We start from the raw sequence: 279,253 nt of genomic DNA, 5'->3' as shown, positions 1-279,253 counted from the left end.
TGCGTGATAGTAATGGTGTCATTTATTGGCCGGTAATAATGTGATACATAGAGGACCGCAGAGCTTGGGGGTGGGGGGGGGAAGGAATTTGGCGTCGGCTCCTCGTCGCCTTTCTGCTGCCGTTGCCTCTCCGATTGTCCCGGGGTTTTCCGCGGCCTCTGCGAAAACCGCGCAAATTACAAACTCCGCGGTGTGGTGATGGCATTGTTACCCGATGGGGCGATGCGACGGACACACCACATCAGCTGCTCGTTCAAGGCCAAGTCGACAAAGGGAAGACCATAACTGGTTCAGACATCGCTCCCCACCGTATGCACGTCATGTACGTTCAACTTCTTTCGTACCGTGCGTAGCCAACCGTGCTAATCGGAGGTGCGGGAGAAGGACGACAAACGAAACGCCAAAAGCAGTTCTAAAGAAATGAGTTTTCAATCTAGATGATTTAAAAGGGCATCGCTCCAGTGGCCTCCTAATATCGGCAGGAAGAGCGTTCCAGACGGCCTCTGAAGCGCAGCTGAAAGCGCGATGCTGTGACCACCGTCTTTGTTCGATGGCTACCCAACATCCGCACCGATGTTCGAGGTGGCCCTGAGTCGAACTCAGGTCGTCAGGTTCATAGTGTGGTGCTGATCACCACGGCTCCACCTCTCCCACAGCTTTGTATTTTATCGTAGCGTATTATTATGAGCATCAGTCATTTTCTATCCACTGCTGGATGAAGGACTTTTTTAAGACATCGCCATCTCTCACAGTTTTTGTTGCGATGCAACAATCCACATGCAAAGAGCCGCAGCTCTTGTGCCACGCTAGGTGCACTTTGAGGCCATCACGTGAAGTATTGATGGCTCGCCGGCTGGCAGGAGGTCACGGGACAGACCCAGGTGTTGTGGGTTTAACCGACTGAGATGACTGACGAACGGGCACCACCTGTGCTCCCCCACTCTTGCCAGCATACGCATCCACAAAGACACACGTGCACACACACATACAATTACAAAGACACAGATTAATGGTTCTGTCTCCAAACTCATTGGGCCAAACCAAGTATTCCCGAGTGCCAATTGTAACTTGTGGCCAATGCAGTTAAGAGCAATATGTCAACAAAACCGGCGTCTTTCGCATGCAAATGCCTGTAATTCATCACGTCATTAATTACATTTGGCAAGACCTGGGCGGCGTTGGCAGAGCGTGGGATAAAAAAAAAAATCTGGTTTTAGTCGGCAGCGCCAGTGAGTACAGTCTTGTCCGAGTTATAGTCCAACACCCGCGCGAATCCCCATTCTCTAGCTCGTGTTTGTGTGCGCACGTGCAGACAATCCACTGCTAGATGGGTGGATCGTTGGTGGGGGGTGGGTGGGGGGTAGGTACGCGTGAACGGACTTCGCCACGCTGGGCAGTGTGCGTCGGTGAATGCGGGGAGCATAGGAATACGGTACAACGATGGATGTGGGTGCATTTGCCCTCCGCTGCCCACCGCTTTGCCCCCATAGCAGCTTGTAATGACCTGTTGTTGTTGTTCACGTTGGTCGCCCATCCGAGCGCTATCCAGGCTTAAAGCCCTCTTAGCTTACGAGATGTGACAAAATCGGGGTTTTTTTCCCATCGATTTGGTCATCGGGATTTGTTTTTGTGATAATACTTACCCCCCCAATAGGAATGTGGAATTTCCAACCACTGGCGCAAGGCTGAAAATGGGTAACGATCACCGTCCCACTGCTAATTTGAGCAGGAAATTACTTTGACTGATGATGATACTGGATTGAGTCTGCTGCTGATGATGATGATGATTAAATGATTGAATATGAATTACATTCATATAATGATGGTGCCTCTAACCTATGACGATGATAAGTCTGCTGATGATGGATTGAGATGATTCGAATGAATATGATAATGATCAATCATTGTCTCAGCTTTCGCTGCTGATTATGATGATTGCATTTGCTTCCGATGATGATGATTTGTATATGCTGTTGTTGATGGCGCGTCTTATGCTGACCATAATGATGTCGTGAGCAACCTGATGGTTTAATCATACACCTGCTCTTTACCCACAAAGACAAAGGTGCCTCTATATAGCCCGTACGGACTCGTGGGGGGAAGTTCTATTGGCAACTATCAGCGAGCATCTATTGTTAATTCCGGCACGACCCGAGAGCGGTTAACGGTTACACATCGGGGCCTCTGATAACTCATTTAAGGTCGAGTTGTCACTCGAGTAGAGGTAGCATCGACTGCTGCAGGTGACGTTAGCCGTGGATTGTAGCAGCCACCGTCCATATAAAAACAAAGATGAAGATCCCCCGTATAGCTTGTAACAGGCTGTAGGGGCAAGTGCTGTTCGCGAGCACCTATGAAGGCCGGAACAGTACACGAGGGGGTGAGTGGCCAGCACCACGGCCGACCGCCTTTGTCCCCCCAGTGGCGATGCTTACTGCACACCGCACCAGGTACTCATTTGAGGCTGAGTCTACCTAGGGGAGGCCCAGGACCAGTTCAGATAATCGTCACTGGTGTTCGCCGTGAGCGGGAATCGAACCCGGGTCGCTGGGTTCGCAGCGCAGCGCGCTAACCGCTACACTACCGCTTCCCACACACAGACATACACACACACACGTACACACACAGACACACGTACACACACAGACACACGTACACACACACGAGTACACACACGTACACACACACTCGCATCCCAACTCGAACCCCAACCCCATCACGTGTTGGCGAGGCGCGAGGCGTCCGGGCGGGGGAAAAAAGAGTATCACCATCATCATCACCACCACCATCACCATCATCAACCCCTGGCACAATCTTATCTTGGACATCGGCCACTAAATGGCCCAAGTGGCCGTCTTCCCACGTTCCCTCTTCTTCGTGGTGTGGGAACGTCGATTTGCATGACAAACCACAGGCAGAGCGACAAACCCCGGAGCCTCCCACACCCCTCCTCCTCCTCGTCCACCTCCCCCCCCCCCCAGATTCATAGGCGCCAGGCAGCAGTATCGCTGTGTATTGAAGATGCGAGCGAACGGAACGAGAGAGAGAGAAAGAACCACCCGGCGAATCGACGATTTGGTTTTGCGAGTTCCCAAATTGAAACTGCGTGTTGGCAGCGATAACGTACGTAGGTGGGGGGGGGGGGGGGGGGGAGGTTGGTGCGTGTGTTGTTGTTGTTTTTATTTACTTGTTACTCTTCCTATTCCTTGAGGGTTTGACAGCGATTGACGATGCGGCGAGACACCCCCCCCCCCCCCCCCCGTGGTGATGCGATCGGGCGTGTAAGAGCCAGCGGACTCGACCCACAACAGGAACGGGCGCACGAGTTTCATTCCTGGTTTCGGTGGGTTCAATACTAGTGATGATTTCAACGTACAAAGCGCCCTGAAACAATCGTTCTCGGGGTTTGACTCAACCCCATTATCATCAGCAGCAGCATCCTCATCATCATCCCTCTGGGGCCGCTACTTTGTGGAGAGTTCAACAGCATGTACGTATGTGTGTTGAACTTTCTTTCGCACCGTACGTAGCCGACAGCGCTCATCGGAGGTGCGGGGGAAGGACAACAAACTAAGCACAGAAAGCAGTTCTAAAGAAATTAGTTTTCATTCTAGATTTATTTTTTCTTCAATATATGTGTGCAACACAGGTGCTGAGCGTCAAGCGGCCAGCTACAACAGCACCGTCTCAGTGGTAATAGATATGAGTGTAACACGTGATCTTGAATCGAACAATGTTATAATAAGAAGAAGAGCTTGGGGAACGCGGTTCTAAAGAATTGAGTTTTCAATCTCGATGATGCATGGCTCCAGTGGCTTCCTAAGCTCGGAATGGAAGAGCGTTCCAGACGGCGCGTCTGGAAGCGCCACGCGATGCGGTGACCATCATCTTGGTACGATGGACCAGCAGCCAGAAGCCGCCGCCGCTGCTGCGAGGATGGTCGGAGTTCGCGTGACGATGATGATCGCCGGATGCGGATACGCGCGACCCCCGCCATAGAAATGTGGAATGTCCACCGCTGGCCCAGAGAACTGTGATCTGTTGATGGTGAGCGCAGCCTCAAATGCGACTCGACGTGAATCGGGTTCGCGTCAGCTGCGTTGCGACATTCGCCCGGAACGAGTTGGGTCTCGTTGTAAATTTTCGTCAGTGCCCTACCTTATTACAGATCAATTCAGACCTTATTGGTCACCTCCGTGCCTTTATAAATCTCAACGTTCATCCGACAAAGTCTCATCACAAGGGAGAAACACAAATTAATAGACACGTTGTTTTTTTTGTTGTTGCCCGTATTGAAACGGCTGTAACGCCGTATGGACCTGAAAACTCAATTTCCCTGTACAAGAATACGGGCTAAACCGAATGGATTGACAGCTCTGTAAGGGTGACTCTGAATCAGAATATTTATTTTTGGCGGAGCAATCCGATGAGCTGTAAAGCTGTTTTTTTTTTTCCCCCGCAGATGTCCAGTTAGCTACTCAAATGTGAACGAACCTGCAGCTCAGAGTTGTGTTTGCGGTGACGGCACTTTTAGCTGACTGATGATCAAGTCAGGGAGACGCAACCCAGAGCACGAATGACGACATTCCGGCGCTTCCCATGAGCCCCGGTTGGCTACGTACGGTGCGAAAGAAGTTCAACGTACGGCCGTGTGCAGTATATGCAAATACGAAAACGCCTGTTGTCCTCTCAGCTGCGTTCGGCTTCCGTCCAGTTAATTAGCAACGATAAAAACGCAAGACATTCGTCAGTACCACTGCGTGTGTGGCTTTAACAGAGAGGGGGGGGGGAAACACATTTATTAGGTGACGTTTCGGGCAATGGCCCCCTTTTCTCCACAACACAAGACTGACCATTTAAATGAGTACTTCCAAAGAGAAACGCGTCACGTAATCAATGCGTACGCATGCTTTCCCCTAACTTGCTTAAATTCAATCATGTGGGAGGGCGACGTGGTTTAATTCCAGCCGGATTCGGCCCGGTCGGCGATCTGGAAAATAATTCTACAACCGGCACACCACATCAAGTAACCATAACCATTCGCTACGGGTACTACGGGCACCACGGTGGCTAGAAGATGTTAACTACCTCGCCTGGTATGCAGGAGGGCGTGGGTTCGATCTCGACCCTGACGCCTGCTGTATATTTGAAATTTGCATGTCTCTCTCTCTCTTTCACTCCGTGGTCACGTGGATTTTTCTCCGGGTCCTCCGGTTATTCCCTCCAAATTTAAATTCAACATCACGCGTTTAGAGTATCTGGCTGCTATAAATGTCCACGTGATAAGCCACTTCGCTGAGCTATCATTTGTGACCAGGTAGTTTCTGAAAAAGAGCTGTAGAGCTCAGTGGGGCTTACCTGGGGGGGGGGGGAATAGTTAATAGTACTACTACAGGCACTTTCTAAGATTTGTCTTTGATATCCATTCCCTGTTGCGGTGTATAGTAAACATTGCCACTCGGGAGACAAAGGCGGCCGGGCTATGTGCTGGCCACCCACCCCCTCGCGTGCCGTTCCGGCCTGCACAGGTGCTCGCTAACAAGACTTGACCCAACAGTCTGTGAAAGGGCTATACGAAAGATCTTTGTCTTTGGTGTCCATTTTAACTGAAACGCAAGGTTGTCACTGATATCCACCTTCTTGGCCCCTCACCTCCGATCCCACACCTCTCTCTCTCAACGCGTTTTGTTCCATTACGCGAGCAGTATTTTTCATTGCAAGCCCCCGCGGGTCACTGGCGGCCTTTTAGTGCGGGCCCCAGTAACAGACAACGCGTGAGATCACCTCCCATCATCGTCGTGCTGCTGTCAAATCACCAAATGTGTGACGGCCCTCGCACACTGACGATGTCTTATCGGCCAAAGTGGCACCCCCTCTGAAAACGCAGTCCTCGGAAGAGGTGGTTTAGAAGCGGTGAGCCACGATTGAAGGGCCCTGGAGTGGACGTGGAGATGATGATGATGATGGCGATGGCCCACGGGAAACGGGAGGAGTGAGCGGAGGAAGAAGGAACCAGGAAGGGAGGCTACACGAGGCTGGGGATGTCCAGGAAGAAGATGATGAAGGGGAAGATTACCAGATGCCAGACTTCGCAACCATCCCAAAACTGGATGATTTGTTTTGTTAAAAATAGGGTCATAAAGAAAATTAACGTATTGTCTTTGGTAACTATCAATAAAGATGTGTGAGATTTGAAGGGGGAGGGGTCGATGGGGGTAATGGAATCCCCCCCCCTCAATCCGCCCCTGGCCCTCTCCCTCACATCACCAACTCGCTGCACCAGCGTGGTGAAGTATGGTCAAAACATCCCTCGCGGCGGCCCGCAAGGGGTGCGGGGAAGCCACTCATCCAGCAGTGGATTCACACATAATCAGAATCGTTATTTTCGCTGCTGGAGGAACCCACGTGCGGAGTCCTCTCGTGAGTTTCCACTGCGCGCTGACGCCTCTGATACAAAGTCTCGGCAGTCGCACTCCCTCGTGGAATTAACAAAAATAATAATAATGGGAATGATGTCATGCAGTGTTCTTAACTCATATTCAGAGGGGTCGGGAGAACACTTTCGCCGATAAGACATCATCAGTGTGTGAGGGCCGCCACGCATTTGAAACCACTGGGGGTTTGACAGCAGCACGACGTCGATGCTGGTGGGGCGGTGTTGTCACTTTGTGTATTGTTGGGGGCCGCACGTCACGGGTGGCACTAAAGGTCACAGGGGCCGCGCTAAATGTCACAGGGGCCGCCAGTGGGCACGCGGGCCTTGCAATGAAGGACACCGCTCTAACGTCTGATATGAAAAAAAAAAAACTACGTTATTTTACCAGATGAAAATCCACGCAACGACGGTGAGAGGGACACGCAAAGTCCAAATACACAGCAGGCGTCAGGGTCGGGATCGAACCCACGACCTCCGGTATACCAGGCGAGGTAGTTAACATCTCCGAGCCACCGTGGTGCCCAAGGGTTTGGGGGAGGGCCCTGTCTGTGTGTGCGCGAGCGTGAGTGACCACGCGTGTGTGACTGCACTTTCATGTAGGCCGCGTGTGATGCGGCCGACGTGATTGTGATTGCAATGTTGCTACGATGGCTTGTTCGTGTGTCTGTTGGCCTGTGCGTGTGTGGTGGTGGTGGTGGTGGAGTAGCGGTTAGCTGTTACGCTGCGCTAGGAACCCGGGTTCGATTCCCGCTCACGGCCAACACCGGTGACGATTATGTGAACCGGTTCTGGGCCACCCCTAGGTCGACTCAGCCTCAAATGAGTACTTTGTGCGGTGTAAACATCGCCACTGAGGGGGATCTTTGTCGGTGTGTATGCATCTGTGTGACGGTGTGTGCGCGTGGCTATCGAGGCTATGTGTGTCGATCTGTGTGTCGATCTGTGTGTATGTGTCAATCTGTGGGTATGTGTGTGTATGTCGATCTGTGTATGTGTGTGTCGATCTCTGTGTGTGTGTGTGCAGTTGGTTAGCGCGCTGCGCTACGAAACCGAGTTCGATTCCCGCTCACGACCAATAACAGTGGCGAATATTTTCACCGATCCCGTGTCTGCCCCCGGTTGAATGAACCTTAAATGAGTACCTGGTAGAGTGTGTAAACATCGGCACTGGGAAGACAAAGGCGGTCGGGCGTGGTGATGGCCAAATCTCCCCCTCTTGTGCCACGTTGGGCTTCATAGGTGCTCGCTTAACAGCACTTGCCCCAACAGTCTGTTCGAGGCTATACGGGTAATCTGTGTCTGTGTGTAAATATACAAATGTAAAAAAGGGGGCGCGTGCGTAAAAATGGGGTGAAGATGAGAATGCGTAAATTCGGGAGCTCATCCACTCCCCCCCTCCCCCGAATCCCTCCTCCCCTCGCCCCCCCGCATCCCTCCTCTTCCTCCTCCACCACCCTCCCTCCCTACTCCTGCTCCACTCCCTCCTGCTCCACTCCCTCTTCCCACTGCTCTCCCTCCTCCTCCTCCGCCCCCCGTTATCAGTCGCGAGCAGACACGGACTCCCCGGAGTAAAAAAAAAACCGCGATATCGCAGCCTGCACACACCGCACTCCTCGCATCGCCAGGGCCAGCCTCGCCAGCGCCCTACCCACTCACGAACACACACGGACACACGCGCACACACACGAACACACAGACATACACGTACACACACATACACACGAACACACACGCACACACACGAACACACACGCACACACACGAACACACACGTACACACACGCACACACACGAACACACACGTACACACACGCACACACACGAACACACACTCACGAACATACACGCACACACACGAACACACACGCACACACGCACACTCACGAACACACACGCACACACACGAACACACACGCACACACACGAACACACACGCGCACACACGAACACACACGTACACACACGAACACACACGAACACAGAGACACACACGTACACACGTACGTACACACACGAACACAGAGACGCACATGTACACATACGAACACACACGGACACATAGATACCCACGAACACACAGACACATGTACACACGGACACACACACGGACACACACACGGACACACAAGCACATGCTCATCAATCCATTCACGGCCAACACCGGTGACGATTATCTAAACCGGTCATGGGCCTCTCCTAGGTCGACTCAGCCTCAAATGAGTACCTGATGCGGTGTGTAAACATCGCCACAAAAGCGGTCGGGCGTGGTGCTGGTCGCCCACCCCCTCGTGTGCCGTGCCGGCATTAATAGGTGCTCGCTAACAACACTTGCCCCAACAGTCTGTGAAGGCTATACGGGGGGATCTTTATATCTGTGTATATATGTACAAAGATCCCGCCGGCCGCCTTTGTCTCCATAGTAGCAACGTTCACCAGATACCGGTACTCATTTAAGGCCGAGTCGACCTAGGGTAGTTCCAGGACCGGTCGCTAAGCGCTATACAACCGCCAGCACCTTATTCACATGCATCCACACACATGCAAAACCATTGGGCAGTTTAGGGCAAAGGTGCAGCGCTGCAACTGCTTGCTCATGCCCATTGCTGGCGAAAGGGCGTCCCCTACAAGGAACTCTAGAGAGAGCGCCCCACCAACCTTACTAGAATGGGTCTTTGGCCTACTCTTCCACGCGCGCCAGACATCTCTGAAGGTGATGTTAGCCGCAACCGGAACTGAGATGTGCTAAGTTGTCACGCTCCCAATGTTATTCAATAGCATACAAAGATCCCCCGTATAGCCTTAACAGACTGTAGAGGCAAGTGCTGTTAGCGAGCACCTATGAAGGCCGGAACGGTACACGAGGGGGTGGGTGGCCAGCACCACGCCCGACCGCCTTTGTCTCCCCAGTGGCAATGTTTTTATCCACCGCACCAGGTACTCATTTGAGGCTGAGTCGACCTAGGGGAGGCCCGGGACCGGTTCAGATAATCGTCACTGGTGTTGGCCGTGAGCGGAAATCGAACCCGGGTGGCCAGGTTCATAGCGCAGCGCGCTAACCGCTACACCACCGCATAGACGCACATTAGCACATACCTTGAACCACACGCGCGCAAAGGTCGCAGACACGTGCAGAGCAATCAGCTTAGGAAGTGTATACTTACTTGTGTTTTATAAGTGTTATCCAGTTTCCTGTTTTATCCATGTAGTTGTATTGTGTGTGTGTGTATATGCGTACTACACAGATGTGTCTGTGCGTTGTACTGCAGTATACGTAGCGGTGGTTAGCGCACCGCGCTACGATCCCGGCGACCGCGAATTCGTCTCCCAAACATCCAACAAGTGGCGAGTCCATCGCAACCGTCGGCTCAGCCACAAGTGAATAGTACACCTGAAGCGGCGTGCCAAGCGTGGTGTTTTTCACGGCAGCCTAACAGCCCTTGCCTCCTAAAAGTTGTTTTTATTTTATTTTATTAAAAATATATATCCTACACGGAGGATGTGTGATCGTGTAGTCGTGCGCGTGCACGTGCGCGCGCACGCGCGCGTGTTACCGTCCGCTGTGTTTTGTGTTGTTGCTGTTGTTGTGAGGACGCTAACTGAACGTAGCCCCCCTACAAGTGGTCTGTTGTGGGGGGCGGTGGCGTAGTCAGCAGGTTAGCGCGCTACGAACCCGGCGACCCGGGTTCGATTCCCCGCTCACGGATAGCAGCACCAGTGCCTGGGCCTCCCCCAGGTCGACTCAGCCTCAATTGAGTACTTAGTGCTATGTGTAAAAAAAAACATCGCCACTAGGGAGACAAAGACGGCCGGGCGTGGTTGTTGGCTACCTATCCCCTCGTGTGCCGTGCCGGCCTTCATAGGTGCTCGCTAACAGCACTTGCCCCAAAAGTCTTTGTTTGGCATACGGTACTTAACGCGTAGCGCTGCAGTTGTCTGTCAGACTGTGTACACCCCACACTGACCAGCGTGGTGAAGTATGGTCAAATAACCTCCATCATTGACATAGGGTAGAGAGGCCTTCATCCAGCAGTGGAGTGGCAGCAGGCTATAAATGTAACTTACGTATGTGTGTGTGTGTGCATATATGTGCTTATATATAACTACACTTGTATGTATTCGTATATTCGAGTGTATGTGCTTGGGTGTATATATGTGTATGTACATTTACATCAAAGACAAAGATCCCCAGTTTAGCCTTAAGAGATTGTTGGGGCAAGTGCTGTTAGTCGGGTGTCCAGCATCACGTCCGGTCGCCTTTGTCTCTTTCCAACGTTGTTTACACACTGCACTTCGTACAGTACTCATTTAAGGCTGAGTCGACCTAGGGGAGACCCAGGACCGGTTCAGATATTTAGTATCGCAGATCCCTAACAGCTAAACTACTGCTCCCCACACATTGATATTGTATATACAGCGGTTTTGCAGCTATTAGCGCACTGCGGTACGAACCGGGCAACCCGAGTTGAGTTCATGTACATTGTTTACATGTTTACATGCGTGTGTCCTTGCGAAACGCGGAGCCCCTCTGAAAGAACATCTGCGCCCGTTTGAAACATTCAGGCTGGCCCGCTTACGATCCATCCTGGGTTTAACCAGATCTGGATGGTGTGAGGGGCTTGCGGATCCTTGAAATATCTGGACACAGTCCCATCAGTGATCTCCGGCAGGCAAGGCTGCGTTGGCTGGGTCATGCAGCCCGCATGCCCAGCCACCGCATGCCCAAACAGCTTCTGTTTGGCTGGATATAGGGGGCTAAACGGGCGCGCGGTACAGGCTGGAGAAGAGATGGACCGATGCGGTACAGGATGATGTGAATTGGCCTCGATTAAGAAGGCTCGTGAAGGACGCTACTGGGGAGTTGGAAGCAGTCGCCCTTCAGCAACAACGGAGGGCAAGAGGATCGACGCTCACAACAACGAGCGGAGCAAACTTGCGCAGTAGGGAGCAGAGGCGGTGAATCTGCCAGGCAGAGGCGGTGCATCTGCCAGCCATCCCAGTCAACCCATATCGCGTGGGTCTGCCTTGGGCACTGCACGTGGCCTCAAAGTGCACCTAGCCTGGCACACGCGCTGTGGTGACATCACCGCCACTTCGTAGGGAATGGCTGCTATTGTTATTGTGTATTGGTGAGATTGTGAGTGGGTGTATGCATGTCTTTGCACGTATGTGAGGAGCGGTAGCGCTATGAACCCGGCGACCCGAGTTCTATTCCCGCTCACGGCCAACACCGGTGACGATTATTTCAACCGGTCCTGGGCCTCCCCTAGGTCGACTCAGTCTCAAATGAGTACCTGATGCGATGTGTAAACATCACCACTAGGGAAACAAAGGCGGCCGGGCATGGTGTTGGCCACCCACCCCCTCGTGAAACATTCGTAGGTTCTACTCGCTAACAGCACTTGCCCTCACAGTCTGCTAAGGCTATACGGGGGATCTTTGTCTTTGTTTGTTTGTCTCCCCGCATGGAAGTGCTTTGCGTCCGTGGTGGAAGTGCCATATTTGAGCGTGTTGTCTTGTTGAAATGAAAATAAGACCTTACTTTCAACATTGTAATAATTTACGGAACTTTGTCAATCCACTCTCGGATAAAGTCCTCACGCCGTGTCGGCCCTGGTGGCGGGGCTGGGGTGGAGGGTGGGGGGGTGACCATACTTCACCACGCTGGTCACTATCCTACGCGTTGGTGAAAAAGGAGGCCCAGAGATAACCGGTTCAGCTGTCACTCGCCACTGATATAACCGGTTCAGCTGTCACTCGCCACTGATGTGGCGGGGAATGGAACTCAGAACGATGGGTGTCACAGCGCGATGCGACGACCGCTGCGCCACCGCTCCTCCTCTCCAGCACGGCGATCAAAGAGGGTGAACAAATAGTTCGGTGTTGTTGTGTACGTCTATGCTGCCCAGCTTCTCACATTTAAAGTAGGACATCACTCTCAACTCAAAGATCTCGCTCAACAGTGTCTGATAGTTGAACGCGTTAGGCTTTCGCGACCAATATTATTCATAATAAACTGTTAGATCGCGTTATTTATAAATGTGTTGTAACCCTCCACCACCCGACACGGCCAATCAGCAAAAAAGTGTCACGTTGACAAAAGACAAATATCGATTTAAAGCTTTCTTGACTGCAGGGATTCATCTTCTTGTTTCGTTCGGTAAAGTCACGTAGAATGGAAATAAAATAATAATAAAACATAATAAAAAATCAAATATTTTTATTATTTAATTTCCATTCTACGTGACTTTACCGAAAGAACTAAGAAGATTAAAAAGACAAATAGTTCACTACTTTAGCCCACCGGTGTGTTGAAGAGTGAATCCACAACATTTACGGTTTGAGTGTCTGATACACAGCGCGGCTCACAAGTCAGGACACACACGGTTAGTTTATTTATTTTAACAGTGGCAGTAAAACGATTGTATTTATTAATGTTTTAAGTCAACATATTGTATATTATTAATATATTTTACTTCTTCCTTTTCTACTTCTTATTCCTGTGGGGGGTCACCGCAAATCCGTCGTTTACAAACTCGACAAAGGCAGAACCCTGTGAATGAATTGATGCAACACAACTTTATTGATGATTGTTAAAAAAAAGTCCTCAATTAATTTCAAAAGGGAATTCGTGCACCATGCTTGAATGTTGATGGAAGTCAGTTTGAACATTTATGAACATAAATGAAATAACCCTTATGTCATATGTTAACATAAATATAATACACCTATAATAATCCTGTTTAACCTAACTTTTGGGCCACCCTGTGTGTATATATATCCATGTTAAAGCATCAATGTAGTACATTGTCATTTTCATTCGCGCCACATCACGAATTGCAAGACGCACAAGCCTGCTTATTGCTTGCCTCGTCACCCTTTTAAGAAAGCCCACCGTTGCCACACGCTGTGCCAAGGTGTGACTTGCATGGTGCGGGCAGCAGAGGGCAGTGCATCAACGCCTATTGTTCTCTACTCCACGACCCCAGTCCATGCTCTCCGCACTGACCGGAGTGGTGAAGTATGGTTCAAATAACCCCATCCGCAAGACCTGCACGGCGTGGCAGAAGTCCTCATCCCAGCAGCTGGTGTCGACGACGAGCTGCAATGATAGGCGCACAAGGATGCATTTCCGAATGGGGACGGTACCCATTCTGTTCTTGAGTTTATTGTCAGAGATGCGGTCCAGCAGCTTGACGCCAACGTTGATGTCTGCTGCTGGCCACGACGAGAGGGCTTCAGTAGAGCGAGAGAGAGAGAGAGGAGAGTTCGTGTCGTTTTGCTGTTCCTCCTCCGTTGAAGGAGCGCAGGCCAACAGTGGGTTTGCGATATGGTCCATAGTTTGGGTTGCATGGCCACAAGCGTACGACTGTGGTTAGTACGCGTCTCTTACGTGTCCACCTACCAATGTAGCTCTATCAGTCTACGTGTATCTCTATGAGTATCTATGTATCTCCATGAGTCTCTATGTATCTCTATGAGTCTCTATGTATCTCTATGAGTCTCTATGTATCTCTATGAGTCTCTGTGTATCTCTATAAGTCTCTTAACTAAGACTCTCTCTATATATCCCTATTTGTCTCTGTGTCTCTGTGAATTTACGACGTGGTCCATGATGTATCTATGCGTATTTATGCGTGTAAGTTTAACTCCTTTCGCACCGTTCGTAGCCAACCGTGCTAATCGACGGTGAGAATGGTTATCTATGGATCTCTATGTGTCTCTACGTATGTCTATGGGTCTCTCTGTGTGTTTTTTTATGAGTATGTATCTCTATGAGTATGTACCTACGTGTGTCTATGAGTCTCCATGTGTCTCTTTGCGTCTCGATGCATCTCTATGCATATATGTGGGTCTCTATGTATCTCTACGTATCTCTATGGATGTATCTGTGTTTATGAGTCTCAGTGTAGATTTTTTCTCGATGCTTCTCTGTGTATCTTGATGTGTCTCTGTGTATCTCGATGTCTCTACATATCTCTACGGATGTATCTGCATCTCTGAGTATGTATCTCCATGGGTGTCTCTGTATCTCTATGAATATGAGTCTCTATGAGTCTCCATGTATCTCGTTGTGTCTCGATGACTCTCTGTGTGTCTATAGATGTACCAGATTGCGTGTCTCTATGGATGTACCACATTGTCCATAGTATGAGTTGAATGGCCACAATCGCTCTGTCAAAAACGCGGTGACGTTTTTTTTAAGGAAATTTATTGCAAATATTACTGTCACAAATCAATGCCTTGTACGCTTATAAACGTGGTATAGAAACAGAGAAACAACACGAGTTATTTCATATACATAGGATGCATCATAAGGGTGGTAGGGGAGTTTATATAGTGTAGATATATATACCGACGGTGTAATATTTATAGAGGTATCGTATATACAAAATGTAAAGCGACAGTGTGGTGTGCGTGCAGAGTACCAAAGCGAATATCAAAATCGTGAGATCGGATCACGTTTCTCTTCGAGTGTGTCAAAGAGAGGCTGCCGAGTTTACAACATGATTGTGTTGAATCGGTCATGGTCAATCCACTGCTGGATGAAGGCCGCCTTCAAATCGCACTGGCATCTTGTTCACCATCCCACGATGCAGGGTTGATCATTATCAACTGTTACACTATGTAACACTATCATTATCAACTATTACACTATGTAACACTATCATTATCAACTGTTACACTATGTAACACTATCATTATCAACTGTTACACTATGTAACACTATAATTATCAACTATTACACTATGTAACACTATCATTATCAACTGTTACACTATGTAACACTATCATTATCAACTATTACACTATGTAACACTATCATTATCAACTATTACACTATGTAACACTATCATCATCAACTATTACACTATGTAACACTATCATTATCAACTGTTACACTATGTAACACTATCATTATCAACTATTACACTATGTAACACTATCATTATCAACTATTACACTATGTAACACTATCATCATCATCAACTATTACACTATGTAACACTATCATTATCAACTGTTACACTATGTAACACTATCATTATCAACTATTACACTATGTAACACTATCATTATCAACTATTACACTATGTAACACTATCATTATCAACTATTACACTATGTAACACTATCATTATCAACTATTACACTATGTAACACTATCATTATCAACTAATACACTATGTAACACTATCATTATCAACTATTACACTATGTAACACTATCAATATCAACTATTACACTATGTAACACTATCATCAACTATTACACTATGTAACACTATCATTATCAACTATTACACTATGTAACACTATCATTATCAACTATTACACTATGTAACACTATCATTATCAACTATTACACTATGTAACACTATCATTATCAACTATTACACTATGTAACACTATCATTATCAACTATTACACTATGTAACACTATCATTATCAACTATTACACTATGTAACACTATCATTATCAACTATTACACTATGTAACACTATCATTATCAACTATTACACTATGTAACACTATCATTATCAACTATTACACTATGTAACACTATCATTATCAACTATTACACTATGTAACACTATCATTATCAACTATTACACTATGTAACACTATCATTATCAATTATTACACTATGTAACACTATCATTATCAACTATTACACTATGTAACACTATCATGATCAACTATTACACTATGTAACACTATCATTAGCAACTATTACACTATGTAACACTATCATTATCAACTATTACACTATGTAACACTATCATTATCAACTATTACACTATGTAACACTATCATTAGCAACTATTACACTATGTAACACTATCATTATCAACTATTACACTATGTAACACTATCATTATCAACTATTACACTATGTAACACAATTTTTGTTCCTAGGTAGTAAGTGTTATTTTGTAATTGCTTATGCCTAAAAAGTATAGAAAATGTCTATTATTCCTCACAAACTTTGCTTTTGTGACCAGGACTTTATGTGAACGAATGACACAAATGCACACCACGTATTCTCATTGAAAATAGGTACATTTAAAAATATCACTGTCCTGGTCACAAAAGCAAAGTTTGTAGGGAATAATAGCCACTTTCTATACTTTTTAGGTATAATCAATTACGAAATAACACTTACTACCCAGGAACAATTTTGTTCTAACAGTGTTATCAATGATGGATTATGATCCACCTAACAATTTAACACGTGGCAGGATTTCGCGACCCATATCATCCATATTACAGGGTTGTTTTTTTGGGGGGGGCGGGTGAGGTGGCGTAAATATATACATGTTTCGTCAAACAGGAGGATTTCTCCACAAACAGGAGGATTTCTCCACAAACAGGAGGATTTCTCCACAAACAGGAGGATTTCTCCACAAACAGGAGGATTTCTCCACAAACAGGAGGATTTCTCCACAAACAGGAGGATTTCTCCACAAACAGGAGGATTTCTCCACAAACAGGAGGATTTCTCCACAAACAGGAGGATTTCTCCACAAACAGGAGGATTTCTCCACAAACAGGAGGATTTCTCCACAAACAGGAGGATTTCTCCACAAACAGGAGGATTTCTCCACAAACAGGAGGATTTCTCCACAAACAGGAGGATTTCTCCACAAACAGGAGGATTTCTCCACAAACAGGAGGATTTCTCCACAAACAGGAGGATTTCTCCACAAACAGGAGGATTTCTCCACAAATCTGGCTGTCGCCTGATGAAGCCCGTTGTAATTACTGGCGAAACGTCGTACTCAAGATTGTCAATCTACTAGTGACGAATTGGCTACGTTCTGTTTACGTGATAAACCTTACGAGTTGGCTGTGTCGGGTGGTGGCGGGTTTAACGACACATTTATATATATATATACACGACCTAACCTCAAAAAAACCTCCATTATGGATCCACTTAACAGTTGTTGGGGATTTTTTTTTTTGGGGGGGGGAATTAATAGTGTGGTTGAATAGATAAATAGTGAATCCGTCCTTAGAGACAAGCGGACTCATCGTAAGTCAACACGAGCGTGAGAACAAAGACGTCGCACACGCGCGCTCTCGTCCTGTGCAACGGGCGCAGTTGAAGATCATTTCGCGAACAGAGATTCTCAACCTTGACAATAGAACGCGCGGTGACAAGTTCAATCCTGGTCGTAGACAATTTGAAGCAATTGGCGGGACCCCGGGGTCCCATCACTGCCCCGGGGTGGGGAAAAACCCGCGTAGCGACACGAGTCTTGTTGCCTTACCGACAACAAAACTAGCGTCGATCAGATTGGCCTCGTCCAGAGCTACTCGGGGACACTAAGTTTCGTAAAAAGTTGAAAAATTACATGAACACGTTAAATTCACTGCCTGGGGGGGGCGGCGGTGGGCTCGCCTTGGCAAAGAAGCTGAGGATCGACGGCTGACCGGAGGGCGTCGTCGCCGTGCGCGACTGCGACGGACGCCCCCCAGGGCTCGCGTTTGGCCGGTGGGGTGGCGCCCATCGTGTCGATCGCCGCCTGCTGGTGCTGCTGGCGCTTGTTGGTGCGAGTCTGGGCGGGCGGCGCGTTGCTGTCGGGATCACGAGTGGGTCGACTGAAGAAAAAATATAATAATTATTGTTGACCTGATTTTTGCGCGGGGACCCCGGGGTCCCCGCACAAATGGTTCAATTGTCCTTTAGCACGATGCTGTACCAACCAACTATTTGGTGAAGTTGCTGATGATGCTGCTGGTGCGTTGGCAATGGTACACAAGCGCAATTAACAAACCCCGACTCAGCGGTGCTCGTTCAATGGCAAACATTCTGTGTGTGGCTGCGAATGGGAAAAATATATATATACGTAAAGATCGACGTTTCGGGCAATGGCCCTGTTTTCTAACGGCCCTTCGTGGTGGTTCCGCTGTGCCATGGTTTCGCTCTCAGGATTCTGAATCCTGTCAATCCGAGTTCAAGTCTCGGTGGGACCTGCGCGTGCTATTTCCCGCACCTCCGATTAGCACGGTTGGCTACGGACGGTGCAAACGAAGTTCAACATACATACATGTAGCACATGAAGAAGGTTCATTGTCCGAAGCGTTGTCTCTGCTGTCTAAACAACGCGTGAGGCCACGACACGTGTCGCCAGTAGAGGCCGCTACATAAAGAAAACTCCCAATTGGGAACGCTGTGAAAGTTACTCGACTTGGGGGGGGGGGGTGTTGTGGCCGAAACGACGTGAGAATTTTATTGTTTTATTTTATTATTTTATTCTCATTCTACGTGACTTTACCGAAAGAACCAAAGAAGATGAATCCTTGCAGTCACGAAAGCTTTTAATCGAAATTTACTCGACTTGTCAAGACAATTTTGGTTAGAATATGCCGAGTTATCGTTTCTCTGTTTCACGAAAAAATAAAAAAGAGTCAACGCATTCGTAAATAACACTGTTGACTTTAAAAATATATATTCTGTATAATAGGTGACGTTCATGGGAAATTACCCTTCGTCCCAGTACACAGAAAGGCCAGAGAGGTGTTTTTCTATGTCGAACTGGAACTCCAGTGTATATATGTCTGTCTTGTGCCATTTTAGGGGAGGAGCGGTGGTGCAGCGGTTAGCGCGCTGCGCTACGAACCCGGCGACCCGAGTTGCATTCCTGTTCACGGCCGACACCGGTAACGGCTATGTGAACCGGTCCTGGGCCTCCCCTAGGTCGACTCAGTACCTGGTGCGGTGTGTAAACATCGCCACGAGGGAGACGTAGGCGGCCGGGCGTGATGCTGGCCACCCACCCCCTCGTGTGCCGTGGCGGCCTTCATAGGTGCTCGCTAACAGCACTTGCCCCAACAGTCTGTTAAGGCTACACAGTGGATCTTTGTCTTTGGTGTCATTTGAATCTACTGTATTAGGCTGTGTGTGGATCCTTGTATGTGTGTGTAGCTGTGTGCTTCTGTGTGTATCGACTGCGTAATCTTTCACAACATAGAACCACCACGAAGCAACATGAACTCACGTCTCATACACACCACACACATCACACACACCACACACCATACACACACCACACATCACACACATACACCACACACTACACACACACTACACACACACTACACACACACACCACACACACACCACACACACAATACACACACAATACACACACCACACACACACCACACACACACCACACACACACACCACACACACCACACACACACACCACACACACCACACACACACCACACACACCACACACACCATTACACACCACACACATCACACACATCACACACATCACACACATCACACACATCACACACATCACACACACCATTACACACCACACACACCATTACACACCACACACACCATTACACACCACACACACCATTACACACCACACACACCATTACACACCACACACACCATTACACACCACACACACCATTACACACCACACACACCATTACACACCACACACACCATTACACACCACACACACCATTACACACCACACACACCATTACACACCACACACACCATTACACACCACACACACCATTACAAACCACACACACCATTACAAACCACACACACCATTACAAACCACACACACCATTACACACCACACACACCATTACACACCACACACACCATTACACACCACACACACCATTACACACCACACACACCATTACACACCACACACACCATTACACACCACACACACCATTACACACCACACACACCATTACACACCATTACACACCATTACACACCATTACACACCATTACACACCACACACACCATTACACACCACACACACCATTACACACCACACACACCATTACACACCACACACATCACACACATCACACACACACCACACACACACCACACAAAGACAAAGATCCCCCGTATAGCCGTGACAGACTGTAGGGGCAAGTGCTGTTATAGTGAGCACCTTTGAAGGCCGGCACGGCACACGAGGGGGTGGGTGGCCAACACCACGCCCGGCCGCCTTTGTCTCCCCAGTAGCGATATTTACACATCGCACCAGGTACTCATTTGAGGCTAAGTCGACCTAGGGGAGGCCCAGGACCGGTTCAGATAATCCGTCACTGGTGTTGGCCGTGAGCGGGAATCGAACCCGGGTCGCACACTACACACTACACCACACACACTCCACACACCACACCACACACACTACACCACACACACACTCCACACACACCACACCACACACACTCCACACACTACACACACACACTACACCACACACACTCCACACACTACACCACACACACACACTACACCACACACGCAATGGTTTAAAAATGAACAGTAACAATGTACAGCGCCCTTGTTAATCCAGTGGGAGGGGGGGGGGTGTTTAACCATACTTCACCACGGTGGTCGTGGTGAAGTATGGGGAAGGGACCGCTTCTGGTGTTTGGACACCGCCACTGATGTTGCTCGCCGCCACCGTGATTCGAACTCGGGTGGCCGGGTTCATCCAGCAGTGGATTGAGAAAGGGATGTCAATTATAATCAGTGTACACGTGCACACGTCACACACGCGCGCGCGCGCAGTATGACTCAAAACTGCTTCGTATGGCAAACGATATATTTATGGAACCGTGCAAAATGACGAATACAGGCAATGCATCGTACACTGCGAACGCACGTAATAATGTCATTATACAGCGACACGGGTACGACCAGGATTGGAGGTCATTTCGACGCGGGGTTGTTCCAAGTTGCCTGCGACAATTGCCAGCTGCCCTGGTGTGTCCCTGCACGCCGTGGAGATTGTAACGGCGTTGTCGTTTAGATGACGGCCCGTGGAAGGTGATGTCGCAGAACTGGTCTTGAGATCCCTTCAATTCACCTCTTGTCCACACTCGACCGCAAGAGAATTGTGTGGTCGCGTACGGTGCGAAAGAGGTTCTGCCTACACACATACGTAGCACCCAACCTGCTGCACGTGGATCAGCGTGGCGAAGTATGGTCAAACAATGCACACGGCCGACACGGCTTCGTTCAGAGTTAGACCATCATCCAGCAAAAATCCGATGTATTATTAAACACCGATTATTCAATTATGCATATATAAACGAAACGCGCGGCTCTTCGTTGTTTACCAATCAGCAGGTGCGCGCAGTGAGTTGCACCGTGCATTTACATCCCTGCAATGGAGGGTATTGGGTAAACACGTGGACAGCTGATTTGTCGGCGGCCCAGGCTTGAAGCACGCGAGCCCGTCAATGATTGATGACTCCTTCCCCTTTGATCACGTGCGCCAGCGAACACGTGTTCGTACGCAGAGTCACGGCGACTTCCCCCTCCCCCATCGATTTCAATCATCGTCGAGCAAAAAAAAACAATTGTTGTTGCTGCTGCTGCTGCTGTTGTAATCATTCCGATTGAAATATGTCGTTCGCTTGGAGGACGGCTTGGGATAAAAATGCACCATGAGCGGCCGTTGCGAACCTGGAACCATTTAGGATTTGTGCGAATGAGCGATGAGACGGCTGCTCGAACCCAAGTGCTCGGTTGTAATTATGATTGTAATTTGCCTACAGTGAACGAGACTCCCATGTTGAACTGGACTCCCATGGTGAACTGGACTCCCATGGTGAACCCGGACTTCCATGGTGAACCCGGACTTCCATGGTCAGGGGTCGGCAACCCAAATCACAAAAATAACATTTTTTTTTTCGAATTTCAAGAGCCGCAACTGCAGTCCTTAAAAAGTCACCGGGTGTGGCTCCGGTGCCGCAGGTTGCCGATCCCCTGCGCTGATGCGTTCGGCCATCTAAGTTGGCTAGGAAGGCCACGGCTAACATCATCACGTCAGTGGCGAGTGATCGATCATCTGTAGCCGCTCCTGAGTAGCCCCAGCAAACCTTATTCCAACGTGACGGACCAGCGTGGTTGTCGGTCATGGTTCAACAATTAGCAATACATTTTTCAAAACGTTACGTGCGTATAGGTAGATGGGGCGATCAAAGAACTTGTCGTGAGATTAAAATGGGAATCGAATTTACGGAAAACAACACAAACGGAACGCGCAAAACGAGATAAATAAATAATGAATCCTGCAATCGAATTGAGAATTTATGCAATCGCCGCGGATTAAATCGTTAAAAGGTTACAAACAAATAAACATTCCCACACATACATACACGCACACACATGCAAAAATGTATACAGGTACTGTATAAATGACAATACAGTACTGTATATATACACAGCATATAATACACGATCCGTGATTAGCCAAAACAACACTCATTATATTGACACATTTATTATAAAATACACCGCTGCGGGTTTGCTCGCTAAAATGGAAAATTCCACATTATCATGGCAAGGACCGGTCTGTCCATATGGGGAAAACACTGTGATCGCAAAGTGAAAAAAGTTTTTCTTGTGCTCAGCTGAGCCTGGAGTCGCGCTCATTTCATTACGTGTCCTCAAAGGCAGTGTAGGAAACTCCACGTTATTGTGGCATGTAGGTTGTGCTGAGAGGATGAAACGCACGCACGCCTGTGATCCAGCACTTTGGAAGCAAGGGCTCAGTGGATGACCTCGAGATGCATGTTAGACTGTCACCCGGATGGAATGCGAGGTGGCCAAAAGGCGGAAGTGCAGTACAGCAAGTGGGTTCATGAACCCGTTACGTGCGGACCTTTGAGTGGCATCCCCTTGCTGTGCGCGGTGAAACTTCTCCGAGCACGCAAAAAAAGGGAAATCGGCACAAATGTGCCCAGGCAGGACCCTCGTCTTGAGACTCCGTGAGGCTTTTGTGGATACGTACATCGGACCTTTTCAAGTTGCCAATGCAGTCGATGCTCTCCGTACCTGTCGCCAGAGCTTCCTCCCTTCTGCTAGCTCACGTAGGATTGTGTCAAAGTCAATACCCCCAAACCTCCAAGGACCACTCCTACAGCCTTGATCATCGTCGCCACCGTCTAGGGTTGGGTCTTCCAACTTGTAGCCTCTGGGTGTCCCTCTAACGCGTGGTCTCAGTGGGCAGGCCTTCCTCCTCTACCCTGCACAGGTGTCCCACCCACCACCACCTCCTCCTCTTCCTGGAAACGAAACTAAACAATTTTTTTGATGTTATCAGATAAGGCCCACTGAGCTATGTAGCTATTTTTCGAAAGTGACCTGGCCACACATGATAGATCAACGAAGTGGCTTATCACGTGGAAATTTAAAGCAGCAGCCAAATACTCTAAATGTATTTTAATAAATGTGGAGGGGAAAAAAACTGTAGGACCTGGACAAAAATCCACGCAGCCACGGTGAGAACATGCAAACACTCCAAATTTACAGCAGGTGCAAGGGTCGGGATCGAACCCACGACCTCCTGTATACCAGGCGAGGTAGTGAACATCTCATAGCCACTGTAGCACTCTGGTTCACAGCTACCCTTTCCTGCATGTTCTATTCCCAACCTCCAGGTCGCTTACCCTATCCTCCTCCACACGGCACACGTTGTCCCACCCATCACAACATCCTCATTGCAGCTTCGGCACTTTCTATAAACCACATTCTGCTCTGTATTTGCTCACCCAATCCTTCCATGAATTTCCCTGTGTGCATGTGCCATTCAAAGGCCCGAAACTAACTTCCCGTCGCCGTAGCTCTGCTAAAGCCACGTGTCTGTGTATTTTTGTTAACGTGTACGTACTGTATTTACTTCTTCATGGCCAATGTAAACCTAGCCTGGCACAAGCGCCGCGGTGACGTCACCTCCAATTAGTGGCAATTGACGGCAATTGCTGTTGTTGTTATTGTTTTGTAGTATTCATTTATCCGTTCATTCATTTGCGGATACAACCAAAGACGCACTGCGAGACCGTGCGGATTGGCGTAGTCAATTGAGAGTCCTTCAACCAGCAGTGGATAGACCACGGCTGACGACGCTGCTGATGACGACGATGGTGGTGGCGGGGAGGAGGAGTAGGAGGAGGTCACCGCTGGTGTTGATGCTGACTTCTCTCGTCGCACAAACTCCCCGGCGATCCCGTTCCACCGTCGCAACAGCTGCCGCAGCTCGACCAGGGCGACGCCACGTCCTCCGTGACGATCGACGCCGCGTCGTCCCTCGACGCAGCGGCAGCCGCCGCGTCATCAACCATCGAGCCGCGCACGTCCCGGTTCGATCCCGGGTGCAGCGGCGGCGGCGGTGGCGAGGAGGAGGAGGAGGAGGTGGAGGTGATCTGGTTGATCCCTACGCCGCCACCCATCGTCATCAGGCCGTTCCCGGAGCCCTGCGCCATGGAGGGCCCGGTTTGGCCCGCGGTCTGGTCGCGCAGGAGGCGGTCGAGGAAGGTGATGTAGCGCATGGCGAGTCTCAGTATCTCGTTCTTGCTCAGCTTCTTGTCGGGCGGGTGAGTCGGGATGAGCTTGCGCAGGTCGGCGAACGCGCCGTTCACGTTCTGCTGACGCCATCGCTCGCGGCTGTTGGTGAAGATTCGCCGCGGGGTTTTCACGATGGGACCTGGGATGGAGGGAGGGGGGAGTCGTTTCGCGTGAGCGGGTCGGGGTAGTCTGCCTTCACACGACGGATTTGGTGTGGTGTGCGCGAGTCTCTCCGTTTGTGTGCAGGGGGCGCAGCCTGGTGCATCCTGCCAGTCGTCAGTCAACCCATGGCACCTGGGTCTGTACCGTGGCCTCCTCCTTCACCTAGCCTGGCACAGCGGTCAACCCATGGCACCTGGGTCTGTCCCGTCGCCTCCTCCTGCACCTAGCCTGGCACATCAGTCAACCCATGGCACCTGGGTCTGTCCCGTGGCATCCTCCTGCACCTAGCCTGGCACATCGGTCAACCCATGACACCTAGGTCTGCCCCGTGGCCTCCTCCTGCACCTAGCCTGGCACAGCAGTCAACCCATGGCACCTGGGTCTGTCCCGTTACTTCCTGCCAGCGAGCCTTCTAAACTTGACTAGGATGGACACATCTTCCAAATGTAAACCCAATGTAGCAGAAGCACCTTCCTCAAAATGAGTTCTGTGACTCAGTGCGGCTATCCTGGATAACAAAGTAAATTCATTTAAATGAGTACAAATATAATTGTTATTTGACATCAGTGCAGTGCTCTCCTTGTGGCTCTGTATGGTTGCTTACCCTCGTTGTACTCCAGGTCATAGGGAGCGGGTCTCCTCTTCAGGCCGTTTGGTTGCAGGACTGTGAAGGTTGGCTGGGCAGGACCGAATCCGCTACACACATACACACCACATCATCGTCGTTAGCCATGTTATATACATCTCTCACGGTCACGCGTAATAAATACGTATGGATGTACAACAGCGATGCCTCGTGTAGCCTTAACAGACTGTTGGGGCGAGTGATGTTAGCGAGCACCTATGAAGGCCGGCACGGGTCACGAAGGGGTGGAGTGGCTGGAACTACGCCCGGCCGCCTTTGTCTCCCCTACGGCGATCATTACACACCGCACCAGCTACTCATTTGAGGCTGAGTCCGATGCGCTTCTGCGGCCGTCTGGAACGCTCTTCATTCCGATATTAGGAATCCACTGGAGCTGTGCACTTTTAAATTATCTAGATTGAAAACTCATTTTAGTATATTGCCCTTCCCCGCATCTCCTATAAGCACGGTTGGTTACGTACGGTGCGAAAAAAATGCAATATGCATACATACAAATGTTGCATTTCAATGTATATTCTTGTACACATCCCATAAGCCACGCGGTCTTCTGCGAGTTCACGACTTCAACAGCACGGGTGCCACACCAGCAGCAAACTCGCTTGGACTAGTTTTGACATTCGGTGTCTCATCGTCGTCATCATCATCAGCAGCAGCAGCAGCATCAGCAGGCTTGTTTCAACGATGCTTTTGTGATGGGTAATTCTCTCCTCTCTACATGAGCGCGCGTTTACATTCAACCACCACCAACACCACCATGCCCCCACCTCCATACCTCCCACACCTGCCCTACAACCCCCACCATCACACCGCGAGCTCCCCTCCACAATAACCCCCCCTCCCCTCCCATAACCAACCTTACCCCCCCCCCCCCCCCCATTTTAACGAAACTTTTAAACTATTTTTAGTTTTACCAGATACGGCCCACTGAGCTACGTAGCTCTTTTTCAGAAGCGACCTGCCCACAAACGATGGCTGGACGAAGTGGCTCATCACGTGGCAATGTGTAGCTGCAGCCAAACACTGTAAACGCGTGATGTTGATTCTAAAATGTGGAGGGATATTTAACTGGACCCGGAGAAAAATCCACGCGCCCACGGGGAGAGAGACACAAACTCCAAATATACAGCAGCAGCAGGCGTCAGGGTCGGAATCGAACCCCGACCTCCTGCATACCTGGCGAGGTAGTTAACATCCCCTAGCCACCGTGGCGCCCCTAGACAATCCCTATCCACCAACCCATCACGGCACCACCACCGCCGCCACCTCTTCAAGAGCTCTTGGGAGAACGAGAGAGAGAGAGAAGAGGGAGGCGAAGTGTTCACGCTAAGTGTTCACGCTAAGTGTGTGTTCGCGCGAAGCGTTCACGTTAAGTGTTCACGTTAAGTGTTCACGCGAAGTGTTCACGTTAAGTGTTCACGCTAAGTGTGTGTTCACGCGAAGCGTTCACGTTAAGCGTTCACGTTAAGTGTTCGCGCGAAGCGTTCACGCTAAGTGTTCACGTTAAGTGTTCACGCTAAGTATTCACGGTAAGTGTTCACGCGAAGCGTTCACGTTAAGCGTTCACGCGAAGCGTTCACGTTAAGTGTTCACGCGAAGCGTTCACGCTAAGTGTCACGCGCTCAATCTGGGCGGCTCACTGTTGACGGCCTCCTTGTTGCGAATTCGCCACAGCCCTCGTGAGCCGAGGCAGATGTCTGTGTCACCCCTCTCGCTTTGTGTCTGCGGCTCCCCCCGCCCGCCCAGTTACACTGTGGGTCCTTGCGCCCCGGGACAGTCTCAACCTAAGTCCTTATGTATATGCATGCGGAAGACAAAGATATCAGAAAGGCAACAATATCGAGCATAGACTGTAGGGGTGGTGTGGGTCAGGGGGTTAGCGAGTAAATATTACACAAGGCTGGAGAGATTCGCGATAGGATGGTGTTAGTGGCTCACACACGGATCGCCAAAACCTGCGGCTGCAGAGTCGCGTGCGGCGGCTCTTTAAGGAAGCTGCTTCGAGACGTCTCGCATTGACGACCCCTGGGCTAACGCCACGCCCGGCCGGGCTGCCTTGGTTTTTACCACCGCCACCCTCGAAGTTCTGATGTTAACACACGACCACACAGGTACTCATTTAAGGCTGAGCTCACCTTAAGGAGGACCGCGACCGGTGTCAGACACTCGTCACCGATGTATGCCGAGTGGGTATTGAAATCGGGAGCCATGTTCCCCAGCGCGGGTGAATAAGGCTAACGTCGTCACCCTTATTCGGGGGGGCCTTTACCTTTGTATGAGGCAGCGGCCACGTGACTACCGCAGTGCACTACGAACCAGGCAACACCCGAGTTCGATTCCCGGTGGTGGCGGTTAACATCAGTGGCGGGAGCGGTGCCGGATTATCCTCGTAGCAAACGTAGCTGCATATACTACGGGCCCCGCACTTTCAAGGTCCCCGCGCTAAACGCTTTCAAGCAATCAATTCGGGTTCAGTGATTCTGCACTTGCTCTATTACTATAGTACTATACCGCCTTCAACTTTTACAAACGACTGGGTATTTAAGGTTAGCGATTTGTCGTATTATCTGGCTGTATAGCAAATGCAAAAAATACAATTACTTTACTATGCAAGTAACAAAATGTGTCTTTTAATATTGATGTATTTATTTATTTAGGGCCCCTTTATAACATGTGCTGCAGGGCCCGCACTAAGCTTCATCAGGCACTGGGCGGGAGATAGCTGAGCTCTGTCCTGGGTTATCCCCTAGGGTGACGCGACATTAAATTAGTACCCGGTGCGCTGTGTTCAACGTCAACACTGGGGATACAAAGGCGGGCGCGTGTGGTACTGACAACACCGCCCACTCGTGCGCAGTCGCGGCCTCAATAGGTGTTCGCTCATCAGTAACGGCTCTGTTCATAGTTGTGGGCACAGAGTGGCCTGTCCACCATACAGGATTTTTGGGTTAGATCGCGTAAAAATATAAATGTGTCGTTAAACCCGCCACCACCCAACACAGCCAACTAGTAAGCTTTGTCACGTAAACAGAACGTGGCCAATTCGTTACTAGTGCAGCACAGCGGTGTGTTGGAGAGCCAAGCCACAACGTTTACAATCTGAGTCCGACGTTTCGCCACCAGTTACAACTAGCTTCGACACATTTGTATATGTATGCGATCTAACCCCCCCAAAAAACCTGTATTATGGATTATATTGGTCGCGAAAGCCGACTACGTGTTAAACAGAGTGGCTCATGATTGTGCCCACTTTCAGCTGTTCTAGCCCCGTCTAGAACATCGTCAGAATGTCACGATCCTGTGAGTGCCAACCGAGAGCTCGGGAACGCTCGCCGAGAGATGGAGCGACGAAATCGTCCCGCGTTGCAGGCGCCTGGCGAGTGCATTGTGAGGCATGGGGAGCTCCTCCATCATCCAGCAGTGGATCGACCACGGCTGATGATGGGTGATGATGAGTCACGGCCATCAAAGTACCGTTATAAGTCAGTGGCCTTCACTGCAAGGCCCGCGGGCCACGGATGGCCCCTGGTGGCCTTTAGTGCGGCCCCCTGACAAACCACGAAAAGTTTCAGTTTTTCAGTTTCTTTATTTTGGTATAGCCCTGTGAGCCATTCGGCTCTTGAATCGGGTGCAGCCACAACAAAAAAAAACATCATCGTCGCCGTGCTGTCAAACCCCCATGTGGTTTCAAATGTGTGGCGGCCCTCACGCTGGTGGTGTCTTATCGGCAAAAGTGGCCCTCCCCTTCCTCTAAAAATGATTTAAGAACGCCGGTCTGGTCGGTGTCTCAAGCAGTGACCGTGCGAATCGTATGCTGCCCTCCAGCGGGGGACGCATGAAGACCAAAAGTGCGTCGCTTCTGTCAACCTACCTCTGGATGAGAGGTGCCTCCTCCCCACTTCGTCGTGGGGGGTGGTGGGGGGTGGGGTGTTATTTGACCATACTTCACCATGCATGGGGCAGTGCGGGTTGGTGAAGGCAAAGGAGCGTAGGAGGTGTACAACTACGGTGCAGCCAGGCAAGCGTTGGGGAGCTCGCACAGCACACACCGTGGCGGTGTGCTGTTGGGGAGCTCGCACAGCACACACCGTGGCGGTGTGTGCTGTTGGGGAACTCGCACAGCACACACCGTGGCGGTGTGCTGTGCGATAAGCCAGCGCTCGTTACCCGATTCATTTTGTTGTTGTTGTTGTTGTGTTTGTTTTTTGTTGGTGTGTTTAGTTTGGTGTCACCCCCCCCCCCGCCCGCACCTGTGATTAGCGCGGTTGGCTGCGTACGGTGCGAAAGAAGTTCAACATACGTACATACACTTGGTTTCATTGGCAATAGTTGACGTTTTCTGACACCTCGGTGTTTAGGCAGCATGATGTATAGCTAAGGAACGTAGCGATAAGCAGAATTCGTGTGTTCCCAATTCGTATATTACCCGTATATTTTATACGAAATTAACAAAAAAAATCAACACGGTTTTCAATAATACTGTATGGCCTTAGAATAAATACATATATAATGGGCGACGTTTCGGGCAATGGCCCATCTTCAAAGCACGGCAATATATAAAGATGGGCCACTGCCTGAAACGTCGCCTATTATATATCTTTAAAGTGAATATTATGAACGAATCTGTTGAGCGTTACTATCGTTCGTGCTCCTCCACTGGCGCTCTGGCTGGCCGATTTGTGCCGGCGAGGAGTCACGAGTTAAAGCAACAAAAAGTTTTACATTGACTTGACACTGTGCCAATTCAGCAGCAGTAGCAGCACTATCATCATAGCACGGTATCATTTATATGGGCGCGGACAATCTCGGGGAACACGAGAGATGGCGAAGGCTTGGGAAGCGAAAGCCATTCATCCAGCAGTGGATTGACCGCGGCTGCTGATGATCGGTGGCGTGGTTAATGACATTTATCAGCTCGGAGGGGGGGGGCGGGTTGCGGCAATCGGTCAGGCGCAATTTGCGGAAGCCAAACGTCGCTGCTCGAATTGAAATAAAATAAAACGCGGAACGTAAATTAAATGCAATATTCATGAAAATAAATTTAAACCGCGCTTTCAAATTAAATTTGTTGCGGGTTTTTTTGTTTGTTCACACAGCTGTTGAAAAATTTCTCATGCTGGTTGTCAAGGAGGCCCCAACTCGTAGCTTTGGCCAACAGGGGGAGGGGGGGGGCAGGGCAGGCAAGGCACCCCCCTGCCTGCCCCACGCTGTCACGCTGCTGCTGATGATGTCGTCGTCGAGAATGATATTGCGTCGGCATAGTGGTTAGCGCAGCGCGTTTTGAATCTGGCCATCTGAGCTCGATGCGCGGTCACGGCGAACATGAGTAGCGAGCGATCATCCTGAGCGGGTCCTGACCCGAACCAACTTACTTTCAACCTGAACTGACCAACGCGGTGAAGTATGGTCGAACAACCCACAGAGACAGACCGAGGGTGGGGAGGCCTTCATCCAGCAGTGGATTGGCAAATGGCATTGCTTTTTATTTATTTATTCTATGTTTGTATACACGTGGACGATTCTAAGCAGTAAAGGTGTCAACGTTGCACCAAAGTTGACTGGCCGGATGCAACGTTCGTGCAACGGTATCATGCAACGTTCATGCAACGTTGCATGTTTACTGGGTAGTATTGATCTGCATTGCAGGAATACCCTGTAATGTTTGTAGAATGTAGTTTTAATATATACAAGAACAGTCATTGTGTTAACATATAAACACACCATAGTGTACGGATTTAGTTGTACATTATGAACCTTATGGCGGGACCCCGGGGTCCAGAATAAACGGAAGTCAAAATCGTAATTAACTAATTTCTTTTTGGCGACTTTTTTTCCCACCGCACACATAAACGCCGCGAGATGCCTGGCGCGGATCGTCCTGTTGTCGTGTTGTCCAAGCGCAGTAGCGAGGACGAATGCGCAGAAGAAACTAAACTTTTAAACTTTGATCAGCGCATCGTGTAGAGCGCGTCGAGAGGAATAGATTGCCCTCTTGTTCGCCTTCAACAGACATAAAATGACGTCGCAACGCAGTTTATGCGAGAGCCGCTTATGGGACCCCGCGGTCTCGCCATAAGGTCCATATGTAGGAATTCGGCATTACAATGTTGCAAGGGATTATGTTTTTTATCGGCGAGTAAGCAACTCGTAACTTTTTTCTATAATTCTGTAATTCGATCCCCATCGAAGCTGAGCATTTTGTTACCCAGTGGGGTTTTCCTGCCCAAATATCAAACCGAACGTAAATAAGGCTGATCCTAAATGCACCTGAATCTAAGAGGGAGACCTGGTAATGAGATGGGGAGAGCGCGGGTAGGAAGGGCACCGCGATGATGATAACGATGAGGATCATGACGGGAGCAAACGATGATATCGGGGAGGAGGCGGAGGGAGATCCGAAGAGATGGAGGCAGGAACTCGTGTTGACATCATCACGCGCATTCATTACACACACAAAGTTGCTTGCCACAATTTAACTACAATACCTCGCCGATCTCGTCGAGGAGAATAAAACCATCACGCAAACTCCTGTCATCGTAGCAGCAGCAGCGACTTCTGCGGACGTCTGGAACGCTCTTCCTTCCGATATTCGGTAGCATCTGGAGCTATCCACTTTTTAATAATCTAATTTTAAAACGAATTTCTTAAGAGCTGCTTTTTTTGTTCATGTACTTCTGTATGTGGAACTTCTTTCGCATCGCACCAAGCCAACCATGCTGATCGGAGGTGCGAGGGAAGGTTCGGTTTATAATAAAATCGAGAATACAGCGCCGCGGTGGCGAGATGTTATCTCCCTCGCCGGATATACAGGAGGTCGTGAGATCGATCCTGACACCGTGGTGAATTTTTCTCCGGGTCCTCCGCTTTTTTCCATCCACATTTAGAATCATGCGTTTAGAGTATTTGGCTGCTATAAATATCCACATGAATAGCCACTTCGTTGAGCTATCATTTGTGGCCAGGTCGCTTTTTAAAAAAAGCTAAATAGCTCAGTGGGCTTCACCTGGTACATGAGATCGTTCATAACAATCCACTGCTAGACGAAGGCCTCCCCACGCCGTGGCGATGGTTGGTTGGTGAAAGGAGTGGGCTCGGATATCACTCGCCACTGATGGTTAGCCGCGGGTCGGGAAGCGAACTCATGTGGCCAGGTTAACAGCCCAGACCGCGGTCTGTACTTGCAGGGTTAATAACCGCGTCGTAATTTCCGCAACTCGAGTGTTCGTTGTGGAATCACAGAGAGCACTTGAAGAGCTTTCAACGCACACAATCACCCGTTTAGCGTATAGACTGTCGTGGTAGGTGCTGTTAGTGCACATACACACGCGCACAATATAAAGATCCCCGTGTAGCCTTAACATACTGTTGGGGCAAATGCTGTCAGCGAGATACATTGATGAATGCCGGCACGACGCACGAGGGGGTGGGTGGTCAAGCAACCACGCCCGGCCGCCTTTGTCTCCCGAGTGCCGATGTTTACACACACACTCAGGGGGTACTCATTTGAGGCTTATTCGACCTAGGGGTGGCCCAAGATTGGGGAAGGTAATCGTCACCGGTGTTATCCCTGAGCAGGGAGTCGAACTCGGATAGTCGGGTTCGGAACGCAGCCTACCAAACGCTACACAACCGCTCTCCATATATATACTACTTCATATATACTAATTCATATATATACTACTTCATATATATACTAATTCATATATACTAATTTATATATACTTCATATATATACTAATTCATATATACTAATTCATATATACTACTTCATATATACTACTTATATATACTAATTCATATTTACTAGTTCATATATACTAATTCATATATATACTACTTCATATATATACTAATTCATAAACAAACGGTGATACGCGCAATCCCAGTCTCTCGCACGCACATATATACACGCATATGAACGCAAACACACTCAGAAAAAGACAAAGATCCCCCGTATAGCCTTTCCAAGGCTGTTGGTACAAATCCTGTTAAAGAGCACTTGTTGCTGTAAGCGAACACTCACACTATCACTCACACACTATCACACATACACTATCACTCACACACTATCACCCACAAATGCAATGACCCCCCCGTATAGCATTAACAAATTGTTGAGGGCAAGTGCTGTTAGCGAACTCCTAAGAAGGTCTATATGGCACACGAGGGGGTGGGTGGCCAACACCACGTCCGATGTTTACACATCGCTCCAGGTACTCATTTGAGGCTGAGTCGACCTAGGGGAGGTCCAGGTCCGGTTCAGATAATCGTCACTGGTGTTGGTGGCCGTGAGTGGGAATCGAACTCGGGTCGCCGGGTTCGTAACGCAGCGCGCTAGCCGCTGCACTACCACTCCCCCCTCACTGACACACACACTGACACACACACTGACACACACACTGACACACACACACACTGACACACACACTGACACACACACACTGAAACACACACACTGAAACACACACACTGAAACACACACACTGACACACACACACACACACTGACACACACACACATACTGACACACTGACACGCACTGATGACACACGCAGTTACCTGTCGAGCCCCAGGGCGTGCTCAGAGTAAGGAGCTGGCACGCCGGGGTAGAGCATGGTCGCGTGGGTAGCGGGCACCAGCGGTGACAGACTCGACGCCACAGTCGGCATCGGCATCGCTCGCTGCTGCTGCTGCTGCTGATGGCCGCGATTATTGTGATGGTGGTGATGATGGTGGTGGTGGTGATGATGATGGTTCTCGGCCGGCGGCTGCTGTTCCGCGAGCGGTGATCCGAGCTCTGCGGGGCTGAACGCGTCGGGTCTCGCGCCCCCTCTACTTATGGAGTGAGCGTGGGAGCGCACGAGTGCTGTCTCCCTGGCTACCGATCCTCCTCCTCCTCCCGCTCCTCCCGCTCCTCCCGTTCCCGCGGTCGCCTGTCCGCCCCCTGCCGAGCCTGCGGGGGGTCCCTGGGGAGAGGCGCTGATGCTGCGTGACTCCCGCTCCGCGCCTCCGCCCGCTGGCACGGACAGAGGAGGAGGCGGCGGCGGCGGTGGTGGTGTGGCTTCCATTTCCTGGCGGCGTGAGTGGTGGTGGAGTGGGGGGGTGTTGCGGAAGGCTGGGGTGGAGGTAAGGGGGGAGGTTGGGGGGGATGGAGGGATGGCAAGGAGGAAGGGATATGGGGAGGGAGGAATGCAGCGAGGGATTTAGGGGGGATGTGGAGGGAGGCAGAGAGCGGGGATGGAAGGATTGATTGAGGGGAGGGAGGGAGGGAAGGGGGCAGGGAGAGGAGGCAGGGATGCAGGGAGAGAGGGGGGATGGAGGGATTGATTGAGGGGCGGGATGGATGGTGGATGCAGGAAGAGAGGGGGGATGGAGGGATTGATTGAGGGGCGGGATGGATGGTGGATGCAGGGAGAGAGGGGGGATGGAGGGATTGATTGAGGGGCGGGATGGATGGTGGATGCAGGGAGAGAGGGGGGATGGAGGGATTGATTGAGAGGAGGGATGGATGGTGGATGCAGGGAGAGAGGGGGGATGGAGGGATTGATTGAGGGGCGGGATGGATGGTGGATGCAGGGAGAGAGGGGGGATGGAGGGATTGATTGAGGGGCGGGATGGATGGTGGATGCAGGGAGAGAGGGGAGATGGAGGGATTGATTGAGAGGAGGGATGGATGGTGGATGCAGAGAGAGAGGGGGGATGGAGGGATTGATTGAGGGGCGGGATGGATGGTGGATGCAGGGAGAGAGGGGGGATGGAGGGATTGATTGAGGGGCGGGATGGATGGTGGATGCAGGGAGAGAGGGGGGATGGAGGGATTGATTGAGAGGAGGGATGGATGGTGGATGCAGGGAGAGAGGGGGGATGGAGGGATTGATTGAGAGGAGGGATGGATGGTGGATGCAGGGAGAGAGGGGGGATGGAGGGATGGATTGAGGGGCGGGATGGATGGTGGATGCAGGGAGAGAGGGGGATGGAGGGATTGAGGGATAGTGATAAAAGGATGGAGGAACAGAGGGAGAGGGAGGGAAGATTGGGTGGAGGGATTGGAAGCAGGGCGAGTTGCTTGCTTGGTTGAAAGGGGCGACGGGGAGAATTTCCTAAACTTTCCGGCAGTTTCTTATCCCGCAGTCGGTGTTGCAGCAGGAGCGGCAGCAGTCGTATCGGTAACAGATGTAACAGCTTTCACAGTATTAGTATCTGCTGCGGTAGTAGTAGTAGCGGCAGCAGTTGCAGCAGTTGCAGCAGGAGCAGTTGTTATTGCAGTCGTGCGACAGTAGTTGCAGTAGTAGCGGAGGCCGTTGCGGTAGTAGCAGCAGCAGCAATAATAATCGCGATATCAGTTGCAGCGGTAGTGGCAGAAATCGGTGTCGCAATTACAAAAGGTAGAGCCGAGATATTGGTGGCAGCAGTCGCGGTGGAGAGATCGTGCCCGGTGGAGAGATCGTGCCCGGTGGAGAGATCGTGCCCGGTGGAGAGATCGTGCCCGGTGGAGAGATCGTGCCCGGTGGAGAGATCGTGCCCGGTGGAGAGATCGTGCCCGGTGGAGAGATCGTGCCCGGTGGAGAGATCGTGCCCAGGGTCACGGGTCGTGGTTGATGAGTCTCCAACTCTCGCCCGGACCACGGACTCGAGTCATCCTGCACCACCCGGAGTCCTTCCCTCTCTCGCTCTCCTTCCTCTGTTCTCATCAGCATCATCATCAGCGGCAGTAGCAATAAACACTTTAGTAGCGATTGCAGCGGTATCAGCAGTAGAAGTATCGTCAGCAGCAAAAACGGCAAAAAACATCATCAGCAGCAACAAACACTACAGCATCGTCGTCGTCATCATTATCATCAGAAGCGACAAATACATCAGCAGAAGCAGCAGCAGGAACTGACTCACCATCATCAGCGCCAGCAGTAAGACAGACATAATTATGAGCAGCAGCATCCGAAGCAACGCAGGCGTCATTGCCATCATCACGAGCACCACCATCATCAGCCACACAGACACCATCACCATCATCAGCCACACAGACACCACCATCATCAGCCACACAGACACAATCACCATCATCAGCCACACAGACACCACCATCACCATCAGCCACACAGACACCACCACCATCATCAGGCACACAGACACCACCACCATCATCAGGCACACAGACACCACCACCATCATCTGCCACACAGTCACCACCACCATCATCAGGCACACAGACACCACCACCATCATCAGGCACCCAGACACCACCACCACCATCATCAGCCATACAGACACCACCACCATCATCAGGCACACAGACACCACCATCATCAGGCACTCAGACACCACCACCATCATCAGCCACACAGACACCACCACCATCATCAGGCACACAGACACCACCACCATCATCAGGCACACAGACACCACCACCATCATCAGCCACACAGACACCACCACCATCATCAGGCAGACAGACACCACCACCATCATCAGCCACACAGACACCAGCACCATCATCAGGCACACAGACACCACCACCATCATCAGGCAGACAGACACCACCACCATCATCAGGCACACAGACACCACCACCATCATCAGCCACACAGACACCACAACCATCATCAGCCACACAGACACCACCATCATCAGGCAGACAGACACCACCACCACCATCATCAGCCTCACAGACACCACCATCATCAGGCACACAGACACCACCACCATCATCAGGCACAAAGACACCACCACCATCATCAGCCTCACAGACACCACCACCACTATGAGGCACACAGACACCATCACCATCATCAGCCACACAGACATCACCACCATCATCATCAGACACACAAACACCACCACCATCATCAGGCACACAGACACCACCACCATCATCAGCCACACAGACACCACCACCATCATCAGGCACACAGACACCACCACCATCATCAGCCTCACAGACACCACCACCATCATCAGGCACACAGACACCACCACCACCATCATCAGGCACACAGACACCACCACCATCATCAGGCACACAGACACCACCACCATCGTCAGGCACACAGACACCACCATCAGGAACACAGATACCACCACCACCACCATCAGCCTCACAGACACCACCACCACCATCAGACACACAGACACCACCACCATCATCAGGCACACAGACATCACCACCATCATCAGCCTCACAGACACCACCACCATCATCAGGCACACAGACACCACCACCATCATCAGGCACACAGACACGACCACCACCATCAGGAACATAGATACCACCACCATCAGCCTCACAGACACCACCATCACCATCAGACACACAGACACCACCAACATAATCAGCCACACGTACACCAGCACCACCATCAGGCACACAGACACCAGCACCATCATCAGGCACACAGACACCACCATCAGGCACACAGACACCACCATCATCATCAGCCACACAGACAGCACCACCATCATCATCAGGCACACAGACACCACCACCATCATCAGCCTCACAGACACAACCACCATCATCAGCCACACAGACACCACTACCATCATCAGGCACACAGACACCACCAACAGCATCAGGCACACAGACACCACCAACACCATCATCAGCCACACAGACACCACCACCATCATCAGCCACACAGACACCACCACCATCATCAGCCACCACAGACACCACCACCATCATCAGGCACCCAGACACCACCACCACCATCATCAGCCACACAGACACCACCACCATCATCAGGCACACAGACACCACCATCATCAGGCACTCAGACACCACCACCATCATCAGCCACACAGACACCACCACCATCATCAGGCACACAGACACCACCACCATCATCAGGCACACAGACACCACCACCATCATCAGCCACACAGACACCACCACCATCATCAGGCAGACAGACACCACCACCATCATCAGCCACACAAACACCAGCACCATCATCAGGCACACAGACACCACCACCATCATCAGGCAGACAGACACCACCACCATCATCAGGCACACAGACACCACCACCATCATCAGCCACACAGACACGACAACCATCATCAGCCACACAGACACCACCATCATCAGGCAGACAGACACCAGCACCACCATCATCAGCCTCACAGACACCACCACCATCATCAGGCACACAGACACCACCACCATCATCAGGCACAAAGACACCACCACCATCATCAGCCTCACAGACACCACCACCACTATGAGGCACACAGACACGATCACCATCATCAGCCACACAGACACCACCACCATCATCATCAGACACACAAACACCACCACCATCATCAGGCACACAGACACCACCATCATCAGCCACACAGACACCACCACCATCATCAGGCACACAGACACCATCATCAGCCTCACAGACACCACCACCATCATCAGGCACACAGACACCACCACCACCACCATCATCAGGCACACAGACACCACCACCATCATCAGGCACACAGACACCACCACCATCGTCAGGCACACAGACACCACCATCAGGAACACAGATACCACCACCACCACCATCAGCCTCACAGACACCACCACCACCATCAGACACACAGACACCACCACCATCATCAGGCACACAGACATCACCACCATCATCAGCCTCACAGACACCACCACCACCATCATCAGGCACACAGACACCACCACCATCATCAGGCACACAGACACAACCACCACCATCAGGAACATAGATACCACCACCATCAGCCTCACAGACACCACCATCACCATCAGACACACAGACACCACCACCATAATCAGCCACACGTACACCAGCACCATCATCAGGCACACAGACACCAGCACCATCATCAGGCACACAGACACCACCATCAGGCACACAGACACCACCATCATCATCAGCCACACAGACAGCACCACCATCATCATCAGGCACACAGACACCACCACCATCATCAGCCTCACAGACACAACCACTATCATCAGCCACACAGACACCACTACCATCATCAGGCACACAGACACCACCACCAGCATCAGGCACACAGACACCACCAACACCATCATCAGCCACACAGACACCACCACCATCATCAGCCACACAGACACCACCATCATCAGCCACCACAGACACCACCACCATCATCAGGCACACAAAGACCACCACCATCATCATCAGGCACACAAACACCACCACCATCATCAGCCACACAGACACCACCACCATCATCAGGCAGACAGACACCACCACCACCATCATCAGCCTCACAGACGCCACCACCATCATCAGGCACACACACACCACCATCATCATCAGGCACACAGACACTACCACCATCATCAGCCTCACAGACACCACCACCACTATGAGGCACACAGACACCACCATCATCATCAGGCACACAGACACCACCACCATCATCATCAGGCACACAAACACCACCACCATCATCAGGCACACAGACACCACCACCATCATCAGCCACACAGACACCACCACCACCATCATCAGGCACACAGACACCACCACCATCATCAGCCTCACAGACACCACCACCACCATCAGGCACAGAGACACCACCACCATCATCAGGCACACAGACACCACCACCATCATCAGGCACACAGACACCACCATCAGCCTCACAGACACCACCACCATCAGACACACAGACACCACCACCATCATCAGGCACACATACATCACCACCATCATCGGCCTCACATGCACCACCACCATCATCAGCCACACAGACACCAGCACCATCAGCAGGCACACAGACACCACCACCATCATCAGGCACACAGACACCACCAACACCATCATCAGCCACACAGACACCAGCACCATCATCAGCCACATAGACACCACCACCATCATCAGCCACCACAGACACCACCACCATCATCAGGCACACAAAAACCACCACCATCATCATCAGGCACACAAACACCACCACCATCATCAGCCACACAGACACCACCACCATCGGCCACACAGACACCACCAACACCATCATCAGGCACACAGACACCACCACCATCAGGCACACAGACACCACCACCATCGTCAGGCACACAGACACCACCACCATCATCAAGCACACAGACACCACCACCACCATCAGGCACACAGACACCACCACCATCATCAGCCACACAGACAGCACCACCATCATCATCAGGCACACATCATCAGGCACACAGACACAACCACCATCAGGCACACAGACACCACCACCATCATCAGGCACACAGACACCACCACCATCATCAGCCACACAGACACCACCACCCTCATTAGGCACCACAGACACCACCACCACCATCAGCCACACAGACACCACCACCCTCGTCAGGCACACAGACACCACCACCACCACCATCATCAGGCACACAGACACCACCACCACCATCAGCCACACAGACACCACCACCCTCGTCAGGCACACAGACACCACCACCATCATCGGGCACACAGACACCACCACCACCATCAGCCACACAGACACCACCACCATCATCAGGCACACAGACACCATTACCATCATCAGGCACACAGACACCACCACCATCATCAGGCACACAGACACCACCACCATCAACAGCCACACAGACACCACCACCACCATCAGCCACACAGACACCACCACCCTCATCAGGCACACAGACACCACCACCATCATCAGGCACATAGACACCACCACCCTCATCAGGCACACAGACACCACCACCATCATCAGCCACACAGACACCACCACCATCATCAGCCACACAGACACCACCACCATCATCATCAGGCACACAGACACCACCACCATCATCAGCCACACAGACACACGCGGCTTTATCATCAAGGTTTCGACCAGGGTCTCTTCTTAATAGCACACAATGAATTCGCGCATACAACATTTATTTTCATTCTATGAAGGGCCTTTTCCCGAAACGTTTCCTATTATATACATGTGCAGTAGGACCCCAATTTACGTCTCCTCCTTTTACGTCGTTTCTCAAATACGTCGTCACTTTACGATTAATACCGCTATCTGATGTGTACATCATTGTTAATACCGCTATCTGATGTGTACATCATTGTTTCCTTTAAAGGCCAGACTGTTCTAATTGACGAATGTGTGGAGTTTGTTGTTGTTATTTGTGCTTGTTCGCCACTGCCAACGCAGCAACAACAATGTGTTGACGAGTAAGTTTTACTTACGTAAACTAAACTAAACAAAGGGAAACAATAAAATAATAAAAATTATAAACTATATTTGCTTATTTTATTTTATTGTTTCCCCTCTACGTGACTTTACCGAAAGAACCAAGAATATGAATCCCTGCAGTCACGAAATCTTTAAATCACAATTTAAACTAAACATTTTTTTTTATTCTACCAGGTAAGGCCCACTGAGCTACGTAGCTCTTTTTTAGAAGCGACCCGACCACAAATGATAGCTCAACGAAGTGGCTTAATACGTGGAAATTAGAGCATCCAAATACTCTAAACGCGTGATGTTGATTCTGAATGTGGAGGGGGGGGAAACCGGAGGACCCGAAGAAAAATCCACGCGACCACGGGGAGAGAAACACCGCACAACCCCAAATAGGCAAGTCGGCGTCAGGGTCTGGATCGAGCCCACGACCTCCTGTATACCAGGCGAGGGAGTTAACATCTCATAGCCACCGTGGTGCCCCTTAGTCGCAACGGTGGTGTTGGAGGTGAAGTACTTTCCATGATGACACCGTGCGCCGAACCATACTGGAACCCCTGTAGCTTTGAACGAGTGACTCGCTGCATTGTACGCAATTCTATGGTCTCAAACGCGAGCGCACGTCTATATAGGGAGATCTATGTCAGAGATATGCCCACTGAGAAAGAAGGCCTATTGTGTAAGGTGTTGTTAGTGAGCAGATAATATTTCAGCACCTCCGATTAGCGCGGTTGGCTTCGTACGGTGCGAAAGAAGTTCAACATACATATCAGGAGGTGGTGTGGCCACGCACTGCACCAGGTACTAATTTATGTCTGAGTCGACCTAGGGCATACCCAAATACGGGTTCTAGTTTACGCTTGCGACTGATGTTAGCCGTGGCCGGGAATTGAACCCAGGTGGCCAGCTTCTAAGCGCAGTTGCACTAACCACTGCGACACCGATCACGTAAATATAATGAATGTCTGTGCACACACGTGTGTGTGTGTGTACAAGCGTTAAGGCTATACGGAGGATCTTTGTCTTTGTACAATTTTGCGTGCGGAAGCGCTGCGCTACGAACCCTGCGACCTGAGTTCGATTCCCGCTCACGGCCAACACACCAGTGGCAATTATCTGATCCGATCCTGGGCTTCCCCTAGGTCGACTCAGCCTCAAACGAGTGGTGCAAAGGCGACCGGGCGTTGCGCTGATCAGCCGTGGCGGCCTTCATAGGTGCTACTCGCTCACAGCACTTGCCCCAACAGTCTGTGAAGGCTATATGGGGGACCTTTGTTCAAGTGTATTGGGTGCACGATATTGAATATGTATAGTTGTTTAACGGTACAAAAGTACTTTAAATTGTCAACTCATGACGCACACACTTCACCGCAAATGTTAATTTTAATGTATGTAGTGGCATAGTTTAATCATTTGATCAAATAAAATAATTCGAAAATAGAATTACAGTATTGCATTATCATCATTGCACAGCATGCATTATGTACAGCCGTTTGTAAATAATTCGCTGGTGGATGTATGCACGTGTATGCTGAACTTCTTTCGCACCGTACGTAGCCAACCGTGTTAATCGGAGGTTTCGGGCAAAGCCGTGTCGATCAGCCGTGGGTTGTTTGACCATACTTCACCACGCTGGTCAGCGCCGTGTTTGGTGAGGGCGCGGTGTCAGAGACGCTTGGATCGCCGCCCCATACATCAAATGTCAGGTGGCAATTCATCTCTCTCTCCTCTGTCTCTCTCCCTCCGTCCGTTTAGGTCATGTCGGCATATCGTTAGTCGCTAATTAACATAATCAGCTTAGCCTAAACAAGCACTCGGCTCTTTTCGCTCTTTATTTCAGTTTCTCTCTCAATGGCTAAGCGGCCACTCCCCCCCCCCCTCTCGCAACACCACCACCCAAACAAACCACAGTCGCCCTTCGCTGAGACTCCTTTGTTCTATGAGAAGTCTGCACGTTGAGAAGGGAGAGAGGGTCCCCGAGTGAGTGGGTGGGTGAGTGGGTGAATGGGGTTATGAATATATTGGCGATACTTGCGATGGTGAAGGGGTGGGGGTTTGTGGTGAATTTACTGGCCACGCTCTTCGTGATGCTGGTGGCGAATCTGTTGGTGCGATCAATGGTGGTGGCGGTGGTGGTGAATTTACTTGAGTGATGCGTGATGTTGTAAGTGGTACTGGTGGATGTATTAGTGATGATGTAAGTGATAGTGGTGGATGTATTACTGATGCTGTAAGTGGTAGTGGTGGATGTATTCGTGATGATGTAAGTAGTAGTGGTGGATGTATTACTGATGCTGTAAGTGGTAGTGGTGGATGTATTCGTGATGATGTAAGTGGTAGTGGTGGATGTATTACTGATGCTGTAAGTGGTAGTGGTGGATGTATTTGTGATGATGTAAGTGGCAGTGGTGGATGTATTAGTGATGATGTAAGTGGTAGTGGTGGATGTATTAGTGATGATTTAAGTGGTACTGGTGGATGTATTAGTGATGATGTAAGCGGTAATGGTGGATATATTAGTGATGATGTAAGTGGTAGTGGTGGATGTATTAGTGATGATGTAAGCGGTAGTGGTGGATATATTAGTGATGATGTAAGCGGTAGTGGTGGCTATATTAGTGATGATGTAAGTGGTAGTGGTGGATGTATTAGTGATGTTGTAAGTGGTAGTGTTGGATGTATTAGTGATGATGTAAGTGGTAGTGGTGGATGTATTAGTGATGATGTAGGTGGTAGTGGTGGATGCATTAGTGATGATGTAAGTGGTAGTGGTGGATGTATTAGTGATGATGTAAGTGGTAGTGGTGGATGTATTAGTGATGATGTAGGTGGTAGTGGTGGATGTATTAGTGATGATGTAAGTGGTAGTGGTGGATGTATTAGTGATGATGTAAGTGGTAGTGTGTGGATTTATTAGTGATTATGTAAGTGGTAGTGGTGGATGTATTAGTGATGGGGCAGTTGTGGAGAGAGTGGAGAGTTTCCCATACCTGGGAAGTGTGCTTATGACCGGCTCCAGTTTAACAGCAGAGGTCTCACTCCGAATCAGTCGAGCGGCAATATATTTTCATCGGTTGCGTTACGCTGTGTGGGAGCTACCTGGTCTGTCGCTCCGCACTAAGCTTCAGGTTTTCTCGGCCACGGTCATTCCCTCCCTTCTTTACGCTTGCGAAACGTGGACCCCCCTAATGGAACATCTTCGCTGGTTAGAAATACTTAGGCTGGCCGCCTACGATCCATCCTGGGTTTAACCAGACTGGATTGTGTGAGGAGCTCACAAATCCTTGAAAGATCTGGGCAAGGTCGCATCGGTGAGCTCCTCCGGCAGGCAAGGCTGCGTTGGCTGGGTCATGTAGCCCGCATGCCCAGCCACCGCATGCCGAAACAGCTTTTGCTCGGCCGGATCGAGGGGGCGAAGCGGGCGCGGCACGGGCTAGAGAAGAGATGGAGTGATGTGGTACAGGAGGACGTGGAGCTGAGTGGACTTGCCGATGACTGCTACCAGCTGTGTCAAGATCGGCCTCTTTGGAGGAGGCTCGTGAAGGACGCTACTGGGCAGTTGGAGGCAGTCGCCCTCCAACAACAACGGAGGGCGGAGGAGCGACGCTCACAACATCGAGCGGAGCGCCGGGTGGCTAAAGCACAGCAGGTTGGCACAGTAGGGGGCACAGGTGGTGCATCAGCCAGTCATCTCAATCAGTCGACCCATGGCACCTGGGTCTGTCCCGTGACCTCCTGCCAGCGGGCGTTCGACACTCCACGTGGCCTCAAGGTGCACATGTCCTGGCACAAGCGTCGTGTTGACGTCACCGCCACTTAGTGGCGAATGGCGGTTGTTGTTGTTGTATTAGTAATGATGTAAGTGGTAGTGGTGGATTTATCAGTGATGATGTTAGTGGATGAATTAGTGATGATGTAAGTGGTAGTGGTGGATGTATCAGTGATGATGTTAGTGATAGTGGTGGGTGTATCAGTGATGATGTTAGTTGTAGTGGTGGATGTATTAGTGATGATGTTAGTGGTACTGGTGGATGTGTTAGTGATGCTATATGTGGTAGTGGTGAATGTATTAGTGATGATGTAAGTGGTAGTGTGTGGACGTATTAGTGATGATGTAAGTGGTATTGGTGGATGTATTAGTGATGATGTAAGTGGTAGTGGTGGATGTATTAGTGATGATTTAAGTGGTACTGGTGGATGTATTAGTGATGATGTAAGCGGTAGTGGTGGATATATTAGTGATGATGTAAGTGGTAGTGGTGGATCTATTAGTGATGATGTAAGTGGTAGTGGTGGATGTATTAGTGATGATGTAAGTGGTAGTGGTGGATGTATTAGTGATGATGTAAGCGGTAGTGGTGGATATATTAGTGATGATGTAAGTGGTAGTGGTGGATGTATTAGTGATGATGTAAGTGGTAGTGGTGGATGTATTAGTGATGATGTAAGTGGTAGTGGTGGATATATTAGTGATGATGTAAGTGGTAGTGGTGGATGTTTTAGTGATGATGTAAGTGGTAGTAGTGGATGTTTTAGTGATGATTTAAGTGGTATTGGTGGATGTATTAGTGATTATGTAAGTGGTAGTGGTGGATATATTAGTGATGATGTAAGTGGTAGTGGTGGATGTATTAGTGATGTTGTAAGTGGTAGTGGTGGATGTATTAGTGATGATGTAAGTGGTAGTGGTGGATGTGTTAGTGATGCTGTAAGTGGTAGTGGTGGATGTGTTAGTGATGTTGTAAGTGGTAGTGGTGGATGTATTAGTGATGATGTAAGTGGCAGTGGTGGATGCATTAGTGATGCTGTAAGTGGTAGTAGTGGATGTATTAGTGATGATGTAAGTGGTAGTGATGGATGTATTAGTGATGATGTAAGTGGTAGTGGTGGATGTATTAGTGATGATGTAAGTGGTAGTGGTGGATGTATTAGTGATGATGTAAGTGGTAGTGGTGGATGTATTAGTGATGATGTAAGTGGTAGTGGTGGATGTATTAGTGATGATGTAAGTGGTAGTGGTGGATGTATTAGTGATGATGTAAGTGGTAGTGGTGGATGTATTAGTGATGATGTAAGTGGTAGTGGTGGATGTATTAGTGGTGATGTAAGTGGTAGTGGTGTATGAATTAGTGATGTTCCATTAAGGGGGTCCACATTTCGCAAGCATTGAGAAGGGAGGGAATGATTGTAGCTGAGAAGACCTGAAGCTTCGTACGGAGCGACAGATCAGGTAGCTTCCACACAGCGTTACACAATCCACGAAAAGATAATGCCGCTCGACTGATTTGGAGTAAGACATCTGCTGTCAAACCGGAGCCGGTCATGAGCACACTGTCCAGATATGGGAAGCTCTCCACTCTCTCCACAACTGCCCAATCACCAATTGGGAGTTGTGGGGGTGGAGTGTCCGATTATACAGGCAGGTGCTGAGTTTTGGTGGGGCTGATGGTAAGTCCCCATCTCTTTGTGGCAAGCTCCAGGTTCAGCAGCAGCGCCTCCAAGTACTCCTCTGAGTGAGCAGAAATTACCAGATCATCGGCATATGTAACATGGTTGAGCAATAGGGGGCCATCCCTTGACCGCACCTGGGCATCAATCAGCCTCCCATTGAATCTGTACCAGATATAAATTCTTCCGGTAGAGCGATTGAAGGCTTCACAGACTACGCGGTTGAAATAGATATTTAAAAATTTGGGAGCCAGAGGACATCCCCATCGCACTCCAAAGTGAAAGAGGGAATGGCTCCGACTGGCCACGTAGTTTTACCCGGGACTGCTCACCATCATGAAGGTCCTTAATGATCGTGAGCAGCGGGTCAGGGATTCCGAAAGCACGAAGAACAACCCAGAGCCCAGGCTTACTGATGGTATCATAGGCCTTGACCAGGTCAATAAAGCAGAGATGTAGGTCTTGTTGGAATTTCCTACACCTCTGCTGTAGCAGACGGACAGAAAATATGGCATCTGTGCAGGACTGCCCTTTCCTGAAACCACATTGGGGCTCCGCAAGCCTCTCCTCAGCGTGCCTGGCAAGGCGATGTTGAATTATTATTGCCAGGACCTTTCCCGGCACACTGAGCAGTGAGATGCCCCTGTAGTTATTACAGTCTGTGTGGTCCCCCTTCTTAAAGAGGGGGACCACGAGGGCATCCTTCTAATCCTGCGGAACCCGTCCAGTGGTCCAGACTGTTATTATGATGTCATGTACAGTGAGGGAAAAAAGCATTTGATCCCCTGCTGATTTTGTATGTTTGCCCACTGACAAAGAAATTTATCAGTCTATAATTTTAATGGTAGGTTTATTTGAACAGTGAGAGACAGAATAACAACAAAAAAATCCGGAAAAACGCATGTCAAAAATGTTCTAAATTGATTTGCATTTTAATTAGGGAAATAAGTATTTGACCCCCTCTCACTCAGAAAGATTTCTGGCTCCCAGGTGTCTTTTATACAGGTAACGAGCTGAGATTAGGAGCACACTCTTAAAGGGAGTGCTCCTAATCTCAGCTTGTTACCTGTATAAAAGACACCTGTCCACAGAAGCAATCAATCAATCAGATTCCAAACTCTCCACCATGGCCAAGACCAAAGAGCTCTCCAAGGATGTCAGGGACAAGATTGTAGACCTACACAAGGCTGGAATGGGCTACAAGACCATTGTCAAGCAGCTTGGTGAGAAGGTGACAACAGTTGGTGCGATTATTCGCAAATGGAAGAAACACAAAAGAACTGTCAATCTCCCTCGGCTTGGGGCTCCATGCAAGATCTCACCTCGTGGAGTTGCAATGATCATGAGAACGGTGAGGAATCAGCCCAGAACTACACGGGAGGATCTTGTCAATGATCTCAAGGCAGCTGGGACCATAGTCACCAAGAAAACAATTGGTAACACACTACGCTGTGAAGGACTGAAATCCTGCAGCGCCCGCAAGGTCCCCCTGCTCAAGAAAGCACATATACATGCCCGTCTGAAGTTTGCCAATGAACATCTGAATGATTCAGAGGACAACTGGGTGAAAGTGTTGTTTACCCTCACTGTAGGGCAGTCTGTGCACAAACGCCACCCTCCCTCAGCATTTCGCTTGGGACATCATCTTTGCCCGGTGCCTTTCCTGGTCTCAGGCTCTGGATCGCCTCCAGTACTTTCTCAACAGATGGCACCTCAGCCAGCCACTCACAGGGGGTGACTTCTGCTTCCAATATTTGCGGCAACGCAGCCTCAGCAGGGTCATCTCCACTTTGTCCCACGATGTTTTCCAGGCCGAGTATTTCCCCTCCCCCAGGACCTCACAAAAATGCTCAGCAAATCTGCAAACCTGTTCCTGGGAGTCGGAGATTGGATCACCGTTCTTTCCCCTAATGATGGTAATAGGTGTGGCGCTGCAGGTTACTTTTTTGATGGAAGTAAAGAGCGATTTTTGATCGCGGGCCATTGAGGCAGACTCCATCTCCTCAGCAACCGGCGACCACCAACCATCCTTGCAGCGCCTCACGGTTCTCCGAACTTCTGAGCGAAGGCTGCGGTAAGCCTCCTCATTCTCTGACGTGGGATGCTGTAGACTATGAGAGTGGGCCTGTCGCTTTTTCTCAGCCAGCCTGAATTCCTCCTCTGTCAGCCAGGGTCTCTGAGGAGGTCTGGATCGTGTACCCAAAGCAGCCATTGCAGCTGAATGAGCCACAGTCCTAAACCTCGCCCATTTCCCCTCGACATCAGGAGGAGTGGGGGACGATTCCAAACCCAGCCACAAGGGATGATGACGTTCTCGCTTGCAACTTTCATCAGCTAGCTTAGACCATGCCATTATGGGTTTGAATGGGGTCCTGGGTGTACACCCACCACCGGAGTGGAAGAATGGCAGGCGCATCTTACAAATGACAAGTCGATGGTCAGAGGGCAGATCAGCTCCACGGTAGGTCCTGGTGTCAAAGACATGGGCTCGCATCCGCTGGTCCGTCACTATGTAGTCCTGCAGATGTTCTTGCTTGGACCCGGCATGCATCCATGATGTTGTGTGGATGCGCCGATGCCGGAACAGCGTGTTGGTAATTACAAGCCCATGGGCTGCACAAAAATTTAGCAGCCTCCTACCGTTGTTATTGAGCTGATCTGGCCCATGTCTTCCAATCACTCCAGACCAGGTGCTCAAATCGGGCATTGAAGTCACCCAACAGGATGACTCTATCCTGTGGGGCCACTTTAGCCAGCACCTGTGACAGGAGGTCATAGAAGGCATCTGACTTATCGGCCTTACCTGCATCCCTCCACGGATGTTCGTCTTCGGTGGGGGCATAAGTAACCACGACCACCACTCCTCGCCTCCGGTTGATGGGAATGCGAGCCCAAAGTAGCCTGGGGCTTACAGCTTCCCATCACCGCACCGCCACGCTCCCATGTCCCCTTCATTATTTTGTTCAGAAGAAGAGTCACTCCCTGTTGTTTGGCAGTCTCCTGTCGCGAGTAGAGGACTGTCCACCCCTCATGGTGGCAGGAGCCAGAGCCAGTCCAGCTCCCGACAGAGGAGTGGCAGCCTCTCCTCCGCAGTGAGTGTTCGAACATTCCACATGGTCATCCGTAGTGTTTTTTGTTGTTTCTGGAAGAGCCCCAAGGGTAAGAATTCAGTCTCCTGGCTCCGCCAAATGGGGTTTGGCCAGGAGACGTAGTGACACGCACACGCAGTGAATGATACACATACATTGAGTGACACACAGTGTGTGACACACAGTGAGTAACACAGACACACAGTGAGTGACACACACAGTGAGTGACACACACAGTGAGTGACACAGACAGCAAGTGACACATACAGTGAGTGACACACACAGTGAGTAACACAGACACACAATGAGTGACACAACCACACAGTGAGTGACACACAATGACACAGTGAGTGACACACACAGTGTGTGACACACACAGTGAGTGACACACAGTGACACAGTGAGTGACACACAGTGAGTGACACACAGTGAGTAACACATACACACAGTGAGCGACACACACAGTGCGTGACACACAGTGTGTGACACACACAGTGAGTGACACACACCAAGTGAGTGACACACACAGCGACACACACACAGTGACACACACACAGTGAGTGACACACACACAGTGAGCGACACACACACAGTGAGCGACAGACACACAGTATGTGACACACACAGTGAGTGACACACACACAGTGACACACACACACACAGTGAGTGACACACACATTGAGTTACACAGACACACAGTGAGTGAGTCACACACACAGTGTGTGACACACACACAGTGCGTGACACAGACATTAAGTGACACACACAGTGCGTGACACGCACACAACCGAACTGCGTTTGCCTCTCGACCCAATTGTGCACCTGCGCGCCAACTAACCCAAAAGAGCATTCTGCCCTGAAATGTCCCCCCTGCGCATTTGTTCGGGATTATGCTGTCTGCCTCAATGCCTGTTTCAGCTGTAGCCTTAATCGCATTAGCGGGGGATGGGGAAGGGTGTTGGGGTGTGGATCGGAGGGTGGTTAAGTTGGGGCGGCTGGTGACCCTTGGATTCGCGGGTTGCCGCGTATGTACGTGCGCGCGCGCGCGCGTGTGTGTGTGTGTTGAACTTCTTTCGCACCGTACGCTCGCGGATACCAGCACCAGTGACGATTATCTGAACCGGTCCTGGGCTTCCCCTTGGTCCACTCAGCCTCAAATGAGTACCCGGTGCGGTGCGTAAACGTCGCCGCTGGGGAGACAAAGGCAGCCGGGCGTGGTGCTGGTCACCCACCCCTTCGTGCGCCGTGCCGGCCTTCACAGGTGCTGCTCGCTAACAGCACTTGCCCCAGCAGTCTGTGAAGGCTATGGGGGGGTGGGAGGATCTTTGTCTTTGTTTAAGTTGGGGGAGGGGGGGCTGGCGACGGCTGATTTCGAGTTTGCGATGTGAGCCACCGACGTGACCGGTGACGCAGCGCGTCGCGTTACAAATACGGCGACCCGAGTTCGATTCCGGGTCACGGCGATCATCAGTGGTACCACTCCCCCCCCCCCCCCCCCGGCACACCATCGACCTGCACTGACCAGCGCGGTGAAGTATGGTCACAAAATGTCCGTAACCGACATGGCATAGGGTGACCTTCAATCAGCAGTTGATTGAGAATGGCTGGAATTTAATATATATTTTTTCATGTTATAAGATCCACGATCGATAATGGTATTGAGCGTTTTGCTAAACTATAGATTACATTGGGGTTTTTTTTGTATGAAATATCTTAATCTACTGACAACACATCCATGAAGTCGCATACTCAGCGATGAAAGTAGTAAATAATCAGCTGTTTCCCGGTACGATGTTAATATGTTTGTCTCGCTAAATAATTGATGGCATGGCAATTACATTTTGACGGCATGTACGCGTTATAGATAGATAGTCTCGCGGCAGGCTTATGTTGAGTCGACTGCAGTTGAAGAATATTTTTTGTTTTTACAAAGCACAGCAACAACATCTTCATTGACAGTTGAAATATAATTACGACGTTATCGAACACCGATATTGTATATCGAATTTCACGATATGACGATCATCACGATATCGGTATATCGAATTTCGATATCGTACATCGAGTTTAGATAACGTACGGGGCGTCGCGATAGCGAGATGTTAACTACCTCCCCTGGTATGCAGGAGGTCGTGGGTTCGATACCAACACTGACGCCTGTACGTTTGGAGTTTGCGTGCCTATCTCTCCACATGTCTAGAAAATGCGTTTCGAGTATTTGGCTGCTATACATTTCCATACGCCACTTCGTTGAGCTATCATTTGTGGCCAGGTCGCTTATTAAAAAGAGGTACAATTTTTTTTTTATGTTCAGTGTTTAGTCATATCGTGGAAAACGATATCGCGGCCACACTGCTATCTGAATCAATGATTGACGGGGATCGCTCTACTCGCTGTCTGCCGTGTAATTTGTGGGATTTTTCCATCAAGCGATATCGCGTATTTAACAAGGCGAGAAGGCCAAACGATGCACGGAGATGGGACACAAGCAGGTTAATGTCATTGCGTGTGCACGTGTTCATTGCGTGTGCACGTGGTCATTGCGTGTGCACGTGGTCATTGCGTGTGCACGTGGTTATTGCGTGTGCACGTGTTCATTGCGTGTGCACGTGGTAATTGCGTGTGCACGTGTTCATTGACACCTATGAAACCGGGCACGGTACACGAGGGGGTGGGGTGGCCAGCACTACGCCCGACCGCATTTGTCTCTCCGTGGGCGATGTTTACACACCGCACTCATTTGATTTGAATAAAGATCCCCGGTGTAGCCTTTCACAGACTGTTTGGGGCACGTGCTGTGAGCGAGCACCTACGAAGGCCGGCACGGCTGACCAGCGCCACGCCCGGCCGCCTTTGTCTCCCTGGTGGCGATGTTATAACTTTGCACCACTCATTTGAGGCTGAGTCGACCTAGGGAAGGCCCAGGACCGGTTCAGATAATCGTCACTGGTGTTGGCCATGAGCAGGAACCGAAAACGGATATAATTAGAATTAACGATGTATTTTAAAACATTAAAAATAAAAGGACGTGATAGATATAGCATATACAATGTATCAAGGCCATGAATGTATACTCTATAGTATGACAGAATCATAACACTGAGAAATGTGGTATAATTTACGAATCACACATAACATGAATACCCAATATGGAATTCACAAGCGTTACGCATGTGTGTTATGTATGTATAAAGACAAATATCCCCCGTGTAGCCTTTGATATAGTGTTGGGGCAAGTGCTGTTAGCGAACACCTACGAAGGCTGGTACGGCACACGAGAGGGTGAGTAACCAACGCCACACTCGGCCGCCTTTGTCTCCCCCGTGTTTACAAACCGTATCGGGTAACTCATTAAAGGCTGAGTCGACATGGGGGTGGTCCAGACTCAGTTAAAATCGAACTCGTGTGGCCAGGTTCGTAGGGCAGCGCGCTCACCGTTGTTCTACCGTTCCCCACACAGGTGCTCGCTAACAGCACTTGCCCCAACAGTCTGTCAAGGCTACACGGGGGATCTTTGTCCTCGTTAATGGACAGCCGCACAAGCGAGCTGTCCCATCTCAAGGGGATTATCCAGGTGTAGAAGTTTGTAATGAAGAAAATTACAAATATAAATTAAAACTGTTAGCAAACATAAATGGCATTGGGCAGAACGCGTCGCAGCCTGATGAAGAAGACGCGGGCCGATGGGTCGAGATTCACAAGGGTGCGACAGTCAACGAGTGGAACGCGTCCCGAGAGCACGGCCGTGGGCAGGATTGCGAGAAGAGGCGGCGGCGGCTTCGCGTGGCATTCATCCAGCAGTGGATTGACCATGGCTGATTATGATGATGAGAGCCGGCTGCGTGAAGACTAATTGTGCGGTGTTGTTGGTATTGTTCAACGACCCAAATGGCCATGCCCATCTGATGAGACTTATGAAGTTTAAACCCTCCAGAGTTTTGCCTGATTTAACACGTTTTTTTTGTCGCTTGAAGGGATCTCAGAGGTGGCTCTGTGGTGTCCGCTTCCGTGGACGATTCTCCAACACGACGGGTTATACTGCTCTGCGTGACATCCAAATAAATCTGCAGCACGAACGCTCATCATCATAAAGAGGTGTTGGATTTAGTTTCGTCATCATCATCAGCAGCAGCAACGTCATCATCAGTCACATATTAATCGCCATCATCAGCAGCACTTATCATCAGCAGCGACAGTAGCAGTCATCATGATCAAACTTGTAAGCATGCATATGAGGATGTCTAAATAATGTGCATGCGTGGTTTGTAGAAAAACAGTCCTCACATACAGTATAAAATTTAGCGATTGAAGGCAGTTTTCTATAATTGTATGCACGCACCTAATTTAATGATGATGATAATAACTTAGACCCTTCTGTCAATCCACTGCTGGATGAAGGACTCCCAACTCCGTGTAGGTCATGGGGTTTACGTGACCATACTTCACCACGCTGGTCAGTGCTGCGAACGGCGCTCGATTCCATGGTCGGCAAAGTTAGTACCACGCTGTGTAAAGTTTCATTTCCACGCCATGATGATAAGCCACTTCGTTGAGCTATCATTTGTGATGGCTGGTCGCTTCTATAAAAGAGCTACGTAGCTCAGTGGGCCTTACCTGGTAAAAATTGCAAAAAAAAGTTCTTTTTTACAGTTTTGAATCGCGGTTTTCCCGCGGATATCATAATTCCCGCCATACGAATGTGGAATTTCCACCAATAACCCAGAGCGGGTGAGCAGGATATGAGTGCCTCCCACCCCTATGCTCGTTTGATATTTGTCTTACAGCATAATTAGTTAACGCTATGCAAATGACTTTATATACAGCCCCCTTGTCAATTAAGCACTGCGTTATCATAATTAATGCCCGTACTGCAATAATAATCATTAGCATTAAGATCATCATCCCCGAAGTCAATCCGCTGCTGGATAATGGGCTTTCCCCCGTCGGTCAAGGTGGGGGGGGGGGGGTTTGCTATACTTCACCACGCTGGTCGGCATGGCAGGGGACAGGAGCGGTTCAGATACAGCGAAGGACTGAAATCCTGCAGCAAATCAATTTATAACATTTTTGACACGCGTTTTTCTGGATTTTGTTGTTGTTATTCTCTCTCACTGTTCAAATAAACCTACCATTAACATTATAGACCGATCATTTCTTTGTCAGTGGGCAAACGTACAAAATCAGCAGGGGATCAAATGCTTTTTTTCCCTCACTCTATAAATGTATAATCACTCAACTCCGACTTTAGCCGTGGCCGGGAATCGAACTCGGTGTCCAGGGTTTCTGGGCACAGTTGCGCTTACCACTGCCCCACCATTCCCAGATGCTTTACATCAGTGTCATTCACTACTTTTCAGAAGGGCGGTGATGTGGGGGGCTACTTTCGCCGATAAGACATCATCAGCCTGAGGGCCGCCACACCATATGAAACCATTGGGGGTTTAACAGCTACCACGATCATCGTGGTGGTGGTGGTGGTGGGTGTTGTCACTCTTTGTGTATTCATAATAGAGTTGTTTTGGGGTTAGATCGCGTAAATATATAAATGTGTCGTTAAAACCCGCCACCACCCGACACAGCCAACTAGTAAGGGTCGTCACGTAAACAGAACGTGGCCAATTAGTCACTAGTACAGCAACATCGGTGCGTTGGAGAGCCAAGCCACAATATTTACAATCTGAGTACGACGTTTCGCCAGTAATTACAACTAGCTTCATCGGGCGACGGCCATATTTGTGGAGAAGTCTAACTGTTTCGTTTCTTATATAGAGGCGTAGATGTGGTGACCACGCTTCTGGCCGCGCAAGCCTCCGTGTTGAACTGACTTAACCTCTTTGTGTATTGTCGGAGACCGCTCGTCAGGGGCCGCACTAACAGCGCCATCGAGGACCGCCCGTGGCCCTCGGGCCTTGCAAAGAAGAACACCGCTTTACATGTATGGTTTTTTAAATTATTATTATAAAATCTATAAACACGCCGCACTCATGTAACGTGCTCAGAACTACATCTCACGCCGTCGGCTTCGAGGGCAGAGTCACGATTGTGAGCCAGGGTTCGATTCCAAGTTTCAGGAGCCCGCGATTGGACCGGCTTCTCAAGTGTCGTGAGTTGATGGACTCAGCTCATCATTGTTTACGTTTTTTTGGTGTCTCTTGCAATCGTTGCAAAATTATTTTCAAGTTATAATGGACTGCTGGGAAAGTACATCGCCCCCTAGTGCGGATTATTTAAAAAAAACATTATTTGGTGGTGCTGCTGTTGCTACGCTGGCAGTGGTGCACAAGTACTGTCAACAACAACAACAACGACAAACTCCACACATTCATGAACAACAGTGCGGCCTTGAAGGGAAATGTGATGTTCAAATCAGGTACTGTAGCGGTGTTAACAATAAAGTGACGACGTATTTGCGAAACGACGAAAGAGACATTAATTGAGATACTATTGTGCATGTATATAATAGGCAACGTTGCAGGCAGTGACCCTTCATAGCACATGCCGTGAAGAGGCTATTGGCGAATGTGTTGCGTTTATTGTTTGTTTGCTGGTGTGGATAAAGAGAGACCTCGGATCTTCGCATTCAGTCACTTCAGATGCTATTCTGTGGTATCTACTTCAACGTCCCATTTTTATATATAACAAAAAAATGCGTAAATGTTCCATTAAGTTTGGTGAAAAGAATAATAATTAAAAAGTAAGAATATTTCTTACGATTTTTTGTTGTTGAAGTTTTGCTGGCTTACTGGCTGACAGGACATGTGACGTCCGGTCAGACGATGATGCCCAAAGGGACATGCGGACTGTTGGTTGAATGTCAACAAAAAACAACAATTTCAGCACACATTTGTATACGTAAGGCATATTTGAGACTCGCCTCTATTCAACATTAGGTTGAAGTGCACAAGATAATTCGCTACAAATCGTAAGTATTCACATTATAAGCACCTGCGCTAAGGAACCAGCGTGGTGAATTGGGGGGAGTCAAATATCGGCCAAGATCCGCTCAGCGTGGGGAGGCCTTCGTCCGGCTGTGGATACACCAAGGGCTGTTCAGTGTCCACGTTACCATTTGCGGGCTTATTCAACTAAAACTATATTTTTTATGTTACCAGGTTAGGCCCGCTGAGCTATGTAACTCTTTTGCAGAAGCGACCTGGCCACAAAATGATAGCTCAGCCAAATGGCTCACCACGTGGAAATGTATAGCAGCCATACACTCTAAACGCGTGTTTCTAAACGTAGAGGCAAAAACCCGGAGGACCCGGAGAAAAACCCTTGCAACCACAGGCAGAGAGACACGCAAACTCTAAATATCCAGGCGTCAGGGTCGGGATCGAACTCACGACCTCCCACCGCATACTAAGCGAGGTAATTCACATCTCGCCACCGCGGAGAGAGAGAAAAAAAATTACGCCAATATATTCGAAGCAGTCAATTTCAGGTGAGCGTTACTTGACTTATTATTATTATTATTATTATTTATCCACGATAGCCGCATTGAGTCGCAGGACTCTTTATCAGGAGGGTCCTGCAGCCACGTTGGGTTTTTACTTGAAGATGCTTTCAGCCAATTAAGGATGAGTTGTGTTATATTATTATACGAGTGGGAAGGAAACGAGAGCACCCGTAGAAAACTCACGTGTACGAGCGAGGGGGCAACGCTCGATCCCCGTACAGATGGAAACAGATGGCAATTAGCCCACGTACTGTATCGCCCTCTCCTGACACCCCAGGGTATTTACAGGTGATCCACAAACCCTCGCTGCCGTCCCCACAATGCTGGATCACAGGTAGGCCACGTGCGTCGCATGCATACACGCTGCTACACACACACGTAAGGGGGTGTGTGCTCAATGGCAAGCGAGGCTCACTTGATGCACTGGGCTAGGCGGTTTGGTTTTTTTTAATTACGCAGAGTCTGTTATGCGCACCGAAGTGTGAGTGATGACAATAATCAAATATAACATGGCACGCACGCACACGTCTAATTGTGATTGTGTGAGTGCAGTGCGTACTTATGTTAAATGCGTGCGCGCGGCTGAGCGGCTCACCGGTCGCTATCCGTGTTGCCAAAGTCTTGGGGTTCAAGAGGTTATGCAACAGCCAATGTGCTGATAAATTATCACGCCGCCCCATCGCGTTCTTCCTTCTGCCAGATCCCGCAGGTCTGCTACCGGGTGTGATGTACCGCTCTGCGATGTGTCCTCGGGTTGCTTACCGCTTGTTGTACCGGTTGTTGTTGTTGCTAGGCGCGATGTCCGACGTTTCGTCGCACGTGCTGGGCGTGTATTCGTCGTCATCGTTATCATCATCATGCCGGACAACCAGTGGTAGGATCAGCAGCCCCTTGAGAGCTACAACTCGCAGTTCGACGCCCCTACCAGAAAGGTCCGTTCTCACCGTTTCACAGTCTAGTTTGAGTTGATTATTTTTCTTTCCCATTCATCCGGGAAAGCCACACTGAGTCGGTGCGACTCTTCACCAGGAGCGTCTTGCGGTATTGGGTTTTACTTTACGATGCATTCAGCCAATCAATGAGTGGAAGGCAACCGGAGTACCCGGAGCAAACTCGCCCGCACGAGCGAGGGCGGCAGCAACGCTCCGTCCACGTACAGATGGAAACAGATGACCACGAGTCCACTCTTGCTGTACCCTTGCGAGACGAGGGCATGGCATCTCCTCGACCCCCACGGGAAGGGGAGTTTCGCCCACATCTGTGTGTGATCCATCAACCCTCGCTGCTGCCTCCACGGCGATGGATTTACGCACCTGTGCAGCAGCGTGGCCACCACGTGGCTACGAACAACAGCCAACGATCGCCACCACGGCGCTTGTGCCAGGCTACGTGCACGTTAAGGCCACGTGAAGTGTCAAACGTCCGCTGGCAGGAGGTCACGGGACTGACCCAGGCGCCATGGGTTGCCTGCCTGAGACGACTGGCTGATGCACCACCTCTGCCCCCTACTGTGCCAACTTGCTGTTCTTTAGCCACCCGGCGCTCCGCTCGTTGTTGTGAGCGTCGCTCGTCTGCCCTCCGTTGTTGCTGGAGGGCGACGTGGCTGCCACCACCACCACCACACACACCCAGACACTCGCTCTCCGCCGTGGTTTGTGAGTTCTGGGTGCAACTGCTGTTCCTGTCATTGCACATTTATGAACCTGTCTGTCTACCTATTCACCATTGTCCAGCCTACCTACTCACCTTACTACCTATCTCATGAGTTTACCTACCTACTTGACTACGTAACTAACCACCAATTGTGGCCTTAAACTAAAATTAGATAACAGGCGACGTTTCGGGAAATGGCCCTTCTTCACAGCACAGGAGGGTCATTGCCCGAAACCGTCGCCTTTTATATATGTTTTTTTGTATTTTAAGGCAGTGTTATTATTGACACACGTGTTGACTTGTTGCTGTTGTTGTTAATTGTGCTCTTGCACCACTGGCAACCCAGCATCAGCAGCAGATAACTTGTGGTGTGCTATGTCATCGCAGGACATGTGCCTGCAACAAGCACCTCCGGTTAGCACGGTAAGGCTACGTGCAGCGCGAAAGTAGTTCAGAATATTCTTTGGGTCTTTCGGTAAAGTCACATAGATAGGTTCAAATTAATAAAAAAAAATAAACAAAAAACAACGACGTTTCGATCACAACAGAAGCGATCGTCATCAGGAGGAAAACAGAGGGGGGGGGGAAGCTGCTCTTTTTTTCTTCCTGATGACGATCGCTTGCGTTGTGATCGAAACGTCGTAGTTTTTTGTTTATTATATTTGTATTACTCTTTGGATCTTTCGTGACTTTACCGAAAGAACCAAAGATTAATTCCTGCAGTCACGAAAGCTTCAAATCAAGATTATTGTTTTATTAATTGGAACCTATCTACGTGACTTTACCGAAAGACCCACAAGAATGGGAATTCCTGCAGTCACGAAAGCTTTAAGTCAAGATTAAAGTTCGGAATACAAACGTACATATGCGTATTGTTTTGACCGTCTGCGCACCCTTCCTTCGTAGATGGTCAATTTAAGACACAAGCCACAGTAGTGTGCGATTGTGGGCACGCAACGCACACTGTTGACCATGTTGCAAATCACTCTTGGTCTGCGCTCCTTCAACGGAGAAGGAGGAACAGCGACACGACACGAACTCTCTCTCTCTCTGCTGCTGATGCCCTCCCAGCATCAGACCTCGACATTGGCAGTTAACTCACGAACACATCGCCGCCGTCATGCGCAATAATAGAATGGAATGTGTATTTGTACTGGAGGAATCCGATGAGCTGTAAAGCTCTTTTTCACAGATTTCCAGATGGCCAAATATCTCAATACGGCAACAACCCTACTCCTGGAACAGTCTCGAGACTCAGTGCGTATACTTACTGTGTATATTGCACTTTGTGGTGTGTGTGTGTTTAAAACATATATACAGAAATATATAGAGCAGCGACCTGTATTGTGTATATTTTGCTCAAACATATGACGCATACAATCAGCACGGTTGGCTACGTACGGTGCGAAAGAAGTTCAAAAGAAAAACAGGTCTTATAAAGCATACGCATTGTAGGGTGAAGTGCTGGCACAGTTAGAACACGGCGCTACATCAAGCTGCCCTCTTCAGTTTGATTCCAGGTCACGGCTAACATCAGTGGCGAGTCCTGTCCATCTTTTAATCAACCCACACTGATAAACGTGGTGAAGTGTGGTAAACCTACCGACACAGCGTGGGAAATCCTTCGTCCAGCAGTGGATTCACATGGGGTTGTAATCAGAATAATTATGTATTGTATGTATTAAAGAAAAATACTGTACTTACGTATAAGCATTAATATGTAATGCAAACGTCTTCGCTAAAATAAAATATTTATAAACTTTTTACCACAAGTCTTCTCAATTATAATTAAACTTAAAATTGCTATATTTTATTCTCTACGAAATTAACTTTTACAATCTCAAACAGCGCCTTCGTGGCGAAATGTTAACTACCTCGCCTGGTATACAGGAGTCCACGAGTTCGATCCCGATCCTAACGCCTGCTGTATATTTGCGTGTCTCTCTCCTCGTGGTCGCGTGGATTTTTCTACCGGGTCCTCCGGTTTTTCCCTCCACATTTAGAATCAACGTCACGTTTAGAGTATTGGCTGCGATACATTTCCACGCGATAAACCACTTTGTTGAGCTATCGTTTGTGGCCAGGTCGCTTCTGAAAAAGAGCTACGTAGCTCAGTGGGCCTTACGTGGTAAAAAAAAAAATAGTTTCGTTTAGTTCAAATTGTATGTGGCAAAACAATCGCAACTCAGAGACATCCTAATGACTGTTTATATATATAAAAGCGTCCCGCCATGCCTAGAAGGGATGACCACTATCATCATCATGATGATGATAATCATGATGATAAATATCATCATGATTATCACCATGATGATAGTGGTCGACGGTGGAGACTGGTGGGTGAATGGCAGTCAAAGGAGGGAACGCGCCCGAAGAGAATGACTACCGGCGACTGAGATCACCTCCGTGCGCAGGATGAAGATCGCAAGACCGCGGGGGATGGATACGGGGTGGGGGAGCCGTCATCCAGCAGTGGGTAGACCACGGCTGACGATGATGTTACTTAGGTGACTATGCAATTATGTTTTTATATGTTAATTAATGTACTCATACGTGTCCCACTGGCGCTTGTCAAAGGCCAAACGTACGCTCACACACAGCCGGAAACGAGCAGGATAATTACGAGTGATGCCCTGCTGCTCAAATCAGCACTGGGGTACTGGTGTTCATTTCCCGTTTACAGCCCTGAACCAGCGGTGGAAATTCCACATTCCTATGGTCGGGGGCGATGACATCCACCGTTGACTTCCCCCACAAAGTGGTTAATCGCTTTTTCGGGGCCCGGGGGGGGGGGATGAGAAAATCCCTAACCAGGGCTTGAACTCGCACACTTCTGAATGAGAGGCGATTGCTCCACCACTCAGCCACCTCACCGCACATGAGTAGCACGCAAGCACTGTGGGGCTACCACCACACAGGCGATGTACACAACACCCTCGACTGCAGCGTGTGATACACCACAGCTCGTCTATGTCATTTACATCGTCAGCAGCAGCAGCAGCGACGACATCGCAGTCACCACGAGCAGCAAGGCGGACTCGGCTCGTAGCACGTGTGCCACGCAGCAGGAATATCCTGGGTTCGATTCCCGACTCTGGGGGTGTGGGGGGGGGGGCGTTGTGTGCGCAGTGTGTGTGTTCTCTCTCCCTGTTCTGCATGGGGGGGGGGGGGTAGTCTAGTCCCGAGTTCTCCGCGCTTTCATTCCGGGAGCGAATGAAGCGTCCACAACGTGACCTCGCATTGAGCCGAAAGGTTCCCAATGGTGAGAAGGAGAAATAGCAGTTACCTGCAAAATTACTCGATTGGAATTACACGTGGCAGCAACGAGGCTCCCACTCGTGAGAAAAACTCGGCACGTGTCAATGTGTGTATCATGCCAAATGTACAAGACGTGTATAATTACAACTCCCATCACCACCAAAATGCATCCATCGTACTGTATTAAAAAAAAATATAAGTTTTGCTGGCTGGAGAGAAGAATTGGACGGACGAACGCGTCCAATGGACGTACAGATTGCTAGTAATGACTATAATTATTATGATAAATGTTAGCCCTCTGTGAATCTACTGCTGAATGAAGGCCTCCCCCAGGTCACATGGGAGTTGTTTGACCATACTTCACCACGCTGATCAGTGTGGTGAAGTATGGGAGACGTGATATTATCCGTGAGCGGGATTCTAACTCGGGTAGGTTTTTTGTTGTTGTTGTTGCGTAGAGCAGCGAGCCACCGGCTAGCGACACGTACGATATTCAGCGGGAATTTAAGATCTGATTATGCGTAGGTACTATAGTAATATTTAGTATTTGAAATAATGATGATCATAGAATTTAGTCGCGGGGAAATGTACAAATATAGGCACGTCAAATTATAATAATTATAAAACTCATTATTTTGATACGTTATTATTGCTCGCAAACGAGATTTGGTCGCTTTCTATCGTCTTCAGCGTCACACTCCACGGGAGGCGAATTACTTGGTGAGCACATGAAGAAGGACCTTTACCCGCAAGGTTGCTTAAATGTAGACATGCAATGTGCTCCGAAAGAGGACCATGTCCCGAAACGTTGCGTATTATTATGCACCGTATATGTTCGTTACACTAAGGGCCACGCAGCGTCCTTAATGGTTTCGGTGCGGTTCTGGTAATTCTGCTTTGATGCACCGTTACCAACGTAGCAGCAGCAAAGCAGCATCATCATCACCACATTATTCGTTTTTATATATATTTATAAACGTTTATCGTGAGACTCGCAGTAGCAGCTGTATAACTGTTATGGGATGTAAAAAAAAAAATCGGAAAATTTCGGTCTCTATATATTCGTCCGGTTAGAAAGGGTTGGCTTCGGATTAGCTTTGCACAAAAGTCTCAGCTTCAGAGCCCTTCTAGACCATCACTCGAATTTTACATCAGTCACTCACTCACGATCACGTGCAATGTATTTGATATACGTACAACACACACACTATGTTCTGCGTGCATTTAAACCATTCACAGCATTATGTATTTACAAATCACATGAATGACTAATCATCATGCCTTCAGTTTAGAAATCGCGCCGCAGATATACTTCTGCTTCTAACATATTATCGTACATATGCCGCATTATAGCACGACTGCCCATCACGATTAAACATACAAACGTTTTGTGAAAAAAATTCACATCCACAATTTTTTACTCAACTACTTGAAAACGGATATAATTCAAATCAACGATGTTTTAACAAACATATATTATTCAAAATAAAAGGATGTGATAAATGCGGCATAAACAATGTATAGAGGCCATGAATGCATAGCCTATTGTATGACAGAATCGTAACGTAGAGAAATGCGATATAATTTACGAATCCCACATAACATGAATACACAATGTGGATGTTACAAGAAATACGCATGTGTGTGTATGTGTAGCGACACATATCCCCCGTGTAGCCTTTAATATACTGTTGGGGCAAGTGCTGTTAGCGAGCACCTACGAAGGCCGGCACGGTATACGAGGTGAGTGGCCAACGCCACGCTCGGCCGCCTTTGTCTCCCCGGCGTTTACAAACCGTATCAGGTAACTCAATAAAGGCTGAGTCGACATTGGGGTGGCCCAGGCTCAGTTCAAATCAAACTCGTGTGGCCAGGTTCCTAGCGCAGTGCGCTAACCACGACACTGCCGCTTCCCATATAACGGGAATACAAGACAAATGTAGGTATTATAGAACGATCCGATGCAATTGTTTTTGTATGTAAACCACAGACAAAAAATAAAGCCTGCTATTTACGAACATTATACAATACTATATAACCCTGCACCCCCCCCCCCCCCCCATTTATTTATATTTTACGTTACTCATTAATTAATTATGACATTGTGCGAAACCGCGATATTCTAATAGTTCCGTTATCGGGTCATTGACCGCTCGTAGCAGTCGTAGCGATGTCTCTGTGTGTATGTGTGTCCGTGTGTGTCCGTGTGTGTGTTCCATTGCCAGTGGGGAGCGGTAGTGTAGCAGTTAGCGCGCTGCGCTATGAACCCGGCCACGCCGGATTCGATTCCCGCTCACGGTCAGCGTCAGTGACGATTATGCGAAGCGGTCCTGGGTCTCCCCTAGGTCGACTCAGCCTCAAATGAGTACCTGGTGCGGTGTGCAAGCATCGCCACCAGGGAGACAAAGGCGGCCGAGCGTCGTGATGGCCACCCACCCCCTCGCGTGCCATTCCGATGTTCATAGGTGCTCGCTAACAGCACTTGCCCCCACAGTCTGGCAAGACTATACAGGTGATCTTTGTCTTTGTTTCGTGTTTCATTGCGAACACAATACAATGCACGTCAAGCCGGCACTATGAGCTGCAGCGATGATGATGATGATGGATTTTCTCGTTCGAGCTACGGGCAGTTGAGTGACTCCGCTTAACAACAACAATAGCCATGAGAAACCAACCTTCAGATCTTCCTCCTCCTGCTGCTGCTGCTGTCCAAGGTAGCTCGCCGTGGAGTCGCCATTGCAGACCTGGGCTGATGGTGATCGCTGTAGTGCGCGCTATGTGAATGCTATCGCTCTTGTTATTTACCACGGTTTGCTATTGCGTCACGATGATGATGATCGTCACAATGATGATGATGTTATGCTATTAATAGAGCGAGAAAATGCAGCCGCCGGCGTGTGGATGTGTTGCATTGGGCATGCGGTGTGTGTGTGTGTGACACCGGCGGATATATTCGTGAGCGACTGAGGCTGATGGTCGCATTGAGCTGTGTGTGTGTGTCTGTGCGTGAGCGTGTCGGTGCGTGTATGTCGGTACGTATGTATGTGACTGCGATGTCTGTGGATGCGTGTGTGTCTGTGCGCGTGCGTCGGTGCGTATGTGACTATGATGTCTGTGTGCGCCCGTGTGTCTGTGCGAGTGTGTCGGTGCGTGTGTGGCAATGGTGGCTGTATGTGTCGGTGTATGTGAGTGTGTGCGTGTGTGTAGCGGTTAACGCGCTGCGCTACGAACCTGGCGTCCCGAGTTCGATTCCCGCTCGCGGCCAACACCGGTGACGATTATCTAAACCGGTCCTGGGCCTCCCCTAGGTCGACTCGGCCTAACATGAGTACATTGTGTAAACATCGCCACTAGGGAGACAAAGGCGGCCGGGCGTGGTGCTGGCCACCCACCCCCCTCGTGTGCCGTGCCGTCCTTCATAGGTGCTCGCTACCAGCACTTGCCCCTTACAGTCTGTTAAGGCTATACAGGGGATCTTTGTCTTGTGTATTTAAATGTGTGTGGGCAATCGTTGTGTGAATGTGTGAACGTCTCCGATTGTGAATGTGTGAACGTATGTAAGCGTGTACACTGGCATCTTAATCTTCTGTGTGTATGTGTATGCATGTGCCTGCAATATTGCATGCATGAGTTTATGAATACCCACATTACCTGCAATATTGTGCAAATACTATCGTGTATCCAATCTTGTGTGGATGGGTGTATGTTTATGTATGTGTGCAAGACAGATATTGTGTGACTATGCAATGTTGTATATATGCATGTGGATGTCGTTGTTTAACTATTGTGAGGTCGACTCAGACTCAAATGAGTACCTGGTGCGGTGTGTAAACATCGCCACTGGGGATACAAAGGCGGCGGGGCGTGGTGCTGACCACCCATCCCGCGTCGTGTGCCGTGTCGGCCTTCAATAGGTGCTCGCTAACAGCACTTGCTCCTACACTCTGTTAAGGCTATAAGGGGGATCGTCGATGTATATGTATAAGAGACAGACATTGTGCGAGTGTGTGTGTAAGAACAAACATATGTCCTTACGTGTGGGAGGGTGTGTGCATGCCCGTGTCTTCCGTGTACATTTTGGCAAAACAACCACCAGCTTCTCGTAGTGCCAGACAGCAGCATTGCTGAGGTCACGGTGGCCATGGTCACCGGCAGACAAGGCTGGCACAAGTTAGTTGGCTAAAGAGCTTGGCAGGTCCAATCCATGCAGGTGATGATGCTACAATCGCTACAGTGGCCAAAGGGGTGGGCTTCTGAACGAGTGCCGGATTAAGCTCGTGCGGGGCCTGTAGCATATGCTATAAAGGGGCCCTAAATTAAAAAAAACGTGAATATTAAAACACACATGTTTTACTTGCATAGTAAGGTCATTGTATTTTGTTCATTTGCTATACAGCCAGATAATACGACACATCTCTAACCTTAAACACCCAGTCGTTCATAAAAGTTGAAGGCAGCATAGTACTATAGTAATCGAGCAAGTGCAGAATTACTGAACCGGAATTGATAACTTGAAAGCATTTAGCGCGGGGCCCTTGAAAGTGCGGGGCCCGTAGCATGTGTAGCTACTTTTACTCCTAGGATAATCCAGCACTGCTTCTGAATGAGTGTGATGGCCAGGTAACCCCTTCCACCCGTAAACTAATTACCAGACAACCGTGTAACAGAACATACGATGCGCCTGTTGTTGGAGGCCGGCGCCTTGGGGATGGGTGTCTATGACGTCCAGTGGCCAAAGCTCATTTTGGCAGGACCAGGGTCTGAAACTCACCTTTGCGAGCCTCCGAAAAATGACAAGCAGTTGGTAAGGCTACCCACGTGGAATTAACGAATGAATAGATGGATGAATGGATATAAGAATGTTTGGCAGAGGAGGAGAGCCGAATCCCTGACTCTCCGCCCATGATTAAAACTAAATGTTTTATTTTTATTTAACAAGGTAAGGCCCACTGAGCGATATAGCTATTTTTCAGAAGCGACCTGGCTATCACAAATGATAGCTCAACGAAGTGGCTTATCACGTGGAAATGTATAGCAGACAAATACTCCAAACGCGTGTTTCTAAACGTGCAGGGGAAATCCGGAGGACCCGGAGAAAAATTGTTGCAGCGACAGGGACAGCATGTAAACTACAAATATACAGCAGGCATCAGAGTCGGGATCGAAGCCACGACCTCCTACATACCAGGCGACGGAGTTAACATCTGGCCACCGTGGCGCCACGTGATTAGTAATGTCCTTCCTGATGGTGGGCAGGCCTGAGTTAAAACTACCGAAATGGGAATCAAAGCCATTCGCTGTTCACGTTGAGGTGTCACCGGGATGTTCTGCGGCTCATAAACACTTTCACGGGTGTTCCAGTGGTATCTCCATCTATTACAGATCAGTTGAAGACTGATCAATACCTGGGTGCGGTCGGAGAATAGTTCCACACTGCCTAGCCATCATTGTACGTACGATGATGATCTGCAAATTGTTTCTGATTTTTGAGAAGTAGTTACAGAATGTGCTGTTGAACGTGGAGCTCGCCTTATAGAGCCTTTTATAATCAGCACCACAAAAAAAGCAAACACCAGCCTGGCACGTTGAATCATCGATCCCTCCATCCACTCAAATCTCGATGAGGCCATGGGGTAGTTGTGGATAAGGTGGAGGAGTTCTCGTACCTGAACAATAATTATCGTGGGCAGCTCCAATTTCGTTGCAGAAGTCTCACTCCAAATCAGCTGATTGCTATACACATGTTCATCAGCTCCACAATGCTCAGTGAAAGTTCCTTGGAATATCGCTCCGCACGCAGCTCCTGGCCTTCTCTTGTCTATGCTTGTGCAATGCGGGCCTCTTTACAAGTACACCTGCACCGGCATGATGTAGTCGGGGTTTAACCAGGCCGGACTGCGTGAGGGAGCTCACAGATGCTTGCAAGATATTGATACAGTACCACGAGTGAATTCCTCCAGCAGGCGAGGATGAGTGGGCTGGTTCATGTAGCTCGCATGCCCAGCCAACGCACGGTCGAACAGTTTCTGTTTGGACGAATAGCGGGGTGCTATGTCGGCGTGATTTTGGCTGTAGACGAATGGTGCTGATGTGGTACCAAAGGATTTGGGGCTGATTGGACTCTCCGATGGCTGGTACCCATCGATGTCAAAATCGGCCACAGTGGATTGGACTTTCGAAGGACGCTGATGGCGCAGTTGGAGGCAATCTTCCTTCAGCAGCAACGCAAAGGCCTATGGACGGTGCTCACAACAACGAGCAGAGCGTCGGGCGGCTAAAACGCAGCAACTTGCCACAGTGGGGAGTACAGGTGGTGCATCTGCCAGTCATCTCAGTCAGTCAACCCGTAGCACATGGGTCTGTCCAGTAGCTTCCTGCCAGCGGGCCTTCGACACTTCGTGTGATGGCATCAATGTGAACCTATCTTAGCACAAGCGCTTTGGCGACGTCACCGCCACTTAGTGCCGAATGGTGGCTGTTGTTGGGGTGTATATAATGTGCATGTGTATAGGGTGTGTACACGTATGTGTATTTTAAAGAGGTGTATACATGGGGTGTGTGTATAGGTCCCGGGCTTTTAGGTCGACTCAATCTCAAGTGAGTACCTGGTGCGGTGTTAAAGCATCGCCACTATGGAGAGACAAAGGCGGCCGGGCGTGGTGTTGGCCACCCACGCCCTCGTGTGCTGGAGCCGGCCTAACAGAACTTGCCCCAACAGTCTGTTACAGGCTATACGGGGTATCTTTGCCTTTGAAAGGGACAATTGGAAGCGCGTTTCTTATATCCCGACACCCACAAAACATCACCCCCCCACCCCCATCGACAATCAAACCACCTTATACCCATGCCACCGTAAATATCTAAACCAATTCGCCATTGCGACTGCGTTCCGCATATACAAAAACACGAATGGGTGCTGATCTAAATATATACGTGCACAACAAGTATACGCACATACACGCACGCAGGCACGCATATGCATGTACAGTACACTGCTGCATGGATGAAGACCTCAGCACGTCGCGTAGACTGTTTGACTATACTTCACCACGCTGGCCGGAGCGTGTTGATGAACGTGTGTCTTTAGGACGGCAGGACCGGTTCGGATATCATTCGCCGTGGTCGGGACTTGATCTCAGACGGCCTGGGTGCATAGTGTAATGCGCTAATCGCTGCGCCACCGCTCAACTATAGAGCACAACCCTGAATACACATGTACGGCAAATTGAAAGTACGTCTTTACATCTCTTTGCAGTGAATAAACACAACTACGCACGTGGACTTTTATTTTCGTGTGTATGTACGCATATATGTGTATATATTAGTGGATTGTGCTATAAATATCGGTACCGTATATCCTCCTGGATATGTAGATAATTCACGCCTTTGTAAGTATAAGTGTAAGTATGTATACAGGATATTGATGTTATAATAGTTACATTATATAATGTACGCATATATTATATGCGTATATTATAAATATGTTTGCATTTGACTACGTTTGCATTTGACCATAATTGTGTATATATATACCTATTAAAATATAAACAATTGTGACCATGATAAATCAGAATAGTTTATGCATATATAATATCTACGTACGATGATAAATACATGATTGTGATTTTAACCAGAACTCATAGTTTACATGGGGCGGAGCGGTGGCGCAGAGGTCAGCGCACTGCACTATGAACACGGCCACCTGAATTAGATTCCCGGCCACGACCAACATCATTGGCGAGTCATATCCGCACTGGTTCCTGGGCCTTCCACTTGCATGAAGATCTCTCACCCCACCCCTCCCTCCCACGCCGCACCCGCCACGGGTGGACGTTTGACCATACTTCACCACGCTGGTCAGTGCGGGTTGGTGAATGAAGTGGTGGTGGATGGCCAGGTGCCGGTTCAAATTTCACTCGCCACTGATGTCAGCCGTGGCCGGGATTCGAAGTTCGAACTCGGATCTGCGCATGTCATAGCACGATGCGTTGACCACTGCGCCACCGCTCCACCTTACTATCGGGTTATCCCACGCATGCCTCTTATTTTTCGCATTGACCAGCGTGGTGAAGTATGGTCGGTAAACCCCCATGACCGACACGGCGTGGAGAGGTCTTCATCCATCACTATCGCAGCCTCTAATCCGGCCATCATCATCATCATCGCCACCGTTATCGTCAGGCAGGGTTTAATTTCAGCATGAGCTGCCCGGGGCTGAATTCCGGAAAATGTCAACTCTCTCTTTCCCTCCGCTCCTGTCCGCTGTTGAAAGCCAGGGAGTTGGGGTTTAGAGGCCCTCGAAAAAATATTCCGTGACACATTACGCCGTGAGATCATCAGCCATGGTCAATCCACTGCTGGATGAAGAACCCTCCCACCCCTTGCTCCCTAAGCCCTCACCATCTCTCACGGTCCTTACTCGCTCACTCCAACCACATCCCCATCATTTCAACGGAGTTGCTCTCTGGCCAATCTACTAACCCAGCAATAGCAGCAGCAGCAGCAGAGTTTGTTTAAAACGCAGGATATTATATTATCGAAACCGCTCCAGAAATTTGCTTGCTTCAACAAATGCTGATTGACAACAACAAAAAATCAGCCCGCAAAGAGCCAACGGGATGATGATGACGGACTAAACGTGTGTTTTATTTCATTCACGTGTGGAGACAGAACGGAATTCTGCTTCAACAGCGAACGTTGGTTGAACGCTTACCCCGTTCCATCTCTCGCCACCCCTTCCCTGGCCCCTCCCCCCTGATCCCCCCACCCCCCGCCCCCTCCTCTGCCCATCTCTCCCGCCCCTACGGCTGTTTAGTATGACGAGCGGAGCGCACAGCTTAGCGGGCTGTGCTGGGGAGATAGCCGAGCCGACATCCCTGCTGAGCTCCAGATAAGGCTTACCCCAACCTTGCTATTGAAGGGGATAAATTATTTTTTCATTGAACCACACTGAAAGTATTACATCGATATGTGTTTGCTATTTTTTTTAGGGGGGGTGGTAGAGGGTTAATCACCATTCTCACCCCCACCCCACATGCACCCCCCACCCCACCCCCCAACCCACCCCCCATCCCCCCCCCCACTATCCATCCAACCCCTCCATCCACACTCTACACATCTCCCCCCAGGATCTCTATCATTTCAGCACTGCAACCACCCCACCCATCTCAGTGGCTTAAACAAAAATGAGAATAATAATAATAATGGTTTATAAGGTTCAGGCTGTTTGCAAATTTAACATCGTTGGGTTGCGGGCGCATTGCATGTGGTGATGCTTTGCTGGTGGTGTACTTATATATATGCATGCATGCAAGCCCGAATTTGCTGATGAGACACTGAATGTCGAAACCCGACCAGCTTTTGCTTGTTTTAAACCAATGCTGCTGGAAATTAAACCACTCCCAGAATGCCGTAAGGCATATGGCGTGACCAACAAATGCTGTAGTTTAATTATATATTTTGCGTTACGTGGCAAGTCACATACGGCAAGTGGGAATTATGCCAGCTTTATCTATTTAGTGTAACTTATCTTGGCAACGACGCACAACAAATACTATTATTGTATTTTTTTTATTTAAAGCTTTCGTGACTGCAGGGATTCATATTTTTGTTTTTTTCGGTAAAGTTACGTAGAAGGGAAACAATAAAATAATAAAAATATAAAACAATAAAATTCTCATGACGTTTCGACTGCAACACAAGCAATCATCATCAGGTGTGAAAACCACAGCAAGAAAAAAACGCCACTTTTTTCAAAATGTATTGCTGTGGCTTTCACACCTCAAGATGATTGCTTGTGTTGCAGTCGAAACGTCGTGAGAATTGTATTGTTTAATATTTTTATTATTTTATTGATTCCCTTCTACGTAACTTTACTATTATTGTGTCATGGGCTTTTCATACACAAGTGCACATACATTAACATTAGCCATGTTCGATCCACTCCTGGATAAAGGCCTACACCAGTCCTTATTTCTGCTCACTATCTCTGTCTGTCACTCACTTCAACCCAGCAACCCCATCTCAGTGGGTTAAACAAATACAACGATAATAATGATTATTAAAGGTATCAGTGTGTTTTTAAAATGTTCACATCGTGGGTTCGAGTCAGTATATTTGACGTGGTGATGCATCGCAGGTGATGGACAGGTTATGTACACGTGTGCTCTTCAAAGATTAGTGACCCTCAGTTCACATAACATGATCAGCCGGGCGGTTGGTGGCTATGCACGTGGCTGCCTGCAAGGGTTGGTGGATCACCGCACGAAAGTCGTGAAACTCCCTTCGCGTGAGCGTCGAGGAGGAGCCGTCTCCTAGCGGCTCGTCAGGAAAAGGCGGTCCAGAAAAGTGCGGACTCATGTATATATGTGGTATTGTGTGTAGTATATATAAGTGGCATTGTGTGTAGTATATATGTGGTATTGTGTGTAGTATATATAAGTGGCATTGTGCTTAATGGAGACCTGAGGCATTGCAAAAGGTAATCGACGTGGTGGTTGAACATCTTAGCACGTCTTCGGTTCTTTCGGTAAAGTCACGTAGAAATAAAAAAAACAATTAAATAATAGCATACGACGTTGCGATTGCAACACAAGCAATCATCATCAGGTACAAATGAAAGAGAAAACAAACCTAGTAAACTTAGAAATATAATGTAATACTCTGTGTTTCCATCCACCCAATCAGTCTGCATTGCAATAGATAGGTTCCCCCTCGCACGCATGGGTTTTTTTTCTTCTCCGAGTGCTCCGGTTTCCTTCCACATCTAAACACTCAATTGGCCGATAACGCCTTCGTATATAGAGGACCGCAGAGCAGGGCCAATTACTGGCGCCGGCTGACTGCGTGGCTGCTGCTGCTGCCGCTGCCGCTGCCTTCCCGTTCGTCTGTGGTTTGTCATGCCACCTCCGAGTCGTTCTCTCTCTCTCTTGAGTGAATACGTGCGGCGGGTTGTTAGTTGAACTGATCGTGATTGTTAGTGTCAGGCATGATCGATCCACTGCTGGATGAAGGCATTACCAAAAAGCCGCCGCCACCTCTTATAAGGGCCCTGCGATTTAACGATCCACGCAGCACCCGCGCCTGAGATGATTTCCGTGGCTCCGTTTTTCGCAGGTGGAGGTGCGAAACCTGGCCACCACCTGAGTTCGATTCCCGAACACAGGCTTGCAACCAGGGCCGGATTAAGGCACGGGGGCTTTAGGGGTGGCAGCCCAGGGGGCCTCCGCCAGCTGGAGGGCCTCCAGAGATTAAGTGAAAAGTTATTTCGTTTGTGAATGCTGAATTTTATTTGTTGTTAGCCTTGTAAAAATAAATTGTATTTTTCTTTAACTTTGTTTTCCTTTTGAAAATATTACTGGGGGCCTCACAGTAGCTGTAGCCCAGGGGCCTCGCAGTACCTGTAGCCCAGGGGCCTCACAGTACCTGTAACCCAGGGGCCTCACAGTACCTGTAGCCCAGGGGCCTCACAGTAGCTGTAACCCAGGGGCCTCACAATACCCGTAGCCCAGGGGCCTCACAGTACCTGTAGCCCAGGGGCCTCACAGTACCTGTATCCCAGGGGCCTCACAGTACCTGTAGCCCAGGGGCCTCACAGTACCTGTAGCCCAGGGGCCTCACAGTACCTATAGCCCAGGGGCCTCACAGTTCCTGTAGCCCAGGGGCCTCACGGTACCTGTAACCCAGGGGCCTCACAGTATCTGTAGCCCAGGGGCCTCACAGTAGCTGTAACCCAGGGGCCTCACAATACCCGTAGCCCAGGGGCCTCACAGTACCTGTAGCCCAGGGGCCTCATAGTACCTGTAGCCCAGGGGCCTCACAGTACCTGTAGCCCAGGGGCCTACACAATCTTAATCCGGCCCTGCTTGCAACAGTGGCGAGTGACATCTGAACCGGTTCTAGGCACCGCCGTGTACCAATAACGCGCAGCTTGAACAAATCGCGGTGAAGTATGGTCAAACAATCGCCCATGACCGAAAAGATGCGGGGAGGCTGTCGTTCAGTATTGGATTGACAAAGGTCTGTAGATGATGTAGCGATGCATGAATAAAAAACGATCGAATTGTAACGAAGATATTATTCATGAATTAGGGATGTATTCTGCTTTGAAATAAAAAAAATAATTACTGCTGTGTCCTATGGGCCGGTGAAAATGAGACATTAAAACGCGAAACATAGATGTGTTTCTTTATTATTCTGTAATTATCACCATCACCTCGCATGCACCTATTTATATATCAGCATCATGATCATAATGATTGTACTGATGATCGTGAACAAATTTATAATAAAGATCATGATGCTCAACATCATCACCTCGCACTCAGCGTATCATCATCATCATCATCGAGCACATATCTGTATGAAGATGATCTCGCACTTATCATCGGGATATTCATCTTGCACACATCTACATGGAGATCATCATAATCATATTGCATCTCACATTCGTCTATATAAAAACCAACATCATGATCATCATCCCGCAATCATCTGTATATAAGTACAGCAATGTTGTTCATAACAGTTTATAGAATAGTCGTGTTATTAAAGTTTCAGTTTCAGTTTCTTTATTTTTGGTATAGCCCTGTGAGCCATTCGGCTCTTGAATCGGGTGCAACCACAACAAACAAAAAAAACAAAAACACGAACAAGAAAAACATCTTAAAGTGACTATGTGACTGTGCAAACAGAAAATCCATGAAAAAAAACAGCAAAATATTTCTGAAAAAAGCACCGTACACCAACGCTGCTGATAAAGCGTAATGCATTGTTCTCCTATCGCAAATTTAATTTAAAAAATTGTGAAAGCCGTTCGGTCCTTAGGGTCCCTGCTTTAAAAAAAAAATAAGATATGTCTACATTTTATTCGATTGCGTTTAGATTATTTAAGATTTTTTGGCTGCTATAAATGTGGACGTGTTAAGCCACTTTGTTGAGCTGTCACTTGTGGCCAGGTCGCATCTGAAAAAGAAGCTGATAGACCAGTGGGCCTTACCTGGTATAATTAAAACAATTGTTTAGTTTAACTTCTATATTCATAAGTAATTTCTTTAATTTTCCTATACTTTGCATTGCTTTCGTGTTTTTCTATTGTTTGTTGTAACGTTTAGACCTGCCCCTACTGGACATCTGTCAAAAAGGTTTATAGCTCATCGGATTCTTCCTGCAGTAAAAATAAATACTCTGATTCCGGTGTCACTGAATCCTAAGACTGTAGTCACCTTAAAGTGTGGCGTCATTCAGCAACTTAAACTACAGCGTGACGTCACGACGACTGTCACTCCTCGGGCAGGTGATGTCAGATACCCTGCAACGCCCCGAACTTGTGCGCTACGTAATGACGTCATTTCGTATCACGATTGATGGCGCGCGCGCGCGATGAGAGCAACGTCGAACCGGGGGGGAGAGGAGGGGGGTGCGTAATGACATCACGCGGCGACGCGACGACGTCATCCGGACGCAAGGGCGACTTTGCAAGCACCCCCCCCAACCCCTGTACGCGTTGACGTCACAACCCCCCCCCCCCCCACTACGGAAAGCGCGGTGGGGTAGCACACGCGCGCGCGAGCGAGCGATCGGCTTGCCAATTTACGAATCGCGTAAAAAACCTGTGGCCGGTCGCTACTGGGGGCGAAGACAGACAGACGTGTTGGCGACTCGTAAAGGACAGGAAGGACAGACGTCTTTGGCGCGTGTGTCGGCGTGTCTTTGTCGACCCGCCCTTTCCACCCTCACCCCCCTTCACCCTCAACGGCGCCCGAGTGAATTTCGCGATTTCAAGGGAACAGCAAAACGGAGCGATGGGGCTGCTGTCGGATTTCGGCTTGGAGGACGTGGCGGTGCAGTTCGCGCGGGTGCCGATGTTCCCGATATTCGACCTGATGCACTACACGCTCTCCATCATGTACCTCAAGCACGAAGCAGGTCCACCGCCTAATTTAGTTCGTGGCTCTGGCGATGCCCATAATTGGGCCCCGCCTGGGCTAAGTCCGTGCGCGCTCTGTGTTGTGTGAGGGAGTTTGTTGCTGCTTGCTTGCTTGCAAAGAAAGCCTTGTCTGGCGAGAGAAGCGATTGTTTGTTAATAATTACACCGCGTTAAGATGAGCAGTTTGTTACGTTGGTTTGCAATTTGTTGCGTTGGTGACGAACGAACGCGAATTTGGTGTGATGGGTTTAGTGGTTGAATGGGTTTTAGCTGGAAGTCGTGTGGTGTAGTTTGCGTGTTTTGAAATGTCAAATCTATTTTGTTTGAAAGCAAGTCGAGGGAAAAGTTGCTACGTTTGTTTGATGAGTGTGTTTGGTTGTGGTATACGTCGTGTTATTTACAATCGTAATGTTTGTCGTGTAACGTTTGGACTGAAATGCTGAGGAGATTTAGTGTGAAGTTAGTTGTGTGTATGTGTAGCGTGTGTGTGTGTTACAAATTTAAAGTTGATTTTGTTTAAAAGCAGAAGTTGAGAGAAAAGTTGCTACGTTTGATAAATGAGTGTACGTTGCACGACTAAATATGTTGTGTTATTTAGAATCATAACATTTATTACAACTTGTAATGCACACCACAACTTGAAACTATCCCCAGCACTTCAGGTCAGTTTAAAGTTTGTAGTTTATATTCGTTAAACCAGGAGAAAGTCTTTGCAAGTGTGACATGTGGGTCACCAAAATTACAAAAGCTTAAATAAGTAAAAGGTATAGCAATGAAGTAAATATCATTCGGAGCTATTTGACATGTGGTGGTATGCAGCGAGTTGCAAGGTTAGATAAATTTAAATAAGTGGGGTCTTTTAGAAGAATGCAAAGTATATTCACTGTTTTTGGGTAAAAAAAAAATTCTATACAGTATTTAAATAATGTGTTTGTTTCTTGAGCGGTCTGTTGTGTTTAAAATCCTAACATTTGTAGCATCTTGCATTGTTGAGAGTTTGAGGAAATTAAGATTGGAGTTGTGTACGTGTGTGATGGTATTCAAGGAGATGCAAAGCCGGATATTTGCATTTTATCAACCAAGTGTTTTTAGCTGCTGTTGGGTAAACGTGTGCTTAATTGGACACTACCCTTAAGCACAAGTTACCCGAATATTGTTTGTTTAAATTATTACTTGTGTGTAGTGCGTGTGTGTGGTAAATTATGGTGTTGATGGGCAAGGCTGACCTGCGTGGACATTTTAATAAGCCAAGATCTTGTCTTTAAAAAATCTAATCATGAATCCTAATAAATACAAATATAAAATAAAGCATTTGTTGGAGAGGCATTCATCCAGCAGTGGATTGACCATTGCTGATGATGGATGTTGATGAACATGCATTTTTACTCAAGCTTATTCCAGATACTTTTTCGGAGTTAATGTTGAAATATTTCTAATCAGCAAGTGAATTTACTAATGCCTTTCAAAGTATTCATAGAGATAATGTGAAATATATTAACTTTTTTGGGTTAATATACTAAAATAAAATTAAGTATTGATGGGTTCAACTTAGTTTTTTTAAATGTTTTCGTGTTAATATTTAACTTTTTGTAGATGTTTTTGAACTTTTAAATATGCATCGGTGTTCAATGTAGAAGTTGTGTGTTTTGTGACTCTTACATTGTGTCACAACCATCGCAGAGACGGAGCCGTGAAATCAGCTTGTGTGCATGGGGATTTTGTTTACATTGCAGGGTGCTTTTATCCAGCAGTGGATTGGTCGTGGCTGCTCTGATGGTGATTAAGTGTGCGATTAATACGTTAATAATGAATGGCTTGTGCCTTGCAATCACTTTCTCCTGCCGTGGGAATGTGGAATGCGAAGTCTCCACCACCGGCTTAGGGCCGTAAATAGGAGCTGAGTGCCGCCACCCCCAGGCCCATAATCGTTTCAGCAGGACACGTTTCACTTTTGTACAGAGGATTTACTCTAGTACACGGTACTTTATATGCTGCCACGATGTTTTCCCCTCTTCTCCAAACCACGCCGGTGGCCAATAACCCCCATCCATGACCCTCATCCAGCACTTTCATTGACGAAGCGCTGTAACGTGTACATTTAAAGCCACGTAATGTACCCGAATGCGAACCAACGAAATCATGCCTTTAAACACCGCCACACACGTGCGTTGTGGATGGCAACTTGTGGTACGCGCAACCCTCCACAAACCTCCGTGGGTAACATGGGTGGCGCGTGAAATCTGAACCCTTTCTGGGCCACCCTCCACCCCGTTTCACTAACCTGGACTGACCAGTTTTGATTAAAGTAAGATCAAACAACCTCCGTGATCGACAGAGAAGAGGCCTACGTCCATCAGTGCTTTTGACAAAGCACTGCAATATGAATGTTTATAGTGTTTTTCAGCCCTTTACGATTACACGAGTTAAAGGGCAAAACAATTTGACGAAAGAAAAGTTAGTTCCGCTTGTATAGGAGGCATCGCTAGAAGGGACGATAGCTTCTGATATTGAATTATATACAGGGTGTGTTTTAAATTTTTATTTAAAGCTTTCGTGACTGCAGGGATTCATATTCTTGGTTCTTTCGGTAAAGTCACATAGAAGGGAAATAATAAAAATATAAAACAATAAAATTCTCACGACGTTTCGACTGCAACACAAGCAATCATCATCAGGTGTGAATACCACAGCAAGAACATTCTATTGTTTCCCTTATACGTGACTTTACCGAAAGAACCAATAATATAGGGTGTGTCTTGTAAAGTAATATGCTTTTAAAGGGCTACACCCAGTGTTAAGCCTGCGTTGAGCTTTAATACAATACAGTATTCGACTGATGAATAATGAATTCCACACGCAAAGATATGCCCTGTAAATGATCAAGGCACATACAGTGGAGAGATTAGCTCAGCAAATCGCGGCGCGACCCGTGTGTGCGATTTTGCAAGTTACACTCATCTGGGTGTGAGGTTGGTTTTTGTCATCCCGCGGACTAATGTTTGTCACTTAGGTGCTTGTATGCGGGAGGTTGTGGGTTCGATCCCGACCCTGACGCCTCTATATTTGTCTCTTTCACCCGTGGCCGCGTGGATTTTTCTCCGGGTCCTCCGGGTTTTCCCTCCACATTTAGAAACACGCGTTTATAGTACGTCCGCACGATAAGCAACTTCACTGAGCTATCATTTGTGATGGCCAGGTCGCCTTATAGCTCAATGGGCCTTACCCGTTAAAATATAAAAATAGTAGGAGATACAGAACTCTGTAGGGTTCCAAACCAGTATGCGTACCCAGCGGTGGTACCTGAACAGTCTGGAAGTAACAGGCCAAATAGTATGCAGGTATGCTGCATGTGTTGGAATGTGTTCATCGGTGGGTCTATCTGTATATGCGATTGCATCTGTGCATGTACGTATGGCATTTTATGTATTCGTGTACTGTATTATGTTACCATTTGCACTTGGGCAGGCATGAGTTGCGTTTGTGTATGTACATTATGTATGCAAACATCTTACGTTTAGAATTTTGTATTGTACATTTTTATATTATACGGTAAAATGTGTATATAAGCACGCCTTATAAGCTGTGTATATAATACCTGATCATGTATCCATTTACAGTACAGAAATTGTGCTTAGTAACTAAAATATTGCCTCTGGTCATGTGAAAAAATTGCAGGTTACTAATCAGATTACACGTTAAAATAATTTGTGGTAATGTACGTGAAAAAGTAAAGTTTTATGAACCACTGCACTCGGGGATGATGCACATCTTTTTCCACGTGTGTGCTCTAGACCCAACAACTCTCAGTTCATTTGAATGCTGCACATTCAACAACCACATTGGAAACAATTACTCGTCATTTCCGGCCTCTTGTCAATCCACTGCTGAATGACAGCTTCCCCAACCTGTGTTCGTGTTTTGGGTGTTGTTTGACCATGCTTGACCATGCTGGGCAGTGCAAAAAGAACATATGCTTTGGGAATTCCGATGATGATGGTGAAGCGACAGGTTAAAGGTAGAGATCATAGATGTGGGAGCATAGAAGTTCAGGACAGAAATAGATTTAACTACCCTGCCCTCTGTTGCCCATCACGTAGTCCAACAGCCTATAACATTCTGCTGTGCATAGTGGTTGCCCATCCAAGCACATATCAAGTCTCAACTCTGCTTAGTTTCCGAGATCTTATATGATGAGGGAGCATTCCGGGTTACTTGTTCGGAGGCACTGATAATCATCGTTATGTTGTATATGCACACATATCAGCAATAATGTGTGCACTGTCTTCCTGCAGGGACTGCCTTGCGCGTAGTTAAAGTTAGTCTTTTCGGTGACTCGTGTGCAACGACGCATATTTTGGGCAGCTGCATGTCCTACGCAGCAGTCATCTGCTCTGCAGCTGTTCACTTCGGCTCCAGACCGGCATTTTCAAGAACTGGACCCGCCAATGCTCTGGGAGGAGGGGGGGGCAGGTTGCCAGCATCTTAAATATCAGTTTTCCAGTTCTCTTTTAACAACGCAAAAACTTAAGATCGGTAATGCACTGTAAAAAGTTGATTTCTAGACAGCGTGACGGCATGATTGATGACCAAAGGATCGGTCCTTGTGTACCGTACCGGCCTTCATAGGTGCTCGCTAACAGCACTTTTCCCAAATGTTCAGGATATAGGGGGATCTTTGTCTTTAGTCCTCCGTTCTTGTCTTGCAAGCCACGCGACATCGCGACACAGAGTGTATATATGCACGCAGCTTTGTGTTAGATCACCAACTGAAAAAGTACAAACTTAGCCTTAAAAAATAATAATGCTATTTTTTTAAATATATATCGTGTCGTTCAAGCAAATTGCATCGTACATTGCTGAGAAACCACAGACAAGCAGGAAGGAAGCCAGGCCACAATTTTGACTCGTTAGAGTTGGTGGACTAAATCAAGACTGTGTCTTACGCATAGAGTACGGTTGTGTCATGTGACATGCAAGGCATGATGGGGGAAGTGATCCTATGGTTACAAACAGGGCCTTTTGCTGCCTAGAAATCAACTTTGATGTGTGTGTTATAAGGCTTATTTACTTCCTGTCTGTACGTAATTAGCTGTTTGATGAGATTAGATGAAGTGTTAGATTTGGTTCATCACAAAAACTTACGCACCAGCGTAAGATCAACTTGAATATCGAATACGTGGACGTTTGGAGCACATGGCAACAGCGCCTGGAGGAGGTGGTATTTTTAATGTGCGTTTGTTTTTAGCACTGTTAGAGCAACGTCAAGGATGTTTTTTAAATGAATGGTAGATCCCCTACAATCTCGCATTGCTGCAAAGGCTCAATGAGAACGTTTGTTTTTATTTAGATAAACCTTTAAAAGTTAGTAGAAGCTGTGGAGTCATTTTAGCAGTGTACGCCAATACACATGCGAACCCTCTAGTTTTTTGTGTATTAGAAAGAGACTTATATTCACAAGCCAAAAAGTGTGCAAAGAAGCAGAGATGCGTGCTTGAAAATTACACAGAGAGACGGGCAGAGTAACACCTGGATCGGAGATCATTTACAGGAGACATAGTGTGGGCGGTGGAAAAGAGTGAGCGAGCTCAGGACCTGACATTTCGCTAAAAGGGACGCTTGGCCAGTGGTCGAGGCTAGCGATGAAGTGGCAGCCGAAGGAGGGAACGCGTCATGCGGTTCTGTGACCTGCACCGCCCTGGTCAGTGCAGGTTGGTGAAGGCAGGAGAGCATGCACACGGAAGTATAGAAGTACGGTACAATAATGGATTTTGCTGCGCTGTCCAGTGTTACTCTGATGGCCACCACATGGCATAGTAACGCAGCCGCCTCTTGACAATGTTCTTTGCATGGCGGTCACCCATCCAAGGTTTATATAGCCTCAAATCTGTTTAGCTCCTGAGATCTGATGAGATCGAGCACATTCCAGTTGATTTAGTTAAAAGCGGATTTTTAAATATAACAATGTTAATAAGAAGTACAGTAACTCCAAAGACACGATGTGATTTTTGTTACTAAATTGAGCTAGAGCTACTTAAGAAAACTATCATTTGCCCAAGCTGCATATTTACATCATGGGTCCTGATGTTATTATTATGAGATACTCTCTGGTTCTTTCGGTAAAGTCACATAGATATAAAAATAATAATAAAAGACCACGACGTTTCGGTCGCAACACAAGCGTCCACCATCAGGTGACGAACGCTTGTGTTGCGACCGAAACGTCGTCTTTTATCATTTTTTTATACCTACCTGATGACTTTACCGAAAGAACCAGAGAGTATGGATTGCTGCAGTCACGAGAGCTTCAAATCAAGATTGTGTAATCAATCGATTGTCCGCCTCTGAAAGTTGAATGTGTGGTGTGCCACTAAGTTGAACGCGAAGCGTGTTCACAGATGAAATGTCGCTGCAGCAAGACAGCTGTGGCATGATTAATTTGACCTCTTAAGGCTTCTCCGCGATGCGAAAGCATTGGTCGAAACGCTCGGGTCTACTCTTGTGAATTACGTCACAGGCTCTTCAGTGTAATGTTTAAAAGTGGACACCATTCAGTGCAGAATTCTCCATGGAAAATGATCGGGCTCCTGTGGCAATCAAGAAAACTGTCTCGTGGTGTCCAGTGCCCTGCCCATCAAGGCCATCCGGCTGTCCACGTCAGTCAAAAACAAAACCTCTGTTGGCATTTGTCATTCAGTTTCACTGTAACGTCGCATACGCATAAGATACGTATTCCACCGCTGTCCAAGAACTATACATCCATCCACCGATGAAACAGTTTGTTGACGCACCGTGTATAATAGAAAGATTGGTTGCTTGGAGGAAATGTACTTATAGCATTGCTATTTTATATATTTATCGTTGTAATAATGTGTTAATCCACTGCCGGATGAAGGCCTCCGAACAGCAACTCGGTTATAAAGCTTCGTACGACTTCCTCACCATACTAGTGAGTGCGGCTTGGTGAAGGCCAGTGCGGGTTCAGGTATCACTCGCCACTGATGTTAGGGGTGGCCAGGTATCAAACTCAGGTCACCAGGTTCAAAACTAACGCATCGACTACTATGCCACCACTCTGCTTTATACATTTAGTTAATGATATAATATTTAAATATTATTAGAAATATTTCGAGGACAATTATTTAACGTGGTGCAAACAGTTGACCGTTTTTTCCTACGTTTAAAAATGCGCCGCTCGAAATGGCAAATGGATTTTGGCGACATTTTGACAACTGCAATAGTGCAATGATGATTATTATGATGATGGTGTACATCTGAGCATACTCTGTCCCCTGTGTTAAAAAAAATAGTCACGGAGCAATGAAAATGCTCATATTGGCTGTAAGTTTAATTGCGAAATTGCTCTGGAATTAGTTTAATGTGGCAATTGAAATGAAATTAAAATAAAAAGGCAATCACTGAGAGAGTAATAGACAGCCTTAATATTCACATAACACAGCCTCGCTTGTGATGCAAGTCAGAGCGATAACCGAAACCCAAGCTCACAGTCGTTGCACTCATTTAAATCTGAGTCGTTCGGTGTTGCAAGTAACTTTGTTCCTTAGACGATCAAGCTCGTAGCTCATATATACGCAACCACAGTGCTTCAGATGAGTTAATTTTGCCTTCAGAATATTAATTAATATATGGATATGAATTGAGCAACTATAACATCGATATCTCAGAATCAGAATATTTAGAGTGAAAGAATCCGATGAGCTATGAAGGTTGTGAATTCAGCCGCTGGCTTCTGAGCACAACCAGTGAATCTCACTGGTGTCCCCGGAGATCGCTCGTAGTGCACAGAGCCCATAGGCTCGCACGGGGACCCATAGGCTCGCAGAATGACAGACTCATGGAGACACCCATAGACTAACAAAGACACTTTTCTGATGGATTTGTAATGGTTTTAATGCTGATTTAAAGCTTTCGTGACTGCATTAATTCATATTCTTAGCTCTTTCGGTAAAGTCACGTTGAAGGGAAACAATAAAATAATAAAATATATATAAAACAATAGAAATTCTCACGACGTTTCGACCATAACACAAACGGTCGTCATCAGGTGTGTCGGTTTGCATTAATTTATTTATTTTTAACGTGAGAATTTTTTATTGTTTTATATATATTTTATTGTTTCCCTTCAACGTGACTTTACCGAAAGAGCTAAAAATATAGGTTTTAATGCTATTTGAATAGAATACAGTTCAGGGGGTGATATGCAACATGTGGGAGTCAAGCTGCTGTGGTTAATGCACTTGTGGCGAACCGGTTCTGCCCTCCCTCTCCTTGACCAACCCACACGGACCAGCGTGATGAAGTATGGTCAAACTAATCCTGTGACCAGCACAATATATGGGGACCATCCAACAAGTGTATTTGAAAAGAGCTACTATTTGTTATTGTTTGTTATGAAATGCAACGTTACCTTGAAGTCGAGAGTCATTTATATAAGTAGTATGCAGTTTATATGCTAACTTAAAATTGTGCAGTCCTGTATTTCAACTAGAGCCTTACATTTTAATTGCGATGTTTCTTAGAATGACTGCACAAAAAACCTTGGTTTTATAATAATAGTAAAAAAAATCCTCTCAAAGACAACAGCTGAAAAAAAACCCAATAAGTTTCCCAACGATAGTTTTTAACAAACGGATTTACTCCAAAATAAAGTGAAATGCATCTCCTCATGAGCACTTGGGGGTCACGTGACCGCTCCTCTAACCACGTGCCGCGTCCAGTTTTTTCCCCCCCTGTCGTGCGAAACTCGGGCTGCCCAGCAAGATTGCTTTATGTGCTGCTGCACACTCGGTCGGAATTTGTCATACACGATTAATATTTTAATATTTTACGTTGCTTGAAATGCCCGGTACACCGTAGCTTTTCTGCTCGAGCGCTGCACGGGCAATGCATGCGTTTTGAAAAACTGTGCGCTATCTGTGCTGTCCAGGAGGCAAACTCCACTCGCGAGAGCAAAGTTCGTCGGCGCGTGTGGCTTCTCTTCATTGACACCGTGTCATTGTAGCGATGGCACCTTCTTTATGCTGTAATTGGTGTTTTTGTCGTTGCCTATATGCTCCCCGTGTGTCAATTGACGCCCTGGTGGACATGCTTGCAAACGAGATTATCCATCTCAAGGGAATTTCCAGGTGAAATATTAAAATTGAATAAGATGAAAAAAAATTATGACGTGACCGTCGTGATGCAGAGCTCCTCTCACGTATTGCTTTTGAACCGAAATTGGCTGGAGACTTATTGTTGCGGTGTCCTAAGAATCTTGATGTTTGTGTGCGCGCACGCATGTCAGTGTGTCTGTATATGGGGGTTGTAGTGGTTATCACTGCTATGAACCGAGTTCGATTCCCGCTCATGGCCAACACCAGTCACGATTATGTGAACCAGTTCTGGGCCTCCCCTAAGTCAACTCAACATAACATGAGTACCTGGCGCGGTGTGTAGACACCGCCGCTGGGGAGACAAAGACGGCCGGTGCGTGGTGCTGGCCACCCACCCTGTGCGCTGTGCGCTGTGCCGGCCTTCATAGGTGCTCGCTAACACCACTTGCCTCAACAGTCCATTCAGACTATAGGGGCGACCTTTGTCTTTGGGGGGTTTCTATAAGTCGTCTAAAGGCATGAGGGGTCAAGGGCCTTCCATTGGCATGCTCCCTGCCTTTGGAGCCTCTATTACAAGTCATTTTAGGGAAGTTGGCACAATCAACTGTTTGACTTTCAAATTTGTATTTGGAGTTCACCCATTGTTTAGATGAACAAATTATTGCTGATGCTGTGTTGGCAGTGGTGCACACGCACAATAACAAGCAAAACTCAACACGTTCATCAATAACGCTGCCTTAAGATGTCAAATATATAGATGTGACAATGTTTTGGGTAATTGCGCTTCTTCACATGACAATTTTCCCCTATGAAAAAAGGGACCATACCAAAAACGGCGCCTATTATATATCTTTTTTATTTTAAGGTAGTGTTATTGATGAATTTGAGGGGGGGGGTTATTGGTTGGTCCATGTATCGTAAAGTACCCTGGGATGCTCTGCATGAAGAGTGCTCTGTGGACATCAAACCTTATTGTGCTGTCTTGGTATGTGTGTGTAGGGGTGGCGCAGTGGTTTGTGCAACACACACTTTCCTGAGTTCAGTCACCCGAGCGTGGGTGACATCACTGGCAAAATGTTATCTGAAGTTGTCCCAGGCTTGCCCTCGGTTAACTTGGCCTCAAGTGATTCGTTATTGCCCTGTGTAAAAACATCGCTGCTGAACGCACGACCTTCCTCTGTGAGTTGAGCCTTCTGCCACAGTGCCACCTGACTGGAAACGGACAGATTCATATCTATATGTTCATGAGGATTTATTATTATGCACTGTTATGAAGTACTCCATGCAATGGCGGAGCCAGGATTTTCAGGTAGGGGGGGGGAACCCCTCCAGCAATGACAAATGATAGAGGAGTTGTTAGTAAGTAAGGACTTGTCCCTTATTTGACGCGTGTGTGGCGATGGTGCAGCCATCGATCGAGGCTCGAATTCGAACCGTGTGTGATCGGCATTGCGCTTGCTGAAGGTGAATGCCTTCAGGGAAGTCGTGTACTGTATACGCAACTGCGCACAAATCTGTGAGTCACTTGTAACTGCTTTGCCGTTACTTATTGCCAATTATGGACTCAGACTTTTGTCCCTGGCACATAATAATATGCTACACTGGCAGTGGGGGTCGCAAAATGCCGATTTATTACTAATAAACCCCAATGATCTGATCGAAATTAGGGATTTCGATAGCATCATTGGGGGGCACGTGCCACCCCCCCTCCCCCCCCGCCAGTGACCCCATGCAATAAAATCAAGAACCATCAAATTCTCACTATAGATTTGCTTGCTTAAACTATTGCGACTGGATAACATTTGTCTCAAAGGCCCATAGGCTAATGGGCTGAAACTATTTTTTTCTACAGAGAGATGAATAGAATTCTGACTTGTAAATCCAAGCGTTTTCATAGAATGAGAATGTCCCTTATTTTTAAGCTTGCGTGATCATTGTTGGTATTGTGATGCTCACCTCTGGAGGCGAGTGTTGGTGGTTCACTCAGATTTGTGAATCGCCCAAACCCGCTGGGCCGCGTGCTTGGCCAGGAGACGGTGGTGGCACCAAGTGGGTTCACGATCCCATTCGTGTGGACCATTGAATGTTACTCCCTCATGTGAATCGTGGGCTCTCTTCGGGTTCTGCAGTGTCGTCCATTGTAAAGTAAATCTGATCTGAGAATATATGCAGCAGCGTTGAGGGCCTAAATAAAGTGTTTTTATATGTGACCACCAATGCATCCAGGTTGTCATTCGGGGACTGCATGGCTGTAATACGTCACGGTCGGCAGGCGTCAGTGCAGCAAAATCCATTGTTCTACCGTACGGCTATCGCCCTCGCCACCCAGCACCGACTGGTGTGGTGAAGTATGGTCACACAATCCCTGGGACCAACACTGGCATGTCCTAAATTCATCAATTGATTGAGAATGGCTGTACAGGTTTGGCGATGTGTATTTTGTCGTGTAAATTGTCATGTGTTGTGTGCGTATGCTTTTCGCGTGCTGGTATGTGTTGATGTGCTATGAAGAAGGTGCCATTGCCTAAGGCCACAGTGTTATTGACGGACGCGGTACGGTTTTTTTTGTTTGCCTAGTTATTTCTGCTTGTGCACCACCACTGCTAAACGCAGCAGCAGCAAGCAGCATCACCAAATGATGTGTGTGTGTGTTGTGTGTAGGCGTGGTGGACCTGTCCCGCAGGAGCCCCATCACCTGCTGGGTGTGCAGCATGTTGTGCTGCTTCGGAGGGGGGATGCTGGCGGCCGCGATGCTCGGGGAGCCCATCCTAGACCCCTTTGAGAGCAATATCAACGTCTTCCTCGCCTCCGTCATCTGGTCAGGCCCCGTCCGCCTCTCTACTCCCAACCCTTACCCACCCCCGCCGTCTTATAGCCACCCAAGGGTGAACGTTGCCTCTGTTTCTCGCTGACCTGCCTAATCTAGGGGCGGTGTGACATGGCCTAGCAGCAGTGTGTTCGCCAGTGGTGGTGATAATCTGGCAGGCCACCCTGGTTATTGTTGCGGGTGTATAATTGTAAAATACGGGCCATCTGCTTGATAGTGAGTGTTAATGATCTACGGACAAAATACGAAATGAGAAGGCTATTTAAGTGCTGGCGTCGTGATACAAATAACATCAAAATACCTGTAAGATACTCTGGATTACGATTACATAAAGCACTTGAACTGCTGCAAATTCTGTGAAACAGATCCTTTCTTCTTGATAGCTTTGTGCTATGTGAATGTCGCAAATACCAAATGTATTCAATCATTATCATTACGAGTATTATAGCAGGGTTTACCAAACACAAATACGCGCGTGTGCAAATATCAGCACTGGTCGGATAAAAGCGGTCGGAGTGGAGTGGTGTTGGCCACCCACCGCTTAATGTACCATGCCTGGTGTTCATGAACAGCATTTACCCCGACAGCCTGTTTAAGTCTGTACGGGAGATCTTTGTCTTTGTAACTGTGTGTCGCGGAGAGCATTGATTCAAATTAATAAAGAGATCTTGTGTATGTGTGTCCCCCATGTGTGTCCCACATGACGTAGATAACGCGAATTCAAATTAAGATAGAGGTTCTTGTGCGCATATGTGTGTGCGTGTGTCTGAGGAGCGGTATTGTAGAAGTCAGAACGCGGCCCTATGAAGCAAGTGAGCTGAGTACGATTCCCACTCCCAGCCAACGTTGTTGACGAATATCTGAACCAGTCCGGGGTCTCCTCTAGGTTGATTCATATTTAATTGAGTACCTGGTACAGTGTGTGAACATCAACACTGGGTAGACAAAGGGGGCTGGGCATGGTGCTGGCCACCCACTTGGGAGTCTTTCTCTTTGTCCCACTTGACTTAAAGAGCCAGATTGATATTGATATAGTTCTTGTGTGTGTCTCACGTGCTGATTTAAATTAAGATAGAGATCTCTGGTGAGTGTGCATGTGTGTGTGTTCCACGCTTGGGTTCATAGAGGCAGTGTAAATGTAGACCTGGGTGTAATAAATATAGAAGTGATTGTGGGCTTCGAAGCTGGAGATGATTTTGCTATGATGTAGGATGGAACCTTGTGGGACACCACGGCATAGAACAAGGAATCTCTGAGAGCAAGATGGTCTTTGTATGAAAACGTAGGAGCAGCAGTTGGAGAAGTAAGAGCCGACCCAGGAGAGGAGGGTGCTGACGGGAGGGTATGGAGGGAATCTCGGTCTAAGCAGAGAGGATTTGGGGGAGGCCTTTTACCACACGTATAAGAGCAGTCTCGGTGAATTGTTCTTGGTGGACACCAGATTGTACTGGAGATTGTGGAGACTCTGGAGGGGAGGTGCTTTGAGAGGTGGGGAGAAGATGACCATTTTTAGGACATTTCTAAGGCAGGAGAGGTTTAGACAGAGCTTTGCAGGGGACTAGTTTAGATTTATTTTCAGGATCGGATTCACAAGTTGAGGGATCTGGCGGGAATGTATGTATGTAGAACTTTTTTTGTACTGTACGTAGCCAACCGTGCTAACCGGAGGTGCGGGAAATTGAGGCGTTGATGAAGTTGGCGTGGGTAGACTGTGAGGGATGCGTTTGGTGGATGGAATTTGCCTTTTTTCACGTTAAAGATGATTGTAGTGATGTCGGTCATGGTGACAGGGCTGGCCGAGGGATATCTAGGGTGGGTGGTGGGGGAGAGACAGAAGGAGAGGCAACAGGAGGAGCAGAGGCAGACACCAGAATGTCACGTGTCATGCAGTATTATCACCATTTTCAGTGATATCGAACGGAAATTCACGCACGGCAACTGACGGGGATTGAGGATGGAACCGGTTTTAGGAGCTGCGGGAGCTGAGTTTACAGTATTATGATCTAGAGCTGCAATTTTATACTTTCAAGATAACCCGTTAATCTGGAAGGGGGGGGAGCGGTAGGGGAGTGGGGCGGCGGGGGGGGGGGCGGGGGGCAGTGAAACTCTTTTTGAACATGGGGCTCAAATTTGGAATTTTCCGATCTCCATGCAGATTGCTGGAGAACGTTTTGCCACGTTAGCGAGAGAGCGATGCCTCTCGTACACGACATTGGTGACACGTTCGCTTACGACAGCGGGCTTGGTACCATGATCGCGCGACATGCTGATGCTGTTCAAACCACCCTGCGGGCCTGCAATTTTCTGTCGATTACAGCTTAAATTACCGTAATGAAAAAGCACAGAATTCAGTTCGCGTGGAATTTACGTTAATATATTTCCTAGGATTTGACTACCGATCAATTGATTGCGAAACATAAGCGGTTCTTAATTTTAATAATCGGATCAATAGTTTCCAGCATTACTGAAAGAAACACATTGTGTGTTTTAAATTGCCACTGACACCCCCCCCCACTTCCTTCGGCCCTTGGTCTTTCCCCCTTCTCCCTCCCCATATAAATCCTCACGTCCCTACGCATGGTCCGCCACGCTGAATTCGAGTCGCCGCTCGCGTAGTTTGAGTTCCCCTACAACGGCGATCGGCGTATTGTACTGGGCTCGCGTTGTGTCGCAATAGACCACAGGAAAAAAAAATGCAAACTGACGTAGTTGCTGCAAAATAAAAAAAAAATTGGTTTAACACATGGGCTTTTTCTCGACCAGTATTAACCTTAATAGAGTTTTTTTTTATGTTGGGTTCGTTTGCATCAATGTTAATGTGTCGTCAAACTCGCCACACACCCGACACAGCCAATTAGTAAATTTGTCACGTAAACAAAACATGCCGATTCGTCACTAGTTCAGCACACCGGTGTGTTGGAGAGTAAACCCACAGCATTTACAATTCGAGTACGAATTTTCGCCGGTAATTACAACCAGCCTCATCAGGCGACAGCCAGAATTTGCTTCTTGTAGGCTGAGCCACCACACACACACACACATACAATTATGTAGAGCATCCCGATCACTGGACATGCATTGTAAATGCCCTGCAGCACGCACGTGCACATGTACGGCCCTTCGCCACCTCCTCCACTGGATGAAGCTCTCTCCGCCACACCACATGGGTCGTGGGTGTTATTTGACCATACTTCACCATGATGGTTAATAAGGGTTGGCGAAAATGGGGAGCGCGTATCTGACGAGATCGGGCGCATTCCGGGTGATTTGGTCATAAGCTTGCGTAATTAACTTCTGCACTTTTGGGAGTTCACACAATGTAATTATAAGAGTAGCAGCCTGTATTTATAACTGCACAACATTCGAGAATGGATGACGTATCCGAGTGCAATTTAATTTGGGGGAATGCCAGTCTAAAATTAAGAAACTTAAATATATATTTATATTTAATTTACCAGGTAAGGCCCACTGAGCTATGTAGCTGTTTTTCAGAACCGACCTGACCACAAATGATAGCTCAACGAAGTGGCTTATCATGTAGAAATGTATAACAGCCAAATACTCTAAACGCCTGTTTTTATGTGGATGAAAAAACTGGAGGACTCTGAGAAAAGTCCACACGACCACGGGGAGAGAGACATGCAAACTCCAAATATACAGCAGCCGTCAAGGTTGGGACCGAACCCACGACCTCCTGTATACCAGGCGAGGTAGTTAACATCTCGCCACTGTGACGTCCAAATTACATGGTACATTTACATTTTAAAACTGTCAATACCACCCATCTTCAACCACACTCGTCTGTTGACCTTTCTGCCAGCCATTGTGGCTATTCAAAGCGTGTGCGTGCGTGTGTGCCTTGTCTCTATTGTGGGACCGTTTCTTGAAAAAGTCACGTTTCTGCCGGACACTGCTTTTGCTTGTAAGCAAGCAGCGTGTACGTGTCCTCATTTGCAAACGTGACCCAGGTCACTCGTGCAAATGAGACTCGCCCTGGATCTCCTTCAGAACTCACAGAGTCAAACAAAATAGTTTGAAACGGTTTTGTCGACACTTTGGCCGAGAATGGATGTAAGACAATTGGCAACTAGATCAGGTCTGGTTGAGTTAATTTTTTTAATGAATGCTAAAGGGAAGCCTGTGACCAAACCACCCGTGGAACACGTCCCGGTCTCATCAGATCTCGAAAGCTAAGCAGCGTTGAGCCTGAATAAGTGTTTGCATGGCTGACTGCCATGCATGACAGATGTTATAGGCTGCTGCAGTGCTACATGATGGGCAACAGAGGGCAGTGTGGAAAAAAAACCTTGGTTACCATATCATTAAATGAATTTGATGAAAAAATGACATGCAATTTGCATATGCTTTGAATCAATACATTTCATTCCACACAGAAGGCTAAATAAAAATTTCAACCTTGGCTCCTTATTAATTTATTACAAAGCAGAATTAGTTATTAAGGGTAATAATTAATTGATTATAAATAAATAAACTATTCATAATTGCTTAATCATCTCGGAATTACTGCAAACACTTTTCCACGTGCGTCTATGCTCTCCGCCTTTTAACAACCGGGCTGGCCACCGTGGTGAAGTATAGTCCAAAAACCGCCACAGCCCGACACGGCATGCCGGGGGGGAGGGAATTCCTGCATCGACAAACTGGGGGCTCTTAAGTAATTTACGTGCGAGATTGGCTGCCGTGCTCTTCGCACACGTGCACTTCAATTCAGTCGTCACTTGGAGGGAATATAACGTTGAGCACTCTCCCACGTGGCGTTCCCCCATGAGCGCAGCGTGTGAATGCCCGTGTAAATTGCCTGGACCGCCGCGTGTATACGGTAAAAACGCCATTGTGGATTTAAATGGGTTCCCAGAGCTGGCTGGGAGAGAGAGGGGGGGGGGGCATTTCGTTTGGGAATGAGGCCAAGAGAAGGCCGTGCATGCCACTTTCCCAGAGCAGATACGGGGTGGGCGGGCGGGGGGGGGCAGAGGCTGGGTAGTGTGGGGAGTGGCGCTCGCTATCTGCGTTTTTTAACCCAGAAGTTCAAACTCATTTTCTCCATTTAAAAAACACTTAAGCAACAGGGTTCCGCGTGACATGCCGGACATCCCCTAAGGCCCCCCCCCCCACCCAGCAGTTGCCCCGGGAACGGCTGGAAGGGGGCGTCGATTTAGGAGCCCCGTGGGGGCAAGCCTGCTTGCCTTTGTGCGCGATAACGACCGCGGGTGGCCGGTGGGAAGGTGCGCAATAGATCGGTCTCATCGCCAAAAACCCGGCCCGTGAGAAAATCCCAGCGTGCGTTTATTGGTACAGTATCATTGACGTGTGTGTGTGTGGAGAGCGATGGGGTCGTGATTTGTGCACTGCCCATCCGATACCAGTGTGTATAATTATAGAGGGTGAAGTGGAGGTGCAGCGGTTCCTGCATTGCACGAGCAACCCATTTGGCCGGCAACCTCTAAACCCCTCCTGTGCCTCACCCCGGTCGAATTGACCTGAAAACGAGCATCTGGTGAAGTGCGTGAAATATCAGCAGCGCAGAGACAAAGACGTCCTTGGCATGGCGTTGGCCACATCACCTGTCGTGCGCAATGCTGACCTTAATAGGTACTTGCGAACAGAACCTGCCTCCAGCAGCCTGTCATGCTAAGTTGAGACATTTGTCATTGTGGACACTCGCACAAAGACAAAGGTCCCCCGTATAGCCTTAACAGACTGTTGGGGCAAGTGCTGTTAGCGAGCACCTATGAAGGCCAGGACAGCACATGGAAGGATGGGTGGCCAGCACCACGTCCGCCCGCATTTGTTTCCCCATTGGAAACATTTACACACCGCACCAGGTACTCATTTGAGGCTGATTCGACCGAGGGGAGGCCCAGGACCGTTACAGATAATCGTCACTGGTGTTGGCCGTGAGCGGGAATTGAATCCGGGTCCCTGAATTCGTAGCGCAGCGCGATAACCGCTACACTACGCACACACGTGCGCATGGGTCTTCCTTTCTTTTGCTCATTACCAGATCAGCGCATGGTGCGATACAAAAGTTTATCCGACCGATTGCCCGATTGACGTTTATCACCCTTCCTTGATCTTGGTGCCATCTCATCATCAATGCCTTTCACCACCCGCCCTCCCCCACTACGCCCTTCCCTCTTGGGTACACTCAGAACACCACTTTTTAAATTTAGCCGAAAGATTGTGTCAGGACTTTGAATGCGCAAAAAATAGCGGCGCGGGAGCGCGGGGGACAGCTTTGCCGCGCAGTGTCGTGTGTCCGAGGAATCCAAGAGCTCATCGCGGCCTGCGCCGTAGAGGGATTGGTGCCGTCGACGGCATGCGCAGCCCTCCCCCGCTCGCCCGACTCTGTGCTCGGTTAATTTTAAGCAGGCGCCGAAAATGTATTACGTAACACGGTCATTGTTGAACGCGCGTGCGCGCGGTGGTTACGCAAACCACCGTACATTTTCTTTTCTTACACTGGGGTTAAATGCAAAGTTTGTGGCGTTACTAAATGCTTTAAAATACATCATCTCTGCCCCATCCATTTCGTCTGTCCATCCATCCTTAACAGGGGTTGGGAGGGGGGGGGATGCACTATAACTTTCGTAAATATAATCCAATATTAACCAACCCGCAGAATAAAGGACTTGAAACTTGGCTAAATTGATCAAAGGGTTATTGCCGGACTCGCGTATTTCCAAATATGCAAACACAGTTTCTCTGATGACCTCCCGTCGGCTTATCCTCTTCTATTCCCTCATCTGATTTTAGCGGTGAGTGCGTGGTTGTGTCCTTCGCACTTGTCCGTCACTGTGCTGCGTCTTTTAACCGAGACGGTTGCCATCCTGTCCAGTGTTTGAAGCTTGACGTCCACTCCCATCGTGGTCTTCCTCCTGCCGTGGAACCTTCCAGTGTTCCCTTTCGTCACCACCCTTTGCAGCCTGTCGCCATTCATCCTGTAGCCTTGTCTGAAATATTGCAGTTTCATGTACCTGCCATGACTTCGGGGGTTTCCTTCTGCACCACTCGTGAAATACCTCGCCAGACAAACACGTTTTGAAAAGCATTCTGTAACCCGTGCACGATTTACACAGCTAGTTTGTTTTATCTTAAGGAACTCCGTTGATGTGTCTGGCATGTGTTCATCGCCACATAGCTGAAATATGTTTACCACTGGATGGAATCTTCCATACTCCCATTGACGTGAGCCAAGATTCAGTTTGCAAACTTGAACTTCTAGTTAGACTGGATTTCATAAATTAATATTTTTTTCTTCACTTAATTGGGGCGAGCCTAGCTCCAAGGACTTAAATATATATACCACATGACTGCAGGGCTACTTTGTGAGCAGCAGAGGGACAGTGGCGCAACATCCATTATTGTGCAGAACTATGCTCCAGTGTCTATACACCCCCGCGTTCACTTGCCGGACGCGGAGTGAAACAGTTCCTGAAAAGCTCCAAATGCAACGAAAAGTGAAACGTCAGGCAATGTTCCGAACAGCCGGATCACATATGCTATACAGCGCAACCGCAAACACCTATTCAGCGATGTATGTATGTTGAACTTCTTTCGCATCGTACGTAGCCACCCATGCTAATCGGAAGGTGCGGGGGAAGGACAACAATGTAGAGAAATACGTTTTCAATCTCGATGTTACACACGTACTCACTCTCCGCCCGGTCCTGGTGCAGGTACATGGTCTTCTACTTCCCCAAGGACCTCTACTACCGCCTGTGCTCGCTGCTGCCCGTTAAGCTGTTTGTGGTGGCCAGCAAGGAGGTGACGCGCGTGCGCAAGATTGCCGCCGGCGTGGCGCACGCCCACCACGTCTACAAGCGCGGCTACGTCGTCATGGTCGCCGTCGGCATCGCCAAGGGTGGGTGGCGGTGCCCGCGCGTCTCTATTTGCGATCGTTTCCGTCCGAGCCGGTTGCCACAGAGGCCCCCGCGTTACTTGTGGCCGGTCGTCGGTGCTCGCGTAAATGTACCACGGGGGGGAGGTGAGAGGGATGATGGGCCTGTGACTGCGATTTGAACGGCCAAACCTTGTGATTTATGAGTTTGAGTTTTCTCAATACTTTGCCACCTGCCTGGATATTTTCATTATCAGCAGCGAGTGGCAAGGCGGGATTGGCTTGGCAAAGAATTAAATGGGGCCCCATATCCACCTTTCCTCCCCCTGACCCCCCCCCGAGGCTCTCGGTTCCATGAGCTCTCACGCAGTTGCACCGTCTGCACACCCCATAGCGACACCACTGATGATAGTGATAGTTATTTTATCCCGATTGTGCTATCAGTGTCGTGTCATGCGATGAATCCCATTTGGATCTCTCGCACAACCCTTCGTGTTAGAGAATGGCCCACGGAAGCAGATGTCAGAGGGCTACCTTCAGAACTACCTCTCATGATCTGCACAGTAGAGGGCAGCACTTTTCCACCTGCCCTTCTGCATAGTGTCATGTTTGTCGCACGACAGCAAGAACGATATTTTACATTCTCGGCGCATGATAGTCTGTGCGGTCAAGGATGGCCGGGATGAGACCAACAACTTGCTTCACTTGAGAATCGTGTTTAATCACAGGTGGTCATCTTGATTTGAAACTCAGGGTCTCAGTGGTGCCCTGACCTCTGGGCCGCCGGGCTTCCGCCAGAGGGTTAACTTTTCATCCTATGACCTCGCGGTGGTGAGATGTTAATCTCCCTCGCCTGGTTTGCTGGAGGTTTTGGGTTCTATCGAGACTGACGCCTGTATATTTGGAGTTTGCATGTTCTCCCCGTGGTCACGTGGATTTGTCTCCGGGTCCTCCGTTTTTTCTCTCCACGTTTAGGAACATGCGTCTAGGGCATTTGTGGCCAGATCACTTCTGAAAAAAAGAGCGATAGAGCTCAGTGGGCCTTCCCTGGTGAATTTAAGATAGTTTTGTTAAGATTACGATAGCACAATCAGGTTAACTTAGGGGTAAAGAATAACAAAAACAACTAAAAATGGTGAAGAATCTTCCTGTTCCAATGAGCATGCGGCGTTCGCCACCACGAATCTGCGCAAGAGTGAACAGAGACCAGTGATGTTGCACATTGTGCACATTCACAGTGCGTGTAAGGCGACTTGATTTAGCGATGGGTCCAAACTTTCACCTGACAGCACCGCCCCCCACACTCCATCGCTTTTTCTCTGGCCGCTCGCTACCACTCCCTGCCTCCCGGGCCGCTCGGTGGTGCGCGTTGATGCTTGTTTGCAGGTGCCGGGAGCGGACTTTTAGCGAACCTGGAACAGCTGCTGCGCGGAGTCTGGAAACCCAACACCAATGAGCTGCTCAACATGTCCTTGTGAGCGCCGTGTTCATGCGCACACTCGCGCGCACACACACGCTGCACGCACACACTCAAACGGACGCGCACGTACTCTGGGCACACACACACACACGTGCATGCATGTACGTACACTAGCGAATGCACATGCGTGTGCGCAAAAATCGCACACAAGCATGACCACATACACCCGTACACGCGCGCGCACACACATACGCTTGGACATGCGCACACATACCATGGCTAACCAAACAAAGACAAATATCTACCTGTAGGCTTAACAAAACTATTGGGACAAGTTATGTTAGCGAGCACCTATGAAGGCCAACACACGCACTCATGCACTCGCACGTATGCATGCCCAGCACTTACTAAAATAGACCAAATATTCCAATGCATGATCGTACTAAAAAGTGTATTGAGACAGTGAGTATATGAAGAGATTACTTTATATTTTATTATATAGACCAGAAAACTTGAGCTCTAGCGATAGACAGCGAGCGTCTTACCGTGCGAACGCCAAACAGAGGTCAGAGCTGACACCGCTGAGATCCCGGGTTCACATGCAGGCAACCGACTGTGATAAACCAGGCAATCGAGTGTAATGACTCACCACAATGACTGCACAACAAAAAAAAAGCTATTGCCCTTAAATTTGGTTCGGAACTTTTGTGGTTAAATTCCAGCTCTGAGAATTAAAAATATTGGTTGTGACTGTCGTGCAATGAACGTTGACTCTCATATGGCAGGACGGGCGGGAGAGTGCTGTCCCCTACTGTGTGGACCAGAGGGCACTTGTGGGGATCTCAGAGGTGGTGGCTCTGTGGTGGCATTCTCCAAGACAAACGGGGGTGGACTGCCCTGCGAGAGATCTGAATGGACATTTCGTCTCATGCCATGATAATTACTGCACATTTGGGATAAAATGGGGGGAATTATATACGTCAAAAAAAGTATGCGACTGAGATTTCTGGCGATTTGAGTGGCAGGGGGCTGCATGGATCGTCTGTGTTGTGTAAATAACGACTGTGGCTGCCCCCCCCCCCCCCTCCCGACCTCGTAGTCCCACTAAGGCGACGCTGCTGGGAGCCGTTCTCTTCACAGTAGAGGCCGCCGGATGGCTGCCACTCTCTGAAGAGTTCCTCATCCTGATCGTCACCATCTTCCTCGTCACCACAAAGGTCAGGGGGGCCGCCGGTGACGTTTTATGTTCAGGGTCGGTTGTGTACGACTGAGTTCCGAGGTCATTAAAGGCCAAATGTGGCCCCATACTTAATGGTGTTTAACCCGGGCGATTGGCCATGAGTTATTGAGAAAGTCTTATGAATCGCTGTGAGGTCTGCTGCTGCTGCTATAGCGCTTTAATGAAACCACTCCGTCGATGTTGTGTTGAAATTTACATGAATGACATCACTTGGGTCCAGAAATGGGGCGCCTGAATGTGAGTGTAAATCTCTTTGCCGTTGTAATGGCGATGGTTATTGTACATATCCAAGTGGGATGTGGGGGCGCGTCTTGGTTTTCGTGCATTGCGCCACCTTACCATATATGACGGAGGTAAAATTCCTGGTCATTACAATAATTGGAAAATTGTACGTGAATCCCTCCTGGTCCTCCCCTCCGCGTAAAATAAATGCCTGGCCCTGTGCGTGTGAAGGGGCGTGATGTTGGCCATGCCGCCGTTTGCAAGCGTAGGCTTGCGGGGTTAGGCCGCGACCATTTTCTATCTCACAACTGACTGCAGGCTGGTCTACTTCATTGTTAGACAGGCAGCTGTCTTCAAGTCCTCGTCAGGGATGAAGAGTTGAAGGTGCCCACAAATAGTACGTGATGAAAGCTCGAGAGAAGAAATGCTCAAAACGTTGCCCAACCCCGAAAAGGGCACTTGGATTACGAACAGCTGCGAAAAGCTACGCGTTAAACACACCGCTTACCCATCGTTGCTCGTGGCCTGCTCCATAGAACAGCTGATTCGTACAAGAGCGCTCGCTGTGACAGACCAGTAGACTAATAAGACAAAGCCCCTCTTTGTTTCCTCTCGTCTTGCCCGTGCGTGCGCTTGTGGCATGCGACAGGTGACGCTCACGGCCATGCACTCGCACGCCTCGCCCTTCGACCCCATCGAGACGCCGCTGTGCGGCTTCCTCTTCGGCGCGGCGCCACCCGACTCGGATGGCCACGGCCACGGGCAGTCGTCGTCGGGCCCAGCCGCGCCGGCCCAGCAGGGCAAGGCAGAGCCGACGGAGCCCGCGCTGCGCAAGCGCAAGAGCAAGAAGGCGGAGTGAGGTGGTGCCGTGCGCCAGCTCGCGGAGAAACGTTGCCGCCGCCGCCGCCGTCGTCGTTTTTTGTTGTTGAGCGACGAGGTCGGTCGTTCAGGTAGCGCGGTTCAAACCCCATCCCCCCCCCCGTCCCTCCTGCGTAAACAACTCCAGCGTCAGTGATAAGTAGGGTTGCCGCGATGTTGCGATGCTACGGTACGTTGCACGATATAGAATCCACGATAGTCGTACCGTCAATTGGGAAAAATGTTGCCCAATCGTGATGATCGTGGCTCACTTAATTTTTTTCTGAAAGTTTACATTTTCTGACAATATATGTGAAATAACGATGATCAAAAGTTCACGGTCATAATAACAGTTCGAAAAGCACTAATTGCCTGCTAAGTTAGCGCTTTGTGAAATGCTTCCCACAGTAATTGACGGCATGGCAGTTATGAGCGTTGCGCAGTAGATTGTAGAGTTCCAACGATTAGAGGAGATGTATGGCAGTAATATGTTGAGTGAACTACTGTTTAGTAATTATTAATGGGCATTTATTCGTATTTGAATGCATTCGCCCAATTAATGGAAATTGATACACAGAAATAATTGTGAAGTTGAATATCGTATCAAATCGTGCAGAATTATATCGCGGCAACCCTATGAAAAGAAACCTTGTCTGTTTGCGTGAATGATTAATGTTCCTTTGTTTTTCTTAAGATCACCACTGCAGCACAGGCAGCAAAGGAGTTATGTGCAGCGTTTGTTTTTCATTCACCTGTTGTGCCATGTGAACAGGGCTACGTTTGCAAGTAACGATCCGTCGATTAAAATATTCTCTTGCACTCAACGGCACGCGGTCGGGCACACACACGGAACCATGCGTGTTAAAATTGGTAATTCATGGGGCCGATGAAATTATAGTCAAGTGATGCCAACAAGACAAAACAAATGCGACACATTGTCCAACAAAAATTGCCGACAAAAAGGATCGACTGCTATGTTGAATCGCGACATGGAATCGCGACAATTAATTATTCAGAGGCCACGGAGTATTATGAGTTGTTACCTGCCTATTCGTTATGTTGTCTCCCAGCACCACTGCAGGTGCATGCGGCAGCAGTAAGGCAGCACCGTCTGCCTCTGTGGCTCCATGCTTATTCTTATAGTTTGCAGAATTATTGTTCTTGTTGTCGTGCAGCTACCTCTGCAGGCGGTGTGCTCTTAGGGTCACCTCTGGGACTTCCTCGTTTCCCTTGGGGGGGTGGGGGGGGTATGGATTATATGTCCACAATTTGGGGGGAGGGGAGGGTGAGGGGGCATCACTTGAATCGTCATATTGAGTGGGGGCAGTTCAATGAATTGTCGGCTGGAGTGTGATTCTAAACATGTCGAGAGCTGAGGTTTAACACACAGGAGTGCAAAGAAATATTTGCCAATTCCATGGCATCGGTGAAGTTAACGTGCTAAGTTTAAATGTTTAAGCACAATGGTTTATGTGCCCTCGCTGTCTTGCATAGTTAACAAAGCGTAAGACTCATAAAATCACTGAGTTGAGTTTTTTTGTTGAAAGGCATTCAGCTGGCAAAGGGGAATTGAGTTTTGAGTGGTGAAGTGTCGCCGCCACGTGTGTGAATGGCATGTCGTGGAGATTAACCCAGTAGTTCAGAGGTCAGGGATACGAGAGACAACGAGTTCCAGTCCGTGTTTAAGTCAACCGTGATTTAAACTGGTTTCTCAAGCGTAGAGAGTCGATAGTCTCCAGAGCAATATATATTTTTCTCCTGGTATGGCACATTCGAGCTGTTAAAAATTCAACATTTTGGTTGAAATGCCATTGTGACTTAACGCTCTTTTGGAGGGCATATAAGGGTTTGTTTTAGATAAGACGCCTACGCAAGTGACTGAAGTGACTTTAAAAGTAGTTGTGATGTACTCCAGGGGCTGTTCTGCGATGACACAATGTGATTTCACTCGTCTCTCTTGTGAGCGTTCCTGATGGAGATCTCTGCTTTCTCATGGTATGAATAGCTCAATTGTAAAATAATAATAATAATTTACAGTATATTGTCAATCCACTGCTGTATGAAGGCCTTCTCCATGCTGCACCCTGTCAGTTATGGAGGTTGTTTGATCATACTTCACCATGCTGGTCAGTGCAGGCTGGTGAAGGTGTGTGGGGAGGGGCAGGAATGGTTCGGATATCTCTGGCCACTGATAACGCTGTCTGTGGCCGGGAAATTACCTCAATTTCGACTGTGTTCATAGCGTGTCGCTCCAACCAGGACGCCGCCGACGCAGTACCCAATTTAAATGTAATTTGGATTCAGAATATTAATTGAATGAAATGTTGAAGCCCGTTTATTGTAGGTCTTGTGGGGGTGAACACATTTTCATCTTGAATTATTCTGGGAAATTTCCTTTACGGGGGTTCCTCTGTGCCTTTTAAGCTTCATCGCTTTCAACTTGGAACGACACTTACAGGACATAACGTAGAAACATAATTGCCGTTTTTTTCTACCGTGAGGCAGACTCACGAATTAAGTATTTGTAAAGGTTTGCAGAGGGAACTTATAATGTTTTCGAAAGGCAAAATTAATGACATAATTCAGGGGGAAAAAAAGTATTGAAGCTGTTTTTAAACATTGTCATCTTTTCATGGATAAGATATATTTTTTGCACTGATAAAATATTTTGTAGGAACAGTACTTAAGCAATCTATGCACATTTTTAAATTCACTAACGTCACGGCCAGAGAAATTGAAATGTTTAATCAGGATTTCGTTTTGTTTAATGTAGACGTTTATAAGCCATTGTTTGTAATTAGATATTTTTACTAAACGTTTCAATCTTGGCACGCTGACGATTCTAAGGGACATAACGTTGAATGTGTCTCCTTGTGCAATCCTGTCATTTTTAACAACAAAATATCTGCGAAACGTAAGCAAGGAGCCCTCTATACCTTTACAGTGGCTTTAACTGAGATTAGCAAATGCAGGTAATCAAAATTCAGAACTATTATTTTTTGACAGATCAATATGTATATGAAACTGCACAAGTAGCTGGCGATTATTAAAACACCCGGGCGATCAACGGGCATTGTGGTATTTATTGCCTGGTGTTTGGCTTTGCAAAACTATAGTTATTTTTTGTGATTTGTTTATCAAAAAGGGGGAGTGAGGTGGTGGGGGGGGTGACCCTCTGTTGAGCTCCCCCCCTTCCTCTGGAGTACGGCAGAGGCAGCCAGCTTGTGAACCTGGCGCAGGCCTGCGGCTTACGACGACGCCGTGGATCACGCTCCGTGCTCATGTTTTTTGCGTGTTTGGAAAACATTTTGTGCAGCTTTATTCGGGTTGGGGGTTGCGGGGCTTGCAGGGCTTGTGGTATGCGGCACTCGCGCGTGCGTTGACGTGGCAAGTGTGAAAGTGCAACCGAGGCCCCCCTCCAACTGGTGTCGACTACGGTTGTTCAAGAGCGCGTGGGCTTTGTAGCGTGTCCGGTCGCCAAGTCAAGTCGGTTTGTCCCCCCCCCCCCCACAACCTCCCCATGCTGAAAACGAACGTCGTTGGGTGGTACTATTAATGTCTGCTGGCGGTCCCGAAGCAGTGATGGAGAATAACATTCCTATCTTCAGGGCCCACCCAGATTCTCCATGCAGAGAGACGGACACCGTGTTGGAATGTCGAAATTCCATGGGTGGTGGGGGGGGGAACCGTAGAAAATCTTGACTGAAATGAGACACGTTAGATTTTGAAGCAAATTTTTATTGGTAGTCTGTAAAAATGGGCTTGGTATCCTGCTTATTGGCAAGCCCGAGTTTCTATGCCACTGATATGCCCAATCCCATGCGAATCGTAGTGTCTGATTTGGAGAGCGAGTGTCCTCTTTGTTAACACCCAATGTCTAGATTCGCTTAGCCTCACCCGCTCTCACGAACAGGGTGATCCACGTGTAGACAACACCACCAATGTCCAATGCACCTTTTAGTTCAAATTGCCATTGAAGCTGTAAGCAAATCGCACCGGCTACGTTATACAAGGCGTATCTAGAAAGAGAGGTTAACAAATGTGTAATAAGTCTCCATACTGAGATTGGTGGGAAACATGCAGAGGCTTTGAGAATAAAATGCTGCCGTCTTACATTTTGTTTTCATTATAGCGGGGTGTCTCAAAATGGATCGCCCTCTGTAAGTATCTGAACTCTTTAATTGCCACGCTCATGGCCACGTGTAGTGACTGTACTCGATCTTGTCTCACCCTTGGAGCGCATTGCATTCGACACGACCGACGCGCACCCCTGTATCCTGTGCCGTCTGCCACTTAAGCCTTAATGGATTTAATTATTATGCGCGGTGATGTCGTTGATTATTTGTATTGCTGGCACGCGAAATGCATGTGCACAGGTTTTTTGGCTTTGGTGTGAATTTGTATTTTTGCCTGTTCGGGTTAATTGCTGAATGTGAATGTTTAATGTAGATTGTAGTAAGTTAACTCGCAGAGTTGACATTTTATTTATTGAAATTTAAATAAAAAAGGTGCATTTTTGAAACTGTCAAGTCAGAAAATAAAAAAGGATTGTCTTGGTGTCTTTGAATGGACTGGATTCTGAGAAGGTACGGCAGAACAGCCCATGAGGTTATTATTTTCTTGAACTCGTGCTGTAATTGTTATCGTCTCCAGATCATAAAAACATTTTCCACCCTTGCATAATGAAGCAAGGGTTGGGGTGTGTTTGTGTGTCTTAATCTGCTAGGTGTGTGTGACCAGATTGTGGAGTTTGGTGCCGGACACAACTTTGGGCGTGTCCGAATTACTATAGGGTCTTATAATCTGGAGAATGCAGTGCAGACTCCAGTCACACGAGTATTTTATACTACAGCGTAGACAAAACTACCTATACAACGTAACCATTGCATTTTCAATGTACCGAGTTGCTTGTCAGTAAGAAAGGTGTTTGGAAAATCAATATAGTAGGACAGAAAAAACCCAATACTTGATATTTAACTCAATTCGATATATAACTATATCCTGCCGGGTGGTGGCTATGCGTGTCTGTAATCCAGCACCTCAGCCCACTGCTGCACATTCACTGCAGCAGCACCATCGTTCCATCGAAGCGGACTTTTAATAGACACTTTAATCGACACCTCTTTCTCCAAGGCCACGAGTTTATTAAAGGCTCGCCTCTTTCGCCTGCCTTTCGAGCACCACAGCCTTGCGCAATTGCGTCTTTTAGATTTTGCGCGTGCTGTATATTTCAGATGCAGCGTGTGACTGTTTACATACAAGTTATCACGAGGAAGTGGGTGGCCAGAAACACGCCCGGCCGCCTTCGTCTACCCAGTGACGATGTTTACACACCGTCAACAGGTACTCATTTGAGGCTGAGTCGACCTAAGGGAGGCCCTGGACCGGTTCAAATAATCGCCAGTGGTGGTGGCCATGAGCGGGAATCGAACTGGGGTCGGTGGGTTTGTAGTGCGGCGCGCTAACCGCTGCACTACAGCTCCCCACACATACCGTTAGCGACTGCGCCATACGGCTTACACACACGACCCCATAGATCTATGTACATGCAGCCGTATACAGAGATCCATGGACTTCGATGCCAAAAGTTCCACTACCGCATGGGGTCAGTTGCCCAGATCTTATCCACGATCTTCTATTCTGCGCCTTTCCTCTCGTCACATCCACTGCCCTCGACCTCTCGTTCCACCGAATCTTGTTTCTGGATGTAACCCCCCCGCCCTCCTCGCAAGAGAGGCAATGCTTATGTCGCCTCGTGCAAAGACCCCACAAGCTCATAACCCCACCCCGGCTTCGATATTTAACAATCTCGGGTCGGCGTGCGACTGCGGTGACGCGGAACAGAACCGTGGAACCGCATGAACGACCCAATGTCCGATTCTCAAACACGGAGGGGGCATGAACCACAATGCCTCGCTGATCTTGGCAAGGAGCATAAACCACGCCAAGTCCGCTCTTGCTCACGGCGACTTGTGACTTGCCATCGAACAAAGACGGTCACTGCATCGCGCGCTTTCAGATGCGCCTCCTGTGGACGTCTGGAACGTTCTTCCGATATTCGTGAAGCTTACTGGAGCTATGCACATTTTTTATCTCGATGGAAAACATTAATTTACAACAGATTTTTGTTTGTGGTTATCTTGTTCTTCTCCCGCACACCCGATTCTCACGATTGTCCACGTACGGTGCGGAGAAAGTTCAGCATACACGGACATAAATCGCAGCAGCAGCCGAAGCGATGCCAACCACTCCGCTGCCCCCGATTGCAATTATCTGGCTCAACCATTGCGATCTAAAATAGCGGGCGTTTCTCCACTGCAACATCAGCCATACGAAGAGGGGCTTCACGTCATCCCCTGGAGAGATTTAACGGAGGCAACAAGGGGATTATGGTCGCAACAAAACGTCGCACTCGAATTGTAAACGTTGTGGGTTTGTTTTTTTAAGTACACCCGTGTGCTGAAGTAGTCACTAATTGGAGCCTTTTTGTTTACGTGACAAAACTAATTTGCTGTGTCGGGGTGGTGGCGGCGGCGGGTTCAACGGACACCACATTTCTATTTTCGCGATCGAACTCCCAAAAAAAACACTTGTGAACAAAAATCTGGGGGCCGTGCAGTTCCCAAAGCTAGCCACTAGGTGGCAGAATTACAACACGAACACCCTCAACCATCAAACTAAACGCATTCGTCAATAAGTGTGACCTTAAAATCTTAAAATAAATAACATAATAGGCTACGTTTTCGGGCAATGGCCCTTCTTCGTTACATTTGGACGTTTCGGGCGATGACCCAGTTGTATCAGAACCGCACAAAAACTCGTAAGGAGGGTCACTGCTTGGAACATCAAATATATATTTTGCATTTTAAGGTGGCGTGAACGAACGTTGAGTTTATTATTTTGTTATTATTATTTGTGCCTTTGCACCACTGCCAACGCAGCAGCAGCAGCAGTATCACCAACTAATTCGCTTCGCACTAAACGCATACACGACGTATACGATGTGAGTATGTTTTGATGTGCGCACTATCCTTGAAACCTCATTGGGCTGCACCAGAGACGGCCTCTTTTTAATGGCTTCAGCGGTGCTTGCAGACCAAAGATCGCCAAAAGACAAACAGCACACGGACGACGCACCCAAAGCATGAATAGCTCAGGTTAAGAAGTTATATATTTCTATGGGACCCTTTTGCCACGATCATCGCGCGTTTTTAGATGCACTTTTCCTACATCAGGAAGCCACTGCAGCGGATGCACCCTTTAATCATCTAGATTTAAAACTCGTTTAATTAGAAATGTGTTCGGTCTTGAGTTTATCCTTTCCCCGAACCTCCGATTATCACAGTTGGCTACGTGGAGTGTGAAATAAGTTCATACATTAGGGGCCGTCCATAAATGACGTCACGCACCTGGGGGGGGGGGGGTCAGACATTTGTGACGATGTATGACGAGGGAGGGGGGGTTGAGAAATGTGACGTCAAATCAAAATGCGCAACTTTAAATAAATATAGACAACACGTTCTACTTAATTAAATAGACTTTTTAATTAATGTTTTCTCCTACAACATCAGGGCAGTGGCGATTTAAATACGCACTACAATGACAATAGTTTAAAGCGATTTGAAGCATCTTTTATTTTGGGGGGGGGGGGCAGAGCTTTGTGACGTCATATTTGAGGGGGAGTCTGACTTTTTGTGACGGGGGGGGGGTCAAAAAATCGTCCAAAATCGCGTGACGTAATTTATGGACGGCCCCATACATCACAATACTGATACCACAAGAATGTGGTTATTGCATACTTGATACCTTCTAAAAAGTGTCTATTTGGTGTTTGAACATCTTAAAGCCTTCTGAATTTATGCCAAAAAGGGTAAATACTTGTTTCTTAACCATTCCATGATTTTCATATCCACAGTGAAATCATTCGTATTATTGGCACAACAATATAATGTAACCTGTTCTAGATTGGCCGTTACTAATCTGGCACGGGGGGACATCGAGTAAGCTTCGGTTATACTTCCCACGCCAAATCAAATCGACGAATGCTATAAATTGCAGCACTTGAGGTGGGTCCCTTAAAATGCACTGCATTGGACCAAAGTCAGCGGTCAGTATTTGTATAACTGCGATCTAATTGTAGAGCTCCTCTTATCTATGAATTGGGGGCGGGGGGGGCGAGTTAAGGATCCGGAATCGGCAATCAAACCACTAACGACCCAGAATCGCTTACTCGGGCAATCCCACCAACTCGCATATTGTGTGTGGGCCGTTTTTTTTTTAGGTTAGATCGCGTAAATATACGAGTCGTTCACCCATCACCAACTCACCCGACAGCCAATTTGTAAAGATTTGTCACGTAAACAAAACGTGATAATTGGTTACTAGTTCAGCACACCAGTGTGTATGGAGAGGGAGCCCACAACCTTTACAATTCCAGCAGTTGCGACGGTTCGCCGGACATTCCAATCAGCTTCGGGCGTTTTTGTTTTACGTGACAAATATTAAGAATTGACTGTCGGGTGGTGGTGGGTTAATGACACAACATTTATATTTACGAGATCTAACCTCTAAAAAAACCTTCAAGAATAATATTGGTCGCGAAAGCCCCATCACGTGTGTGTGGTCGTGCATCCGGGAGGAACGGTAGAGATTTATGAGGTGTTTAAGCAAAACCGCGCAGTTTAATAAAAAAAATATATAAACCACATTCAAGTTTTATTATTTTTTAATTAAAGAGAAATGTTGAGATCATGCGAGACAACACAAATTGTCTTCAATGAATGAACGTGGAAATTTACATCTTCACCACTATACACACCGCCCGTCCTATCGCAAAACCTTTTCCTGCCAACCCATACATTACATTCAAATAATTACATTATACACCAGCCCATTTTAAACAATATATTACAGTGCCACTACACAAAAAAAAATCCCCGCCACATCTATGAAAATCAAACTAACGAAAATTACTTTAGAAAAAAAAAAATGAATAAAACCTTTCAAATCAACGAATGCAATGATGAGTGGTTTGTCAGCAGTAGTTTTGCTCAAGGCGTCCGAGTGAAAATGTGAACACGTGTCGCTGCCAACACTCCGCCTGGTGAACTTGCTCAGATGACAAGAGTTCAAAATGTAAACCACATTGTCCGTCGAGACCCACTGGCAAACTGGGGTGTTATGTGGCCAAGTGAAGAGGACACGGGAACAACAAAAACATGCAGTTTGAGGAAATCAATATTCCTTAAAAGGTGTATAACCATGGTATCGTCAAAGTGGAAAAATGGCCAAAGGAATTAACACGACCTTCAAAGTGCCTTTGTGCTGTTGTTGATTAAGATCTTCATTATAGTGGTATATTTCCACTATTATTATTATTATTATTCGTATGACGCCTTGCAAATCCTTTTCGTTGTACGAGACTGATAGGTTTTTTTTTAAACAGTATGGGAATGATACAAAAGTTACACAAGAAAACCCTTCAATAAACACCATATAATCCGAGATTATCCATCAGCTGTTTATGCATTCAGGCAGACGGTGAAATAGAATTTTATTTTACATTCACATTTAGGAACAGCAACTTAAATAATACATCTAAAAGTAGTCCTGGAATCCATCCATTCCCCAGTGCAATAATATTAAAAAGTCACAACATAATTTATACAATCCCAGGGGTGAAATCGTGTTCCTGTATAAACATGAACAACATCTTCAAAAGCATCAATATCATCACCAGCAGCAGTTCTCACCAGGCAGATTTACTGGGTAGGCAGGAAAAAACAGACCTTGGACCGTCCGTTGCATTGTCATGTTTCAATTCTTTCCGACAAAAAATTTCGAGATTTAACGAAATGACGTTCATCCGTCATCAGTGACCCTTGCAAAAATTAACCAATGCGAATGAACCCGAAATATAACAGTTGTGCGTTACCATGCGGGACTTGTCGGCCCAATTGAAACACCTGGGCAAATTTCATTGGAGGGTTCCCCCCCCCCCAAAAAAAAACCTGGAGACAAAACCCGGAGCAGAGAGGATGATGCCCTTCGTGACAACTCGTGCTGAAGACTTCCGAGGACGAACGCGTGGTGGGAAGCGTCACGTAATCCATGCGCGTTCGCGCGATTCCCCCCCCACCCCAAATACTTGCTTTAACTTGAAAAATGTGACCAATGCTCCCGAGACAGCTGAAAGGACCTGGCGATGTTCCGTTTTACAGTAGACCATGCTTTTGACAATGCCCCTCAAATTTCTTTGGAGGCGTAGCAATCAAAACTTACGATTTCCCTAAGGAAATGTTGTGGATAATCTTGGTTTGGCTGGACAAGGAGCAATGTCACAGTAACGGCACACAGCACACGACGCATAAGCGCGCATGGGCTCATATTGCACATGGGCTCAGATCGCGCATGGGCTCAGATCGCACTTTGACAAGTGTGCACATTTATTCAAACCAACCGAGCGTCAGGGTATGTTCGCGCTTACGTTGGGACAAGTGTGCGTTGTTCTGAGTGCTCCGACGATGCCCTGGGGGGCTTGCTGGCGCTGCCCTGGGGGGCTTGCTGGCGCTGCCCTGGGGGCTTGCTGGTGCTGCCCTGGGGGCTTGCTGGCGCTGCCCTGGGGGCTCGCTGGCACTGCCCTGGGGGCTTGCTGGCGCTGCCCTGGGGGCTTGCTGGCGCTACCCTGGTTGCCCCTGGGGCTCGTTGTTATTGTTGTTATTGTCGGTGTTATTGATGCTCGGCCCACCTTGCTTGGTCCCAGGTGTTGCTCCGTCTCTCTCCGGCCACGGTTCCCGGTACTCACACCCCTCCCCCCTCTCGACACCACCATCTACCCGAGTATATAGTTTTTATTTTGTAAGTGTATTTGAAACATACGATTGCATTTAGTAGCAACGTACATTCAAGTTGTTGTTGATGTAAAGATGTAGCCAGGGCTTAATTTCTCAATAAATAATTTTCCACGTTGCTGGTAGAGCGGAGTAGACATGTAACCAGTAGCAACAGCGGGAAATAAACTGGATATGGTGTGCCAGGCACAGATACTGTTTCTGGGTCCCTATCTCAATACAAATTCAGCTGAAACTAATCCCGGATGTAGGCATGGTTTGGAGATGATGGACGGGGATTATAACCTAAAGTTGACCTCTATCGTGAAGGGAGCCAGACGTCATATATTCACTCTTACATTTCACCTCCTGTGCATGCTTGCCCCATCACAGGATGTCTCCCAAAAGTAAAGATCCCCCGTGGAGCCTTTCACATTTGGGGCAAGTGCTGCTAGCAAGCACCTATGAAGGTCAGCACAGCACACGAGGGGGTGGATGACCAGCAACACACCCGGCCGCCTTCATTTGCCCAGTGGCGATGTTTACATATCGCACCACGTAATTATTTGACGCTGAGTCGACCTAGAAGAGACCCAGGACCAGTTCAGATAATCGCCACACGTCTGCTGTTATGCTGAAACCCTTACGAGCAGATTTGCTGAGCTCCGTCAGCGAGGTTGCAGTAATTGGGATGACTCCTTTTTTTTTACAGATTACATTTTTAAAAATGACAGGAAATTAAACGTCATGACCTTCCCCGCTGCCATGTGCTTGCAAAGGCGGCTTAAGAAATTCCGCAAACGACTGGCGAACGCTCAGTAGCAAAAAGGCCTAACCATGAAAAGTTGGCTCCACCGAGTTCAACATCGCTGTTTAAACTCCGAATAAGTTTATATATATTTTGATATTTTCGTATAATATATAGCACGTTTTTGTATCAATTTAATCGTTTGCAAAATGGTTTTGATTTCGTCTGTTGGCATAAACCAGTGTTCTTCATTGCAAACCCCGCGGGGGCCACTGGTGGCCTTGAGTGCGGCCACCTGACGTGCGCCCCCCCCCCCCAACAAGACTGAAAACACCCCCCCCATCATCATCATCATCGTGCTGCTGTCAAACCCCAATGGTTTCAAACGTGTGACGGCCCTCGGACCTTGATCATGTCTTATTGGCGAAAGTGCCCCCCCCCCCACGCCGCCCTACCCCCCTGAAAATTAGTGGAGAACACTGGCATAAACAGTCCTACTAGCCGGTCGACGCTACTGCCGTTCACAATGGCCAACCACACAAGGCTCACGCGCTGCGTAAACGTAAGCGGGGGTTTGGGGGACGCGGAAGGGGGGGGGGGGGGAGGGGGCGAGGGACGGTCGATGGCGTCGCCGTGCACCTCGGCGCACCGTGGCGCTCGCTGCAGCCGAGGCGAATCCCCGGTGGTCACCGCGCGCTGGTCGAGCGTGGCGCTCGAGGGTTAAGTGTTACACCGGCTTAGCCGACAGGCCAAACGACGGCGATGCACGACGTCACCGTCACCGACAACGCAGGGACGGCGGCGGCGGCGGACTCTCCGAGCTGCTGCTGACTCGGCGCGGCTGTGGTCGCGACTCGGCGGTGTCGGAAACGGGCCGGTCGGCGAAGCTGCTGCTGCGGCGGCGGCGGCGGCGGCGTCGCCTCTTTGGAAACTTTTGTCGCTTGCAGCCGAAGGAATTTGGCGGTTGCGCCGATTGGCGGTTGCGCCGTCTCTTTCGTGGTCGCGGCGGTGGCGCCGGCGGTGGCGCCCGGCGGCTGCGATTGGGAGGGGAGAGCCGTCAGCCGTTGCAAGCATCGTCATCAACGTCGTCGTCATCGCCGCCACCTAGGACAGCAACGTGAGCGTAACGGGGCCCCTTGCCCTCTTGAGCGCCGCCACCGCCTCCTCGTGGGTCACCCCCTCCAGCGACTCCCCGTTCACCGACACGATCTGGTCCCCTCGCCGGAGCCTCCCGTCGTGACCGGCGGCACCCTGCCCAACGCGGGGACGGAAAAACACAATTACCGTCACCGGTGTTGTTACGTGAGCGTAAGTTGAATTTGGGTCGCCCGGTTCGTAGAGCAGCTCACGAACCACTGGGCAACCGCTCCCCACTGGCAGCAGTGCGCATGTACACAACACACATATGAAATTCAAAACATTCGTTACTCAACCTGCAGGTATCACCCTTTCCTGTTCCAAGACAACTGCAAGTTTCATGGTGGGTGTCCCGTTAACCGCTGAATCTCGGAACGCGCAAGCGGCTCAGCGTTATTTTTATTTCGAGGTGTAGTGCCGTTTTTTTAAAGACAATACACTTAACGCAGAGAACTGTAGCGACACAACCACACTCGACGATAGCTGGTGCCAAACTGTGCCACGTGTCCTCCGGCACAGCCTTGTGGGAGCCTAGGTACTGAAAAAGTAATTTTATTGTCATTTTTCTTACGGTCCCGTTCCGATGACTTACACGTATGTTCGGCACCAGCCATCGGAATTGAATCGCAATAAAAAGTGATGACGTACGTCATTGGAATGGGAAAGGGTTAAAAGGGAATGCAATGGGCGATGTTATGGGCGATGATTTAGGCAATGGCCCTTCTTTGTAGCACAGGCGCTGTAAATCAAACCTGTTAGGTTTCCTGTTATGTCATAGAACAAGCGTGGCCGTGATTCGCGAGTGCGTGGACGACCGCGTACATTTCCACCGCGTCAAATTCCTTTTCGCAAAGTTTACAAAGGTTACGCCTAAATGTTACAAAGGAGGAGTGGGGGGGTGGGGGCATTGCCCGGAGAAGTCGCCTATTATATACAGGGTGTCCATAAACTCTCTTATCCATACATCTATTTACCATCAGTTCAATAAAATAGATAGGGACTTCATGGACACCCTGCATTTTTCCCTTCAGTGCCACGCGCCTGGTGCGTAGCTGGCGGGAGGCGTTGGGCCCCGTGTGACTTTTGAGAGCCGCGGTGGTTGTGTCGCTGGCGCTTGCCTTGTTGAAGACGGTTTTGACGTAGATGGGGAGGTCGCCGTGGGGGCTTCCCCGACCGCCGACGATGCTGAAGCCCAGCCCGTCGGGCCCGCGTTCCAGCACTATCGTCTTGTGCTGCTGCGGCCTACGAGCGGACATCACCGTCGTGAGTTGTCAAGTCGGTCGTTGGGTTCAGCTCGGAATGGCAGACAATCGAGTGAGGATGGGTGAAACGAAGTAGGCCCCAATTTATTTAGGGAATGCTTTTTACGCGTGACTTTCGCACCAAGATGCACGAGAAAAATAATAAATCACGTGTAAGTATGTCGATGTATCGCGTGAGTGAACGTCAGCCCACGTTGCCACAGAGTCATGTGACAGCTTCCTCCTCCAGCAAATGAGGGCAACAAGCAATCCACCCGGCACACCCTGACGCACTTCTCTGCCGGAGACGATGTGCGGCCATGGTCTCCTGCTCCCCGCATTCCCAATTGAATTGAATTTTTAAGAAATGCATGAACAGACAACGCTCTGTTTTACGTCATCAAACAAATACAAAAGGGTGCGAGTCCATCAGCTGATTGGCCTTCCCAAGCAACGTCCTCCAGCTGCAGCATCGGTTTAGGAAGTAACCATCAGCATGTTACTTTGCCCTACTCTTTCAACGATCTTTTTTCAATAAAACACTTTTTACTACTATTTTTACTTTACCAAGTAAAGCCCACTGAGCTATGTAGCTCTGTTTCAGAAGCTCAATGATGTGGCTTATCACGTGGAAATTGATATCAGCCAAACACTCTAAAAACAATTGCCCTCCTCCGGTTGCAATCAACATGCGTTAGTGTGGCATTTAACTGTATTTTTTAAGATTAGGGTTAAAAAGTTGTGAATTGAGTTAACAGACTAAGGCTAGAGCCATGAAAATAATCAATTCGGATTAGTAATGGGGCTCAGAGCTGTGAATGAGTTCAAGGGTTTGGGATAATAGGTCAGGATTATAGATTGTAAATTTGCACTGATAGCTAGTCACTGGATTAAGAGTTAGGCTAGGGCGCAAAGATAGCAGTTATCAAAGGGCTCAGGGATATAGTCCATGTCTCAATAGGAATGGAACAGGGATCACGGTTAGGAGCTATGGCTCAAAGTTAGGACAAATTGCTATGGTACGGATTAGGGCTAGAATAGTAAAACATCATGAAGCCAACTCGCTGTGGACTGAGAAATTAGCGAATATGTGAACATGTGGGATATGTGAACATCAGTACACAGATACTGCATTGGATGCGGGCGGTTAATTTGGTGAGAACTGCTTCTTGTGTTTAGTTTGATGTCCTTCCCCCCAAACCCCCGATTAGCACGGTTGGCTACGTACGGTGCGAAACAAGTTCCACATACGTACACACATGGTCACAGGGCGGATATTCGACTGTTTGACATGCTACTATTCAGCATTGCTCAAGGACATTAGGGGCCGGGCTGTCCATAGGGGGAGGGGGGGTAAGGGGCCCCGGGGGCAAATGCCAGCGGAGCCCGGGGCATTCGCCCCCGATTCACCATGCACCCCTAGGGGGTGGCTCTGATTCGGGAAATGGGAACTAAGTGGGAGAGAGCTGGGCCACAAAGCGAGCAGCCAGAATAGAAGTAGCTGGCATTTCGAGCGGAAGCGTCCGAGGTGGGATGCTGGGAATTTGCCGGCAAGAGAGGTGAAGCAATGCAGATGTGGGGAACGGAACGTGCGGCAGGGCGACTGTTGTAGATATGACGAGGCAAATCGGCTGCGCAGGGTGGGGCGTGTATAAACAGGATGAGGGGGGCGATTTAGAGCCCGTGTACTAACCACCAGATATCTCGCTCGTCGGTACCACCTGGGGTCGCATCTCTTTGGCCGTTCCAGTTTCTCTATGTAGCCAAAAACAATGAATGATTTGATAACCATTTGAAATCAGAGGAATTATCAAATCATTCAATATTCATAAATAAGGTTTTTTTTTGGGTTAGATTGCGTGAATATAAATGTGTCGTTAAACCCGCCACCACCTGACACAGCCAATAAGTAAGGTTTGTCACGTAAACAGAACGTGCCAATTAGTTACTAGTTCAGCACACCGGCGTGTTGGAGCGTAAACTCTTCTTGGCCATGTAAATCAATGAGAAATACGAATGGTTCACGACCTTAGGTGATAGCAATTTGTGCCCTGGCCCGTGGACTTGACTGCCAAGACAGACAATGGAGTATCTTAGTCCGGCTACCAAGGGCGAGGGGAACACTTAAGGATCAGAACGCGGGGCACTGTCAGGCCAGATCGTGGGGGTCACTCTGTGTGTGTCGACTCTGCAGCAGCTGGATGCCACGGTGGCTAGGAGATGTTCACTGCCTCGCCTGGTATACAGGAGGTCGTGGGTCCGATCCCGACCCTGATGCCTGCTGTACATTTGGAGTTTGCGTGTCTTTCTCCCCGTGGATGTGTCGCTTTTTGTCCGGGTCCTCCGGTTTTCTATTCGCATTTAAAAAAAACAAGCGTTTTAGAGCATTTGGCTGCGATACATTTCCACACGATAGGCCACTTCGTTGAGCTAACGTTCATGGCCAGGTCGATTCTGAATAAGAGCTGTGTAGCTCATTGGGCCATACCTGGTAAAATAAAGAAAACATGGTTGAGTTTTTAGTTAAGAATGTGTTGGCAACGAGGTGTAGGTGGTGGTGGTGGTGGTGGCGTCGCCGGCCTTGGGGTCTGGACCAGCGGTCGGCAACCTGCGCCGCCAGAGCTCAATGCGGCTGACCCCTGACCATGGACATCTGGGTTCGCCACAGAAGTCCAGTTAACGAAGGGAGTCGAGTTCACCACGAGCCGGGGGGGGGGGGGTCAGCGTGCGGCTTCACTGACGACCGCTTCGTGACGTTATTTATTAAGGACCACCGTCGCGTGTTTACTACGTGCACTTCTTGTTCTTTTAGTTGCCGACCCCCCCGACGTGGATGAAGCGCCGCGGGGGGGGGGTGGGGGGGGGGGACTCACCCAAGGTCCGCGGCGGCGATGCCGGCGCCCGATTGGCTGGAGGAGCTGCCGCCACTCGACTGAGCGCCGTCGCTGCGGTTGAAAAACCGGCTGAGGTCCGTTCCGGCCACCACCTGCAGCGGCAGTCAGCAGCAGTCAGCGGTAGCAGCAGCGGCCACGGAAGGTGCAGCAGCGGCCACGGAAGGTGCAGGACCCCCGCGGGGGTTAAAGAGAACGGCTGGGTGCGCATTCGTTTCTGCGCGTGTGTGTGTGTGTGTGTTGAGTGTGTTGTGTGCATTGTGTGTGTTGTGTGTTCCACCGGGCCTGAATAGACGCTTGTGAAAAGCACTTGCGCTGACATTCTTGTACAACTAAGCAGGGGATGTTTGTCTTTGTACTGGTGGAGAGGTGGTTGTAGTAAAGTGCACTGAGGAGAAGGGGCCTACGCGCATTTCCACGCACACACACGCACACACGTCCGTGCTCACCTGCAGCCGGAGGATGCAGGGAGATTTCTTGAGGAGCTCCACCACCTGCGCGTGCGTCAGCCCATGCACCGCCTCACCGTTGACGCTTATCAGCTGATCTCCCACCTGCCCGACACAAAGACAAAGATTCACCCCCCCCCCCCCAAGCCATGTAGCACCTATGTATGTTGAACTTCTTTTGCATCGTGCGTAGCCAACCGTGCTAATTGGAGATGCTTATGAAGGCTGGGCACGGCACACGAGGGAGTGGTTGGTTAGCACCACGCCCGGCCGCCTTTGTCTCCCCAGTGACGATGTTTACACAACGCACTAGGTACTCATTTGAGGCTGAGTCGACCTAGGGGAGGCCCAGGACCAGTTAAGTCACTGGTTTTGGGCGCGAGCGGAAATCGAACTCGGGTCGACGAGTCCGTAGTGCAGCGAGCTAACCGCTCCACTACCACTGCCCACACACACACATACAATACACACATACAATACACACACATACACACACACATACACACACATACACACACACACATAGCTACTTTTGTCAACCCAGAGCTAACGTCAACACGCTGCCAAACGTATCCATTTTAGGCTGAGTCGACCTAAGGGAGACCCAAGCAAGGTTCAGATTCAAGTTGTCGTCGGCGGCGTGCATCTGCGAGTCACAACATCGGCACCAAGGAAACAAAGGCAGCAGGGCATTGTTACTGGCCACACCACCACCTCATCGGGCTGAACCGGCCTTCACAGGTGATCGCTCACCACGCTTGCCCCAACAGTTTACGTAGGCTACATTGGAAGTGGCCTTTCCAAAAATTCACGACTCGGGTCCCTACACGTGGTGTAGGACGCGGTCGGGTGCCACGGTGGCGGAGATGTTAACTACCTCGCCTGATATACAGGACGTCGTGGGTTCCATTCCAACATTGACACCTGTATATTTGGAGTTTGCTCGTCTCTAACTCCTCGTGGTCGTGTGGATTTTTCTCCAGGCCCTCCGGTTTTCCCTCCACGTTTAAAGACGTGCGTTTAGAGTATTTGGCTGCTATAACTTTCCACATGATAAGCCACTTCGTTGAGCTATCATTCATGGCCAGGTCGATTCTGAAAAATAGTTCTAAAGCTCAGTGGGCCTTATCTAGTAAAAGAAAAAAAAATAGTTTCGTTTTTAATGAAGAATGCGTTGCCAATGAGGTGGTGGTGGCGTCGCCGTGGTGGTGAGATGTTAACTACCTCGCCTGGTACACAAGAGGTATATTTGGAGTTTGCGTCTCTCTCCCCGTGGTTGCGTGGATTTTTCTACGGGTCCTCTGGTTTTTCCCTCCACATTTAGAATCAACATCACCACGCGTTCAGAGTATTTGTCTGCTGTAACATATCCGCGTAATAAGCCACTTCGTTGAGCTATCATTTGTGGTCGCTTCTGACCAAAGAGCTACATCGCTCAGTGGGCCTTACCTGATAAAATAAAAAAACAAGTTAAATCGTTTAGTTTTAGTTTGGTACACGGAGCTCACCTTGAGCTTCTGCGTGCGGGCGGCAATACCGTCGGCCTGGATCATGGCGATGAAGACCGGAACGTCCCCCAGGGGGCTGCCCATGCCCCCCGCTATGCTGATGCCCAGGGAGTCGTTGGGGTCCTGCGTAAGGGGTCAAAGTTTTTAGTTTGGTTTTGTTTAACCAGAGGCAGGATGAGATTCACTTGCAAGTGGGAGCCACTCAAAAAAATGTTGACATCGGAGCGAAAACAAGTGTGTTGCAAGAGAAATTGAAAATGCTTCACAAAACATGAAGAAAATACAGCTGTTGTATTGAAAGTTGGCGTGGACAAGCTGGAGGCAGAGAGACATCCAGGTATTTGTCTGTATGGGTGTGTATTAGAGATGAGTTTAGGAAGAAAATTTCTCCAGATATTGCATTTTGGAATATAGAGGCCAAATTTTAGATTTTATTTTCTACTTTATTTTCTAATTTCATACTTTTGGATGTAAATGCATTCCATTGAAGGCATTGCCTTTAAATCACATTCATTGTTTATGTATTCAATTGAATAGGTGTATGTGTGTATGTATGCATGGGCCGAGTACCTGGGCAATGATGTGTAAACATCGTCACTAGCAAGACAAAGGTGGCATCGGTACTCGCTAACAGCACTTGCCCCAAAAGGCTGTTAAGGCTATAAGGGAATATTTGTCTTTAAACATTAGCACTGGGGAAACAAAAGTGGTCGGGCATGGTGGTGGCCAACCCCCCCCCCCCCAACCCCGTGTGCCCTGCCGGCCTTCATAGGTACTTGCTAACTAACAGCACTTGCCCCAAAAGGCTGTTAAGGCTGCAAGGGGGCAAAGGGAATCTTTGTCTTTTAAGTGTGCACGTGTGTATGTTTGTACGCATGTATCACCCACCTTGGTCAGTTCCACAGTCCGTATTTGTTGCTGCTGCTGCGGTGTTTCTGAGCCTGACGGGAGCCACGACAAGGAACAACAACAAACAACAACGATGACTATGACGATGACTACGACATCTTGAAGCCTTTACCTATCCACAGCCGTCGCTGGCTTGCCGCTTGTTCTCAACGGAGCGTTCTGCGTTGTGGCGTCGGACCGACATGGACGAACCAACTCGCTCTTCTGTGTCGGCGAGGATGCGTTCGGAATCAGAATTAGAATATTTATTTAGACTGGAGGAATCCGATGAGCTATAAAGCTCTCTTTCACAGATGTCCAGCAGGGGCGGGTCAGAACGTTAAAACAACAAATAACACAAAAAACACACGACATGAGTGCAAATTATAGCAAGGTAAACAAATCACTTAGAAAATACATCCAAGTAAAATTTAACAATTTGTTTTATCTTACAAGTTAAGGCCCACTGAGCCATTAGCTTATTTTTCAGAAGCGACCTGGCCACAAATTATAGCTCAACAAAGTGGCTAATCATGTAGAAATCCACAGCAGAAAAATAGTCTCAATAATATAGACGCATGTTTCTAAATGCGGAGGGAAAAACGGGAAGATTTGGAGAAAAAAAATCCACTCGGCCACGGGGAAAACACACAAACTCCAAATATACAGCAGGCGTCAGGGTCGGGATCGAACTCTCGACCTTCTGCATATCAGGTGAGGAAGATGACATCTCACCGCCGTGGCTCCCCTTAAAATAACTAAAAAATAAATAAAGTACATATGTTCAAATTTCAGTATCCCGTGTGCATCGAACCTACTTTCTGAAACGATTGCCGTACACATTACTCCCCGTTATCACTGGCTTAGGGTGGTTGGTATGGGCCCTGGTACAAGGAATGAAATGGGGTCCCCCCCCCTGTCCAATTCCCACTGGCTACCCCCCCCCCCTGCCCACACCCCCCCCTCACTCATTATAGCCAAGCACCTGGGCCCATTCAGCCCGTGGGCCGTGGTACAGCTACACCGCCTGCACACTCGATAGCTACGCCACTGCCTCGTGCGTTTCATGAGGACGACAAGAGGCTGCCTATTGTGGCACTGCCAGGATAAGAGCCTTTTTGGACGGTGTCAAAGTAGTGTCACGTGACCAGTCAGAGCCGTTACCTAGCTAACCCCCCACACCCCTACCCCGCCCCTACCCCACCCCCGATCGCTTCTACGGTGCCGGCACCACCAAAACTAAAAAATTGAGCCGACAGCCACCGCCGCCACCGCCAGCTCCGTTCCCATCAATTTGGCGAGACGTTTGGTCGGCGCCCCACCCCCCTCAACCCACCCGCGGGAGAAGCCGCCATATTGTTATTATCACCTTTCTGTTTCGCTTAGATCTCATCTATACTTGTGAGTGTAGTTGTATTTTTACATCCAGCCCTTTCACATACTTCAATATAAAAGGCGCTTTACGAAACAGAGATTATTATTATTATTATTCAATCTGCCCGATCCGTCCTGCGAGCCCATCCGGCCCCGGCCCACCCTTGCCTCATCACCGGCGGGTACGGCCGACCACGGCCTGCCGCCCGTGGCCGCTCGTGGCCGCTCGTGGCCGCTCGTGGCCGCTCGTGGCCGCTCGTGGCCGCTCGTGGCCGCTCGTGGCCGCTCGTGGCCGCTCGTAGCCGCTCACCGGATGTGGCCTGCGAGCTGGTGGGGGACAGCGTGCCGTCGGAGCGGCTCGGCGTGGGCTCACTGCTGCTGCTGCTGCCGCTGGCGGCCGCCGTGGCGGCGGCGACGCTCGCCGTGACGACGCCGAACGGCGGGGGCAGGCTGTTGGCGCTCGCCTGGCTCACCTGCACACAAAACCAGAGCGGGGAGGGGGGGGGGGGGTAGCAGGGGGGGACTGTGTGTTGTCTTGGTCTGGTCTGGGACTGTTTTGTTGTTGTTCTTGCTGCATTGCCAAAGCGTGACAAATCGGACTTATATCATTAATTAAATAATTCCTTATTTGCTTATATTTAGTGACCTGCTCATATTTTTCTCTATTCTGCACACCCATCGGTTTTTAGTTTATTGTTTGCCGTTGTAAGTGGTTGACCCGCCCGTACTGGACATCTGTGGAAAAAAAGAGCTTCACAGCTCATCGGATTCCTCCAGTACAAATAATCGATCCGATTCTGATTAAGGAACCCCCGCACAAATTGTCGTGAAACTCCCTTCAACCCGCGGGCGTCGAGGAGGTGCCCGCACCCCTGGGCTCGCCAGGAGACAAGCGGCGCTCGGCAAGTACGGACTCATCTCCACCGCCGCTCCACCACCTCGACTGCGATGAACCGAGCCGGGCGGCACGTCCGAGGGGCTCACCTGGCTGGTGTCGGACGTTCGCCGGGAGGAGAGCAAGGAGCCGACCTTCATGCGCCCCACCTCCATCTTCACCACACCCTGGGCGCACTGCTCGGAGACCACGGACACCACAACGACTCGTTAAGTTGCCCAGTGTGTGTGTGTGTGTGCCTGTCTGGGTGTGTGTCTGTGTGCATGTATATAGGTGCTCGCTAACAGCACTTGTCCCAACAGTCCGGTAAAGGCTATACACGTGGGATCTTTGTCGTTGTTTTGTTCGTGGGGAGCGGTGGCACAGAGGTTAGCATGCTGCGCTACGAATCTGCTGACCCGAGTTTGATTGCCGTTCAAGGCCAACACCAGCGACGATTATCTGAACCGGTTATGGGCCTCCCCTAGGACGACTCAAATGATTACTCTGTGCAGTGTTTAAAACATCCCCACTGGGGTGACAAAGGCGGCCGGGCGTGGTTGGTGCTGGCCACCCACCCCCTCGTGTGCCGTGCCGGCCTTCATAGGTGCTACTCGCTAACAGCACTTGCCCCAACAGTCCGTTCAGGCTATAGGGGGGACCTTTGTCTTCGTGTGTGCGTGTGAGCCCCTGGTGTCCGTCGTGCCTTGAGGATGGCAGCGACGGTCTCCTGTGAGGCAGAGCGCACGTCCTCCCCGTCCACCGACAGGATCTGGTCGCCCTGCGTGAGTCGCCCGTCAGCCTCGGCCGCCCCCCCGTGCACCACCTCCGACACAAACACCCCGTTCCCACTCCTGCGCAGCGGCCACGACAACAACAATGAGAACAACAACAACAACGACGGTAGTGAAAACACAGGTGGGTGGGTGAGCTCATCACCGAGTGAACAGGCAGGCAAGCAGGTGAGCAGGTATTTGGGTGATCGGTCTACCGATCAATTGAGCGAGCGATTGGAAGATAGCGTAGTTTATTTTTTGCGGGGCAGGTAAGCGAGCGGGAGCGTAAAAGAGCGCACAGGGCAAGTGGGTGAGAGCTAACGAGTGAGCGGGGTCGGCATTTGGCAATCGATCGAGCGATTGGACGACCGAGCAAATGGTTGACATAAGCGAGCGGGCCAGGCGGGTGGCGTTCGCGACGGACAAGCGAACGAGCGAACGAGCGTGCGCGCGGATTGCTTTTGGCGGCGTCCGTACTTCTTGCCGACGATGCTGAGGCCGAGTCCGCGGCCGGCCTTCTTGAGCAGCTCCACGGTGAAGACGTGCAGCGCGCTCTCGTCGTCGCCGCGGTAACGCGCCTCGTCGCGGTACACGTACAGACGCACGAGCTGCGGTGATGCGCGCAGAGCGTTGATGGCGTCCTCGTGCGTGGCCGAGCGCAGGTCCGTCCCATTCACCTGCGCAGGCACCAAGGGGTTGAAGTGACACCGTTCGGGTGATACGTCGCCAAGGACCGAATATTTTTTTCCGTTTCCACGTGGTTTAGTGTTTCGTGCCGTTCCGCTTCCTGTCCGATGTTTCGCTCCCCAGTGCCGGTAGCTTCTTCAGGAACCGGGAAAACACGTCGGAGAAGAGCGGCCGAGGATTTCTGCCCAAGCACCCCGGTTGACCTTTCGCTCGCGGGAAGGTCGCTCATCGTCCTCTGCTGGAACTCGCTTCCCCCAGCCACCGGTGGCGCTTAAACTATGGGTGGATGTCGTAATGATATAATAGGATCCGGAACATACCGAGGAACACAGCACGTGGGGAACAATTGATGTCTGACCCTAATGGCAATGGATCAATGCGGGCAGAGAAAGTAGTCTGGTCACGTGACTCAGGGATAATGCGGCTTTGACCTTTAACCTTCGCTCAGTGGCAGCAACGCTCATTCTCCTCCACGGCCCCCCTGGTCTGGAACTTATTTTTCTAAGTCCACGGTCCAGACCTTCCTTTTCTCCTCTGCCTGTGACCGACTGCCTTTATAAAACTAATATGAATAGAATCAATGCAGAACATTGATGGATTTTTCTGCATTCCCCTCTGTTGCTAAATACCCGAAGCAGCCTACAGCAACATGTATAAGCATGGGGGATCGCCCATTCAAACAATATGCAGGAGGTCGGGTAAATTACAGGTGATTTGATCACTGACAAGATTAGAACATTAGACTATTTAAGAATGTGTTGTTGTTGTTGAAATTATTGAAATGACCTTTCACATAATCACGGTGGTCTACATTGGAGCGCCCAACAGCAATAATAACGGACAAAGATAATAATACATGCCACAGGCAATGTCTACTCAAGACGTGGCGGTAGTAAGGACGATGGACGTAACACGTCCTCCGTGAAAAAAATTATACCTATGATGGCAAAAATAAACCACGTGATGAGAAAGCGCTGTAATTGCATGCACGCCGCGAGGTGAAGTGTGGAGCGGATGCGCTTGCTCGTGCGAGGATGTGTTTTTTTTTTGGTTTCTATGGCGAACTTCTTTCTCACCGTACGTAGCCAGACGTGCTAATCCTAGGTGCGGAGGAAGGACAACAAACTAAACACACAACAAGCAGTTCAAAAAATAAATTCGTTCATAATCGAAATTTAAAAGTGCAAGGCACCAGTTGCTCCCCTAATATCGGAAGGAAGAGCGTTCTAGACGGCTGCAGGAGCATGTCGCAAAGCACACGATTGGGTGACTGTCTTTGTTCGATAGCCAGCCAAAAGCTGCTCCAAAGATGACCAGAATTCACGTGGTGGTTTATTCTCCTAGGATGAGATCAGCGAGGTGTTGTGAGTCTTTTGTGCCAAGCACTTTGTGTCTGATGAGTGCGACCTTTTAAGATCCAAAACGGCCATCTACGCTCCCCCCCTGCCCCCCCCCCACCAGGGCTGAACGATTTGGAGAAAATATCTAAATGCGATTAAATTTTTTGAGTCAAGCTTCAGTTCAATATTCACTGTGTAAATAGATTTCAAACACGTGATAGAGTATTACCACGTGATACCATCAAAATATGAACTGCTCTATATGTTCTAATGCAAGGATGAGAACTTAAAAGATATGATTTGCTTCCAACATGTATTTGTTAAAATGTTTTAATTGAAATAGTACAATCAAACATAGAACCATTGTTAAGTTAAATAAAATAAGTTACAATAATACAAAAATAAAACAATTCCAATAAGAAAGCAATATAACTTTTCAAATCACAAAAAAAACCGCAGCGTTTGCGATTTGCTAATGGCATCGTTCCAAATTGCGATGTCGATTTGAAATCGATTCATCGTTCAGCCCTACCCCCCCCAACCCCCACGGTCTCACGAGAGCTGCGATGCCACTATGCATCCTACAATATAAAGTAATTAAAGGCACAGCCGTGCAACTGCTTGCTCTTGCCAAGGCTGGCGGAACCACCTCCACTACAGCCCCCCTCTCTCCTATCCCAAGAGGGTATTCGGCCTACTCTTGGGAGAGGTGCGATAACATACCCACGTTAGACCCCACCAAACGGGACCTGCTGATCGATGGACCGACTGTGCGTATGATATAACGTGTGATCGCAAACTTCCGCCCTGGTAAAATATCGTCATATCGTGAGCAACGTCGCTCATTTCATTTTTCTCGCGTATGCAATTTCTTGACAATCTACGTAGGAAATAACAAACTAAATCGTTAAAGGTCTATATAAATAAATATTATCCATCAAAGTAATGCTTTGCTAAGCGTTTTTCGTTGTAATTGACAGCACGGCGTTTTATTTGACATCATCAGATCCGCGGTTAATTCACTTGTGCACTTACCTGCGCTGCAACTCGTTACAGATTGCTAAGCTCTGACGACGGGAAGACTCGGTGGGGCAGGCCTACGCCGAGCGAACTGCAGTTGAGCAACTTTCAGGTAAATCTTTATTTTGCACAGCGAAGCGCAGAAAACGAGAAACGTGTGAAATACGTCCACACAAAGTTTGCGGGGAAGGGATATGATATCGCGATAATCGTCACAACGTGGACGACGATGGTAAATATCGCGGCCACCTGAGATCTCACCTTCAGGATTTGGTCTCCGGCCCACAGCCTCCCGTCCTTGGCAGCAGCTCCTTCTTCGTAAACCTCGTGAATCATGATCGCTCCCTGGAGACAAATGTCATCATAGTAATATATTTATATATATTATATATAAGGGCGCTTCAAAAAACATGCTAACACTTACACGGGACTATCGTTTTAAATGGATAAAGAACAGATACTACACTGTAACGTGATAACAAATGTAATGTTAATAGCTTCAAAAAGTCAAAGAGTCTCCCACTTGTTCGCCATCGTTGTCAACTGCGTGGCCTGGAATCTTCTCCAGGTACTCTCCAGAGTCCGGAGGCAGCAGCACATTTCTCGTGTTATTGTTGCAAATTCTCAGAAGTGTTAAACATTATTTTGAAGCACCCTGTATAGCACCTTCCACACAAAGCAAACGTTCACCAAAGCGCTGTAACCACCGGACGGTGGCACCACTCTACCTGATGATCCATTTGTAGAAACCCCACTGAAACCACAATGAGTGAGCACAGGTCAGAACACCACTGTGCCCCCAAATGAAAACGCACGCAAGACGGACGACGTTTCGAGCGGAGGCCCTTCTTCAGAGCGGCGAGGAGAGATGCCACGCTTTGACGGAGGGTCCCACTGCTCAAGACGTCGCCCCTCTCCCCCCTATGCCAGCCCCCCCCCTCCTCTGTGAACTCCTACAGCCACGACTCGACAAGACTCCTTCCCCCCCTATCCCCCCCCCTCCCGTGCCTATATAAAGCCACAACCGCAGATCATTTTCTCACCTGAAGACTTGTGTTGTAACCGAAACGTCGTGTTTTTTAAAATTATTTTTCTATCTACGTGACTTTACCGCAAGAACCAGAGAGCATATTATTGAGATGTTTTATTTTTCGTTTATGTTCAGCGCAGTGTTGTTGAGGAATGTGTTCAGTTCTTGTTATTGATGCTCGTAAACCGCTGCCAAAGCAGTATCAATAAAAACATAATTTTGCTTACGCATATTTTGAATGTGAAATGAGCAATTCACACTGGTTATGCCGGACAAAGCGTATCAGAGGGAGAGTGTAAACACATGTAAGTACGTGATTGACATCAGTGGGAGACATGTAGAGGCTTTGAATTAACACGTGAATTGCTCCCTTCAATTATCCAGTATTGGATCACGGTGTAGTATAAAATACTCCACCACGGAAAACAACGACTGACCGTGCCACTCAGCACTTCCGTCATGCCTCGCCACGGCGCTCAAGATTTGTACATTTTCTATTTTTTTTGGCTTTTAAGCGTTTGTTTTTAACGATCAATGGTTTACATTTCATCGGGGGGCAGGGCAGTGGTAGAGATATCGCATTACCCTGGTGAGAGCCATCGCGCCAACAGCAGATTACATTATTTAAGTTGCGGTAATATTCTCTCGGTCGATGCAACTGCGCAAGTCGGATCCATTACACTATGTAACAGAATCTTTGCTCCTGGGTAGTAAGTGCTATTTCGTAAATGCTTATGCCTAAAAAGTACAGAAAATGGCTGTTATTCCCCCACAAACTTTGCTTTTGTGACCAGGACGGTGATATTTTTAAATTGACCTATTTTCAATGAAAAAAGGTGCGAATTTGTGTTTTTCCGTTCACATAAAGTCAGAAAAAACAACATATGAATAAAAATGTACATGTATTTATACTAAAGTAATACAAAAATTACTAAAAAATTTAGGAGCAATTTTTCGAGATTTACGATTAAACTGTAAATCACTTTCACGAATCAGCCCCCAAATGTAGTATCCCATCATGTTCTCGTTATACTGTCCTTGGTAGCGGCGTTCCAAGTCCAGTATATCCTGGTGGAAGCGCTCGCCTTGCTCCTCCGAGTACGCCCCCATGTTCTCCTTGAATTTATCAAGATGAGCATCAAGGATTTCGACTTTGAGGGACATCCTCCAGCCAGCCCATTGTGCCGTGGTTCTTCACCAGAGTCTCAACCAGCTCCACATATTTTTTGACCTTGTGATTGCCCAGGAAGCCGCGAACCACTACGACAAAGCTGTCCCAAGCCGCTTTCTCCTTACTAGTGAGCTTCTTGGGGAATTCATTGCACTCCAAGATCTTCTTTATCTGTGGTCCGATGAAGACACTGAATCTATCTGGAATGTTCTGTAAAATAGGTAAATTTCCAAATATCACTGTCCTGGTAACAAAAGCAATGTTTGTGGGGAATAATAGCCATTTTCTGTACTTCTGAGGCATAAGCAATTAGGAAATAACACTTACTACCCAGGAACAAAAACAAAATGTCTTACACGGTGTTATCAACCAGATGATCATCTTCCTTTGTTCTCAAGTCCACCGAGCTCATTGTCCCCGACCGGACCACTAACAATGGCTTCGCTTAAAATATTCCTGGTCTAACCAGGGTTGAAACCTGGTTGTAAATGCAACCGGAGGTGGAGCAGTGGTACGGTGGTTAGCGTACTGGATGGTGAACCCCGGTGGGCTGAGTTCGATTCACTGGCCACGGCTCACATCAGTGGTGAGGAGTAACTTCACGGAGCAGAGTGGTAACATATGGTCAACTAGCCCCACCGTGAACCACACGGCTAAAGGAGGCTTTCATCCAGCATTCGATTGACTAAATCAGCTGTATGTGTAAACTAAACTACTCAACTTTTAATTTTTTTTATTTTACCAGGTAAGGCCCAATAAGGTATACAGCTATTTTGCAGAAGCGAACTGGCCACAAATGACAGCTCTGAACGTACGTTTCTGAATGTGGAGGTAAAAACCAGAGGACCCGGAGAAAAATCCACGAAACCACGGGGAGAGAGACACGGCAACTCCAAATATACAGCCGTTGGGGGTCAGGACTGAACTGAGATGTTAACTACCTCGCCTGGTACGCATCTCGCCACCGCGGCGCCCTCTCCCATGTACATGAGCAACGTGGGCAGGACAGTGTCAGATGGAAGGTGAAGGGTCGAGGGTGAAGGGGAGAGAGGAGAGAATCTGTCATCCAGCAGTGGATTGATAGCATGGCTGCAGATGTGCGCATGAGGAATGCCGCGCTGACCAGGGGGGTGTCGACGCCGCCCACGACGCTGAGGCCCAGGCCCGTGCGGCCCTTGCTGATCTCGATGGTGGTCTCGCGGCCGGCCACGATGGCGCACGTGGCGGGGTCCAACTCCTCCGCCACGCGGGACGACGTGACGCCTGCACGCGGTGCGATGGTAGAGACGTGGGGGGGGCGGGGGGGGGGGGGGTTGGTGGTGGTGGGGAGCGGTTGGTATGGGTAACGCAACCGGGGGCCGGGACGGTTAAGTTGAGGAAGCCGGGTCGATGAGTAAAACATCGCGACGACTGCGGTTTTTGTGCCCGATTACTCGGGCCCAATTTTCAAATGTCGGCCTCCGCTCACATCTTGCCTCCCAAAGGCTGGAATCCGCTCTACAAACCAAGACTAGTGTGACACGGCCGATGACACTGATGACATCGTCAAGCTCCGTACGTTACCTCCCGTCCAGCAGCACACTTGGGGGAACAGATGGGCGAATGTGTATTTTCTCCAACTTATTCCACCACTCTCCTATAAGTTGCAAAATCGATTGCTTAAATAATTAATCAGTTAGCTCAGCTCTAGACGTAACCCCGTCTGCGCTGCGACTCGTACGAAGATGCCCCGCGACATCGCTCCTTCTTCTTCACGTGGCACGCGAAGCCTCTCTGGTGTTTACGCGAGCCAAGCTGCCTGCGATTTCGTGGCGTAATTCAAAACCGGTTTCTAGTTCGTTATGCGCAGCTCAGATACGTTCAAGTCTGGTGTGTCTTAGACGCTGGCCAGACGTGTTCCAAAAAGAATTACGCACTCTCTTGATGAACTGCGGGTAATAAAATCACGACTAGGACCAATATACCCGGAGGGCCCATAGGCTGACGGATCTAAATGTTTTATATTCATTACGCTCACACAGGACACCTTTTGTGTGTTAATTGCACGCGAGAAGGCAGCCCCCTCACATGACCCTCGCCAGACTTTCACCACTCCCCTGACCTCACCACGCACCAAGTCATCAACTCATTAGCATAATCTTCTTCGCTCACACTGCACTCTCCGATGTTCACCATTGTTTCCCTTCAATGTGACTTTACCGAAAGAACCAAGAATATGAACCACTGCAGTCGCGAAAGCTTTAAATCAAAATATAACCTTATCGGTCTTGGGCCCCGCCCACTCCGTTCTGATACTTCGGCCACGCCCATTTGAAACCTTTATAAACAGTTTGCCTTTAGAGGCTTACCCTCCTTTCTTTCTCCACCTGATGACGATCGCTTGTGTTGCGATCGAAACGTCGTAGTTTAAAAAAAAAATTATAATAAAAAAAATTGAACCTAACTACGTGACTTTACCGAAAGACCCAAGTCATCAACTCACCTGACCTTCACCGTTCACCGGTTTGTCCAATATAGTGGGAAGCACTTGAGATTCAATGGCTCCTCCTGCTCCCATAGCATGGCACAAGGTTGTCCGTTGTATGGCAGTTCGTAATGGGCTTGTGGGCATTGAGTTCCGTGCCAAGCGATTGCTTCAAATGGTGGAGTGGAATAAGCAGCTTCAGGACCGCTAAGCCGAATTATCATCTCAGAGGTAAATTTTTTCATAATTTCGAGATCGTTTGCATAAATTACGGATCACAAGCTTCCCAGTGACCCCTCATTCATTTTAATTGATGAAGCGGCCAAGAAGGAATTCTCCAGACTCTGATACATGCAGATTAGACACTTCTTATTAATAGTTTCTCACCGAGGTTGAAAATATGTATGCATTGGCTCTGCCCGTCTGCCTATAACGGGGTGGCCACTATAAATCTCATGATGATGATACAGTACGAACGGAACGGCAGCATCAAGCCAAGCTGTTGGCTGTTAGGGACTTCCGCTATTAAAATCCGACCAATTTGATTAAAGGGCTGCTCCAAACAAAAAGGGTCATCTTGAAAAGATGTAAACGTGTTCTGCCCTGACAGCTACTCATCAAGGGAACTCATCTAGCTTTCATACTCCAAATGAAATACTTTCGAAGACCAACGCATGTCGGAAAAGCTTTAAATGAAACAATGCCTATTGATGATTTATCTTCATTTTTAGCTGTCATTCCAGGCGGTTAGATTGAGCAGCCGCTCATGTTCTAATCTTCTCCACCGATCACAAATTTAAATACTCAATTGGCTAAAACGTGTCATCTTGGAGATGTTTAAACAAGGCCAGATTCAACTGTAACGGAGAGCACACCGGGCAGCCTGGAGAGCTCACTTCGTACTGTTGTAGTGACATCGCGGATGTCACTGTGTGGTGCCGGCCCTAGAGAGGCACGGCGTGCGATGCATTGTCATCGCGGACACCCCGTAGGTGGGTGCAGTACCAGCCCTAGCGGGGGCTCGGTGAGCGCTGAGAGAGCGCAGTGGCACCCACGCGTGACGTGCAGTGCTGACTCCTACAGGAGGGAGTGTGAGAGTGTCAGCCATGGGATGAGGTTACCCTAGGCCATGGCACTCTGGTTGACCCTGGAAGGCACGTGACCAGTAAGATCTACAGAGGGGCCCTAGGTGGGGGGTCGGGGGTGGTCACGTGTCAGGGTGATATCCTACGACAAGGGTCGAGAAACGACAAGAGGTTTCTAGAAAGTGGTCGTGGCCAAGGGCGGGGCCAGCCACGATCCGGGAGCATATAAACCGGGTTCACACAGAGACCGGGGTTCAGCGTTGTTGTTGTCACCTGAAGATCTACGTTCTACGTCCAAGAAGAAGCCACCAACACGTGGACGAGGACCCCCAGCGAGGGTCCTGTCCGTTGTAGCTGCTCCCAGTAACTAGCGTAGTTAGCCTGTTGGTCCACCACCATAGGTTATCTGGTAAAGGGGCAGTAACCCCTTTGTGTTAATGTGTTGGTGTGAATAAATACGTGTTGCCTCCAAAGAGTACGTCTGCGACTCAGTTGAATCTATCTCACTGTCACTGGGGCGGTGCCAAGAGGAGAGGACACCGACTTTTGGGCACAGCAAACCGCTTCCCATGAGCAGGGGAGGCGTTAGAATCGTGCCGAAAGACAGCGCCTTGTGTTTTTGTCGACACAGCCCCACGCTCTGGTCGTCAGCCCTGTCAAGGCACGGAAAAGCGGGACGGGGCTTGAAAAATCACGCCAAAAAACCCCCCCGCGTTTCAAATTCCGTGAGGAAATTTTGCGCGATTTGATTTGGATTTTTTAACACGTAAATATTTCCCCAGACGAACGAGTGAAGTGATGCGGTCAATGTGGCGTGCATTTCTGGACGATGGATTTGAGGGGGCCCAGCGCTTCACTGTTTTTTTTTATAAACCCAGTGGATCAATTTGGGGCGACCCGACGTGGGGGAACGACAGAGCTGTGGGCGAGCCACACGGACGTGCTCGCGCGCGGAAAACTTCCTACGCGCAGGGCGCGGACGCCGAATCGTAATTCACCGAGCCGTCAACCCGCACCTGACGGGCAGCCGCGTGCAAAGTGATGGCGCGATCGCTTGTTTTGTTTATGTTAATCCCGACGGTGAAGTTAACGTTGAACCCAGCAGCAGCAGTAAAAAAATTTGCGCAGATAAAAGCGAGTGGCTTTATCGCGAGCGATATTTGGGGGACCGGGAGCCGTGTGGAGAACCACCCACGGAGAATGACTTTGTGGCTCGGCGCCGAAATAGTGCGGCTCGTGAACTCGGATCACCTCACCGCAGACGCTTTCGCCGTTCCCACCGAGCCGCGACACCAAAAGCGAGATGTTAATTACCTCGCTCGGAATAACGGAGGGTCGTGAGTTCGATCTCACACCTGACGCCTGTATATTTGGAGTTTGCGCGTCTCTCTCTCCCCGTGGTCACGTGGATTTTTCTCCGGGTCCTCCGGTTTTTCCCTCCACATTTAGAAACAACGTGCGTTTAGAGTATTTGGCTGCGATCAATTTCCACGTGATACGCCAATTCGTTAAGCTATCGTTTGTGACCAGGCCCCTTCTGATAAAGAGATCCTTAGCTCAATAACAGTGTAGTAGTTAGTTTAGTTTAAAACCGGATGCTTCGTGATCGTCAAAGCCATCTCCAAATAGCGAATATCACTTTGTTATGTAGCCTCTCACAGGAAGATTGTGTTAGGAAGCCACTGGAACTGTGCACTTTTAAATCTAGATTGAAAACTCATTTCTTTGGAACTGCTTTTTGTGTTTAGTTCGTTGTCCTTCCCACACACCTCCGGTTAGCACGGTTGGCTACTTAGGGTGCGCGAAAGAAGTTCAACATACATACGTACGTATATAACTACGCCGGTCATGTAGAAACTGTACGCCGTATTCATAACGCCAATAAAGTACTGTTTTAAAAATGCATATATCTGACCGCATGATTGTATATTGTTGCATACGACCAAGTCACCCGGAACGTGCCTGATTTAGTCGGGAACTACTTAAGAATTGAGTCTGGACAGTGCTTGGATGGGCGGTCGTCGTGCGTGCCAGGTTGCCATGGGTGGCTGTGAGGCCATGCCATGTGGTGGTGAGCAGAGGGCAACAAAGCTAAATCCATCGCCTTTACAAACACGCACTCACCAGGGTTGGTGTAGTACGGTCAAAAGAATGCCCAAGTGTCACACGCCGTGGGTGAGGCACCTCATCCAGCAGTGGACTGCCAACAGGGCTGCACACGTGTTGAATGTGGGTAATGGCGGAGAGCTTAGGACGTCGGATGTTTCAACTGCACTGCTTTGCGACCCGGGGCCTCCGTTACAAAACAGGGAGTGCCGGTCCCAGTGCACCAGTGCCTGTGGGCTTAAGCGGAGGATTTCTCTGCAATTCCACGGTAAGGGAATTACAGCAGAGGGGGGAGGGGGGGGGACATGGTTTATAACCAAGAAACTTAACAAAAGCAGAATTTTGGCCTTTTATGGTTGCTAAACGCTCTGACTCGGCAGCTTGGCACGGAACATGAAGTCAGCCAATTTCACCGCCATGTCCAATTTGCCTACAATTGTCTCTGGTGGATCCGTGACTCCAGAACGGCACTTTCCTGACAAGCGAGAGCGCGCCCTGTGCACAGCACCCACAACTGCAGGATATCTGGCCAAGCAACCCACAATATAAACGAAACACAATACCTTGCTGATCTCATATTGGAGCATAAACCATCACGCAAGCTCCGGTCATCCTCGCAGCGGCTTTTGCCTACCATCGAATAAAAACAGGCCACTGCATCGCGTGCTTTCAGATGCGCTTTTGCGGCCGTCTGGAATGCTCTTCCTTCCGAGCTGTGCACTTTTAAATAATCTGGATTGAAAACAAATTTCTTTCGAGCTGCTTTTTGTGTGTTTAGTTTGTTGTCCTTCCCCCGCACCTCCAATTAGCATGGTTGGCTACATATGGTGCGAAAGAAGTTCAACATACATGCATACAACGAATGGCAATCTCCTGCTCTTAGGGGACTTCGGCACACGCGGAGGCACCAGACAATGAGTGGGTTACATGTGTTCGGCCAGCATGGCATAAGACAGTCGAGGATTGACTCAGCCTATTGCCTATTGCTCTACCGGGGTAAATAAAATTGGTGCCCGCTTTGTGGGAAATACAGAATCAAGTTGTTTATTTATCCTGGAGAAATCCGATGACCTATGAAGCTCTTTTTCACAGATGTCCAAATCGAGGTTGGTCAGAAAAGTTACAACAAAGAATACAAAAAAACGATAGGTCTGCAAAGTATCACTATAAATACATGAATTAACACCAAACTATTTTTTTATTTTACTGTGTAAGGAACACGGAGCTATTTGTTATTTTTCAGAAGCGACCGGGCCACAAACGATAGCTCAATGAAGTGGCTTGTCACGTGCACATTTATAGCAGCCATATAATCTAAATGCATGAGTGCATGTCTGTTTGGAGAGATTGGTTTCATGCCATAGGGACGTACAAATTTCCACTGCTGGCTTGGGGCCACCAACGGAAATGATCAGCACTGCCCTTTTGCTCCTGATTAATGTTTGACTTCAAGTCATGGTGAAGATGGGCCGGGCGGTTCAGAGGTCCGAGTACCAAGCTGGTACTGCTGAGACCCTGGGTTTGTATGCGGGCAGCTCTGCGATTCAACCGGGTTCTCAATTTCAGTGAGTCGATGGTCTCAGCCTGGATAACCGATGCCTGACCAAAAGAACCTGTCATGTGAAATTTGGTTCCCGCGCTCGATTTGGCTAAATTCTATCTCTAAAAAATGAAAAAAATATCAATTTGCCTGTCAAGCGACAAACATTATTCTCTGAAAGCAGGGTGGGTGAGAAAATCACTGCCGCCCCTATTGCGTGGACCGGAGGTCAATTGAACGGCGCTCAAAAGTAGATAGTTCTGCAATATCCACATCTGTTGGCCGTTCCCTTCCACGAAAGGTCACAACGTCGTCTGGTCCGGGCGTCGGCGCAATAACTCACTGGGGGCAGCGGAAGGCGGCGGCTGGGTCGTGGTTGGCGGCACGACGAGCGTGGTGGGCACCTGGGGGAAGTTCCGCTCGTCGCGCGAGCTCACCGTCAGCGTGACCGACGGGTCCGGGTCCTGCCGCAGCAGCTGCTGCACCTGGGGCCAACGGTCGTGGTGGGGGGGGGGGCGCCGGAGAACCAGAGGCAAAGAAAATGACATTCGGATCTTATCGGCCCTTGTGTGCAAACGTACCCCCCCCAACCCAGCCCCCACCCCGCCCCGCGTCCAGGGACATCGTCTTAAATGAGGGGAGTGCAGAAACCTTTCCCCGGGCGAACAGCATTTTCACAAACCTATCGCGGGCAACCGCGCGTTAATACACACACGACGGCGTTATCCGACAGCGTTATCCAATGACGTTATCCAATATTGCAAACGTGGGTGTTAACCTGCCAAAAGTACTTTGAGGTCCGATCATGCAAAAAAATTTAACATTCGTGTCAACCGAGATGAAACAGGGCCCCCCCCCCCGCCCCCCTTAAAGTGAGATATGTGTCTGAGCGTGCTAAAATTACAAACGCAGCGCGACCGGGAAGGAAAACTATTCCCCCCCTCCAGGAGCCGATTAGCAGAGCTAAGATTCTCGCGGTGGCAGATCAATATCGCTTGCGGGCCCATTTCAAAGAGCCAGATCTCACGTGGCTGTCAGGCAGAATGAAAGAGTCACGGGGCCACAGGTCCCCGGACCCGCGTCTCAAACTCTTAAACACCGAGCTGTCGTTGCCGACTGGCAGGGAGCGGATGAAAAAAAAAAGTGTTCGGCGGAGGCGAGTGGATGGCTCGTGGGGGTTGCGAGACCCAGGTCAAAGCAATGAGTCTCTCAGTCTGAGCTGCAGAGTTGGGGTGAAAGGGCACCCTTGTGTGCAATGGCTTTGATGGTCTCAGCAAGGAAGCCGTGGTGGCGAGATATTAACGACCTCGCCTGGTATACAGGAGGTTGTGGGTTCGATCCCGACCCTGATGCCTGTATATTTGGAGTTTCCATGTTCACCCCGTGGTCACGTGGATATTTCTCCGGGTCCTCCGGTTTTTCCCTCCACATTTAGAATCAACACGCGTTTAGAGTATTTGGCTGCGATACATTTCCGCATGATAGGCCACTTCGTTGAGCTATCATATGTGGCCAGGTCGCTTCTGAAAAAGAGCTACATAGCTCGGTGGGCTTTACCTCGTAAAAAAACACAAGGAGCAATGAATGTGCTCCAGTGTTTCCGTGCAGTATCGTGAGATTCAGTTGCCTCTCATGAGATGTATAAATAATGTGGATCAGAGCATAAAATAGCCAAGTTAGGTGCATCGCGTTGAACCGTTGACAAAAGTGGGCTTGGGCAGGACACGTCGCTCGGAGGGAAGACGGCCGATGGTCAAAGTGGCAGCGAAGTGGCAGCCGAAAAGTGAAAACACGCCCAAGGAGGACGACAGCCACGGAGATGAAGCGATGAAATTGGCTCATGTGCGGGTACTCAATGGATCGCTGCATCGCATGACAATGACAAATGGAGACAGCTTGGGGTGGCCTGCATCCAGCAGTGGATTTATGATTGCATTGCACTAAAAAAGCTGGTATGTTGATTTATTAATGTTTTATTGGTCACCCTATGGATTGACTGGTCATTTTCGAATGTAGGAAGTTGGAATTTCCACCACTGTCTCAACGCTGCCTGAATGCCGAATGCTCATAAGGTAGAGAGGGGTTGTCATGTTATCCGCTGTTGCGTTGTCGTTGTTGCCGATTTGGCAAATAAATTTGGGGGGGGAACACCATCCATCAGAGGGCTCCTGCAAAGGGTTATTCCACCACGGTCCAATTTATCGTTGCGTCATATACATTATTTATGCTGTTAAATTAATGAAAAACCTTCAAAATGTCTTTTTTTCCTACATCAAATTAAAAGGAAAATTTATTTTGGCCGCAGATAATACCCATATAAATGCAGAATGTAAGTATATACTTATCGGCCGGCAACACCTTGCCATTTAACTCAACACCCTGTTATGCATTTTATCATGAACTCATCAATTTATTGGACATTTACAGCTCTAGATATCAAATCCCGACCGTCGGACGCATGAAAGATGAGAGTGCTTTAAACCCACGATGAGTCTGCATTCGCGCCACGTTTCATGGCCCGAATGCCATCTCCTTCCCGTGCCAAAGCCTTCTCTATTACTGTACAATTATCACCACTAGATAGCTACACAGAGGCACAATTTGACTCAAGTTGGAACACTGTCCTCTCACGTGTGGTGCGGTGGAGCACTCGGTTGCGACCACAACCGGACTTGATAGAACGATCCAGCACTCATCTATTCACGCCAGTCACTCGCAGTGTCTTCAACCGCCACGACCATGGTTACACACATTCTCCGTGAGCTTCGCTCATTGATTCCTCCACCATTGTTGAGCGCGTTTTATACCAGGCTGACCGTTTCGTCTCATCCACCACACTGTGTTCAACCACCACACTACAGGTGATAACAAAAAGATCCCCCATATAGCCTTAACAGACTGTAGGGGCAAGTGCTGTTAGCGAGCACCTATGAAGGCCGTAACGGTACACGAGGGGGTGGGTGGCCAGCACCACGCCCGACCGCCTTTGTCTCCCTAGTGGCAATGTTGACACACTGCACCAGGTACTCATTTGAGGCTGAGTCGACCTAGGGGAGGCCCGGGGCCGGTTCAGATAATCGTCACTGGTGTTGGCCGTGAGCGGGAATCGAACCCGGGTCGCCAGGTTCATAGCGCAGCGCGCTAACCGCTAAACTATCGCTGTGATAACATTCACTCACCCACTCAGTCACTCGCTCACCCACTCACTCACCCACTCACTCACTCACCACACTGCAGGCCATAACAACACTGACTTATTCACCCACTCACTCACCCACCCACTCACTTACCACACTGCAGGTCACAACACTTCTCTTTCTGAAGCTTCCCTCGCACCTTCGAATTCCCTCCGATCGTCTCTTATAACCATGCTCAATTCAAGACGCTTATTTCCTCTTGTCCATTAAACCTTCAGGAGTTCTATTTGTTGCTGGCCACGTGATGTTGTGGAACCTGTGCTCCAGCAAACGTGATTAAAAAATAAAATAAATTCTCACCTTGTCGGCCGTTTGGCCCAGAACAGGTTCCCCATTCACGGCCAGGATGCGGTCTCCCACCTTCAGCCGCCCACCCTGTGTGTGGGACGCGACACAAACACGGCCACGAGGTCATCGCCATCATCCTCACCACCACCACCAGCACCATCGCGGCCTTGATCTAGCACCTGTAGGACGCGTCACTGCGGAGGGGCCGTCAGCCAGAGGAGGGGAAGAAACGAGCCCGAGAGGACGTCCACCGCGAACGAGACGGAGCGAGAAAAGAAGCGGGATGGATTGTTGCGTCGCACAGCCGAAAGTAAATTTTACCGCGCCTCCGATTGGCACGGTTGGCTACGTACGGTGCGGAAGAAGTCCAACACGCGTACACACATCCAGGAGAGCGAAGCGTGGTGATGGCTTGCGGAGGGGGGCCACATGTTCGGCAGTGTGTAGACGACGGCTGATGATGCCATTATTGCGAGTGGTGTTTTTTTTTATTTCCATCAAGACTGGAATGGGTGGCTTTTAACTCAGGATGGTCGTACCGATAGCAATTAGAGGCTCCACATACTGGAGCACACTTCGGGCGTACGGGGATAATTGAAGGCTGATCCTAATGGAAATGGATCTATGCTCGCAGGGATAAGTGGTACGGTCGCGCGACTCCGGATAATGCAGCTTCAACGAGGGGTGGCGGCAGACGTGGCCCAGCGGTAACACAAAAAACCCAATGCTGCTATTCGTGAACAACACCGTGGCCCTGAGAGGAAGAGTATATAATAGGGGATAATCTTAGGCAATGGCACTTCTTCACGGCACACAGAGAGGCCAGAGAGGTAGAGTGGATCAAAGTTGGAGACGGCACTTTGACCATATACCACGGCGCCTGAAAAAAAGTGAATTATAAAAATTCCTCCCGACTAACGGTGGTAGAGTGTTCTGCAGAGGCTCGAATTCAACGGGCTGCCCCGGTTAGTGCTGGACTAACCACAGGATGCGTGCTATCCACGTTCGAGATGCCGTGATGTCCTTCGAAGAAGTGTAGGCCATCGTGTGCCGGCGTCAAGGCTCCAAATTTGCGAAATTTTTAAAATCACTCGCAAATTAGTCACTTGGGAAGCACGGGGAAATTGCCGCCCACCCCCCGCCCCCTCCCCTACTGTGAAAAACGATCTGGGCTCTCGCTGAATGAGTCTTGAGACTCATTGAGCATTTCCTGGGGAAAACGAGCGTGTATGTACGTATGGATGTGAAACTTCACTCGCACCGTACGTAGCCAACCGTGCTAATCGGATGGTGCTTGAGAGCCTGGTTAATGCTTGGATGGGGGACCACAGGCTTTGCGAGGGCGGTGGAGGGGCGGGGGTGGGTGGAGGGCTACGTGGCAGACAGCGAAGCAAAATCCAAGGTTGTATTATACTGTACTTCTATGCCTTCACCACCAACCCACACTGACCATGGGAGCACAGTCACTGAAGTGGGCAGATGTGCGGACCCGAAGTGAGAAAACGGAATCGGATCGGCGAAGACATCTTTTGGGAAACGATTAAGACGACTGGGGCAACCAAAGTGGAACGATGAACAGGAGAGTGAGGACGCAGGCGCGGAGCGCTCCAGCACGCGTGGTGGGGCGATGAGCTACACGAGCGGATGTTGGACGGCGCGGAAGGATGAGACACGCACGGCATGTGGTTGTCACTTGGAATGAGTCAGACGGTGCGATAGGAAGGTGAAGAGGTGGAGAATGGCTCCAAGCAAGGTGTGTATTGGGAAGTGGAATGATAACGGAGGAGGTGGCATATGCGGGGACCATATCTAAGCACAATTACGATAAAGATTCTGCCGGGGAGAAAGGAAGTGATGGAAATCACCTGTCAATGGGCACCGACTCAGCTCAGACGATGTGACATGAGACATATTTCAGAACAATTGTATTTAGTGGGCCTGAGTGTGCAATCAACGTAGGTCACTTTGCACAACAGTTTACAGTTCGATTCCCCCGGCAGAGAATTGGCAAAGCATATCGTCTGTCTATAAAAGTGTACGGTAAAGATCGCGTGACATCATCAGTCACGAGGGCAGGCCACTGAGTATTCGTCTGTTTGCAGCTTGACGGATCACTTTTGTGAAGCACACTACTGCGTAATGACGTTGATAGAACGAATGATTAACATGAAGGCAAAATAACTGTCAGTAAAGGGGTGAAACGATTACACAAAGTGGCCGGAGAAGGAAAAGTGTTTATGCTGTATTAGAATGCCACCGGAAAACTCATTTCTTTAGAACTGCGCTTAGTTTTTGTCCTTCCCCCCCCCCCCTGCACCCACGATTATCACGGTTGGCTACGTACGGTGCTAAACAAGTTCAACGAAACACACATACATACGACTGCGTAGATACAGTGCTATATAGTAAGAGGTATGGTGGCGGTTAGCACACTGTAGTATGAACCCATCAAACTGAATTTGATTCCGGGGCATGGCAGGCTAACACCATTGGCGATTTCCTTCTGGACATCTTTGAAAAAGAGCTTAAGAGCTTATCAGTTTCCTCCAGTCTAGATAAATATTCAGATTTTGGGAGATATCTGAACTGGCCCTGGGTGCACCCTTCACCAACCCGCACTGACCATTGTGGTGAAGCATGGTTAAAAAAAAAATAAGATTTTTTTTTTCTTATAAAACCTGTACATCTCTCTGGCGGGGCTGTCCCCGCGTTTCAGTTTTAGCTCCTCGGAGAAGCTTCCAGAACGTGGAATGAAACGTCGGACATCACGTGAAACAGCACACGGGGAGGGGTAGGGGACAGTAGCCTGTAAACACATGGGAGAGCGAGCGTGAAGCGGTCGGGAGTGTTTTGATATAATCCTACGAGAAATCTGATTGACGTCTTGCTGTGTCGGGCACTGCGGTGGCGAGACGTTAACTACCTCGCCTGGTATACAGGAGGCTGTGGGTTCGATCCCGGCTCTGCCGCCTGTATATTTGGAGTTTGCGTGTCTCTCTCCCCGTGGTTTCGTGGATTTTTTCTCCAGGTCCCCTGGCTTTTCCTTCCACATTTAGAAACAACATGCGCTTAACAGTATTTAGCTGAATATACATTTCCACGTGATAAGCCACTTCGTTGACCTATGATTCGTGGACAGGTCGCTTATGAAAAAGACAAATATAGCTCAGGGGGGCCTTACCTGGTAAAATAAAAATAGTTTAGTTTTTGTTTAGTGCCGTATCAGCTGACCTTTGCAGCAGCTCCGTTCTGCTCGAGTCTTTTCACTGACAATCCCTCAGTCGGTCCCTCCTGGCTCAGAGAGACACCGATGCCTCCACTCTCCTCCTGCAGCAAGGGCACAGCAAATTGTTTACAACAGCACGATAACAACAATAGCCACCACTCAGTGACAGTGACGTCACCCGCAGCTCTTGTGTGTCAGCCTAGGTGAACTTTTGAGGCTACGTGAAGTGTTTCCAAGGCTCGCCGGAAAGAGGTTATGGGACAGACCCAGGAGATGTCAGGCAGATGCAGCACCACCTTTGATTCCCACTGTGCCAAGCTGGTTGCCGGAGAGCGGCTGCCACCAACTGCCCAGTGGTGTATATAATAAAAGAAAAAAAAATATCCCCCGTATAATCTCCTTTAAAGACTGCAGGGGCAAGTGCTGTTAGCGAGCACCTATGAAGGCCGGAACGGCACACGAGGGGGTGGGTGGCCGGCACCACGCCCGACCGCCTTTGTCTCCCCAGTGGCGATGTTTACACACTGCACCACGTACTCATTTGAGGCTGAGTCGACCTAGGGGAGGCCCGGGACCGGTTCTGATAACCGTCACTGGTGTTGGCCGTGAGCGGGAATCGACTCGGGTCGCCGCGGTTCGTAGCGCAGCGTAGCGCTAACCGCTGCACCACCACTCCCCACAATACACACACCAACACGTGCACACACTGACAAAGATCCTCCGTATAGCCTTAGGGGCAAGTGCTGGTGGAGAGCACCTATGAAGGCCAGCACGGCACATGAAGGGGTGGATGGCCAGCACACACACGCATTAATCGTGCATAAACATTTTCAACTTTGGGTGGATAGAATAAAAATGTTTTACTCAATAACCGTGCACATCACCGATGCGATTAGCGACATTGACGAAAGCTGCACACTCACCTTCGTCACAATGACATCGTGCACGTCTGGGAAGGAGGAGAAGTCCCCTTTGGGTCGAAGGGGTGCATGGTCTGAGGAGGCTGCTGAGCTGTGGCTCTGATAAGAGAGAGGGCAGAGAGAGAAGGGAAAGGAAATGCCACGGGCGAGAAAGATGGTGACGCCAGGCGATTGTAGCCCAACACATAGCAACTGAGAGAGAGAGAGAGAAAGCTCAGTTGCAATTACTCCTGTTTGATAATACTTCTCTTGTCCGTATGCATCTGTGCAGATAGTTTTTTTTTGCAGATAAGCCATAGTAACCACATACCGCTCGTATCAATGTGGATAAGAGGAGCGGCGACCCACTACTCTGTAGAGTAACATTCGTAGAAACGCTTGTTACAAAATAGAGGTACTGCAGGTAAGTCGTTTTCAGTTCTAAAGGCATAGTTTAACAAGACAACACTTGCCACCATCCTTCAAACCCATTGGTGAAAAAGAGTCAAGTTTTTGTTTACATTATAATGTAATGTTTATGCGAGATCTGGAGGCTTATGGGACCCCAGGGTCCCGCCATAAGTATAATTTATTATCCACTCAATTGTCTGTTCAGAAGTAGAGGAGCTCTCGTCCGTTCCTCCTTTAAAGGAGAGGGACGATGCGGGTCAACGGTTTGGGATTCGTGGCCACCCCACTCAAACAGCGCCGAATCTTTGATGCGCCATTTGCGCATCAGCTGACCGCATCGGCCGATTGGGTTCATGGTCGACCTCCCGGTTTCAACCTTCCACGCCGCCAATAGTCGACCGACTTTAATGAGGGCGATATCGGCAAGTAAAATAAAGACCTATTGATTGGTCATCATCATCCATCCATCATCATCATCATCCAGTTCAGTGGATCTAAACCTCTGGTCCAAGGAACCCCCTGGTGCTCTGCAAGGCTGCGAGGGAGGCGGTCTGTGGAACTGTTGCAGATAACATTTGTTTTCACAAAACACTGGATCTATCTTGTTGCGTGAAAGTTCATCAACACCTACAGTGAGGGAAAAAAGTATTTGATCCCCTGCTGATTTTGTACGTTTGCCCACTGACAAAGAAATGATCAGTCTATAATTTTAATGGTAGGTTTATTTGAACAGTGAGAGAGAATAACAACAAAAAAATCCAGAAAAACGCATGTCAAAAATGTTATAAATTGATTTGCATTTTAATGAGGGAAATATGTATTTGGCCCCCTCTCAATCAGAAAGATTTCTGGCTCCCAGGTGTCTTTTATACAGGTAACGAGCTGAGATTAGGAGCACACTCTTAAAGGAAGTGCTCCTAATCTCAGCTTGTTACCTGTATAAAAGACACCTGTCTACAGAAGCAATCAAACAATCAGATTCCAAACTCTCCACCATGGCCAAGACCAAAGAGCTCTCCAAGGATGTCAGGGACAAGATTGTAGACCTACACAAGGCTGGAATAGGCTACAAGACCATTGCCAAGCAGCTTGGTGAGAATGTGACAACAGTTGGTGCGATTATTCGAAAATGGAAGAAACACAAAAGAACTGTCAATCTCCCTCGGCCTGGGGCTCCATGCAAGATCTCACCTCGTGCAGTTGCAATGATCATGAGAACGGTGAGGAATCGGCCCAGAACTACACGGGAGGATCTTGTCAATGATCTCAAGGCAGCTGGGACCATAGTCACCAAGAAAACAATTGGTAACACACTACGCCGTGAAGGACTGAAATCCTGCAGCACCCGCAAGGTCCCCCTGCTCAAGAAAGCACATATACATGCCCGTCTGAAGTTTGCCAATGAACATCTGAATGATTCAGAGGACAACTGGGTGAAAGTGTTGTGGTCAGATGAGACCACAATGGAGCTCTTTGGCATCAACTCAACTCGCCGTGTTTGGAGGAGGAGGAATGCGGCCTATGACCCCAAGAACACCATCCCCACCGTCAAACATGGAGGTGGAAACATTATGCTTTGGGGGTGTTTTTCTGCTAAGGGGACGGGACAACTTCACCGTATCAAAGGGACGATGGATGGGGCCATGTACCGTCAAATCTTGGGTGAGAACCTCCTTTCCTCAGCCAGGGCATTGAAAATGGGTCGTGGATGGGTATTCCAGCATGACAATGACCCAAAACACACGGCCAAGGCAACAAAGGAGTGGCTCAAGAAGAAGCACATTAAGGTCCTGGAGTGGCCTAGCCAGTCTCCAGACCTTAATCCCATAGAAAATCTGTGGAGGGAGCTGAAGGTTTGAGTTGCCAAACGTCAGCCTCGAAACCTTAATGACTTGGAGAAGATCTGCAAAGAGAAGTGGGACAAAATCCCTCCTGAGATGTGTGCAAACCTGGTGGCCAACTACAAGAAACGTCTGACTTCTGTGATTGCCAACAAGGGTTATGCCACCAAGTACTAAGTCATGTTTTGCGGAGGGGTCAAATACTTATTTCCCTCATTAAAATTCAAATCAATTTATAACATTTTTGACATGCGTTTTTCTGGATTTTTTTGTTGTTATTCTGTCTCTCACTGTTCAAATAAACCTACCATTAAAATTATAGACTGATCATTTCTTTGTCAGTGGGCAAACGTACAAAATCAGCAGGGGATCAAATACTTTTTTTCCCTCATTGTACCTAATGAGAGTTGTCAATGATCCACGGGTTCAGCATGGTTACGAATCCATAATAGTTTTTTGGGTTAGATCACGTTCATAGAAATGTGTAGTTGAACCCGCCACCACCCGACACAAGCAATTAGTAAGATTTGTAACGTAAAGAAAACATGCCAATGTTACTAGTTGAGCAGACCGGTGTGATGGAGAGAAAACCCACAACATTTACAATTCGAGTACGACGTTATGCCAATATTATGGATAATGTTGGTTGCGAAAGCCTACATGTTAAACTGATGGTTAGGAATCACTGGTTATTTGATTTGTTCATCCACTGCTGGATGAAGGCCTCCCCGCCCCCATTCCGTCACAACCACCCCTGCAATCCCCATTAATGTCAACATACAAAGGTGATTTTTCATGAAGATGCTCTAAGAATCAAAATTTGAATTCCTATGCGGGTTATACACGGCACTATTTAATTATTAATCCTGGAGAGTGGCGATGTCGCGGGTTTACAAACTGTGCTCCGAAACCGCTGATACAAGTTTCGGTTCCCTGACCACGACTAACATCGTTCGCAAACGGTGGATGAACCGGTCAAGTAAGCAGCCCACCGCCCATCCACCCCCTCCGTCAGCAACCCACACCGACCATCAGGTGGGGGGCGAAGCACAGCCTAACAACCCGCACAACTGCCACGGCATCATCGACACGCCATGTACGTATGCATGTTGAACTTCTTTCGCACCGTACGGAGCCAACCGTGCTAATCGGAGGTGCCATCATCCAGCAGATGATTGAGTAGAGGCTGTATTCCACCCCACCCCCGCCCCACCCCCCCCACTATAAGTCAGCCTGTGGATGAGCATCAGATACCGGTTAAAAAAGCGACAGTGGTGCGAGACTAAGCCGCTGACCTATTTAAAGGGGAGCGAGCACGCATGTGCAACAGAGCAACAGAGCGAGCGAGCGAGCGAGCAAAAATAAATGTCAGGGTCATCGTTCAAAACGCCTGCATTTAGTGTGGGCGGGTGGTGGGGGGCACAGGGGAGAGGGGAGGGGGTGTGCGCGGGGGGAGACCGGGCACGAGAACGACCGAGTGCAATCCGGAGCAATCTCGAGGAAAACCTCACCTCGAGCGATCTCGCCCCGGAGTGAGCGCTGGACGGGGCGGAGATGGAGATGGGAAGGGGGCTCCGGATGGGAGGCACGGCCATCTGGTTGAGGGCATCCTTGTTCCTGCAGCAGGAGGGCGCGAGGACGTGAGCGCACATCGTCGACAGGGGAGGTTTTTTTCCACCCGCGCTCTTTCCCCCGCTCCAGCTCGGACAGGAGTCGCGTGAATAATAGATGCACATCTGATTTATTGGGTTTCGGTGAAGAAAAAAAAAGAAGCGGCTCCAGGCTCCGGCGAGTAACGACGGACGGACGGGCTCCCAGGACGAGAGCGAGTTGGGGCGTTGTGCAAGCCGCTGGGATGTCCGTTGCATGTGGGGGGGGGGGGGTTTTTTTGCAAAGGCAAATTTGTGGTGCTCGGTTGCTTTGTGTACTGTACGCGGGCTGTGTTACAACGGCCATCGCGTGCTTTCGAGAGCGCAGGTTCAGCTGTCACGGGTCATTTTTTGCAGAGACACTTGGGTGGCATGGCGCGCGTACGCTCGCGAAAGCAAACGTCACGAGGCCTCGGATTTTATTCACACGGCGTGGTTTCTGTTCGCTAATGAGAGCCAATTCGGATTACGAACGCACGTGTCTTACGCACGTGAGAACCCTGTAGGAAAACACAGGTGGCTACAACATGGCTCTACAGCAACCGATCCTGGAACGTATCTGCGCAGAAACTTGTCAGCGTTATCACCTCACCTGTGCGGGTGTTCTCCTGGTACGCCGGTTTGCTACCACGTGCCGAGCACACGGTACACAGACGTGGCCAAACATCTCATTGTAGGACGCTCTGACAGATTCAGCCTCGGGGACTTTTGGTGAGGCTTTCCTCGATAAATAAAAACAACTTGGATTTATGTAGTATCTAAAAAATCAAACATCGTAAAATGCTACAATTACTGTTGCAAGGGCCATTTCTTCCGGCTCCGTTCCGATGGCACACCAAGGCTCCCGCCAAGGCCTTGCGGGAAAGCGTGTGGCTTAGTTCGGGGCCAGCTACGAGAATACAACGTCTTCACAAACAGCGGCGCTATTACGCCTCTCTCAATAAAATGAACGCCGAGCCGCTTGTGCGTTCCGAGATTCAGCGGTGAACGGGACCCCCCCCCCCACTGCCCGGCCCCCGCCCCCACCCTGCAACTCGTAGGCGTCTCGGAACGGGAAAGGATTAAGTTGTACGCAGCAGCCTAACAACGCATTCAGTCGTTGAACACAACTGCGTGACGAGCGCACACGGCCAAGTTTGTCTGAACAGGTGGCTTTCAGTCGCACGCACGCACACACGCTCTCGCACAATTGCTCACATGCGGACTGAAATAAATTGACGCATGAAAAACGTTGCATTTTTTTTTTACAATATGATTGTGGGGCGTGCGTGCGCACGCATATGCCGCCGTGTGTAGCCTTAACTGACTGTTGGGGTAAGTACCGTTAGCTAGCACCTATGAAGGCCGGCACGGCATTCAAGGGGGGTGACCAGCACCACACACGGCCGCCTACACACCGCACCAGGTACTCATTTGAGGCTAAGTCGACCCAGGATGAGTTTAGATAATTGTCACTGGTGTTGGCCGTGAGTGGGAATCAAACTCAGGTCGCAGGGTCCATAGCGCAGCGAGCGAACCACTACACTACCGTCCCCTCCCCCCCACACATACGTATGCATGCGTGCACGCACGCACAGCATGGGAAGCTGATTTCAATTTCGTGACAGAACGGTCGGTGGTTGCAGGAAAGCCGTGAATACGAGCACAAGCGAACGGACAAAGGAACGAACGCATGGCGTTTGTGTGAGGCGGTTCTGGGAGGGCGAGGCGGCAAGCACGGAGGAGGAGGGAGGTCATATCTTGCATCCATTTCTTGCCGCCAACCTTCTGTGCGATGGCAAACCAGGAAGCGAGCAGGCGCCTTGGAAATTGAAAATTGACCATGGAGAAACGCAACGGCTCAATCTCTCTCTCTCTCACCCCCCGCTGTCACTCGAACCCCAGCACTATGAGTAAAAGCAAATATAAGTAGACCTCCGTTCTGTCTCACAAATATAAACGAAATCATGTTTTTGGTGAAATGAAGTGGGATTTGTTTTAACAAGCACCCTCTGGACCGGTTTCCAACTTTCTGGGTCTCAATGGCAGTCGGGTTTGCAAAAATGTTTTTTTTGAGTTTCCAGATGTCACTTATAAGAGCACTCCATCTAAATTATGGGGCCCTGTTAATTGCAAAGAGGCAAAATTGTATGCAAACTACCTGCACCCAACTATTTCACCCGACTGCAAACATCATCCCCCAGACAAAGCAAAAAAAAACCGCGGTATTTTATTTAATTAGCAGCTAGCGTGCAGACAGCTCCAGGGAATGGGCTGCGCATGATTGACGGTGTCAGAAAAATGACAGCTGCTTTAACATCTAAAAAAAAAAGCCCCCATTGTGAGCGCGTCGATTCGGGTGGAACCGACAATATAAAATCGCTAAGGAGACACGTAGACACTTTCACAAAAGCTGGGCTTTGTTTTTCTTTCCCCCTCTCTAAATTAACGAGGCTGTCAAATTTGCAGACCCCGCAGCTCTTTCCTCGTGCCTTGCTGCTTGTGCGCCGACACAAAGCACTCGGGCTCCTTCACACCGCGAGCGTGGCCCGTAATTTTACACGCTAATTACACGCGACGCCGCACGGCCACGGTAACGCGCACACGATTCCACGCGCAGCACAAGCGACCTCGGTGGACGCTCGCACGCGAAGGTACGTACCCGCCCGCGCAGCAGAACGTGGACAGCAGAAACATTGCCGATCGGATTCTGAAACGTAGATTTGTTTTTTTTGATTGCTTGCTTGCTACGAGGAACCCCGCTCCTCCTTCTCAAAAATGGAGCGTCTTCATTTTTACTGCTTTGGTTTATTTCGCAGGAAATTAAAAACCGACGGCAAAAATTACACGAAATACATGCCCTGATATTAACGTGGCAGGCCCGAGAATGATCCTCGAATACGGTATAAACCGCACGATTGCCGGCGCCAGTCAGGCTTCCCCGCCGTTCACCGACGATGGCACGATTTGCGTGTTTTTTTTTTCCCCCCCCCCCGCTATCAGATGCCGGCGAGCCAAAGGCTGCTCCGCTCAGACGCACGCGGGTTTTTTGTTGCCTGCAGGGGAAGAGCGCAGCGCGAAGACAACCGGCTTCCAAAGCGCCACTCGATAAATTAAATCTCAAAGAGTGCTGCTCGTCTGAGCACACCCTTCGCGGGAAGCGGGTGACGTCAAGCCGAGATGATATGATAATGCACTTTCCCCCCCCCCCCCCCCCCCCCCAGCAGCTCTAACGCACGTAAATATTAAGGGAGGATTAACCCGTTTCTCTGTGTGCGGTGGGTTACGGCGGCTGTTGGTGCGGGCCAGTTTTCGCGTGTACGCGGGTGACCCTGTCGTCAGATCTTTTATAAACGAGTTCACAATTTTAAGCGCAAACCGAAAATGCGCGTCCTCATTGAAGACGGGCTCTCCAGATGGGCTGTAATGAGTTTCCTTTTTTTCTCCCAGCTCCAATATTGAAATTTAATTTAGAAAATAACTGCAGATGTTTTGTTGTTTACAAGTGTGCGCGCGTGTGTGCGTGTGTGCGCGTGTGTGCATGTGTGTGTGGCTGTGCGTGAACGCATAATTGCACATAGTGTCTCTTGGGCAGCACCTCGAAAACTCAACATCACAGATGGCACGGTGACAACTTGACACCGCAACTTCACATTCCATCGCGTCAACGGCACGTCGCACAGATGGTTATTTTATGTCCGGCTCGCACCAGATCCATTTTTAGAACCGCAAATCCGTTGCAACTGCTAATCACACTTTCTTAAGATTGTGCTACAGCACTGAGAGTAAAGAGACACAGAAGATTTTGATTTAAAGCTTTCGTGACTGCAGTAATTAATATTCTTAGTTCTTTCGGTAAAGTCACGTTGAAGGGAAACAACAAAATAATAAAATATATATAAAACAATAAAAATTCTTACGACGTTTCGACCATAACACAAACGGTCGTCTCCAGGTGTGTCGGTTTGCATAAATTTATTTATTTTTAAACGGTGTATTTAGTTAAATCGCTGCGTGTGGCGCTAACGGTTTTTTTTTATAAATAAATAAACCGTTTAAAAATAAATAAATGTATGCAAACCGACACACCTGAAGACGACCGTTTGTGTTATGGTCGAAACGTCGTGAGAATTTTTATTGGTTTATATATATTTTATTATTTTGTTGTTTCCCTTCAACGTGACTTTACCGAAAGAACTAAGAATATGAGACACAGAAGATATTGCAATCTGCCACTGTCTTATACAGACGAGAGAGAGAAACCTCCGAGAGGAAAGCATCAGTGTTTCCTCTTTAAGTCTGATAAACACCGGGCTGGAGAGGCACCCAGCTGTCTGCTTCCGGCACGCACAGCAGGCGAAATCCAATTTTGTTTTTCGTTTTTCGGATAGGCAGTAGAAGATGTGGCAGAGGCGGAAAAAGGAGGCGGTGGCGGCTTGCACAATTTGAAAGCCACCAACCTAGGATCGTGGGAGGAGGGCAGATGGCGAGATGTTAATTACCTGGCCTGGTATACAGGAGGTTGTGGGTTCGATCCTGGACCTAATGTCTGTATATTTGGAGTTTGCATGTTCTAGAATCACAATCAGGCGTTTCGAGTATTTGGCTGCTATACATTTCCACGTGATAAGCCACTTCGTTGAGCTATCGTTTGTGGCCAGCTTGCTACGTAGCTCAGTGGGCCTTACCTGCTAGAATAACATTCGTTTAAATAGTTTCACATGCTTGGAATAGACACCGTGAGAGGGAACGTGGAACTCGCGAGTCAGGGAACACACATCAGTCGAAGAGATTGCGCCCACCGTTAAGAGAAGGGAAAGCGAGCTGCGCGAGGACTCGTCATGGCTGGGAGGGGATGCCCGTTACTGATCGAAACTTAACGGCGGAACAGAAGCTGAAGGGGGGGGTACCGCGTGACGAGAGCACATCCGCCGCGGAGATGGAGCAGATGAAAAAATCGGCTAGTACGCAGGTTCTAGATGGCCTGTTGCATTGCGACAATTGTGAGGCATGGTGGTGGTGGCTTTGGGGAAGCCTTCATCCACCAGTGGATTGATGCGTGATATGTCGATGAGTATGATGATTTCGTTTCGATTTAAAGCTTTCGTGACTGCAGGGATTCATCTTCTTGGTTCTTTCGGTAAAGTCACGTAGAAGGGAAACAATAAAATAATAAAAATAAAACATAATAAAATGAAATTCTCACGACGTTTTGGCCACAACACAAGTAGCCTTCTTCAGGTGAAGAAACAGGACTGTCCAGAAGACAGCGCTTGAGTGAACACTGCCAAGCATGGACAACGTCTTTTAAGCTGTGTGGGTAGAATTAACATGTGAATTAGCGTGTTACCCAGCCCTATGTCTTATTCTATCAACCCTACTGTATACCACACTGCTGTGGTCTGGCCGCAGAAGGCTTCAACGAGAACTGTTTGACTTGATCAATTAATGCTGTTGAGTCAGAAATGATTTTGATGGTTTTAGTAACCAGGCTGTTGGTGGGGTCTCTTCTTATTTTTGTATAGCTGCCATCGTTGAGTAGTTCCTGAATTTTGTTGTTATATTCTATTTTGTCCATGATGACAGTGGCATTGCCCTTGTCAGCTGAGAGGATGACAATGTCATCTCTCTTTTTTAATTGAGATAATTCAAAGCGCGCATCTTTGCTGATGTTGCTAGATGGCATCTTAGCGTTTTTGAGGTTTGCAGCGATTTCAGATCTTGCTACGTCTGCAGCGATGTGACCCAGGCCCTTGAGTGCCACGTCGACATGGGCAATTATATCATTAACTGGTATGTGTCTAGGTGTGACTGCAAAGTTTAGCCCTTTAGCTAAAACGGCTTTCAGACCATCAGAAATAGAACTGTTACCGCGATTAATTACGACTTAGTTAACGTCTAGCTATTCTGTGTGTGGGTCCGATTTCTTGTTGGAAAGGCGGTTGAATTTGGAAATCAAATTGTCCTTACATTTGGTTGACATAGTGGCAGCTGAAGAGGCAGTCATATTGTCTACATGTTCCCAATCCGATGTAGACATTGTTGCCGTCAATGATAAGTGTCATTTGTAGAGTATCTTGTCTAACTGATCTAGTTCAGTGCGCGTAAGTCTGACATATCTCGGACCGCATCCGTGAACATAAAGCAGACTTGAAACATAGTAGGACGAACTCTTCAGCCGTGGCAGATCACTGTTATAATTTAGTGGGCTCACATGACATTGACTTCTCCAAGACGGAGGTTCTCTGCAAGCCATCCGGCTACCATGAGAGATTCGTTCATGAGGCCATCCACATATACAAACACAGAGACAATTTCAACCGAGAAGATGGATTCTGGCTTAGTAACCATTGGAAAGATATTATAAACCATGATTGTATTTTACGCTGACCTTCAGACCGCAGTCCATTCGCTGGCACTGCCTCTTCATACCTTTCACACGACGGTCAATGGTATGGTTTAAAGCATGTGGTATAATAATAAATAGTATAACATTGTAATGTTTAACATAATTCATAAGGCAATATATAATATCGTAATTGTATAGTGAATATACAGCAGTGTGGCATACAGTAGGGTTGATAGAATAAGACAGTGTAATATAACAAGTCTAATATTTTATAGTCTAAAGTATAGGGTAGTGTATAGTAACGCATTGTATAATTCAAAGGTGGAATTTGTCTATGGATATGATATTATACCATGTAGTTTAGATTGGAAGTTATAATATTGTACTGTATAGTAGTCCAGTTTACAGCATAGTTACAACGCAACACAGGACAGAGCAGCGCACCTTGGCTGCTCTTTAACCTTCCTTTCCTGTGTGCCCAGCCGCCACCCTCCTCCAATCCGGTGGTGGTGCTGGGTAACATGCTAATTCACATGTAAATCCCACCCACACGGCTTAAAAGACTTTGTCCATACTTGGCAGTGTTCACTCAAGCGCTGTCTTCTGGACAGTCCTGTTTCTTCACCTGAATAAGGCTACTTGTGTTGTGGCCGAAACGTCGTGAGAATTTCATTTTATTATGTTTTATTTTTATTATTTTATTTCCATTCTACGTGACTTTACCTAAAGAACCAAGAAGAGTATGATGATGATGATGACAGGAAGGATAAGCCTCCTGTAGGGCAGTAGTTCCACAGCGCGGCTACTTCTCACTTCTCCGCCAGCCACCAACCACTACACCGTGACATTTAGATTTTCCAATATATATTCATACATGTATTCACAATTCTGTCATAAATATTTAATGAAGCCTCTAATTTTACCCAAAAAAGCTTCTATTCTGAAAGTTCAAACCGAATTCATGCCTATTCTTTCCAAAAAAGATGTAATTTTATTTTTAATTAAGCCGAATATAATGCCATGCGAGATATCAGGCAGTGTAGCTTATGTCGGTGGTTTCCAAATGTGCGATTCTCAGACCTCTGGTGGTTTCGATTACATGGTGGGCCAGCGAATATTGAGGGATGACTTGGTCCGTCGGCCCAGGAAGGTTGGAAACCACTGGTGTAGGTGTGACGTCTGGTGGCAAGATGTTAACTATCTGGCGTAGTATACAGGAGGTTGTGGGTTCGATCCCAACCCTGATGCCTGTATATTTGGAGTTTGCATGTTCTCCCCGTGACCAATTGCATTTTATTCTGGGTCCTCATTTAGAATCAACGTGTGTTTAGTAGTATTTGGCTGCTATAAATGTCCACGTGGTAAGCCATTTCGTTGCGCTATCATTCGTGATAGCCAGGTCGCTTCTGAAAAAGAGCTGTGTGCAGCTCAGTTAGCGGCGGATGTTTGGGGAGTCAATGTGAAAACAGACGGAAGCAATGGAGACCTCAGGGAAGGGAGGAGTCAATGGATTTCCTGTTGCATATCAGTCAGTTATATTTTTAAAATCTAAATGTAGCCATCACACAAAAACACACACATACATTCAACAACAAAAATCGACACCCCCCCCCCATATAGAATGCTGTTGGCAAGCACGTATGAATGCCGGCATGACATGCGAGCGATTGGCGTGGTCAACACCGGCGTCTAGACCCCCTTTGTCTCCCCAGTACTCATTTAAGGCCGAGTCGACCTAGGAGAGGCCCAGCACCAGTTATTACGTGACTCGCCACTGATGCTCACCATTGGCAGGAATCGAACTTGAGTTTCCGGGTTCATATATATGTATAACACGTTTTCGCTCCCATGCTGTTCTTCCATTTTGGAACACTTTTCACACAATGAGGGGGCCCGCGCCGCTGTAACGCGGGGCGCGCGCCATTACAACGTGGTTTTTAAACGGTCAACGACGAACTACTTCCTTGGGCTCCGCGGCCGAGCGGTACAGTGATTGAGTATGTGGAATGGTGCAGTAACGCGGCGGCGTACCCTCCGTTTTTTGTCCCGCCATCTCGCTGTGTGCGCGTACACCGTATCTCGGCAAACCTTATCGTCATTTACATTATTTATGGGGAAATTGTCTCCGCTTTGCGCGTTTTTCGCTTCACGCAGCACTTTTCAGGAACGCACCTACCATGTTGAACTTCTTTCGCACCGTACATAGCTAACAGTGCTACGAAGGCAAAGACAAAGATTCCCGGCCCCCGCCCCCCAGCATGTAGCCATCCAGACTGTTGGGTTAAATGCTATTCCACACGCACGCACAGACAGCACTCAGGCTCAGGATGCAATCGGTGTAAAGCCAAAGCCTGCGCCATTTGCTGGGCAGCTTTAAATAGTTCGTTAGGTTCACTGAAAGAACACGGCGCTCACCGAAGAAGGACCACTTTCACTTTGGACGGCGTGCCTTTGATGATGGCCGACGCGTTCTGGTGGCTTCTGCCATGCAAGATCTGCCCGTTAATCTGTAACGAGACGAACAAAATGACGAGCAAAATTGAGCGGCGCAAGGTTTGTTGTCGCTCGCCAGCGAGCTGAACGCGGGCGCTCGATGGGGGTTAAGAGGATAATTCTGATGTGTTTGGCGTGACGTTTGGGTGCCGACAGAAATCACTTGCCAACGGGAAATGTAAATATTATGAATTGAAAAGTAGCCCTGTAATGGTGCTTATGATGGGTAATGGGTTCCATTAGTGCTGTACACGTTGCGACTGCCAAGTGGCTGTGATGGAACGTCAAAAGTATCCACGCACGTATAAAATAAAGACTACAGTGTTTTAGTTTAATATTAGTTTCCATCTCGGTGTCTGTTTCACTTCGCACGCAATAGTAGATCGATGTAATTTGGCTGTTTAGATAACAGCATGACCGCTTGTATTTTTAGAGTGGTCCTTGTTTTATCCAAAAGCTAATGCCGTGAACATTTTTTTTTGCAAATCTAAAGGCCCTGCAAGAAATGTGAATATTTGTGACAACAATAATAATATCGTGATTTTTGTACGACTAATGGCAGTGGCGAGTGATGTCCATCACCATTCTTTGGGCCCTTCCCACCCACCCAGATGCCACACTGGCCGGTGTGAATCCGGCGTCAGTGATGATTAAAAAAAAAACCCTCAACGATCAATAAGGTGTGGGGGCAGGCGTTCTTCCAGCAGTGGCATTGCAAAGTGCCGTCAATTCCTATTACAGTAAAACCTTGGATTGCGAGCATAATTCGTTCCAGAAACGTATTTGTAATACAAAGCACTCGTAAATCAAAGCACTCGTATGTCAGTTGTGATCACGTGACGCTCGGCAGACAAAGCGTATACGTACTACTCGAATTGCAAGACCTCGCTTGTTTATCAAATTAATATTTATTTAAAAATTTTGCTCGTCTTGCAAAACACTCGCAGACCAAGTTACTCGCAATCTTCTGAATGCGACTAATTTCACTTTCAGTACAATGACCATACGAACGACCCGGGTGGAACAACCTGCATAAATTACGGGGTACATTCTTGAAGCACTGCTGTGAATGTCACTTGGTAATTATGTCGAAGTGGAATTACAAAATACGCCACGACGCCACAAAAACACGTTGCTTGCCAGGACAGAACATTGCTCCGCAAAGGCCGACGAAGCACTCAATCCGCACGGCAAATGCACCCAAAACGGAAACCCACGTCAAGGGGTGGCCAAGAGAACCGTGGAGGCTCCTCCGTCGACCGCTTCAGAGCGGCGACCGCCTACCGCTGCTGCGCACGCCTCTCCCACGAGTGGGACGTAAAAGACGACGACCCCCCGACCCCTACCCGCCCCACCTTCTCGCGGCGCGGTTACCGTGGCCACCCGAAACCGCACGACGGGCGACGTCGCGAAGAGCCGCGTCGTTTCCGCTGCGCCCGCTCACCAGCGGGCTGGACGGCGTGAGCCGCCTTACTGGGGGGGCGCCACGGTGGCGAGATGTTAACTCCCTCGCCTGGTATGCAGGAGGTCGTGGATGCGATCCCCGACCCTGACGCCTGTACATTTGGAGTTTGCGTGTCTCTCTCCCCGTGGTCGCGTGGATTTTTCTCCGGGTCCTCCAGTTTTAACCTCCACATTTAGATACATGCGTTAGGAGTATTTGGCTGCTATAAATGTCCACGTGAAAACCCACTTTATTGGGCTATCAATTGTGACCAGGTTGCTTCCAAGAAAAGAGCTACACAGCTCACTGGATCTTATCTGGTAATTTTTTTTTTCCGAAGCTATCATCACACGGCTCGCAAACCCAAAACCGGGTGTACACTTTACACAAACTTACCCTGCGCTAGAAGATCATCAGTGGGTTGCCCCGACAGAACCAGCAAGAGGTACGTATCAGAGGAGAGGCCACTTGGGGGGTGGGGGTGCAGAAAGTGCAGACTGGGGCACCGCAGACGCGTTTTGATTGCTCGTGGGAGGATGCGAAAGCCTCGCGCGCGTAAGTGCGCGGCGTGCGCTCGCCCTCAAGCGGCCCCGTGAGCAGAATTCCTCCTCTCCACCCCTCCACCCTCAACCTTCCATCCGATACTCTCCTGACGCTCTCCTGCTCATCATGGGACTTGCCGTGTAAATGTACGGGTCATACAGTCAACCCATTTTCCGGATGAGTTTCTTGATGTAGCTGCTCACACAATGACACTATCAGGGCTATAAAGTGCCCTGATAGTGGCATTTTCTTGGTGCTGTTCGCCTTTGGGCATTCTCTGGTCTAACACTTTGAGACTAAATTTCGATTTTAAGCTTTTGTGACTGCAGGGATTCATATTCTTACTCTTTGGTTCTATTCGGTAAAGTCACGTAAAAGTATGGATCCTTGCAGTCACGAAAGCTTCAAATCTAGAATTCATATTCTTGGTTCTTTCGGTAAAGTCACGTAGAAAGGAAACAATAAAATAAAAAAAATAAAAAATTCTCACGATGTTTCGACTGCAACACAAGCAATCATCATCATCAGGTGTGAAAACCACGGCAAGAAAATTTGAAAAAAAGTGGCTCAAAAGAGAGCCGTCTCTGGTGTGGACCAATCCGTGTCAAAGACAATGTCATATACTACCAGAGCATATTTTTTGTTTGCATCTTCACCACAAGCATTTGTGGTTAATGCAGACATGATACCTTGCAAAAAGGCTTCTGTTTGGTGTTTTAACATGTTAACGCCTGTCTTATTGCCAGAAACGGTAAAACCTACTCTCCATACTCTCCTGCTCGCTGCGCTCCCCTGCTGTTCTTCCGTGTAAATGTACGGGCTATGCAGTCAACACGATGCCGTATGAGGGCCTCGTAATGCTACATGGGTCATGGGAGGGGGCGTGGTTTGTATGACCAAACCTCACCGGGCTGCTCAGTGTGGATTGGTGAATTCCGGCAGTACTGTAGAGGTGGGAGAACAGAAGTACAGCGCAACAATGTAGGGATATGCTGGTCTACAGTCTTCTGCCCACCACATAGCCTGCGACTACCTGTCGTGCACGTGGTCACCCATCCAAGCATTATCCAGGCTCAACTGCGCCTATTTTCGGAGGTCTGATTAGATCGGGAGAAATCTGGCCGATTTTGTCAAATGCATTCCGCAGTGAGTTCCCCCGCTAATCTGGGAAAGCCTCGCTGATTTGAAAAATAATCCGGTTTAGTGCGACTGGTTTGAAGAAAGCGTACGTATATATGAGAAAAGAGCTCAAATTATTTATTTCTGTCAATGTTGCAAAGTGTAACCCCGAATACCTCGCCGAGGTATTTTTAATTTCTTCGAAATATTTGAGTCAAAATGGTTGCGTTCAACCGATTAATATTGTCGCGCAAAAAAAGCTCTATTGGACTTCTAGACCATTTTTGCGGATGGTACTACCAGCGTTTAATTACATCCTGTATACACTCTCACTACGTTCATTCATTCTGGTCGTGTCCATGAAATAAACTTCGTCAGATCAACGAGTGTTCTTCCAGCAACGGTACTTGAGTGATCATCGGCTGGGCACGGCTCCTCTAGCAGACGACACCGGAGCAGAGGAGCGAGCAAGCATCGTGCGCTCTACACAGGAGAGGCAGATCGTGTTCCGGGCCTGAAGAAGCCACAACCCTGGCTCTGGCTACGAGTAACGTGCCTACTCCTGTCTGCCAGAGACCCGGAATGTGTTCAGTGAGAATTTAAACCTCGGGTACTATGTTGGGAAATTAGACCCGTTTTATTTTGTCATTCCTTCAGATATTGGGAAGCCCACTGGATCTATGCACTTTTAAATGTATATGGAGAACTTATTCATTTAGAACTGCTCTTTGTGGTTAGTTTGTTGTCCTTCCCCCGCACCTCCGACTCGCATGGTTGGCTACGTACAGTCCGAAAAGACACATAACATACATAAGAAACGAAAGTGCTTGGAGGAACTCCACGTAGACTGGTGGAGAACACTAACAAGAGAAGTGTGCTCAATTCAATCACTAATTGGCCTACATACAGTGAGGGAAAAAAGTATTTGATCCCCTGCTGATTTTGTACGTTTGCCCACTGACAAAGAAATGATCAGTCTATAATTTCAATGGTAGGTTTATTTGAACAGTGAGAGACAGAATAACAACAAAAAAATCCAGAAAAACGCATGTCAAAAATGTTATAAATTGATTTGCATTTTAATGAGGGAAATAAGTATTTGACCCCTCTGCAAAACATGACTTAGTACTTGGTGGAAAAACCCTTGTTGGCAATCACAGACGTTTTTTGTAGTTGGCCACCAGGTTTGCACACATCTCAGGAGGGATTTTGTCCCACTCCTCTTTGCAGATCTTCTCCAAGTCATTAAAGTTTCGAGGCTGACGTTTGGCAACTCGAACCTTCAGCTCCCTCAACAGATTTTCTATGAGATTAAGGTCTGGAGACTGGCTAGGCCACTCCAGGACCTAAATGTGCTTCTTCTTGAGACACTCCTTTGTTGACTTGGCCGTGTGTTTTGGGTCATTGTCATGCTGGAATACCCATCCACGACCCATTTTCAATGCCCTGGCTGAGGGAAGGAGGTTCTCACCCAAGATTTGACGGTACATGGCCCCGTCCATCGTCCCTTTGATGCGGTGAAGTTGTCCTGTCCCCTTAGCAGAAAAACACCCCCAAAGCATAATGTTTCCACCTCCATGTTTGAAGGTGGGGATGGTGTTCTTGGGGTCATAAGGCAGCATTCCTCCTCCTCCAAACACGGCGAGTTCAGTTGATGCTAAAGAGCTCCATTTTGGTCTCATCTGACCACAACACTTTCACCCAGTTGTCCTCTGAATCATTCTGATGTTCATTGGCAAACTTCAGACGGGCATGTGTATGTGCTTTCTTGAGCAGGGGGACCTTGCGGGTGCTGCAGGATTTCAGTCCTTCACGGCGTAGTGTGTTACCAATTGTTGTCTTGGTGACTATGGTCCCAGCTGCCTTGAGATCATTGACAAGATCCTCCCGTGTAGTTCTGGGCTGATTCCTCACCGTTCTCATGATCATTGCAACTCCACGAGGTGAGATCTTGCATGGAGCCCCAGGCCGATGGAGATTGACAGTTCTTTTGTGTTTCTTTCATTTGCGAATAATCGCACCAACTGTTGTCACCTTCTCACCAAGCTGCTTGGCAATGGTCTTGTAGCCCATTCCAGCCTTGTGTAGGTTTATAATCTTGTCCCTGACATTCTTGGAGAGCTCTTTGGTCTTGGCCATGGTGGAGAGTTTGGAATCTGACTGATTGATTGCTTCTGTGGACAAGTGTCTTTTATACAGGTAACAAGCTGAGATTAGGAGCACTCCCTTTAAGAGTGTGCTCCTAATCTCAGCTCGTTACCTGTATAAAAGACACCTGGGAGCCAGAAATCTTTCTGATTGAGAGGGGACCAAATACTTACTTCCCTCATTAAAATGCAAATCAATTGATAACATTTTTGACATGCGTTTTTCTGGATTTTTGTTGTTGTTATTCTGTCTCTCACTGTTCAAATAAACCTACCATTAAAATTATAGACTGCTCATTTCTTTGTCAGTGGGCAAACGTACAAAATCAGCAGGGGATCAAATACGTTTTTTTCCCTCACTGTACATGTGCACTTATACAATCGTCCTGGGTTTATAAATGTACAGCACTAACATTATTTGCGATATGTGGGGGGTTGGGGGGAGTTCGGCATGTATATGTTGAACTTCTTTCGTACCGTAACACAAGCCAACCGTACTAATCTGAGGTGCGATGGAAAGACAACAAACTAAACACAAAAAGCAGTTCTAAATGAATAAGTTCTCCATCTACATTTAAAAGTGCACATACTCTAGCGGGCTTCCGAATATCGGATGGAAGAACGTTCCAGACGGCCGCGGAAGCGAATCCAAACGCGCTCAACATGGCGACCGGCGAGGTATCGCAGTTCCTTCGCGGCAAGCGCCGTCCACGCGCAACGAGCGTGACATCGCAACGCACGTCCGTTCGGCAAACGTGGGGAAGCCGACGCGCCTCGGCGAGCGGCGGACAGACGGCACGGCGCGACACGGATCGCACCTCCAGCAGCTCGTCCCCGATCTGGATCTGTCCGTCGTGGGCCGCCGCGCCGTCCGGGTGGACGCCCACGACGAAGACGCTCATGCGCGAGCGATCCTTGTTGCCCGCGAGGCTGAGGCCCAGGCCCCCGCCGCCGCGGCCCTTCTCCAGCTCCAGGGACAGCAGCTCGCCCGGCAGGTGGCCGTAGCGCTGCCGCAGCTTGTCTGTGGAGACAAAGGTCAAAGGTGAGTCCACCCCGTCCCCCCCCCCGTAGAGGCTTAGCAGACGTTTGGGGCAAGTGCCGTTAACGCGAGACACTGCGAAGGCCGGCGCAGGACGCGAGGGGGTGAGTGACCAGCACCGTCATCTGGCCTCCCCGAGCGGGGACATTGACACGTGCGCCACGCACACACGAAGCCCGAGGTAGGCCCGCCTGTGTAAGAGCAAATTTGCTGGGAGCGAGCGCCTGTATGTATTTACGTTGAACTTCTTCCGCACCGTACGTAGCCAACCGTGCTAATCAGAGGGGGGCGAGGTATACGTATAGTGCGTGGAGACTGTCGGGCAAAGTGCTGTTAGCGATGACCTATGAAGGCCGGCACGGCGCATGATGGGTGGTGTGGCCGAAACCGCCACCTGGCCAACCTTTGTTTTTGTCTCTCCAGTGCTCATGTTTAAACTCGGCATGAGGTACTCATTTAAGGCTGAGTCGACCTAGGGGATGCCCAGGACTGTTTCGGACATAATTCTCCACTGATGTCAGTCATGGCCAGGAACCGAACTCGGGGTCGCAGGGATCACGGTGCGTTGCGTTCATTAATTCATGTGTGCACACAATGAAAAGGCTACACTAGCACGGCAGGGACAGGTACTGTTAGCAAAGGCCTATCTCGGCCAGCGATTATGCTGTACCCGTTTAAGTCTGAATCTATACACGGGCGCCACAGGAAAACCAGAATAACCCAGGCGGGTGGTTGTGATGCTTGCGTAGCTCGCCTGACTGCACACAAAGAGAAGAGTGTGCCCCTATGCCACTCTCTTCAGCACTGGAGACTGTAATGGTCGTTGCTGCATTTTGCCGCCCCTGTGCGATGTCAGTGCTTGCTCATGAAACACAAACGAGCGGGTGGTGTGGCCAGGGTCAGGTGCAAATAAAGATTTCCCGTATAGCATTGACCGACTTTTGGGGCAAGTGCTGTTAGCGAGCACCTATGAAGGCCGGCACGTCACACGAGAGGGTGGGTTGCCAACACCGCGCCCGACTGGCCTTGTCTCCCCAGATACTCATTTAAGGCTGAGTTAACCTAGGAAAGGCCCAGGACAAGAAAAGCCAAGGGTGTTAAGATAATCGCCACCGGTGTTGGCCGTGAACGGGAATCGAACTCGGGTCGCCGGGTTCGTAGCGCAGCCACATTAACTTCTGCACTACCGCTCCACGCAATAACATGTGCAAACACATGCACAAAGAACACACACAAACACGCGATGACAACACACACGATGACAACACTCAAGACGGCAAATAACAACACAGCTGGGGACTGATTTCGGCCGGCACCGATGTAGTATTCATATAAAAAGCAGAGCTCTACAAAAGGGAGTCGCAAAACAGCAGCCTATAGTCAGGTAAATGTCCCGGCAAAGTGGGCCCCTGTGTCGTTCTGTTCACAATAATAACAGAAGTAGGGCACATTGGTATTTGCGACATTATTATTGCGTGCGCACAAGGCTATCGCCAAGGAATGCGGCAAGGTTTCACAGACACAGCCCGCAGAAGGTGGCGGACAATGTTATTCGTGTGTACCGTTCTTTATTCTTTTGTACGTCTGATGTCAGATGCACAGCAACAACGACAATTTCACATTCAGGTGGTCAAGCACAGAAAACCGCATCAGGAGTAGCGGAGGAGTGTAGCGCCACGACAGGAAACTGCGTCATTATACGGTCTGTTCTGGATGACCGGAACAGTTCAGTAATCCCAAGTGAGTACATTTTTTCTGGTACGTATCGAAGTTGAGCAAATTTGGACCACGACGCCGATACAACAATGGCCCACTCAGTTTCAAACGGCGTCAAAGGCGACCTTTAATGCCCACTGCGAAGCAGACTGCGTGTCTTTTGCGGTTAATCCACAAGCAGCGCGGTAATAACCGGGGCGGCATGCCGGGTTAAAAAACCGCGAACGTTCGGAACAAGCGACGGATCGTGGCCACAAACTCTAGGTCGGCGTCTTTGCCACCGGTGGCATTTTGCACGCGAATAAAACTCTAGATCTCTGTTTTTGTCAGGTCAGAGGCTTTACCTCTAGATTTCTAGTCAGACCAGAGATTTTTACCTCTGGATATCTCGTGCGAGATCAGAGGTATTACCTCTAGATCTATCATGTCAAGTTAGAGGTTTTACCGGCAGAAATCTCTGCTTTTGTCAGGTCTCTCTGATTTTGTGTGTTTAGTATGTTGCCCTTGCCCCCGCACCTCCGATTAGCACAGTTGGCTACGGACGGTGCGAAAGAAGTTCAACATACACGCATACCAACATCCCAGCGTGACTGCAAACAGTCAGTTCACCCGCGTACGTCCGGGACCATGGGATTTAAAGAGAAATGTCTCCATTTTTCTTGGGTCTTTCGGGAAAGTCACGTAGATAGGTTTAAAGAAAATAACAAAATAACATTATCGAGAAAGATGAACACATTACATACTATGCCCAGGAAAAAAGCCACTTCACAATCATACTAATGATTACCTGCATCGTTAAAGTGTCCAACATCTAAGTTGGACATCATGGAACCACACTTCTTCAGTTATTGTTTTCATACACAGTATTGATCGCGCATCTCAATCGCAAGGGACCTGTCAAACTAGGTTTGAACGCGATTGTAAGGTTCATAAGAGGTTTTTTGTTTGTTTGTTTTGGGTTAGATCACGTAAATAAAGGTGTCGTTAAACCTGCCAGCACCCAACACAGCCAATTATTAAGGTTTGTCACGTAAACAAAACACGCCAAGTCGTTACTAGGACGGCACTAGAACAGCAACACCAGCCTCATCAGGCGACAGCCAGAGTTGTGGAGAAATCCTCCTGCTTCGGTCTTAAACAGAGGGATAAATGTGATGTCGTCACTTGCGAGCCAATCAGGTGCGAAGACCAGATGGAGGGGCGGAGTTACGTTGGGTGGTGGCGGGTTAAACGCGATCTCACCCAGAAACCCTCTATTACGGATTTTGGTCTCGAATGCCTCCCACGTGTTAAGGTGACTACCGAGCTGGGAAAACAAATACTACAACAACAATAACAACAAAAACCTCGATAAAGACAACAAGAAAATTAAATGAGCGTACGATTCCTTTCGCGGACTGGCAACGTAAAGGGCACGAGACCCCTGGCTGAGAAAGTGCAGTGAAAGCCGTCGCTCTCATTCACATTCAATACGCCATCAACAATCGGCTGTGATGCTAAGTCATCCATTCTTAATGCCTGCAAAGGGGAATCTTTTGTTGGAAGCAGCACTATTGCAAAACAGCGGTTGTTAATAAGCACTTTGCTGGGTGTTTGCAGCCCTTGTCGGCAGGGGCGGAGTGGGGGGTGCAGCCGGGGGGGGGGGGGGGGAAGGGATATCCAATCAAAGATGTAAAGCCGAGATGTAAAGCCGAGATGTCACGTTGCCTACATGAAACGTTAAATAATAAACGTATCTAAAGCCTTCCAATCCAATGCCGCTGAACACATTTGATATGTGCGCCATTCGTTATTCAAAGGAAAGGTTATCACAGAGGCGCTGTGTGTCACAGATGGGTATAGTCTGCCAGTATGGGGCGATGTTGCTATGCGGTTTTACTCAATTATAGCTACTTTGCAGGTCAATTTTAAAATTTGCCAAACTCGGGCCATGACGCAGGAGCACACGTAGCTTCCTCTTCGATAAAATAAAGTCACGGGGAGGACATTTGACGTTCGTCGCGGATTGGACGTTGCGTGGATGTTTTTGGTGAAACCTCGGGTACTATGCTGGGAAATTAGTCGCGTGCCTACTCCTGTCTATCAGAGACCCGGAACGTGTTCATTGAGAATTTAAACCTTCGGTACCATGTTGGTAAATCAGACCCGTTTTCTGTTTTTCCTTCCTTCTGATATTAGGAAGCCACTGGAGCTATGCACATTTAACATCTGAATTGAAAACTCATGTATTTAAGAAGTGCTCTTTGTGTTTGGTTTGTTGTCCTTCCCCCGCACTTCCGCTTCGCACGGTTGGCTACGTACAGTCCGGGGAGGACAGCATGGCCAGCAGTATTAAGTATTAAAACGGGGCGGTAGCGTCGCGTTCGAACTGCAAACCTCAGAAGCGAGCGGCAAACGGGGCTATTCCGCTCGGCAATTACATGGCCCCACACTCTCAACGGCCGATTCCCTTGCATCAATATTCAACTTGCGTTTTTGACAAATTAATTATTATACTATATATGGGTTGTTGTTGTTTTTTTTAAGCAGCTGATAAAAGCCCGTCGGGAACATTCATCCAAATAGAATTTGATGCCGCCGCGGAAAATCTTCTATCAAGGCCAAGAATCATTTCAGAGAGTGCAGAAAAAAATTCCCCCCCGCCCCCAACCCCCTTGTACGCGGTGGCGGCTCGTTATAATAATACTTGCCCAAACAGTATTCTCAGGCTACACGGTGGGTCTTTGTAGAGTATGTCAGAGATCGTGCGTCTCACCTGTTACCCCTAGAAAGTGATTATACAAATCCACACGCGCAAACCGAATGAATAATTCATGAAAAAAAATCTATCGGAGCCTTTTAAAATATACACTTGAAAGCAAAACAACAACATGTTTTGATGATACCACAAAGAAACTGCAAGACAACGGGAACTGAATTCACAAGCCATCCCCCCCTCCTTTCCATCTGCATTTCACATTTCACTTGAGGTTGTAGTTGTAATAAAACTTGAATACTTTGGCTGCACCCCGTGTCGCGATTGCCAATTAGGTAATCGTGGCTTAGGGAAAACATCCGAACGCCCTTGGCTTTACGTGCAAATGAGGTGGCCGGGTGGCACAGAGGTCAGAGAGGGTGACCCAGGACTGCGGAGGACCTGGGTTCGATACCTGTGATTAAACCGGGTTCTCAAGTGCAGCGAGCTAATTGTCTCAGGACGTTCACCAATGACGACAACGCAAGACAACCCACCACATTCAATTTTATTCTGCACTCAATTTGGCGAAATTCCAGCTCTAAGAATAAACAAAAAAAAAGATCATTACTTCGTGTGGCAGCGTAAGTGTGAAACTGCTGTGCGCCCCGCCCCCACCCCCCCGCCAAGGTCGCTTGAAGGGATCTCCGCGGTAGCTCTGCGATATTCGCTTCATTTGGGCCGTTCTCGAACACAACTGATTGCGCTGCTCTGCGAGAGAGCCACGGAGAGGGTGTTTCGCTCATCTCCCTGGCGTGGCGACAGCGCAACGGGCATAACATTTGGGAAGAGGAAAAAATAATTGGATGTTTTTATTAAAAACACACGCGACTCCTGTTTAAGGATGAGAGGTCTCCCGCCCAGTGCCCCCCGAAGTTCCTAATCGACTCTCCGCCCCGTCGTTCCCGCACCACGCCCCGTGGTCCCGCACCACGCCCTGTCATCCCGCACCACGCCCCGTCATCCCGCACCACGCCCTGTCATCCCGCACCACGCCATCCCGCACCACGCCCCGTCATCCTGCACCACGCCTCGTCATCCCGCACCACATCCTGTCATCCCGCACCACGCCCCGTCATCCCGCACCATGCCCTGTCATCCCGCACCACGCCCTGTCATCCCGCACCACGCCCTGTCATCCCGCACCACGCCCTGTCATCCCGCACCACACCCTGTCATCCCGCACCACACCGTCATCCCGCACCACGCCCTGTCATCCCGCACCACACCCTGTCATCCCGCACCACACCGTCATCCCGCACCACGCCCTGTCATCCCGCACCACGCCCTGTCATCCCGCACCACATCCTGTTATCCCGCACCACATCCTGTCATCCCGCACCACATCCTGTCATCCCGCACCACGCCCTGTCATCCCGCACCACATCCTGTCATCCCGCACCACATCCTGTCATCCCGCACCACATCCTGTCATCCCGCACCACATCCTGTCATCCCGCACCACGCCCCGTCATCCCGCACCACGCCCTGTCATCCCGCACCACGCCCTGTCATCCCGCACCACATCCTGTCATCCCGCACCACATCCTGTCATCCCGCACCACATCCTGTCATCCCGCACCACATCCTGTCATCCCGCACCACGCCCTGTCATCCCGCACCACGCCCTGTCATCCCGCACCACATCCTGTTATCCCGCACCACATCCTGTCATCCCGCACCACATCCTGTCATCCCGCACCACGCCCTGTCATCCCGCACCACATCCTGTCATCCCGCACCACGCCCCGTCATCCCGCACCATGCCCTGTCATCCCGCACCACGCCCTGTCATCCCGCACCACGCCCTGTCATCCCGCACCACGCCCTGTCATCCCGCACCACACCCTGTCATCCCGCACCACACCGTCATCCCGCACCACGCCCTGTCATCCCGCACCACACCCTGTCATCCCGCACCACACCGTCATCCCGCACCACGCCCTGTCATCCCGCACCACGCCCTGTCATCCCGCACCACATCCTGTTATCCCGCACCACATCCTGTCATCCCGCACCACATCCTGTCATCCCGCACCACGCCCTGTCATCCCGCACCACATCCTGTCATCCCGCACCACATCCTGTCATCCCGCACCACATCCTGTCATCCCGCACCACATCCTGTCATCCCGCACCACGCCCCGTCATCCCGCACCACGCCCTGTCATCCCGCACCACGCCCTGTCATCCCGCACCACATCCTGTCATCCCGCACCACATCCTGTCATCCCGCACCACATCCTGTCATCCCGCACCACATCCTGTCATCCCGCACCACGCCCTGTCATCCCGCACCACGCCCTGTCATCCCGCACCACATCCTGTTATCCCGCACCACATCCTGTCATCCCGCACCACATCCTGTCATCCCGCACCACGCCCTGTCATCCCGCACCACATCCTGTCATCCCGCACCACATCCTGTCATCCCGCACCACATCCTGTCATCCCGCACCACATCCTGTCATCCCGCACCACGCCCCGTCATCCCGCACCACGCCCCGTCATCCCGCACCACACCCTGTCATCCCGTACCACACCATCCCGCACCACACCCTGTCATCCCGCACCACACCCTGTCATCCCGTACCACATCCTGTCATCCTGCACCACGCCCTGTCATCCCGTACCACACCATCCCGCACCACGCCCTGTCATCCCGCACCACGCCCCGTCGTTCCCGCTCCACGCCCCGTCATCCCCATGTAACGCCGGTAAGCGGTTTGACCTTAGTGAACGTTTCTTTTACAATTATTTTTTTTATGTATAGAGCTCACGAGCGTATATTTTTTCCCGTTGTGTGTACCGACGACCACAATTGAATTTAAAATACGCAAATGGCTGTTTAAATGTGTTGCGCATCACGTAACGCGACGATTGTGTGTTGATACTCAATTCTCCGATGAGCCGCAATTTATATAATGGTTTTAATATCGTTAACAAACAAAGAGACAACTTTGAATAAGCAGGTTACAGGCAGAATTATCACCAACATTCATAAAGATACTGTGGCAAAGCGGTGATATATGAATAATTGATATAGGCTATTCGTCAATGCACGTGTATATACTGGAATAAAGCGTGGGTACTCCCACCTCTTCCAAGCTGTCTGGCCAGCATGGAAGAGTAGGCCAAACATCCTCTAGAGGGGCTCTCTAGAGTTTTCTTTACCGGAGGCCCGTCTGTTGGCAGTGGTGTGACACCACTAGCTTTAGCCTTTTTAATACGTTAATCATCATCATGATTGTGATTTCTCATGACAGAGTGAGTCAATCTCTTTGTCCTCTCTCTCCTATGAAAAATTGTCATTGTCTGTAACGCAAGCCGACTATACGCTCGTCTGTTGTAAGGCAGTGTTCATGACAATGTGGTGACTTTGTCGTCTTAATGTGAACCACTCCACAGTAAGTCATCCATCCATCTGTCAGTCACAGTGTTTGCCAAAATAATGTTTCTCTTTGCCGGGCCCAGTAAGGGCTCACTCTGACCGGAATGAAACGTGAACCGACAATCCCAACGACGAGTGACGTTTGCCATGTGATCTCTCGCCTAGGTACAAAAAAAAACTCTTGGCAATGTCCCACTCATCGCAGCGAGTTGCGTGCCGTGTGCTGGACTTACTGCGGTATTGCACTCTGCACAAATACTCCCCAGTACACCCTACTCGTGGGCAGCTACCTGTTTACGGAAATAAACGGGTGAGTGGCGAGTGTCTGGTGAGTGTGTGTGTGTGTGTCCAAATTTCTGGTGGGTGTGTTTGTCCAAAAGTCTTCGAATAGCCGGGGTGGTTGTAACCTTCTGGCCCGTACAGACAGACTGGACATTTGTGAAACAGAGCTTTATAGCTCATCGTATTCCTCCAGTATAAATACTGATTCTGATGTACGCCTGCAATGCAGCACGATTCAATTCAAATCAATTTATAACATTTTTGACATGCGTTTTTCTCACTGTTCAAATAAACCTACCAATAAAATTATAGACTGATCATTTCTTTGTCAGTGGGCAAACGTACAAACTCAGCAGGGTATCAAATACTTTTTTTCCCTCACTGTACACACATACAGACTGTGGAGGCAGCAGGGAAGGTTGGTGGATTGTACACAGATGTTGTGAAACTCGCTTACAGCGGGCATCGGAGTGCGATACCCTGGCTCGCCAGAAGGCGGAAAAGTGAGTGGACTAATCGCAATCTGTTTCCATCTGTACGGGGATGGAGCAATGCACCCGGCATGTTTGTGTTTTCTTCGGGTTTCTCCGGTTTCTTCCCCAGTTGTATAATAATAAACTCAACTCATCATTGCATTGGCTAAAAACATTTTTAAAGAAATAAATCATTAAATATAAGTGCGAGTGGTGTGAGGTGTCTTGGGTCAGGTGAGGGGGCTGGTGAGCAGTGTGTATCTGGTGTATGGTGAGTTTCTGGCAAGTGGCGAATTTGTGCATGATCAATGTCAGCTGAATGTCAGGTCACTGGTGAGTATTTGGTGAGTGTCAGGTGGCTGGTGTCTGGTGACGATAGTGTCGGTGGCCTGGAGTGAGGAGTAGTGGCGCAGCGCTTAGCTAACTGTGCTCATGAATCCAACGACCGTTGTTCTGCCAATATGCGTGGAACGATATCTTAACTGCCCCTGGACCCCTCCTTTAACAAACCCGCACTGACCAGCAGGTTGAAATATGGTCAAATAAACCGCATAACTTACAGTGTGTGGGGAAGCCTTCCTATCCAGCAGTGGATTTGACACAAGCTTGAACATTTAGATGATTGATTTAAACGCAATTGTGAGACTGAGTGGTGGCGCCAGTGGTTGGCACAAAGCAAGAAAAACCCAGAAACGAGAGTTCGATTCCCTGTCGTGGCTAAATCGGTGATGGATGACATCTGAACCGGTCCTGGACCCCCCTTAACGAACCCTACAATGACCAGCATGGTGAAGTATGGTCAAACAAGCCCCATGGGCAGCAAAGTGTGAGGAAGCCTTCATATAGCAGAGGATTAACAAAGGATTGTAAGTTGTTATTAGTGTTTTATTAATATTTTCTTTACGTATGTACGTTGAACTTCTTTCACACCGTACGTAGCCAACCGTGCTAAATCGGAGGTGCTAAGACGTGCATATATATAAAATGTATAATTGTATATCTATTTGTTCTTGTTGAGTGGGCAAAACAACATCTGGACTTGCCACCCAGTTAACTTGTGATGGCACCATGACCTAAACAGGGCACTGTGCACTAGCGGCGATTAGATCCATGACCAGGTGTGTGCGTGTGCACGTATGCGGTAGTGTCGTGGTTAGTGCGCTGCGCTGGGAACCCGTGACCATTATCTGAAGCGGTCCTGGGCCTCCCCTAGGTCGACTCAGCCACAAATATGTACCTGGTGCGGTGTGTAAACATCGCCACTGGGGAGACAAAGGAGGCAGGGTGTGGTGTTGACTACTGACCCTCTCGTGTATCGTTCTGGCCTGCATCAGTACTCGCTAACAGCAATTGCCCCAAAAGTCTGTTCAGCCTATACGGGGGATCTTTGCCTTTAAACATCACCACTGGGGAGACGAAAGTGGTCGGGAGTGGTGCTGGCCACCCACCACCCCCTCGTGTGCCGTGCTTGGCCTTCATAGGTGCTCGCTAACAGCGCTTTCCCCATAAGTCCGTGAAGGCTATACGGGGGGGACCTGTCTTTGTGTGTGTGTGTGCGCGCGTGTGCTCGTGTTGTTTTGATACCGCTTGCTGCCGACACCTGCGGGTGTTTCTCCATGTGACGCGCGCTCTCGCACGTCCGTTGCCAAGTGGTCCCCCCTCCTCTATTGTGTCTTCTCTCCTCCATCCCTCGTGCACCCGCCCACGCCTCCAAACCTTACTTAACCCCCCCCCCCAACCCGCCCGCTCCCCCAAACAAAGAATAAGCGGCCCCTCTGTCCTGCCATAACGTGGATCACATTCCAGTCGCTATGGCGACGGTGCCCCGTTTCCAGGGAGAGGTGGTGCGCCAGTGGTGGATGTTGCCTAGCAACAGTTTGGGTTGACGTGGGAGCAATTCCGGTGCTTCTTACGTAAAGTCCACCGTCAGAGACGCGTTAATTTCTTCTTGGATTATTTTCGGTGGAATGTAAAACCCGTTATCAATCCACTGCTGGGTGAACGCCACCGTACACCTTTAGGTCATGCGTTTTTTTTTACTATAATTCACCGCGCTGGTTAGAGCGGGTTGGTGAAGGGGAGCGTTCGGGACCGGTCTAGCTGTCGCTCGCCGCTATTGTTAGCCGTGGCCGGGAATCAAACTCGGGTCCGTCGGTTTCCATAGCTCAAGGCGCCAACTGCTCCGCTGACGTTTTTAGCTTAATTTCATTCATCTACTCCGCGTACAGATCACCATCACCACCACCAGCAGCAACCAACGAGCTGGACAGGAAACAGACGCGGCTAACAGAAACTAATAATTGGCAATCAACCGCTAAGTTGCGGTGCGGTGCAACGTCAAGTTTGTGTTTTTGTCAAGAGGGACATTCTGCAGAGCGGTTTCGTTGAAAACCAATTTCTGCCAGCTGGCTTTTGTTTATTGAGCGGACACAGCGGTGAGCATCTGGTCCCAATGATCCGGTCGCCATACGGCAATAGTTTTATAATTCTCCTCCTACATTGCAACCACGCTGGAAAATGTACACTCAAATTACTTTTCGGTCGTGTTTGTCGCGTGTTTATTTATGTACACACACGCGGATATACGTGTGTGTACATTACAAATCATCATGATCATCATCAGCCATGCTCATATCCACTGCGAGGACTAAGGCCTTCCCCCCCAAGATGCCATCACTTCTCACAATTCTGTGATGTGACGATCCACACAGCATCTGCACCGTAACCCGATTTTAATGCTCCATATTTTTGGTGGACGACGTCATCTCAGACACATTCCAGTCCTTGGCTATATAACAAAGACAAAGACACCCCGAATAGCCTTAATAGACTGTTGGGGCAAGTGCTGTTAGCGAGCACCTATGAAGGCCGGCACGGCGCACGAGGGGGGTGGGTGGCCAACACTATGGCCGACCGCCTTTGTCTCTCAGGCGGGGATGTTCACACATCGCACCAGGTACTCATTTGAGGCTGAATCGACCTAGGGAAGGCCCAGGACCGATTCAGATGATCGCCACCGGTGTTGGTGGCCGTGAGTGGGAATTGAACTCATTGGGTTCGTAGCGCAGCATGCTAAGCGCTACACTACCGCTCCCCACCCTTGGCTATATATACACACAGTATGTATAGGTATACACACACAGTACGTATACATGCCTATTATATAGAGAGCAGGCACCTCCATGTTAACAATACAGTGAAGGCTGGATACCTGAATGCAAGGCGATATGTGCGTATATCAGAAGTTTCCCCTTGCCTTATTGCTACCAGAACTGTGCTTACATTTGATTTTTGCGTGTGGAAACGTGTTCAGGAGCTCAATGCAAACGACGAGGTCTGATGCTTGCCACGGTGAGAGGGCTTCAGCAGAAAGTGTGTGTCGTTCTGCTGATCCTCATCCATTGAAAGAGCGCAGACCGCAGTGGTTTACGGTGTGGGTTGAATGGCCACAAAAGCACTGCTTGGCTTGTCAATGACAGATCTCTATGCATCTCTACGTGTCTCTGCCTCTATGTGACTCGACGTGTCATCACGTGTCTGCGTGTCGCTGTGTATCTCGACGTGTTTCTGTGGGTTTACTATACTGTCCACAGTGTGGGTTAAATGGCCACAATTGCACTGCCGTTGCTTGTAATTAGCGTATCTCTATGTATCTCTACGTGTCTCTACGTGACTTTACGCGTCATTACGTGCCTGTGTGTCGCTATGCATCTCGACGTGTCTCTGTGGGTTTACGATATTGCACACAGTGTGGGCTTGCATCGCCACAGTCGCAATGTGACTTGTTATTTATTTCTCACCGGGGAGACAATGGGTGCTTATATAAGACGTGGTTATATATATAGCTATCTAGACCATGCCGCACATCAATCATGACAACGTTCTCATGATGCATGCATGCAATCGTGCGTGAAACAATTAGAGGGATATCTTTATTTATTTATTTGCGGGTATGCTAAACAGTTTTTTTTTTTATCTTTTGGCCGATGGCAACGAAGACGACGGGTCGGGTGAGACGAGCAGGAACGAGACGCCGTAGGTACGGAGGGGACGGGGCACAAACGAGACGTCGCAAACAAAAAAGTAAACATAATAAATTAAAAACTCGATTTGATTCTCGACTTGAATCGCGTGGGAGGCGAATTGCTACCGTTATAATATATGGGTCCTCAATGACAAGGCCGACTGGAATCAAGGTGGCATTGGCAGCGGCCGATAATTAGTGGTGAAACGAAGCGTCGATCCACCGCTCTTGTCAACAACACCGTGGTCTTAAATGAACAGGAATATATAATCGGTGACATTTCAGGCAATGGCCTTTACTTCGTAGCACAGATTCGCATGCTCATTTTAAACGCACTGAAACAAATGTCAACGAATATTTTATTTCCTACAAATTGTATACCTTGAATTTACAATCTGTTTACACGTCACCTGCACTGCCACGAGGAGGTCTCTACATTCTCCACTGCCACTCGAGGCCACTGCATTCGCCACAAACGACACATTATTGCGTAGAAACGCAACTCAGAATCATCGCAATCTATGTAATTGCACTATAGACCACTATATCTGGACAATGCGCCTTATTAGGCTACGTAGTAATGCTTCCCAGAAAATGCATTCACCATTTGCTAATTTTCTAATCGCTGTTAAATGCAAATGGACATTCAATATTTGTCTATGTGCAGTGCTCCACAAAAAGGAAAAGAGGGGAGGGGAGTGGGAAAGGTTTGGGGAGAGAAACAACCCGCTGGTTGGGAGAATACATGTTGCGTGAAGAAGCAAATAGCCAACGATGTGCCAAGATCATCCATTATTCAGGCATCTCAGGATTCATATCGAAATGTTCCGGACCCGAATAGTCCAACGATGGTGGCAACCCATCTAGAATACGATATTATATTTAACTATAACTTTTCTTACCAGGAAAGGCCCACTGAGCTAAAACAGATATTTTTTCAGTAGCGACCGGGCTAAAGAGGATAGCCCAACGAAGTTGCTTATCACGTGGAAATTTACAAGCAGCAAAATACTCGAAATGCACGTTTATAAATGTGGAGGGAAAAACTGCAAGACCCACAGAAAAAAATCCACACGACCACAGGGAGAACATGCAAACTCCACATATACAGGCGTCAGGGTTGGCATCGAACCCACAACCTCCTGTATACCAGGCGAGATAGTCAACATCTCACCACCGCGGCGCCCATTTGATTAAAGCAGTGGGAGAAAAGTCCCTAAGGGGCCCCACCGGCACTTCTCAGAACACCAAGCGTGTGCCGACCGGCACTATTCAGAAGGGTTCCTACACCACGACGTTTCCAAAGAGGGGAAAACGACAGTGAACGTGGGCTGCAGGGTGAACAGGTCTCATGCCGGGACGTCCACATTTCCATTTTAATGTTAAATTTGGTTTGTACTATTTTATTTACCAGGAATAGCTGATAGAACTATTGGCTGTTTATCAGAGGCGACCTGGCAACACACGATAGCTTATCGAAGTGGCTTATGTCATATGTGGGAATTTAGAGTAGCAGCCAAATATGTAGCAGCTAAAAATAAATGTACGTCCCTATGGCGTTCTTATTCTGCTGCAATGTGCACCGATGGCTACTTTATTGAAGGCAATATTGGCACATTACATACAAATGCATTGATTAAAGTAATCAAAACGCATGCTTCTAAGTGTGAAGGGTAAAACCAGAGGGGCCTGGAGAAAAACCCAAATGACCACAGGGCGAGAGAACTCGTGAACTCTAAATATATAACCAGGCATCGTCAGGGCCGGGATCGAACGCACGACCTCCTGCATACCAGGCGACAGAGATAATATATGCAAATCAGTATCATGCGCAGGTGCGAGGTGGATTATTACATCGCAGCGTGAGCGGTGGTGGCTTGGCGGGGCCTTCGTCCAGCAGTGGATTGAACATGGCCGATGATGATACACATACACGTTTGCCGACGTCCGGGCTCCTAGCATATTAAGCCAGGGCAGAGAATAACATTGATCACCGAGCGATTCTATTGACCTTGCTGAACCTGGCTAAAATACGTGGGGGGAGGGGGTGTTAAACCTCCCCATTCTCTATCGAAGAACACGAGGAGATCTTTGAATGCGCGGTAATTTCCCTCACAAGCAGAGATAAACAGAAGGCCCCGATGATACACGGCGATAGTCACGAGGGCACAGAGCAAGCGTTGAGTGGCTACGTTGGGAAAACAAATTTAGCAAAACATAATAAACGTTCCCTCTTCACTGGCCATACGTGTGCTGATTAATTAGAAGACTTAATCAGATCAGCCACAATGAAATGCTTTGCTTTTTTTCTGGTATCTTAGTATAATTTAAAGAGCTTTAACCAGACGGAATGACTAATTAAGATTCATTATGCTCTTTGTATGGGAGACTTCTACAGCTGTAGTTGAAGTCAATCAGTGTTCCCTATTTAGACAGGCGTTATATCTACACACAAAAACAAAGACCCCCGTATAGCCTTAGCAGACTGTTGGGGCAGATGCTGTTAGCAAGCACCTGTAAAGGCCGGAATAGCACACGAGGGGGTGGGTGGCAAGCACCACGCCCGGCTTCCTTTGTAACCCCAGTGACGATGCTTACACACTGCACCAGGTACTCATTTGAGGCCGAGTCGATCTAGGGGATGCCCAGGACCGGTTCAGATAATCGTCACTGGTGTTGGCCGGGAGCGGGAATTGAACTCAGGACGCTGTGTTCGTAGGGCAGCGCGCACACTGCAACACTACCACACAAACTGATATATACACATCTCTTTTCATAAATCTAACAAACACATTTCGCCATATTTTCTTTTACTGAAAATGCTTTGTCTCGCAATAAACTTAACAATTTTTTTTATTTTACCCGGTAAGGCCAACGGAGCTATGAAGCTATTTTTCAGAAGCGATCTGGCCACAAATGGTATCCCAACGAAATGGCTTATCACGTGGAAATTTATAACAGCAGCAATGACTGGTTACCACCAACTAGATACATCATGAACTATCTATCGGCTTTCTATATATATAGACCTACAGTATATATACGCTATATATAGATAGATCTATGTTGACTATTTGGACAACTGGTCTATACAGACATATATAGAGCATTACCCTCCATGTGAAATCTACAGAACAATGTCTGTTGACCAAATCACCTGGAATGCACGCGATCCCATGAGATCTCGAAATCCAAGCATGGGCTGAGCCTGTGTAGTGCTTGGATGGGCAACCAGCATGCATAAAAGGTGTTATAGACTCTGGGGCTAAGGGGTGGGCAGCAAAATCCATTGTTGCGGCGTACAATGCTCCCACGGCTATGCTCCCTTGCCTTCACCATACGTGCACTCGCCAGCATGGTAAAGTACGGTCAATAATTATCCTCGAGGTTGAGAGTTTGTGCCTCTATACTCTTCAAAACTAAAAACTATTAACTATTTTGATTTCCCCCCCCCATTCTCTACAAACCTCTCTCCCCCTATCTCTACCACCTTCCTCCGCCCATTGTCTACTCCTACATTGGCACTGGCTGACTGGCTGCCCCGCCCATGCTGTTCACGCCGCACAGCTCTCCGTCTCGCAACTCTCGCCCCCAGCCCCACTCACTTTGAAAACCCTGAGAAGCAGTTCTATTTGGAGGCTTGCCCCCTCTTTTCTCTCCGCCTGATGAAGACCGCTTGCGTTGCGATCGAAACGTCGTGGGTTTTTTGCTTTCATTATTTCTTATTTATATATTTTTTGTTGTTCAATTTTATTCATTTTTATTTTCTATCCACGTGACTTTACTGAAAGAACCAAGAATATGCAGATTTTTTCAGAAGCGACATGGCCAAAAATAATAGCCCAATGAAGTGGCTTGTCATCACGTGGACATGTATAAGCAGACAAATACTCTGAACGCACATTGATAAATGTGGAGGGAAAAACCGGACGACCCGGAGAAAAAGTCCACGAGACCACGGGTAGAACATTCAAATTTCAAATATACAACAGGTGTCAGGGTCAGCATCGAATGCACGACCTCCTGCATACCAGGCGAGGTAGTTAACATCTCGCCAACGAGGTACCCCTACACATGTACATGTTTAAATGTATAACTATATGTAGTCCTATTATTATTATCAGACTTGTTTACCGAGGACAAGCTCACGGAGTCTCAATGCTCTTTTCCAGGAGGGTCCTGTCGAGTTTTCACACTAGGGGGCGATGTTGCTGGTGTGTCTAATCACAATTGAGTAAATTTGGGGGTTATTTTTCAGCATTGGGATGTTTGGCCCAATACCAGTCACACTGTACATTTATTTTGTTTAGATATTGGAGGATATTGGAGAATGCAGAAGAGGGGGAGAATGTACAAATCCCACGCAGAGAGGTGCCCGAGTGAGGAATCGAACCAACGCCCTTGTTTCTGTTAGGTATGGATTTTACCACTGAGGCACCCTGGGCTCTAAGTGAACGAGACATGGGGCGTGGCAAAAAAAAATATTTCCACAACATTGCCTGCACAGAATAACAATCGCAATGCAAAACGGTAGCAAATCAATCGCAGTGACAATAATGTTGGCAAACATGTTGAATTGCCCCAAGACCAATTACCAGGAGAATACATCCTTTCACTAAAGGAACACAATTAAACTCGTTTCATCATTCTTCCTGCAGCTCATTTCCACCAGTTGACAAAATGACTGTCATCAGCAAATCTGGGATTTATATTTTAATAAATCTCTACTTTTGATTTAAAGCTTTCGTGACTGCAGGGATTCATATTCTTGGTTCTTCGGTAAAGTCACGTAGAAGGGAAACAATAAAATAATAAAAATATTAAACATTAAAATTCTCACGACGTTCCGACTGGAACACAAGCAATGTGTGAAAACCACAGCAAGAAAATTTTTGAAAAAAGTGGTTTTCACACCTGATGATGATTACTTGTGTTGCAGTCGAAACGTCGTGAGAATTTTATTGTTTTATATTTTTATCATTTTATTGTTTCCCTTCTACGTGACTTTACCAAAAGAACCAAGAATATAAATCTCTACTTGCTTATGCCTTTCTTTGTTTCTACAATCCAATTTTCTGGAAGACGTCTTCATACGTTGCCGTGAATAACTTGAGCGAGAGTTTGTCTTTATCTCCCAATTCGCTTCCCATATGCAATTTGTAACTTTCTTCAAGTCGGGACATTTTTTTTAATCGTTTTTTTTTTATCTGTTCTAAATATTTATTCGATTAGGATCTTAGTTTGTGAGAGCTTGTACGGCCGAATCAATCTCCAATGAGTCAAATGCCTTGTCATAGTTTGCAAAGGCCTAGGCGTAATGGCATTTGGTATCGATTGAATTCAACTTATTAAAAAAGGGCTGCAAAAGTTTGGTTCAAAATAAATACGAGAAAAACTAAAGTCACGTTCAACAAGAATCTGTTGAGAGGAGGAAAATAAACAGGAATATAAATCAGTGTGTGTGTTTGTACATACAGTCGTTATTCCAGGCAGACTGGGATCAATATGATGAAAAATGAAGGCAGATGACAGCGGTTTAAGAGTGCTTTTTGAAAACGAAATTTAGCAATGAAAAGCAACAAAACCGATGCAGCTTAACAAATATTTATGCATTTTTAATCCATGCATGTTACCTATGATGTAATTTTTTTTTAACTGACAATTTCAAAAGGGCACGCTTGGAATTACAGAGAAATACAAAGAGAGCAAGTCATGGATCAGAAAACAAACACAAACTAGAGAGATTAAATTGACCATTCCGAAAATTCCGTGGGCTTCGGCATCACAAGCCGATAGACGGAATGACCGCCAGTAGTCACAACCGACAACAGTGGCAACCAAAGGAGGACACGCAACTGAGAGCACGTCCGTCGCGGAGACGGAGCGATGAAATCAGCCCGTGTGAGGTGCTAGATGGATTGTTGCATCGCGAGAGAAGTGAGAGGTGGCGACGGCTTGGGGAGACTGTCATCCAGCAGCAGACGTTTCAATGCTGCTGCTGTTGATGATTATGAAAGGCACCATAAATTGGCCGCCATGGTGGCGAGATGTTAACTCCCTCGCCCGGTATACAGGAAGTTGTGAGTTCGATCCTGACCCTGACGCCTGTATATTTGGAGTATGCGTGTTTCTCTCCCCGTGGTCGCGTGGATTTTTCTCCGGGTCCTCGAGTTTTTCCCTCCGCATTAGAATCAACATCACGCGTTGAGTGTTTGGCTGTTGTAGATTTCCCACGTGACAAGCAACTTCGTTGAGCTATCATTTGTGGCCAGGTCGCTTCTGAAAAAGAGCCATATAATAATACTTTCATTCTATATAGTGTAATTCATGCTAATAGAATGCCACAACGCTGTACATTGATTATATATAAGGACCAAATCCCATATAGAGCCACTAACCAAGCAAATAAAAACACGATTACCAAGCAAAAAAAATCAACAAATTAAGAAATGGCACCAAAACTAAAATCATATATGGCTCAGGGGGCCTTACCTGGTATGATAAAAAAAATTGTTGCGTTTAAATTCATAGTTTGTTCATGGCATCCCTTCATCTATGGCTTGCGAGGGGCATGCTGCAGTGTCACAGGACGACAGACTTTGCAGGCAAACCGTGATTATATTGCTCCAACCTTGCCGAGCACGAAGCTGATGTCACACGGGATACAAGCTGTCAAACTCCCCATCTCCCCCTCCCACGTGGTGATGTAAACACAAATAACCCCTAACCCCCCCCCCCACGTATAGCCTAAACAAACTGTTGGGGCAAGTGCTGTTAGAGAGCAACCTTGAAGGCCGATGTGGCACACAAGAGGGTGGGTGGCCAACACCTCGCCCGGCCCCCTTTGTATCTCTAGTAACAATGTTTACACACTGTACCAGGTACTCATTTGAGGCTGGGTCGACCTAGGGGAGGCCCAGTACCGGTTCCGATGATCCTCACTGGTGTTGGCACGGGTTCAGAGCGCAGCGCGCTAACCACTCGACTACCGCTCCCCACAGGCATGCAAAGTGCTGTTAGCGAGCGCCTCTTTAAACTGGCATGGCGCACTAGGGAGCTTTCCCTGATAAACAAAGGCCATTATTATGTTAAATGTTATTTTACATATTGTACAAAACAAATCCTAACTTATAAACATCATTCGTCTGTGTAATCCATTATGGCTGGCTTTTACATTTGTCAGGTCGTTTTAGAGGTGCCTGCAACTACTATAATTATTATTGTTACTCTTAGATTTTCTAGGCAATTGTGAACCTTCACGGTGAATGCTCGAGTACCTCAACAGTGAAAAGCACAGCAAGAAAAAAATATATTCTGCGTTCAGCAAGCACACGACTGTGTGCAGGGGATCACGTGGGGAAGCCTGGAACGTAAACACTATCGCCTAAATCAAATTCATGCCACGGTCCATCCGTGGACAAGATCAACACCTCGTCAACAAATAAAAAAAAATCCCCCGTGTAACCTACACAGGCTGTTGTTGCAAGTGCTATTAGTGGGCACCTACAAAGGTCGACACGGCGCACGAGGGGGTTGGTGTGGCCGTTACAACGTTTGGCCGCCTTTGTCTCCCCAGCGCTGGTGGTTACCCACAGCCCCGGGTACTCATTTACAGCCGAGTCGACCGAGAGGAGGCCCAGGACCGTTTAGAATGTCACTCGCCACTGATGTCAGCCACGAGTGGAAATCGAACCCAAAGGGTCGTCTGATTCGTAGCCCATTACGCTAACCACTACGCCAACCGGCTCCCCCACCCAACATACGCAGCAGTACATGATGATGTACACGCACACACATAGAAGCACGCGTGGGCACACACACAACACACAGCGGGTGGACTGGTAGGAGTCCTGCACAGCCCATTTACAAATAATCAGCCTTCTCCCAGCTCTCGTTTGCAGCTGAGAGCAACTGCATGGCACACCTGCCAATGCACAGACAGCATGCGCAGGAGCTGCAGACTCAAGCCGAGCTTCACAGTCATCGCACGCTGGCACAGACGCTGGCACAGAGGCTGGCACAGTAATTGCTATTTGATCTTGAGGCCGCATGCCAATCAGATCTGTGCGTGTTTCAAATCGTAAACTAGAGAAAATTATCAACGATGTTTTAATTGAAACCTCGCACAGCCCTCTGTCAAGCCATCGCTTGGTGAAGGTCATGTTGATCAAAGAGGGCTGTTGGGCTACGCATCACCGTGCTGGTCAGCGTGGTGTAGGCGAGAAGTAGTGGTGGCCCAGGATCTGTTTGGGAATCACTCACTGCTGACAACAGCTGTGGCTGGGAATGGAACTCAGTTCGCCTAGCTGATCGTGCCATGCGCCAATCACAGTGCCACCGTACAGCGTAATAATAATATACATTGAGCTGTGCATCTGAGAACCAACTGGTCACTATTTATGCAAATTCTAAACGAATTCTCCTTTAGAAAAATGGAACAAAAGACAAAATGTAAAGGACAGATATTATACAAAGATGATGGGGGGGGGGAAACTGAAAAAAAAATTCCTTGATAAAATTAGAACGCCAAATCGTGACATTTCATTGAATCGATGGGAGAGGGGTGGTGTGCAGCGAGTAAAACACGCCTCAAATATTAACTGCCGGTGGCCTTGGTGCAGTGGCTCACGCACTGCGCCAGGAACCTGGCGTCTCGAGTTCGATTCCCGGCCAAGGCTACTGTCGGTGACCAGTGATTGCTGAACTGGTCCTGTGGGCAACAGAGGGCAGTGCAGAAAAATCCACTTGTTGTACTGTACAATGCTATCACGTCTATGCTCCCCACCTTCACCGACCTGCACATGACCAACGTGGTGAAGCATGTTCGAACAACCCCCCCAATGAATGACATGGCACGGGGATGGCCTTCATCAACTCGCGGCAGTTAATATCTATGTATTAGTAATAACATTTACTACAATCGAAGTGTGAATGTTATTAGGTGATTGTGGGGCTGTTTACTGAGCAATGTGGTGCAATGGAAAAAAAATAGACTGGACCCACCTGCCATGTGGACCGGATCCATGATTTACAGGTATGATGTGGTCCCTTCTGGCCACTCTCAACTTACAAGCTCAGGGCTGTACCTGCCAAATAAATATGACCATCAAGTCCATAAGCCCGGATGAACACTAAAGCCGTTGCGTCACAACAATATATTAGGCGCCCTTGATATAGCAGGCGCAGCCTGCGATTCCGTTAAATGTATCCTTAAATTTTGATTTAAAGCTTTCGTGACTGCAGCGATCCATATTCTTGGTTCTTTCGGTAAAGTCACGTTGTTATCATTCTCATTCTTTTTTTTTTCAACAGACAGATTTTGAATCACATGGATAGCAAAGCAAAAGGTGAAAAGGTAAGGGTGCAGCCCTGCGAGTGCTCGCTCACACCCATGCTGGCGGAAGGGTCTCCCAACTAACAGGGAGCTCTGGAGAGGCCCTCCTACAGAGGGCATTTCGGCCGACGACTCTTCCACACGCGAGCACGACGTCCTTGGAAGAGGTGCGAGTACCCACACGCGACTAATTGTTGATGTACATTATCATCATCGTGCGAGTGAGTCGCAGGTGGCGGGGGGTGAGTTAAAAAAAAACTTCCCCCAATGTTTTCAACTACCGTGCCAGGAGGTCAAACTGGCGACCCCTGGGATTGCAATTCCGGTCGTCTCTAGCAATTACACCGTGGCAGCGTGCAGAGGATAAGACAACAATGGCACCATAAGACATGACATCTGTTCCTCCACAAAGAGCATGGAAGATACATTAGCTACTGCGTAATTTCTATGCAAAGACATGGACTTGGTGTAACCAAACATAACAACAGAAAAATAAATGAATGGATAAAATGGAAAGCCTAAATGCGAGCACGTTGCCCATCAACGACAGGCTAAAATATGGATGGGGGACGTGCGGATTGATGGACAGCAGGATATAGATGGGACAATGAAACACAAGAAGGCAAAAGATACGCACAGGAGGAATGAGATACAAAAAATTGCCGTCAGGTCGTTACATCTCAGAACCATGAGTGATGGCGACGGCTTGGGAAGGCCTTCATCCAACAGTGGATTGATCATGGCTGATGATAATGATGCAGTATTGACGTGGCCAGCAGTGGCGAATGATCGAGTCGAGTAAGTGATAATACCATTCATGCCAATTATTCACCCGGATAGCGTTGATGGCGTTATTACTGCAGCAGTGCGGTCGGCAAAGCTGATGAATGATTTAATTTTCATTTTCTATCCACTGCTGGATGAAGGCCTCCGCTAGCCTTTGCCGTCTCTCAATCTTGCGATGCAACGCTCCATCTCGCTCGCACGCACGAGCCGAGCCGATCGCTCCATCTCCGCGTTGGATGGTATATCTCGGGCGTGTTCCCACTTCTACCTCGATTCTCTTTCACGATAGATGGGGCTTTTTTTTATTAGCTCATAAGCAGCTTCGTGGATTAACATGATTATAAGAGTGATTGATATTAATAGCAAAATACGAATAAAATATTAACAATATACATGTAACATTATTAATACAGTAATGTTTGCGCCAGTGACATGCGCACTACAACAAAGTGTCGCCCTCTCCTCTCCTCTCATCAGCCTATCTATGGTTAATTTGCAATTCCTAGTTTTCAATTTTGCTTGTTTGTTCAATAAACAAAAAAATGCAAATGACAGCTTGTATAATTGATTAATTTATTTACAAATCCGGTCATCGTAACAAGCGTATCATTCATATTAAATCCAAAATAGATTATGGATAAGAACTAGACGTGTCTGTCTTTATACCTTCGCTAATGCAATTCAAGTGGATATATTATATATATTTTATATATATAAAATGAGGAGCGGTAGTGCAGTGGTTAGCGCTCTGTGCGACGAACACGGAGATGCAAGTTCGATAACCGCTCATGGTCACCAACACCAGTGATGATAATCTGAACTGGTCTTGGGTCTCCCTTAGGTCGACTTAGCCTCAAATTAGTACCCACTGCAGTGTGTAAATCATCGCTACTGGGGAGAAAAAGGTGGCCGGGCACCACCTCGTGTGCCGTGCTGACCTTTAAAGGTACTCGCTAAACAGCACTTGCCCCAACAGTCTGTGTAAAGCTATACGGGGGATCTTTGTCTTTGTGTGTGTGTATATATATACACAGACATATATTGAGCCGTGGAGTTGTTCACAAATTGCACTATGGTCCCGGGGACATTAGTTTGATTCCCAGCCACGGCTAACATCAGCTGTGGGAGATGTCCGAACCGGTTATAAATGCTGCTCCCTTCCCACTGCCTGGTATCATCAACCCGCTTGCTCAGTGCGGTGAATTAGAGTAAAACCGCCCCCATGACCTGCAACGGCTTGGAGAAACGCTCGTCTGGCAGTGGATTTGACGAATGCGGCTGTGCCTGCACATCTACGGGACGTAATAAAGCTTTCCCATTAAAATACAACTATTCAGCAAACGGGGCCAGGCTCCCCACACACTGGAGCACAGGGCTCAGGAGCCATTCCTGCTAAAAAGCATTTAATTAAGGGGCTGCCGTTTGCAGCTGAAGAGTATAAATCATTATATGCTCGGGAATGCTCCAGAGGATATCCCGTCCCCGGCGCGGTGCGGTTTATCGGAGTCGGCTATCAGCTCAGGCGCAGGGATTTCCGAAGCGTAAACGAAGTGAGAAGACTCGCAACTTCCTGACCACAGCCGCCCTGACCTCTCTCCTTCTCCCGGTCCCCCATCAGTTCCTCGGTCGCCGCTCTGACTGGGCACAATGCGACGTTCCCGCGGGAGCAACCGGTTCGGCGGAGTGAGCGGCGGCAATTAAATCGGTGCCGTGAGCAATGTAATCATGCAGCGATGTATTTTTATTTGGGGGGGGGGGGGGGGGGGGCAGGCGGGGGCGGGAGGAGGATGGCCCCTCTCTCCCGGTTCGCCGCGGTCCTGAAGTGAGAAAAAGTTGCACCGCTCTCCCCTCACCTTGCCCCACCGTGAATTTCGTGTCTCCCGGATACGTGTCGTCCTGCATACTAAAACCTTTTCCACCGCAGTGTCCAAAACAACCGGCTGTGTAAAGGACAGCGATGCCATCTCTGCAATGCTTGTGCCGCAAGGTGTGGTGCGAACCACCTCTCCTCGCCGTCAGAACGCCGTCCACGAGTGCGATAGACTGGCGAATGTGCTTGCACGGTCACTAATGGGGACGTTTGGTTTTTTTTGGTAAGCGATTTATTTTTTACATTTTTATTCAAGGTGCAGACGGAGTAACGGAGAAAGGGCGTGACGGCATGCAACTGGCCCACGGTTGACATAACGAGTTACTACACCCTCGAGAAAAGAGTTAACGGGCGAGAGCCCTCAGGGCTCGCCATCCTGCCATGGTCGGGGAAATAATCGGGAGCAGAGGGTTTCAAGGGGGAGCGGAGGAAATAGGAAAGGGGGCAAGGAACTTATTATTTTTTTAAATAGGGGAGGGATACAACACAGGCCTAGTCGTGAGAACTGGTCACATGTTAATCATTGAAGGCCGAGTTGACCTAAGGGTGGCAAGGGCAGGGTGGGGCGCCACGGTGGCGAGATGTTAACTACCTCGCCTGGTATGCAGGAGGTCGTGGGTTCGATCTTCGTGGTCGCGTGGATTTTTCTCCGGGTCCTCCGGGTTTTTCCCTCCACATTCAGAATCAACGTCGTCACGCGTTTAGAGTGTTTGGCTGCTATACATTTCCACGCGATAAGCCACTTCTTCGGGTGAGCTATCATTCGTGGCCAGGTCACTTCTGAAAAAGAGCTGTATAGCTCAGTAGGCCTTACCAGGTAAAATAAAAAGCAGTTCAGTTTCGTGAGTGGCGAGACGTGAGAAAAAGACTAAACTACAGAGTGGAGGCCGAAAGAAGGGAACAGAAGCAGAGGAAGATGCCAGAAGAGAGGGCAGGGTGGCAGCAGTGGTAGCAGCGGCAGCAACGAAATCAAATAGTTCCAAGGCCACGACTGGATGGGAGCAACTCGTGAAATAAAGGGATAGAATGTAATGAGAGAGGCTTTTGCGCAGGAGTGAGAATTTGCAAGCTGACAATAACAACAATGCGTGACTTTGCTTTATTATTATTATAATATTTTATTTGACAAGAGCCAGGTAAAATAGAAGGAATCTTAATAAGGGAGTGGGGTACAGAAATTCTGTGGACCGAAGCCCGAACCTTCGGGTCCTGGGAAGGGGAGAAGATTGGGCTCACCGCCCCACTCACACGCAGGGGCTGCGAGCCCGAGCGTCGGTGAGTATACGGGGGAAGGAAGGCAAGGGAAGAGGAACAAGATAATGAGAAAGAGGGGTGAACTCTGCTTCTTAAATCACAGCACTGGCTTCCAGTTTAAATTCATGATTTATATTAAAAAAACACACAATTATAAGGCCCTTCATGGTCGTGAGCCTTCATATTTACAGAAATTGAAGACACCTTATCCTCCAAGCCGCCTCTTAAGATGACCACATTCCGAATTCTCGGTAACTAAAGGCGAAACGGCCTTGAGTGGACATGCTGCCTGCTGCGGGAACTGTAATCCAAATCATATCAGGAATGCTGCTGGCTCAATGAAATCATTTAAATTAAATTTCTAAAAACTGATCTGTGCTGGATGTATTGGCCAATGTCTTTTCGAGTTAACATTGTCGAGCACCCTGGGATGATCCGCACAAAGAGCGCTGCATGAAAGCCAATTGTATTTTACATTGCATAAAGGTGCATATTATGCAACATAAAAAATATTTACCAACAAATAACTATACTAAACATTGTTCCCCCCAGGTAAGAACCACTGAGCCCTTTATCAGAAGCGACCTGGCACAAATGATAGCTCAAGGAAGTGGCTTATCACGTGGACATTAATAGCAGTCAAATACTCTAGAAACACTTACAATTAAATACACTTACAATAAAAAAATACTCAAATTAAAAGTGTCTTCCTGCTCAAATGAAGGTGGGGCTGAAAACCCCGCGGCCAGTGGTGGAAATTCCAAACTTTTATTCATAGCACAACCACAGGAGGACTTCTCCACAAGTCTGGCTGTCGCCTGATGAAGCGAGTTGTAATTACTGGCGAAACTTCGCACTCAGATTATAGATGTTGTGGATTTGCTCTCCAACACAATGGTGTGCTGTGCTAGCGACGAATTGGCACGTTCTGTTTACGTGAAAAACCTTACTAAATGGCTGTGTCGGGTGGTGCCGGGTTTAACGACACATTTATATTTACGCGATCTAACCCAAAAAAAAACTATATTATGGATGACAATGTATATTATGGATGACTACGTGTTAAACGACAACCACTCTCTTTATTTCCCCACAAAGTGGGTATTAAGGCACAAAACGTGGTACAAAACAAGGCCGACACATTTCCTGTTTGTGCCAAGCCAACACCGAGACCCACCGTCAAAAAATGATCAATTGCAGCTGCTGCAACCAGGTTTCCACGAGATCTGTAGTGGGTTCAGCTAGCTGTAGGCCTTACATAAACATAATCGGACGTACCTCCCCCCTCCGGTTTGCCCTCCACTCCTCCCCCCCCTACAACCTCTGCCATACAAGGCGAGGACACATCTCCCCCCCTCTTTCCTTTTACGATCTCCGACAGAGCCATCACCCCCCCCTCCCCCGCTCCGTTCTGAAAAAAAATCCTGAATTTTCTTCCGGCACGATTTTTCTATGTAAACGAGACAATAGTTTTGCTTTCCCCATCCCCCGGATTGTCTGTCCCCCCCCTCCCCCCCAATATCAATCAGGACGCGTCGGGTACATGGGCCTGGCGCATATTCGCGTGCAGTTGCTTTTTGTCACCCAACGTTCTGCTGCGGCCCTTTGTTTAATGCGTGCAGCAAAAAATCTAATAGAACATAATCGGCCGCGATCAACCCACTGCGACTGCACACCAGCTGATGTCGTCGCTCCATCTGGCCAGTCAACGTCGTCACGGGCAAATTTCATTCCCTGGCTGCGATCACAGTCGCTATTCTTGACTCTATTGACCGTCGCGCCCCTTCTCGTCGCGACGTGCCCAGCCCGACGAGCCCCCATACTTTTCTCACGTTCTCTAATCCACGTGGCTTCTTTGCCCATCTCTCGCTGTAACAGCGAGCGCGCATCTCTCAATGCTTGTGTTTTTTTATTCTCTCTTCGGCCTTTGTTGAAATTTGTTGCCGTTAATAGCCGTGTTTAGAAAACCACATGTCACATATGAAGAAGCCTCAAACATTATACGAGGTCCGATAATCTCCAGACCAAAACCTGCACAAAGCCCCATCCCTCAAACGTTAACAGCTTGATTACTCAGGAGAGCAACGAGACAAATACGCAGCTGTGGGACTCGGGGGATAAAGGAAGCAAACACAATATGAGTTCACTGCCTGAGATGTTGTCATGGCTTTAGGTCTGCTGTATCCTAAATCCAGGTCTGAATGAGGGGATTTTCCGTCTCCAAGCCACCGACATTTCCGCGGAATCCATACTCATCAGAGCCATCGATCGCCGTCTGCCACCCATGCAGCGTTACCCCGGGCGAAAGCGGCCGCAAACGTTTGATGGGCGCTGTAACGATGGAACTAAACAAATAAATTGCATCGGGCACGGTGGCATGTCATTTCATATTCTCTTTTTTTTTCACGCGCGTGCCTGTGCGTGTGTCCCAAAAAAAACGGCTCTGTAGCTACAAATCAGCCGGTGATGTACAATAAAGTTACACTGTGTCCAGGCGGTGGGCGGAATTCAGAGGCTTATTCCAGCGAGTGCAGTAAGTCAGGAATTATGACCAAGCCCCTCGCTCGGTGGAGACGCACGCACTGTCCCACGCGCTCATTGGCATGCACGGGGCTTAGGGCCGACGAACGCCGCTCCACACACAACCGCACCGGCCGACAGGCCTGCGGGAGCGCATCGGCGTGCCTCTGAAGGCGATCAGCGGTGCGGGACCTGCGACTAGCCTGCAGATGAAAACCTCCTCAGAGCCAGCGGCAATGCCGATACGATTTTGGATTCGAGTTCCTGAGGCAGGCGGGCGTGGCAACTCGAGAAAAATAATGTTCAAATCATCTCAATTACAACCGTTACGGAATCACAGTCTCGAAATTGAATTGTACGTACGTACGTATGTTGAACATCTTTCGCAATGTACGTAGCCAATCGTGCTAATCGAAGTGTTCAAGGGCCTGCCTCCTCGACACAGCGCTAGAGAGGCGGGGGGGGGGGGGGTCTTGTGTCCCAATCGTCCACGCCGTCCGGAAGCCTTTCGGACGCCGTGGATTCATTTATACTGCAGGCTGGGACAGAGGTGGCGGGGGGGGGTGGAAATTCAGACACTTTGCTCCCCATAGTTTTTAACTTGCTGCGCCAGGAGACGGAGTCAAGCCGGCGACCCTCTGGATTGCGAGTGCAGAGTGCCGACCGTTACACCGCACTGCTGTGGAAGCATCTGCATGTTTAGTGCGTGTGTGCACGCGTGCGCGTGCTCAAGAGTTACGTCGCAATTTGTGCTCGGGCCTCCCAAAGGGGAAAGCGCGCAGCTACCAGTCGTATCCCCAAGCTCGATGATAATAAAAAAATATCATGATGCAGTCCGTTTGAACAGTTATCACGTGCACAGTGGCCTGAGCGTAACTCCTGAGATCCAGCTTCACTGGTCGACACTAATAGAAACACGAATTTAATACGATTAATGACCCTTCCTTTGCACAAACAACATCTCAATTCAGTCTCAAGACCGCGCATTCGTAAAGGTCATAATTGACATGATTTGAAAATTATTCTCCAGTAATTTCAGGGAACGGATGTCATCCGAGCGTGCTAGTGAGATTCAGTCTCTTATGAGAGAGGACACGGTGGTCATCCAAACAGGCTTCAATTCAAGTCTCAGAGACTTGGATTTCAGAAGGTCACACAGTTTGAGACAGATCTGCCAATTCATTACTGGGTAATTTAAAACAATTGAAATAATGTAAGCATGCTGTTGGGTTTCCACACTGATTGGTGTGCTGAAGTATGATCAAATAACCCCCATGGACGAGGTGTGGGGAAACCTTCATCCGTCAGTGCAGTGAGAATGCCTGGAATTGCTATTTTATTGGCTTTTACACGCTCAGCTATTGCGGTTGAGCAGGTATTGTAGTTCAGCAGGGACAATACATACCAGTCCGCAATTTTATTTGCAGGTAGCGTGTGTGCTGGATAGAGGGCGGTTAGGTTACAGAGAAAACCATTGGAGTGGCAATCAGAGGCCGCCAACTAAGGGCCAAGGCCTAGAGAGTAAATAACAAAATATTAAATGCCTTTATTTACCCAGGAAAGCCTCGCCAGAAGAGTGTTTCAACCCAGACTGTGCCGATGAGACTGCAGGGGGCAGACCCCCGGCGGTCAGCTGTCAAAATTCGCAAACCGGCTACGGGATTTTCTCCTGGCAGTTGTGTCGAGGTGCGGTACGGTGGGACCATTGGTCGGCCGAGAGGCCTGTGTTTGGGCACTTGGGAATATAAAAAAAAACCTGGGATTTTACTAAAACGGGCGTGAAAGAGCGTAATATTTGAGCATTGCACGGGAGAATCTTTAACGCCCTCCACGCGGCAGATGGTGGGGCCCTTTAGCAGTGGAGGCCCTCCAAAAAAAACAGGCATCCGTAGAGAGAACGGAGCCATCGCGTGCGTGCAAAGGGGCCCAAGTATTTAAGTACGCTGCACTAATAGGCGCTAAAAGCACATCGTGGGCAACGCGTATTCAGAAAAAAAAATGGGTTCACTTACAACAGACACGGTGGAAAATGGAACACTCTTAAAAGGGGCTACATCAACTTTCGTGCCTCGCTTGTCATGTCATTTCCTATCCCAATATCACCAACAGAGCGGAATCGTCTTTGGAAGAAACCCCTGCTTAAAGCTTTGAGATTTTACGCTAACATTTTCAGAGTTACATTTTTTGTCCACAAGTAGAGCTAGAACAATTTGTCAAATAAGTCGATTAAACAATGAAAAATTGCAATGGACTGCTTTTGTGTGTGGCCCATTACTCGGGGCACCTTGAAGAATGGCGGCCGCCCCCAGTGTGACGCGGCCGATGATTCTGATGACATATTCTTAGCTCTTTCAGTAAAGTCACGTTGAAGGGAAACAATAAAATAATAAAATATATATAAAACAATAAAAATTATCACGACGTTTCGACCATAACACAAACCGACACACCTGATGACGACCGTTTGTGTTATGGTCGAAACGTCGTGAGAGTTTTTTTATTGTTTTATATATATTATTATTTTATTGTTTCCCTTCAACGTGACTTTACCGAAAGAGCTAAGAATATGAATTACTGCAGTCACGAAAGCTTTAAATAAAAAATTTAAGATTCTGATGACATTGATCACCAAGCCCTTCCCCACCACGTGGGAAGAACTGATACTTTTTTACAAGACTATTTGTGTTATCAGGTTAGTCCAACTTATTGAACCGAAAATCCGAAGAGTAATTCATTTCTTTGAAAAATCAGAGGACCCAGCTCTAATGCTTACAACAACAAAGTATATCCCATTCCAATATAAGGATTAGAAACTTTAATCAAACTGGAAGAATCCGATGAGCTACAAAGCTCCCACTTCCATTGAACACGATCATAGTTTTCACACACTCTAAAAAACAGTGGAAAGGAATCCCCATGAATGATGCTCAAACAATAGCCTAAAATGGGCTGCATTTGCAAATAGATAATCCATCTAATGGCAAGTTGTTTAGAGAGTGATACATCATCCTTATACAAAGCATTTAGAGCACATGGAATCTATTCCATCTGTATTGACCAGTGAGGCTGCACCAGGAATGACATTTCAATTGTTTTGGCGAGAACAAAATCTAACGTTTAACTTGTAATCAGGATACAAAGGTGAGGCAATGTTGCACATCTTAAGTCCAAACCTTTCCGTGAAACGCAGTCCTGAAGCCACGCTTTGAGCTTCATGGCGAGAAAAGCTTTGACCAACAAACGCATGGTTCTCTAAGTGATGCTATGGGCCTCTATGCGAGTCAAGGGTGAGTAGGCCGAGGCCATCAGCCCATTTACGCGTGCGGCTCCGGTTTAATAACGTCACGAGACAAAGAATCCACGAGGAGCTCTCAAGGAGTGAAAGAAGTGCAACTCTACGTGTTAGAGAATAGCCGACGAACGCTAACAATTGTCCCAGACAAATAAATAGGGTTCTAAAATCATATTCCTGGAGCCATTCTCCTTAAGACATGACCGAGCAATTTCATCCTTTAGCTATTCTCCATCAATACATTATTAACTAAGCCTCAGCGCTCCAGTTTTTCCTTAAAGCCATGGGCCTAGCTGTAAGGTAAGTCCTTGCCTAACACGTTTTAACACAACACATTTTCGCTAATCACACGGTTCTTCTATTTGGGAACACATTCTGCACAACGTGGAATGCGTACCGTTATAACGCGGTTTCTAAGTAGTCGAAGGCGAACTACTTTCTTGACCTGCGCAGCTGGGCGGAGTGATACAGTACGCAGTGCACCCTCATCTCAGTTCGTTGACCCCGCCATGGGATGACTGCTGGCTGATTTTACAGTTCAAATGTGATTCAGTAGCGGTAATGTACCTATGTTTGCTTGCATGCATGTTCACCACAAGTACGTGTGGTTAATGCAGACATGATTCCTTGCAAAAGGTATCTAATTGGTGTGTGAACATCTTAACAGCTGTTTTATTGCCAGAAAGGGTAAATCCTATTCTTATTTTTTAATGTACATATGTATTTTTTACTTCTTTCGCACTATACGTAGCCAACCGTGGTCATTGGAGGTGCGGTAATTCATCGCTGAACGTATGTTTGCTTAACGAGGTACATTTCAGGAATGCATCTATACCGCATTAAATGAGGAATGACTCTTGCAGGCATTAAGCCATATGTACCTGCAGTATGGTCCTTATGCTGGCACGGTTCCTAACTCAAACCCCGGAAACAATAGCACCTATGAACCTGAGCTCCAATACAATAGCAAAGTTAAGCCTGGCGAGTGTTCGGATCGGTGACCATCAATCAAAAACGCGTGTTATAGGCTGCAGGATAGTGTTGTGGTCAGCAACAGAACGCACCTGCTGTAATGCACTATACTTCTTTGCTCACACGTCTACGCTCCCCGCTTTCACGCACCAAAGCGCACTGACCAGCCGTGGTGAGGTATGGTCAAGTAAGCCCCACAACCCACACAGCACGACGATGTTCCTTCGCGCAGCAGTGGCCTGTGTACATGCATAGCATACAAAGCACCGAAAACGGAAGACACAATAAGCCAACTGACATTTCCTTTTCCTTTGAACCTTCTCTCTCTGCCTGCAATGTTACTGTATTGTTGGGCTCGAATAATCTGGCTTGGTTGTTGTGGTGTCTCAGGCGCTTCATTATGGAACTGCACTGGCGAAGTGCATCATCATACGCTCGTGATGCAATGCAGCAATTTGTCCTGGAGAGTCGAGTTCTGTCGACCGGAGTCCGTGTTTTGCAGGAGGGCCCTGCGCACGTGGTGACGCGCATGAGGCTCTTGTGTCTACAGCGTTGATAAACGTCCCAAATAGGTTCATGAATATCGGCTCAACTCCAGCAGACCGTCTGTTAAGAATCTTCTTGGAAAAAAAAGAATTCTTAACACTTAGAGATTTTCCTGGATAAGCTAAGAAACCATTGTTATCACCGTTATGAATTACATTTTCGAGGAAATCGTGTACCTTCCACAGTAAATGCCCAAAAATTATCCTCAGGGCAGGAAGGTGGAAAAAAAATCATGTTTCCGCATTTCTCAAGCGTACAACCGAGTGCTGTGGATCGCAGGGGAAGATTGCATGTGAACACCAACGCCTAAATTAAATTCACGTCATGGTCCATCCTGTATGTGCGTATGTTCAACTTCTTTTGCACTCTACGTAGCTAACCGTGCTAATCGGAGGTGCGGGGGGGGGGGTAAATACAACAAACTAAACACAAAAAAGCAGTTAGAAAGCAATGAGTTTTTAATCTAGTTTGACGATTTAAAGGTGCACAGCTACAGTGTCTTCCTAATATCGGAAGGAAGAGCATTCCAGACGGCCACAGGAGCGCATCTGAAAGCGCCACGCGATACTGTAACCATCTTTGTTTGATGGCTCGGCAAAAAATTCCTGGCCTAAAGCAACACTTCACATACAAAGACCTCCCCATTTAAACTACTCATGCTGTTTGGGGAAAGTGCGGTGGGTAACCAGACACGATAGCCAACCAAGCCACATGAGGCATTGGGGGGGGGGGGTTAATTGGAAGTGGTTCGGCCACCTGAGTCTCTCCCCAGGTTAAGGTTGAGACAAAACCTCGGGAGGATCCAGGGACAGGTTCAGATGTGCAACACTGATGTTGGTCACGAGCAGGAATTGAACCAGGTTTAAAGCACCCTTTTCCACCACCGCCCCTCGCAATGTACACACACACGTAAGCAATCCACGTCCTCAATTCAACAAGAAATAATTTCAGCAGCGTAGTTTCTCCGCGGCTATATGCTGGATTTTTCGCCCACTATTAAAACCAATATCACCTACCTATTAATGATATGCACATCAAAATGTTACAGATTAGCCATGAGCTCAAAAACCCGATCTTGATTCCTGGCCACAGGCATCATGAGTGGCGAGTGGTATCTGAATTGGTCTTGGGTTGCCACCCCCTTCACCAATCTGCACTGACCAGCGTGGTGAAGTATGGTCAAACAATCCCCGATGCCTGACAGAATGGAGTTGCGCTCGTTCAGCAGTGGATTTACAAAGGGCTGTAAATTGTTATCATATATTTATTTTAACTATCATTAAGTGACCACGGCGAGTAAAGACTGCCTTTAGTAAGTGACAGTCGCTGGAAGGATTGTCAGAGAAGTTATTATCTTTAATGAGATATAAACTGGACGTTTAATAGACAAGCGTGGATAATAATAATAATATCAGCTACGCTGCAGATGCACACCACATGAACGACTGTGCACTGCGAACTAAATTGGCCGGGGGCTTCTGTGGCAATTTATTAGAAACGCAGAGGTGAGCAGGACCAAGATTACGCGAGGAGAGAGGGAGTGGGAAGAGCAACGGTGATAAACACAGAAAGCTCTTCGGATACCGAGACGAGAGGAGGAGAGCGACGGAGAGACACGCAAACGCACAGAGGAGAGAGCCGTCGGCGATATTTGTACGTTACATCTGCGACGGAAAAGACATTTGCGCATGCCTTTCGGGAACGTTGAAGTAATGCGTGGCGGCAAAAAAAAAAAAAAGGTGGCATGGAAACAAAGCGGAATGCAAGTGAGTAACGACAATAAATCAGTGGCAATGTTTAGGGTCCCGGAGCAGCAAACGGGCACGTACGCTGTCGGAAGAAACAGATGCGAGCGGCACACCACGGTCATCCTTGCGATTACGCTGCACGATGATAGAAGCGGTTTGCATTTACTTTGACGCGCCGTGGACGACTGCCCTTTTTAAAGAGCAGGAGTGAAAGCGTAAAAGAGCACGCGGGGGGGGGGGGGGGGGGGACGAGTAGCCGTAGAGGGAAAGGGGAGTTTGATATTATTGCGGGCCACTGTGACAAAATTGTATTGATCTTACCGGGATAACCATCTCCTTGCACCATGACGCGGAAAAAAAGATTCCCAGGCTGAAGCAGGAGCAGCGGCAGCAGCTGCAGTGACAACAAGGGTACGCTGGTCCCGCGCTATATACCGGTTAACCAATCGCCAGTCGCGCAATCAGCTATCCGAAACGAGGAAGGGAACCAAAAAAAACGTAATTGAAAACAATCGGTACGACGATCCAACCGCTGTGGGGCAGAGGGGACCCCCCTCCCGTAATTAGGGGAGTGAGGCAGGATCCAGTGACGGAAGTGAGGAAGGGAAGTGGATGGGTGGGTGGAGAGCGAGGAAGAGAAGCAAGAGATAAAAAAAGAGAGAGAGAGAGAGAGGGGAACGGATTACCAAAGGGGGATTTTTTTTTTTTTTACGGGAGAGAGACGGGAGGACGGGATGCGGAGGAGAGGGAGGGAGCGCGACGACGCGACGCTGGGGGCTGCCGCTGAAATCCACCGCAGCACCGCCACGCCGCATTGTTAAAGCGAGGGGGTTGAGCAGCGAGTGCCGGTGTCGGCACGCGGGGGTCGGGGGGAGATCGATCAACGTCCCGCAGGGGCGGCGAGTGGGCCCCTTGCGCATGATCCACACGCAGATTGGCACGGTGTCCGCACGCGCGCGCGCGCTGGAGACCTCGGGGAGATGGAAGTGGGGGGGAGGGGGGGGGGGCGTCATGGTGGAAGAGGGTGGAAGGGAAATGGACGGAAGGGTGGGGAGGGGTTAAGAAAGCGGGGAGTTGGTGATGGAGGTTACGGCAGATGTAGGGGAAGGCATTCAGGCAGCGAGCCTGTGGATAAAGCCTCGAGAATCGCACGCGGAATTCCATTCGATCTATCTGCTTTGTCTTTCGTCGGGATGATCCTTTTTTTGTTTCAGGAATGCGTCCCCCGTTAAAAGAGCGGTCAGAAGAGGACATCGAGACGTAAGCGACCGCCGCTTGATCACAACCCAAGCGAACACGTGCTTTCCAGCGCGCCGCCGCTTGAGAATAATAATAATACGGTGACGATGAAACGGTTACAGGAATGCAGAGTGAGTGCCAGGAGACCGACCGACCGCCCGGCGCGCAAAACCTTTCCGAACAATGACCTCCCCCCCCCCCCCCACATCTCGAGTGCTACAACAAGAACAGACCTCTCCACGCCTAATCTGGAATCCATCAGCGTCATCGTTCGTCGAAGATGACAACGCTCCTTCATGGCCTCTTTTTACAAAGCGGCCCGTGGCATTCAATGCGAGCGTCCACAACACGAATGCAAATCGCTGGAATGTCGCGAGTGCTGCCTGCTTTATCCGCGATGCCTCGGTACGTCTTTACAAGCCAGGCTCTAATTGAGATTTTTTTTAATATGGGTTGGGTGGCTGGGCGGGTAGGTGGCTGGTTGAGAGAGGGCTTGGCTGATATACATGTGGTGGTGATACCATGGGTGGAATTGTGTTCGAGGGGACGGCTTTTAGCCTTACCAGCACACACACAAGCGTAAGAAACACTTGTGCACACGCACATACAACGGCAACAATAAACAGCCGCCATTCTCTGAAAAGTGCAGGTGATGTTACCACAGAGCTTGTGCCAGGCTAGGTGCACTTTTGAGGCCACGTGCTATGTCGAAAGTCAGCTGTCACAGGAGAGACTCAGGTATTGAGGGTTAAATGACTGAGGATTGGCAAAATATATCACGTGTGCACCCCCACTATGCCACAAATGGTGGCAAAGTACACACACAGAAGCAAACATACGGGCACAAATCCATAATAGTTTTTTTTGGGTTACTTCGCGTAAATATAAATGTGTTGTTAAACCCGACACCACCCGACACAGCCAATTAGTAAGGTTAGTCACGTAGACAGAACATGCCAATTCGTACAGCACACCGGTGTGTTGGAGAGCAAATCCACAACATTTACATTCGAACGCCGCTTAAAATGGGCACAAATACAAATTCCGCTTAAAATGGGCCCAAATATACAAAGATAACCCATATAGCCTTAACAGATTGTAGGAGCAAGTGCTGTTAGAGAGGACCTTTGAAGGCCGGCACAGCACACGAGGGGGGGGGGGTGGCTAGCACCATGCCTGGCTGTCTTTGTCTCTCAGGTGGCTATGTTTACACACCACACCAGGTACTCATTTGAGGCTAAGTCGGCCTAGGGGAGGCCCAGGACCAGTAAAGATAATAGTCACTGGTGTTGACGGAGCGGGAATCGAACCAGGGTTGCTGGGTTCGTAATGCAGCGTGCTTACTGCTGCTCACAATTATACCCACACGCACACAATTTAGGAAGCGTGCACGTGCATCTGCCTGCACGTACATGCACAGAGGTATCTGTGATATGGGCATACAGACACGTACAACAAAAACCACATACGCACTCACACCGAGTGTGGAGTGGCCTTCATCCGCGCACAAGCGCACACACAAACGCAGGCACGTACGAGGGCATGCACACACACACACACGCGTGCACGCGAGAGCGCAGACACAACTGACGCACCGCGGGGGCCATCAATGGGCGTTTGGCGCAGTGGGCGAGAGGGAGCGGAGGAAGAGAGATGCAAATGAGCAACGCACGATACGGGACGCCGATCGGAGAGATATCGACAGGCTTAGACACCGAAGATGAGATCTCTACTGCAAGAGGTACAATCAAAGGCACAGACAATATATATGAGGAACAGTGGGAGGGGAGGGGTGGGGGAGGGGAGGGGTGGGGGAGGAGAGAGGAAAAGACAGAGATATCGACAGGCATAGACACCGAAGATGAGATCTCTACTGAAAGAGGCACAATCATAGACATAAACATTATATATGAGGATTGGGTTGTAGGGGAGGGGAGGATTATAACAGTCCAGTTGAAATGAGCAATGTCCCAGAGGCTGGCACGAAGAGATATCGACCCCACTGAGAACCAAGCGTGTTCTTTTGCTCAGCACGATATCTCACGCGTTGACGATGCCGCACCACGTGGAGAGGAACAAGTCACAATTACGTCGCGTTTGTCTATTGCACACGCTTCCTACGACGACGGGGGGGGCGGCCCAACGAGGCACGCGCATCCACACACACACACGTGGGCGGGAGTGGGCGCGCAGGCAGGCACCGTGCGATGCACCTCGAGGGGTCCCCGCGCTCACGGTCACATAATTAGTGGAACATGCACGAGCGCCGTGATCGGCCTCTCCAGCCACGGTCAACAGTCACCGAGCGGAGGAGGAGGCACGTGACAAGAGCACGCTCGAGGTCATCGTTGGTTTCAACGCAGATTCGGCCGGGCTGGATTTGAGGGTTCTCGAGCCGACGTAAGTTGCGGTCGACCGCTGCTGTCCGACAGCCGCGAGGCGCGAAGCACAGCCAGCGGAGCAACAGGGCTATGCTTGGAGCGATGATCCTCAATGTGTGCGAAGCTAAGGCTGCAGAAATGGTGATTATTAGATTATATAAAAAAATAATTGTGTTGATTGTTGATTAGTTGAATATGCTACGTATAATCACTTACAGTCCTGTACTGATCCACTGCTGCATGAAGGCCTCCACACGCTGCGTGGGTCGTGGGATTATTTAACTGTGCTTCACCATACTGGTCAGTGCGGGTAGGTGACAGGGGGCCCCAGGACAAGTTCAGATATTGACCGCCACTGGTGAGAGTCGGAGCAGGGATTCTAAAACTAAAGTCACCCAGGTTCATAGCCCAGCGGTGAGCCAGTGTGCCACTGCTTCACCCAGATATATTATCATATAATTTGCATGTATTATAAATAATCAATGTATGTTGTGATTGATAAATCCATTAAATACTGTATGTCTCATACTAAAATAAAGTCCAGTATTCATGAATTCCCACAGAATCTCAAGACACCTTTTTAAGGAGAGTAATGAATTAGGAGGTTTGGATAATTCCTTATTGAAGTATCCGGAGAAAAGCCACACACACGACAGAACAATGCTTTCACCAAACTATCATTTTTTTGTACCAACATCAGAAGCAGCAGCATCACCATTGGCAGTCATCATAATCATCATTGGTAGCACCATCCTTAAACTGCAGCAGCAGCAGCATCATTGTCTTCAGCTGCAACAAATTTACCATAATAATCATCATCATCCCCAGCAGCATCATTACCATCACCAACAGACAACCACACAACCATCAGCACCCGTAGCAGCAGCAACACCAGCAGCAGTAACACCATCATCATTATTGCATACGTGGCCTCCACCAATTAAAAAGGTTTTTCTAACAATCACATGTGCATATTCTAACTAATGTTTAGATCATCGATTAAAACGCTTCGAATAGCGGTGTGCTGCTCAAATGGGTATTGAGGCAGTGCTCATCTCCTGTTAGCGGCCCTGAGGCAGTGGTGGAAATTCCACAGTCATATGACGGGGACACGCCTATCCATAGGATAACCATTGCTGACTTTCCTCACGAAGTGGTACTGGACCCAGGAGGGATGGTGGGCTGGGTTAACCACCAATCAGGAATGTGAACTCGCAACCTTCCCACCAAGAGACACTCGCTCAACTGCGATGCCACACGGCCGGATACACAACGCATGCCACCTTTGTTGGAACATTTCTCATGAACTTCAATAGGTGTCAATTTTACACCTGGCTATACAGAGACACGGAACACCACACTGGGGCCGAAGGATGCCGTGGGTATTATCCCATTAAATCTGCAGGGCCCGGAACGAAAGCGAGGCAGGGCTGTCCAAATGTTTCAACCTTTCTTCAAAAATTGGGTCCTCCGTAAAAAATACATGTAATGCATCTGCTCTGGTAAATATCAATAATACATTTTTTAAAATCTGGGTTTCATGGGAGGGGGATGGTGGAGGGAGGGGGATGGTGGAGGTAGGGGGACATCACGCCAATCGCCCCAGATTTGGATCCACCACTTGGTCCCGTAACGTATTTCCCTGCTACAGCTTGTACGAAGTGGATATTTTAAATCGCATTACGCAAACGTTGTCCAATCCGCTATCCTGCCCGAGATGGGGAAAAGAAAAAAAGATGGCTGCAGTCAAGTGGACAGCTTTGGAAATTAAATGCATTCATCTATAACGTCAAGTGGAAATCTGATTGTGACATTTGCCGGGATAAGAGCCCTGCTGCTGCTGCTGCTGCTGCACAGTGGAAAACTCCAAGTGCCACCCCAGATGCAATCATTGAGGCAGCAGCAGGGGCAGTCCATTGGGTGAAGAGCAAAGCATTTGCTGGATTAAACATTTTAGGCGAAGGTGGCCGACCTGCAATCGCTTGCTCACCGCCACTGCTTGGAGTGGAAACTTTACCCCACCGCACATTACCTGCTGACCAACTGTGGTCTACCCATGTGTACTGCTGGGTGCAGAGCGGTTGGGAGATTTAAGACGAAACATTAAAAAAGACTATGTATTCCTCATGGAACCTCCTTTGCCAGTACCAAAATATGATCATAGGTTTTTTCCCCTTTTTTCTTGCAACAAAACAGGTGTTAAGATGTTAAAACACCAAACTGAATCATTTTACAAGGAATCATGTCTGCATTAACCACAATGCTTGTGGTCAGAATGAAAACAAAAAACACTGATAATATGTGCATTGTCCTTGAAACTGATTGGTCCACACCAGAGACAGTTTTCTTGATTCCTTGTAAAAAATATTTCAGTTTGGTGTTTTAACATCTCAACACCTGTTCTGTTGCCAGAAAAAAAGGGGAAAAACCTATTATCACTATGTATTCCTCTCCTTGAAGCAGTTTAATGTTTGGCCAATCCCTCAATAGGTATGTGTGTGTCAGGAGGATGCCGGATAACGTGGAGGAAATAAATGCGGATTGGACAAGAGCGCTTAAATATAGCACAGATAGATCAGTGGCCTGCTTGGTATACTCCAACCTGACATCACAGTAGGTTGCGAGTATCCCAGCCCATGCACCAGAGTCATTCATTAAGGCTGTAATATTTTTTTGTTTTCATGAAACTTAAAACAGAAGCAAAAATGACCCATGTATCCCCAAATCACACGCTATAAATGTCCAAACCCCAGATATCAAACGCGAAGTGCTGGGCAAGATCCAGCTGCTGTCGAGTGAAATCACATCAGAATGGATCTGGATCTGAGTGGAACAGCTTCTGGGATTTGGAGTGTACCATTTTACTGTGGAGGCCGGGGGGGAGAAGGGGCACCTGGGGTGTTCACGCCGAAATGGGTCATACCATCATGCGGTTACTGACGGGTACACATGATGCGATTGCACTTTTGCAAATGTATTCACACGTGATATGGGCACTAATGCATTGCGGGTTAGTGAAGGTTCCCCAGTACAGAGTACTGCCTGGTAGTGGTGGTGATGTAACAAGGATATTATGAAGTGAATTATGCCACTTCATACCTGTTTAAAGTGTATATGATGATTCCAGTCTATGATTTACATACCATGGATTTAAGCAGTATGTTAATGTGCTACAAAACATTATTGACTAAGGTTAATTCGTAAGGAATGATAGAATAGCGTACGCAACATCATACCTGTCTATGTTGTTAATAATAACTAATTCTCTACCACTGTATCGATATTTCTCTTTTTCATTCATGAATCATGGGCATAACTAACATGTCCAAGTCCTCGAAGGCACTATGGGCCCAACTCACATTTTCAAACGTCGCTTTTCATTCCATTTTTGCCAAACACGCATCGACATCTCTATTATGAACAATGGGCCAAAATCATCATCTGTATTTATACTGGAGAAATCCGATGAGCTATAAAGCCCTTTTTCACAGATGCACGGTAAGGGAACGGGGTCGGAACGTTACAACAACAATCGCCAACGTTACGTGTTACGACTGTTTTGAGAAACCACAATTCTCTCCCACTGTGCACATCTACTGATGACAATAAGCACAGCAAACAAAATAGACAACCAAGACAAACACTGACTTGACACGGGACATTGCAAATTCACATCCCTGCGCTAAACAAAAGCTCTGACAGCAAAGCTCCGGGTGACAGGTGACACGAGCTAAATCTGACATCCACTACAAAGACAAAGATCCACCATGTAGCCTGAATAGACTATTTTGGCAAGTGCTGTTATAGGGAGCACTATGAAGGCTGCCACTGCATACAAGGGGGGGGGGGAAGGTGGGGGTGAGTTTTCTCCCCAACGCTGTTGTTTTTACATAGTGCACGTTACTCATTGAAGGCTGAGTTAACCTAAACGAGGCCCAGGGCCGGGTTGGGTGCCACGGTGGTAAGATGTTAACTACCTCGCCTGGTACACAGGAGGTCGTGGGTTCGATCCCGACCCTGAAGCCTGTGTCTCTCTCTCCGTGGTCACGTGGGTTCTTCTCCGGGTCTCTAATTTACACGTGATAAGGCACTTTATTGAGCTTGAATTTGTGGCCAGGTCGCTTCTGAGAAAGACCGATGTAGCTCAGTGGGCCTTACCTGGTAAAATAAAAATAAACTGAGTTGCAGTTTTTTTTTAGTTTAAATAGTTTTGGGTATCCACCATTGATGGAAAGCTTCGGTCAGGACTCGAACTGGAGCGATCGGGGTTTGCAGCGTAGTAAGCTAACCACCACGCCACCGACATTCACGAAAATCACTGTGTAAAGCCCCAACCACATTGTCACATTGGCAGTAAATTGGCTGCTCATTTTTTTTTCTTTCCACCACTGGTAAATGCCGTGCCGCTTTTCAAGGGACGCACAGCGGGAGCACTTTGCTGATTTGAGAGTTCGTGTGGAGCTTTTGATTCGGTTTGACGCCTCCATCCTCCTCCTCCTGCCCCTCCCTTATCATCCCTCTGTCATTGTGAAGCTGCTTGAAGCCAACTCACCTTGCACGCAAAGCACCCTTATTCTAACATCTATTGAAATAATGATCGGAACGCTGCACAGCTTTGTGGTCACAGCAATGGTCTGGTTAACAAAGCATCAAAAATACAGTACAATGTTCCTTTTGAAATGTAACACACAACCCACGCACGCAAATTACTTTGTCGACGGTTAACAAGGCAAGACAGAGAAATATGCGTGTGTGTGTGCCAAGTGATAAGTAAGATTAAATATGATCGCATGGTATAATTGTTTTGATTATTGTTACATAATATGCTCATTATGCACACGCACAATTATGCAACAATGCATTACATCACAAATTAAAAGACGATATTTCCCTGCTCAAAATACAAATGGGGTGGTGCTCATCACAAATGGCAGCCCCCCAGTAAACGGTGACAATTGCACACTCTCGTGGCAAAGACTAGTCCACAGGAATGATGCGCTGTATTAAATGAACGTTCAAAAGTCATGTTTAAAAACTTAACAGTACAATTACAATATATAAATGCTTATTTTATCCGTGCGTTTAATATATCCCTGCAACTGCACGAAACTGCTAGCAGAAAGGTCTCCACTAGAGGGAGTTCTAGAGAGCTCCCCTTCGAGCAGAGGGTATTTGGCCTACTCTTCCACGCCTACCAGACGTCTGCAAAGAGATGGAAGCACCCACATAATACTCCACCACATGTGACCTGCTGACCGAATCAAGTGATTTTAATACTAATCTGGGTCACGTGTTTGCTTTGCACTCTACATCATTTAAACTGCGGCGGATTATGCAGTTCATTTTACGAACAGCAACAAAATCCTGACAAGAAAAGGTTCCGTATGGGAAAATTAATCATAACCACACCTTTCCGCACAGATGCTGTTTTTCCCCAAATGTATTTTATGCAGAAAAATAGATACCGGGCATGTCCCACTGGGCGAAGACCCCAGGGTCTGCCCAGGACACGCTGGCGGAGCTATGTCGCTCAGCTGGCCTGGGAACGCCTGGGAATTCCCCAGGAAGAGCTCGAGTCTGTCGTCAGGGAAAGGGAGGTCCGGACCGCCCAACTCAACATGCTGCCGCCGCGACCCTCACCACGGCAAACGGATTAAGAAGCGAAGGAACAAACGAATATTCAGGTACACCACAGAGGATATAGAAGGGGGTTTACACGAGCACAAACACATTACGGATGACAGCGTGATGGAAACCTGTCTAAAGCGAACGTTTCAATAAACCATTTTCATAAAATGTACAACCCCCTGGTGTCTTCCCAAGCTCTGATAACCATGTAAAAGAAGGTTAACAAGGGAGGAGGGGGTCCAAAGTTAAACTCGCATTGCTGATCACCCCCCCCCATCGCCTTGAGACAACAGACTACTTTGACGTGCGACCGGGATTTGAACTTGCAAACTTGTTGACTGTCCTAACCCCCATCGGCCCCCTGGCCAGATGTAGCATCACGACGCGTGTGCATTGTACACGGCCCTATTGCCTAACCACAGCTGGACGAGGGCCCCCCTCACATCGTGCGGGTCGTTGGGGTTGTCCACACTTCACCACGCGCTGGTCTATGGGCGTTGGCGAAGGCGGGAAGAACCGGAGCCACATGACACAGTACAACGGTCTTTACTGCACTACCCTCCGATGCGCACACCACCGCATAACCCCATGCACGCCTACAAACAAAACTGGCGTGCATGTAGGTCGCCCATCCCAGCACTATCCAGGCTCGAATCCCTGACGTTAGCCTCTGACGGCATCAGGTGCAACTCCGGGTGATGTGGTCACATGCGATCACAGTTCGCTCCGCGGTACGCACGAAGTGTACGTCGAATTTCTTTTACACGGTACGTAGTCCAACCGTGCTCATCGGGAGGTGCGGGGGAAAGACAACAACAAACTCAACACAAAAAAGCAGTTTAAAAACAACCCCAAAATAGGTGCCGATCGTACCGTCGTGCCAGCCGTCGGGACACCTCACCTTCTGTAAGCTCACCCAAGTCCAGCTCCCCAAGCTCCTCTCCTTCACCCTGGCTCAGCCCCGCAGAGCCGGCTCCGTCCCCTGGCAGCTGCTCGTCCTCCTCCTCATCGTCATCCTCCTCATCGTCCTCCTTGAGGTGGGACAGAGGAGAGGTGGGCGATCCCCGCTGCGGCTGGGCTGGGGCGGGAGCGCCAGGCCCGGCGTCCGGCCCAGCTGCGGTGTCCAGCTGCTTGGGCGTGCAGTCCGTCGCGTCTGCCTGCGACCCGGCGCGCACGTGCGCCTGTCCGTTCGTTCGCACGCCAGCGCCCATCGTCACAGGCGGGAAACACACGGTGGCCGTTCAGAATCAGTGTCTTTAGTCACACTGGTGCAATCCGATGAGCTGCTGGAGATCTGTGAAAAAGAGCTTTATTTGCTCATTGGATTCCTCCAGTAGAAATAAAGATTCTGATTCTGATACCTAGATATTTTTTAACAGATATCCATGAAAAAAAAGCCCACTAAGGTCCCTCCCCAACCCCACCCTCTCGAGCCTACTCGGGCCCTTAGGGCAAGTGCTGTTTGCGAGCACTTATTAATGCAAGGTGAAATGTTACATCTTGGTTTGCCTTCGACGTCATCCAGCAGTGGATTGATCATGTCTCCCCATTGCTGATGTTAACGCACTGTCCCAGGGGCTCCGTTAAGGTTGAGCAGACCCAAGGGAGGGCGAGGAATGGATGACAAGGCTGGAAATGGAGCAATTTCTCCGGGATTATGGCACAGTGCATTGACCACTTTTCCACCACCGCATATGCAGAAAAAAATGGACAAAACGCAAACTTTCTATTTCGGGTTCGTAGGATGCGGCGGATCGTTCAAGTGCCGTTTAAAAGTGCCTCAAAGAGCCAACGAGCAATGCTAATTTCTGTTTATGGTTTTAAACCAGGAAAGGGAGTTTTCACATTCCTATGTTTGAGCCAATCTGTCCATGGCGGATAACCACTGCGGAAGTGCTCTTAGTTAGTGAGCACCTATTAAGTCCGTGATGACACAAAAGCTGGTGGGGGCATGCAACACAAAGATAAATATCCCACGTATAGCCTTAACAAACTGTTGGGGCAAGTGCTGTTAGCGAGTACATGAGGGCTGGCACGGCACACGAGGGGGTAGGTGGCTAACACCACGCAGGGCCATTTTTATCTCCCCAATTATTAATGTTTACACATCGCGTTAGGTACTCATTTGTGGCCGAGTCGACCTAGGGAGGCCCAGGACTGATTCTGATAATCGTCACTGTTGTTGGCCATAAGCAGCAATCGAACTCGGGACGCTTGGTTCGCAGCGCAGCACGCCAACTGTTGCACTACCCCACACACCACACACACTCGGCCACCCGCTTGGCCTCCACAGTACGGATGCTGACCATACCGTCAGCACCTGTGTCTGCTTGGAGGAGGAATGCACATTGCTCGCTTACGAGATGTGGATTAGAAGCATTGACAATGACAAAGGAAATTAAACAAACGCTGAATAGTTAAGAAATAAGCGCAGGGAGGGGACATGCTGGGAATTACACTGAGAGCCACACAGAGGAAGACATCGTACTGACGGTTACACAAAGCGGGCTTGGGCAGGACACGTCGCTAGAAGATAGGATGGTTGACGGTCAACCCTGACGGCACAGCGGCAGCCAAAGGGGTGAACAGCCCTGACAGGAAAACCAACCGCGACAGACGACAGAGGGAGCGATGAGGTCAGCTCACGCGCGAGATGAGCGATGGCGTGAGGAGACCTTCATCCAGCAAGTGGACAGACGACGGCAGATGACGATGACAATTACGATGGGAGGCGGGAGTTGGCGGATCAAGCAGAAAAACGAGGGCTTCACTGCCGCCACTCAGTCACCTGTGCACGATGCACCTCGGCCTCCACCTGCTCTTCTTGGGGAAACTGCGGAGCCATCAGGAGGGTGTGCACGCTGTGCGGCTGCCGACACGGAGACAGAAATATGAGAGGGCAGAGCTTCGGAGTTGGCTGGGTGGCTCTAGGTCAGAGCGCTGGGCTGCAACCGCTGAGATCCCGGAAATCGAATCCAGGCAGGGACGACCACGGACCAAGACCGTCAGCATGTGTGTATGTACGCTGAACTTCTTTCGCACCGTACATAGCCAACCGTGCTAATCGGAGGTGCGGGGGGGGGACAACAAATTAAACAGCGGTGGTGAGCTTCACCATCATGCCAGTTGTTGAAGCAGGAAGCTGCCTCTGATTAAACACAGAGGCAGCTGCCTGATTCGACCCCTGAGACGTCCTGTAACTACCGCCCACTGCTGATAGTCTGTGGTCGTCCTTGTAGAAGGGCTCCTTAGCTAATTGGGATTCTCAGGTGTAGCGAGTTCATGGTCTAAAGCCTGGTCATCAAGGACCGCACAAACCATCACATGAAATATGGTTCCACACTTAATTTGGCTAAATATCAGTTCTAAGAATGCAGAATATTGGTTTGACTGTAATGCGACGGACATTACTCTCAATGGGAGGGCGAGAAGGAAAATGCTGCCCCCAATTCTATGCGAACAAGAGGTCACTTTGAAGGGATCCCGAGAGGGAGCTCGGAGGTATTCACTCCCGCGGGTCATTCTCAAAACACAAAAGAGTGCACCGTTCTCCGAGAGTTCTGATTGGATACTTTGCTTCATAACATGACGACGGCACAATTCGGATAAAATTGTGGAAAATAGACCAAACAAATATTTAAATTAACAGATGTGTATTGTATGTTGAACTTCTTTCAGACCTATGTAGCCAACCGTGCTAATCGGAGGTAGCACACGATTGTCCAACTCTCAAAGCAAACAGATGTTACGTTTTGATTTAAAGCTTTCGTGACTGCAGTAATTCATATTCTTAGCTCTTTCGGTAAAGTCACGTTGAAGGGAAACAATAAAATAATAAATATATAAAACATAAAAAATTCTCACGTTTCACACCTGATGACGACCGTTTGTGTTATGGTCGAAACGTCGTGAGAATTTTTATTGTTTTATATATATTTTATTATTGTATTGTTTCCCTTCAACGTGACTTTACCGAAAGAGCTAAGAATAAGATGTTATGTTGTGAACATACGTCGCGGGTTAAGTGGCCAATACTATCTGGCATGAATGCTAAGGTTCGGTCGCGTGAAAATAAGAGCCCTTTAATAAAGGTTGACTTTTAGGTACTCCGTGATAGTGCTCTCATGACGTCACTGCAGCCGCGTACCTAGCGAGCTGCTATGGCTCGCCTCAAACCCAAGTGAAAGCCTTTCTTTCTCACAAACGAATCTTCAAACGTAAGACGTAGTCAAGGCAGCCTGGGGAGACAGGGCCGTGGTGTGTATCTGGACAATTCCCAAAACACGAGGCAACCTCAGTCAAAAATTACACAATCGTCCAAACAATACATATGGGGTGCCATTCTGCAGAAGAGCACAGAATATATTATTGTATAAAGCATGGCTTATCAATGGAATGAGTCAAATCATTTGACACGCATGAAGCTCAAACGCACCGTCACATCTCAGCACGGATGTAAACGGCAGCTTGCGGTCGGGATTATAGGAACATATTTCCGTAATCGCGTAAAGTGGACCGATCGGAATTGCAGTGCTATTTGATTGATGTGCTATGCCCAGGTAATAGAAGAAGAAAAAGCCGCTGCACGATTACACCAATCATTACCCAACATCTTTATAGCGGCTCACTGACATGTGCGCACAGACACGCGGAAACCGCTCTTGTAGAAGGCTTCAGCTGTGTACTTTTTGGGTAGGCCTCTTCCTTGAACACCCAATGCACTGCCAGAAATGCCCCTTTGCAGCCATACTTGACATACGATGAGAAGGGGAAATTTTGCAATGTCGATGAACACGAATTTCAATACCCGACGGTGAAATGACAATTGTTTAACTTAAGCCGTGAACGGGCAATATGCAAAGCCCTGGCTCAAATGGTGCAAGGGGTGGTTGCACACCTCTGTTTATAGCCCTGAGCCAGTGGTGGATATTCCACAATCCTATGGCAGTGGGCAGTTACTCCACAGGACAACCACCTTTGACATTCCACAAAGTGGTAATAATTGTATTGGCCTCAGAGATGAAAAGCCGAGTCGACCCATAAATAGAATTTGAACTTAAGCCCTTTCAAATTACAGGTCAAACACTGGCCTGCCAGTTTGTGAATAGAACCAAATTAGGATTTATAAAGAGTCTGAATCTACCCACATCTCAATATTCTGCAAAGAAAGAGTGAGCATGTTTATTTTAATTAAAGAAGCAGCCGGTCATGGGTGGTGGAAAAAAGGGAGGTGCTGAGTCTGGACTTGAACAGGGGGGCAGGGAGCCGACAGCACAGATGGCTTGGTCAATACAGAAGAGAGGAGCAGCAGAGAGAATGAGCGACCTCCCACTCAGAGGTTTGACTGGGGGGGGGGGGGCTTTGAAGAAAGCCGTGATTGCTGAAGCGGAGGGGGAGTAGAGTGAGCATAAGTGGTTCAAAAGTGAGACTAACTTTTGGTGAGACACCGAATGTGAAATCCGGTCCATCATTTTGCTCGTATTGAACCAATTGCTACTGAAATGATGCACTCCCAAGAAAGCAGCATGGCTGATGGTTAATATAAAAGAGTGCTTTTATTTTTTTACACAGGAGGGGCAGATAAGCGCCGGTAGACGCATTATCCGCTTATTTATTCCCAGGCAGAGGAACAAGATACCGGCGTACGAATGGTTTTCTATCATAAGCAATGCAACTCTACAGCGGAAGGTGTTTTGGCAATTCCACACAATACAATCGGGTGGCCGTGCATTTCGAGGCAACAGACCAATTCAGAAGGAGCCAGAGGCCACTGGGCTGCTCAACCACCTTGGCAGCAAAGGCTCAGAGCGCCAGGCGGCTTCGTAATCACGATCGTCAAATGAACGCCAGTCGTGGCTACTGACGTACTACAATCACGGAGGGAAAAATGCAAGTTCATTTAAATCAGCCATGCCTTAAATCACACAACAAATTGATCCCGTGCTGCCCGTAGATATATACTCTCAAAGGTATTTTACAAATGAATGTCAAACAGCAGGTTAAGGTTTGTGAATTCACAAAGACTGCTCAGCATACACAAGGACCAACCCCACACCTTCCCCTTTGATGTGCTTTCTGGACATACTGCGAATTGTTTGATGATTTTCGATGTGGTGTGTTTTTTTTGTTTTTTTCCAGTATCACGGATTTCTGTTATTTGTGCTTGTGTACCACCAGCAATGTTTACAAGTACACAACAGGTGTTATAGGCTATCAGGTTCACTCCGTGGGCAGCACAGGGAGGCGAGTCCAGCAAAATCCATTATCATACTACGCTTCCATGCTCCTGGCCTTAACAAATGTAATCAAAATCCCCAAGCAGGTGCGGCGAATTGCTCTGCCTGGCAGCACAGCCGTGGTAAAGAACCCAACGTGACTCACTCACTCGTTCACTCACTCACCCGTGGGACGGCCACGAGGGACTGCACGGTCAGCACGAGCGGGTTGCCCGAGCGCTTCAGCAAGGCCGCCGCCTCCGCATGCGTGACGTTGAGGAGCCGCACTCCGTTCACCTGCGCCGGGGGGGCGGACGCAAACGACAATAAACGAATGCACGCACACGCCGGCAAAGAGGTCGGCGTGTGGACTCAGAAGTGGTTGGAGCAAGTGCTGTTGGCGAGCACCTATAAAGGGGCACGGTGCGTGACAGGGAATGGTTCGATTGATTGGGGAATAAACATGTCGGTTCGTCAGGATCGCACCACATGGTCGCCAACCATGCTAATCTGCAAATGCAGACTAGCACTCACTATTGAAATCCACACACAAAGACCCACGTTACACATTCACAGACACACACGAAAGTACTAAACAACCATACAGCATAATTGTCGGGCAAGTACTGTTAGTAAAATGCCTATTAAGTCTGGAACAGTGCACAAGGGGGTGATGGGGCCAACACCACAGCCTTTGTCTCCCCAGTGCTGATGTTTAAACTCTGCACTCGGTACTCATTTTAAGGCCGAGCCGACCTAGGGAAGGGCCAACCAAGTCCAGATATCAGTGGCCAATTAGTGTTGGCCATGGCTGGGAATTGAATGCAGGTCGATGGGGTTGTAGTGCGTTGATGAACGCACTGCGCTACAAACTACAGGCGTGTGGGAGCATGCAACACGTAAAAACACACAAAATTCGACAATGACAAAAGCCATCTCTGCCGACAATGAAAGAGCCACAGGGCGCACCACGGAGTGAGCCGCATTACGAGCAAGATAAGGCACGCTCCAATGTGTTCTACAGTAATTACTTTGGGGCGGTTGTAAATGCAATGCATTTTAATCTCCGTTGTAAAGCAAGCATGCCACTGGTTCACAACGTAAACATGTGCAATCGTGCTGCTGGAAGTTGCACATCAATTACGTGCAATATAAATGAGGGTGATGACGACGATTATGATACCATTGCATGAACCATCCTGTCTGCCTTTGACAAGAAAGCGTCTGGATTGCTGCCAATATTCCCCCATAATGCATCTGGAAGCATTCCTGGCAATGAGCGCCAGAGCAGCGCTGGCTGCTCTCATGACACAAACCTTGTGAATGCGGTGTTGGTGGATCACACCGAGATGAAACCATGATGCGCACGAGACACTTACCTGCAGGGCACGAGGCACCTACGTGTGGCAGTTCAGCCAGGAGGGTGTGTTCTGATGGGGCTATCTGCACAGTAGAGTTTGCGTCATCATCTCAACGGTGCAAGTTTTATCAGGCCATTCCGGTCTCTGCTCTCTCTCAGAATTGACTCAACTACAATCTGTTAAAAGATACTAAACAGGGATCCTAAGATCATGTTGGGCTCAGGAAGCCTTTCCTGGGCATACCAAGGTCACCAAGTTTCAAACCATGGGCGAAGTCGTCGCAACACCACACTGCTTTTATCGTTCGCCGGCAGCATTTCATTCACGTGGCTACTCCCGAAGCCGTCCACTTGTCAACTCGTCAACCTCGACGTGGACGTATTAACGACCGACTCCCCTGCCGTACGGACGTGGAAGATCACGGTAAACCGTGGAGCCGATTTTAATCGTCATCCTTGGTAGGTAAACATCACTGGGTGGATGCCAACAAAAAGGGGGGGGCAAATTAATGGTGAGAAGTCTGTCGACTTGGTCAAAAACTCGGGCCTAAGCTCATTTCATTTAAGCATCCTGACGGCACACGCGCCAGGGAAGGGAGCCCCCCGCGTTTTTGTTTAAAGACTGCGTCCCGCACGACAAAAACCCATTACACGCAAGAGGCTGGAGCCATCACACAGCCGGGCCCGGCGCTGTCATAATTCATTGCCGCGAGGTTGATGCACGAGCAACGAAGCGGCGAAAGTAAACGAGTTCGTACTCGCTCCACTTAAGGGTGGTCGCAGACCGGAATGTGCAACCGACAGAATAAGAGCTCGTGACGAAATAACCCATCGTTGTCAGCCGCCATAGTGTATGCTAATGTCATTTTATTGAGGCTGTGTGTGTTGTCTTGGTGTGGTCTGGGACTGGTTTGTTGTTCTTTTTGCTGCCTTGCCCAAGCGTGATAAAATCGGACATGCAGTGACTTGCTTACCTTTTTCTCGACTTTGCACTCCGATCGTTTTTTTTATTGTTCGCTGTCGTAACTTGCCGACTCGCTCATACTGGACGATCTGTGAAAAAGAGCTTCATAGCTCATCGGATTCCTCTTGCAGTATAAATAAAGGTTCTGATTGTAATATCCACTGCTGGATGAAGGTCCCCCTCCCCTCCCCCACACACACACACACCCTGGTCGCCATTCCCCACTGTCTCGTGCTGCAACGACCGATCTAACCAAGCGGGCAAAGTGGCTCACGTCTGCAATCCAGCATTGAGGGTGGCAGCGAAGGTTGGTGGATCACAGAAATGTTTGCGAGTCTCACCAAAACCCGCTGGGGGGCTGCGAGGTCGCCATCTCCTGGCTCGCCAGAGCAAGGCAGTACAGCAAGTGGATTCATTTCCATCTTTAGGGGGACTGAGTGAATCCGCACCCTCCCACTCACATGCCCGGGTTTTCTCCGGGTACTCCCGGTTTCCACCCATGGAGTGGGGCCGTAACGTCCCGATTTAGGGCCAGAGTGCTTGGGGCAAGTGTAGGTTAGCACCTGTTCTGGCTGCCTTCCAGCTTGCCTGTGGTTTCCGGCAGCCGCCGGAATCAAACAAACCGTGTGCACGCTCCAAGCTGGCGCCGTAGTTCCCGGACACACCAAGGCGATTTTATCGCTTTCATCTCCGCAAGAGGCCATCCCCGTCAGATGCGTTCCCTCCGTTGGCAGCCAACCCGTCGTCATACGGACCGTGGCCCATCATCCCCGCTCGCCACGACGTGTCCTGCACTCGCCCCTCTTTCTTTCCACGGGTCAACACGACGGCTCAAAATTTCTGTTTGCTCCGCAATCCGCATGGTCACCTTTTTCCCCATCGCTCAGTGCATTTCCAAATTATACTTCGCCGCCACGATTCTTTTAAAATAAATAAATGCACAGATAAAATGACACGTGCAAACATTTATCTCGAACACATCGCGTGCACCCGGAGCTCACCGAGACAAGATGATCTCGCTGTAATTGCCAAGGCCTCCTCCTCCCCCCCCTTTTGCCATGACAAGAAATTTAATAATTTAATAAAAATACATCTTCGATTACCAAACTACGTCAGGCTTTTCTTTATATATATTGGATTACATTATATTGAGAATTAATTTACCCGTCACAGACAGATGATGGGCTGTCTCAATCCTTAACCAGGATTTTAATTCACCGACCTTTCCAGCCACCTGAATAAAAGCTTCACCATACCTTAGTCATGAAGTTTGTACTTCACCACACTGGTCAATGCTGTTTGGTAACAGAACAGTGGAGATACTGCTCACCAATGATATCAGTCACAGCCAGGAATCGAACTGGGGTCTCTAGGCACAGCATGGCAGATACTGCACCGCAGGGCAAGTTGTTTCTTAATCCCATACATACCATGCATGTGCAGTGGCGTAACACGCGCAGGGTTACAAACAGCGGGTGCATTTCAGGGCGAGCAGGTGCAGGCGTTAGGACATGGAACAGCCGCCAGAGGCGCCAGCGATTAAGGGGAGAAGCGGTAATTCGGTGGGTGCATTTGGAGACAGGCAGGTGCAAGCGTGCAAACATGGAGCAGGTGCCGGAGAGACAGGAGGCGGAGATGATAAGGGAAAGAGAACAAGTGCAGGAGGTGCCCCCGAAACGCCGGCTTAATAGGGGGGCAACTGAGGACCCTTAATGAGGAGGCGGATATAAAGGGGTGTGCGGAGAACACGGGGTTGAGTTTGTTGGAGCTGAATGGTTGAAAAGCCGGAGAAAACAAGCCTGGGACCTCACCCTCCACACCTCGTCCTGCCCAGCGGTGTTGGCTGATCCCCCGCTGGGGCAGCACGGACGAGGTTGGAGGTGTGAGAGAAGGCCGACAGGCTAGCGGAGTTTTCAGTAACAGGCTAGCGGAGTATTCAGTAACAGGCTAGCGGAGTATTAAGTGACTGGCTAGCGGAGTATTAAGTGACAGGCTAGCAGAGTATTAAGTGACAGGCTAGCGGAGTAAGAGAGAGAGTTCGAAGCAAGAGTGTAGTGTAAAGAGTGAGGAGCATCCGTGCGGGATGCGAAGTAATAAAGTGACACAGGAGAAAAGCTGACAGTGTCGGTGTGAATACACCACTACACATGTAACGAGTCGGTGATTATAATTATTTGTTTCGCAATACATGTGCAGTAACATAGAATGGGTCACTATGGCACGTAGCGCTGGTTACTGGTAGAGAGCGGGATCGTGGGTGTAATAGCCCGGTCCACCAGCAGGGAAAGTGAAGTGTGCCCTGGAGCGCGTAGCGCCGGTTGCTGGCAATGAAGGGCATTTAAGGATACAGCAGCCGGTCTGCCAGTAGGGCACGTGATAGGTACGGATGTAGGGTAAAGGTGACAGAGGGGACATGTGGGGCAGAGCCCAGAACCTTCTGGTCGGTTCCAGAAGGGGGCGTGGCCGAGGGCGGAGCCAGGCCACGCTGGGGAGGATAAAAGGGAGGCCCCGACACTGGGTTGGGGCTGCTGCAGTTTGGGAATGGAACCCGTCGTTTTCACAAGTCTTCGTCCCCGTCTTCACCTCCTCATCGGTGTTGGATTAGGCAGTGTGCCGGCTGTCCTGACCCGTATATAGTTATCCCCTATACTGTTGAAAGTGTAGAATAAACGTGTATGCCTCTTACTATTAATGTCTCTGAAGTAACTTACTACGCATGCAATAGAATTGTGTGCAAGTCAACAACACTTTATGAACATAAAGACAAGATACATATGAAGGCTAATGTGACGAACGGAACTATATAAAACTGAATTTTACTCACTTAAAAAATAAGATGTTAAAATCAAATCATGACCCTGAATCGTAACAATTCATCCAAACAGCGAGGGGATGGGTGGCATGAATTGTTAAATGCCAACTACAACAGCAGCCATTTGTGTGACATCACCACAGCACTTGTGCCGAGTCATGTGCACTTTGTGGCCATGTGAAATCTCAAAGTCAGGGGAGAGACCCAAGTGTTATGGGTAAATGCTCCCCACCGTGCCACCTTGCTGTGTCGGACGTCCGGCACTCTCCTCGTTGTTGTGAGCATCGCTCATCTGCCTTTTGTTGTTGCTGAATAGTGGCTGCCTCTAATTACACAGGAGCATCCTTTTTGAGCCTCCTCCACAGAGGCCAATCTTGTCACTGTTGGCAGCAGTCGTCAGTAAGTCCACCAAGCTCCGATCTTGTCATTGCTGGTAGCAGTTGTCAGCAAATCCACCCAGCTCCAGGTTCTCCCTGCCACATCATGTGCCATGCCCATTTAACCCCGTTTAGCTGGCTATACAAAAGCTGCTTAGACACGAGCTGGCTGGGCATATAGGGTACATGCATAATCTCCTGCCAGATAAGCTCACTGGTGGGACTGTCTAGATTTTTACGGATCTGTGAGCTCCTCAAGCAATCCAGTATGGTAAAACCTAGGGTGGATCGCAGACAGGCCAGCTTGAATGTTTCAAACTGGCTCAGGTGTTCCTGCAAAAGTAGCCACGTTTCTCAAGCATAGAGAAGGTAGGGCACTGTTGTTCCCGGGAAGACGCAAAGCTTGGCATGAAGAGGCCGGGGCTGCTTCCACACACCACCAATATGCAATCGATGAAAAATATAAATCTGCTCCACTGATTCGGACCTCCACTGGTAAGAAGCACCCTCGCTACCTAGGTATGAGAACTTCTCCGCCCTCTCTACAGCCACCCAATCACTCATGGAGGAGAGTTGAGAGGATAGTGTGTTTTATGTCCAGGCATGTGGTTTGTTTTGGTGATGCTGATTATAATACCCCACCCTCTTAAACAAACTAAACTATGAACTGTTATTTTTTATGTTACCAGGTAAGGCCCACTGAGCTATATAGCTCTTTTTCAGAAGCGACCTGGCCACAAATGATAGCTCAACGAACTGGCATATCATGATGAAAATTGATAGCAGTCACATACTCTAAACGTGTGTTTCAAAATGTGGAGGAAAAAAACCGGAGGACCCGGAGATAAATCCACACGACCACAAGGAGAACACGCAAACTCTAAACATAGACCAGGCATCAGGGTCGGAATTGAACCCACGTCCTTCTGTATACCAGACAAGGTAGTTAACATTTCGCCACCGTGGCACCCCATGGTGAGCTCCAGTTTCTGGCTGGAGCCGACTCTCCCACCTACTTTTTCGCACAAGTAGAAAGTATCAAATTAGCATCATAGGTAACACATGCACCAGTGGGGAGCCATCCATTGACCGCACAGGGGTATCGATTAGCCTCTTTTTTATCCGCACCGAATGGAAATTTCACTGCCACAGCCAAGGAAAACTTCTCAATCTATGCGGTCAAAAAAATAAATACGTTCAATAGTTTTGGAGCCAAGCGAACAGAGAATGGTTCCGACGCACAGCTTTACCTTGGCCAGTCCATCGCCATTAACACAAACTAATCATTAGCGTCATTGTGGATATAAATTACAAATTGATAAGTAGACAATATGACGCCTCCATGTGTCTGTCTATCCATGCAAAACAAATGTCAAACATTTCTTACACAAACCATCGGCCCAATGGCCATCTGCAAGTGCACAATTTCATCAGCATTGGTTCAGTACAAGCAGTCTGGAACGATTTCAAAATTCAGTGTCTCATCAGCAGTTTCTGGAATCAATGCTGGTTAACTGCCAAATATTTTAGGCAAGGTATTTAATGATTCTAACAAGGGGGTCAGGGACTCAAAAACCTGAAAACTACACAAAGCCATGGCCCCATGATGGCATTTTCGGCCAGGTAAATGAAGCCGAGGTTTAAGTCCTCTTAGAAATTCCCTACACACTGCTGCAGTTAATGGGACACCACGGTGGCGAGATGTTAACTCCCTCGCCTGGTATGCAGGTCGTGGGTTAGATCCCGACCCCAACACCTGCTGTTTATTTGGAGTTTGCATGTCTCTCCCCGTGGTCGCGTGGATTTTTCTCCAGGTCCTCCGCATTTTCCCTCCACATTTAGAAACACGCGTTTAGGGTATTTGGCTGCTACAAATATTCCACGTGATAATCCACTTCGTTTGAGCTATATGTGGCTCGGTCGCTTCTGAAAAAGACCTATATAGTTGGCCTTACCTGGTAAAATAAAAAAAGTTTAGTAGAGAATGTGATGTCCATGCAAGAACACCCCTGCCTGAACACACACTGGGGTACCATAGGCGTTGGGTACGATGGTGAATACCAAAGACCGTGCGTATGAGGGCGAGTACCATAGACCGTGGGTACGAAGGTACCATAAACCTTGCATATGATGGCGAGTAGCATAGACCCTGTACTCTTAGTAACTTGTTGGTCACGCCGGGTTAGTAGCGTAGCACCAATAACCATTACACAACCGCACCCCACAATGCCTGACACACGGATACTTACAGCAGCAATCCTGTCGCCAGCACGCAGGCCAGCTGTGGTGTCGGCCGGGCTGCCCTCCAGGACCTGCTTAATGAAGATGCCGGCATGGAGCGGGTTGACAGGAGCGGCACCACCGCTGGCCTGGTCACGCCCGCCCACGATGCTGATGCCCAGTGGCACCCCTGCAACTCTCCATAGCTCCACCCTGCAGTGCCCAGGCAGCACCAGTGCATACCACACACATCATACCACACACACCAGTGCATACCACACACATCATACCACACACACCAGTGCATACCACACACACCAGTGCATACCACACACATCATACCACACACACCAGTGCATACCACACACACCAGTGCATACCACACACATCATACCACACACACCAGTGCATACCACACACATCATGCACCATATAAACAAAGACAACAGCAGCCGCCATTCGCCACTAAGCGGCGGCGACGTCACCACGGCGCTTGTGCCAGGCTAGGTGCACTCCGAGGACACATTAAATGGTGAAGGCTCGCTTAGAGGCCACGGGACAGACCCAGGTGCCATGAGATGACTGGCAGATCTAATTTCTATACACAGCATATACCACATACACCCCATACATACACACCACACACATTCCATACATATACCGCACACAAATACACCACACACACCATACACAAACTGCACAAAACACACCACATACACCATATTTATACACCACACACCTCACATACACACGCATACATCATATACAAAAAAACACACACAAACGCACATGCCACACACTCCAATCCTGTGCCATGCACATCAGACACCCCCACCCCCTTGTATGCCGTGCCAGCCTCAACAGAAGCTCGCTCACAGCACTTGCCCCAACAGTCTGTTAAATGCCATATGGGGGAATCTTTGTCTTTGTGTGTACGCACATGTGCAAACAGTAGCGTAGAGGCTAGCGCACAGCGCAATGAAACACAGCGAGCCGAGTTCGATTCCTGCTCACGTGTTACACCAGTGACAATAGCCTGAACCGGTCCTGGGACTCTTCATACGTCGACTCAGCCTCGAATGAGTACCTGGTGCGGTGTGTAAACATCGCCACTAGGGAGACAAAGGCGGACGGGCGTGGTTGCTGGCCACCCAGCCCCCTCCTGTTCGCCAACACCGGCCTACCATAGGTCGCTCGCTAAAAAAGCACTTGCGCCCCCCCCCCCCCCCATCAACAGACTGTTAGGGCTACACGGGGGACCTTTGTCTTGTGTACGGGCAGACCTGCGTGGGGGGCCCCAGTGTCGGTGTCCGCCCGAGTGCTGCACTTCGCTCTCCTGGCCCTCGCCCTCCTCCCGCTCCGGCAGCTCGCTGCACACGGGCGGCACCACCGCCACAACGACACTCCGTAAACGCTCCCGTTACCCCCCTACGGCGGACGCAAACAACCGGCGGACGGCACCGGGTGCCGTCCCCGAGACGGCACCGCAGATCGCCGTCTCACAGCGGCGGGGGGGGTACTTTGTCATAGTAGTCGTCATCTTTATCGTTCACACACACACACACATACTGCTCTAGATTTTGGCCGACTCAACCGTTGCAAGAGACACTGTTGGAAACGTCATTCATTAATTATGCAATCAACGACGTGGTCAACAATGCATTTAATCGACTCGAATGTTCGTCTGTTAACGTTCTTGCCGGCTGTTTTTTGGTTTTAACGTAGCTTTATCGAAAATATTCATTTTCTGTCACGGACGGATTAGGGTCAAAGAATGTTTAGTATACGCATGTTACAGACGAGAAACCCCACATTCATCAAAAATAGTGGCCGTAAACAAAAGACTAAGAGGTGATGTTTTGGGATATGGCTCTTCTTCACAGCACGTGGGCCAATGCCTGAAATGTCACCTGTCATATATAGATGTTTAAGGCCACAGGGTTGTTGACAAATGTTTTGAGTTTTTTTTGTTACTTGTGCTTGTGCACCACTGTCAACGCAGCAGCACAAATAAGTGAAACATACATACATAACTTCGCCAAATAAAGTTACACATAAAGAAGGGTTATTTAAAAGATACTTCTCTTTGGAATGCAGAGGTCTAATAATTCTAAGTGGCTATAACACGAGAGAAATGCTTGAGCGTTCCTTTAAGTGCGATGAATAATTCTCGAACACAGCTCTCAAAAAAAGCTTGCTTTTCAAAACCCTCCCCCCACTGAGCCACCCCCCCCAAGGGCGACGTTGTTTACCTGTCCCCTCCTTGTTTAACTGACCTTTTTGAATCTGAGAATTTTTTAAAGTAGAACCACAAGAGGATCAAACTCAGGAGGGCAAAGTTGAATTTCAACGCACCGTATCACACAAAAGGCACATTTAGTTTTGAATTTGGAAAAGAACCAGGGCAATGCATTACATTCTACGATTGCAAAACAATGTCGGTAATTACAAAAAAAATAATTCATTCGACGGCAGAGAATACGCGAGGGAAACGAACGTAAACGGAACAAAAATGCAAACAGATAGCATCTTACCTTGAATTGTTGTGTTTCATGATAATTACTGGTTTTGTGTTTCAAAGGATGGACAGGGACACTTCGAATGAAGAGGAGGAACAGAGACAAGCGCGCGAAGCGACACCAACAAGATGCAAGTGGAAGAAAGAAAGAGCCATTGATTCGGGATGCTTTTCTATGTGTTCATTGAGAAGTAAATTAATTAATGCCATGACAACGGCTGCAGCCGAGACGAATAGGAAAATGCTAAATATAATTGTGCAGTTAATGTATGAACAACACAGACACCGGTTAATTCGGCACGTGCGTGTGTTCGAGCTGGCGGTCCAAACCACAACGTATGAAAGGAATCGTAGAGCAAGGCTGGGGAGGGGGGGACGGTAGGAGAGGAATAGCATCCAAAAAGGTAGACATGTAGAATAAACAAAGACCACCACCACCACCACAAACAAAACAAAAAAAACGCTTTAATAAGAAGTAACCACGCAAAATGCAAATAATTCACCCGATAAACGTGGAACGAACGACAATTTATGACGGATAGAAATAGCCGGGCAAGCGCACGATCGTCACACACGCGCACACACACGCGCGCGCGCGCGTGGGTGGGTGCACGCGCACGCACGCACGCACGCAGACGCGCGGGCCGCCCACGCGCGACTCGTCAGCGCTCGAGCCACAGGGCCCCTGAACAATACACGCAACCTTTCGCTCACCATGCAGGGGGGGACACGTGAGCAGACCGTTTCGCTCGCGCGCCCGTAGACACGGCGTTTCCCCTCCCCAAAGTTGACCATTAAATAACAACGACCGGAGCGCACCAACAACAATCGACACGACATCGTCAGCGCCTTTCCAACGTTTATTTATTTTTTTCCCCCCTACAAAAAAATAGAATTAGTATCAAATTAAACGTTAAAAAAATATCTCGGGTTTCCAAACGATCCAGATCCGCGTTTTAACAGTGCGTTCCCCCTTAACCGACAAAAGCCAGCCTGCTCATGCTTGGCTGATGCGTAATAACAGGCGGCAGCAAAAATCCAGTTGCTTTGAAAGCCGGAGAGACAAAAAAAACGCGTGTTTGTCTGAAGCACCGCGGTGGAAGGGGGTTGAGGAGGGTGGGGACGGCAGGCAAGAGGAGACAACGAATGGACGTTGGCTATAAATTTACAGCCGACCAAAGGCCAGCAGTACATTAGGTTACATTCAGCAGCACTTTGCAAATGTGGTGTCATTGTCATCGGCAGGATGTGGATATCATTGTCATTGTTATCACTGTAGTGCAAAACCAATGTAATCAGCTGTTCCTTTAAGAAAATCTCCATACTATAAGTGATTCAGAACAATGCTTATATTAAAGATTTCAGATCATATATATACACTGTACTTTGTACACTATTGCATTTTTATGCATTTTATGCAAACAATCTCTATGCTCATACAATGCTATTAACCAGATATTAGCAAATAAGATATAAAAAGTTTTAAACGTCATTATATTTAATTTTTCATAAAGCAATCAACATCATAGCACTACTTGTTGTTATGGTTAGAAGGCTTCAAAATTAGCCCAATAAGGCTAGTGAGACAATTATTAACATTAATATATATTCTCTTAAAACGTTTGAGAACCTGCTGCGTTAAAACATACACATTTAAAGACACATAAATCCACATTGCTTACACAAACAACGGGACTTTAAAACGAGTAAATCATCAACTCTGCTTTATGGAATGTAAGAAATAAAAAAACTGGATATGACCATCCGCACAAATGTAACACAGAATTTAAGCTCCACTTTACACTTGCAATTTCTGCAAATTATTGGGCAGCTGCAGGGAATGCATACAAAGTTTGAATGGAATTAATTAAACTACACGATGGTATTTATGTGCTTATTGGTGACTTTTCTGAAACCACTACACTTGGGAACCAGGTTTTAACCACATTTGGCTATGCAAATTTCACCTCTGTGGATATGCAAACTGAATTTGTAATCACCAAAAACATCAATCCACGACTACTTCTGTTTTAAGATGTATACAGAAGGCAAAGGCGCAGCCCTGCAACTGCACTAGAGGGAGCTCGAGAGAAGCATTCAAGACGGCAAATGGTCGATTCTTTTTCCACACTGGCCAGAAGTCTTAGAAAGGGTGGAAATACCAACAATTTACCCCACCAAATGGGCCAGAAGTCTTAGAAAGGGTGGAAATACCAACAATTTACCCCACCAAATGTGACCTATTGCTGAACTGTGCTAATACCCATTTCTCCTGCTGGGTGGACAGAGGCAGGGGTTGGGATTCAAGTAAACTTCCACATTGTTTCAGCTGCGACTCAGGGAGATCAAACCGGCAACACCAAATCCAGTGTGCTCACCGTTACACCATGGTGGCGTCCCACACATACACATTATGGAAATTATTCTCTACTGCTCTTCAAACGAGCACTGCCTCGCCATGCTGAAGAGCTCGAATGCCGAGCAGCACTGAATAGCTGAAGCACCAGATAGGGGCACCCAGAGCAGTCAGGTACTCGGTGAGAGGCGAAATGGAATGATTGGCTCACAGGTGACGACATCACATTTATCCCTCTACTTAAGACAGAAACAGGAGGAGGATTTCTCCACAAATCCGGCAGTTGCCTGATGATGCTAGTTGTAAATACTGGCGAAGCATCGTACTCGAATTGTAAATGTTGGGGGTTTACTCTCCAACACACCGGTGTGCTGTACTAGTAAGGAATTGGCAACGTTTTGTTTACGTGACAAACCTTACTAATTGGCTGTGTCGGGTGGTGGCGGGTTTAACGACACGTTTCAATTTACGCGAGCTAAACCAAAAACCTCCATTATGGAGACAGAATGAGTTTCCTTTACCAGCCGGCACCGACCGGCGTAATGACCCGTGCGCAGAAACGATGACGATATCCTAAAGTTGCTGCTCCGCATTAGAAAATTAGCGTTTCGTGAATTAGTTACGTAAGCAGAACCATGATCAATGTGCACGCTTGCTCAATCGCCGTTAATCAGTGCGTCTCGCGTCACACCGATGGCTTTTCAACCTCTTTACCTGTACTGATATTGCCGCGCGTGCCCGCCTTCCACTTTTCTTGCGGAGCCTGAACTTATAAAAGAGCAACAACACAAGAAACAGAGACTCATTAATCCTCGCGATATTAACTTCCCAATTACACGTTGAGAAATAAGGTGCCAACATTTCAAGCAATTTATTTGAACGGCCATTAATTATGTTTTAATAAAGCAACACCGCCAATCCAATCATTAGCTCTCGGCCTTACCTTCATGCCTTCCTATCAGTGATAGCTTTAAAAAAAATCCAGAGCCAAAAACAATGAGTCATCAGGCACCGCACGCGCACAAGTGTGATAATGTAGACACTAAATGGGTAAATTTAAAATAATCAGGTATTTTACTGCTACTTAAGAGGGAATTCAGATATTGATGTTTTGAGCACACGGCCTTCATTAAGCAACAATTACTAGAGAAGGTTGGTTATCAAAAACAGAGTGGGTCAGGTTAGCTGAAATGTCAAGATGTTCCTTTTATTTCAAGAAAAACATTTAGAACCTTGAGTGAATTTTGATTTAAAGCTTTCGTGACTGAAGGGATTCATATTCTTGGTTCTTTTTATTGTTTCCCTTCTACGTGACTTTACCGAAAGAACCAAGAATATGAACCTTGAGTGAACCTGTTCTTTACTGCTGTCTGTGGTACTGCGGTTAGCAGTGGTGCAAAAGCACAAATTACAAAAACGCAACATATTAGTCTCGAAAAATATTGCCCATAAAGTAATACGTATATATGAAATAGGCAATGTTTCCGGAAATGGTTTTTCCCAATCTCTTTGCTATAATTAAGAGCCATTGCTTGAACTGTACCTGTCATGATTTTTTTTAGGGCAGGGCTACTGACAAGTGTTTTGAGCGTTTCTCTTCTTGAGGGGGGTAAATGCAAGTGACAAGTACATTCCCAAAATTCCATAACCACAATACAATCTGTAATGCTAGCTCATGGGATATGTATTATCTAGAGCCCCCCACTGTAACTGCAATGTTAATTTGTACAACTATGCAAAAACAAACTTGGCACTATTGTCCAAACATCTGGTCTTACAAATCTGAAAGTTTCTCATTGAGAATATTTCACAAACGTGTTCACTTTGCATACATACGAAAAAAATACATTTGATTTGTATTGCATAAAATAACCTAATACTACGCCGCGGTGTAGCGGTACACAATACGGAACATCCCATCACAGACTCCACGGATCACACGACCGCACTTTCACCGCAAGTGGCTCGGTTTTTGTTTCTGTCATGCGGGCCCAAGCTTTGCTGCACAACTGCCACGAGTATTATTATTATTACTAATTACATTTCAATGTCGTACGTAATTCGAATGTTTTAACGTGTCCAATGCCCAATATGCAGATGATCTGGAGCACTGAATGTAAAAAATGAAAGGCGTTTGACTTAGAAACCCAGATTTACGTTTTCAAAAAGGGCTGCTGTCACTTCAAGAGGGCTCAACTTCAAAACGTCTCTCAAGCATATATTATTTTCCTGGATTGATATTTCTACTTAACGTTGCATCTTATAATGTAGTCACGATCATCAAGGGCAGTTGCATGATTTGGGAGTAACATTTCTGACACCAATAGTATTATTATAAAGTGACTTTTTTTTTCTCTTGGACAAATCAAGTCAATCAATTGGGGCTGCAATTCAGACAGAATGTGTCCACCGTTCTCGGTAAGGAATAAATCGTCATAATATAATGCGGTGTCAGACGTACATAAACAAACTGTAGATTTCCATCTATGCTGTGATGTTGGTGGTGGTGCCAACCCATTGATTTGACCCATAAATAAACCGAATTGTCCAAAACTATAATTCCCATCAAAATCGCACCTCATGTCTTATTAGGAAATGACACACATAATGTCAGGTTGCCTACTTTGTGAGACTACCCTTATGGTTAATATAAAAAAAAACACCAAATGTGCCAAAACCACCAATGCTTCTACTTAAACATATAGGATATTTAAATACATAACTACGCATTGATTGCATTTAACGTGGGAATTTTAAATTCTGAGAATCTATATCACTACCATATGACAGCACAAGTGCTCTGATATAACATGCATTATGGAATTTAATTGATCCAATGCCCTTCCAGTTTCATTTATTCATTTATAATGGATACGCATTATACACAGGAAAAGATCAATTTCACATTAGCAAACCTATTTTCAGGATCTGCATCATTTTTCGGAGGCTCAACTATCCACTGAAAATTATCCTCAACATCACTTTAATCAATACGATGCATGATGAACAATCTGGCCCTTGCTCAAAGACATAAGACTTCCCACGTAGGCTGTTACATACTGTTGGGGCAAGTGTCGTTAGTGAACACCTATTGAAGGCCGGCACAGCATACGAGGGGGTAAGTAGCCAGCATCACGCTTAGTCACCTTTGTCTCCCTCGTGCTAATATTTACACGCAGCACCAGGTACTCATTTAAGGCCGAGTCGACCTAGGGGAAGGCCCAAGACAAGTTCAAATATAGGCTACGATGTTATCTGTGGCTGGGAATAAAACTCGGCCCAACGGTTTTATAGTGCAGTGCTTTGGCCACTCCACCCTTGCACATCCACTCCCACTCATGGAATGGTGGCGGGGCAAAGAGTGGCGCGTGCTCCATGCATTTGCCACCATGAAGGGGGATTTAGATTTTATATATAAGGGTCCTGCGGTGGCGAGATGTGAACTGCCTCGCCTGTTATGCAGGAAGCAGTGGGTTCGATCCAGATACCCTGCCGCCTGTATATTTGGAGTTTGCGTGTCTCTCTCCCTGTGGTCTTGTGGATTCTTCTCCGGGTCATCCAGTTTTTCCCTCCACATTTTAGAAACATGCGTTTCGAGTATTGGCTGAAATACATTCCCACGTGATAAGCGACTTAAGTTGAGCTATAATTTGTGGCCAGGTCACTTCAGAAAAAAAGCAATATAGCTCATTGTGGGCCTTACCTGGCAAAATAAAAATAGTTAAAATGTATCGGTCGTGCAATGAAGCAGGCAGGCTGTGTGTGGACATACCTAGCTGCTGGGGGCTCCTGTGGGGAGGGCTGTGGCTGGCACCGGCTGTAAATTTCACAGCACCACTTCCATCCACAGAATCCTCCTAAGAGACAACGCGCGGAGGGAAACACAGCAGCAAAGCTTTGTACGACACCCCTTCCTTTGTCTCGCTGGGGATAATTAGACCAGTGTTGCGACGCGCACAGCAACTCACCGCTAACACGCAGAGACAAAGATGAATATCCACACATTAGCCTACGTGGGATGGGGGAGGAAGAAGTGCTGTCAGTGGGCACGTTTTGAGACTAGAAACACAATGGGATGGTGGGAGCCAGCACTACACATACTGTACACACACAGCCCACAACTGTCGCCTCCCCAGTGCAACTTGTTTGAGGAGCACATCAAATGTATTCAACAATAGATTATTACTTTGATTAATATATTCGTATACTGCATTAACCACACATACTTGTGGTGAACATGCATGCAAACAAACATGCTCTGATTATTATATATGCATTGCTCTCTGGTCTAACACTGGTGAGACTAGGCCATGAAGAAGGATGTCTCTGGTGAAGACCAATCAGTTTCAAAGACAATGCGTGTATTATTATCAGAGCATGTTTGTTTGCATGTTCACCACAAGTACTGTGTGTGGTTAATGCAGACTTTATTCCTTGTAAAACGTTTCTATTTGGCGTTTGAACATCTTAACACCTATCTTATTGCCAGAAAGGGTAAAACCTATTCTTATTTTTCATACTGGCAAAAAGGTCCCATGATATATTCATATACTGTAGCGCATCAACCCGAGTTCAATTCCTGACCACAGCTAACATCAGTGGCGAGTGATATCTGAACCGGTCCTGGTTACCCACTCCGCCGCCAACCTACCCTGACCAGCGTGAAGTTTGGCCAAACAAGCCCCGTGACAGACATTAAAACTAAACAATTTATATTACCAGGTAAGGCCCACTGAGCTATGTTGCTCTTTTTCAGAAGCAACCAGGCCATACATGATAGCTGAACGAAGTGGCTTACCAAGTGGAAATGTACAACGACCAAATACTCCAAAAGCATGCTTTTAGATGTTCCAAACATACAGCAGGCGTCAGGGTAGGGATCGAACCCACGACCTCCTGTATAAAAAGCGAGGTAGTTAACATCTCCCCACTGCTGCGCCCAGGGTCCGGGGTGGTCTAAATCCACGAGTGGGCTGACAAACATTCGTTTTCCTGTGCTCTGTTCCCACCCTTAACACATGTTAACCCTATAGGCTGCAGGAGTAAATTGCTGTTCGTGAACACCTAACAGAGGTCCAAGTTGGCTTCATGGCACACGAGAGCGTGGTATGAGCAGCAAAAAATACCCAATTGCCACCGTCTCCCTGTCTTACTGCTGACGATGTACCATGTAGATATTTAAGGCTAGGGAAGGCCCATGACAGGTATAGATACTACAAGCCACGGATGTTGTGATCTGGAACTAAACCAAGAAATGAAGGCACAGTGTGCTGCTAACTACAGATGCCCAGACACACAGAAGCTTTCACTCGCCCGCTCGATTATATTGATAGACTGCAATAGGTACTCATTGTAGGCCGAGTCACCCTAACAGAGGTCCAAGTTGGCTTCAGATATCAGCCAGCTCTGTGGGTCATAACCAGGAGTTTTACATAGGTCTGTAGGATTGCAATACACTGTGTCAAAATCACTCGGGCTGTGCATGTACGCGAGCCCTGCAATCCGAAAGCGATGGCGGGCGGACCTGCGAGCTCCTCGCTCGGCTCAGGAAGTCGTCCAGGTTGACCTCCTCGTCGCTGGACGTGCCGTCCTCCGTTCGTGCCGACCGCGACCCGGCCGCCGGCCTTCGGCGTCGGGGAGTCCCCGGCGTCCCTTCGTGATTATCGCGCGCATGCACCCGGCGTTCTGCGGACGCACGGAGACACGGAAGCGCGGCGCCTACAGCAAAACCTGCCCTCCAATACAACCGCCGGGCGCGGTGGCGCACACACCTGTTTATCCCCCAGCACCTCGGAGGTAAGGTTGGTGGATTAAGATCGAAAACACTAAATTACTTAAATACTCGATTGGGATCACACAGTCGAAATCGGAAAATTTGTTCCTATTGCAGGAGCAATCCGATGCGCTATGAAGCTCTTTTTCACAGATGCGGGGGCGGCTGAGCAAGTTGCGAAGTAATCGTCGTCGTCGACTGGCAGACGAATGCCCACGTGCAGGCTGACGCCGAGTCACCGTGTGCCGCACCCGCACCACGCTGCCATCAGGGGGTTTCCCTACTCTTTGGTTCTATTCGGTAAAGTCACGTAGGTAAAAAATAAAATAACAAAAAAAATTACCTACGTAATTTACCGAATAGAACCAAAGAGTATGGATCCTTGCAGTCACGAAAGCTTCAAATCTAGGGGGTTTCCCCCCCCCCCAACAGCAAAAAAAATTACGCTCAGAGACCTTTCTCGAGGCCGTTTCATACCGGATCATCTTTACCAGAGTTATAGTGCCCCTCCGGTATGGAATTACAAATGGACAGATGGACACAGCGAACACAAAAATACTCTCAACTTTAGTTGCGAAGCATTATACATATTTTTAGGAAATCCTTGCAAAGGCCGCCACTAAGAACCTGCAAACTGGGGGATGAGGCTCTGCGTTCTGTCGTAGATCGCCGGTTCCATGGAGTCGTCGTCGTCGTCGACGGGCATCTCCACCTCGGCCCCGCCCACTTCCTGCCCCGGTCCCATCACCAACCCCGCCGATTGGTTGCCGCCGGCCCCGACGGGCGAGGCCGCGCCGCCGCCGCTGGCCTGCGTCGTGACCCTGGCGACCACCCCGTAGGCGGTCCAGGTGAGGAGGGGCTCGTTCTTGCGAAGGCGCGGCTCGTCCGCCGATAGTTCCACTGGCTGCACAAAAGACAAAGATCGACCATATAGCCTTCACAGACTTTTGGGACAAGTGCTGTGAGCGAGTAGCACCTATGAAGGCCGGCACGGTATCCAAGGTGGGGGGTGGCCAGCACCACGCCCGACTGCGTTTGAGGCTGAGCCGAGCTAGGGGAGACCCAGGACTGGTTCAAATAACCATCACTGGTGATGATAGCTGTGAGTGGGAATCGAACTTGGATCACCGCGTTCGTAGCGCAGCGCGGTAACCGCTATACTACAACTCCTCAATGTGTACACGCACAAAGACAAAGATCCCCTGTATAGCCTGAACAGACTGTTGGGGCAAGTGCTGTTAGCGAGCACCTATGAAGGCCGGAATGGTACACATACATTTGAGGATTTCCAAATGTTTGTCGGGAACGATCTGGAATTGCCATGGTTGCCAGGATAATATTTGATCACCATCTATGTAAATAAATACCTTAATCTGTAGGTCTCAAAAACCTCGGAGGTACATCCCGACGAGTTAGAAATTTGGTACATAGGTAGCTTTTAGGACACAAACAACACGAAAAATCTAAAAATCCGAGAAATTGTATTTTAAGGTCCCCAAATCTCGATATTAAGTGCCCCATAAAAATGTTTGCGTGCGTCATTCAGAAACCATTCAAAATATAAGATTGCGTTTTTTTTAGTTTTATAGAACGTTAAACAGCAAATAAAATTCACGTTAAAATCATTGGTTCCATCTTTTATTGTTTTGAGATATTTCGAATTCAAGCGGTTTTGAACAAAAAAATACACAATGTTACGATTTTCAAATCTGAATTTGAAAACAGTAAACGACAGGAGCTTTCCCTCATAGAGTATTAAGTTCATTAATTTTGGTTCTTACTAATAAAAAACAATCGATAAATTGAGCGGTTTCCGATGGGTACGTCTTTATGTATGAGAAGTTGAATCAAGTCACCAAAAATTTTAGTTTTTTGTGGAAAAATACACATTTTTGGAGTAGTAATTAGTGTTTGATCGTAGATACAAAATTGTAAAAAAATCATATATTTATTGAAAACTTTAGCCTGGCGAAGGACAGGCTTCATGAACTAGTGAGGCATAAATAAAAAAAATCAAGGTACGGCGATTATTGCGAAATCAGTTTCCCAAAATATCATCCTTGTATTTCACAATTGTATTGTTTTTGTGTTCCGCTGTACTTCCAGTACATATAACAATCACTTACTAGTTTTTTTTATTTATTGCCATTTTACAATCTATAATGGTTATGAATACACATACTGGCAGTTCAGTTTAGATATCACTCGCCAATGGTGTAAGCCATGGCTGGAAATCGAGCATGGTCACCAACTTCACAGCACAAGTGCACCAACAACTACGCCACCACTCCACCCCACTCCATATGTGCATATGTTGTATTTCTTCAGATATGGCCGTTTCCTCCCGAAGGCAAGAATACTCAATATTAAATTGGCCAGATAAGACCCTCACACATCTAAAACCTTCTTGAAAATTAATCTTGAAAGTAATATTTTTTTTCGAAATAATGGCCATATTAATCATAAGTATTTAATTTGATAACATCTGACAATGGTAGTTGACAAATTATCCACCCTGTGTCTGGAAGCCTGAAGCAAAATATTGTAAGACCGGCGTGCAAATCATGGCCGAAGAGCTCAAAAAAATATTTTTAGTTCAAGCAAAAGAAGGTTATTCATTGACGTAACTATTTTACGGTAAATAAATACGCGAAAGTGTCGCAAAAATAAACCCATCACATGCAGTAGCCAGCAGATGGCTCCGCTAACATGCCACAAGTTGGCAGGCATTTATAATTTCAAATGTTTTACCAATGCGCCGTTGCACTCAACGATGCCAGCCTGAAACCGAAGATTTTGCTCTTGTCCGAGATGCTGTGAATCAAGGGCTTTGTCACACGTGCGGATGGGCAACTTTTGCAAGCGCACGTTCGGACGTAGTACAGGATTTGGCTGAAAAGTTCGCAAGCCACTCGGGCGACATCACACGAAGGAACCAATTCCTCGTCTTCCGCAAATTCAATCGGAGATGTAACTGGTAGAGACTTGATATCAATGACATGTGATTTAACGCAGCACAGCAATCGCTTGCCATGGATTTGGTTTAGTGACGCTTGCTCATCTGCAATACCCTCGGCTCTAATTCAGGCCACGAATGTCTGGATTCCCAGAAGATTTAAGCGAGCTTATAACTCGTAAGCCACATGGGTTCAAGTGTCCTGGAGTATTACAAAGTATGTATGTAGAACTTATTTCGCACCGTACATAGCCACCCGTGCAAATCGGAGCTGTCACACTGCTTGAAATGAACCATGATACCTCGGCAGCTAGACACATGGAGAGGTGCATGTTTTACATGACACTGAAAAGAGGAGCACGTGGATTAGAGAGCAAGTAGAAGATAGAGAGAACGTCTTTACTGTTAAAAAAGTGGACTTGGGCAGGACATGATGCTAGAAGGGATGAAGGTGTTTGGTCGAGACTAACAGCCGAGAGGACGCCAGCCTCAGAGATGGAGCGATAATATCGGCTCGTGGCACAGATGCCAGATGGACTGTTGCATAAAAGGACCGTCAGAGATACTAACAGGTTGGGGAGGCCTTTAAATCAGGAGTGAATTGAGCATGGCTGAAGATGATGAATTAAATACATGCTACAATGGGTCACTCCTTATGTGATACATTTTAACATATGCATTTCCTGTATGAATCTGAAGACCCATTTCGTTAATTTGGCCATTCTTACAATCGTATATGTAAAGGCCAAATATTCCTATTTATTTTCATCATCCATATGTTACACTTCATAGTTGAAGTCCTCTTCGGATTTTCAACTGATATGTCAAGATTAATACGGTGATGGATTAGCTCGATTGTAAATTGCATTTTTGCATTGTTACCTTTCATTTTAAAAAACTAATTTATTTTTTAATTAACGAATGCGCTCCGAGATCCTGTGCCAGAGGGAAGATCCAATATGATGGTAACCTTTATAAGTCAATTACTGCTGATGACGACATATAAAATTGATGTAAAAAGGTAAAAGGGTAAAGGCGCAGCACTGCAACTGCTTGCTCACGCTACTGCTGGCGGATTGGCCACCGCTACAGGGAGCTCTCTAGACAGCCCCTCTTAGTCGGTATTCATGGCCTACTCTTCCATACTTGGCCACACGCTTTGAAAAAAAAAACACATGAGGACCCACGGTTTATCCCAAAACAAGTGACCTGCCGATTGAACGATTGCGGTGAACAGAAATAAACTGGAGGGTGAACAGAGATTGGGGGGGGGGGGGCGGTATTTAAGAATCAGAATATTTATTTATACTGCAGGAGGAATCCAATGAACTATAAAGCTCTTTTCCACAGATGTCCAGACGGGGTGGCTTAGAACGTTACAACAACAAACAATAGAAAAACTGCATCGGAGTGCAAAGTATAGGAAGGGTAGAGGGAAGCAACTTGCCTTCCTGTTTTAACTGCTGCGCTGGGAGACCAAATCGAAGCTGTGACCTCTGGATTTCAAGTACAGTGTGCAGACCGTTGCAACGTTGGCAGCATCACCCCCGTGCATGTATTTATGTATTCGGGGTGAAATGTACAGAGGGGCAAACGAGGAGTACCGGTGGGGGTGTGGCAGCAGCATCAGCTCCCCGAGTTTCCACCACGGTCGTCTCCTGTTCATCCACGAGCACCTCGGGCCCCAGTGGCTCAGGCTTCATCGCACACGACACACAACGACGAGAAGACATCGCCCCATTGAGTCTGGTAAGACCGTTGGCGCCAGCACTGTTAGCGAGCACCTGTTACGCACAAGCACACCAGCGTTACGTAGGTTGCGGACCACTTGCACGACCTCACCTGTTGATAACGCACCGTACCAGGTGTACATGTTCCGCCCCCTGTCAATCCACTGCTGGATGAGGGTCTACCTTGCATCGTGTGGGTCGTGGGGGTTATTTGACCATATCTCACCGCGCTGGTCAATGCTGTTCGGTAACAGTGGAGATACTGCTCACCAATGATTATCAGTCACAGCCAAGAATGAAACGGGAGTCGATTCCTGGCTGTGCATGGATGTGGGAACATATAGGAAAAGTACAACAACAGATTTTGATTCATTGCCCTCTGCCACACATCACACAACACCTATAACACCTTATATGGATGGTGGTCGCCCATCCAAACTCTATCCAGGCTCAAGCCTGAATAGCTTCCAAATTCTAGTCGCATTGGTCACAGGAATTTAAAATGCATAGCGGCGAAGCGCAAATTGGATTCATAGCTCGTTTAACGTGACGTGTGCGACTCAAGATCGAAGCAGGTCTGCCGGAATATACTACGATACTACTATTTTATTTTACGAGGTAAGGCCCACAGAGCTACACTTCTCTTTTTCAGAAGTGACCTGGCAACAATGTAAAACTCAAAAGAAGTGGCTCATCAGGTGGAAATGTATAGCAGCCAAAAACTCTTAAACGCATGTTGCTAAATGTGAGGGAAAAAAAACGAAAAATCCACGCGACCAATGGGAGGAACATGCAAACTCCAAATATATAGGCATCAAAGAGGGAATTGAATTGACGACCTCCTGTATCCCCGGCGAGGTAGTTAACATCTCGTCAGCGTGGCGCCTAGCGGACGTGTGTGCTAATCGCTCAGCGCCCACTTATAAACGAGTCACGGCTTTGCCCCCTCCCCTCCCAACGTAAAACACACGCAGAGTGACACCTATTCAATGCGTTAATTATGGGCAATATGTTATTCACAGTGGAATACGTCGTTTACTTGCAGCCCTGGGTGGAATTATCTCCACGTTCATCAACCCGAAGGTCAAATACGAGGCCGTGAATCATAATATAAATAATAAAGCTGTGGCTCACGTCTATGTGGCTCACAATTCCCCGCTAAAGCAATGAAGGGTTCATCTTAGAATTCCCTGTCCACTGCCATTTCAAATATCCGACAAAGTCAATATACGATTACTATACATGATTCACGTGGCAGTCCATTCAGCTGAATGTTAATGGAAAGCAGATTAGTTCCATTATTTTGGATGCCATTTCGGTTCAGTGGATATTAAAAATATTTTGTGCGGAAGACTACACTTTACAACCCCAGCATGTCTGTACAATGTTGCGTGAAGTGTCATTTACCATACGTAGAGTTCAGTATATTAATTACTTATAATCATTTACAGCCCTTTTGTAAAACCACTGCTGGGTTGAAGACCTCCCCAGATCTAGTCTGTCATGGGGGTTGTTTGGCCACACTTGACCACGCTCGTCAGCACGCGTGAGTGAAGGAGGGTGGGGGGGGGTGGCCCCACGACTGGTTCAAATATCACTCGCCATGGCCAGGAATCAGACTCACGTTGACAAGCTCATCGTATAGTGTGCCAAGTGCGGTCCCTCTACTCCACTGCTCTAATTTAACAAACAAAATATATTTTACAATCTCTAGGACATTGGGGAAGTCCCACTGATGGTGGTTGGCTCAATAAATAAATGTCTTCTTTCATCATCAAATAAACCGGTGTCATGAACACAGCCTCATAAACAGAAACAAATAAATTTCGATTTAAAGCTTTCGTGACTGCAGTGATTCATATTATTGGTTCTTTTGGTAAAGTCAAGTAGAAGGGAAATAATACAATCATAAAAAATCAAACAATAAAATTATCATGACGTTTCAATTGCAACACAAGCAATCATCATCAGGTGCTGTGGTTTTCACACCTGATGATGGTTGCTTGTGTTGCAATCGAAACGTCGTGAGAATTTTATTGTTTTATTTTTATTATTTCATTATTTCCCTTCTACGTGACTTTATCGAAATAACCAAGAATAGAAACAAATAAGCCAAATGTTGAAGACGGTAACCCATCTTCAGAGCAAGAGATGGCAGCTCGTTTGCCTGTCTTACAGATGGAGAATGCACCTCACAGAGCGATGCATCGTTGGCATTGAAACGACCCAAGGATTTTGATAGAGTCGATACGGACAAATTTACATTCACACATGAACAGTTTGAGACTATACTGAATGATAAAAAAAGGATTTACCCTTTTGTGGCATAAATACAGGTGTTAAGAAGTGTGCGACTATGTCCACCAATTAGGTGGAACGATGAAAACCACTCGAATGCAAGGAGTTAAACAAATTGTGGCACCGTAGGTCTGTGAGAGATGGCAATGGGCTTGAATAGGCATCAATCTATCATTTTATAGAGCAAGCAGATGAGTAGCAAAGCCTGGCACACGATGGCTTTTCATGTGATGGCACTGAACATGTTGCAATGGCTCCACTGGCTCTGAGAGCGGATGGATAGGGTTAGGGTATTTAATTGGTGAATTCAAAAGTCTGTGATTTCCAGCTGTATGACAGTTCTGAATGCGCTCTTTGCAGGCAAGGCCAGAGCTTGAAAACACTAATTGCGCCTGGTGGAACGAGTTAATAAATATATAACTATAAATCAATAGTCCTGGCTAGAGGAAATTGATTGCATCATTTGTCAGGCCAAGGTGGTCTTAACGTGCTATATTAGATCAGTGGCAACTTATTTAGTTTTGTCCAGAAGAATGTAAATTGTATTACTGCTATTATTATTATATTCTCTAACTGTTTTAGTGCTTTTTCTCCCAGATACATTACAAACGTTCAATCAGCATCAGGAGAAATTTCCATTCGGGATTCTCGGAGCGAGCAGCGTACCGCCTACTCAGAAAAATGCCCCGGAAGAAGACATCGCAGAGTTTACTTCATCTTAAGTCACTCCAATATAGTCGTTTACCCACGCTTGGTATGCAAGAGTTAGGGGGTTCGATCCCGACCCCAATGCCTGTTATATTTGGAGTTTGCATTTTCTCCCCGTGGTTGCGTGGATATTTTTATCTGGGTCCTCCCGGTTTTTCCCTCCATATTTAGAAACATGCGTTTAATTTTGCTGCCATAAATGTTCAAATGATAATCAACTTTGTTGAGCTATCATGTGGCCAGGTCACTTATGAAAAATAAGTGAATACCTCAGTGGGCTTTGTCTCGTAGGACAGGGATGGTTTAGTTGTATTTGTATGTGTTTGGGTGATGTGTAAACCTTTCCTGTACTTTGCACTACTGTCATGTTGTTGTGTTGTTTGTTGCTGTAACGTTCTTACCCACCCCAACTGGACATCTGTGAAAAAAAAGCTTTATGGCTCATCTGATTCCTCCAGTAAACCTACTATAATCACCCAGGAATGTCCTTATCGGTCGTAACGTCATTCCACATCGACCAGCCCACCTCATTAATAATCATGAGCAGGTCATGTCCTCCACAGACGTTTTTTGTAGTTGGCCACCAGGTTTGCACACATCTCAGGAGGGATTTTGTCCCACTCCTCTTTGCAGATCTTCTCCAAGTTATTAAGGTTTCGAGGCTGACGTTTGGCAACTCGAACTTTCAGCTCCCTCCACAGATTTTCTATGGGATTAAGGTCTGGAGACTGGCTATGCCACTCCAGGACCCTAATGTGCTTCTTCTTGAGCCACTCCTTTGTTGCCTTGGCCGTGTGTTTTTGGTCATTGTCATGCTGGAATACCCATCCACGACCCATTTGCAATGCCCTGGCTGAGGGAAGGAGGTTCTCACCCAAGATTTGACGGTACATGGCCCCGTCCATCGTCCCTTTGATGCGGTGAAGTTGTCCTGTCCCCTTAGCAGAAAAACACCCCCAAAGCATGTTTCCACCTCCATGTTGGACGGTGGGGATGGTGTTCTTGGGGTCATAGGCAGCATTCCTCCTCCTCCAAACACGGCGAGTTGAGTTGATGCCAAAGAGCTCCATTTTGGTCTCATCTAACCACAACACTTTCACCCAGTTGTCCTCTGAATCATTCAGCTGTTCATTGGCAAACTTCAGACGGGCATGTGTATGTGCTTTCTTGAGCAGGGGGACCTTGCAGGCGCTGCAGGATTTCAGTCCTTCATGGCGTAGTGTGTTACCAATTGTTTTCTTGGTGACTATGGTCCCAGCTGCCTTGAGATCATTGACAAGATCCTCCCGTGTAGTTCTGGGCTGATTCCTCACCGTTCTCATGATCATTGCAACTCCACGAGGTGAGATCTTGCATGGAGCCCCAGGCCGAGGGAGATTGACAGGTCTTTTGTTTCTCACATTTGCGAATAATCGCACCAACTGTTGTCACCTTCTCACCAAGCTGCTTGGCAATGGTCTTGTAGCCCATTCCAGCCTTGTGTAGGTCTACAATCTTGTCCCTGACATCCTTGGAGAGCTCTTTGGTCTTGGCCATGGTGGAGAGTTTGGAATCTGATTGATTGCTTCTGTGGACAGGTGTCTTTTATACAGGTAACAAGCTGAGATTAGGAGCACTCTCTTAAAGGGAGTGCTCCTAATCTCAGCTCGTTACCTGTATAAAAGACACCTGGGAGCCAGAAATCTTTCTGATTGAGAGGGGGTCAAATACTTATTTCCCTCATTAAAATGGAAATCAATTTATAACATTTTTGACATGCGTTTTATGTATTTTTTTGATGTTATTCTGTCTCTCACTGTTCAAATAAACCTACCATTAAAATTATAGACTGATCATTTCTTTGTCAGTGGGCAAACGTACAAAATTAGCAGGGGATCAAATACTCTTTTCCCTCACTGTAGTATAATATTATACAATCGTAACTGTTCTAGATTTAAAGCTTTCGTGACTGCAAGGATCCATACTCTTTGGTTCTATTGGGTAAAGTCACGTAGGTAAAAAATAAAATAACAAAAATCACGACGTTTCGGTCACAACACAAGCGGCCTTAAATTTCGATTTAAAGCTTTCGTGACTGCAATGATTCATCTTCTTTGGTTCTTTCGGTAAAGTCACGTAGAATGAGAATAAAATAATAAATTGATAAAATAAAATAACACAATAATATTCTCACGACGTTTCGGCCACAACACAAGCGGCCTTCATCAGGTGAAGGGAGCGAGACTGTCTGGTAGGACAGCGCTGGAGTGAGAGAGCCACGTTCAGATCACGGCTTTTAAGCTGTGTGAGAGGAACAAAGAGCCTTGACGAAGGAATTAGCATAAAATTTAGCATTGAAAAGGCTGAATGATTAGCTTGTGACTGGTCACAGAAATAGCTATGTTAAAAGTTAAAGCATACACATCCGCAGAGGCACCCATTGTTAAAAGGAATTAGCATAGAATTTAGCATTGAAATAGCTAAATTAAGGCATTCGCTTGTAACTGCTACAGAAATAGTTACGTTGAAGTCAGAGCATACACATTCACCGAGGCACTTAGTACAAATCAAAACAGGAGAATTTAGCATTGAAATAACTAGGCGAATTTAGCATTGAAATAACTGGGTGATTTGCTAGTGACTGGTCACAGAAATGACTACAAATCTGAGCTATTCACAGTACTATATAGTGAACCAATAAAAACTAAAATATAAATTACCTTCATGTTATCAATAAACTCTATATTCTCCAATCAGCTAAGCTACCAACCATAAGTCGTTATATATCACAATGCTATATGGCGAAAAAATGGGTGGATTCTTACCCTCAAATTTCCGTACCACGGATAGCTACGGGCCCCGTTCAGACGGACGAGTTCGTCCATGGTCGGAACAGAGGAGGGGGAGAGAGACAGCTGCGAAGCCCTAGTATACTCCATGTTGTAAACCATACCATTAACCGTGGTGTGAGAGGTATTAAGAGGCAATGCTGGCGAAAGAGCTGCGGTCTGAAGGTCATCGTAAAATTACAATTAATTAAGAACAGAAATGATTTAACACATCTTTCCAGTGGTTACTGAGCCTGAATCCATCTTCTCGGTTGAAATTGTCTCTGTGCTTGTATATGTGAATGGCCTCATGAACGAATCTCTCATGGTAGCCAGTTGGTTTGCAAAGAACCTCCGTCTTGGAGAAGTCAATGTCATGTGAGCCCACTGAATTGTAACAGTGATCTGCCACGGCAGAGGAGTTCGTCTTACCGTGTTTCAAGTCTGCTTTATGTTCGCGGATGCGATCCGAGATATGTCTTTTGGTTTCTCCAATGTAGCTACTACCACAGAGGCACTTTAGTTTGTAAACGCCCGGGTACTGTATGTCTGGAAGAGCATCTTTTACAGATGGAACTAAATCACGGATTTTGTGTACTGTGTTGAATCGGACCTGGATCTTGTGTTTATTCAGGATTTTGGAGATCTTTTTAGTGACCCCTGCAATGTAGGGTAAGGTGATGGTTTTGAGTGGCTCCACAAGAGGATCCTTCTTCATGACTGGAGTGATGGCTTTGCGGATTGTGTAGTCGGAGTAGCCATTAGCCCTGAGAGCCTGGTGTACGTGTTTGAGTTCACTGGTAATGTGTTCCTGGTCGGAAATGCATTGGGCTCTATGGTATAGAGTCTTGATGAGGCAGTTCTTCTGGGATGGATGGTGGTGGGAATCCGGTTTCAAGTAAGCATCTGTATGGGTAGCTTTCCTGTAGACAGAGTGGCTCATTGAACCATCATGTCTCCTTTTAATTAAGACATCCAGAAAGGGTAGTTTGCCATCTTTTTCGACCTCCATGGTAAATCTGATGGCTGGGTGTATGGAATTGATGTGGTCGCGGAATTGGTCTAGAGCAGGCTGGCCATGTGGCCAGATGACAAAGGTGTCATCAACGTACCTCTTCCATAAGGTCGGGCGTAGAGTGGCAGTCTGGATGGCGTCAGTTTCAAATTTTTCCTCAAAAACGCTAAGTTGCCACCTAGCAACATCAGCAAAGACGAACGTTTTGAATTATCTCAATTAAAAAAGAGGGATGATATTGTCGTTCTCTCAGCCGACAAAGGCAATGCCACTGTCATCATGGACAAAACAGAATATAACAACAAAATTCAAGAACTACTCAACGATGGCAGCTATACAAAAATAAAAAGAGATCCCACCAACAGCCTGGTCACCAAAACGAACAAAATTATCTCTGATTCAACAGCATTAATTGATGAGAACAAACAGTTCTTGTTGAAACCCTCTGCTGCCAGACCACCAAGATTATATGGCCTTCCAAAGATACACAAAGAAGATACACCCCTTCGTCCCATCGTCTCTACTATCAGCTCCCCCACCTACAAACTGGCACGTTTTCTGGCTGATATACTGCGACCTTTCACTGGAAAAACCACCTCTGCGGTACTAAATTCTACTCACCTGGTATCGACAATCAAAGACATTTCCCTGTCCCCAAACGACCTGCTTGTCAGTTTTGATGTGGTGTCCTTGTTCACCAAAGTCCCGGTACCTGACACCATCGCTATCATTGAAGACCTGGTTCATCAAGGACTGCATACTGATGTACCCCCCCTGGTGAGACATTGCTTAACCAACACATACTTCACCTGGAATGGAACTTTCTACAAACAAACTGAGGGCACCCCAATGGGCTCCCCCCTATCTCCGGTTGTAGCCAACGTATTCATGGAAAAATTTGAAACTGACGCCATCCAGACTGCCACTCTACGCCCGACCTTATGGAAGAGGTACGTTGATGACACCTTTGTCATCTGGCCACATGGCCAGCCTGCTCTAGACCAATTCCGCGACCACATCAATTCCATACACCCAGCCATCAGATTTACCATGGAGGTCGAAAAAGATGGCAAACTACCCTTTCTGGATGTCTTAATTAAAAGGAGACATGATGGTTCAATGAGCCACTCTGTCTACAGGAAAGCTACCCATACAGATGCTTACTTGAAACCGGATTCCCACCACCATCCATCCCAGAAGAACTGCCTCATCAAGACTCTATACCATAGAGCCCAATGCATTTCCGACCAGGAACACATTACCAGTGAACTCAAACACGTACACCAGGCTCTCAGGGCTAATGGCTACTCCGACTACACAATCCGCAAAGCCATCACTCCAGTCATGAAGAAGGATCCTCTTGTGGAGCCACTCAAAACCATCACCTTACCCTACATTGCAGGGGTCACTAAAAAGATCTCCAAAATCCTGAATAAACACAAGATCCAGGTCCGATTCAACACAGTACACAAAATCCGTGATTTAGTTCCATCTGTAAAAGATGCTCTTCCAGACATACAGTACCCGGGCGTTTACAAACTAAAGTGCCTCTGTGGTAGTAGCTACATTGGAGAAACCAAAAGACATATCTCGGATCGCATCCGCGAACATAAAGCAGACTTGAAACACGGTAAGACGAACTCCTCTGCCGTGGCAGATCACTGTTACAATTCAGTGGGCTCACATGACATTGACTTCTCCAAGACGGAGGTTCTTTGCAAACCAACTGGCTACCATGAGAGATTCGTTCATGAGGCCATTCACATATACAAGCACAGAGACAATTTCAACCGAGAAGATGGATTCAGGCTCAGTAACCACTGGAAAGATGTGTTAAATCATTTCTGTTCTTAATTAATTGTAATTTTACGATGACCTTCAGACCGCAGCTCTTTCGCCAGCATTGCCTCTTAATACCTCTCACACCACGGTTAATGGTATGGTTTACAACATGGAGTATACTAGGGCTTCGCAGCTGTCTCTCTCCCCCTCCTCTGTTCCGACCATGGACGAACTCGTCCGTCTGAACGGGGCCCGTAGCTATCCGTGGTACGGAAATTTGAGGGTAAGAATCCACCCATTTTTTCGCCATATAGCATTGTGATATATAACGACTTATGGTTGGTAGCTTAGCTGATTGGAGAATATAGAGTTTATTGATAACATGAAGGTAATTTATATTTTAGTTTTTATTGGTTCACTATATAGTACTGTGAATAGCTCAGATTTGTAGTCATTTCTGTGACCAGTCACTAGCAAATCACCCAGTTATTTCAATGCTAAATTCGCCTAGTTATTTCAATGCTAAATTCTCCTGTTTTGATTTGTACTAAGTGCCTCGGTGAATGTGTATGCTCTGACTTCAACGTAACTATTTCTGTAGCAGTTACAAGCGAATGCCTTAATTTAGCTATTTCAATGCTAAATTCTATGCTAATTCCTTTTAACAATGGGTGCCTCTGCGGATGTGTATGCTTTAACTTTTAACATAGCTATTTCTGTGACCAGTCACAAGCTAATCATTCAGCCTTTTCAATGCTAAATTTTATGCTAATTCCTTCGTCAAGGCTCTTTGTTCCTCTCACACAGCTTAAAAGCCGTGATCTGAACGTGGCTCTCTCACTCCAGCGCTGTCCTACCAGACAGTCTCGCTCCCTTCACCTGATGAAGGCCGCTTGTGTTGTGGCCGAAACGTCGTGAGAATATTATTGTGTTATTTTATTTTATCAATTTATTATTTTATTCTCATTCTACGTGACTTTACCGAAAGAACCAAAGAAGACAAGCGGCCTTCATCAGGTGAAGGGACGAGACTGTCTGGAGGACAGCGCTGGAGTGAAAAAAGCCACGCTCAGATCACGACCTTTAAGCTGTGTGAAAAGAAACAAAGGTCGTGATCTGAGCGTGGCTTTTTTTCACTCCAGCGCTGTCCTCCAGACAGTCTCGTCCCTTCACCTGATGAAGGCCGCTTGTGTTGTGGCCGAAACGTCGTGATTTTTGTTATTTTTTTGTTTTACCTACGTGACTTTACCCAATAGAATCGTAACTGTATTGTTCATAGGACAGTTTTTTTGTCACAGGGGTTGTTTGTGCACATTGGTGAAGGTTGTGCCCAACGTCAGATTAGATTACACTCACAACTGATGTTGGCCGTGGCAGGGAATTTCACTCAGGTCGCCCAATATCATTTCCATGAATGGTAATTGATTCTCACACGTGTCATTCGATGCGCATACGTCGAGCGTGAGGATCCATTTAAAGTCACGATTCTGCACTGCTGCATCGCGGAGTGCCGAGAGACGGCGGCGACTAGGGTAGCCCCTCAATCCAGCAATGGAATGACCATGGTTGAATACAAATCTGGGCATCGCCACCCACTTGCTACTGTGGGCTCTTCGGTATGAGTGGCACGCCGGTGAGATAATCAGTTTCCAAGCCGCAATCCCGTTGAGGACGACGCATGGTTATAATCCGTGGCCTCACGGTTCAAGAGTGGCGCCACCAGCTTAATGCCTAAGAAGCTTTCACGGCACGCATCGCTCGGTGCTACGGGGCCTCCCGCTGATGCGCACTGTAACGATGACGCTTGTTGGGCGGCTATTTCCATAGATGCACACGTAGTAAGGGATCTGAATCATTTGCGCGATTGACAGGAATGCCTGGATTTAGCTGCATCGTGCCTGCAGGAAGCCCAGTGAGGTTTTAACGTTGGATTGACCTATCGATGCACTGGTTTTAATGTATTTGTATTTCTCTCCCACTGAAACCGTATTCTCCAGATTAGAAGAGACATTTTTGTCACCTGTATTTTAAAGCAAAGGTTGGGGGTTGGTCTTATATACTGTTAGATGCGTGCTGTATATGCGAGACCAGATTTGATTATCCTTTTGACATTGGGCATCATTTTGGGGTGCGTGCTATTTTCTGGAGAGGCTTATAATCCGGAAAATATTTAATGTTATCCAGCAAGGCGGTGCTGAGGTTAGATGGCTCGACTAAAAATGAGAGTTTTAAGTTTCAAGTTCAAGTTTACATATTTAAATCAACATACTAGGATAGTATCATTTGCAATAGTGACGTGGGGCATTAATCTGCCAGTAGGGGGGCGATAATTGCTACGTATCATCATCCAACAAATGGGTACTTTGTGGGTAATTGTACGAGGACACCGGCACACAATGGCCTACTCTTGCTAATGACTTAACGGAGTCTTTAACATCCACTGTGCAGCAGCATACTATTAAGGTGATTACACACGCAGTAATAATTAGGGCGGCCGCAGGAGTTTAACCGTGAACCTCTACAACAGGGGGCCAATGCGCTACTACTAGGCTATGTCACCCCGTCCCCCCCCACCCCAGTCAGGGGGTGGCTCAACCTATCATCCCTCCAGCATCATTAAAATAGATACCACTTTTTGGAAAGTTAGCAGTAGTTGTCATAAGAACAGACTGGTCTCCACCATGGGAATGTTAAAACGTACACAAATAGTTATTCTGCCTTCCATGGACGAGTGGCTCAGGGGAATAATACCCTGTGAAGAGTATAGAGCCATAGAGGCTGAGATCCTTGGTTTGCATCTAAGTTACACAGTCACACATGATGATGGAACTAAGCTTTCAAGTGCAGCAGTGAGAGCCTATCCATCAATGACTGTACACACAAAGAACCTACAATAAAAGTGAGTTCTTCACTTCATTTGGCATATTTCGCCTACTACAATTTAGAATGCAGGTTTGATTGACATACATCAATCTTTGAAAGGTTCATAAATGGTGTGCCCGTTTTTAGAGCTGCAATTTGACATGTCTCATGCCAAGATGCCAAAAAGCACAATTCGAATTAAATAATTAAAAAGCAAAAAGTTGACATTAGCACAGCCATATTACTTGTTTGGCCAAGGGAAGATGTTGATTAGGACTTTAAGATAACAAATAACATACTATAGGGGGAGTGGTGGCGCAACAGTTAACACACCGTACTATGCACTGGGTAATTCGCATTCGATATCCGGACACGGCTAACGTTGGTAACAAGTGATATCCAAACTGGTCCATGTCTTCACCAACCTGCACTGACCATTGAGTCAAGTTTATTCAGGGTAAAGAACTCAAGCGACAAAGATAGTCTAATTTCCGTATGTGTGTTGAACTTGTTTCGCACCATATGTAGCCAACCGTGCTAATCGGAGGTGCGGACAATTTTCACGAGCGACTTGAGCTGAAGTGTGGTCAAACGAGCAGTGGAATTGCCCAGTGGCTTTCCTGCTGCTATTCATGAAATTCGGGGAGAAGCGGTACACAGCGGTCATCTGGATCAACTCAACGGATCAGCAGATATATCCAAACGAAATTGCAGACTGTGCAGCCCATGATTCATGGCTTTAGACAGAGCTAGCTCATCGCAATTTAACATTTGACCCTTTCTTAGAAAGCTGCCACTGTGATGCACTACACAAACCCCAGCGAATGCCGTTTCATGTACGCCTGCATTAATGCACCCTTTGTATTATTTCCAGCCACCTGCACTGTCATTGAGCTCAGGGTTGCCAATTGCAAAGCGCACTGTGTTCACCGCTATGGCTACAATTTGGATTCACAAAGTCGAAATGGAGCAACATCTCAAGATGCTGCACACAACATTGGAACTTGGCTTAACCTGGGCAAAGAAGGACGCTGTATTTTGTTTTATTTAAAACTATTTGCGTGTCTCCGGGTCAAAATATATTAAGTGTATTGTGATCCACAGTTCTGTTTCAAGGTTAAGGCACGACCATTAAAAATGGCACAATCGGTCATTAAAATACATCCAACTCTTTAGGAAGCATAGGATTTTAGACGAAGACTATGTCAACGGGATAATTGCAATTTCTCGATGGCGTGTTGGAAAGGCGTGTGGACTATTCTCGGTCAATATGAGCAATATGAGCATTGGGGAGACAAAGGTGACCGTGCGGTGTTGGCCACCACCATCCCCTTTCCTGTGCCATTGTGAGGTCTTAAACCTTTCCCGTTGCGATGACGTAGGTGTACACCATCGCAACGGGATCGGAAGTAAAAGGCCATGCGGCAGGGCGTGTGGCACAGTTTGGAGCCAGCTGTCGTAGAGCGCGATCGTGTCGTTGCGGTTGTCACTAAACTGGCTGTCGCCTGATGAAGCCGGTTGTAATTACTGGCGAAACGTCGTACTCAGATTGTAAATGTTTGTGGCTTGGCTCTCCAACTTACCGGTGTGTCGCACTAGTGACGAATTGGCTACGTTCTGTTTACGTGACAAACCTTACTAATTTGGCTGTGACGGCTGGTGGCGGGTCTCACGACACATTAATATATTAACGCGATCCAACCCAAAAAAAAACTGTATAATGTACAATGTGTTTAAAAACAGCGACGCTACACCTCTCCAAATAAAAATAAAACGCTAAACGCTTGCGCGTTCAGAAATTCAGCGGTGAACGGGACACACGGGTTAACGAAGAGACGTTCAACTTATCACAATTTCCCCGGCACACTCTGCAGGCTAAAAGGAAGACGGCACTTGGCTTTGGGCACGAGTGCACTTACAAACAGTTAAAAATAAACGAAAGAAAATGATTAAGGAGCTGGTTAGTCACGTTTGAAACGTGTAAAGTGGCTGCCCCTCCGCCCCCCCCAAGCGGTCCGTGCAGATGAGATGGTGGGGGAAAGGGAAAAACACAACAAAAAGGATGTTTTCTCTCCTCAATTACGGCGCTTGCCATCTTTTTGTAATTATACACGTGGGCTTAGCTCATTAGGCCTAAATCATTAGTCTTGGGCTTCAGTCATTATTAACTCTGACTGCCCGAAGCTAGAGAAGCGCCGAGTGCCGAGTGGAATAAAGCATATTTAATTTTGCCCTGCCGTAATTACAGACAATGTGTCGGCAAAGGCACAGGGAGAGGGTGGGGGGGGGGGGGTCTGATTTTCTCCAGGCGATTGTACACCACGCTGAGACGATATTAAAGCTGGAACTCAACGGATGGAATTGCGAACGTCCCCGCTCTCCTGTTTAGCCCCTTAACCCACACTCGATTTGCATACAAAACCCATTTGGCAGGGGCAGGCCGTACACAGATTTGTTAACAAGAACAGTCTGCAATGAATATCCGTTGTTGTGCTTTGTTGTGGATTATGCTTTTATTGTTTTCCCACGCAACTTTTGAGGCTTGGTTTGTCAGTGACAGTGGAACACGATATGAGCAGCGATCCACAAAATGGACTTTACAGAATGCACTGCAAGATTATTATTGTAGTTTTATTATTATAGGTCAGTAGCCTATGACAAAATCACCCAGAATGCACCCGATCTGAAGCTGAGCGGAGTTGAGCCTTGTTAGCGCTTGGCTGGATGACCACTACGCATGCCAGGTTGTCATTAAGCGTCCGTGGCGCTGTGCTACATTCTGGGCAGCAGAAATCGACCAACGTATTTGTGCTTCGATACTCTCCCACGTCTGCGCTTCCCGCATCCACTGATCAACAGCGACCAGAGTGGTAAAGTATGTTAAAGTAACCCCCCACGATCCAAATGACTTGGGGAGGGCCTCATCCAGCAGTGGACTCACAAAAAAGGCTTTACATGTCCAATATAGGGGAAGTATATAAAGGAATAGTTTTCGCGATGGCACAATTTCAAAGCATGGCCGGGATCCACTGAACCCATCATCCGTCTTGGGTCAGCTACAGGAGTACCAGCTGGTGAGATGGTAAGACTTGGGGGCAAGTCACCAATTGTACATTACAGAAAGAATGATTCCCTGAACATTCATCATCATTAGTCATGGTCTAAATAATGCCAGAAGAACACCTCCCCGGGCTGTCACCATCTTTCATCACAAAGTGCTTGCCACAAATGAGCCACAAATGAGCCACAAATGAACCACCATACCTTGCTGATCTCGGCAAGGAGCAACAACCATCACGCAAACGCCGGTCATCCAAACAGCAGAGGCTTTTGGCTGGCCGTCGAACAAAGAAGGTCACTGCATCGCGCACTTTCAGATATGCTTCCGCTGCAGTCTGGAAAGTTCTTCCTTCTGATATTAGGAAGCCACTGGAGCTATGCACTTTTAAATCTAGATTGAAAAACTCATTTCTTGAGAACTGCTTTTGTTTTTAGTTTGTTGTCCTACCACTTCCAACTGCGATTAGCACGGTTGACGACGTACGGTGCGAAAGAAGTTCAACATACATACAGCTGTTACCGTCTTGCAATGTCTCAATCCAACCCACTCCTGATCCCACTGGTGCACATGTGCCCACTATTTTTGTATTAATTAGAAAGATGGGACACTGACAAAGGAAACGGTGCTAAATCTGAAAAATGGACAGAGAAGTGTAGAGAGGCGCATGCTTGGGATTACACCCAGCAACAGTTAAAAGGACCACATGGATTAAGAAACGAAAAACATATTGGAGAATACAGCTGAGACAACAGCATATCGACAGTTAAGAAAAGTAAGTGGGCTTGGGCAGGACACACCACCGGGAGGGTTGGTGACCAATGGTCACAACTAATTATGGAATGGATGGATCATTCTAGATTTGAAGTTTACTCTCCCCCGCCCCACGCCGCCCCCCCCCCCCCCATCCGTGGTGCAGGAACAGCATCCGGAGTTTTACCATCCCCGTCTCCCAACCCCCCCCCACCCTGCATCCATCCTCCCTGGCTCCTCCCCCTCTCCTCTTACCCTATGTAATAATAATCTCTGATTACAAAAGAGCTCTCTTTACAGTAAGTTGCTGTGCTAGTTACACCTGATGACGGAAGCTTGTGTTGCCTCCGAAACGTCGTGATTTGATTAACTTTATTTTTACCTACGTGACTTTAGCGAAAAAACCAACGAGTATGGATGGATAATGTCCGAGAGGGCATATCCACTGTGGAGGAGGTGCAAAGAAATCAGCTTGTGTGCCGGTACAAGACAGATTGCTACACCACAGGGCCATGGGAGATGGTGAAGACTTCAATCTGGCAGTAGATCGACGATGGATAATGACAATGAAGGCGACTTCTTCAAGTCGGCCAATCACTAATTATGAAATCACTGGAGCTACGCGCTTTTAAATCTAGATCGAAAACTAATTTGTTTAGAACTGCGTTTTTTGTGTTAATTTGTTGTCCTTCCACCTTTCACCGCAACCTCCGCTTAGTATGGTTGGCTACGTATGGTGTGAAAGAAGTTAAACATACAGTACATACTAAGGAACAAAAAATTGGCCCTTACCTCGGTGTTGAGCGCGAGCTGGCTCTGCGGAGCGTCTGAATCGTAACTCCGGAGCAAGGCCATCGCTTCGTCCTCCGTAATTTGTCCTGCAGATGATGATAAATACTTGTCTAAAATAAAACAGCACACCGAAGTTATTTGTTGTACAAATACAGTATCCTTTAAAAATGCTCACAGCTAAATACTAACAACTCAACGCCATAACCGCATTGGCCAAGTCAGAACTGCTGAGAGCAGTGTGGCTCATGCAGGAAATGAAAGGTAACCCGTGAATTACATTTCCAGTCATTAAATAAATAAAAATTCTGAGCACTATTTACAAAATGACGAGAGGCTCATCAGACTGAAAGCTTTGCACTTGTTTCAGTCTGCGTTAAAGAACGTGCCAGAGAAGGCGATGTCATAGCGCTACCTCTGAGATCGCTATATGTGACCTCTAGTCCACACAATAGGGGACAGCCCTTTCCCACCCGCCCTGCCGCCTACACTAATGTTTTTCCCAATAAAACGGATATTTTTTCACTCGTACAGCTAGAATGCAACCAAATTGAGTGCGGAACCAAGTTACATGCAACGGATTGTGTTTTTGCAGTCAATGATGACTAGGCTGAGACCGCTAACTCAAAAACACTTCAGAGCTTGGTTTAATCACAGGTGGCCGTGGCTGGCTTCGAACCCAGGATTGTTCGCGGTTGCAGCCCAGCGCTCTCTTCACCTCTGAGCCACCCAGGCAACCCCCAAAGCTGCACTCTCACATTTATGTCTACCGTGTCGCCCAGCCGTGCGGCGTGCACACCCTCCTGGTGGCGGCGCGGGTTGCCCCAATAAAAGCAGGTGGGGGAGGTCAATGTGCATCGTTGCAGGTATTTTACGGTGTGCTCTTAAAGCCAGGAAACACTGCTCACCCACGGAGGATTGGTCGCCTGTGCACGTTCCCCGCTTAGCGGGAGAGGTGGCGACGGGCACGACGGAGGTCGGGGATGTTCGCGCGACTCTTGTGTCACGCTCGCTCGCGCGATTCTTCACCAGAGACAGGCATACTGTGCGTCCCGTGGAGCAAAGAAGACTAAGGGCATCCGTGCTGCTCAGAGCCCCGATGAATATGCCGTCCACCTGGTCGAACACCACATATTATTTTTGGACCGTTTCAGCGCAAGTGGCGTATACAAGTGGTCGGTTCAACAAGTTCGGCAAGCTCGCAGGCAAAACGTCAAGATCATCGTAATAGTAAATGTGCAAGGCCTACGATTTAATCCCCCAAAATGCGCCTCGTCTCATTAGATCTCAGAAGCTAAGCAGATTTGAGCCTGGATAGCGCCTGGATTGGCGACCGCCACGCAGTAAACGGGTTGCTAGAGGCGGCTGCAGAGATAACCTGTGGACAGCAAAGGGGCAGTGCTGCCAAATCTGTTCATGGCCTGTACAGTGAGGGAACTAAGTATTTGATCCCCTACTGATTTTGTTCGTTTGCCCACTGACAAAGAAATGATCAGCCTATATTTGTAATGGTAGGTTTATTTGAACAGTGAGAGACAGAATAACAACAATAAAATCCAGAAAAACGCATGTCAAAAATGTTATAAATTGATTTGCATTTTAATGAAGGAAATAAGTATTTGACCCCCTCTCAATCAGAAAGATTTCTGGCTCCCAGGTGTCTTTTAAATAGGTAACGAGCTGAGATTAGGAGCACACTCTTAAAGGGAGTGCTCCGAATCTCAGCTTGTTACCTATATAAAAGACACCTGTCCACAGAAGCAATCAATCAGATTCCAAACTCTCCACCACGGCCAAGACCAAAGAGATCTCCAAGGATGTCAGGGACAAGATTGTAGACCTACACAAGGCTGGAATGGGCTACAAAACCATTGCCAAGCAGCTTGGTGAGAAGGTGACAACAGTTGATAGGATTATTCGCAAATGGACGAAACACAAAAGAACTGTCAATCTCCCTCGGCTTGGGGCTCCATGCAAGGTCTCACCTCGTGGAGTTGCAATGATCATGAGAACGGTGAGGAATCAGCCCAGAACTACACGGGAGGATATTGTCAATGATCTCAAGGCAGCTGGGACCATAGTCACCAAGAAAACAATTGATAATACACTACACCGTGAAAGACTGAAATCCTGCAGTGCCCGCAAGGTCCCCCTGCTCAAGAAAGCACATATACATGCCCGTCTGAAGTTTGCCAATGAACATCTGAATGATTCAGAGGACAACTGGGTGAAAGTGTTGTGGACTCGCCGTGTTTGGAGGAAGAAGAATGCTGCCTATGACCCCAAGAACGCCATCCCCATCGTCAAACATGGAGGTGGAAACATTATGCTTTGGGGGTGTTTTTCTGCTAAGGGGACAGGACAACTTCACCGCATCAAAGGGACGATGGACGGGGCCATGTACCGTCAAATCTTGGGTGAGAACCTCCTTCCCTCAGCCAGGGCATTGAAAATGGGTCGTGGATGGGTATTCCTGCATGACAATGACCCAAAACACACAGCCAAGGCAACAAAGGAGTGGCTCAAGAATAAGCACATTAAGGTCCTGGAGTGGCCTAGCCAGTCTCCAGACCTTAATCCCATAGAAAATCTGTGGAGGGAGCTGAAGGTTCGAGTTGCCAAACGTCAGCCTCGAAACCTTAATAACTTGGAGAAGATCTGCAAAGAGGAGTGGGACAAAATCCCTCCTGAGATGTGTGCAAACCTGGTGGCCAACTACAAGAAACGTCTGACCTCTGTGATTGCCAACAAGGGTTTTGCCACCAAGTACTAAGTCATGTCTTGCAGAGGGGTTAAATACTTATTTTCCTAATTAAAATGCAAATCAATTTATAACATTTTGACATGCGTTTTTCTGGATTTTGTTGTTGTTATTCTGTCTCTTACTGTTCAAATAAACCTACCATTAAAATTATAGACTGATCATTTCTTTGTCAGTGGGCAAACGTACAAAATCAGCAGGGGATCATATACTTGTTTCCCTCACTGTATTTCTAAGGGCCCACGTCCATTCTCCCGACTCTACATATGTGTCCCTCCATAAACAATTAAAGTATTTCTTACAGATCTCATCAGACACACACACCCTTCTGGGAGTGCATTAGTTCAGCAGCATTGGTTCAACACTCATACATTTTGGGCCAGGTTCGACACTCAGTATTATCTCACCACTGAATATTCTCCACAACGACGTGAGTGGCTATTTCGAGAAGAACGTGACAAAGCAAACAAGACGAAGCCTATGAGACGGACAATTCAAATGAGACACTACAAACAAGACAACAAAAAATCCATTCTTATACTGCATCGCAACACTTCACCGAGTCGCCAGGGGGGCCTCAACACACCACGCACTTCTCCCCTCGCATCAATCCAAACAGATCTCAAACGCAAGCTGCCGCGAAAACCCTCACATTGAGCAGAGGGTCACGGCAGTGCAAACCTTGTCTCAATGCACAGTGCAATAAACAAGGCAGATCAGCCATACACACACACACAAGCCAGTGCAAAGAGTAAACACCATATGCCCTGCTCCGCGTGGACTGTCTCTGGGGCAGCTTCACATTCAGTGTTATACTCCGCAGGCTAAACCCATCTGGCCGTGCGGAGCACAGCGGCGAATATCGCGCGCACGTGCGCACGCACAGCACGTGCCGAGCGCCAGCGCACAGGGGTAAGGTTTCTCACACTCCAGTCCTCGCGGCCCCTTACACAGACAGCCCTGTATTTTTACACATTTACCGGTGACCTCCGTTCCAAATGCAAATTAAGTCCGTTACATGCTGCACGGGCCGCATCATTGCTGAGCAATAGCGTTGTGTGTTGTGGACAGTGCCAATTCTAATTAAGGGCAATTGCCCAAAACATTACCCGTAATAAACGTTTTCCTTTAACTGCAAAATAAAACCATCACATTCAAATCGATTTTGCACTCCATTTGGCCCATCATTTCCAGCTCTGAATATGAGAAATATCGGTTAAACTTCTACACGACGACCATTCATATTTAGCAGACTGTGCAGAGAGGAAAGAATGCTCTCGATTGTGGATTTAAAAAAAAAGTAACAGAAAAGGCAATCAAGACAAGTTCTGCCATATCTCATTCTGTGGGCCGTTCTCTACCACGCAGGGCGGCACGGTTTTGCAAGCGCTTCGTCTCACGAGCTGACGCCGATGGCGCACAGGGAACAAACTTTTAGAGAAGACTAAACAAGGAGAAAGTAAATATCTGAAACAAGAAGTTAAGCGGTCTAACACGTCATATGTGCACTCAAGAATAATACGTTTTAGAGAAGAACGAAGTTCCCGTTACAGAAGGCACAAGTGTAAAAACAGAAATGTAAGACAATCACGAAACTAATCGAAAGTAGTGAGCGACAGGCGATTATGGGAATGCAACGATACAGATTCACAAATTACCTCTCAGGACACATTGCCAGATTTCTTGCGTGCGATATTTTTACTACCTACGATTCGTGAGAATGTTATGGCCATGAGAACCGAACATAAAGTGTAGCCTAAAAATCTACAGGCGAGACAGAATGCAATATAATACCAACGAGATGACACAAATTGGTCCAAAGAGAGAAGCGATGCACGGATTCAAACCAAAATTGTGGCAATTCATTGCAATTTCTGGGGGTGTGATGAATCAATGCCGAGTGCCGCTGATTAAAAAATGAAGAGCAGAAATATATAAAACACCGCCTTTCCTTTATAAATCAATATAATTACTGCCGAAATAAGTTACAATTAAAAACATACTTCCGCAAGCAAAATCTCACCACTTTAACCCCTAATGCATCGTGTCCCATGCGGTGACCTGCTATGGTGTATATCACTTCCATGACAAGATACGAAATATTTTAAGTACAGTAGAACCCCTCTTAACGACGGTAATTGGTTCCAAGAAACCGGTCGTCAAGTGATTTGGTCGTTAAGTGAGTATAGGAAATGCAAGTTAAAGGCTTAATTAGTTCCGGTAGCTTTGAAAGTTACCCTTTTTCACCCAAAAAACGTACTTAAGAATATTTAAATGGATATTATAATACAAAAATATACGAACAACTTTGACTTAAAACTTTCGTGACTGCAGGAATTCATATTCTTGGTTCTTTCAGTAAAATCGTTTAGACAGAGCGTACGACACACAAATTGGCATTTTACTCAATCGATCCGAGCTGAAAATCAATTATTTAAATATTGATCGCAAAAGCCTACATACGTGTTACATTTTCTTCACTCGGCTTTGGTTTTTGCCTGCTGCGATGCCCCAGTGGAAACCGTTATGGGGTTGTCGACACTCACCGCCACGATTTGATCATCCACGCCGATCCGCCCGTCTCTTTCGGCAAGGCTGCCGGGTACCATGCTTCTCACGACAATCCCTGCGGAAAATAACAGCGGCCACAAACGGCGTACTTAATTTAGCTACATTTTGAATATATATAAATAATGATGTACCCACGTTTGAGGCACAGCGACACACTAACAGCTGCAACCTCGGCTGTAATGTTTTTTTGGTTATCTGACAACGGTTAAAACATGGAAGCATTTGCAACCACATTAAGGAAGCTAAACTTGACCAAAAACTATTTTTAAACAAGCCACCACTACCGCCAGAGAAGGAAGTCATGGCATGCCAGTGCCTCGCACGGTATTTTTTGTTCACTGGCGGCAGCACAAATAGTATTCAGAATCATTTAAGTTCATTAATTTAACCCCGGACTGCCCTTGCTCTACCCAGCGGAGGGTTTCATTTGCTCTATTTGGACTGGGAGATTGTGTTTTTTTATGTGTTTTATTGTCATTAAAGAACCCATGATGCAAAGTTAAGATTTTAAGAGGGAGAAAATAAACCAGCATACAACGCATAAGAAACTCCACGTAATGCACCATCAGGACTGGCAGCACGTTAACTTAAGGGTGGTGGCGATGGTGGTGGTGGTGCTGTTGCTGGGCATGCACCACCCACTGTTGTCGCCTGTGCTGGTGAGATTGATCCCCAGGCCATGGCCACCCTTCGTGAGCTCCACATCATAAACCTCCACGTCGTCATCAACTCCCTCCTCGTCCACCTGCGGGCAGAAGCGATCATCGTCATCACTGTCCTCACGATCATCGTTAATCAGCAACTATGATCCCAAAGATGTCGTCATCTCCCGTGCTCCCAGGATCCAACTAGGCATCTATTTAACATGTAGGCTTTTGCACCTGATAGGCTCACAGTGATGACATCACCTTACTCTATTCAAGACCGGAAACAGGAAGATTTCTTCACAATTCTGGCAAAATTCGCCCGATGAAGCTGGTTGTAATCGCCAGAGAAATGCGAGTTTACCCTCCAGCACACCGGCGTGCTGAAGTAGCAACTAATTGACACGTTTTGTTCACGTGACAAACCTTACTAATTGGCTGTGTCTGGGTGGTGGCAGGGTTAACGACACATTTATATGAACGCGATCTGATCCAAAAAACGTTTATTATGGAGGCATCTATCTTCCGTACAAAAGGTGGATTTCATCGTTCTATCTTAGCAATGGGTGCTCTCTCGGAAACGTTTCCGCTTTTGGGTGCCACTCTATCATCATCCTTGAGCGCCTATCACACTTTCTCGTGACACATCCTGCCCCAAGGCCTCTACTCTGACCAGCAGAAGTGTTCTCCTCCACATATTCATCTTTCTTTCCCACGAGTGTAATTTCAAGCGTACAATCTCTCCACGCTCCTTTGCGCACGTTTCCGCTACGGTTGCATTTGCTCTGTCGATGTCCGCGTATCTGATCCGTTTGTCATAGCAGATAATATAAAATGATGGAAAAACTTTTCCGGGTATGTTGCCTTTCATTATTACCCAACAGGATTATACATGCTGCCAGATGCATATGCATACCATGTGTAATGGGTAGGAAGCAGGTTTTTGAGACATTATAAAAAAATAAAACTTCACGCAACATATGTAAACATTAGTGACAAGCAAAATGTGTACTGGCCCTGGGGCCCAATCACTTCACCAACCCACAATGACAATTGTGGCAGTCAAAACAGCTCTCCAAGGAGGAGGGAGGGAGGGGGCCATCATTCAGCAGTGGATTTACAAAGGTGTCCGTAAATGTAACGTACATATGTACAGTGAGGGAAAAAAGTATTGGATCCCCTGCTGATTTTGTACGTTTGCCCACTGACAAAGAAATTATCAGTCTATAATTTTAATGGTAGGTTTATTTGAACAGTGAGAGACAGAATAACAACAACAAAAATCCAGAAAAACGCATGTCGAAAATGTTATAAATTGATTTGCATTTTAATGAGGGAAATAAGTATTTGACCCCTCTGCAAAACATGACTTAGTACTTGGTGGCAAAACCCTTGTTGGCAATCACAGACGTTTTTTGTAATTGGCCACCAGGTTTGCACACATCTCAGGAGGGATTTTGTCCCACTCCTCTTTGCAGATCTTCTACAAGTTATTAAGGTTTCGAGGCTGACGTTTGGCAACTCGAAAATTCAGCTCCCTCCACAGATTTTCTATGGGATTAAGGTCTGGAGACTGGCTAGGCCACTCCAGGACCTTAATGTGCTTCTTCTTGAGCCACTCCTTTGTTGCCTTGGCTGTGTGTTTTGGGTCATTGTCATGCTGGAATACCCATCCACGACCCATTTCAATGCCCTGGCTGAGGGAAGGAGGTTCTCACCCAAGATTTGACGGTACATGGCCCCGTCCATCGTCCCTTTGATACGGTGACGTTGTCCTGTCCCCTTAGCAGAAAAACACCCCTAAAGCATAATGTTTCCACCACCATGTTTGACGGTGGGGATGGTGTTCTTGGGGTCATAGGCAGCATTCTTCCTCCTCCAAACACGGCGAGTTGGTTGATGCCAAAGAGCTCCATTTTGGTCTCATCTGGCCACAACACTTTCACCCAGTTGTCCTCTGAATCATTCAGATGTTCATTGGCAAACTTCAGACGGGCATGTATATGTGCTTTCTTGAGCAGGGGCACCTTGCGGCTGCAGCAGGATTTCAGTCCTTCACGGCGTAGTGTGTTGCCGTTCTCATGATCATTGCAACTCCACGAGGTGAGATCTTGCATGGAGCCCCAAGCCGAGGGAGATTGGCAGTTATTTTGTGTTTCTTCCATTTGCGAATAATCGCACCAACTGTTGTCACCTTCTTACCAAGCTGCTTGGCAATGGTCTTGTAGCCCATTCCAGCCTTGTGTAGGTCTACAATCTTGTCCCTGACATCCTTGGAGAGCTCTTTGGTCTTGGCCATGGTGGAGAGTTTGGAATCTGATTGATTGCTTCTGTGGACAGGTGTCTTTTATACAGGTAACAAGCCGAGATTAGGACCACTCCCTTTAAGAGTGTGCTCCTAATCTCAGCTCGTTACCTGTATAAAAGATACCTGAGAGCCAGAAATCTTTCTGATTGAGAGGGGGTCAAATACTTATTTCCCTCATTAAAATGCAAATCAATTCATAACATTTTTGACATGCGTTTTTCTGCATTTTTTTTGTTGTTATTCTGTCTCTCACTGTTCAAATAAACCTACCATTAAAAATTATAGACTGATAATTTCTTTGTCAGTGGGCAAACGTACAAAATCAGCAGGGGATCAAATACTTTTTTCCCTCACTGTACGTATGTGCATATTTAACTTCTTTCGCACCATACGTAGCCAACTGTGCTTATCGGAGGTACAACAAACCAAACGCAAAAAGCGGCATTCAAAATCTGAGTTTTCAATACAGACAATTTAAAAGTGCGCAGCTCCAGTGGCTTCCCCTCATATCATAAGGAAGAGTTCCAAACGACAAAGCAGAAGCGCGTCTAAAAGTGTGCGATACCGCCACCGTCACACTTGCGCGCACGCGCAACTCACACTGCTCTCGCCTGTCCAGGGCTCGGACGCGCCGGCACGATCCGCCCCCAAGCAATGCGAAGCCTCCGAAGGGACGCAGTCGACCGGCGGGAGGTACGGAGGAGTCTGAGCGAGTGCCGGCGATGGGGTGGCAGGGAGCTGCTCGCCAGGCTCTCCGTGAGCAACCAGGAGATGGACGCGCGAACCACACTGGCGCAGGATAGAGATCACCTGCAAGAAGCAGCAGCATTTACAGATGAAGCTCAATTATCCGTGGGCGGATTTGCGTGGGTTGTGGATTCAACTAAACTTAAACTATATTTGCATTTTAATTAGCAGATGAGGCCCACTGACCTATATAGCTCTTTTCCAGAAGTGCCCTGGCCACAAATAATAGCTCAAACAAAGTGGCTTATCATGTAGAAATGTATAGAAGCCAAATACAAAAAAAATACTATTTATAGCAGCCAAATACATTGGGAACTCTCGTGTGCACGAGCGCATGCGATTGGTTAGCGCACCGCACAATGAACACATCAATCTGCGTTAAATTCCTGGCCATGGCTAACATCAGTGGTGAGTGATCTGAGAACCGATCCTGGGTCACCTTCACCACCCTTGACAGAGAAGGGCAATATCTAAATTAAATGCAAGTCATATTTGTAATTTTAATTACATATGCAGTGGGTTCAACTGAGTCGCAGACGTAGACTTGGAGGCAACACATTCATTCAGTTCCAACACTCGGGGTAACTTCCCCCTTAACAGAACAACAACCTAAGGTGGTGACCACCCGGCTAACTACACTAATTACCACGTGACTGGTGTAGCTAGCCGGGTGGTGACCACCCGGCTAACTACACTAGTTACAACGTAACTGCTACACCCACACCATTGTGGTATCCGGCGATATCGCGACATCGCACGCAGTGCCCCTCTAGGGCCGGTACTGCACCAACAGCCTGTTGACATCCAGCGATGTCACTACACATACACAATTTCTTACGAAAGCACACACCTGAAAATAATTGACAACTTCTATCTAAATGACAAAATGTACAGGTTACACAATAATTGGTAACCAATTACATTTCCTCCAGTAATTTGCAAAGTGGTCGCCACGGTGGCGAGATGTTAATTACCTCGCTTGGTATACAGGTCAGGGGTTCGATCTCAATCCTGACAATGCCTGTATATTTGGAGTTAGCATGTTCTCCCCACGGTCGTGTGTTTTCCTCCGGGTACTCCGAATTTTCTCTCCACATTTAAAATCGTGCATTTCGAGTATTTGACTGCTATAAATTTCCACATAAGCCACTTCTTTGAGCTATCATTTGTTACCAGGTCGTTTCTGAAAAATAAGTTAATTAGCTTCAGTGGGCCTTACCTTGTGTAAAAAAACAAAAAAAATCACAACTCTGCAGGGCAACCAGCACTGGCTGGCATGATCAAAGTACCGTCACACAAATCCCATGACTGACACGGTGTAAAGGGAAGGCCTTCATCCAGCAGTGGAATGACAAAAGCGGCTGTGAACCAGTGCAAATTAGTATTGTAAATGGCGTTCACTACGGCACGTCATTCATGCGAGACTGCAGCTGACGGCTGCTTGGTTTAAAAAGCCATGACTCGTGCAAAATGTGCAAAGTTAAATATAAAATAAAATCCAGTGTCAACGGTTACCTCCTCGCTCCCCTTGCCCCGCACGTCCATGTCGCCGATGCTAAGGATCCGATCGCCCGTGCACAAGCGCCCATCCTGATTTCGTCAAGAGTTTTTGGGACCAATGAAGAACCACAACAAATAAGAATGAAAAAAAAAATGTTGGGCTTTATACGCTATGGGAGTCAAGAAGCACAAGAGGTTATTAATAACAATCAATCACATAACGAATCACACCCCCACACCATTTTCGCATGACTATTAATACACCTCATTATCTAAACGTTTTATATTCTGGATTTCTTCGAAAAAACTATTTTAAGTGAATACTCGCAAACCATACGTCCTTTGGACGTGACCGTCCATTGGTGCCTTCCAGCCATCCAGCCAAACTTTCATTCTTATATCGAGCGCTGTCTCTCTCTAATGGTTCAAAAACAAGAAAATATTTTAAGGGAACATTTATTCAGTGCACTTTCAGCATAGATTATGACTTCACCATGCTACTAAATGCCATCAGGCTATGCTACCATGTCCTTTTTTCTGCTCTATCACAGTCGATGGACAACATCTGAGGTCTGCTATCCCACCATGTGGGTTCAGCTCTTTCCCTTGTTGCTCAACTGTAACCTCTAGGCTCCATGACCCCAATGCTGGACTTGTGATCCACCCATCACCACCTCCTCTCTCCTTGCCACATTTTATCCTGAACTCCCATGTAATTTACCCTATCCTGCCGTGAAATTTTAAGCGTCTTCCGCATTCGTGGATATCAAAGTGTATGAACAAGAGTGGCTGGGGACAATCACAATAGCTACTTATTTTTATTACCACAAACACTTCGACTAAAAAAAGGCACAAGAAAAGAATGAAATAATTGTAAACTGAAAATGAGGAACAGGAGAAAAGCAAAGGGGAGGGCCTGGGGAAACCAGGTGATGGTGATGAAGAAGGATAAATGGAGATTCTAATCACACAAGCAGCACAGCAGCTGACCCTGTCAGCGACTCCTCCGGGCAGGATTGTCTTGACGATGATCCCTGTGGCTCGGTTGCCCACGATTCCAAAGCCCATTCCACTGCCCGTAGTCACCAACTCAATGGATTCAGTCTGCTCCAGTCCCTACAGTAGCAGCAGAAACAGAGGCAATTAATTGGAGTTTTGGCTGAATCCGGCAGCGTCTATTGTACCCATGTCTCATCAGCCAGGCGGCATGGCCAGGCCTGTAATCCAACACTGTGGAGGCAAGGGTTGTTGGATCTCATAGGCACTGAGGTGTCATACCCTGGTGTGCCAGAATGTGGTAAAGCAAAGTGCGAGGCTAATATCATCTGTCCCCTCCTGTTTGGGATAGTGTTTCCCCGTCACATGCGTGAGTTTTCTCCGTGTGCTCCGGTTTCCTCCCACGTGCATAAAAACTCGTTAATTGGCTAAAACATCTTCACAAATAGAGGACTGCAGAGCTTGGGCAATTGTTAGCGCCAGCTCACTGCCTGCCTGTCTTCCAGCTTGTCTGTGGTTGCTCAACGATTGTGAGATACAATTTGTATAAACGATGCTGTATACAACTAATCATAATTTTTATATTTTATTGCAACGGTCTCCCTGACCGTATCACTGCAGCAACGATCTTGGATCAATTCAAGAACAGATTTCGACTTTTTTTTTTCAAATTCACCTAAGAACACCGACTCGTGTGTATGGCATGATGAAACGGAGAGTTACTGAATGTTCATTGCATTACATTTATACATTTCTTTGTAATTTGGTTGTTGCGTTTCTAGATCTGTGTAGGTTTGGTTCGCGCGCTGAACCCTTTTGTATATTTGAGATTGCGGTGTGAAGCGTGGCAAAAAATATAAAATGGTGATGATTATCCACCCGTGTGGCAGAAAACCACATAACCATCGTATAAAAAAATCACACGCACATATGTAAAAATAATTTAACTCAAAGCATTCATTAATAACACTGCCTTAAAAGAAAAAATATATAATAGGTAACATAACATGCTTCATGTGCTATAAAGAAGAGCCATTTCCCGAAATGTCGCCTATTATATATTGTCCCAGTGTTATTGATAAATGTGTCGAGTTTTGTTGTGAAACGTGAACCACTGTCAATGCAGCATCACCAACATTTTTTGTTGTATTATGAATCCGTGATGAGTTTTAAAATAGAACATGAATGAGGAAAAAAAATCAGCGTACGCATGGATTATTTAACGGCCATTCAACGTGCGTTTATCGATGGAGGTATTTAATGAGCAGTACGGAAGCCGTTGGGGAGGTGGCAGGGAAAAACGTGTCTTTATATCCGCAAACGGCCCCTTACGCTCCGGTTTGTCCATAGACATTTTGGGCAATAACCCTTTGATTAATGTGGCCAGTTCCAAATTGACAAGGTCCATGAAGAGAAACACAACACCGGACGAAAAGTTTCGCCCATATTGCACCATCTTTACAAGAGAAATGCGTTGCGGACGGATCGATGTACGGACAGAGCCGATGCACAAATGCTTCCGACCCGAGTTTGAAATCTTTACAACAAAAAAACGGAGAGAGATCGAAAAGGAAGGGAGGGCTAAGCCCCTCCCGCCCCTTCCCACCCCTCCCCTCCCAACCCCTCCCCACCCCCCCCACCTCTGTTGGAGGCGTCTCAGTGTCGTGGGAGAAGCGGGCGACCACAAGCTGCACGGGCCCCGTGGTCGTCTGCAGCAGCCGCACCGCCTGCTCCTGTGAGACGCGCTCGTCCAGAGGCATGCCATTGATGGCCAGGATCTGGTCTCCCTCTTGAAGACGGCCATCCCTGGGGGTGCCGTGGCGGCGAAATGTTAAATACCTCGCCTGGCATACAGGAGGTCGTGGGTTCCGTCCTGACCCTGATGCCTGCTGTATATTTTTGAGTTTGCATGTTCTCCCCGTGGCCGCGTGGATCTTTCTCCAGGTCCTCGGGTTTCTCTCTCCACATTAAGAAACATGCAATTTAGAGTATTTGGCTACTGCTATAAATTACCACATGATAAGCCACTTCTCGTTGGGCTATCATTTGTGGTCAGGTTGCTTTTGATAAACAGCTTTATATCTCAGTGGGGCTTACCTGGTAAAATAAAAATAAAAATTGTATTCAATTGTAAATGTTGTGGGTTTACTCTCCAACACACCGGTGTGCTGTACTACAAACGAATTGACATGTTTTGATTATGTGACAAACCTTATTAATTGGCTGTGTCGGGTGGTAGTGGGTTTAATGCCAAATTTATATTTACGCGATCCAACTAAAAAAAAACACTATGATGGATAGTTTTAGTAAAAGGATTTCAACAGCATTCGCTTTCTCAAGTCGGGGTCTTGGGCTCATTCGAACGCAACGTAGCAGGGTCCTAAAAAACTGTATTTGATCAGAATATTTATTTGTACTGGAGGAATCTGATGAGCTATAAAAGCTCTTATTCACAGATGCCCAGTATGTTTTTGAATTTATCACTGATGTGTCACCACTATAATATTCCTTAATGTGACCATTGAGTATCTTTAAGATATTTCCATGGGGATACACTACTCTACGAGATTGTGACCTGTGGCTACATCACTCCTGATAATGACTTTTTGAAATTCGACCAACAGCATTGAACCCTAAGAATCTTAAATATGCCTTTGCCTGAGCGCCTCGAGTCAAAACAATGATGCCTAAGAATCTTAAAGCGGGCTTATTCTGACCGCGAGTATTGGGGCAATAACCATCTAATCCTAATAATCAAAACAGCTGCCTTAGTTTGATTCTATGGGTCAAAGGTAACATCTATGACCCCTAAGAACCCTAAAAAGTACCTTAGTTTGACTCGATAATGCTTGAGCAATAAGGTTAAATGCCCCATAATTCTAGAGGTGCATTATTCGAGCTCCCCTTGGAACATATTCATACACGCCTTATGTAATTAGGTCACGAGCCCTGTAAGCCAGGAAAGAGGCTCTACATTCACCACATCGGAGAAAAAAAGACAATCATATTGTTGAGAGGACCTGCCTGTGCTCGGAGTTGCAATAACTCATCGAACTGCAAGGGGACATATGGGGGTGGTGGTGGCGGTGGGACCTGCCTGCGCCCAGAGTTGTGATAACTCATCGAATTGCGAGGGGGCAAGGGGGGGGTGGGGGGAAAGAGGCGAATCGTCACACGCCCACCTGCCAACGATGCTGTCCGCGTGGATGGCCTTGATGAAGATGCCGTTGTGTCCATTCTTGCTCCTCACGCCCATGACACTGAAGCCCAGGCCGACGCCCTCGGGCTTGTCGAGGTCCACAAAGTGCACAAGCCGGCCCTGCCCCGTTGACAACACAGCAACGCAATTAGCGTAGCGTTTAACAATAACAATAACTTGGTACAATTGGTATTAGCGTCATTCTCATAGTACAAGGCTATCGTGAAGGGGCTACCTTTCACATAGTCTGCAGAAGTTTTACAGTTGGGGGCGATGGTGCTGTGTGTAATCCCAATTAAGTAATGTGCAGGTAACTTTCACAGGTGGCAAGTTTGGACCACAATGCTGGCAAGCGACAGCTTAATCTGTTTTTTTCCTTCACATTTGGAAACACGTGTTTACATTATTTTGCTATACATTCCCACGTGATAAACAACTTGGTTGAGTTATCGTTTGTGGCCAGGTCACTTCTGAAAAAACTCTGTAGGCTTTATCCGGTACACAAAATAGTTGCGGTACTTTACCTTGGAATCATTGGGACATAACTGTAAATTATTTGTATCCCAATGTGTTTGATAGATTATAAAATTAGTAGTTTTTTTCCCCCCCGGCTTAGTTTCTAGTTTTAAAACGAATTGAAATTTTGAATAGCATTGTTTGTTTGTTGCAAATATACACATGGGTACACGCACATTTGAGAACAGTGGGAACAATGACATTGTATATTTTTGACAATGATTGATGACAAGATAATAATGATGATTCTGGCTATTGATAATGATCACAATATTGCTATTGGCAGGTATCACTACATGATGCTGCACGCTGCTGGCAGCCAAGAGGAGGGACCGTGTGAGATGATATCGAACAATGAGAAGGCCCAATGAAATGAGTTTGCATGCCGATGATAGATATGTAGTTACATTTCAGTACTGAGAGATGGCAATGGCAAAAGAGGCCTTCATCCAGCAGTGGATAGGCCATGACAGATGATGATGACTACTGCTGCTGTTCCTGCTAATGACACTGCAACTGCTAAGTTACAATAATATAACCATTTGGCGATTACGATGACAAATATTACTCCTTAACAACCATGAAGAACGATCATAATAACAAAACACGATGATAATAAAGCAATTGATGACAACGACGATGGCAATGGCGATGACATCGACAAATATGACGATGTTGACAGTGAGGAACAATTATTAAGATCATAATAAACGACGATGACGATGAGAACCCACCTGAGCTAGATGCTTCACCACCAGGGTGAAGTCCTCATCATCCACAGTGGGGGGCAGTGGTGCCACTGGGAGCTGGACAATGGGAACGGATGTTCCGTGCTCCTCAAACACAAGCTCGCCCGACGGCGAGAAGTCATACTGGGATACCCTCCTGCTCGGCAGCGAATCCAGCTGCAGGGGAATTACACAGGTAAAACGTATAACGTCGAAAACAGCGGTGGCGCTGTGTCATCAACATACTAAAAAAAACACCACCAAATATTCAAATGGGACAAGGCATAATATATTACATTTGGATGCATAACAGAAGCCAGGTATTCACCACCACAGGACAACACGTAAGTTTACTTTCCACATCAGTTTGGGAAATATTTTACTTCAAATGTAGCCTACAAAGGTGATAAATAATCATGAACAGCCCTTTGTCAGTTCGTTGCTGGCTAAAGGACTTCCGAGAGTGTTATGGGCATGGGGGTGGTTTGACTATACTTCACTATGCTGGTCGGTGTGGATTGAAGGTTGGCCCAGAACCAGTTAAGAAATCACTCATCGCCGATGTTAGCCGTGGACGGTACTCAAACTCAAGTCACTGTTTTCAAAGCTTCCATGCCACATAGAAGATACGGTCGCATAAACTAAAGGCAGCAGTAGACACGTCACTGCTCCATTGTTGTCATCATCACATATTAATACACATACCAAGTGTATCTATTTGTCCCAACTACAAAACCATTGTCAAGATCACCAACAGAATGTCCCCTGCCCCACCCCTCCTCAACTCCCGAGTGTTAAAATAGCGATGCAATGTCAGACGCAGATCCAGACCTGCTTGTCAAGCTGCGCTATGGAGCCCTGCAGTGCAAAGATGCTCCGGAATGTTGAACTCTGCAGGGTGTCCTTGAGCAGTCTTAGGTGCGCTTCGTGCGACGCTACGTCGACCTTGGCCCGTCCACCAACGCCTACGCCGCCGCTCCCGCCCGCCCTCTGTCGCAGGCGTTGTTGCAGTCGCTCGATGGACTGCACAGCCTCCTGCACATCTGCACAGCGGCAGCAACATCCTCTTGAGCAACGTCACGGTGGGGCGGGTTCCAAGATTTTGGACGTGCGCGTCGAGACACTACGCCGTACACACGAATCCTCCGAACAACCGCACCGCATGTGCAGCGAATGAACGTGGTTGGAGAAGGGAGGTCACAGAGGCGGATGGGTGGCTCGGGGGTCACATCACTGAGACAGCACTGTTGAGATCCTGTGTTCAATTTGGCCTTGCCACGTGCGATTAACTCACATTCTCATGTGCAGTGAATTGATGGTCTCGGGTTGGTGACCAATTAGTGTATGTAAAATGTAATTTGTTTTTTCTATCACTCCATCTGGATACATTCCAGCAATCACAAGAAATATATATCAGTTTGACTGCCATGAGACACAGTATTCCCTTTCGTGTTTGCGTGTGGGGGGAGAGATGTGTACACAAATAGAATTCAGTAGCAGTTCTGTGATGTCTATCTCTGTGGCCTGTTCTCTGGATTATTTTGCAAGGATTCCAAATAGCTACACGATTATGAATACACATATCAGACACATTAAGGATTGTGATGATCTTTAATATAATCGCTATATTTCTTTGATTACTTGTGTATATATAGCATGCCAAGCTTTTTAGGATTGCAATTCAAACAGAAATAATTTGTACACTTTTCACGACAAGGGAAAAAAATGCTCAAAAAACACACAATTGTCAGACGAACCCGGCCAAAACTTTTCATCCTTGCCGAGTAGCGATTCTGAAATCTTTTTCGTGCGTTTCAAGCCAATGACTTATTCCACGATTAATCCTTATTTTCTAAAAATACTGATATTACCTTCAAAATCACTCCCCCCCTATGCATTGCTATGATGACCGATTAAAAAATATTAGACTGAGGTTTTCTAATCTGCAGAACTTCTCAGTGGGTAGCTGAATAGCCAAACGTGTTCTACCAGAATCCGCTTAAACATCAGAAACAACATTCCTGCAATGTATCGGAGGCAAGATGTAGCCAGCCTGAATACATCGGGTTATGATATATCAAGATAAGACTGAACATTTTCCTTGCTACTTGTAGGCTAACATACTGTATCTTGGTCCTACAAGATAAAGAGCTGTAGAACATGATGAAAATATAAAAAGAAGTTTTACCCTTTCTGGTAATGTTAAGATGTTCAAATACCAAATAAATAAATTTTGCTAGGCATCAAGTCTGCATTAACCACACATACTTGTGGCAAAACATGCCAAAAAAATGCTCTGATAATGTATGCATCGTCTTTGAAACCAAAAGGCCTACAACAAATACAGCATGGCCTTGTCTGACCAGTGTTAGACCAGAGAATGCCAAAAGTGGAACAGCAAAGACAATGCAAATAACAGAACATTTATAGCTCGGGTCGAGCAGTTACATCTCTATGGGATTTTTTTGGCATTATCCAAGATGATGAAAAATTATAGGTTTTATCCTTTCTGGCAATGGTAAAACCTATGCTTATGTTTTGGCATTGCCAGAAACAGGTAAAACATAGACTTATTTTTAAATCATGTCGGATAATGCCAAAAAGATTCCAAAGCTGTAAAACCACGATTAAAGTCCCAAATAGGCCTAAACAATGCATGTTGCTCATTATCAAAGCATCAGCATAAATATATATTCTATAGACAATCACCTTAATATGCTTCCCCTCGTCTACAACACCCACCTCCAACCCCCGGCCTACACCAAAACAAATTAAAGGTTAATTAAAATGAAGCCCTCCATGAGAACACCCCCACAGTTTCATTGCCTCTGAGAAATATGGGTTTGGTCTAGATGGGGTGATTCGAAATGAATTAATATTAACCAGTGCAGCGGCCCCATATACACAAGTCCATATATTAAACCTTGTTTTGAACCATGAAAAAAATGTATATAAATGACCATTCAAAACCGATCAATACTGCAAAAGGAAAAAAACATCACACTTGCTCCAACATTAATAACGTGGGTGACATACCTTCAATACTTGGCATGGCAGCGTAGGCTCAGAGTCATCTTTTTAAAAGCAGCCGCATGACAAACCTGCGATCCGACACACCAATTAAATAGGCTGACACGTTGTACTTTGACTAACCTCCATTTCATGCTGCAAACCAATCAAAGTATTTAATAGCACATGCATTAATTGAGTCTGGTAGTGGAGCATTACCACAACCATTAGAAAATTAATCTGCCTAAGCTGGGTTTTAAAAAGATGTACAAGCACTGATTCTTACACATTGATTCGTTTACATTATATCACCGCTTTATTACAAGTGACAGTCAAGGGATGGAACACCACTGAGAGGGCGTCCACCGATAAGATGGAGTGGGACGAAATCAGCTCATGCGCAGGCAATGGCTGTATTACTGTATTGTGAGATTGTGAGAAATGGAGATGGTTGGGGAGGACTGCATCCAGCAGTGGAAGCTCTCTATGTATGTCTCTTCTCATGTCAAATGAAGGCGTTAAGTCTCTCTCGGTGACTAATTTGCCAGCTTCCTCTCAGTGCCTCTCTGTGCTCTGTGTGCCTCTCTCATAGGTGCTCGCTAACAGCACTTGCCCCTAAAGTATGGGAGAGGCTATACGGGAGATCTTTGTTTTTATCCCTCTCCAAATCCATCCGAGTATGTCTCGATGGTATGTATTGCTCCCTTTTTTACAGTCCCACTTAATGTGATGGCTTTGCATGAGATGAAGATTAATACCATATATACATCCACTGCTTGCTCAGGTTAATCCTTGCACATTAACCCACCTGTTTATGACTGCTTAAGGTGATAAGCATACTTGTCAAATTACTAAATTTGGATCTATATAGCAATAGTGGTGGTCCCCTATTGCTAAACATTGGCAGGACCCTCCTGAAAAAGTCATGAGACTCGGTGAGGCTTATCTGGGTAAACAAGTGCCTTAATACTAATACATTCTAGATATAAGCGGTAGGCTGCCGATGTTTAAACCATTTTACAGAATACACATTTTTACAGTTAATCATAATAATTTGAAAATACATTTTTAAAGCTTTTTTTTTCTTTTGCAAGGGTTTTAAAACTGAAAACCCAGCATCTTAAATTGGTAGGGTTGGCAAGTCTGTTGATGTCATGACCAAGTGAGCTCTATAACCATGTAAAATTAAGGCTGGATCTTCCATTTAAGCAATCTCATGATTGTGCAGGATTATTTCGCTTCTAACATTTTGAAATATGGTTCCTACAGGCTCATTTATTATTCATGAGGTCGCCAGAAGACACCGTGCTACTCTACCTGATTAACTTCTCATTATCAACCACGATCGATCAACCGCTAGGTGACGTCTCAAATTCAAGTTGATTTTGTTTAACCAGGTGACAACTCAAGAGACCAGGGGGAGTCTCACTTGCAAGAGCGATCCGGATTAACAAACTGACAAAAGTAAAACAAAAAATAAGAGTACAGCAATGACGCAAATATATGTATGTTGAACTTCTGTCGCACCGTACACAGCCAGTCGTGCTAATTGGAGGTGTGGGGGAAGGACAACAAACTATACACAAAAATCAAAGAAAAATCAGCACAAAAACAAGTGTCGCTTGAGAAATTGAAAGTCTTGCACAAACAAGATGAAGACCTCGCTCCAAGCTGTCGCTATCCCTCATGGTCCTGTGATGCCACAGTCCGCTCAGCAATTGCACACTCGCTGATTTGATTGCTCAATCTCTCTCGGACACGTCCCATCTCTTGGCTGTCATTCCAATCATTATTCTTGACCATCGGTCATCATCACTTCTCGCAACGTGTCCTGCCCAAGCCCACAACATCATTTAGTATTTTTAGATTAACTGAAGCCTCTTTTGCAGGCAATAATATAAATTAGATGATTTTCACCGTATTCTTAGCTCTTTCGGTAAAGTCACGTTGAAGGGAAACAATAAAATAATAAAAAAAAATATAAAACAATAACAATTCTCACGACGTTTCGACCATAACACAAACGGTCGTCATCAGGTGTGTCGGTTTGCATTAATTGATTTATTTTCAAACGGTGTATTTATTTATTTAAAAAACCCGCTAAGATGCCAGCTAGCAACCTCAGCAAAGATGAGCGTTTTGAATTATATAAATTAAAAAAGAGGGATGACATTGTAGTTCTCTCAGCTGACAAGGGCAATGCTACTGTCATCATGGATAAAATAGAATACAACAAAATTAAAGAATTACTCGACGATGGTAGTTATACAAAAATAAAAAGAGATCCCACCAACAGCCTCGTCACACAAACCAACAAAATAATTTCTGATTCAACCGCATTAATTGATCAATCTAAACAGTTTTCGTTGGAACCTTCTGCTGCCAGGCCACCAAGATTATACGGCTTACCAAAAATACATAAAGTTGATACACCTCTTCGTCCCATAGTCTCTACTATCAGCTCCCCCACCTACAAACTGGCTCGTTTTTTGTCTGAAATCCTGCGTCCTTTCACTGGAAAAACCACCTCTGTGGTACAAAATTCTACTCACCTGGTATCGACAATCAAGGGTATTTCCCTGTCCCCAGACGACCTGCTTGTCAGTTTTGATGTAGTTTCCTTATTCACCAAGGTTCCTGTACCTGACACCATCGCAATCATTGAAGACTTGGTTCATCAAGGACTAAACACTGAGGTACGCCCCCTGGTGAGACACTGTTTAACCAATACATACTTCACTTGGAATGGAACTTTCTACAAACAGAGGGCACCCCAATGGGCTCCCCCCTATCTCCGGTTATAGCTAACATTTTCGTGGAGAAATTTGAGACTGACGCCATCCAGACTGCCACTCTGCGCCCAACCGTATGGAAGAGGTACGTGGATGACACTTTTGTCATCTGGCTACATGGCCGGCCTGCTCTAGACCAATTCTTCGACCACATCAATTCCATACACCCAGCCATCAGATTTACCATGGAAGTCGAAAAAGATGGCAAGCTACCTTTTTTGGATGTCCTAATAATAAAGAGACCTGATGGTTCAATGAGCCACTCTGTCTACAGGAAAGCTACCCATACGGATGCTTATCTGAAACCGGATTCCCACCACCATCCATCACAGAAGAATTCTCTCATCAAGACTCCGTACCATAGAGCCCAATGCATATCCGACCAGGAACACATAGGCAGTGAACTCAAGCACGTACACCAAGCTCTTAAGGCTAATGGTTACTCCGACTATACAATCCGCAAAGCTATCACTCAAACCATGAAGAAGGACCCTCTTGAGGAGCCTTTCAAAACCATCACTTTACCCTACATTGCGGGGATCACAAAAAAGATCTCCAAAATCTTGAATAAACACAAGATCCAGGTCCGTTTCAACACATTACATAAAATCCGTGATCTGGTTCCGTCTGTAAAACATGTGATTCCGGACATACAGTACCCTGGTGTCTACAAACTAAGTTGCCTCTGTGGTAGTAGTTACATTGGAGAAACCAAACGCCATGTCTCGGACCGCATTCGTGAACACAAAGCAGACCTTAAACACGGTAGGACCAACACCTCGGCCGTGGCAGATCATTGTTATAATTCAGTAGGCTCACATGACATTGACTTTTCCAAAACAGAGGTTCTTTGTAAGCCATCTGGCTACCATGAGAGATTCGTTCATGAGGCTATCCACATATACAAGCACAGAGACAATTTCAACCGAGAAGATGGATTCTGGCTTAGCAATCATTGGAAAGATTTGATTAACCATTTCAGGTCTTAATTGATTGTTCACGGTTACAGTGGCTTTCAGACAGCATACATTAATTTTTAATCTCCCCCCTCCTCTTTTCAGAACATAGATGGACTAGTCCTTCTAAATAAACTGCCAAATCGCTGCACGTGGCGCTGACGTTTTTATAAATAAATACACCGTTTAAAATAAATAAATTAATGCAAACTGGCACACCTGATGACGACCGTTTGTGTTATGGTCAAAACGTCGTGATAATTTTTATTGTTTTATATATATTTTATTATTTTATTGTTTCCCTTCAACGTGACTTTACCGAAAGAGCTAAGAATATGAATTACTGCAGTGACGAAAGCTTTAAATCAAGATTTTCACCGTGTTAAAATTCAGTTTGTAGAAACATTAGCCGTCAAAACAATCCCCAACTGAGACAGAAGTGCGACTCATTTAACAGCAGCGTTAAGCATTAATACATATTATAAATACTTATTCAAAATCCAATACAAATAATATCGGCAGTCTTTTAAAAGTACAAATAAAAAAACACTATATTTAGTAATGACACTTTTATAACAGGGAGCACGTTGGTGCAACGGTCAGCAACACAATGCTCTCAACACGGCCAATCTTGAGTTTGATTTCCAGCCATGGCTTAAGATCAGTGGCAAGTGATTTCTGAACTGGTCCTATAACAAATTTTGATTTAAAGCTTTCGTGACTGCAGGGATTCATATTCTTGGTTCTTTCGGTAAAATCACGTGACTTTACCGAAAGAACCAAGAATATGGTCCTATACCAATCTACATTTGAAGCTTCCGTGACCGCAGGAATCCATACTCTATGGTTCTTTCGGTAACGTCACGTAGGTATAAAATCAAATAAATCACGACGTTTCGATCGCCAGCCAGCACTGACCAGTATGGTGAAATTATAGTTTAACAGCTGTAATGACCTAGGCGGCATGGGAAAGCGTTCATCCAGCAGTGGATCGGCAAAAGCGTTGTAAATTATTTTTTACAGAACATTCCGAACAAGTTAATTTAATTTCACTGCATCGCGCAATTACAATAACGTAATGACACACGCTCTGAAATGATCACAATAATTATCAATAAGAGACTAAAGACAGTGTTCTTCCAAAAGTGCACAAGTGGACACGTTTTCAAATGAGTGCCAATTCCAATTAAATTCACTAATTGGAATGAGACACATCGGTGGACATGCAGAGCAGTAATAGCACTGCTGGCAATTCATGGGATTTACACGACTACTGTGCATTGGAATGCAAAGTGCGTTATGAAACTTATCGTAACACAGTTGTGCATATGTTCCGTTTGTAAAAAAAAAGCATATAAAATCCCGTTGCACTTACAGTAGTTGTGTTGAATTAACTTTCAAAACGTGGGCTACACTGTTTATTTTATCTACGCAAAGAAAAGCATTAAGATTGTACGAGTTCGGCCAAGTTTAAAGAGGGATCTATCTGCCTCTTAAGAGCTGTGATAGCTACCCAAAAAAGCCAAGTTATATAAACCCGCGAGCCCTGTAAAGATGTAAAGGAAATGTGGCCACGTTAAATAAAACGGTGGTTATGATGATGGTGATGATTACGATGGGATGCCACATCACACTCCAGTGGCACAACATCAGGCAATATCCTCGTTTCTCCGCAGATGTTTCTTGCTGACAAAAGGAGTTACCCCACCTTACACACCTCCTGTTGGCACGGTTAGATACATACAGCGCGAAATAAGTTCAACATGCATACATAAACACATTAGGATCTTACATTTTTATTTAAAGCTTTCGTGACTGCAGTAATTCATATTCTTAGCTCTTTCGGTAAAGTCACGTTGAAGGGAAACAATAAAATAATAAAATATATATAAACAACATTAGGATCTGTGAACAGCAGAACTACACTTAATTGTAGTGTCAGTGTACACTGCTCACATCATGACTTTGCTATGTTTTACATTTGCAAATATAAGAACATGAACAATGCTTACCTTACTGTTTTACTCCATGTTTCCCCTAATAATCTAGACAATTACAACCGCTATGAAATATCCCTTTTTGTATGTGATGTCAATATTCGATCAATAATACGGGAATCGACAACTGTGGCAATATGGCAGATGTGGCTCCATACAGAGTGTCCAATAATGTTCCATCTCAATGATTTTTTAAAATAAATTACCTTGATAAAATATTAAAATGAGAAGTATATATGAGAAAACTAAGTCAACTTATTTGAAAATGTATTTATATGCGTTCAATCGTCTATTTCCGATGAGGAATTGTCATATCTGTCACCCCCCCCCCCCCCCTTATCAATGCCCTACCTTATTACAGATCAATTTAGACCTTATTAGTCACCCCGTGTCCTTATAAATCTCAACGTTCATCCTACAAAGTCCCATCACAAGGCAGAAACACAAAACAAATAGAATTAAAAAAGTTTGCCCGTATTGAAACGTCTGGCTGTATGCCGTATGGACCTGAAAACTCAATTCACCTTTAAACCATAAGGGTTTACAGGTATGATTTGTTTATATTAATCACGCCTCGTCTACAACTGGGTGAAATCTACCACACGTAGCTTGTTTTGAATTAAATTGTAATCAGCTGCGTACAAAATATATGCATTTTAAAACAGATACATACAAAGGAAGTAAAAATATTTAAACCTCTTCGCAAGTTTTGTCGGAATAGCATTTCATATTTTCTTCCATCGTTTCGAAACGTCACAGTAGATTCGTGTATAAAAGCTAGAACATTTTAAAAAAATGCGCCTTAAAACCTATTTATTATACGCTTATTAAACTATTACTTTGAGTGTCTGCCGCTGCTGTGTTCTGCACAGCGCTTTGACGTCCTTGATGAAATGCGCGAAATGTTTATATTATTATTACTCCGTGGTTCTTTCGGTAAAGTCACGTAGGTATAAAATAAAATTAAGTAAATCACGACGTTTCGGCCGCAACACAAGCGTCCATCATCAGGTGGGAAAAGCTTGGTCCTGCTGCTGAGATTGTTTTAAAAATGTTTATTATTAACTGATGAGGTTGAAAGCGTTCATTACAGCATTGGCCCCATCAGTGATGTTAGCGGCCAGAAAATCTCAACAAATTTGTCAATAACATAATAAAAGCCTTAGGAGAAAATAAATGTATATGACAGACGACGTGTCGGGCAATGGACCTTCTTCATGGCACAATTGATTAGTCGCCTACTACTGTATATAATTTCCCTTGAAGGTCAACAACGGTGGAGGGGGGGTGATGTTAATTGTGCTTGCTATAAAGCGATGTAAGCACCGAATTAATAGCGTTAAAGAGCGTTACAGAATCCCCGTTGGTATGCGCGTCTGTTTGTTTGTTTGACTTTCTTTAAATTTAAAAACAACAGCAATGTGCAAGCAGCAGCCTTAGAGCTTGCCAGGGAGTGACTGTTTTGATTTTTTTTTAAACCTACGACCGCACCGCGTTGCATATTGTACAACGTTACTCGGTCAAAGGTTTGTACACGTTACTTGGTCGCCTCCCAAGCTTGTGAAAAACAACTTTTTGTTTAAAATATATATATAAAAACACCGCGATTACATAATTTCACAATGTATGAGCATAAGGTTTAAACGTCTTTACGGCGATGTGCAGTACATTATATCCATACATTGATGCAGTAGTTATGCACGGGTGTAACAAGTGTAAAGTATGCGGTAAAATTAAACATTCAACATCATCCCGGACGTCTTAAAACGAGTTATGCTACAAAAAACACCCACTTGAAGCAAAAGGTAAAGTTCAAACTTTAATGATATCTTTACAGCGTGGCCTATTGCCTCTCACAAAGCCCCGGGCTCACTTAGAACGCCCTACCCACTCGAAACCAAATCCACCGGTAGGGCCAACCAGGCGAGTAGGTAGGCCCGTACGACCGCTAGGCCTTAACTGGGTTAAAATAAAAAATTAACAAATAAACTTCAACAACACTTTAATTCACACAACGGGTGCATTCAGTACACCACCGAGACTTCGCCCAACTGATATCACTTCGGTCTACGAAGCGACAAATATATTAATTGCTAAGCCCAATCAATGCATTGTTTGGAGCCTTGCGGGAGAAAGCAAGTAGCTTAAAAAGAAAATTAAAAAAACCTTTGCGTTTAATTTAAAAATACAAAAAAGCAAGCAAAAAGAACCAACAAACAAAGCTCACCCGCGTCGTGCCGTAACCCACACTTGTTGAGGACACTCGAGTCGAAGCGACGGGGTTTTTTCTGCTCGTGTAAGTAATTAACAGAGAGCAAACGAGCGCCCCGCGGAATGCGTCGCTCGGCGTGCGAGCTTCACTTCCTCTGTTGATGGAGTTAAAGTCGCGCGAGTCGCGGCCACACCCCAGCGACTTGAACACAAAACACGTTGCGCTGCACGACATCATCGACCTCATCATCACGACATCATCACCACCACCACGACATCATCATCACCATCACGACATCATCATCACGACATCATCACCAACACCACGACATCATCACCACATCATCACCATCACCGCACGCAGACCTACCTGCGTGATGTCACACCTGTCTCACCTCACACCTGTGTGACCTCCCACCTGTCTCACCTCACACCTGTCTCACACCTGTCTCACCTCACACCTGTCTCACCTCACACCTGTCTCACACCTGTCTCACCTCACACCTGTCTCACACCTGTCTCACACCTGTCTCACCTCACACCTGTCTCACCTCACACCTGTCTCACACCTGTCTCACCTCACACCTGTCTCACACCTGTCTCACACCTGTCTCACCTCACACCTGTCTCACCTCACACCTGTCTCACATCTGTCTCACCTCACACCTGTCTCACCTCACACCTGTCTCACTTCACACCTGTCTCAGCTCAGACCTGTCTCACACCTGTCTCACACCTGTCTCACTTCACACCTGTCTCACACCTGTCTCACCTCACACCTGTCTCTACTCACACCTGTGTGACCTCACACCTGTCTC

At 47.7% G+C, this 279,253-nt stretch overlaps 3 protein-coding genes across 5 annotated transcripts; 1 reads left to right on the top strand and 2 right to left on the bottom strand.

The window, feature by feature from the left end:
- Window positions 1-21,044: 21,044 nt before the first annotated feature.
- Window positions 21,045-34,681, bottom strand: TAL1 (TAL bHLH transcription factor 1, erythroid differentiation factor). Its single transcript, XM_032966238.2, has 3 exons — window positions 34,172-34,681; window positions 25,574-25,665; window positions 21,045-24,946 (listed from the first exon to the last, which is right to left on the bottom strand). The coding sequence occupies exons 1-3, from the start codon at window positions 34,678-34,680 to the stop codon at window positions 24,417-24,419; spliced, it is 1,131 nt and encodes a 376-aa protein (XP_032822129.1). The 5' UTR covers window position 34,681; the 3' UTR covers window positions 21,045-24,416.
- Window positions 34,682-76,227: 41,546 nt separating this feature from the next.
- Window positions 76,228-104,732, top strand: TMEM38A (transmembrane protein 38A). Its single transcript, XM_032966237.2, has 6 exons — window positions 76,228-76,639; window positions 88,412-88,568; window positions 96,275-96,459; window positions 97,822-97,909; window positions 98,955-99,072; window positions 99,967-104,732. The coding sequence occupies exons 1-6, from the start codon at window positions 76,516-76,518 to the stop codon at window positions 100,174-100,176; spliced, it is 882 nt and encodes a 293-aa protein (XP_032822128.1). The 5' UTR covers window positions 76,228-76,515; the 3' UTR covers window positions 100,177-104,732.
- Window positions 104,733-108,882: 4,150 nt separating this feature from the next.
- On the bottom strand, window positions 108,883-278,729 carry LOC116948936 (multiple PDZ domain protein-like). 3 transcript variants are annotated; one of them, XM_032966232.2, is made up of 42 exons: window positions 278,452-278,729; window positions 270,507-270,571; window positions 268,302-268,513; window positions 267,477-267,647; window positions 266,210-266,346; window positions 264,668-264,833; window positions 263,022-263,147; window positions 262,047-262,121; window positions 260,385-260,594; window positions 257,475-257,577; window positions 256,808-256,887; window positions 252,409-252,616; window positions 251,504-251,613; window positions 235,303-235,395; window positions 231,370-231,646; window positions 230,494-230,654; window positions 228,742-228,826; window positions 225,684-225,732; window positions 221,379-221,465; window positions 220,125-220,308; window positions 212,549-212,659; window positions 208,936-209,016; window positions 207,049-207,328; window positions 161,737-161,939; window positions 155,588-155,679; window positions 146,707-146,812; window positions 142,968-143,063; window positions 142,050-142,145; window positions 138,831-138,905; window positions 135,677-135,818; window positions 129,262-129,401; window positions 126,199-126,282; window positions 123,368-123,567; window positions 122,821-122,968; window positions 122,225-122,311; window positions 121,551-121,713; window positions 119,867-119,919; window positions 118,979-119,101; window positions 117,471-117,575; window positions 117,004-117,116; window positions 114,008-114,131; window positions 108,883-113,003 (listed from the first exon to the last, which is right to left on the bottom strand). In XM_032966232.2, the coding sequence occupies exons 2-42, from the start codon at window positions 270,520-270,522 to the stop codon at window positions 112,857-112,859; spliced, it is 5,319 nt and encodes a 1,772-aa protein (XP_032822123.2). In that variant the 5' UTR covers window positions 270,523-270,571; window positions 278,452-278,729; the 3' UTR covers window positions 108,883-112,856. The 3 variants fall into 3 exon arrangements, with proteins under 3 accessions (XP_032822123.2, XP_032822126.2, XP_032822127.2); XM_032966235.2 differs by having other exon boundaries at window positions 251,504-251,589; window positions 278,452-278,728; XM_032966236.2 differs by lacking the exon at window positions 208,936-209,016.
- Window positions 278,730-279,253: the final 524 nt, after the last annotated feature.

Source organism: Petromyzon marinus, chromosome 35 (genome assembly GCF_048934315.1).
Source record: "Petromyzon marinus isolate PM22_M1 ecotype Great Lakes invasive population chromosome 35, UKy_Petmar_22M1.pri1.0, whole genome shotgun sequence".
NCBI classification, from domain to species: Eukaryota; Metazoa; Chordata; class Hyperoartia; order Petromyzontiformes; family Petromyzontidae; genus Petromyzon; species Petromyzon marinus.
Note: the sequence above shows the minus strand (reverse complement) of the source record. Positions and strands in the feature narration are given on the sequence as shown.

Excerpts from the sequence above, each read along its gene's own strand:
- TAL1 (XM_032966238.2), bottom strand. The coding sequence starts at position 34,680 with ATGGAAGCCACACCACCACCGCCGCCGCCGCCTCCTCCTCTGTCCGTG. Across the intron at positions 25,666-34,171 it reads CACGCCCTGGGGCTCGACAG|CGGATTCGGTCCTGCCCAGC; the intron begins GTAACTGCGTGT and ends GTATGTGTGTAG. Across the intron at positions 24,947-25,573 it reads TGACCTGGAGTACAACGAGG|GTCCCATCGTGAAAACCCCG; the intron begins GTAAGCAACCAT and ends CCTCCATCCCAG.
- TMEM38A (XM_032966237.2), top strand. The coding sequence starts at position 76,516 with ATGGGGCTGCTGTCGGATTTCGGCTTGGAGGACGTGGCGGTGCAGTTC. Across the intron at positions 88,569-96,274 it reads TTCCTCGCCTCCGTCATCTG|GTACATGGTCTTCTACTTCC; the intron begins GTCAGGCCCCGT and ends GTCCTGGTGCAG. Across the intron at positions 96,460-97,821 it reads CGCCGTCGGCATCGCCAAGG|GTGCCGGGAGCGGACTTTTA; the intron begins GTGGGTGGCGGT and ends GCTTGTTTGCAG.
- LOC116948936 (XM_032966232.2), bottom strand. Across the intron at positions 266,347-267,476 it reads TGGTGAAGCATCTAGCTCAG|GGCCGGCTTGTGCACTTTGT; the intron begins GTGGGTTCTCAT and ends TCAACGGGGCAG. Across the intron at positions 263,148-264,667 it reads CTGAGACGCCTCCAACAGAG|GGACTGGAGCAGACTGAATC; the intron begins GTGGGGGGGGTG and ends CTGCTACTGTAG.